We start from the raw sequence: 273,551 nt of genomic DNA on the forward strand, positions 1-273,551 counted from the left end.
GGGGACCCAGGTGGTCACATGAAAGCTGTCCTCTGGAATAAGATGTCCTCTTTGGGGAGAGAGATTGTCCTAGGCATCTGTGTGAGACAAGGGTGCCTGTCCCTGTGGGTATGTGGCTGTGGCCTGCTCCTGTCTACATATCTGTAATTCCGTCTGCTCATCTGTCTTTATAATGACTTGTCTCTATGGCTGAAGCTATGTGTCCATGTGTTTCTCTGTGTATATCACAGCAACCCTTTCCTTGACTGTAACAACAAATTTCATCAGTGTTTATTGTTTAATAAATGGAAGTCCATTTATTGCTTCACCTCCCAAAGGCCTAAAGTTTCCATTCCGGAGTTATTTCCAGCCAAAATAGGCAGAATCTGATTCATGCTCTGCTGGGAGTGGCTTATACTCAAGAACGGAGGAGGTCATAGCCGATGAACTTCAAAGCACCTGGGGTGCCAGAAATCATACCCAAGTGGCTTGGAGCAAGCTCCAAGGCTCCACACACCAAGTCCATGTCCCGGTATTGCCCTGGTCCAGGATAATATTTAAGTAAGTGTGTGCTCCTCAATTTGAGCTTATGTTGGCCACAGGATTTATCCATCACCACATTTACCATTATCTCCTTCTTCCTCACCATCACTACTATGATCACCCCAGAACCATCATCATCACCACCACCATCACCATCACCGTTACTATAAACACTGCAACTATTATACAACAATCACCGTCACCATCAGCACCACTGCTCCACTATAAGAGGCTTGCCGTTGCTTTTCAATAGCTATTTTCTTTCCTTCACAGTTAGAAGGACCACAACTTTCTGCTGGGAACATTCCCTCATATTTCCCAGACCTTTTGAAGATAGTTAGGTGTTCCATCGAAGTGAAAGTGTTGAATGAAACCACAGGAAGTACCCATAAAAGAACAGGATGGAGCCTTTACCCTTTTCCTCCATTTGCTGTCTGATGTGGTGGCTGGGGTGCTCTGGCAGTCATCTGAACCACAGAATAAGGACAACACCCTCAGGAAGGCTGAGTGGGAGAGTGGAATGAGCATGAGTTCCTTGTGACTATGGAGAGTCCATTCAGACTGTCAACTACCAAATGTATTGATTGAGAGAACAAATATGAATTTCTGTATCATTTAAGAGACTGTTATTTTGGACATTTGGAACCTTAATCTTAATTATTATACCTAACCATCACCACATATGATAATTTTGCATCAAATAGTCTAGTCCAATGATCTAACCGGGGGTGGGGCAGGGGGGACTAGGATATGGAAAGTAGCCATTCCCATACAGGCAGTGGCAATCAGGATAAAGATTTTCAGCACCATGGACAGAGCAAGGAGCATGCTTAGGGGACCGCAGGAGCACCAGCAGGTTGAAGTGAGAACGGTTCTGTGGTGGTGGTGGTTATGCTCGCTGCCAGGAACCAGGATATGTTGCCACCAAGTCCACCTTTAGCTCCTGAGGCCAGAGCAAGCAGATCAACATGAGAAGTCTTCCTAGACCAGAAGGAAGGGATTGAGAAGCTGTTGGGTGGAGCAAGAAGACTGTGACAGAATGGACAGAACACTGAAGACTATGGGACCACTATGGGTGTGTGGGGGTACCCAGTGTTGAAAGAGGATAAGAGGGTCCATTGGTCTGTGAATGAGAAGAGGGTAGCACTGGATGGCAGTTAAAGAAGGTGACTCTTCTCTTCCTTAGATTCTATACCAATGGCTCCTGTTTCAGGTCCTAGGATTCTGTGATGCTGTGATTTGGCGGGGTTGGGGGGGGGGATATGGAATCTGTGACTAAGATTCTACGGTTCTAACTCAGAGGCTGTGCATCAGTTATCTACTGCTGTGTAACAAATCACCTCAAGACTCAGTAGCTTGAAACAATAAACATTTATTTTTGTCCACAATTCTGAGTCAGCAATTTGGGCTTGAGTCATTAGTGTAGTACTACTGCTCTTGCCTGGGGTCACACAGGCAGCTGAAGCCAGGTATAAGATCATCTGGGAGCAGGTTGGTCTAGGGGACTTCAGCAGGATGGCTCATTTCCAGTCTCCTCCTCTAAGAGGCTCACTTGGGTTGCCATAAGTAGCAATTTCAGGGAAACAAGAGGGGAGCCCCTGTGCATAAGCACTTGTTAGTCTTCTGTTTGCATTGAATTTGTTGATGTCATGTGGCCATACTAAAGTTAGAGCAGGAAAGTATCACAAAAAAATGGATACAGAGAGGCAGGACTCATTTGGGAATAGAGATGGCACAACCTACTGCAGGATCTACATGTGTCACCACCATTCATATTACCATTCTGATTCATATTACATTCTGACTCAAAGAAACCATAGTTCTATGGCTTTCCAAGTCAGCTCCTAGAATTCAATGCTTTGATTCCAAGACTCTGTGCTTCTAGAACTGGAAGACTCAGAACAGCCAAGAAAAAACATGAGGCCCTAAGAGGAGGCTTAGGAAATTAGGCAAAGTAAGGTCAACTCTCAGACCTGAGCGGATACCCACCTGACTCCCCCCCCCCATCCATCAGTCCCCAAGGCCTGCCTGGATTAGGGCAGAGGCATCAGCACCAAGTTGGGAATCAGTAAACCTAGATTGTAGGCCCTGTTTCATCATTAATCTGAGGTCACCCCAACCACAGGCTTTTTTTTTTCAGTGCAGGGATCAAACTTAGGGCCCAACGCATGCTGGGCAGATGTTCTATCAATGAGCCACATCCCCAGTCCCTTGCATAGAGCTCTTAATCAGCCAGTGTTCTCATTCAGCCAAACAAGATCCCAATCCCTGTTTTCTGAATGATGTAGAACAGTGGCAAAGCCCAAAGAACTGAACTTTCTAATTTTCATTATCAGGAGCCTGGGCTCTGATGCATTTGGGGAAGAGGGATTTAATTCCACGTCTTCCAACTGCATCTACAGCTTCTTAGATCCTGGATTTAATGAAACCAAGATGCAAATAGGCTATTGCCCTTGATCTTTTCTGATTTCTACCTATAAAAGAAAGAAGGAAAGGGAAAGGAAGAGGCCCAACTCTACTCTTTCCCTTTTCCCCACTCTACTCCCGCCCAACACTTTGGAGTCTACACTAAAGTCCTGAGGCCAGACCCTACCTGAACTTGAGCTCTAGTTATTCTGCCCTTTATCAGTGTAGAAACACAGTGGCTCTATGAGGGAAAGAGACCTAGACCACAGCAAATCATGAAATTTCACAACTGGAGAGGGACCGGTGGCAACCCACTGGCTGAATTACCTTGTAGCATAAATGAGTAAACAGAAACCCAGGGAAGGACAGGGACATGTATACAGTTACACAGTCAGCCAGCAGTACAGACCTGGACTAAAAGCTGAGTAAGCCCACTCCCCTTTTTTGAACTCAGCTTCCAATTCTAAATGGGGATAACAAGCCCAGCATGGAGCATCATCTGTCAACTGTGAAGTCCAGTGCAGAGGTGGTAAGGGAAACACCTTTTTAGGTGCCTTGAGAGTCTGGGGGTGGGGGAATGGGTAAAGAGCACATAGGACTTTCAGAGGACTCATCCCACTCATTTATATCAGCCTCTCCCCAGAGGCCTAGGCCACAGAGTGGAGGAGGAGGGTATTAAATATCAGAGAGTTATTTAAAAGCCAGTTGCCCGCCCCTCAGAAGCAGACCGTGGCCTCTGCTGACTCAACGGAGAAAATGAATCTTGGGCCTATGGATTTTCCCATGTCTCGGGACAGTGGGGGCTGGAGGGAGGCAGTAGTGAGAAATGGGAACAGCAAGGCCCACAGTGAAGTTTTCCCCTCCCGGCCAGTGCAGAAGCTATGCAAAAGGAGAGACGCAGGGCCTCCCCCGCTGCCTAATGACTGATCTGCACTGTGGCAGGCCTGCCAGCTGCTCTCCATTTACCTCAGAGGAAGGGGGGCAGAGAGAAAGGGCGGGCAGCGGGAAGGCAACCAGGATAAAGGAACCTGCATTATAGGACAAGACAGCATCACACCTACAAGGACCCCCACTTCCTAGTTAGGCAAATTAAGGCCTGAACTGGTGCAGTCAAGTTCAAGGTCATATATGAAAGTGAGGACACCAACTTGGGAAACTCACAGTACATTGTCCCCCTCTCTGACCTACATCCCTAAAAAGCCAAGGAGCACAGGATGAAAAGGTTCTCTGTCCACACACACATGCTTTTTCTTTCAGACAGGGAAACTAAGATCTGGAAAAGCAGAGATTTGCCCAAGGACTTGAGTAATCTGGAGCCTGATGGGGAAGGGACTACCTATTGAGTGATCTCAGAAAAGTCACCAAACTTCTCTGTGCTTCCTACAAAGGCTCAGTGGCACTCACAGAAATCAAGATCCTTGCAAGGAGAAAGGGGGCTCAGATGAAGGACCTTGATGCTCACAGGGGGGACAATACCTTGGAAGGCTCAAAGAGGAATTCTGGGATCTAGTGGGGACAAAAGAAAATTAAGAATTGAGGTCCAGTGTGGCTGTAAATGGGAATTCTTGTGTGGGTCCAGGGCAGTCAGTCACTTTGCCTGGGTGGCATGGGGTCTCACTGCCCTTAGTCCTGAGGAAAGCCTGCAAGCCAGAGCTTTGCCCAAGGTCCCTAGTCATACTCCAGGGAGAGAGGCAGCCTCGGACAGGGAGGACTGCTGCGCAAAGGAGATGGGCAGGAAACCTGAGCTCTTGTCAGGCTCAGCGCCCAGACAGCTGTGCAACCTGGAGAAAGCATTTAACCTTTCTGGGACTGTCACCTGGTGTGAAGTATAGATGGGGGATCCTCACCAAGCTGGCCTCACAGAGATGGGAGGATCAAGCCAAAGTTTTAAAAGCCATTATTTCATTCAGCAAATGTTCTAAGGTGCCTTCTCAGTGCTGAGCCCTCAGCTGTGTCCTGACAATACAGGAAATCAGATCAGTCTTGAGTCCCAGCTGAGGAAAGCTAAGGAGCTCAGAAAAGTCCCAGTACCCTGACCACTAAACAAAGTTCAAAGAGGAAGAAGGGAGCCTGGAGGGCTTCCTGCAAGGGGCAGAAATTATGCTGAGCCCAGAGGGACTGAATGGGCTAGAACTGAAGGAGCACAGTCAAGGGGAGCAATCCAGGTGGGCAAAGAGTCCAAGAAAAGATACTTCCATTAGATGCAGCAGAGAATAAACACAGTCTGAAACTCAACTGGCTACACATTTATTGAATACCTATTGCATACTCAACACTGACAACTCCAAGATGGAGAGGACTGTTCTTCCAGAGAATAGAACATTTCCCTACTTGAACAACACAGAGCACATTTGCTCTGTTCTCTGGCACCTGATGATTCTAAGTTCTTCCTGGGCCTCAATCAAGGTTGCCTGCTGCCCTGAAGCACCTTTGGTAACGTGGGGCAGGGCGGGGGTGTACCCTCTTTTGTGCTAGCCCCTATTACTGGAAATAGAGTCATGCAGAAGACTCAGTACCCCTGCCTCCCAGGAGATGTCAGAGCTGGGGCCTGTAGCTGATGTGGGCCAGGACTGAGAGGAGTGCAACAGCTGAGGGCTCTCAGAACTTATGCTCATGTGAGAAAAGACACTATCAGCCTGTGCTCTCCACAGACCAAGGGCACAGTACAGGGCAGGAGTGGGCTCCTAGTGCTGGGCAGTCTCTGGATACATGTGCTTGCATCATGGGTTTATAAGCCTGCCCCTCTGAGAGTGCACCTGGGAACCTGCATGTGCTCAGCAGGGTGCCTACTCAAGCATGTATGTGCTTATGAAACTACAGACACAAAATAAGATGCACTCAAATCTCTCTCTCTCTACATGCACATGTATGAATGAGTGTGCATGTATTGCATGAAACACATATGAGCCTGCCTGGAACCATGCATAAGCTTGACAAGCCTTTCCATACATGTGAGTGCATATCTAAGTAAACATGAGTCTGTATGTTCACATGTGGACACACCTAGGTCTGTTCATGTTGAGCTTGCCTTTACATGTATAAGCACATGTGTATGTACAACCTCATGTGTGTCTGTACAGACATGCCCAACTCTACATGTGCAAGTCCAGTGCATCCTGGTATGTGCAATTGTCCTCTGCTAGTAACTGGAAGATCTATAATGGGGATAGAGAAGAGAAGACTCAGGGGAAGGGAGGACTGGGGAAACCCCAGTATCACCAGCCTTGGTCCTTAATGTTGTTCCCTGTCTGAGACCCAGGCCACTGCAGGGTCTGTGTCTTCCCCTTAAGTGGTTTCGATCGGTTGGTCGATCTGTTATATATAACCTCAGAGAAGTCAACCCGACAACCACTCCCAATTCAAAAGAAAGAGACTGACTGACTGTTTCTTGCGGGGTGGGGGGGAGGCTCTCTCCCAACAAGCTTCCCTGTTACTCGAATGGCCTGCAGATCAAATGTCAGCTTCTCCAACCTGAATAATTCATGCTAAGGCCAGGAATGCTCCTTCTCAGGAGCCTGTCTCTTTAAATCAAGTCTGGAGCTTCCCAGTTCTGCAAAAAAATAAATAAGTAAAATCCAGAACAAAACAAACCTATAAACAGCTCAGCCCCCACCTCAGCCCTGGTCCCCTCAGACACCCCACTCTATGCTGCAAAATCCATTCTCTTGGCCTCTGGAGCCTCCGATACATACCTCCATTCACCACTGACAGGTGGGGAAGCCTGAAGAAGGGGCAGGCTGTCCTGGGGGTGCCCAGGTGCTGGGACAGGGAGGAAAAGCAAAGAGCTGAATCACTCCATCTATCCCGTCCCTGTGCCTAGGAGAGTGCTTGGGAGGGTTCCAGGGAACCAGATGGGAGAGGGCAGAGCAGCTAGAGTTGGGGGCGATGGGGCTGGGGTGCCACAGACTTTCCAAAGGCGTGGGACAGGGTCAAACAAAGGCTGGTGGTACAGGACCTGCAAGGGTGGGGGACACAGATGTGCCTAATGGAACTGGGGTCGCAGAGCCAGTGGCTGAGACTGGGGATTTTCCAGTCCTCTCCCTCCTAGCACAGCCCCTTTCCCCGATCAAAGAGATGAGGAAGAGGTTGGAAAACGAGTAACTTTCTCAGACCACCCTTCATCCCGGTCTCCTCTTGCAGGGGCAGCGCTAAAAGTCCGTTTCCCACATTCTCTTCAGTGAAGACCCACCTGACAGCTGGCCCCGGCCGGCCCCGCCCCACACGTGCCACAGAGGGAGGAGGAATGAACCAGCTTATAAGTGGGGGATGGGGGGAAGGGAGGAAGCAAGTCAGAGCCTCGGGGAGCCAAACTTCTCAGCAGCTCTGAGGCGGACGAGCGGGGAGCGAGAGCGCAGCAGCCGAAACCCTGAGTCTCCGGAGCCTCCCACCCCGCCTCCCTCGGCTAGGAGGGCCCTGAGACAACGCTGGGGGCGGACGAGGCGGCCAGGAGGCGGGGAGGGGGAGGCAAACCCTGCCCACTCGGCTCCGAGCCCAGAACGGCCGCGGAAGTCGGAGGCCGGCGCGCAGGGCAAGGAGGGCACCAGGGGCGGGGGGCTTTGCTCCTCGCCTGACCCCTCTCACCCCCAGCGAGGAAAGTGAAGATTCCTTGGACTTTAGAGGCAGCGGACAGACCGACCAAGACTGCTAGCCGCTCCAGGTCAAGGACTTGCCCCACCCGTGTTCCCCCCAGGCGCTCCCAACTCACTGGTGAGCGCGGCGGCCCGGGCGCTGAATGCCGGGGCGGCCGCGATGGCCCCGCGTGCGGGACAGCCGGGGCTCTGGGGGCCGCTGCTGCCGGGACTGCTGCTCGTGGCGGCGGCCTTGAGCCGACCCGCCGCGCCCTGTCCCTTCCAGTGCTACTGCTTCGGCGGCCCCAAGCTGCTGTTGCGCTGCGCGTCGGGCGCAGAGCTTCGGCAGCCGCCGCGGGATGTGCCGCCCGACGCGCGCAATCTCACCATCGTGGGCGCCAACCTGACGGTGCTGCGCGCGGCCGCCTTCGCCGGCGGGGACGCGGACGGGGAGGAGGCGGTGGAGACCAGCGTGCGCCTGCCGTTCCTCACTGCGCTGCGCCTCACGCACAACAACATCGAAGTACTGGAGGACGGCGCCTTCGACGGGCTGCCCAGCCTGGCGGCGCTGGACCTGAGCCACAACCCGCTGCGCGCCCTGGGCAGCGGAGCCTTCCGCGGGCTGCCAGCGCTGCGCTCGCTACAGCTCAACCACGCGCTAGCGCGGGGAGGCCCCGCACTGCTGGACGCGCTGGACGCCGCGCTCGCTCCGTTGGCCGAGCTGCGCCTCCTGGGCCTGTCGGGCAACGCGCTGAGCCGCCTGCCGCCCGCCGCGCTGCGCCTGCCGCGCCTCGAGCAGCTGGACGCGCATCTCAATGCGTTGGCCGGCCTGGGCCCCGACGAGCTGCGTGCGCTCGAGCGCGATGGCGGCCTGCCCGAGCCGCGACTGCTACTCGCCGACAACCCTCTGCGCTGCGGTTGCGCTGCGCGCCCCCTGCTGGCCTGGCTGCGCAACGCCACGGAGCGCGTACCCGACGCGCGCCGCCTGCGCTGCGCCACCCCACGGGCGCTGCTGGACCGGCCTCTGCTGGACCTAGACGAGGCGCGACTACGCTGCGCAGATGGAGACGCCGACGGTCGTGGCGAAGAGGTGGATGTCACTGGCCCGGAGCTGGAAGCCTCTTACGTCTTCTTTGGGCTGGTGCTGGCACTCATCGGCCTCATCTTCCTCATGGTGCTCTACCTAAACCGCCGCGGCATCCAGCGCTGGATGCGCAACTTGCGCGAGGCCTGCCGGGACCAGATGGAGGGCTACCACTACCGCTATGAGCAGGACGCCGACCCGCGTCGCGCACCTGCCACGTCTGCCCCTGCGGGCTCCCGCGCCACTTCACCTGGCTCAGGCCTCTGAGCTTCACTGCCTGGGCGTTGAAGGCTGCCCCTCCCTCGCCTGAAGCCTTGGAGATGAGACACCCGCAAGCTTGGATCTCTTGAGACCTGCTCCATACCAGCCGGAGACCTTTGTATCTTGACATCCCTCCCACTCAGAAGCTCCAAGCTGTACCCTCTCTCCCTGGCCTCTGAGAGTTCCCACAGCCAAGGCCAAGAGACACCCCATCTGATTCCAGAAACTGTACTCGCCCACCTCGGGCTCTGAAAGTCCCTCCCGCTTTCTGGCCTCTCCTGGAGACCCTGTCCTTCAATCCAAAAGCTCTGAGACTGACTCCGAAACTCTGCTTGGGCCCCTGCACCCTAGGCTGCACTGAACCATCTTCCACTCAGAGCCCTTTGTCCTCCCTCTCAGGGCTCAGGGGCCATCATATTCCCTTCTGGTCTCAGAAGCAGCGCACTTCCATTAGGATTTTGTGAACTTTGAGCCCTTTATCCCAATCTAGAGCTCTAAGCCCTCTATCGAGCTTGGAGACCTTCATCATTGGGTCCCTATGGGTTGGCCATTCCCTCCCAATCCTAGGGCCGGACTTAGGGCTCCGCTTCCAGTCTGTCTCTCCCTTTCCAGGGACAAGCACACCCCCATTCTGGCCTTAGGGTGGATTCCATCCTCAGCCTTTCACACCAGGGCTCTGATCCTCCAATACTCAGAGCTTGCTCCCAATCTTAACCTCTCAGCCCTCCACCCGACTGTTTCGATCCCCTACCTAAATCTTAGGCTCTCTATTCCCTGGATTCCCATCACTTGCATTTATACCCACCCCTGGCATTCACTGGTCAGGGCCCAAGGAATCCACCCCTGGGATACACCACCCCCTTTTCTCCTAGAATGAGCTCTCTGGTCCTTCCTGCAGGAAAGTGCAGGAAGGAGTGAAGGGATGATGGCACCCAAGAACCAGGACCACTAGGCCGTGGAGGCTCCAGAGTTGGGAGGGGAAGGGAGCTGCTCCATGCTGCCTCCCACCCACTGTGGCTTTTCTCCTTTGGGGACTCTTTGCTACCACCCACCCCACCCTGAATGCCTTCCTGAAGAGGATGGGGGTCTGGCCTCCTGTCCCAGACACAGCTCTCCTGTTCGGGGTCAGAGCCTCAGCGCCCTGCCTTCTGCATGATCCCAAAGCACAATTGGTGAGTGGGGAGGGGGCTGCCTCTCCCTGACTCCCACTCCCTGGGTCAGACAGAATGGCTGGCCTGTGCTGCCTCTGCACACAGGAAATCCCCCTCCTTTAATATATTGGCTTGAGACCTGCCCTCCCACCCCTCACCCAAGAAATCTGGACCTCCCTTGGGCAGTTTTCTATAAAGTCTGCAATAATCTCAGATACTGTGCTCTTGTAAGTGGTGCTGTGTCATTCCTGCTGACCTTGGGGCATTGATGGGGGTGGGAGGTGACATGTGGGAGGGCATTTTGGGCCTCCCTAAAGTAGGGCAGTGACCCTTGGGAATGTGAAAGAAGAAATGGGCTGTGATTGTACATAGAGGGTTGAGGTTAGACCCAAGGTGGGACCTCCCATTGGGATAACATTGATCTCCAAACAAGTTTGCTTTTTTTGCTCTGAAATGGGGATATCCACAGCCAGGTTGGGATCCTACACTTCCTCTACATCCTCTTCCTCTTTTATTTCCCCTCACTTTGGAGGATGAAGGAAAGTGTATTTGGACTAGTCAACACTAGCCTCAGCTGAAGCTCTTGAGGAGGAAATCCAGCTGTGAAGAAGAGGAGTCTGCTGCTTTGGAATCACCCCCTTGGATGGGTTTCCTGATACTCCTGGGTCATGCTGCACCCTCCTGGCTGGCTGGGCAAGAGAGGCTGAGAGAAGCAGCAGTCTAGAGGTGGGGTGTAGGTAAAATGACCGCCTGAGATATGTGGAGAAAGGAGACAGGAAAGGGGCTTGTCTCCCACCTCAAGGTCATCAGACTGAGTTATTTTGCATTCAAAGTCACAGAAACCTAGAACCATGGGGCAGAAGTCTAGAATTCTGGCATGTTAGAATCTCATCCACTGGTCAGGGTCCAGGCATATATTCTAGAATATATGCCTTCTAAACATCGAAAAGGACCTCAGGGTAATGTGGGAAGCCTCCTAAGCTGTCTCAAGGAGCAGACTTCCTCTCCTGGAATCACCCCTTTCAGTACCAGAGGAATATGCTGAAACCCTCTGACAGTCCTAGTTTTGCCTGGGAGCCGGGAGCATGCCTTACCCAGGATAGCTCTGCACACAGTTGGAGACCATGCATGAGTCTCCTCATCTTGTCCCAGCAAGTTCCCTACCACATCTCCCAGACATTCCCCTAAGAAGGTATTAAATCCTCTAGAAGCATTCCTATCAGCCAGTGACCTTCACAAGATGCCCTGACCGTCCCCTAGGACAACATAGTGATGGTCTGTAACAGGTTAGAGAACTGGGTCTCTAACAGATCACCTCATTACCAAAGATGTGCCCTCTGGTGATGGGGCCCAAGACTGTAATAAAACCTAGCAAATAAAGGATCATGCTATTAGCTGTGGGTTTATTGTCAGCAAAAACCTTTGAAGCTTTTATATGAGAACTACTATAGCAGGCTACTAAGTACTAAGAACTTAGTTTTATTGAACTACTAAGCATCGATAGAGTGCCTACAATACACCAGTTGACGTTCAACCTTAGTGCCGTCCCTGGTTCCCATTGCAAGTTATCTCTAGTCTGCCACCGTCTTTGCAATCTGCCTTTGGCTTTATAGGATTGTTAATGGGGCTCTCCAGCCTTGTCTCCTCAGCAAAAGTAGCCATTCCTTCAGCCTTCACTAAGTACAACTCTGCCAGTCCTAGGGAAGCTAGAAGAAATCACATTTGATCCGAGTCTAGGGAAAAAGAAATCCCAGGAAACTATGAGGGCTCAGAAGAAGGGCTGAGCTTACAGAATCATCTTAGGGGAAGTCACATTTGAGCTGAGGTTTAAAGGATGAGTCGGAGTTTGCAAACCAGAAATATCAGAAGGGTCAACTTGTGGAAAGGTCTGGAGGCAGAAAGATCTTGTCAGTCGGAGGACTGAAGAAAACAAACCCTGGCTGCAAATAGGTAGAAGGGTGTGTGTGTGTGTATGTGTGTGTGTGTGTGAGAGAGAGAGAGAGAGAGAGAGAGAGAGAGAAGGATCTGCATTTTCCACTAAGAAACACAGAGGACTGCTGCCCTTGGAGAAGTCAGGAAGGAGCGGCGTGTGAGACGTGGGCAGGGGAGAGGGACCCCACCTCTTACTTGGTTATTCCTTCCTTCTGCTTATTCGTTTTGGGGCCAGGCCTCATGCTGGACCCCAGAGACACAGAGAGGAACCAGACCTAAGCCATGCCCGCAGGAGGCAAGAAGGGCAAGGAGGAGGGATAAGGGAAGAGACCTTGCAGGGAAAGGTGAGACAGGGGTCCAGTTGGCACTGCCCTGGTTCTGGAGGCTGCTGCAAGTGAGAAGTGGGCAGAGGCCTGGGGACCACAGGGCCCAAATGGCAAAGGGAAAACAACCACTTCTAGGATGTCCCCTTAAAGAGCAGGTTGGTAGAGAGTGGCAGAGAGAGAGGGAAGGTGTGGATGTAATGTCGGGAATGTGGCAGACACGAAACCAGCTGAGCCCTTGAACATGGCAGACTTCCCGGGTTCTGTGACCCTGTAAGCAGCGTGAAACTGCCTTTCAAAAACACCTCTCAGAGAAGCCCTTCACCTCCACAACCCCTTGGAGTGGGAGCCAGGGCGGGCCTAGCCTAACTGCAGTCTGGGGTTTCAGGGCATGCTCAGCACCCGCCTTGCCCTGTCACTTGGTCCCTCATCAGTTAGAAATACTGGTGAGGCCCTGCTGTGTGCTGGGTGCCAGGGAACATGCAGAGCTGGCTGCTGCCTTTCTGGTCCAACCCAGCACTCTGACCTTGGACGACCTGCCCCTCTCTGGCTCTAGGTTCTTTCTGTCCAGGCTGAGGCTGGACTTGTGACCTCTGGAGGCACTGGCTGCTCTCACTGAAGTCCATCTCCTTCTTCATTAAGTCTCTGCCTGGCAGACTCTCAGCCCTAATTTATGGGCCTGGCCTTTCCCAGACAGGGCGAAGTGACGGGGGCAGTTAATATTCCTATGGTAATGCACTTGGTCTCCTTCCGAAGCCCCTCCTCCACCCCTCACCCCTACCTCACTGACCCATCCTCTTCCCTCAGTGGCGCCTCAGGGCCATTTACCAGGAGTCCTCCAGCCTCTCTCCGACCCCCTAAACCAGCCCTTCCTCGGATGGTGGGGAAACTGAGGCTCAGAGAGCACAGGAGCCCAACGAGGTCACCCACTGGTTGGGAGCAGATCCAGAGCCCAGGATGCCTCCGGGGCTGTCCCTGCTTTGCTCTGAGTGCCTGGCAGGGCCACCCCACTTCCTAACAGAGAATCTCCACACTATGGTCACTGCCTCCAGCAGCCAGAGCCGGGTCCTGCTGGGCTGAGGAGGTGAAAACAAAGTAACAGTGAAGCGGGGCAAACTCACCAGTGCAGCTTCTCACAGGCTTCAGTAGTCCTGCTCCAGCCAGGGGCAGTCCACCCTCCCCAAGGCAGAAAGGGGTTTGTTTGGGATTCCTAAGCTCTGAGGTCCCCACGAATTCAGCCCATTCCTCCTCAGTCTCTCCTCTCTGCTGAGCACGAGGCTTATGTGGACGAACCAGATCCCAGGAAGCCGAGGGGGCCCAGGGAGACCCCTAAGTAAAGTGACCAAATGGGCACACTTTAACATGAAAGGGACAACTAGGAGAAATTACGTGGGGACAAGAATAAACTAGGGCTTCACAGACTAGTGGTCCTGGACACCAGTGACTTTTGATAAGACTTGGAAGGGGAAAGAGAAAGTGCTAGACTGCTAGACCAGAAAGTCTCCAAGCACTATGTGACCAACATACCCCCTTCCTTGACCCTATTCTCCAGCCACACCAGATTATGCAATCTTAGTAACAATCCCTGTGCTGTGCCCTGACTCACATGGTACCCTCTTTCCCGCACAGGGAGCATTCAGGCTGGACAAGGGTCCTGCCCTTTTCCCCTCTGCTGTACCACCCAGACCTTTATTTGTACTGACTAGTTTTCTTGCCCCTTGTCTGCTCCAGGTCATAAGCTTCCCCCAGGACAGGGGCTGGGTTGGCTCAATTTTAGATTCCCTAATCCTGTGCACAGAGAAGATTTGTGGAACTCCCTTGATCCCTGTCCCACAAAAATAAAAGGGGGAGAGGCACCATGCTGGGCACTATGGCCTCCCTCTCTGCTCTGAAGGTTTACATTTCTTTTAACTCTCACTGCCTCCCCTTCGTTAAACTGAGGTTATAATGGTAGAAGATGCCTGGGTGGCTGTTCCTGCTTACTGTTCTACAAAGTGAGTAAGCAAAGAAGCTGGTGCAGTGGCCCATATTTGTAATCCCAGCAACTTGGGAGGCTGAGGCAGGAGGTTCATAAGTTTGAGGTCAGCTCAGAAACTTGGCAAGACCCTGTCTCAAAATTTTAAAAAAGCTGAGGATGCAGCTCAGTGGTAGAGAACTCCTGGGTTCAATCCCCAGTACTACAAAATAAAACCAAGCAAAGTGAGTAAACAAAAAATATGCAGTTTCAGAATATGCGATCTTGCAAAACATCTTTTAGCCTTAGACTCTTCACTTGGGCTTTTTAATACTCTTACAGAGTTCAGGCCGGCCTCTGGAATATTTGTCCAGGGTTCTGTGTGGACAGCATCTGCCACTGACTTAACCTGAATTCCTCTCTTCTGGAAACTGCGGCGACATCTGTTGGCGAATCTGAGTCGGAACGGAGCCAGCTCCAACTTTTCTTTGCATACTTGCGCCATCTGCTGGCGGCCATGGGAAAGTTCCTTCATTTAGGCAATCATTCATGAAATACTTTTCATGCTCCATGAACCGTGCTAGGAAAAAGCTGGGTATACAATTTTGAAGAAAACTGACAAAAGTCACTTCCATTAGGATATATTAATAGTAATAACTAACATTTTTATAGAAATTGGTAAGCTGGGAGCAATGGCGCATGCCTATAATCCTAGTAACTTGAGAGGCTGAGGCAGGAGGATGGCAAATTTGAAGCTAGCCTGGGCAATTTAATGAAACCCTGTCTCAAAATAAAATATTAAAAGGGTTAGACATGTAGCTCAGTGGTGCAGCTCCCTTGAGTTCAATCCCCAGGGCAAAATGGGGTTCTAGGCACTTTACTTGTATTAATCCATTTTACCCTGATGACAATTCTGTGAAGTGGGTATTATTATTCCTACTTTACAGATGAAGAAACTAAGGCTTATGGACAACTTGTTCAAGGTCACTTGGCCAGAGTCAGGCTTTTGGACAGTAAACAAGTAAATGAATAAGCAAGATCCTTCTTATGAGAGAAATAAACAGGGCAAAATGAGAGTGACAGGGAAGGGTCTCCTCTGAATGGGGGGAAGACCCTCTGAGAAGGCAACCTACCCTAAAGAATGGAAAAGGAACCTGTTATGTCAAAAAGCCTAGGAAAAATCAATTCAGGCAGAAGTGGTCAGTGTGAAGGTGCTGAGACCAAATGCTCCAAAGTTGGTTAGAAGGCAAGTTCTGACCATTCTATCTCCAAACACCTTTCCAATCTGTCCTTCTTCTAAATTCACCACCCCACCCCACCCCCAGCCTCTGCATCTCTTTTGTGGATCTCACGACTAGTTTGCTCCCTGATCCCCCTGCCTGCGGCTTCTTCAATCCTACAGATCCTGGAAATGTATGAATCTAATCCTGTCACTGCCCTGCCTAAAACCCCTCCCACTCTCTTTTGGATATAAGCCAAGCCCTTTGGATTGATTTTTCTGTAATCCCCTCCCTCAGGGCCAATTTCCTGCCAACTCCTCCAGTTCCCTTTACCCCAACTACACAAAGCCCTTACAGTTTCCTAGAGGTCCCAGATTGTCTCACCCCTAGAGGTTCCCCAGGAGCTGCCCTTCTACCTGAAATGTTTATAGCCCCCCTCCCTTACCTACCTCCTTATCATCCTTCAAAACAGTCCTAGCGTTACTTCCCATAGGAAGCATACTGTGAGCGCAGGGTCCCATTTGCAGTCACCCTCACCAGCAAATCTAAACCTTCATCCTCGTTCCTTGTTTCAGTGAATTTGTGAGCAATTTGAAGGAAAGGATTGTCTGATCTATCTATCTTATCATCTTTGGGTCCCAGCACAAGAGCCAGCAAATGGCGCATGCTCTATAAATACTGTTCACAGCTGCGAACTCTATGTTGTTCAGTTTCTTTCTCTGTTCCTTATTTATTGAAATTTGTACAGCATAAAATCTACATTTTGGCATGCAGTTCTATGAGGGAATTTTTTTTTTTTTTTTTTTTTGTACCTGGGATTGAACCCTGGAGCACTTAACCACTGAACCATATCCCCAGCTCTTTTTATGTTTTATTTTGAGACAGGGTCTTGCTAAGTTGCTGAGGCTGGCTTTGAACTCACGATCCTCCTGCCTCAGCCTCCTAAATCACTGGGATTACAAGTGTAAGCTGACTAAGATAGGGAATAGTTCTATCAGCCTCCAAAATCACTCCCCTGCCCCCCCCCTTTTCTTTTAGATTTTTTGGTATTTTTAATGAGGTAATGGAGTTGTCTGTGAATAGAGACAATCTTATTTCCTCCTTTACAATCAGTCTTCCCTTTGAATCTTGTGCTTCCTTCTGCACTGGCAAGACCTCCAGTCTGATGTTGGGAAGGAGTGGTGGGTGATCCTTCTGGCCTAGTCCCTACCTTAAAGGACAAGCACCCGTTCTCTCAGCATTATCTGTGATGTTGGCTGGAGTGTTTTCGCAGATGTCCTTTATCAGGTTAAAGAGTTTTTTGTGATCATGAATCAATAATGAATTTTGTCAGATGCCCTTCTCTGCATATATTGTGATAATCACTGTTTTCAGCTACATCTCCTAAATCTGAATGCTTGTTTTCAATTAATTCTAATATTTGCTCTAAATTTCCTTGTGATTTTCTACTGGGCCCATTTAAAATTGTTGCTTGATTTCCAAATATGGACAAATTTTCCAGATACCTTTCAGTTTTTAATTTCTAGTTTATTTCTGGTGCGATCAGAGAATCTGCTTTTGTGACTTAAGTTTCTTTTGCTTTGTTAAGGTTTTGTTGAAAAGCTCAGAAGATCCTTTTTTTTTAGGAGAGAGAGAGAGAAGAGAGAGAGAGAGAGAGAGAGAGAACTTTTAATATTTATTTTTCAGTTTTCGGTGGACACAACATCTTCAAACATCTTCATTTTTATTTTTATTTTTTTAATGTGGTGCTGAGGATCGAACCCAGCGCCCCATGCATGCCAGGTGAGCGCATTACTGCTTGAGCCACATCCCCAGCCCAAGATGGTCCTTCTTGATGAATAGTTAGTTACTATGCACTTGAAATGAATGCATGTTCTATTGTTTTGAGGTAAAATATCCTATAATGTCAGTTAGGTCAAATTAACTGATATGGGTACTCAAGTCTGTGTGCTCAGCAACATTTCCTCCCCTTACTCTAGTAGTTACCAAGACAGGATCGTTCCAGGTTTATAGATTTCTGCTTTCAGTTCTACCACCTTGGGCTTCATGTATTTGGAAACATCATGATCAGATGCCTCTACTTTTAGTATTATTATGTCCTCTTGGTAAGACACTTTTATTATTATGTCTGTCCTTCTTTATCCCTTGTTTTTAAGTCTACTATGCCAGATATTAACTTGGGCTTTTCAACTTTCTTTTGTTTTTTTGTATCGTAGATCTTCTCCATCCTTTTGCAATCAACCTATGTCTTACATTTAAAGTGGGTTTCTTGTGGACAACATATAGTTAGATCATATTTTCAATTCAATCTGGCAGTCTCTGTTCTTTAATTATTGTATTTAGGCCATTTTTGATTAATGTAGTTATTGATATGGTTGGTTTTACTATGTTTTAGTCAGCTTTTTCTCTGCTGTGACTAAAGGACCTGACCAGAACAACTGTAGATGAGGAAGTTTATTTGAGGGTTCCTGGTTTCAGAGTATCTCAGTCCACAAACAGCTAATTCCACTCCTCAGGGCTCAAGATGAGGCTGAACATTATGGCAGAAGAGTGTGGCAGAGGGAAACAGCTCACATGAAGATCAGAAAGCAAAGAGAGAGACTCCACTAGCCAGATACAAATATATACCCCAAAGCCTCCCCCCAGGGACACACCTCCTCCAGCCACACCCCCACGAGCCTTCAGTTACCACTCAATTAATCCCATCAGATGATTAATTCACTGGCTGAGCTGAGGTTCTCGTAACCCAATCATTTCTTCTCTGAACCATCTTGCATTGTCTCACACGTGAGCTTTTGGGGGACACCTCACCTCCAGAGCGTAACAGCCTACCATCTTTATTTTTCTGTTTTTCCAATCTATTTATTTGTGTTGTTGTCTGCCGCAGTCTGGCTGGGCACAATCAGGAGCCACTTGTCAAAAGAAACTAACTTTATTTTTAGAACCACACACGCCAAACAAAACAGCCTCTCAGGAAAAAACCCTCAGAGCCCCAACTGCCACCACCGGCTTCCCACAAGCCTCTCTCTCCACCTCCCACAATCCTCCTGCTCTTGAGGCCGATTGGCTGGGTCATGTGGGCGGAGCCAAAAAGTCCCCCAATGAGCAGCTCCATGGTCTGAAAGGGCAGGGAAACAGCCCAATGAGCATCACCGCAGAGGAGCCAATCAGCTAGATGTTGCTGGGGCCGCTGTGAGCCAATCGTCAGCCAGCAGTTGGAAGTTTGCTGGCAGCTGGAAGTTTGCTGGGGTCCCTTTGACTGTGGCTCTCAACATCTCCCCCTCTCTGTTTAAACAAAAAGCATGTGGCTTAGGGACCGTGCCTGCCTTAGGTTGTCCAATAGTACATATGGTCCTTACCCGTTAGGTTGGTACCATTGCAATTGGATCTTACCCGTCATTGACTACCGGTCCAGTATACAGCCACACCTGTGAAGAGGTCTTTGTACCAGCGGCGGGGTGAGGTTCTTTGCCTCACCTCTGTTGGCCCCCAAATTTTAGCTGGACGATCATAACAAGCAGAAGGGAGGAAGATACACCAAGCCAATTGACGGCTCCTTTTGGAAAAATTGTACCACCGATGACATCATCAGCAAAAATATCCCAACACTACCACAAGTCGCTGCACCAACAGATAGTTCACAATGCATACAGATGAGTTCACAATGTGTCCAGGCAAGTTCTGCAAGCAGTTCAGTAATGGCTATTGCAGAAGCTGTAGATTGGTTTTATCTTTGACTTCACCAGCACTGGGATGAAGATAGGAATTCTGGCAATAATGGCTAAAGAAAAAATTATGTAACATTACAGAAGGCACTAAAAGAAAACAATTTTCTTAACAATTTACATTGTCTTCACCGGCACTGGGATGAAGATAGGAATTCTGGCAATAATGGCTAAAGAAAAAATTATGTAACATTACAGAAGGCACTAAAAGAAAACAATTTTCTTAACAATTTACATTGTCTTTAAGAGAATTATTAAATATAATGAAAAGGAAAGGTGAAAGTAAACAAACAGATCTGTTAACCTCCTTTTTTGTTTACATATTAAAACAATCCTCAACAGTTGTTTACCCAATTTAAATTAAACCATTTAAATCACGTGAATTAAAAAATATATATATTTGGATCCATTTTTTCATGAGTGCTCATCATATATGATATATGGACATACGTACATTCAAACATATAACACAAAACACAAGTGTGCACACATATAATACATACAACACATAACCTAATAGTAAAGGCCTTATAACTTTTTACAGGTGAAATCTCCATTGCAATGTTTAAAAACTCTATAGTCAGAAAATAGAACTGATCAGCAAAACATTAACCTAGGTCTGTATGAGCTCAAAAAACAAAATAGAATGTGGGAAAGGGCAATAATAAAATTGATATTGAAAAAAGCATCCTGGTTCTATCGCAGATGTAAGGATAGCCAAACTGGAGTTTTGGATATCAGCTGTTATGGACTTGAGTCAAATCATCTTCTTTTTGGTCTGTAGAAATCGCTTTAGTTAATCTCTCTGGAATCCAAATCGGCTGCTATTCTCCCTGTGGAAACACACAAACAGGCCTCCGACTCCAGAAAATCACTGGGTCAGGACCTTGGTTAATCTCTCTGGAATCCAAATCGGCTGTTGTTCTCCCTGTGGAAACACACAAACAGACCCCCGACTCCAGACAATCACTGGGTCAGGACCTTTCCATTGTCCTGTTAGAATATCCTTCCAAAGTACCTTGGGCTTATGCACATTTTTTGGACACATATGCCTTTCCACAGCACTAAGTCCTGATGAATCCAAATTTAAAAAGTTTAGAGTAAAAAGGGTTATTTTAAGTTTATCTTTGGGGAATATATACCCCTTCCCAATTCTGTCTTTTTGCTTTAATAAGTACATTTTAATAGTTTGATGAGCTCTTTCAACTATGCCTTGTCCCTGTGGATTGTATGGGATTCCTGTTATATGAGTAATGCCAAATGATGAGCAAAATTGTTTAAAAGAGGTAGAAGTATAACCAGGGGCATTATCTGTTTTTAACTGTTTTGGAATGCCCACAGTGGCAAAATTTTGTAAGCAATGAGCTATAACATCTTTAGATTTTTCTCCGGCATGAAGGGAGCCCATCAAAAATCCAGAAGAAGTATCAACTGTAACATGCAAATATTTTAATTTTCCAAATTCTGGCAAGTGTGTGACGTCCATCTGCCAAATATGGTTAGGTATCAATCCTCTAGGATTGACTCCAAGATTAACTTGTGGTAAAAAGGTCACACAATTTTGACATTGTTTTATTATTTGTCTAGCTTGTTCCTTAGTTATTTTAAAATGCTTTTGTAAAGTATTAGCATTGACATGGAACTTTTTATGAAAACTTGTAGCTTCTTCTAGTGTAGAGAAAATATGTATATCTAAATCTGCTAAAGCATTGCCCAAACTAAGGGCTCCAGGCAATCCTGTATGTGCCCTGATATGTCCTATAAAGAATGGATCTTTTCTGTCCCAGATTAGACTTTGTATAGTGGAAAGCAAAGAGAAAACAGTAGAGGAAGGGGAAATCCTACCAGCATCTTCAAGGGATACTATAGCATTAACTATATACTGACTATCAGAAAATAAATTAAATACAGAATCTTTAAACATCACAAAAGCTTGTAATACTGCATTAAGCTCTACCTTTTGAGCTGATTGTTTGGGTACTAAAAATGTAAAAGTTTGATCAGGGGTAACTATTGCTGCTGTACCATTATTTGACCCATCAGTGAATATATTTGGAGCATTCATGATAGGTGTTTTTCTTGTAATTTTTGGAAAAATTACAGGATGCGATGACCAAAAAGACAATAAAGGATTAGATGGTAAGTGGTTATCAAATGAAACATTAGATTTGCACATGATTATTGTCCAAGTATTTAACTCATTAGCTAACTCATCAATTTGATTCATAGTATATGGAGTAATAATTTTATTGGGAGAAATTCCAAACACTCCCTTTGCTGCTTTTATTCCTTTGAGTATTAATTGTCCTACAGCCTCAGGATACCTAGTAAGAATAGTGTTAGGAGAATAAGATAAATGTATCCATAATAATGGAACTTCTTGCCAAAATACTCCTGTAGGAATATTTTTTGTTGGTAGTACAATAAATAATAAAGGCAAACTTATATCAATTCTATCCAAATGCATATTTTCCATATATGTTTCAATGATTTTTAATGCCTTTCTTGCTTCAGGCATTAGCATGCGGGGTGAATTTGGATCTGATGGACCTTTTAGGATATCAAATAAAGGTCCCAACTCTCCTGTTGGTATACCTAGATAAGGCCTTATCCAATTTATGTCTCCTAATAACTTTTGAAAGTCGTTAAGTGATTTGAGTTGATCTACTCGTATTTGAATTTTTGGTGGACAGACCATGGTTGAGGATAATAGAACTCATAAATAATTAATTGGAAAATTTAATTGTACTTTATCTATTGCTATCTCTAGATTATAATTTTTTAATAAGTTTGTAAGTGTGGCATAACATTCTAGCAATGTGTTTTTAGCTTTGTGTGCTAATAATACATCATCCATATAGTGAAATATTTGTAGTTCAGGATTTTGATTTCTAAGTGGCTGGATTACTTTGTTAACATAAATTTGACACATAGTTGGGCTGTTAGCCATCCCTTGAGGGAGTACTTTCCATTCATATCTCTGATCAGGACCTTCATGATTCAGTGCAGGGATAGTAAATGCAAAACATGGACTATCCTCAGGATGAATTGGAATTGAAAAAAAACAATCTTTAATATCTATAACTAAAACATACCAGGTTTTTGGCAAAGCAGACAACTGTGGAATCCCCGATTGAGCAGGTCCCATAATAATCATCTCATTATTAATGGCTCTTAAATCTTGCAATAATCTCCATTTACCAGATTTCTTTTTGATGACAAAAATGGGAGTATTATGGGGAGATACAGAAGGTTGTATATGTCCTTCCGCTAATTGTTGTTTGACCAGGTCATGGGCTGCTTGTATCTTTTCTTTAGTCAGGGGCCACTGAGGAACCCATACTGGTCTCTCTGATTTCCAAGTAATTTTTATTGTCTCAGTGGCCCTTTCTGAAAATCCAACCCATGTCTGTCTGTTCCTTGATCTATTTGTATTGGTGCTGCTATACCTTGTTCTTGTTTTTCTAATCTTTTTCCTTTCCTAAAACCTTGTCTAGTCATAATAGTGGGTGCATTTTGGTTGATGTTATTTGTTAATGTCAAACCTAATTGATCTAGGACATCTTGTCCCCATAAATTTAAGGGAAGATAATCCAATACATATGGCTGTATAGTTCCTTCACATCCTTCAGGATCCTTCCAATCTAATGCCATTGCACTTCTATGGGGATTAGTCGCCACTCCTAGGCCTCGAAGCGTTTGAGTGGCTTGTTGTAATGGCCAATGTTTTGGCCATTCGTGACAAGAGATGATGCTAAGGTCTGCACCTGTATCTAGTGGCCCATTAAATTCATGTCCTTGAATATTTAGTTTTAGCATGGGGCGAGAATCTAAATTTAAAGAAAGCATAGCCCAATCTACACCTGTGGAGCCTAATCCCTTGGAACCTCTTTCTACAGTACGACTGGAAAATTTATCATGTAGGCTGGGTATTATTAGTAACTGTGCTATTCTATCTCCTGGTGAAATTACTGATATACCCTTTGGAGAACTGGCTATAATTTTTATTTCACCTTCATAATCGGGATCAATTACCCCAGGACTTATCATAAGTCCTTTTAGAGTAGAAGAGCTGCGTCCCAATAATAAGCCTACTGTTCCTTTGGGAAGAGGTCCTTTTACCCCTGTGGGAATGATTTGAACTCCCATCTCTGGAGTTAGTACTGCTCTGGTGGAGGCGCAGATGTCCAACCCTGCACTCCCTCTGGTTTGTCTGATGAGGGATCTGGTGGACAATGTGTCCTGGGCACTACCCTGATGGGGTTGCTGGGTTCCTCCAGTGCTCCGTATATTTGTGGTTTTGGGCCCCGGAGCATTGGGCCCCCCTGTCCATTTTTTGGCAACGGAGCCTGATGCCTTTCTCCACGATATCGTGGATAAACACCTGGTCCTTGTTCATTTTTTGATAATGGAGTACCCTCTATGGTGGTTTGAGAACGGCATTCATTAGCCCAATGTCTCCCCCTACAGCATCGTGGGCAAATACCTGGTATTCTACTCCTTTGATACCTAGTTTTGTTAAACCCTCCTCCTATGGGGCAATTCCTTTTAAAATGTCCTGTTTGTTCACAATTGTAGCATGTTCTTGGCCTGGCATCTAAAGCCTGTTTTACTGCAGCTGCCACAATTTGCCCTTGTTCATTAATGTCTCTGGCATCTAAAGCCTGTTTTACTGCAGCTGCCACAACTTGCTCTTGTTCATTAATGTCTCTACATAATTTAATATATGTGTTTAAATCTTCATGTTTCCATGGTCTAATGATATCTCTGCACCAACGATTCGCTTGCTCATAAGCCAGTTGTTTTAGTAATGGCATTGCTTGTTCTGTATTTCCAAAAACTCTGGTAGCTGTTGAATAAGCCTATCTACAAATTCAGCATAAGGTTCATTAGCTCCTTGTATTACCTTAGATAATTGACCTTATAAACCTCCATGTCCTTGTAAAGTCTTCCATGCCCTAATTGCATCTACAGCAATTTGTGCGTATACACCAGGATCATATGCAATTTGTTGCTGCTGATCCTCATAAGGTCCCTTTCCTAACAACATATCTAGATTTCTCTGAGGATAACCAGCTGCTGCATTTCGCCTAGCCGTCTCCTTGCAAAATTCCTCACTGGCAACCTTCCATAACAGGTATTGTCCTCCATTTAGCACAGCTTTACACATATTAGCCCAATCTGCTGGTGTCATGTTCAAGTTGTTATTGGATTCGACCATGCTTACAGTGAAGGGTGCTTGAGGACCATAGGTTGTTACAGCCTCTTTTAGCTGCTTCACTGTTTTGAAATTTAAAACATGGTAAACTCGCTGCCCTCCTGCCTCAAATACAGGGCATGTTAATATTTGAGATCTTGTCTCAGGATCCCAACTATCAACTGCAGGGGTTGGGGGCCTCCCAGCATATGGAGGTGGCCTTGTTAGTTGGACACTTATGTCCTCTGGTGATAGAAAGGTGTTAGTAGCAGTCTCCTGTTGTAACTTTCCCCCTGATGGCTTTTTCTGTTTTACACTTTCTTTCTCTGTCTGACTAGCTTGAGAGGCCTTCTCTTTTACTTGAATTTTTTCCTCTGTCTGACTAGCTTGAGAGACCTTCTCTTTTACTTGAATTTTTTCCTCTGTCTGACTAGCTTGAGAGACCTTCTCTTTTACTTGAATCAATATGTCTTCTCCTTCCTCTACCATTGTCTGAACTGAAGGCTTTGGACTAAGCAAACAAGATACAAACATCCACAATGGCAATGTGCCAACTGGCAGAGTCCCTGGGCTTTTCTTTTCTATTCTTTTTAAATCTTCACCATGATGGTTCCATTGTGATATATTTAACAACTCCTCCTTAAAAAGCCATGGGCTACATTTTTGTATTGTATCAACCAATGCCCTGACTGCTCTTGATTTTACTGGGATGCCTCCTTCCTCTAACAATTTACTTAACACTCTTTCGGTTTGTTTTTTACTAATTTCTGATCCCATATTTCTATTATAATACAACCCAACAAGATAACACCAAACAAAACCAAGATAGAATGAAATAAAAATGGAACAACAAAAAATCATTATAGCCTTTCTCCCTATCTGTTCCTCAGACACAAATAGTTTTTCCTCAGATGTGAGCGGTTTTTCTTCCGTCTCACTCATCTCCAGGAACAGGCAACTTAAAACAAAAGTGAAGCAAAACAAAAGAGGAATCTTAAAATGGCTACCCATCCTCTCGCCCTGCCCTCAGGGGCGAGCAGTTTACCTTATCACTTACCCTCAGTCGCTCCCCGTGCGAGCCACCAAATGCCGCAGTCTGGCTGGGCACAATCAGGAGCCACTTGTCAAAAGAAACTAACTTTATTTTTAGAACCACACACGCCAAACAAAACAGCCTCTCAGGAAAAAACCCTCAGAGTCCCAACTGCCACCACCGGCTTCCCACAAGCCTCTCTCTCCAACACAAGCCTCTCTCCACCTCCCACAATCCTCCTGCTCTTGAGGCCGATTGGCTGGGTCATGTGGGTGGAGCCAAAAAAGTCCCCCAATGAACAGCTCCGTGGTCTGAAAGGGCAGGGAAACAGCCCAATGAGCATCACCGCAGAGGAGCCAATCAGCTAGATGTTGCTGGGGCCGCTGTGAGCCAATCATCAGCCGGCAGCTGGAAGTTTGCTGGCAGCTGGAAGTTCCCTGGGGCCCCTTCGGCTGTGGCTCTCAACAGTTTTCTTGGCTTTCCTGCCTTTTTTAAAGAGAGTATTTGAATAATTTTTAGTCTGTTTTTTTTTTTCTATTTTAATTTGTATTTTTGGCTCTATTTTGTTGTTGTTGCTCTAGGGATCACAATGTACATATCTAACCTTTCTCAGTCTACTTAGGGTTAGTATTGTACCATTTCAAGCATAATATAGAAAACTTATGAACCAAATAAATCTCTTTATCTTCACATTCTAGTTGCCACATATATTTCATGTATTGTCTCTTATAGTTGTCATATATATTTCTATTTATCAACATTGATAAGGCCCCATCAAAAGTTTTATAGTTTTTCCTTTCAATAGTTATACATATTTTTTATTTTTACTCAAACAGTTACCATCTCTGTGCTCTTAATTCCTGAAGATCTGGGTTTATCTCTGGCATCAATTTCCTTCAACCTAATTTTTCTTTTCAGTACTGGGGATTGAACCCAGGTTCTACACAAGCTAGGCAACAGTTCTAACTCTGAACTATATCCCCATCCTTTTTTATTTTTTGACAGGGACTCATTAAATTGCTGAGGCTGGCCTCAAATCGGGAATCCTCCTGCCTCAGCCTCTGCAGTAGCTGGGAATACTGGTGTGTGCCACCATGATTGGCTCAACCTAAATAATTTTGTTTAGGATTCTTTTTTAGAGTCTGCTGGTGACAATTTCTTAGTTTTCCTTCACTGATAATCTGTACAGGCGGGAGATCTAGCTCAGTGGTAGAGTGTTCACCTAGCATGAACTAAGGTCTTGGGTTCAATCCCAGCACTGGGTGGGGGTGGGGCAGGGAGAAAAAAGAAAACAAAGAAAAAGAGCCTCCATATTTTGTATTCGCCTTGAAGGATATTTATAAGTTGACAATTCTTTTCTTTTACCACTTTAAACCTGTTTCACATCCTTCTGGCTCCTGTGTTTTTAATTGAGAATTTTGATGGCAATTCTTTGAATGGAAAGACATACAAGAATGTGTTATTTTCTCTAGGAATTTTTTTTGTTTTTATTTATCTTTGATTTCATTATATGCAATTTTATCATAGGTATCTGTGTGGTTTTCCTTGAGTTTAACTTGTTCGGGGTTTAAGGTTTAGCTTCTTGAATATGTGAACTGTCTTTCCCCAATTTTGCCATTATTTCCTCAACAGTCTCTTTTTCCTTTCTTCTGGAGTCAAATGACATGAATCTCAGACCCTAAGGTGGTGTTCCACAGGTCCCTGAGGCTCTGTTCATTTTTTCAACTTTTTTTCTTTTTTTTTCCAGATATAATATCTATTGATCTATCTCAAGGTCATTAAATCTTTTCTCTACCACTTCCATTTTGCTATAAATCCATCCAGTGAATATTTTACTTCAGATATTACATTTTTCAATTCCAAAATTTCTATATATTTTTTAAGTTTCCATCTCCCTGCTCTAAACAACGACTGTCCCGTCCACTTCAAGTTATAATTGCTACCTCAATTTGATAATTTGAAACAGAATTCTAAGTCCTAAGTTGGCATCTGTTGATGGAGGCTAGTTTTCTGTCACTAGTTTCCTGGTTCCTTGTATGTTGAGTAATTTCAGGTTGTGTTTTGGACATTGTAAAAGTTATATTGTGTAGACTCTGGATCCTGTTATAGTCCTCTATACAATGTTGATTTTGTTGTTATTGTTGTGTCAAGAGGCGATCGGCCTGCTGGGCACGATGGCACATGCCTGTAATCCCAGCAACTCAGGAGGCTGAGGCAGGAGGATCGCAGGTTCGAGGCCAGCTTCAGCAACTTAATGAGGCCCTGTCCCTTTCTCAAAATGAAAAATAAGAAGGGCTGGGGAGGTGGCTCATTAAGCACCTTTGGCTTTAATCCCCAGTACCAGGAAAAAATATGAACTCTTCCTCACATAGATCCCTATTTCTCCATGCGTTCTGTTAGCCTAGGTGGCAGGGAAGGCTTCAAAACCTGAAGTTACCTCAGGAAGAAGTCCAGGAAGAACAAGAGATGGGAAAAGAACAAGAGCCAGAGCTAAGGCAGGGCTTAGGACTGACTCCAAATGAGGGCAGTGGAGTTAAGGATAGAAGAAGGGTCTCACCCAAGGGCCATGGCATCCTGTGGGTTCTGAGAGGGATCAGAGGCTCAGCAGCTTCTCCCATGCTGGACAACGACAGGACTGGACAGGAAGGAAGTTCTTGGCAGCAGAAGGGATATAAGGACCAGGTTGGAGTTGGGGCCAGACAAGGGAAGAAGGCACCAAACCTTGTCCAGGGCAGCAGGACAGCACTTCCTGCTCTCTGTCCTGCCAGGGGCTTAGGAAACAGAAATAAAAGGAGAGCAGCATCTTCTGTCACAAAAGACCTTTATTGGCCTCCTCCTTGTGGTTCTTTTGTTCATTTGTTCTGTTGGAGTTGAATAAACTGGAATAACTTATCTGACGAACTAAGGAATGCCACAGGTGCAGCCGATTCACCTGGAGGGGTCCAGGAGTGAGAGGGCCACAGAATAACCGACAGTCACTTCACAGAAGGGCCACAGACCTGGAGACCCACCCAGCCACCCCACCTCCCCCGGCCCAGGACTCATATGCTTGCTCATAGGAAGAGGTAGTCCCAGAGCATTTGGGACCAGACCTCACTGCTGAGCACAGCTGCCCAGGGGGACGGTACATTCTGCACCGGTTCCCTGGGGGCTCTGCAGATTGGCCACCCAGGACAGGACCTCACCCCAAGTTTGTAAGGCACCTGTCTCTCATATGCTGCCACTTCAAACTATCTCCTTGCCTACACCCCTCCCCGTGGCCCTTGCAACGATCCCTATGAAGGTGAGCACAACCTGGTACTGGCCCCATTTTACACATGTAGAAACTGAGGCCAGCAGGGTCTCCAAGGGCACAGGTTGAACATAAAGTATCCGATGGCACTCTCTTTCTCCCATGTCATGTGGCTTGCAGTGCCCTGAGCTTCACATTCACATCTAGAATGTCCTAGGAGGTGGGATTTTGTGCCAAGGGCTGGTCCAAAAGTACCCACCTGCTATTGAGTGCCCATGAGGGGCCTGGGCAGAGGGGCAGGTAGGCAGAGAAAGAATTCAGGTGACCTCCTGAGGGGGCCAGCCTCTTTGGGGGCACAAAATCTCCTGTTGTCCACATGCTTGGTTGGCCACAATTGTGGTAATAGAATCCTATTGGAATTACTCAAGGAAACTTGGTGCTTGAAAGGTCTCTGGGGGACTCCTGACCTCAGGGAAGAGACTTTTGTCATAAAGTCCTCGTTCAGTATGTCTTTGTGTGAACCTGGGTGTCCATCTCCCTCACTGAATGTAGTTGAACCTGGCTCTAGCTTCTCCTTCTCCAGTCACCCTGATCCTCCTGACATCCTGAGGGCCTGGGCTGGGAAGTGGGGTGTCACACAGGGGTGGAGACAGAGTCCTGGGTGGGGATTGTGGCCTAGGTCAAGTCCCAACCTCTCTGATCACCAGCCCCTGCCCAAGTCAAACCCAGGCCAGAGCTTCAGGGTGGGTTGGTTAAAAAACAAAACAAAACATGAAATGTGTCTGCGCGTGCACCCGTGTGTGTAAGCATACACTTGGGCCTTGGTCTGGGACCCAAGCTCCGATATGAAGACACTTTGTATTGGAAAGCCGGAGCCATGCCAACATGAAAAGCAAGGATAGACTCTGTGCTTGCTGGTCTAAGATCAAACCTCAGAATGGTGGTTTGAAGTTTTTCTTCAAAACAAAATTTTTTAAAGTGAAACCACAACAGGCAAGAGAGATAAAAGCAGAGTTGTTCTGGTGAAGTGGGAAGTGGGGAGGGCTGGAGACTCAGCCTTTGCCCCCACCTTCCTCCCGTAGAGCTGCTGACGAGGCCCTGTGGGAGTTCCACGGTATCCTGTGGAACTGGCTGGAAAGCCACTATCAGTGTCTACGGATCAAGGGTCCCAGGGACCTGTGCTTTGATTTCCCTTTTGGGGTGACAAGTTGGGAGGGAATGTTGGGGGAGGGTGCACCCCCTTCCACATGGCCTCTCACTACTGTGCAGTGAGCCTGCAGGAGCAGCCAGGTGGGGTCTGCCCCACAGCGGGGCTTCTTCAGTCCAGGAGGGAGGGAAAGGAGATGGTGCTGCTTGCACCAGGCAGGCTGTACGAGGGAGGAGTGGGGAGCCTCTTTTGGTCCCTATTGATTTTAAAAAGAAAAATGTCAGGACAGGCATAGGCCTGCATCCATGAGACCCTGTAGGAGTTCAAGATTGGACCCTGAAAGAGTTCAAGATTGGATGGGTAGGGCGTGCCCAGGCCCTTGGCACTGGCAGGAGGCAAGCTGCCTCTCTGGGCTGCTGAAACCACTGGGAGAGGATCAGCCGGGGCTCAGGGCTCAGGGCTCAGGGCAAGAGATCTGGGCTTTCCCTGGGCCCAGGGCCCTCTCAAGTGTCACCAGGAAGCTCTGGCAGCTCTGTTGATCCTGAATGGGGCCTTTTACTTTGAGGGTCAGGAATAGGCAATTTCTATTTCCCCTCACCCTTAGATTTCTTTTACAGAGCAATGGTGGGTTCAGTATCAAGCCTTCTTGACCTCTGTGGGGTCTGAGAGGTGGGAGATGTGGGTGACTACAGGCCTGGAAGGGTCCAAGAACCCCCCTGTTCCCCAATCACTGAAAACATGCACATCTTTTCTGTCTTGGTTGCGTGTCAGTGATCACGGTGTTTCCAAATAGTGTCTGCATTTCCCTCTCAGCTGGGTCACCAAGGCCAAATTGGCTGGTTCTCATTCTGGTTGACAGTTACCTAAGTGAGAAGCAGGGCCAGAGATGAAGACCAGCGGGAGGTGGGTTGGCGCACAGTTAACTTCCTGTGTGACCTTGGGTCGTGCTCTTGAAGTTGCAGGTCACACCTGGTGGCTGTTTGCAACTTATAGAGCGTGGGCCACTGGTTTTCATCTCACGGCCATGTCCTGAGTCAGGCAGGGAAGGAAGTTCTGTACCATTTTAGTTAGGGAAGCCGAGCCTGAAGGTGTGGGACTTGCTCAAGGCAACCCAACTGGTTGGTGACAGCCAGGCCTGAGAAGCAGCCCTGGGCACTGTTCAGCCCTGGCATTGCTTCCGCTGCACCAAGTGGGAGCCAGCTGGACCAGAACCAGGGCAAGCCCACTCTAGCTTTTCTGGGCTTTGAGGCCGAGAAGGCCCTGGGGTCCAACCAAAGGACTCAGTCCTTGTCTTCCCAAGACTGAACTCCTCTCTGGGTTGGGTGCTGAGGAAGCCCAGCTGGCCCTCTGCTTTGTGCAGCTACACCCAGGCCAAGTTCTTCCTTCCTGCCCAGATTGGCATCATCCTGCCAGCCCCATGACCCACTGGGAAATGGGCTGCTTGGCAGGTATAGGCCTCAAACACTTGGCATAACAAGGGCCAGTACTGTGGGTTGGTCCTGGGGCCTAGTAAGGCTCCCCCACCCCCACTATCACTCCAAGGTGTCACCTGGCCAGGCTGACTCCAGGATGGAGAGGGGCCTTGCAGAGAAGTACTGGGTCATCTCTAGGTGTTGAGTTCAGAGATGGTGTCTGGAGCTGACCAGAAACCTGGAAAGATGATATGGGTCCTCCTCTTCAAGAAGAGACCACAGAAATGCTTTGGCCTGTGTCTCTCAGGGCTGCAGCACAAAGCTGAGGAGAGGGGCACCTGGCCAATAGGCAAGTGGAACCAAATCCAACCTGTGTGACACTCACAGGACTGTGCATTCTGCTGTGTTCTGAGTCCCTCTGGAAGGGCACTGTGTTCTAACTCACATCAAGGCACTATATGAACCAGCCCTGGATGCAATGCCTTTGTGACTTTCCCCTGGCCAGGAACAGAGACTGGGATAGATCCATCTCTGTGCCACCAAGGCTGGGCATAGAGCACAGAAACTGTCAGCAAAGAATGGTGAAGCTGAATTCAACTACACTCTACCATTGTCCTTGTGCAGTCCTGGCTCAAAGAGCAAAAAGATAGCGCCCTGGTACTCCCTGCAGCTGGAGAAGTTTCAATTAACACTGGAAAAATCCCTACAAGTGTGATTTTGAAGAGCAGGAAGCTTCAAAAACCAGCCTGGCAAAATTTTTGTGTGCATATGTTAGGGATGGGGGAAAAGATATTTGTGGGGAGAGGTTACCCCCAATGCTAAGGGTCTTGTACCAGCCCCAAGTTTCAGAGGAAGACACTGAAGGGTACATGCTCTGTGCGTCCAGCTCCACAGCGACCCAGTTCCAGCAGGGGCTGGATGCCTGGGGCACCTGCTGCTAGGACCATGGGACTGGCCTGGATAATGTGACTGCCCCCAGTTGACCTGGTTCTGACCTGGGAAGGAGGTCCCTTGAGTTAAGCATTCATGAGATTTAGCAGACATGGGGCCAGGCTAATGACCATCATTTCACCATGGGGAAAGGTTTGTGCAGCTCATCCCCAGAGGTGCTGGGTTGGAAAGAGTTGGGATCCAACTTGTATAAAAAAGTCGTGTTGTCTCCCTTTTCAGGAAAATATGGGGCCAAGACAGAAGTAAGCAGAAATTGAGAAGGAATCCCCCTCGTTCTGCTAATTAGTATATTTGCCTGGTAAACCTCATGTTGCCCACATCCTCCAGGGGCTGTGAAGCCCTGCAGGCCCTATCACAAGCCCCCTATCAAGTCTCAGCAAACCCAGGGCTTAGGGCTGAGCAGTTCATGCAGGCTATGGTCAAGGCTTGACATCAGGTGACACCCCGGAGGCCCAAAAAGGGCCTTTCCTAGGCCTGGAGTTTGGACAGGAGCTCTCTTGGGTCCTGCTGCTTCTGAGGTCTGTGAATCCCCTCTAGAAGCCAATGGAACAGGAAGCAGCCCTGGCTCCACCCAGCAGACCAGAGCTCAAATGTTCACAAATTTTCAAAGCCAGAAGTCCCTGGGTTTTCCAGTGGGGAACTGAGGCCCAGAGAGGGGAACAAACTTGCCTAAGATCATACAGCAAGTTAGCATTAAAGACCAGACAAGGATACCTTTCAATACTTGCCACTTATCGCTATGTCTGCCCCATTGCCCTGGGAAAGGCCCCAGTTCTCAATCACACCAACACCAGCCAATGGGTATTAGGTACCTTTGACACTGGGAACTACTAGGGTCTCCATTCCCCAAGGAAAGAAGCATGGCCTCTTTCCCTTTGCAGGAAGGCATCTTGATGGAGCCTGCTACCTTCTGGGGAAGGACTGCCTTTGACAGTGGCCACTCTCCCCACCTGTAGGGCCAACCCAGCCTATTCATGGAAGACTACAGGGAGAAAGAGGGGGATGCTGGTGGCCCCAGCTATCCCTGGACCTCCCACCTTGATCCTGGTGATAAAAAAGTCTTAAGTCTGCGAAGGAAGGGAGAAGGGGAGGCTCAACTTCCCACCTCTGCCCACCTCTGAAAGCCCCATCAGAAACTCCCTCTGCAGGGGCTGGTGCTTGAAGAGCCCCACCTTTGTGTATGTGAGAACCCAGTCCCCCCATCACCACCACAACACAAGGCAGCTAAGGTGCTCATCCTGACAAGTCCCAAAGAAAACTGGCTAGTTGACACGGCTCGCCTCCATCTAGGTGTCTGCTGGTAAGGAAGTCATTTTGTTGCTTTTTTCCACTCCTGGGTCTATGAGCTCACGAGCTTCACCAATGCCACTATCAGACACAGGGACACAGGACAAGGAGAAAGGTGGAGGGGGAGAGGTCTTTGGTGGGTCCAAACTGCAAAAAGGCATTGAGAAGCTATCCATGGTTCTGCCCCTCCAGTTGGGAGGGGGTGGCCTTCAATATAGTCATCTTTTAGCTGCCAGAACCATTACCAGGTAGAACTGGGGACATCTTCTCACGTGTCTTGAGCCCTCATGCCCACTCCTCTGAGCCCTCACACCCACCACGACAGAGCCCCTCCAGCCCCACCCTGCCCTTCCCACTCCCCATCTCAAGCCCAATCCCAAGGCCAGGGCTGTAGTGGCCTTTGTGGGAATGAGCATGAAAAGAGGGTGGGGTGGAGCGGTGACCGCAGAGAGAGGTGAAGGTGGTGCACTGTTGGCATGGTGATGTGGGGCCAATCCTGAGGCCAGAGGTCCATCACCGTGACCAGGAAGACCACTTGGGGTCCCCTAGTTGAAATTGGAAGAACAAAGGGGAGGGAAACCAGAACAGGAAGAAGACAAGTAAGCATCCTAGTGCAAGAGAGTGGCCCGGAGCTGCTGGGCGCGGGCCGCCAGTCTATCTGTTGTTGAGGTGTGGAGAGCCGGTGCCATCCTCCTCTTCCTCCTTGTCGTCCTTCAGGCCTTTCAGTCTCTGGCGAGCAAAGTCCTCAAACACAATGTCGTCATCGCTGCAGAGAGAAATAAGGACAACGTGGCATGCTAGCAAGGGCAGGGAGGAGAGAAGTCATATCCACAGGCTTGACACATGTGACACAGAGGGACCCAGGACAGAACCACACTCCCCAAGGTCTCTGGCCTCTGGGGCCAACCTGGGGCAGAAAGGCTCTGGGGATAGTCACAACTGGACTTGGAGAAATTGAAAAGTGCCAGGAGGGTCGTGAACTTGACTCTCGTGCCTAAGGCCTAGGAAAGGACCCTAACTCTGCAGGGGGTGGAGGCATGTCAAATACAGGGAGTAGTGTGGTTCTGTGGCAGAGGTAGAAATCATCCCACCATGATAGGCCAGACCACCACATCCTCACAGTGTATTATGAATCCCTCAAGAGCAAGCCCAAGAAACCCACCCACTCACCCAAAAAGCTACTCCTAGGAAGCATTCCAGAGAGCAGCGGGGCTGGCTTAATGGAGAGAAAGCCACAAAGGCCCTTTCTCCAGAAAAGTGTCACTCACATGCTGCCGTCAGGGATCCTGGGTAGGAGAGGGGGTGGGATAGGGGAGCTAGCAAATCTACACAGGGGCAGAGGAAGGCTGGTAGGGGAAGGGGTACCTGAGCAGGGTGCAGGACTAAGGGCTGCTTCCTTTCTGCCATAAAAGCCAGCCACTTAAGACCAGGTAGGGACCCACAAAATGTCCCCTGCCCCATGGAGCCAGCCACATGGGTAGTCCTCAAGGTATGACTGGAGTCCCCATATCCCACATTTCTCCTGGGGTACAAGGGAGGGTGGCTTTTGCAGCTGGAGCAAGAAAGCTGCTTGGCCCTGGAGATGATTCGTGCAGAAGGCCCAGGTCCTCCCCCGCCAGCCACTGTCCGGTGTCACCAAGGCCTTTCACTGCAGGGAAATCTGCACTGGTGGGTCCTCAGGAGTCAGATGCAACGGGACCCAGACCCTTCCCCACCCCGCAGCCTGCCTCCATGGGTTGGCGAGGGCCAGGAGGAGAGCCAAGCCCAGGGCCCCGACCAGCCCTGTGAGGCCAGCAGGCGCTGTGGATGGACGGACGGACTGACGGACGGACGGACGGACGGACGTGCAAGGACGAGGGAGGAAGACAGACCCCACCAAGGCAGGAGGAAGAGGAACAGGCACGGAGGGTCCTTCAAGTCACATGCAGGCAAGCGGGTTGCTGAAGAGGCGAGCAGAGGCGGCTCTCAGCAGACGGGGTTAGACCAGCTGCTCCTCAGGGGTTAATAAGCATATATGCAAATGACCCTCCGCCCCGCCCCCGGGGCCAGCCCCCCAAACATCCACAGGCAGGGTTTGGCTTACTTCGTGTCAAGTTCTATGAGATTTGTGTCTACTGGCGCCTCGTTCTCTGGAACTGAACACAATGAGGGCAAGGTGCCCAGGGGTTAGTGTGGAGTTGGGGACAGGATGGCTAAGATGGGGGTGGGGCGGCAAAACGGAGCTCATCCCAGGTCTTGAAACACCCCAAATCATCTTAAAGGCAGGAGGGTACAGGGAGGGTCCTGGATGCCCACTGCAGACCCAGCAGATTTGAACTTCTGACCCTGTGCTCCCGGGACAGGTCTCCAACATGACAGATTCATTTCCAGCTTGCGTGAGTTTCTCTAAGAGGGTCGGGGTTTTGTTGCTTTTGTTTATTTTTCACATTTTAACCTCTCTGAATTAGGAGTGTAAAAAATCAATGACATTTCACATTTCAGTTTAATTGTGGGACCACTGTTTGCCTTTGCATACGCAACACATAGTCTGCCTCAAGGGAAACAGCCTTAGAGCCAAAGAAGTGTAAACACTCCGTTATCAATTGGGGAAAAAAAATTTTAAAAGGGAAATGCTATATCAACAGGTCATCTCATCTGTGTGGCTCCTTCCCCCACTTCCAGCCCCTCCCTGGATGCCTGGCAATGAGCTTCCTCTCTTTCTCTCCCACTGAGGGCAGGAGCCAGGGCTCACTGACTCCTAGCAGATCAGAAGCAAATATGAGTGGTGGGCCCCACAAAAGACCTGAGGAGCTTGGGAAGGGGTGACACTAGGCTGAAGGCTAGCTCAGAGGGACCTAGGATGAGGGGGTAACATGGTGGAGGAGGAAACTAGCTCTCTGGAATCCCCCCACCCCAATGACCCACAGGGCCTGCTTACCTTCCCGATGTGGGGGTTCCTCTTTGGGCTTGGGGTGCATTAAGGTGAAGGGCAGTTCCACAGCCACATCACTGAAACACAGACCCAAACACAGTGAGCCCTGGGCCAAGCCTCAGGCTGTGAGCCCCAGTGCCCTGTCCGTCTGAGAACTGGGAGAGCTGTGTTAGAGGGAGATCCACCACACTTCGGTGAGCATCTGTCTCTCTAGGAGTTGAACTAGGAGACCTGCTCTCCTGCTTCCAGAAGGAAATAGAAACTTCCCTTGTCCTGAGAAGAATCCCTGGATTCCATGGGCTGGCAGCAGATATGGGGTGGGAAAGAAGTACCCAGGGCAGTGTGCACTGTGGTCACAGGGTGGCTCTAGCAGTGCTCTGGGACCTTGCCCACCTCAAATCACCATAGTCACCCCAACCTTCCCTGACACTGCCCTTCCCAACTCCTGGATGGGACCCCACCTGCCCTTGCTTCATCTCTCCATGCCTCAAGAAGCTCCTGGCAATGTGAAATCTGGATGTAGCACAATGAAGGCCCAGGGCTAGGGCTATCTACACCATGCACAGAGTCTGGAAGCCTTGTGAAAGATGGAGGGGAGGGGCTATGGGGAAGAACTGACCACCGGCCAGTGCCTCTGACAAGGCCTCTCTCCCTTGCTCCTGACAGAATAAAAAAGCAGACATTTGCATGGCGTGACTGTGCCAAGGACTGTTCTAGGCCCCTTCCTTAGAGGAACTCATTTAATCCTTATAACAACCCTATTATTTACCCCCAATGTATGGATTGGGAAACTGAGGCACAAGGAGATTAAAGTCTCTTACATACAACTATTAATAGTAAGTGATGGCTCCATAATTCACTCCCTTAACTACTGTGACAACAGCAGAATTGAGACTGACAGAAGCAGCCCTGAAGGCATCTTTCAGCTTGGGTGCCATCACCCTAGGACACCCCTCAAACCCTGAGTACCTCCAGGCATAGCCACATTTATTGGTTTTGTTGCTCAAGGCAGCTGGGAAGGGTGAAGGGACAGAGAATGGAGTGGTCAGGGCACAAGTTATGCGATCAGAAAGGCTCTGCCAGCCTCCCTCTCAATGGTGGAACACTTTACAGCCTTGAGTCCCACTGAGCTCATTTGGAAACATGGGAGAACAACGCCTACCTTCTAGAAGCACTGGAATTTCCAGCAGACATTGTAGGTAAAAGATCTGGTTAAACTGTGAAGCGTGAGCCTGTCAGAACCAGTACTTCCCCTCCATGGGAACACAGGGGCCTTTTGCTTTGGGTTTTCTTTTTTTGGTACTAGGAGTTGAACCCAGGGCACTCCACCACTGAGCTACATCTCCAGCCCTTTTTATTTTTTATTTCAAGACCAGGTCTCACTGTTGCTGGGGCTGGCCTGGAACTTGCAATCCTCCCACCTCAGCCTCTGGAGTTGCTGGGAATACAGGCGTGTATAACTGCCTGGCAACGTGAGGGTCTTATAAGACTTTTTTTTTCTTTCTTTCTTTTTCCTTTTTGGCAGGGGGTACTGGGAATTAAACTCAGGGGCACTTGACCACCAAGTCACATCTCCAGCCCTATTCTGTATCTTATTTAAAGTTGCTCAGCATCTCACTTTTGCTAAGGCTGGATTTGAACTCACCATCCTCCTGCCTCAGCCTCCTGAAGGCTCTTTCTTTTTCATTGGCTTTTTCCTTTCCTTTCTGCTTTGCGTGTGTGTGTGTGTGTGTGTGTGTGTGGGGCAGGGGGGCGGGGGGGGGGGCTTGTTTTGTTTTTTGCTTCCAAAGTGTTCACTTGAAAGAGTGAGCCATCAGATGGAAGTGAATGGAAGACTGAATTGGCCAGTCTTCATGGAGACCACATAGGATATGGCTGAAAGGATCTGGACCTTAATTTTCCCCCAAGACATAAGGGATAGGAAAAGGGACACTTCTGACTCCTCTTTGGGACTTTGGAGAACAGCATAAAGCTGGGCACAAGTCTAGGTTCAGAAAGTCTTTGCCAAATTATACAGAACTAAATTGAATTATTGTCATCTCTCAAACTAGACCAAGATTTCTTAGGACGGGTGACACTGCCATCTTGTGATGGGAAGCCAAATGGCTATGTTGGGGGCATTTTTGGAATGTTAAATCCATCCAACCAAATTACAAGGGAATCTTGTCTACAAAATTGGATCTCTGAGGACCTGTCCTTAGCAACACGGAGCCAGTAGTTCGTTCTCATTAGTGTAGAAGTTTCTAAGCCACGAGGCCTGCATTTCTCCTAAACAGCCTATAAATCAGGTGATTAGAATTCAGTCAGCTCTGCTGGTGGCCACTCCCCAGATCACTGCTGTCTGTAAAGGTCCCTGTCACTGGAATGGGATGAAAGAGCATGGCAAGGTTTTAAGGAAAGGCCATGTCTCCCTCATCCCTAGAGAAGGGTCTAGCCCAGCATACACCTGGTCCCAAGTTCTGAAATGACCACTAGATTCCTTTCAACCCAGTGCCCTGTGGTCCTGACCAGTTAGGCCAATTGTCTCTGGGCCCTCCAGGGAGGTGGCTCAAGCAGGATGAAGGAGGGACTTTACCTGGACGCAAGATCTCCCAACAGGCTGGGTGGGCCAGAGGAGGCAGGAGGAGTGGTCAGGAGAGAGTGCAGAGAGGAAGAAAAAACACATTATTCACCTCCTCTGCTGCCCAGCAGAGCAGACGGACCCGAGGGACGCACCCCCGACCCCTGCACGCCCTGACTGCTCATTCAGGGAGACTGATGTGGCATCTACCTGCCCAGGGGCCGAGGTGGGCCCCCGGATCCTCCTCTGTAAAGGAGCTCTTCCTCCCTGTCAGGAATAGCTAATGGCAGAAGGAAGACTTTGGGGGATCCGGAAGCATATGGAAAACTGTGGGTCCTGCAAGGTCACATGACATGGGATTTGGGATTTAGAGAGTTCCTATAATATACAGTCAGTATTACACACTGCCACCTGCAAAGAGTCATTATTTTAATAATAAAGAGACTTAATGTCTAATGTTATTTCATTTTTTCAATCTTTCCATAGACATTTATGACCTAAATTAAGGGGGGGGGGGGAATTCCTTTAACAAATTAGAAGCCTTAATACTTGATTTATAATATGTACCCCAATATATGGGGCAATGGGAGCTTTTTCTAAGCTCCCACCAAACTATATACTGTAGGACAGGAAATATATCCAGTCCACTACTGGGACCCCAGCACCCAGCCCGTAACCCAGGGCTCAAGGAGAAGAGTTCAGGAACCATTTGGACTTCTGTTTCCCCATCTATAAAATGGGAGTCAGCTGAGCTACAAATCCCCAATCCAGCTCAGGGGTTCTGAGCCCTCCGCTTTGGCTGTTTCCCCAGCAGATCAGCCTGGGCAAGAGTGGCGTGGGTGCTATGTCTGGAGGTGTGTGAGCATCGTGGTGCCCTCTAGGACCTGCTCTCCCTCCTGGACCAGGCACAGTACTCAGTGCAAGGTCCTGACCTGCCATGAAGAGGACAAAGAGAGTGGGAAAAAGCCGGGATGGGGAAGGACGGCCCAGAGCCACTGCAGGAGAGGGAAAGGGAGCTGAGGAGAAGAGGAACAGAAAGGAGGAAGAGAAGAACAGGAAGTCCTCCCGCCCCATTCCTCCTCCACAAGAGATACAGCTGAAAGGTCCAACAGGAGGAATGGGGTGGGGGGCTGCGGGCCCCTGTACATCTGGGCTCTTGGGCTGGGCTAGAACACTCACCCGCCTCGAGACACCACCAGCTTCACCTTCACTTTGTAGGAAACAATGATCCCCAGGATCTCACGGTTGGCGCCTTCCCTCAACCTACAAGGTGACACAGGGAAGCTGATCCACAGGGTTCTCTGATGGGTGAGGCACTGCAGGTGGCAGGATGCGGTGGAGGACAGCACTGTCCATCCCTCTCCTGGCCACTCAGCTACCATGTCCAATGGAGTCCAGTGAGTGGCCCACCCTGGTCCCAGCGGAGGTGAGAAAAGGTGACCTCTACCCTTAGGAAGCTGGAACTTGAAGCCCTGAGTTCCAGATTTGGAGGTGAGAGCCCTCACTGTGTGCTTGGTAAGCTCCCCACCCCTTCGTGGCCAGTGTCTGGCAGGGCTGTGAGGGGTGGGGCTCTAACTCCTCACTAATGAGTCCAGCTTCTCCCAGCCATGGTTTAGTGCTCAGTAACTTGTGAGCAGAAAGGACTGAACTGGGAATTTGGAGAGGCTGGGGGCAGTTGCGGGCAAGGGTCAGGAAAGGACATCTCCAGGAGGTGGCTGGTGCCCTGACAAAGTCTTGAGGACAGGTAGAGTTAGAGCCAGGGTAGAGGAGCCGGTGGGAATCTTGGAGGTCAGTGGGCAGCCTCTGCAGGGCGTGAGGAAGAGAGGCTGGTCCAAGGGCAGCCTGGGTTGGCAGCGGGGATACAGGGGCTGCAGAGGCAGGTTGGAGCCCAGTCAGAGCGTGGGGCTCAGCAGGGAGGGTACAACAGGCACCCCACACCCCGAGGCTCTGCTACAGCAGGGTGACTTGAAGGATTCAGTGATGCCCACGGGCAGTAGTGACAGATGGCCCAGGGGTCCCTGACTTGAAGGGATGCACCATGTCTGGTCCACCCAGCTCACTGTCCCGAACTCTCCAGTCCCCCTTCTGCTGGGACCTCCTAGGAGTTCCTCCTTCCCTCTGGCCTTGCTGGCCTCAGGCTACACCCTTCTGACTGAGGACACCAGGTCAGGATCTGCTGCCTCTGGCAGGAAGCCTTTCCAGCTGCTCCTCCAGACCAACTACCAGGGCTGGCACAGACTGAATGAGCCAGGTCTAGTGGCCTGTGTTGTCCTCTGGGTCCCCCCAGGAGGATGGGCGTAGGGGGACAGCCTCCCTGACCACTCAAGATTCGGTGGACAGGCCATAGACAAGGCTGAGGGAAGAGGGCAGCCTGAGCCTTTTCCTTGACAGTTGGGACTAAGGACAGCAGCGGGAGCCTGAGACCAGGAGGGCAGGTCCTCACAGGGTGCTGGAGGCCAGGTTCGTGTCTTCGTGCTTGAGTTTCCCATCCAGGGCGAGGCCTCGCTTCTCTCGGTTATTGGCCAGGAAAGGAGTCAGCGTGTAAACTTTGCAGAACGTCGAACTGGGTGCCACAGTGTCACTGAAAGAAGGGAAGTAGGTGTGGAGGTGGCCCTACCCACAGACAATCCCAGCCCTGTGCCCTAACCCAGTTAGGACATCTAGCACAGCCTGGCCCCGAGTTCCCTCTGCCAACCCTCCATTCCCCAACTGCGGAGAACACTTGGGCTAGGCCTGGCTCTGGCAGAGAGACCACAGCCACCGAAAAGAGGCACATCTATACCATACCCAGCAGGGACCCTGGGGTGGAGAAACAGCACAGCACTACGCAGTACATTTACCTTTAAAATAACAGCTACCTGCAACCATAAATGAAGCCACAGGACACCATGAACCTGCCACTCAGGCTACGCAATGAAAACTTCGCTTGCTTTATGGCACATCTAGCCATGGTGCAGGGTATTTGGGTTGTTCCATTTTTTCTAATGCTTGCTCCATCCCCTCCCCCTTTCAAGAAAACAGCAGGGGTGCAGCAGATGACAGGGGCCAGCCCTGGAGCCAGCCTCTTGTAAGTTCTGTGAGCTGAGCAGGTCACCGCTCTCTGAGCCCATCTCCCCATCGTCATACTAGGACAGTAGCAGCCCCCACCTCACAGGCCTCCGCAGGAAGTAAAGAGACCAGGCAGGCCATCCACAGGAGCAGCGTCCTGCTGTCCCTGCTGGCTGCCCTGTGCTCCTGTGCACATTGGCAGAGCTGAGGGTGTCCCTCTGGGGATACAGGGTGCTCTGGCTCTGGGTCACCTCACTGCACCCTTCACCAGGATTCTAGGCCTCACGGCTTTGTTTTTTATTTTTTTCTATCAATAGTGGGTAGAGGAAATAACCAATAAGAGGGAATGTTTGATCTACTCATAGCACAGTCACATTAAAAACTATCTCCGAGATCACATATAACTTTTTTCTTTTGTACCAGGGATTGAACTCAGGGGCACTTGACCACTGAGCCACATCCCCAGCCCTTTTTAATATTTTATTTAGAGACTGGGTCTCACTGAGTTGCTTAGGGCCTTGCTAAGTTGCTGAGGCTGGCTTTGAACTCTCCATCCTCTTGCCTCAGTCTCCAGAGTTGCTGAGATTACAGGTGTGCGCAATCATACAAGCCACACCAACTTTTAAAATGTCTTTAAGTTGCAAAAAATATTGACTGTAATTATATATGAATAAATATCCCCATATATGTAAAACTACATACAATGCAATTGCCACCCCACTCCCAAAGACCAGGAGCAAAAGAAAAAAAATAAAAAAAAGATGTGTCTTCTTTTGGGAGTATTCACTTCCTCTAGATAAGATGCCTCTCTCCTTATCTGCCAATAAACTTGAGATCTCTCCTCGCATCTTATCTGCCAATAAACTTGGGACAAAGTTCCACGCTCACCATAGCAGCTCTCCTCAAACCTGGACATTTTTTGTTTTCTGGACAATTATTCTATATCCTCCCACATACACCCCTTTTACCCAGTGAGGGGGATTACTAAAAGTTGTACACCCAGGGCCTTTGCCCCAACTCCCAGGAAGCTCAGAGAAAAGTTTCTCCTTTCCACCCAGGTTTCTGGTACAGTGTCATATTATTCTCACTCGACAACCCAATTTCCTTTCACTCCTTAGCTCTTGTTTTGTTGTTCAAGGTTTATGGAGTCTTTTCTTTGACTGCAGTGTGCATTTTCTTTTTCTTTTTCTTTTTTTGTTATAGATGGACACAATACCTTTATTTTATTTATTTATTATGTGGTGCTAAATATTGAACCCAGCGCCTCACACATGCTAGGCAAGTGCTCTACCACTGTTAACTAAATCAGGTGGACGGTTTCTGAAAGTCTCTTCCACATCATCTCTTCTGAGTGGCAAGGAAGGCTGAGGCCCAGCCCTCCGCCAGGTGGAGAAGAGCCAGCTGGGCCTGTGACTGGACTGCCACCCAACCCCACACTCCCGAGGCCCAGCGTGCGCTCACTTACTCAGCCTCCTCCATGGCCACGGGGCACTTGTACTGTGCTGTGTTGAAAAGGCAGATGTCCGCATACTGGCGCACTAGGGAAGGAGGTGGAAGGGCGCGTGAACCAGAGGTGCCGCTCCCAGGGGGTATTCCCGGCTGCCCGAGGTGGGATGCTCAGTTCCGGGTAACAGCCAGAGTCTACCTGGGAGAATTTGTAGGACACCACCGCCATCTTCCCCCCAAAATGTAGCCTCTGAAATACCCATTTCATCCCATAGCCAAAGGTCATCCCTGTAGGGACAGCCATGTCCAGGGCCCAGGAAACCTGAGATAAGGGATGGCCTGAACTGGCCATGAGCAGCCTGAGGCACCAGCCTCCAAGGGTCTCTTGGCTCAGGGCAGGCCCTAGGCTTCAGAAGTCTTTGGCAGTAGTTATCTCAAGGATCATGACAAGAGGAGAGCCTCTAGTGATCCCCCCCAACCCTTGAAAGGGTCCCCTCTTGCCCACCCCAAGCTGACCCTCTCCCCAGGGTACCCGAGATCTTGATTTTCTTCACTGTCTTGTTGGTGTTGTTGGTGACGTGGACGTTGACGCTGATGGGTTCTCCATGGTAATAGATCTGGGAGAAGAAAGGAGAGCCTTGGTTGGGAAGACACCCACGTTCTAGGTAAAGGGAAAGGGGAAAAAGCCCTCCCGAAACAGCCCTCCCAAGCTCCTCAAATCTAAGCTATTCTGACAACTGCCCCAAGGGCTTCAGCCACTTCCCATTAATGCAAATATAGCATTGAAGCCACCAAGTATATTAGCTTTCAGTTCCCTTGTGGGACCATTGAGAGGTATTTGAATTCAAAGGTATATTCCCAGCACCAGTCCTGTCCTGGCCACCAGTAAGGATGACTATAATAACAGCCATGTGATATTGGACAGGTTGTCTAAGCCTCTGAAAGTCTCTTCCATATCATCTACCCTGAGTAGCAAGGAAGGCTGAAGCCCAGACTTCTGTATACAACAGGGGTTGAACTAGGGAATGTCTCAAGTTCTTGCCAGATCAACAGTTTGGACACAGGAGGCTCTGGAAGGAGCTGGGAAGGAGAAGAAGGGCTGCCCAGTTCCCTAAGGGAACCAGCTCTGAATTCTCACTGTAGGGTTTCATCCCACATCTTGTCCCAGGTACCTGCCTGCAGCTGCCTACAGGGAAAGGGGGTGTCCATGCCTCGAGGAGAAGTCCCCTGCACTCAGAGCAGGTATCAGTCAGCTGGATTAGAGTCCCCCGCCTTTGTCAGGTGCTGTCTCATAGCTTAGGGCTAAGCAAGATTATGGCAGGGAGTCTACGGGCCCCTCTGTATCCCTCTTTACCTTTACCACTGGCTTGCAGGGAGTCGGTGGGGTATAAGGGCCCTTGTGGAGCAGCCCCACCCCTGCCAAGCCCAAGCTTCATACCTCCTTGTCCAGGGAGGCTTCTAGGTGCAGGGGCTTGTCCGACATGAGGAACTGCCTGGTGGTCTCAGCTGTGGGCTGGGGGCCAGGCCTCTCCGGGGCATACTGAACCTTCCGGATGACCAGACGCACAGAATTCCTGGTGGAAAGGGTGGAGTGAAAGATGCCAGGGTCACCTGCCTCATCCCCTTTCTTTGCAACCTCTACATCCCTCTCCTACTTAAGAGGCTGCCAGGGCGCCCACTGCCAGCTAACTAGAGAGGCTGACTTAGACTGTCACCACTTGGCCCACTCCATCCTTCCCCATTCTGTCCCTGAGCCACCCCATGGCAGCACCTCATTTGGGTCTGTGTCTTGGTACCCAAGAGGATGGTAAGAAAGGAACTGCTTTCACCTCCTGCCTCCTCATGTCACCTAATAGTGTAAGCTCCTTATGGACAGAGACTTGTCTAAATTGTTTACTGCTATGTTTTTAGCATCTACGACAGTGCCTGCCATGGAATGAAGACCCTTTCAGTAAAACATGCTCAGAGGATGGATCCCAGGAAGAAACAGGGGCTTGGGAGGTGTGGGGTTCAGCCAGAGGGTTGCAGGACAATGAAAGGAGACCCTCAGTGAGGGGGCGGAGGCCCACAGAAGGAGGGGCTCAGTGAAGGTGACAGAGCTCCGAGAGGAAGTGACGACACATAGAGCTGAGGAAGGGATGGGGACTCAGTGAGGCCATCTCTGTAGCATGCAGGGAGTGCTGGCATTGCTCAGACAAGCCACAAGCCACCTCCACCCCCGGGAACCAGAGAGCCGGGGTCACACTCCTACCCCTCCTCTCCCTAACTGTGTGGCCTGAGTCACTGCACTGAGCCTGAGCCGCCTCAACTGTAAAATGTTGACAATAGCAGGACCCACCCCTCAGCCAGTCCACAGCTGTCCAGCACTCACGGAGCATGTCTGGCACCTAGTCAGCCCTTGAGAAACGATAGCTACTATCTCATTATCACTAGTAAGTCTTCTGTGTGTGCTTCCTCATTTCGTGTGGACTTAAAGGTCCCATTGGTGGTGGGATCAGGGTGGTGGCTCTCAGTGTTGCCTCCTTTCCCTTGTTCTGCTCAAGTTCCTTCCCACACCCACAGTACCCTTCCTTCCCTACTACTAGTCTCAGGTCTTAGGAGGAAAAAGGGGGACAATGAAGTGAGGGAGAAGGTTCCAGTCTCATGCCCATGAGCTGCCAGGGCTGCTGATGGAAACACCTGTAGTACACCCTGTGGCCACCAGGTGGCAAACTTGAACCACTCCCTAGAAAGGCTGCCTAGCTGGTGCCAGCCTCGTGTAGGAACAGGCTTTGGATGTGGTGGCATCAGAGTTGCTGGCTAAGGTCCGTCAGGCCAGGAAGCAGGACAGGACTTGACCCCAAGAAGGGCAGCCATGAAGTCAGGGCCAGCTTTGTTTTGGCTGCCAACATGGGTTCCCTCTATAGGGGACTTCAGGAGAGCGCATTCCCTTCTCTGAGACATGGGTTGGCTCTCCCCACTTCTTTCTCTTGCTTAGAGGCCCCTACTGACACACTTACTCCACCTCCTGCTGATCCCCTCCCAGGAAGAAAACTGGGAAATGATAGCCTGCAGACATCATGCTCAGCGTTGAACACCATCTGAATTTAGGATTTTTTTTTTTTTTCCAAAAATAAAAAGACCAGCAGTCTGGAGAGGATGAGACTAGAGGAAGGAAGATAAGGGAGGGAACTGGTACAGTGGTGCAAAGGAGAAGCAGTCTTGAGGCAGAGCAATTGAGGTCACCTCCCCCTGGAAGCCTTCCATGACCTGCCTGCCTTCCAGAGTGCCCTCCCAGAGCTCTGAGGCTGGAGTGTGCAGCCTTCCATGCAAATTTCTGGGTACTGTGACTTAGCTCTCTTCAGACTTGCCCCTCCCTTCTGTCCCCTCCCTCTCCACAGCCAGCGCCTCACGCACCTCTTATGGATCTTCTCCTCCAGGTTCTCAGCACAGAATGCTTTGACTTCATAGTCCACACCACAGGCCTGTGGAGGAGGCGGAGCTGACCCCGGGGCCTTGGAAGAGGCAGGGTCTCCAGGGCACAGCCAGCCTGCACTCATTTTACAAACCAGGACACTGGAAGGGACGCTAAGCTCCTGCAGCCCACAGCTCCTGGGTATGACGCCAAAGCCTTGTACTTAGCCCCCGGACGGCACTGCCCCCTTCTGCAGCTGCCTACTCCACCAACATTCCCACTGAGCTATTCCTGACTCCACCATCACCAGGAGTCCAAACCAGTGTGTCTAGGTCCTTCTCCCTGGACTCCAGCCTCAGCCCCTTGGCTGTCCTCATCATAGCAGCTGCCCAGAAATGACAATAGGCAGCCCTGCCCGGGGACACCTACTATATGCAGACCCTGCTCCGGTGTCTCCCCCAGCCCTCTGTTATCTCTGCCTGGCAGATAAAGAAATTGCTTTGAAGGTCTGGGGCCTGGGGCACTGCAGGTGTGGCTTCTCTCTGAGCCTCCGTTTCCTCTGTGAGGAACAGTGGTGATTTCACCACCATACAAGGTTGTGAGGCCAGGTGTAGATCCTCAGAACATTTTGGTCCAGTTGCAGCCAATAATAGGATCAGTGACAGGGACATATCACGGGATGTCGGAGTGGGGCTAACTATATCCGCAACCTGGTCTGAAGAGATTGGTTGACCCAGGAGGGATCAACTGGGTCTAGACCATAGGAGTCTCTAACAGGGAGGGTGGTTCTACATGTCCAGCACCTCCCAGGGAGAAAGCCAGGGACCTGGGGACACGAGAGTCCTGGACCCAGGTAGATGATGCACCTACCTTCCCCGTGTCTTCAGGCCCTGGTTGCAACGTCACAGAGCATGGGAGGTTTGGAGGGATCTGTTTAGAAGACAGAATCAGCCATCTGTCACATCTACCACTGTCCCTCCCCGTGTCTCCACATCCCTGACATTCCCACACTCCCACACTCACACACACTCATCTGACCAAGGCCCAAGGACAGGCCACCTGCCCCCACCAGACTAGGGGTCCCTGGAATAGGCTGTGTCTCCCCCATCAGAACACGCCACACCATGTGCCATCCAGGGCCAGAGGCCCCTCCAGTGAAGACAAGGACTTAACTATTCTTCATCTAAAGGGTTTGGCCCAACCCACTCCTCGAAGCAATAGTTGAGAAAGGTGTTTCCATGATGTCTACTGTGGCTCCTGAAAGATGTCCACACCCTAATCCCCATATCATGTGACCAGTGTTACATTATGCAACAAGAGGACTTTGCAGATGAACATTGAGATGGGGACAGGCATCTGGATTGTCCAGGTGGGCCCAATGTACCCATGAAAGACAGAAGAGGAAGCTGAAGAGTCTGTGCAAGAGTGAAGGACGGAGAAAGGCTCAAGGCACCATTGCTGGCTCTGAGGGTGGAGGAAGGGGACCAAGAGCACAGGAGTGTGCGCAGCCTCCCTGGAATGTGAAGCTGGAGAAGCTGCGGGCATGGGTGCTCCCCTAAAGCCTCCAGAAGGGACATGGCCCTGCCCACGCCTTGGTTTTAGCCCCGTGGAAACAGAATGGTGGGTAAGGTCATGAATGTGTGTCATTTTAACTGGTAGGTCACCAATGTGTGGTCACTTATGACAGCAACCAAAGGAAACTAATACATCTACATGAAAAGATGCTTCTGTGCCTCCCCTCCATTCTCGACCGCTCACAGGACAGGGAAGATGCACAGAATCAGAGAGTCTAGGAAACAGAAATTGTGTAACGCGAACCTTGGAATCTCAGAACTGAAAGGTGGCAGGACAGGGAGGTACAGCCCCTACACCCCCACCCCACCCCCGTGAGCTGGGTCGACACTGGGCACAATGGCAACCAACCTGAGGGGGAACACCTTGTCACAACCCAGGGCTCTTTCTCTTCAGCCACCCCTGGGCCCCCCTTTCTCCCACCAGTGACCCAGGCTTGGGAAGGTCCGAGGAATAGCCCAGAGGTAAGGGTGACGCCCCCAGCCGTGGCCAGAGAAGAGACACTTACCAGGTAGTGTAAGTGACAGTGCCCCAGGTCCCAGCGTACACTGGGGAACTGGGTGACACAGAGCGGCTGCCCCCGCTGCCCCCATGTGCCCACCCTGAGCGCTTCCTGGAGGCGGCCCCTCTGGACCCGGGCCCGGGCGGGGCTGGCAGTCCCTGACCTCAAAGGTGAAGGGGTAGGCGTGCTCGCCCAGCTTCTTGATAAGGCGCTCCTGCAGCCGCGTCAGGGGCTTCTTGTCCTCGGGGGCCGGCGGGAAGGACTGCACGTTGGCCACAAACAGGTCTTTGCGAAAGGTCAGGCCCAGGACATCCAGATCCTCCCGGCCATAGCGGAAGGCGCAGGTCAGTGTCACATAGACTGTGGGGAGCAAGAAGCACTAAGGACAGGCCTGGGAGGGCCGCACCCACCCACCCACCCCCGAGAGTGCTGACTGGAGGCCACAGGTTTGTCCAAGCTCCCGTGGAGAGGGTGTGCTCTGTCCCTTGGAAGGGCTGTTACTCAAGACCTTGGAGGAAGTGGGGCTGCCTGCTCAGCCAGCTCCATCCTCCCCGTCCCACTCCAGTTGGACATGTGTGAGGGTCACAGGTCATGGACTGTTTGATGGGGTCAGGGGCTGGCAGAGGACGAGAAGCAAGTACAGGGCAGTGTCCAGGACACAAGGTCTCAGCCCAGCCCAGCCCCTGCCCTGCCTCCCTGCTGGCTGGGCACAATCTCTTCCGCTTTCTCCTCTGTGAAAGAAGACCCTAATTCCTGCCCTCTCAGCACCCCAGCCTTGTCACTGTCATGACACAGTGATAAGAAAAGTACTCTGGCACTGATAAGGTCTCCTAGCCTGGCATGGGCAGGGCTGCCCCAGCTGGAGGAGGCAAGAGCACCTATGTGGGTGCTTGCAGAACGGGACCAGTGAGATGGGCAGGGAGGGGCAGTTAGATTAGCCAATATCCTGCCTGGCAGTCAGCAAGACCCTGGCTGAGGTTGGCGGGAAGAAGCCCTGGAAGGTGGGGGGTGGGCCACAACCTACCTCTCCTCTCCTTGAGATACTCAGGATCCACCAGGACCACACCATCTGGGGGAGACAGAGGGTGAGCAGACCCTCCCAACTTGGCCTCCCCTCCCCAACGCCCACCCATACCAGCCATCTCTGCTTCCAAAAGCATAGGAAATTGGAAGGCCAGCAGCACCCAGGGGTGGCACTCTACCACCCAGCCTGGTCGCGACTATGCCCACCCCCTGCCCACCCCAGAATGCCCAAGAGCCCAGCCATTGACTTTGGGCAGCCTACTTCATTTGTGTTTCTTCATCTGTTACTAAGAATATTGTGGGTCTGAAACCTGTAGGCCAGGTACACTTTGGAATTCAGAAGTTCTGAATTGTAGTGAGGCAATATGATACATGTTCTGAATTTTAGGTACTTCCCCCTGTGGGATGGACACCTGCTGTGAAGCCAGGAATACCTCTGCAGGGAAACACAGATAAAGTCACATGCCATGTAATGTTTCAGAGGACCCCACTTAGAAGGTGGTCCCATGAGATATTACCACCTAGTGACATAGTGGTTGTCTTAGTTTGTGTGTATGCACACGATAATATTCCACAATGACAAAATCACTTAGTGATGCACTTCTCAGAACATGTCCCCATCGTGGAGTGACAAATAAGGCTAACGAAGGCCTCACATCAGTTCAGCCTCAGTTTGCTGATAGATGAACTCGATATCAAAGTTAGTTAGGAACAGAGTTATGTTTTTGGAGCAGTCTAGATTTGGGATCTGTGGATCTGGGACTGTGATCCACATGAGGACAGGTGGATGGTCTGTGTCAATGTGCACAGTGTGAAATGTGTCATGTGTGGACAGTGCTTAGACAGAGCCCAGCACACATGAGCATGACAGAGGGTATGGAATGTGTCCTGGTGTCCCTCTCCAGCCTGTTTCTTAGAGTGCCCAGCTGGACACAGAAGACATTTTCTTGGCCCAGCACTCCAGGAGGCCAGGAGCATTGGCTCGGGGTCATCTCCTTACCTGGCATCCCCAGCCCATCTCTCCCTAAACCTTCTCCACCCACACCTGAGACACTACCCACCCAAGCCCATGTCACCCCCACAGCCAACCCTTTGGGGAATCTCAGATGACTTAACGGAAGTGAGTGTCTGGAAGGCCATAGTCCAGCCCATCCTGGGCAGGTCCTGGGGCAGCTGGTCAGTGCATGCCCAACTCATCCCCCAGCCTATCCAGGCATCTTTCTTCTGTTCGTGGTGATGTGTCCTTTGTGTTATGTCCTGCACTGGACACCAGGGCTCAGTGGATAATCAGTACATAGGGAGCCCCAGTGAGGGCAGCTCACCCCACCAGGGGTGTCATGAAAGGCTCCCTAGGGAGAGAGGCTGGAGCCAGGTTCTCAAAGGACAAGCAAGGATTGTCTACTGGATGACTAAGGGCTAGGCCAAGGCAGGCAGAGGAACGGCATGGCTCTGAGGCCTGGGAGCAGATACTGGAGGCAGGGGAAGATCATAAATATCCCATTGGGCCAGGCACGGTGGCATAGGCCTACAATCCCAGCAACTTGGGAGGCTGAAGCAAGAGGATTGCAAGTTCAAGGCCAGCCTCAGCAACTTAGCAAGACCCTCAGCAACTTATGGAGATCTTGTCTGAAAATCAAAACTAAAGAGCACTGGGGATGTAACCCAGGTAAAGTGCTCCTGGGTTCAATCCCTAGTGCCCATGCCCGCGAAAAAAGACAAATGTCCCCTGATCCAGGCCAGGTTTGAACCAGCACCCAGGTTTGATGGGGAACATAGGGAGGATATTATCTGATCAAGCCAGAGGAAAATGTCATGATGGGCAAAGCATTTCTTACTGTGTTTCATGCAGTCAACCCTGGACAGCACCCCAGAGCCCTCTGGGTCCCCACAGCACAAAGAGGGTGCTCTGTAAACACCTGCTGGACTGCTCTCAGGTGACTGCATGTTCTGGGGAGCTGGTCCCCTCCTGCCCTTGCTCTCCTCCAGCCTCTGATGCTGTCCTCAACAAGGTTGCTCAGCTCTGGGCTCACAGAGTCCTCTAGAAATAATGGCCCAAAGTCGATCACAGCCTCTCAGGGGCCAGTTCAGGGAGAAGATGCAATTGGCAGGGGGAAGCACTGAGCCTTGGAAGACACCAAACACAGTCCCCAGACCTGGCCTGGGAGGAAGAGTGGAATCATCCTGCCCCAGGGCATAAAGGGTGAGGTCTGGATGGAGCTGGCCTCCCAGAAGCTGCCGGGCCTGTTCACACTCCTTTGGCACAGGGGTCCCTGTGTCGGCAAGGAATTGCCCCTGGTGAGCTGAAACCTGCCCCTCTATAAACCCTGCTCTTGGCTCAGGAGCCACACAGGTCCTCCCTGACCTCTGGCCCCAGGACAGCCCCCTGGAAACAGGAGCAAAGAGGTGATATGGTTTAAATATGAGGTGTCCCCCGGCCAGGCACTGTGTTTCAGTGACTTGGGAGAGGATCCCAAGTTCAAGGCCAGCCTCAGCAACTTAGGGAGGCCCTGAGGCCCTAAGCAACTTAAGGAGATCCTGTCTCAAAATGTTTTTAGACCCTGTCTAAAAAAAAATTTTAAAAAGAAAAAAAGGGTCTAGGGATGTGGCTCAGTGGTTAAGCATCACTAGGTTCAATCCTGGGTACCAAAAAAAGAGAGAGAGAAAGGGGCGGGGTGGGGGGACAGGAGGTAGCCCCATCAAAGCTCATGTATTAGACAATGCGAGAAAGTTTAGATGGAAATGACTGAATTGTGAGAACCTTGACCTAACCACTGGCGGGGATCAACTGGGTGGGAACTGCAGGGTAGTGGAGTGTGGCTGGAGGAGATAAGTGACTAGGGGTAACCCTTTGGGGTATATATTCTCTCTCTCTCTCTCTCTCTCTCCCTCCCCCTCTCTCTCTCTCTCTCTCTCCCCCCCTTTCCTTCCTGATGCCGTATCCTGAACTGCTCTCCTCCTCTATACCTTTGCACCAAGATGTTCCACCTCTCCTCAGGCCCAGAGCGAGAGAGTCAGCCATTTATGGACGGAGATCTCTGAAACTGTGAGCTCCAAATAAACATTTCCTCCTCTAATGTTGTTCTTGTCAGGTCTTTCGGTCACTGACCAAAACAAGAGGCCACGTTCTCTGGGGCTAGTTCCAAGCAGCAGCACATCCCAGCTTCTTCGCCTAGCCTTGGCCTTATGCAGTTTCCAACCCCCACACTCACAACCTGTTACCTCCGTTGGCATTACTTTGTTCATGTCCTTCTTAAAACAAAACAAAACAAACAAACAAACAAAGCTACCTATCTGGCCTCACTTTGTTTATTCATAAAATGGGGGTGATTCTGGGCTTCTCTCCCTTCCCTTGTGGGAAGAGGAAATGAGCCCAAGGATCTTCCAACAAGAGCAGTGGCTCTTTTTAAAAAATATGTATCTTTTTAGTTGTAAATGGACACAATACCTTTACTTTATTTATTTTTGTTATTATTTTTGTTTTGGGGGGGGATTGAACTCAGGGGCACTCGACCACTGAGCCACATCCCCAGCCCTATTTTGTATTTATTTAGAGACAGGGTCTCACTGAGTTGCTTAGCACCTCGCTTTTTGCTGAGGCTGGCTTTGAACTTGCAATCCTCCTGTCTCAGCCTCCCAAGCCACTGGGATCATAGGCATGTGCCACTGTGCCGAGCTATTTATGTATTTTTATGTGGTGTTGTAAGGGTAAAAGAAATTGAAGTTAAAGCGTAAAAGTTAAAGGGTAAAAGACCGGGTGTTGTAAAAGTTTCTAAGCTGCAAGGTCTGAGTTAAAATGTAAAGGAGGTATTGTTAGGTTTCTATGCTACCTGCAAAACCTGAAATTTCTGTAGCTGTTAAGACAATGCTTAGAACCGCCCAGTAAACATTTCCCCTGGCTGCTTGGTTATTTAATAACTGAAGGGCTCTGTGTGGTCGCACGTAGGCCTTGCAGGGCCTAAACCAATCAGTTTGAATGTGTACTCTCCTTAGGAATGACCTATCACTCCAGCCTGACCTGTTCCTGCCAATGAATGAACTAATCATGTTTAGGAGTTGTTGTTCAATTTTCCCGCGCCTCATGATGATTTGTTCTGATGTATACAAAGCCCTCCTCCCTCCCCAAAAAGTGTACTTAAGCAGTGCTCAGCCCCTGCTCGGGGCTCTGGGCTGCTTTCCCTTCTTGAGTGGGCACGGAGCCCCAGCATGCTGGTTCAATAAATCCCCTTCTGCCAATTGCATGAGTGGTCACTTGGTGGTCTCTTTCTCCGACGTTTCGCAGGACCCTTACATTTGGTGCGTTGGCCGGGAAAAGCACATCGCCGGACAAGGAGACCTCCAACGGACTCCTTTAGGGGGTAAGTAAGGCGCCTCTTCCTCTTCTTCTTCCTCCTCTTCTTCTCCTCCTTCTTCTCCTTCTTGTTTTTCCTTTGCGATCGCTTAGAGCTTTTTGGTTTTGGGCTCGGTGGAGAGCGTAAGTTCTCAGAGCTTTTTGGTTCAGGTTTGGTTTTTGGCTTGGATTGGTTTGGTTGGGTTGGCAGTGTGGCCGTCAGCGGAGAGTGTAAATTCTCCCTGGCAGTGGTGACAGACGTGTCCTAATCCACAGGCCACTCCTCTTAAGGGACACCTTAGAGGATTCGGGGGGGGGGGGGGCGAAAGTGCCCCCAGTAGAGGGACAAGAGTGCCCTCGTTTGTACTCTGCTGCCAACCCGTTTGGTTTCGCCGGCAATTCCTTTCTCAGGTTGAATTCACTGCCTGTCTTTAATCTCTGCTTCTAAACTTGTGTTAAATGTTTACTGTGTGTCCGTGTTTGTGTCACGTTTGTATTGTCCCTGTCTCTGCCTGAGTAACTCCCAGTATGGGACAAAGCCATTCCACGCCTCTGTCCCTGAAGCCTTTCTTGGTCCCTGCCTCCACTCGGACCCCTTCCCCCAAGATCCTATCACTCAATCTTTCTGCTCCTCCCCCTTTTCCCTCCATTCTCCCTGAGTCACAAGATTGTAGATATTGGGGTTGTGAACGAACAGGAGCTGCATGATGATCTTTGTGTGTCTTTTTGTCTGTGTCTCTGTTAAGTGTGATGGCATTGTTTTACTTTGGACCGATGCAGAGTCCCAAATTCCAAAAGGCCTTAGATGTGTGGAAGTAACTTTAGCTAAATTTTAACCTAATGCTTCTCCTGTGAGGGACAAAAAGTCAATAGAACCGCCAGCTTTTCTGTTCTCACCTTTTACACCTCTCTTAGCTGTGTTTTAAAGAATTTTGATAAACTTTATCCCCCCCTTTGTTGAGCGAGATTAGGGAAGCAGTGTTTTCTTTTCTTCCTGTAGTTGGCTTGAGCACACCCACTGCAGAGGGAAATGCCTGGGGTCTAAAAACTGTGATATCTCGCTTTAACTTTTCTCAAACTCGAAACAACTGCAAGCAGAAGATGAACTTTTTGGGAAGCTGACTACTGAAAAGTTAGGAGATGTGAGAAATGCCTAGTGCCTGGGGTCAGACCAAGCCAGAGGAACTAATCCTATAAGTAAAAGGTGGAACTAAGGGGCTCCCAGCATCTGCCAAAGCCATTTTGCTTTGGGGAGTCTCCTCCTTCCTTACCTGCACTTTAGGGACTACCCCACCTCTGTTTGCTTAGCTAATGAGACAATAAATGCAGTAATGTGTTGATGTTATAGATTGTTTCTTGGGGATGATCTTGGCTAAATGTGTATCTAAAAGACGATTTTTTTTTATTGTAACAATTTGGTATCTGAATGGGTTTCTAAAGCATTGCACTATCTTGCAGTTAAAAGTTGGGTTTAAGCAATTGTTTAGTTTGATTTCAGATAGTTCATGCTAGAAAACTTAAATACTTAGGGTAAAAAAAATTAGAAAGTTTCAATTTTGAACTGGGTAGCCTGAGAAAATTTCACTAGGTATTCCAGTGCATTAACTTAAGCAGCTTAATGATCCTGAGGGAATTTCCTCTGATGGTGGCCTTTATATTATCAGAAAAAGATCCTATTTTCAGTTTTGTGTGGGCAAATGTTTCTAATGTAAAGAGATATAAAGATATTTTGAGAATTGCATCTTAAACCTGAAAATTATGACTTATAGCTAAAATGCCTTAGGCATGAGGTTTCTGCTCAGAATTTCAGTTTTCCCAGTTCCTTCCAGACCTCAGCCAGGACTTAAGCTGATATGCAAATAGAAGCAGCTTGGGGCACTCAGCAGGAGACAGATTTCAGGCCCAAGGAAAAAAAAAGAGTTAAAGTGTCTTTTTACCTGAACTCAAACTAGACCCCAACCAAAAAGTAAATTATATGGTATTTATTAATTACTGGCCAGTCATCTTTTTTAGGACTCTTGCTTTTTCTTAGATTCTGTATTTTTTTTTTTTTTTTTTTTTGGAGCTCATGATTTTAATCCCACAGATGGGTTAATGTTTTCTGATCAGTCCTATTTCTGATCAACTGTGGAGTTTTTAAACATTGCAATGGAGATTTCACCTGAAAAAGCTACTAGGGTGTTACACTTGTGTTATGTGTTGTATGTTGGTATGTCTGTATGTGTGTATGTCCATATATCCTGCAGTGATATGACAATTAACAGATGAGGAGCGCTCATAAAAAAATTTAAAAATGGATCCAAATATCTTTGATTCACGTGATTCAAATGGTTCAATTTAAATTAGATAAACAGATAAAAGTAAAGATGTCTTTAAAATTAAGCTTATAAGTTTTTCTAGGTGTTCAAAAAGACCCTAATAAAATGTTGATGTCTATAAAATAATCTGCTTAAATTCAGAAATTTACAGATATTGTTTTAAAATGTGAACAGAAGGAGGTTAACAGATGGAAAAGAAAAACTAGAAAGTTTTAGGTATGGATTTAATAGAGGGAAAATGTGTTTCTGGATAAGAGAGTCTATGTGATTAAGTAATTAAGAAGGTTTAAGTAAGTGATAAAAAAGGTCTGTGTAAGTTGGTTATGTGTATAAGTTTTTGAGCAAGTAATCTTAAAAAAAATTAAAAATTATACAACTATGGTTAAACAACAACTGTTATTTTTCAGTACTTTTCTTGTGCTCTCTTACTCTGCATAATGTTCTTCCAAAACCAATTGCAGAAAGTTTCTAATTAGACTTTCAACCAGCTTCTGCTTAGGCACTACCGGCCTCTGACGACCGATGAACCCCCAGCATCTTCAAGAGAACAGTTCACTCAGTGCTGAAGCTCACTACCAGGCACGATGGAATGCAACGGACATCAGACAATGGGAGACAACAAGTTCGGAGAATCTCATAATCTGCCATCCTGGATTCATGAGTCTTTATGTCCTTCTAAGCTTCCTCATGGCCCTTGGTCTCTTTTCTGTCAGTCCCCCAGCATGGAACTTCTGCCAAAAATTGACCTTTGCTTTAATCTTTATCTTCATTCTGTTTTTATTCGCTCTGATTTTCTTCAGGTGCTGGTAACGCCAACTTGGCGCCTATCTGGAAGAACTTACTAATAAATGGGTTGCCTGCCACTTATCTAAGCCCTACCATCTCCCCCTTAGTTCTATATAAGCACACAGCTTTTTGCAAGGTTAATTATGGTGCTATTAATGTGTTCATATCTTCCAGGTATACAAGTCTGTAAGGTAGAAGCTTCAAAAGAACATTATATCAAGCTGGTGTTCTAAAGTTGTATGGTAATTTTAGGCTTAAAAGAAAAACATGTTGATATAAATGATATAAACATTTGTTTATATCATTTGTGTTCTACAACTGGACTTGTTATCAATAAGATATGTACAGTTCCATGTTACTTTTCACACTGAGATACAATTTAAATGTATTTTTAAGTTAATGAGAGCCTAATCTGTGTAAAGGTTTTATTGCAAAATACAAAAGTACATTACTACTTTTCTACAAGAGGTTAAAAGCTTTCAGCCTTTAATTCATGTTTTAGGTGTGATATTATGTTGTGTTAGCTAATGTTCATGTAAACTTGAACAACAATTTATGTAAACTTTGTAAAATGATCAGCTTCAGAACTATAGTACTTGAGATTTATAAAGAGCCCTGCCTTACTTGAGATAAGGCTCTGTCCCATCTCACTACATGTGAAAGTGGCTATAAAAAAAGTAAGCCAGATTTCAGTACAGTTAAAGTTGTGTCCAAAAGTAGGTTTTTGCCAAGATTACTAGGATCTCAAATAGGAAATTATGATGTATAACCCTGCCAAAATTCAAGGTAGCTATTATATAAGCTAAATATGTTTTTACCCTAGTTAGTTTTGTTTTGTAGTTTGCTTATAGATGGTTTAAGGATTGCCTGCTAATGTTTTAAAGAGGTATTGCTTTAAGAACACAACCTGGGTCAACATAAGATAAGGAGTTATCACCTACAGGATAGAGAGATAAACATTAAAGCCCAGTGCTCTTAATATAAGGCTATTAACTTATTTGCTAGATGTTTAAGATCAAGTTTTTAAAATTAGTTAAATTAAAAGGGCCAAGAAAACCAATATTCGGCTTTTGCCCTCTGAGTCAGTCTGAATCAGGGAATAGGGGACTTCTCCAAAGGGCTCTGCAACTCTAGGCCACATAACCTCCTGAGCAGGGAGATTAATGAGACCAGTGGAGGACAGAAAGCCAATCGGTACATTTGCTGTGAAGAGGAGGGTCATTAAAAAGGGGAGACATCCCTGAGGCTTCCGAGGGAAGCTACATGGTCAAGCAAGGCCTGGACCCATCCTAAGGTAAATGGCACTAGCAGAACTGAGAAGCTGCTATGAAGTTCCCCGAGGACTCCCAGGGAAACTCAGCTGACTGTTGACAATAGATAAGAACAAAAGTCAGTTTGACTTGCTTCATCTTAAACACTTAGCAAAGACAGTTAAAGCCAAAGCACAGTTGTTCCTGGACATTTTAAATGATAATAATAATTAAATGTAACTTCCAAAAATAAGTAAACTGGAGGCTACAAAAGAGATTCTCAGACAGGAATGCCTGATAACTATTAAAAGGAACTGCCAGAGTAGTTTTTAGTTTAAGGCCCACAGATATTCCTAACCTACACAGGTAGGTTTGGTGTTTGCTAGTATGGTTATCCAGCCCTAAGTAGCAGAATTAAAGGTTTCTCTATTAGACACAGGTCATACTAATAAAAGGATTTCGCAAGATCAGATGACATTAAATTATTAGACTATATCTTAAAGGAAAAGGACATCTGTAAACCTAAATGTTAGTTGTTGTGTTTACATCCCTGACATTTCTGGCAAGGTGACAAAGGTCCTTAAAGATTTACATGCTCAGATAGAAGCCATGTCCTCAGCAACTTTGTCGTGGAAACAATATCTTAGCTCCTGGTTCTTGGTACCTCCTGGTGAAAAACATTGTTATTCTCTGTCTTGGCCGTTATACTCATTGGCATATTCCTGTGCTGTGACATTTATTGCTGCATCAATATGGTTCCAGTAAATTAATGAATTCTTGTTTCTCTTATAGACCACCTATCCCTCGAATGGCCCTCCAGCCTAATACTTCTCAATTGGACTTTTATCATGGACCACTCGATAGACCCGATTATTAAAGGGGGACTCCAAACTGCTTGCCCCACACCGTCCCTTTTCAGCCTGAAGAAGCCGGAAAGATCCTCTTTGCCCCCCTTCCTTATCAGCAGTAAGGAGTTCCCAAATTAGAGGGGGGAATAAAGCCAGATTTTAAGTTAGGTAGTCAGTGTAGTTAGATAAATCGGGGTCTAATACCGAGTGGAATCTAAAATGGAGGCCATGCTGAAAATGATTCCAGGGAACGCAAAACAACTCATAAAATGTGAAACCCTTCAATAATCGTGATGCATTACTTTTAAGATTAAAAGTAGTCAGAAAAAGGAGTGGGGAATGTAAGGGTAAAAGAAATTGAAGTTAAAGCGTAAAAGTTAAAGGGTAAAAGACCGGGTGTTGTAAAAGTTTCTAAGCTGCAAGGTCTGAGTTAAAATGTAAAGGAGGTATTGTTAGGTTTCTATGCTACCTGCAAAACCTGAAATTTCTGTAGCTGTTAAGACAATGCTTAGAACCGCCCAGTAAACATTTCCCCTGGCTGCTTGGTTATTTAATAACTGAAGGGCTCTGTGTGGTCGCACGTAGGCCTTGCAGGGCCTAAACCAATCAGTTTGAATGTGTACTCTCCTTAGGAATGACCTATCACTCCAGCCTGACCTGTTCCTGCCAATGAATGAACTAATCATGTTTAGGAGTTGTTGTTCAATTTTCCCGCGCTTCATGATGATTTGTTCTGATGTATACAAAGCCTTCCGCCCTCCCCAAAAAGTGTACTTAAGCAGTGCTCAGCCCCTGCTCGGGGCTCTGGGCTGCTTTCCCTTCTTGAGTGGGCACAGAGCCCCAGCATGCTGGTTCAATAAATCCCCTTCTGCCAATTGCATGAGTGGTCACTTGGTGGTCTCTTTCTCCGACGTTTCGCGGGACCCTTACAGTGTTGAGGATGGAACCTAGTACCTCATATGTGTTAGGCAAGCACTCCACCACTGAGCCACAACCCCAGCCTGAGCAGTGGTTCTTAACCAGGAGTGATTTGCCCCCTAAGGGGTCCCTTAGCAAATCTAAGGATGTTTTTGATCATTGTAACTGGAGTGTGGGGTATTCCTGGCACTCAGTGGGCAGAGGCCAGGGATGCTGCCAATCTCCTTGCAACACTCAGGACAGAGTCCACCAACAAAGAGTTATCTGAACCAAGATGTCAACAGGGCTGAGTGTGGGAAACACTGAACCTGAGTAAGACCTTGGAAGGTGACTTCAGCCACCTACCCAGCCTCTGGTAGGACCCGCAGGTAAAAAGGTTTCTCCCTCCCTCCCTCTCCCACCCTATGCCCTCAGAAAGCAACAAGAACAAAGGGTTTCTGCAGAGGCCCAGTTGGGGCCTCTCCCTACTTAGCTCTGTGACCTGGGGCAAATCAAGGAGCCTCTCACACATCTCTCTCTCCTCTTCCGGAAAAACAAAGATAACTACTCTCACTGTCGCTGCATAGTAAGCCTTGAAGTCATCGCCCTTATCCACCACCCAACATCAGGATTCCTTCCCTGTTTCTCACGTCTGTCCCTCCCACAGTTCCCTGAGTGGCTTCATTTGAAAATAACTGCTCAGAAGAAGCTGCACGCCCTCTGGAGACCTGAGGGCTCTCCCTGGAGCTCTGGGCAAGTCCCACCAACCCGGCTCCCTCCCTGCCCTCCAGGACTCACCCACAGGGTCCACAAGGTCGATGTGGTCCACAAAGTCCCGCTTTCCCAGGTAGACAGTGAGCTGGGGAGGAGAGGCAGGGGTGCATTAGAAGGTAAAGGCAGGAGGGCACAGGCCCTGGAGCAAACCTTGGGATTTGCTAAGATTCAGACACCCAACCCCAACCCTTATTCAAATCTCAGTGGATCAGGCCTGGGCGGCACATGCCTGTAATCACCTGTATCTGAGCTACAAGGGAGACTTAGATAAGAATCACAAGTTCAGCTGGGTGCGGTAGCTCACACCTATAATCCCAGCAACTCAGGAGCCTGAGGCAGGAAGATCACAAGTTCAACAATTTATCCAGACCCGTCTCCAAATATTTAAAAAAAAAAAAAAATTAAAAAGGTTTGGAGATGAGGCTAGGGTTGTGGCTCAGCGGTAGGGCACTCGCCTAGCACGTGCAAGGCCCTGGGCTCGATCCTCAGCACCACAAAAAATAAAGATATTGTGTCTAGCTACAACTAAAAACTAAATATTAAAGGGGAAAAAAAAGGTTTGAAGATGTAGTTTAGGGGTAGAGCACTTGCTTAGAAAAGCAGGAGGCCCTGTGTTCAATCGACCCAGCACCTCAAAAGAAAATTTTAAAAATCACCACGGGACTTGTAGCCCTGCCCCAGCCTTAATGCTAAGAATAGCAAATCCCTGCAAAACTTTAAAAGCAACTCATCTCCAAAAACCCGATGAAGGAGTTATTTGTTCCCATTTTGCAGATGAGGCCACTGAGGCCTAGAGAGGTCTTCATGCCAAATAACCATTGAGAGAGGAGGAGCCATGGCAAAGCAAGCAGCCAGGGGCAGTGCTGGAGTATGAGGGAGGTAGGGGGCCTGGGTAGGGCCCCAGGGGCACTGACACTGGTCCTGCGCTCTTCAACTGCTCCTCCCATTGCAGCCCGGGAGAGAGCCACTTAGATGAGCAAAGCCAGTTTCCACTCAGTAACCAGCCTGCGGGAAGGACCTGCATGCCAGAGTTCCATGGCCCAGAGATGAATCCCTCAGTCCCGGTGATTCCACCCCCATTGTATTTCCCAGATCCCTCCCTCTCCATCCCCACAGCCATCCTTGCCTAGGGGACTTGACAGATAGCCCCCCTCGCTCTAAGCTCTGGGCTGCTCTCCCCTCCTTAGCTGACTGGTTGTTGTAAAATGCAAATCTAACCATGCCACTTCTGAAAACTGAGAAACCTCAGCGCCCAGAGATAAGGATGATAAATGGCTTTCATTCCAAGTGCCAACTCTGATGGATTGGTGGAGGCTGCCCAGGGGCCTGGATTGAAAAGAAATGCAAAATAAATCCTGGCACAGTGGGAAAGGGCGAAAAGGGAGGGGTGATGTCTGCTGTGGGCACCGAAGGGGGATGTGGACGTGCACGTGGCTATTTGCCACCCAGGCCAGGAGTCAAGCTCCAAAGCCCAGCCACAGGACTCCCGTGACCCACCCTGCAGCTGCCCCATCCTCCGCTCCTGCTCCATCTCCGCAACCCAGGACTCAGCTGCCAGATGCCCCCTATGCCCTCCCAAGTCATGTTCCTGCCTTCCTTTCACTTCACCTTGCCTGGAAATGTGTCCCCTCTAGAGGAATCTGTCCCTAACCACCCAGGCTTGGTCCTGTAGCCCCTGGGAATCCCTGGATCTCACACTTGGCACTTCATACGGAAATGATCCATTTCCACGTCTGCCCCACCGTCTGGCTGTGAGCACTGTGCCTGATTCATCTCAGCACACCCAGCCCTGATCCCCACTGGCTCAGCCCAGACCTGGCGTGAAATGAAGCCAGTCATTATATCTGCGGAGCCGAGAGGAAACCAGGATGGAGCTTGGGGTCTGCGAAGGCCACCTCTCCCGACCAGAGCTGAGGCTCCCTGAGGTCCAGGCAGAAAGTCCCTCAAAAGGGCCCCTCCCTGTTTGGATGGAGGGCTCCTGAGGACAGAGCTGTGTCACCCTGACAGGAAGCCATGGCTGCTCTGTCTCTGGGAGGTATGCGTTTCCATGGAAACACCATTGCTCCTCTGCCCAGGAAAGGACCTCAGAGTCCGGGCTCTGGGAGGAGCTGGGTCAGCCTGCCCGACTCACCTTTCCATTGGGGCTCGCCTTCTTGAACACTCTGTGGAGAGAAAGAGAGGTGAAGCCAGGGTTAGCACAGCCCCCAGGGGTGCTGCAGACCATCCCCACGCCCAATGCAGATGTGCCCTGGAGAGACTTGCAGGCACTTGGAGAGGTCAGGCGGTGCCCGGCGCCATCAGCTCTTGCCATCTGTACCCGACCTCCATCTAAGCCACAGTGGTTGCCATTACAGTCCTCCTGCCGCCCATTGGTCACAGGGAACCTCACAATGTGAGATGTCCCAGCTCACACACAGGCGAAGCCTCAAGGGCCCATAGGGTCTGAGCCACTGTCCCTCACCCCTCTCCTGCCTCCCTGCCCTTGCTGCTCTTCAAACCCACCAGGGTGAATCCTGCCTCGGGACCTTTGCTCTAGCACCTTCCCCTGCCCACAGGATGCTCGCCCAGACATCAACCAGCCCAGCCCCACTTCAGCCTGCGCCTCCCCTACAAACCTCCCCTCGCTCTGCTTTTCCTCCTCCCACATCATCGCTGTGACCTGCTACATAATTTCCTTGTGCACTCCATGCTGGCCTGTCCACTCTCCTGACACGCCTGCGTCCCAAGGACAGGGATCTTTGCCTCTTCTGCCCAGGCTCACATCCCAGGTGCCCACAATGGCACCTCTAACTGCTGGTCCTGGCGGCAAGCCTAGAAACACCAACTGAACAAGTGCACGATGAGTCGGTGAAGGAAGGAACTGCTGCAGGCGACTGAGACCCAGGGTGACCCCGCAGAGCGCCGGGCATCAGGCAGTGACAGACCCCCAACTCCTCAAATGCGCCGCATGCATCCAGAGCTCCTGCTGCCCATTCCCCCGCTGTGTCCGGGCCACCCGGTCCCCCCGCCGACTCTCCATCATCTAGCCCAGAACTTCTCAGGGTAACTTTGGGAAGGGAAAAGAGGAAAGAGAGAGACCAGGAGATGAGGTGTTGGAGGAAGGAGGGAGACAGGAAGAGAGAGGACAGGGACGTGGGCAAGAAGTAAGAGATGGAACAGAGGTAAACAGAGACACGGTCACAAGCAGAGAGCTGGTCCACAGGGGGCTGAGAGGGACACCAGTCACCTAACCCCCAGCAGGAAGCCCAGGCAAAGGCCACCTCATCCCAACGTGGTGGCTCCTCCTCTGGGGGCCGGGGGTGGCTCTGTATGGCCTCTGTAGTCCTGGCCCCTGTTCCTCCTCTGCTCACTTCTGGGCCCCCAGGGACCACTGAGGGCTCAGAGCATCGCTTCATACACCCTCCACGGCTCCCCAGGAGCCCCAGGCTCTCCCCTCGTCATCAATATTTATCAGTGTTGGGAGTGTGAAGATGCCACAGTTGGCAGGGGTGTGATAATTGCTCAAGTGAGAAAAAATACAGATCATGTGGTTTGAACCAGCAGCTCCCAAGCCAGGCGGGACTAGGCCTGCAGAGGAGACCAGAAAAGTGGCTCAGTCCACAGGGAACTCAGCTGTTTCCAGAAACCTCTGTCTTTCTCTACACCTAGGAAACCCAGGGTCTGAGGGAAAGAAAAAGCCACACACCCCTCAGGGCACGAATAACTGAGCCAGGGAAAGCCAGTCCAGTGACTGATGGGAAGGATAAGAGGTACCCAGCGGCACCCAAGCCAGACTGGGAGGAGCAGTACTCAAGAAGGCAGGGAGAAAGAGAAGAAGGAGCTAGCATTTCTTGAGTACCTAATTATTCCTCATAATGGCCCTGTGAAATGGAGATGATAACCCTCCTTTTATAAATAATTAACTTGAGACTCAGAGAGATGCAGTAATTTGCCCAGGAACACACAGCAAACAAGGGACTAGATCAGGATCCAGACCTAATTCTGTCGGCCTGCCTCTAGAGGCTGGGTGCTTTATATCCAGCCCCACTGTTTCCTAAAGCAGGTGTTTTTATCAACATCAAGAATAACAGAAGAGAGGGGAAATGAGGACAGGAAAGGGGAAGGGAAGAAGAAATAAAAGAGTGAGTGGGGGTGAGGGGCAGAGTGGAGTGACCAGGGGCAGGAAGCACAGCCAGCAGTGGGGACTGTCCTGGCTCTCAGTCAGCATGGGGCCACCTCCCTCAGGAAGCGGGACTCAGAGCTTCCTAAAACAACAGCAGCTGCTCTCATTCCCTGAGTGCATGTTTGTTATGGCCTGGACATCTCCAGGGATGTTTCCCAGAACACGGCTGAACTTCAAGACATTCCCATTTCAGAGATGCGGAAATTAAGGGTTAGAGAGGCGACTCACAGTCTGTCTCCAGAGCCCACGTCCCACCCCCTCCTTCACACCACCAAGCCCTCCCCCAAACTCCTCCAGCTTCCCACCCCCAACACCATCAGAAAAGAGGCCCCTGTGGGGTGATCCCAGTCTCCCAGGACCCCACAGTGCGACACCACACAGACCACTCTGCTGCTTGTTTTGAAGAACACAAGCTGGAGGTCAAAGCCAAACCCCAGGCCAGGTGCCCGCCTGGGATCCAGTGGCTTGGAAGGCTGAGGCGGGAGGATGGAAGGTTCGAAGCCGGCCTCAGCAACTTTGCGAGGCTGTAAGCAACCTAGTGACACCCCGACTCAAAAAATAAAATAAAATGGGCTGGGGATGTGGCTCGGTGGTTAAGCGCCCATGAGTTCAATTCCTGGCACAAAAAAAGAAAAGATAAAGAAGAAAAAGAAACCAACCCCAGGTTGTGGGAGACTGGACTTGGTCCCTGCAAGTCCCCTCTGCCCCTCAGCCTGATCCATAGCCAGAGCAACACCAGCAGTGTTCTGGCTGACCAAGGCTCACTGCAGACAGGAACAGAAATCAGCTGAGGAGGGGTATGACAAGGAGACAAGACTCTCACAAGGATGCGCAGGCAGGCCGCCCGGGGGCTGCACTCAGGAACCGGGAAGCCATGGGCTCTCAGGTGGCCGCTCCCTCTCTCCACCTCTCCTCCGGGGGCTGCGTGTGCTCCCAGCTGCGCAGCTGTGGGGCGGCTGCTCCATTGTCTCTGTGGACCTGTGTCTCTGCTTACTCAGGGGTCTTCTGTTCCTCCATCCTTTTGGCTGCATGTGACTCACAGCCCAACCCTGTTCCTTCTCTGCCTCTTGCTCAGCTTCCCGCTCCTAACTGGCTGGATGGCCCCATTCCAAATTGGTTAGCAATTGGTTAGCTTTGGTCAGGTATCTCACCCCTGGGCCAATCAGCCATGCCCAGGGTGTGTCACATGGTCCACGAGGTATGAGCAGAAGAGGGTCTGGTGAGGTCGTGTTTTCCAAACCAAGGGTTACGGCCCACTACCAGATAGTGAAATCAACCCAAGAGATTTTTGGTTTTTTAATGAACCAGAATAGAATAGAATACAGGCAGGAAGGATAAACAGATATGGCCATATTCACCAATATTCAAGTCCCCTCTAAGGCTGGGCCGAAGAAGTTCTGGCCAATGGTACAGGAGAAGTGTCACATGTCACTTCCAGGCAGATGCATTTAAATTTCAGTACATGAATCTCCATGCCCCTTATATTCATTTTCTATGGCTGCAATGAAAAATAACCACAACTTTGGGGGCTTAGAACAGTATAAATTTATAACCTCTCAGTTCTGCAGTTCTGCAGTTCAAAATGGGTCTCACTAGGTTAAAATCAAGGTATTGGCAGGTTTGTTTCTGGAGACCTTTGGGTGAATCTGTTCCTTGCCCTTTGCAGCTTCTGGGGGCCGCCCAAACCCCTGCCTCGTGGCCTCCTTCCTCCACCTTTAAAGTCAATAAAAGTGGAGGAGTTCTCACACTGCATCACTCCGACTTCCTCTTCGGCTCCCTCATCCCCTTTTAAACATTCTTAGTGTTACACTGAGCCCATCTGAATAATCTAGAATAATCTCCCTCTTGTAGGTCAATGGTTTAGCAACCTTAATTCTACATGCAAGGGTTATAACTCTTTGTCATGCAACATAACCCATCCCCGGCTCATCAGACCTTCCAGTGTCCCTTTGTGCCTGTCAGGGAAAGGGCTACACCACAATGGACCCAGATGAAGTACCTTTTAAGACAGATTACCCAACAAATAGAACTTATAATTCTGTATGGTATGACTAAGCAATAGAATATAATACAACACTGAAATTATGCTCTCATCTTTCATAATGCAGGGAAATGACTAAAATAGAATGTTAAGCAGAATAAATCTGGAATCAAAACAGAACAGCATATTTAGCATTAAACTCAACTTTTTTTTTTTTTTTTTTTTTTTTGGTGCTGGGTATTGAACCCAGATCCTCGTATATGAGAAGCAAGCACTCTACCAACTGAGCTATATTCCCAGCCCTTTAAACTCAACTTTATATTCAGTAAATACCCAAGAGAAAGAATGAGAAAACAATGTTATTAAGATGACAATACTCAAATTGATTTATGAAGACCCACATTAATCTATAAATTCAATGTGATCTTTATCAAAACAACAGCTGGATTTTTGCAGAAATTTGTAAACTGATCCTAAAATTCACATGGAAATGCAAGGGACCCAGAACAGCTAAAACAAACTTGGAAAAAAAAAATTGAACAAATTTAGAAGACTCACATGTCCTCACTTCAAAACTTAATGCAAAGGTACAGTAACCAAAACTGTATGGTACTTGCATATGAACATATAGATCAATAAAAGAGAAATGAGAGTTCAGAAAAAATTACATCTATTTATGATCAACTGATTGTGTGTGTGTGTGCATGTGCACGCGCTCACGTGCACACACACGGGATTAAACCAAGGAGCATTTTACCACTGGACTACATCCTCATCCCTTTTTTATTTTTTATTTTGGGACAGGGTCTTTTAAGTTGCCATAGCTGAGCTTGAACTTGCAATCCTCTTGCCTCAGCCTCCTGAGCAGCTGATATAATAGGCATACACCACTGTGCCTGGCCAGTCCATTGATTTTAACAAGGAAGCCAACACAAGTCAATAAGGAAAGAACAGTCTTTTCAACAAATGATAATGGTACAACTGGATATTTACCTGCAAAAGAATGAAGTTAGATCCTTACCTCACACCATATATAAAAATTAGATCAAAATGGATAAAGACTTAAGTGTAAAAATCACAACTACAAAATTCTTGGATGAAACCATAGGGGTAAATCTTCATTTCCTTGGATTACGCAATGGTTTCTTAGATATAACACCAAAAGGACAAGCAACTAAAGAAAAGATAGATAAAATTAAAACTTTGGTGCTACAAAGGTCATTATCAAGAAAGTGAAAAGACAACTTGTAGAATAGAGAAAATATTTTCAAATAATGGTTATGAAAGGGTCTTATCAGGATATATACAGCACTATTACAATGTCAACAACAAATAGGTTCAATACCCAGCACCACTAAATAAATAAAAATAAAAATTGGCAATGGATTTATTTGCATAGACCAGTCTCCACAGAAGTGGCCAATAAGCCATGCAAAGATGTTCCTCAGCATCCGTCATCCTAAAAATGCAATTCAAAACCATAAGGTTTAATTCACACCCAGTAAGATGGCTGTGATAAAAAAGGACAATAACAAATGATGACAAGAACGAGGAGACGCTGAGCCTTGCGTATGGCTGGTGGGAATGCAAAGTGTGCAGCCACTTTGACAAATAGCTTGGCAGCTCCTCGGAGAACAAGACAGAGTTCACATGGCCCAGAAAGTCCACTCCCGGGACTTGGAAGAAATCAATTTCCATTGATTTTGGAAATTGGAAAGAAATGTCCACATAAGAAAAGAAAATGGAAATCGTGTCCACATGAAAACTTGTACATGAATATCCATAGCAGCAGCATCTAAAATAGCTATAAAGAGTGGGGAAAATTGCCAATATCCATTAACTAATGAATGTATTTTTAATGTGGCATATACATAAAATATGACTATCATTCAGCCATAAAATGGGACAGAATACTGACTCATACTACAACATAGACGAACCTTGAAAACATTATGCTAAGTGAACACAGCCAGATACAAAAGGCCACATAGTGTTGATTCCACCTCCATGAAATGTCTAGAGGAGGCAAATGCCTACAGACAGCAAGTGGATCAGCAATGGCCAGGAGAGGGGAGGGGTAGGGAGGAAGGTTCAGGATTTCTCTGGGAGAAGTGATGAAAATGTTCTGGAATTGAATAGTAGTGAGGGTTACACGACTTTGGGAACATGCTAAAACTCACCAAATTGTGCACTAAAAATGTGAATGTCATGGTGTTCTACCTCACGGTGGAAGGAAGGAAGAAAGGAAGGAAGGAGGAAGGGAGGGAGGGAGGGAGGAGAGAAAGGAAGGAAGGTAAGGAAATGTGCCTTAACAGGATCTAAAGAGGACTCAGTCGCCCACCCACATCTTTATCTCTCTTAATTTCCTATGTTCTCCAGTGATCATAAATCACTTTGTAAAGATGCTGGAGCTCCCTTACAAGTTCTGCCCCAAACATTAAAGAAAGGAGAGTCTGGAAAAAAATTAGTAAGAGAAGTTAAAAAAAAAAAAAAAACTGGATCCAGACGTCTGAAAGCTTAGAGGTCAGAGTCTCTTGTATGGAATGTACAGCCCAGAGCCCCCAGGCCTGCAGCCACTGCCATCACCCCTGCCATCTGTCTTCTGCTCAGCCACCTCTTCCTGCAGGAAGCCTGCCCTGACTTCCCAGGCCTGGAAGGAGGCCCCAACTCCATACTCAGCATGTCTCTACTAGCAGCAACGTAATAGTCCATTAAATCCCCTCTGATGTGCTTTTATACAGAAATGAGAGTCGAGATCTTCTCTGCAGCATTGCCCCTGGGTCCCTGGGGTATAGCATGGTGCCTGGGACACAGCAGGTGCTCAATAAATACAGGTTGCTAATGAGGGGCCTCAAGAGAGGAGTCGAGTGTGGAGATGGAGGAAGATTAAAGGACAGTGGTGGTGACCCTCCTTCCCGGTGAGTGCCCTCCCTGGGTTTCTATGGTCTCACTTCCATCTCACTCTCTGGGATCAGCAGGGCTTAGGAAAGGCTTCACAGGGGCAGGGTCACAGCCACCTTCAGGCCGAACCTCCACTGCAGCTGATACACACCAAACAGGCGCCTGCCTTGGTCAAAGCCACCCGTCTATCATTCCCTTAGCTCTAAACCTGCTCCAAGCCCTACCAGAACCGCAACCTGGGGAAACGAACATGACACAAGGCCAAGTCAGAGAAACCTACCAGGCACGTGGACCACCAGCCAGGCATGTGCTGAGTGAGCCAAACACTTCACGCACGTTGCTGTATTGGTCCATCTAAGTTCTCCAGAGCAGAAACTCCAGATTCAGAGACGCCAAATTCCTTGTCCAAAGTCACAAGGTCAGGATCAGAAAACTCACAGAATCATTGATGGGACACCATCGAACAAACTATATCTTACTTAACACAGAAAACTCATCCTGGAAAGACTAGCCATGAACATCACTACCAGGGAATTGGGAGAGCACTAAGAACAATTCAGTCCTGTGTGAGAATCAAAAAAAAAAAAAAAAAAAAAAAATCCTGTGAATGTAATGAACATGGGAAGAACTTCAGCTTCACACGATCTTTAGTCAACGTCAGAAAACTCATCAGGAGAGAAATCAGGTACCAGATCCTACTCTAAGTGTATCACAAATATTAACTCATTTATTCTTTCAACTCCCCTATAAGGTGTACTACCATCATCCTATTTCACAGGTGAGAAAACTGAGCCACAGAGAGGTTAGGTAATTTGCCCAAGGTCAGACAGCAAAGTAGGGAGCAGAGCTAGATATTGGAGCTCAGGCAACCTGGCTCCAGAGACCATGCTTTTAAACATTCCCAAGTATTGCCTGGGACACGGAATGTGGAGTTCTGCCTGAGAAGCCAAGAAAGACTTCAGGAGCAGAGGTACGATGAGGGGGATCTTAATGGACTCAGAGAGTGTGGAGGAGGTAACAGCTCTGCAGGTGAGGGCCTGGAGAGAACCACTGAGTGCTGGGGAGAGGGTAAGTAGCTGGGTGTGGCCAGAGTGTGTCCTGAGAGCCTGGGAGGAGCCTCAGGGAAGGAGGGTAGGCTAAAATAAAAAGGTCCACTCCCTCCCCAGATAGTAACAGAGCACCTCTGGATGCTGACCCTGGCATAGGAGGGTAGAGGGGACTCGGAAGGACCTTGAGGATCAGGCTAAGGACCTGGGACCGCATCCAGCAGTCATTGGGGAGGCATGCACATTTGAGGGGTGGAGAGCCAATGGCCAGAACTTTATTTTGGATACAGAGATGGCTTCCCCCAGTGCTGGCCCTGAGAGCAGCCATGGCTCTGTTGGGTACGGTGGGCACCATGCAAGGGGGCATTCACTCTCAGAAGCAGGCGCCCTACATTCTGACCTACTTTCCAGGGTGTGAGAACAGCCATCAGGGAACAGGGAGGCGTGAGGAGCAGGTGGCAGCAGAGGCAAAGAGGCTCTGAGAGGCCTTATGACACTCTCCCTGGGGGCAGGGTTATTTGTGTACAGGCTCATCCGCTCTGCCAGAGCGTCACAGCCCTCTGTCCCAGCCCTCCCCCTGACACAGCCCTGTCTGCCTGCTCACCTGCCTCTCTGGACGGCCCAGGCGGGGAGACAGGAAATGTCACCCCGTTTCATACATTTCCGAACTCTGGGGAGCCATAGGGTTTTGTTTACAGAACAACCTGCTGTTTCCCAGATGGAGAAATCAAAGCCCGCGGGCCAGAGGTGTCTGGGGCGGCCTGGTGCATGCAGAGCTGGGCCGAGAGGAGCACCCCAGGCTTCTGCTGCCCCTGGCCACTCTCCCCGACTCTGTCCCCCTTGGGCCTGCCCGGGGCTCCTGGGGCACAGGGGGGTGCCTGGAGGCCTGAGGGGTAAAGGTGAGCCCAATCTGGCCAAGTCCAGCTCCTGAGCTCTGGACTCCCGAGGGCTTCCAGGCAGAGCATGCGTGCGCACGGTCACTTTTCTGGCCGTGACCCAGATTCGTGAAGTTTTCAGAGGGTACAGATGAAGGAAAGAGGGAAGCCACCAGGAGGCCATGGACAGAGGTGAGGGCTACTTAAAGGAGCTTGGCCCATTTTCTGGTAACCTATGGAAATGGAGATGTGAAAATCAAAGGCTGGTAAAAATCTCACCAAGCGGCTGCCAGCTGGCTACCAAGGACCCACAGACGGCCCTGATCGCTGTTGAGCCTACCCGAGGGTCGAGAGGCAGGAAGGAAAGGCCGCGGAGGAAAGAGCCAGGAGCTGAGGCAGGCAGACCCTGCCTAGTCCTTCATGACCTTGGGACAGTCTCCCATCCTCTGAGCCTCAATTCTGGAGGATGGGGGGTGGCCTCCCACTTGGTGGTTGGGAATAATATTAAAACCTGGTAGCCAGCAGAGAACCAAAAAAGGGGAGCTGACATTATTACCATCATGACCATCATCACCCTGTCAGTCCCCGCCCTCCCCTAAATGTCCCTCAGGAGGCCCTGGGACAGGAGGCATGGCTATGTGGCCCCTGCTGGAGACAGGGAGGCCTTTTTAGCTGCCAGTCTCACATGGAAGGCACAGTTTGTGATGTTCTCTTCCCCATTTAGATCCCCACCTTCCAGAAATCCCCAGAGACATGCCCAGCCAGTCCTCGTCCTGCCCTGCCCCTCCTTCCATCAGCGCTCTCCACGACAATGCTCACCAGCTTCCCAACTGTCACCAAGAAGCATCAGAGCTCCTGCCCTGACTCCTCCGTCCCCACCCCCCAGGCTTGGCTTCTCCCTCCCTCCCTCCCTCCATTCATCCTTCTTCTTTCTTTTTTTTTTTTAATTGTTTTTTTAGTTGTAAATGTCTTTCTTTATTTATGTATTTATATGTGGTGCTGAGGATTGAACCCAGGGCCTCGCACATGCCAGGCAAGCACTCTACCACTGAGCCACAACTCCAGCCCCTCATCCTTCTTATTTCTGGACACATTTCTGGACTCCCTTTTCTCCTTCCTTTTATTTTCCAAAACGCTGGGCATTGCTCTTCCCTGCAGGAGATCCAGGTCCCAATGGCCCGTGTGTGTACCCAGGCACCAATGCTCAGGATGGAGGGGGGATGGGGGGACAGACACTCCACAAACAGAATTCTCCCCCAGAAGCAGAGTGTGTGATGTGCCCAGCTGAGCTCTGGCCTAATCAGTCCCTTACCCTCCCCCTCCCCACTGTCCCCTTGGCATCCACAGGGGCCTGCACATTGCTGCTCCTTAGTGGACACTATGGAACTGGAAGAATGACAAACTCTAGAGAGCAGGAACTGCATCCTCCTTCAGTCATTATTTTTCTTGGTACACAGTAGGTGCTTAATAAATATTTTGAATGAATGAAGAAATGAACCAACCAGAACCAAACTCTGAGCTCAAAGCTGGGGAAAAATGGGACCTGGACCAAAAAATAAATTAGAGGCGGCAGCCTAATCACCAGGATGACGCACAGCCTAGGCAGGAACCTGTAGAGACCAAGTGCAGACCCGACAGCCCATCGCCAAACCAGCAGGAAGATTTTATTTAAAGGGGGTTGGGCCAGGTGAGGTGGTGCATGCCTGTAATCCCAGCAGTTTGGGAAGCTGAGACGGGAGGGTTGCAAGTTCAAGGCCAGCCTTAGCAACTTAGAGAGGCCCTGTCTCACAATAAAAAAAGGTGGGGGGGCTTCTGGGCACAGCAGAGCACATCTGTAATCCCAGCAGCTCAGGAGGCTGAAGCAGGAGGATCACAAGTTCAAAGCCAGCCTTCAAGCAATTAAGTAATGCCCCAAGCAACTTAGTGAGACTCTGTATCAAAATTTAAAAATAAATAAATAAAAAGGGCTAGGGATGTGGCTTAGTGGTTAAGCTCTCGTGGGTTCAACCCCTGGTACCAACAAAAATAAAAAGCAGACATGGGGAGTGGTTTGAGGGGGGTTAACTTTTGCCAGTTTAAATGTACAAGCTTGTTGGTGTGTAAAATAACATAGTATAGTATATTAGAACAATACACTAGTTCAGAAACATTACTTCTTTCCTGTGTTACTGTGGATCCTCTGGGGGCTCATCTCATATCAGCTGTTCCGTAGGTGGGTCAGGCTGCTGAGAGCTCTGTGCCCAGGGCCTTTGCATGGACTGAGGCCTAAGGCCCGAGTGATGGCTCTTTTCCTGAGAAAGAAGTGGGGGGGCATGCCCTTTATTTAGCCAGACATGGTCCCCGTGGTGGCTTGGAGCTGGCTTGTCCAGATCTTTAAGAGATGACTGTCACCAGATTTTTAGGAATTTTTTAGTTAGTTGTTACACAAAGTCATTATCAGTGGTTCTCAACAAGGGAGAAGAAATTTGAGTTTGCACCCAAGGGGATATTTGGCAATTTCTGGAGACAATGTGGAGGTCTTGTCTTGGGGGACTGTTCCCCCAGCCTCTAGCAAGTATAGGCCAGGATGCTGCCTGCATAAGGCACAGAGCACTAGTCCCTGTGCCCCAACAAAGGATCTCCAGCCCAAGTGTTAACAGTGTGGATGTTGAGAAATCCCAGTAAACACAATTAATTAAAGCACATTAAAAACAAAGGGAATCATGCTCAAGCTTATCACTCCCTAATGACCCTATGGGATTTCCTATTATCTTCTTTGAGGTTCCCTATGTCTATGATAGCTGTGGGGTGGGGGGTGAATCCTGTGTAATGGTGTCTCCTGTGCTCCTCAAATCCATGCTCAATAGCCTCACACTGAACAGGCATCTGCGGCAGGAGTATTTACACCACAGAAATTGGCAAATGTTGCAATCCCTCCACCTTCCTTTTTTTCTCCAAAGGGCCAGTTGCTACCAGCATACCACTGAGTGTCACTTTAAGGACAGAAGAAAGTTCACAAGCCTTCCCAGTTTCTGGTCCGGTGGTCGGCTTAGCACCAGCCTGCTCTGCAGTCTGAAACAAGAACCTGAACATGGCCCTGGGCACAGACTCCACACCCCACCACATACACACACCCCACCACACACCGACAGACACCACACCCACCACACACACACACACACAGACAATGCAAACCAGATACTCGTTCACATCCACATAGGCATGTCACAGACACACCACACGCGCCACACCACAAGTGTCTTTTGATGCTTCACACTTCACACATGTACACCACACATAGCACACCCCCAAATGCTAAACATTCCCCATGCACACACATCACACTTGCACAATACACACGCCACACAGACACACAGACACTCCCCCAGGAGCCCTCTGCCCAGTGGAGGAATCACTTGAATGACCAGAGAAACAGAAAAGAACGTCAGTTCACCTGACTGCGCTCCTTGATGTCCAGGCCCTCGTATTCCTCCACACCCTCTGTGTCTACCCTTCCCCACACCTTTCCCTGCTAAGATGACATTCTCAACATTCGTCTAAAAGGCACAGAGTCAGGTGACCCCATTTCAGTACCTCTGGAACCCCTGGCCAAGCGGTTCTTCAGCCCTGCTCCATGTCCAGCTCTCAGTAGCTCCAGAGCTGAATCTGGCCTCCGCCACCTTCCCAAGCCCACAGCAAGCAGTACCCTGGGAATTCCAGCCACAAGACCACTTCTACTGCCACCAGACCTGGTACGCCCAAATCTCCATCTCCAGCCAGGTCCTCTCTGACCCCACGCCCACAAGCAACAGGACATCACCACTTGGAAGTCCCCCAACTCCTCAGACAAATCCCAACAAACTTCCTCCCCATGGGGCTCCCCTGTGCTCCCTGTCCCTGCCCATCCCAGAGGTGGCACAAAGGAAGTGCTCAATGTACATCTCAGGGATCAAGAAATAATGATGCAAATCCCACAGCGAGAAAAACAGCATCAGCTTCCCGGTGAGGCCGATAGGAAGTCTTACCCCATTTTGCAGCTAAGATCCCTGAGATTCTGTGGCGTTCCAGGGCCAGCCCTGGAGCAGAGCAGAGCAGGGTCCGCAGGGTGCAGGGTGGCCTGTCAGACCCAGAGCTGGGGACTGCAGGCAGCAGCGGCCAGGCCAGGGCCAGCCCTGCAGATCGCTCTCCCCAGCCCTGAGTGAGGGGTAAGCTACAAAGAAAAGGAAAAGGCGTTCCTGATACGCGTCCTGTTTCCTCTCCTCCTCTGGGCTTCTCGAGCCGAGGAGGGCGGATGTCTCTGGGCTGGCAGCACTTGGCCTGTGCAGGGACAGGCCACGGTGAGGGTCTGTCTCCTGGACCCCTTTCTACTCCAGCAGTGTGGTCTGTGTGAGGCTGGAGCTCACTGGCATGGCTCCTCAAGCTTCCTTCCCCGGTCCCAGGGAGCCTCAGCTCTTTATCTTCAGCCAGCACCTCCTGTCCAGGAGTGTGCCACAAAGGCACCTCCCCAGGAAGCCCTCCATGTCACCCTCACTTGCCACCCCACAGAAGCCAACTCCCTAGCTGCCCAGCTCATTCTGTGCCTATTGCCTGTGGAGCCTGGGCTCTCCATGAATCAGGCAGGGAAGGAGGTCCCAAGGCAGAGGTCATCAAATGAGGTTTCTTTAGTGAGAGAACAAAAAGGGAACCCCCTCATCAGACAGGGGTCCTTCCCGAGGGCAGCGGTCAGGTCTCACATAGGGATCTCTCTAAGGGAGTGGCCATGACTCCTCCATCAGACTAGATAAAGGTGATGCCTCATTCTTCAGACAGGGAAGTGCCAGGGCACAAGATGACCATGTCCCTCCATGTGACAGGGAGTCCCAGAGAACAGAAGCCATGTTCCCCCATCACATAGGACCCTCTCTCTCCTGGAACATAGGGCCATGCCTCCTCCTTCAGAAAAAGCTCTTAAAAAGCACAGTCACCATCTGCTGCCCCCACAGCATTTCCCAGATCAGACGTCAGCTCAGTCTGAGACACCGAGGTGGGCTACCCTCTAGGGCAGACCTGGGAGGGGTCTTTCCCCCATCTTTCCCTGCATAGGATCCTATGCCAACTTCCCATCCCTGCCCTCAACTGAACACAGCTTCCATGCCATACTTAAGACAGCTTCATGTCTGGGTGGAGGTCAGAGACTCTCTATTTTAATCAGGACCAACAACTTCTAGAGAGATAGCTATGGGGCAGCTGGGGGATCCTGACAAGAGGACACCAAGATCACTCCAAGCACTCAGTCTGGCCTCAATGCAACCAGGTGTGTGGCTTGGATGGATCTCTACGTGTGCCTTGGATTCATCTCTATGGAGAAAACCCTTCCCCTGCGGCCATCCCACCTCCAAACCATGCTGGCAATCCCTCCTGGTTACAGAGCAGCCTGAAGCATCAGGCAGAGGATAGAATAGGGCCCTTCCTGGATCCTGGTTTGAGGACAACACTGGCCTTCCCTGGGTGCTGTCCTGAGATTGGTCCAAGCAGCTCCACAATCATCTTCCCTACTCATACCAGCTCCTGGGAGCTGCTATTAGTTAGCATCGATCCGCAAAGTGCTTTGCTGACACTTTTTATGAGCTCAGCCTCACCCAGTCCCAGGAGGCTGGGAAGAAGAGGCAGAAACTAAGACCCAGGAGCCCAGGCCACTGGATTGAGCCAGGGAGTTGCTGAGCTAGCATTTGAGGTCTGTTCCAAGGGCTGTAGATGAAGCACTTACCTAGCATGTGCAAGGTCCTGGGTTCAATTCCCAGTGCCCAGAAAAGAAAAGGAAAAAAAAAAAAAAGGATGAAATCAAATCCCAAGATCAAAGTCCAAACAAGCCCAGAGCCAGCACTGTGTAAATGTGAGCTGAATGCACATCTACTGAATAGCAAATTGATTGGACTTCAGTAAAAATCTGAGTGCATATTTTTATTCAGAAATTATTATCATTAGCTCAGCCCTGTGGTACACACCTGTAATCCTAGTAACTTGGGAGGCTGAGGCAGGAGGATCACACGTTTGAGGCCAGCCTCAACAACTTGATGAGACTCAAAATAAAAATTTAAAAAGAGCTGTGCATGTGTCTCAGAGGTACAGCACCCCTTGTCCCATCCCCAGTACTGGGAAGGGGGAAAAAAGGAAAGAAAAAAAAAAAGATGAAGAGAAGACATCATTATTATTGTTGTTGTTGTTATTAATAGTGATATTTAAGTGTTTAATACAAGCCAAACACCATTCTAAACACTATATTAACCCATTTAATACAAGAATCCTGAAAGTAGATAATCATACTAACTCTATCCAACGTATGCTCACTCGATATACTCCTATTATACCCAACTGGAAACTAACACAGAGAGGTTAAATACTTTGCCCAAGGTCACAGGGCAGGAAATAGAAAATGTAGGTAGCTCAAACCAACTGCTTAATAGATTAACAAGTAAAAACAGGGCTGGGGTGCACCTCAGTGGGAGAATGCTTGCCTAGCATATGGGTTGGATCCCTATTATATTCCTTGAAAGACACAATTTATCCTAAGTGTGTTCCAAACAAAACATTCATGATTCCACACCCTGTGGTCTAGTTTAGGAGGTAAGAGGTAATACTACTCCAAAAGAGTATTAGCAATATAAAACATGCTTTTCACACATCTTAAAATCATAGTTATCCTTCTTTTGAAACTTTCAACTGAGTGATTTTTATTTGAATTTAGGAAAAAAATTATTCTTATTATTTTAAGATTTATCATTAATTGTTCATGGGCTGGGAGCTTTGCCTGTTCACTGTGTTTTATCTTGAGGACAACTTGGGGTGGGGGTAGGTGTGGGCAGCCAGTCTGAATAATTTTGCGTTCTCCTTCCTGAGAGCGGACAGAGAGGCTCTGATTGTCACTCTCGTAGTGACCTGAACATAGCCCTAGTCCCAAAAGTTTGAGGATATGTCTTCAGACATAGGCATGTCGCCATGGATTGAGCTACACTCACCTGTTTCTGTGATGTTATTACCCCTTTGCCCCATTTGGGATAGAATGTTCCATGGAAACTCCCTTTGTGTGTCCCCTTCTCTTGCTCTGCCTTTGGGTGTGGCCTTCCTAGATGTCAGTCAACCTGCTGACAGTGGACATCATGAAGCTAGACTCAACCCCCTGAAACCTGACCCCTGGCCTCATTTGAATGGTTTCTCCTCAATAAAAGGGTCAGCGCGTGCTGGCTCTCTCTTTCTGTGGACCCTTAAGGTCAGAGGAGCCGTCACAGGACCCCAAAGAAAAAGGTATCTCCGTCTCTTGTGTGGTTATTTCGTGCAGCCCAGTTCCCCTGGAGTCACCCTGAGTGTTTCTGTCGTGAGGAGTGCGACAGGTAGACATTATCCCCATTTTACAGAACTGGAATCTGGGCCCCACAGATGGACAGAGATGAGGCCACAGTCAGCCAACAACTTCCAGGAGGCAATGCCAGCCCATCGGCCCCAAAGCCCCTGCTGCTCCCTCTGCCCATTATGTATCCTCTGCTCTCAGAAGGTGGCCTGGGAGGCCAGAGGTCACAATGGGAATGGCCAGCATCAAAGTGCTCAGGCAGCCTTCCATCAGGCCTAACCACAATGCAGGGAGCCCTGGGAGAGGGAACTCCAGCCCCCCTCCCTGGTAGAAGGCCCCTATCGCTACACTCTCCTATTACCCCAGTAGAGGTTGTGAGAAGCCTGCCAAGATCCATTTGGGTGTTTTCCCTCTGGGGTAGGAGAGCCTCCAGGGCAGGGAAAGTGGTCAGCACAGACAAAGTGCTTCAGAAAGGGCTCAGCCAGGGCAGGCGGGCCTGCGGCATCAGGGTCCTGCACTTTGGCCCTGGCACCGAGCTAAGTGGTGATGATGCTAACCAGCACCACAGCAAACGGACTTGCTGGGTGGCCTTGGGCAAGGTCCCTGTCCCTCGAGGCTTCAGAGGGCTCACCAGCTCTTGGTGGGAGCCTGGGCAGCTGAGAGGAGATAATGGGCATGAGGAGTCTGGGAAGGACAGCGCTGGACAGAGAGGAAGGCCTGGTAGTAGGACAAGGCTGACCTATGGAGCATTTTTTAAGAAACGCATACACAGGCCTGCAGGTGATGGGGTGCAGGGAAGCCGGCCAAGGGCTGTTGCACCCGGTGAGGTGCCATGCGGGAGAGGAGCATTCTGGGGTATCTCTGGACCTTTCTCCAAACCACACCCTTGACTTGGTAACAGACACCCTCCAAGCCCACCCTCACACCTTGCACCTACTCCTCCTACTACCCCAGTAGAGGTTGTGAGAAGCCTGCCAAGAGGAGCAGAGCTGACCCCTTCTTAACTGCCAACCCATCTGGAGTGACAACCCCAGAACCAGCTCTGCTGCCCCGGCCCAAGACTCAGGTCATTGGTTCCCAAACCCCAGGGAGAGCTGCGCACTTGGAAAAGGAGGTGGAGAAGAGCAGCTGGGAACAGGGGCAAGGTCTCTAGCCTGGCACTTAACGGTTCTGTCTGATTCACATGGCATCTGCCTCAGCTGGACCGTGGAATGACACGCTGGCCTCAGGGTGTTGAGGGCAGTCAGTGAGCTGAGCCGTGTGCATCCCTGGCACATAACCCAGCTTCAGTATCCGGGAGGCTTATGCACAGAGAGGCACAGAAGCACCAAGGTGAGCAGGGCTGCGAGGGCCTCCAGAGGCGGCAGGGTGGGGAGGGGTGGGTAAGAAATCCCACAGAAGTACACTCGGCCAGGAAGTGGAGGAGCTTTACCCCATGCCACACTGTCTTCCAGCACTTACACGGTGGTCCCTGTGGGCCTCGTGGGCTTCCTGAGAGAGTTTGGAGTGCGGCAGATGAGCTTGTACACGCTATGTCCTCAACAGACTCTCCTTCAACCCCTCCATAACTCAGATTTCGCCCTCATCGGGAAACCTCATGACTAACAAGCCCTCTTGGTGTCCTGATTATCCGTAGGAGGTCCTGGGCCGTGAGCATGGGCATTCACATCACCGAAAGTGAAGGACCTAGATGATTTGGTCTCTTGTGAGCCAGTCGTGGAGGCCTGCTGAAGGCTCAGGGCAGGACTGCCATGGGGTGACCTTACCCAGGCCAGACCCCAGGAGACCATCTAGGGTCATCTGCCATTCTGTCTGTTACACCCAACCACAGTGGCCGTGGGAAGCTGGGGGTCTGTTATGAACACGCTCCCCACATGGAGGGGTGAGGGCACAGATGTGCAAACCAGTAACTAGCCTCCCTCTCCCACGAGGGAGAGGGCTGTCAAGCTCCCGGAAGGCAGCTGAGAAAGTGACAGAAAGTCGGCAGCAGCCAAGCTGGGACTTGAAGGACGACAAAGAGTTCGCCCAAAGTCACAAAACATTAAAGCAATGTACAGATGCTCACGGGCAGGGGGATTCCTGCCCAGGCAACTCCTCATGCTGGCCCCTGCTGGACCCTGACACCTTCCCCTATTTCCAGGACCTGTCCCCACCAACAGAGAAGCCAGCCGCGGAGCAGAAGAGCACCGTGGAGGCCCAGGAGCTAAGGAGGAGCACACCATTCCAACTCCTCCGATCGCTGACAACCTGGACCTTCCCGCTCTAAGTCTCCTCTCCCCTTCTCTCCAAGCCGCATCTGCGCCAGACTCTCCTTCCCCCACCCTGGCCCTCCCCAGGGAGCAGTGAGCTCAGTCTTTCCCATCAGCCATCCCTGGAATGATGGGAAATGCTTGGGCCAGGAACTGAGAGGAGACCTGCCCCGTGGAGGAGGAGAGGAGGTGTCCTGGCGCTGGCTCAGTCCCATGCTTCCTCTGAGCCCCACTCTGCCCAAGCACAGCCCACCTGTCTGTGCTGCACCTTGAAGAAGGTAGGTTCTGACTACTGCAGTGGGCAAGGCTCATCTTACAGGTGGGAGCCAGAGGCCACAAAGAGGAAGGCAGGCAGGCACACTGGGGCTGACGCCAGTCCCCGGCACCATGCAAGGCTTCCACAAGTCTATTTCCTCCCAGCTGACTTGAGAGGCTGAATTATGGCCCTGAGGTGCCCACAACTTGATGCCCAGGCTAAGATTACAGCTCTGCTCCCTCACGTGGTAGAAGGGACAGAGTGGTTTAGTTAAGGATCTCGAGGTGGGTGGGGAGATAGATGCTCCTGCACGATCCCGAGGGGCCTGATGTAGTCACGAGGGGCCTGATAAGAGGGAAACAGGAGGATCTGAGAGAGGAGAGATGTGGTGACAGATGCACTGAGAGAGATTGGAGATGTGATGCTCTGGCTTTGAAGTTGGAGGATGGAGCCAGGAATCACTGGGTGCAGGTGGCATCCTGAAGCCAGCAAAGGCATGGGAAGGGATTCCCCCTTGGGAAGAATCCAGAAGGAACGTAACCCTGCTGGCCCGTTCTAGGACTTCTGACCTCCAGAACTGTAAGAGAATATGACTGTGTTGTTTCAAGCTACTACATTAATGGCACTTTGCCATAGGAACATTAGAGGACTAGTATAGTAGGTATTTCATTCCCATTTTGCAGATGCAGAAACTGAGGCTCAGAGTAGGGCTGTGACTTCCTCGGGTCCTGCACACTCCCCTCCACACTCATTTACTGGGAAGCTCTATGGACTCATAAAGCTGCAAAGCCCCAGCTGGGGCTTTGAGGCTAGAGAGAGAGTCGGAGGAGGAGATAAGATGTGCTACTGCAGGGCCGAGGTTGACGTAGGGCAGGGAACTGGAGGAAGTAAAGCTTTGCGCCCACAAGGGGATGGTTGCTATGACACGGCCCTTTCAGAGCCCTGAGTCCCGTCACATGTCTGAGTCCTGCCACAACCTGACCATCACACAGAGGATGGTCCTGGCTATGCAGCTGGACATGGATGACTGCATGTTTACAGGGTTAACTGAAATTAAATAAAATCTCTCATCGTCTCCCTTTGATCTTGATAAAATCCCTGGGAAGGAAGGTCCTTCTCCTGTTGCATTACTGGTAAGGAAAATAAATCCCAGGAGCTTGTGACTGGCCCAAGTTCTCCTGGCTAATAGGCCACAGAATCTGGGAATTTATAATGACCAGTACAGGACTAAGGGCTACTGAAGGCGAAGGCTGCCTTTATTGTCACAGATATTTTCTCAATCACTCTAAATGCAAGCCTGATGGAGCCCCTCCTCTGAATAAGAACTTTTAGCCCCTTCCCACAAGCTCATCATAATCTGGCCCCTGCCCACTCCTCAGACCCCTCTTCCCTACATGCTCCTTGCTCCCATATGCCCTCCAGCCCACTGACCTAGGGCAGCTACAGGGCACCACCAAACTCTTTCCCACTTTGGGCCCTCCCACAGGGCTTCAGCCCCATCAGTCCCAGAGTGCAAAAACCACAGGTCCTGGCCACCACTGTTTCCTGTGGAAGGGACAGGGTGCAGGGGCCAGGGATCAGCCCTAGATGGCAGGAAGCCTGGGATACTAGGGTGAGAGAGTCCAAGTAAGTCATTCATTTCCTACAGTAAAGGCAGCAGCAGGTGGGGCAGGTGTGGGGACCCAGGTCTCAGAGGACAGGACCTTTCAGAAACGCAGATCCCAGGATACTGGAGCTGAGGGAGCCTCTTGGAACATGCCCCCCACCCACCCCAGGGTGTGCATGGCAACACAGAAGCCTCCAGAAGGGTAAGACTTGCCCCTGGCTCCACAGCGTGTCACTATGGAAGTCGGTTCATGGTGGTGAAGGCTTTGGAGCCTGCGGCTCACTAACTGGGCAACTTTGGGCCGGGACCAAGTCTCTGTGTTCTCCATTTCTAAATGGGAAACGTAACACACCTCTTTGCTTTAATGCACGCACAGAGCCTGAGGCGCAGTGAAGCCCATGATAAAACAAAGCTGCTCATCATTGACAGAGCTGGGCCTGGACTCTCGCGCCTGCCTCCCAGTTGCTGCCACCAGCGCCCACTGCTGGGTGGGGAGCTCATTCCACCACCCAGCAGCAAAGTCTTAGAGATTTATGTTTCCTTAGCATCTGCTGTGAGCAGAAGTCAGACTTTCTCAAGCCAGGAGCAGGGTTCAGTCACTCTCCACCCAGTTTCCAGTTTGGTGCCTCCTCCCAGTCTTTATTATGCTCAGTCCTAGTGTCTGCCTTACAGAAGTGCTTTCTGGTGCCCACTCTGGACTGTGCAGACACACCACAGTGACCCCTCTCAGTCATAGCATGTCTCTAGGGAACTTTGTTTCCTTGCTCTAAACCCGCCACCTGGAGCCTGGCATAGTGGTGCACCCTTGCAGCTCCAGAGGCTGAGGCAGGAGGATTGCAAGTTCAAAGTCAACCTCAGCAATTTAGTGAGGCCTTAAGCAATTTAGTGAGATCTTGTCTCTAAATAAAAGATTTTTTTTTTAAAGGGCTGGGGGCGTGGCTCAGTGGTTAAGTGCCCCTGGGTTCAATTCTTGTACTTAAAAAAAAAAAAAAAAAAAAAAATATCCCATGCATGAAAAGCACATTGTAATCAGGTCTACCTCCTCTGAAGCCCTGGCAGGTCAGGCCTAGAGTTTATAGTTAATCTTCAGAGAGAGTCTCAAAATCAAATCAGGGAAAAATATAACACACCCCGCCCTTTTATTGGTAGCGAAGGTTGAACCCAAGTGTATTCCTTTATTTTTATTTTGAGGCAGGGTCTTGATAAATTGCCCAGGCTGGCCTTGAACTTGAAATTCTGCTTCAGCCTCCTGAGTAGCCAGGATTACAGGTATGCACCACCATGCCCAACAATAACCCCCCCCCTCTATGATATAGCCCAGTGGGTTTAATTTACTCCTAAGCTGGACCCCCCCAGTATGGGTCTCTTAGAGAGGAGGACACTCAGCTGTCTCCAGCCACCACTTCTGGGCCTTCAAGGCTGGTTAGTTCTTGCTCTCATGTGATCATCTCTAGAGAGGTATCTCAAACTCATCTTCCTGATAATTAAACAAGGGATTCAGCAATGGCCTGAGAAGGCAAGCCTGAGGCAGACAAACTCCTAATCCAAAATGGGACTCCCCACTTCCAAACTGATACAGAGAAATGAACTGTTCGTTGAGTACTTCCTTTGGGGCTGGGGTGCTGAGTTTCATGCAACATCTCACTTAAATCTCACAATAGCCCAATGAGAGGGGGTGATCAATCCCATTTCACTTAAGAAAAAGCCAAAGATCAGTGTGGTGGTACATGGCTGTAATCCCAGTGACTCAGAGACTGAGGTAGAAGGACAGTCAGCTTGAGGCCAGTGTCAGCAACTTAGTGAGACCCTATCTCAAAGTAAAAAATTTAAAAAGGTTTGGGTATGTAGCTCAGTGGCAGAGCACCCCTGGGTTCATCCCCAGTACTGGGGACAAAGGGAGAGAGGAGGGGAAGAAGGGAGGAATGTAAGCCAAACTTTCCAGAAGCTAAACAACTTACTTGGGGCACCAGCTGGCCAAGTTATCCTCCCGGCTGCTCCAGGAGCTCTGGATGAGGGACCTGTTCCCTTTCTAACAGGATGCAGTCTAAGGCCTTTTGAAAGGAAAAGAGCCCAGACCTGGGGATGAGACAGCCTCTGACTCACCTTCAGCTCTGGTGGCCCATCTCCTCTCTCCCTGTCCCTCATCTCACCTCGGCTTCCCCAGAGGCTTATTATTAATAACTTAATGTCTGGGCATGGTGGCACACAACTGTAATCCCAGTGGCTTAGGGGAGCTAAGGCAGAAAGATCGCAAGTTCAAAGCCAACCTCAGCAACTTAGCGAGGCCCTAAGCAACTCAGCAAGAACTTGTCTCTAAATAAAACATTAAAAAAGGGCTGGGGATGTGGCTCAGTGGTTGAGCACCCCTGGGTTCAATCCCTGGTACCTAAATAAATAAATAAATAACTTGATGACTGTCGTGATGCTGTTGTCTCTGCTGGGATGTCACCCCCACCTACACCCAGTTCACATCCACTGCATCTCCTGGAGTTTTGCTCACCTGGCACTTCCTCAGGAAGCCTTCAATGACCCCCAACAAGGTCAGACTCCCACATTAGGCCCCCGCTGCCCCTCGGCTGCTCTTCCTCCTACAGATCATGAGCCCCACAAAGCCAAGGATGGTGTCCATGTGGCGGTTATTGTATCCCCAGAGACATGCATGGTGCTGGCACCTGGCCTCAGGATGTCACTTCATGCTGGCCTCTGCCAGGCCCCATGCTGAGAGCTACACCAGGCATCACATTTAATCCTCACAGTTACACCCTGAGGGGGGATTATCACTCCCACCCACCCACCCACCCCCTGCACAGAGATGGACAGGAAGACTCACAGAGGGAAAGTGACTTCCCTGAGATTACCCAACTAATGGGGATCCCAGCTGGGACCAGCACCCAGGACCAGCTACACAACTTATGGGCCCAGTGCAAAATGAAAATGCAGGGCTCCTTATGCAGACTTCAAGACAGACACAGCAGAACATTTAACTCACCAAGGGCTGAGCACAGGCCTTGTGCAAATGCCCTCCCAGGAGGCCAGTTCCCTCCCTGTGCAAGGCCAAAGCCAGGCTCCTCCAACTGAGGAGCTCAAGGGCGTAAGTCTTATAAGGCAGGGGGTCTCACACATGGGCAGGGGTTGGAATCACCTGGAAGGCTCTTTTTTTTTAATATTTATTTTTTAGTTCTCGGCAGACACAACATCTTTGTTTATATGTGATGCTGAGGATTGACCCGGGCTGCATGCATGCCAGGCAAGCGCGCTACCACTTGAACCACATCCCCAGCCCCACCTGGAAGGCTCTTAACACCCAGCTTGCTGGGCCCCACCTGCAGAGCTCTTATTTAGAAGATATGCAAGGACCCCGGAATTTGCACTTTTCAATGCTGCATTTCTAAAGGAGACACTGATGGTGTAGCCCAGAGACACTGAGAACCAGGCTACTGGGCCCGTGGATGCCCAGCGTCCTTCGAATTATAATTAGGCCTCAGTCCAAAAAGCTAGGAGTGTTGAGGAGAGAGAAGAGTAGAGAAGAGAAAAAAGAAAGGAAGGAAGGGAAAAGAAAGAAAAGAAAGAAAGCTCTACACAGGCTGTCTTGTTGAGCTTTTCCAACACTCTGGCCTGGGAGGTTCCACTGTCCTCATTACAGAAGTTGTGATGGCACAAGGAAGTCAATAATTAGCTCAGTCACAGCCAGACGAGTATAGAGACCAGAATGGAACCTGGCTCTATCTTACATGTTGGCACAAGCCTATTTCAACCACAGCTGGCCTGGATCCCACAACTTGCTCACCCAGGAAAGTAGAACCAAAACTTCAGGAAGGATCTGCACATCCCCAAGCCCAGCAAGCCCCAGGATCGCCCCCTCACTGCCTGCCTGCCCTCCAAGCCCTGGCCTCAGCACAGAGACCTAGGACCAGCCCAGGGGGTTAATTGGTGGTTTCGTTCCAAAAGGCTGGGTGCTCACCCCAGACTGGGGCTTCCCCCCACATCTAGGCCCTTCTTTCCAGACTCTGTGGCCACTTCCTCACACATACCCTAAGCGCCAGGTCACATCACGCGGCTTCAGAGTTTGCACAGGCTCTTCTGCCTGCAGGGAACGCCCTCCCCACTCTGCCTAACTCTTGCTCTTCCTTCAATACCTGGCTCAGCTCTACCTCCTCTGGCAAGTGCTCCCTCAGGACCTTCTCTGCCCTCACTTCTCGTCACGCCACTCTCTGCTTCCCCGGCCGCTCCTGCAGCCATTCATCCCACCAATATTTATTGTGCATCTGCTCTGGCCCTGAGCACGGTGCAAACTTCTGAGGATACAGGCTGAGCCCGGGCTCTGTCAGCCAGGGTGTGGGTCTGCTTACATCCGTATGAACCTCTGCCAGGAGGGGCACTCAGAGAGGGGGCTGTGAGTATCCCCAGGGGTGACAGGACCTCAGCTGGGGATTTGTCCTCAAGTCCTACATTGCAGGCCACCACTGAGGCTGGGGAAAGGCCTCCCACTGACCCAAGCCTTGGGTGAAGATGCTTGGCGCAGCAGCCCCAACTACCAAATGAACACAAGGCCTGCTATGTGCCTGGGCTCTGGACTCCCCAGGAAACAGAGACCCTGAGGGGGAAAGGATGGACCGGAGTCCACCCAAAGCAGGAGGCAGCTCTGGAGTGGGCATTCAGCCTTCTCTCAGAGGAGATGTGGGTTTTACACAGTGGAGAGAAAGGAGGTGACCTGCCCTCACCCTGAGGATTTGCCCGTCTACCCGACTGAAGGCATCAAGGGCGGCTCTGGAAAGCCACAGCCCACAGAAGCCCAGGCGCAGGAGGATGGCTGCTGCCTGCCCAAGGCGGGGCAGGGGCTGGAGCAGGGCCTGGAGCAGGGCCAGGCTGGCAGAGGAAACATCTTGAGCGGCAAGTGGGAGGAGGGGAGGAGGAACAGGAGAGGAGGAAAGAGCCAGACACGCAAACTCCTCCAACACCTCCTTCCAACCAAAACAGAATCCCCAGCACACTGAGACCTGGGAGGAGGGAGGGAGGGAAGAAGTCGGGGCCCCAGGGGCAGGAACGGGATGGTGGCCCTGGGGCTGGAGCCTCTGGAAGCCTCAGAGCTGGGTAGCCTCACCAGAGATGGGAAAGACCGGGGGAGGCCATGTAGTCACAGGAACCTGTCCAGCTCTGCACCCCAGGGCTAAAGGCTCCCTGGGGAAGGGAAGGGGGCTCCACCCGGTAACTCCTACTCCTCTTCAAGCCCCTCTCAGTCCCCCAACACTTCCTAAAGCCCCCGACCTGACCTCTGGGCTGGGCTCTAACACAAGGATTAGCACAAACTCAAAACATATTGTAGAACAAAGCTAGTCAGATGGGAGTTGAGGCCTAAACTCTGGAAAGTCCTGAGTCTGCGGGGAACTCAAGAAGCCCAAAGGAGGGAGTCTGGGTCAGAGGCACTATGGACTCCCAGACCAGAAAAGACTGGCCCGCACCCTGGGTCCATCACAAATGGGCATGAAGGTCTTTCCCCCGGCAGGAGAGCAGACTGGGCCAAGAAGACAGAGGGAAATGTGGGACTGAGCAAAAGGAGGGAGGCATTGTCTTTGCCCCTGTCCCCACCACCATCTGGACACGTGTGCACCCGTTCACAAGCGCACACTCAGCACTGGGGCCTGAGAGGCTTCCTGGGACCTCAGTCTGGTCCCAGAGGTCCTTGACCTGTCTGACTCTCCAGGTGTCTGAATCCCCAGGTTCCCTTGCCAGCATCCTGGGGCCTTCCTGCCTCCCTTCTTGGCAGCAGAGGCACAAGGTAAAGGACAGGCCTCCCAGTGGCAGAAGTGAGACATTGGGATGACTTTCAACTGTCCTGTTCTTCTAATCCTCATCCCAACTGCTCAAGGCTGCTGGAACTTAGTAGTCTTTCTTTCACTTTCTTATCTTAGGGAACCAGTCGGTCCTGGCTGAAACCTCCACTCACTACAGGGCGTCCATCAATAGACCTCCTGTCACTCAGCCCGAGTCCTCAAGAGTAAAATGAGGATGGCAGTTCTCAGGGTTGAGCATAGAGTGTCTGTCACCTAGTAATGCATGTTAGTTCTTCCTTTTATTAATAACATCCAACACGTATTGATTGAGTGCCTATTGTGCATCAGACCTGTTGGCTGCCAGACCTACAGTGACCAGGGAGGATTCCTGCAATGGACCTGTCTAGGTGAAGCTTCCCTTCTGCGGGGAAGACAGCAGGACTCTGCACTGCACAACTCCGGGCGGAGCCACGGTGTGGACCACAATGGGAACAGGCCACAGTGCATCTCCTGCAAGTGGGCAAAACAGCAGCCCTGTAGGACTGACATCCAGCAAACAGAAGAACATGGTGACTCCCAGGGAAGTATGCCAAGGGATCCCAGAGGCCAGCATGGTGGCTGAGGACTAGGAAAGGCTTTCCCAAGAGAGGGACATCTGACTAGGAGCTGGAGAAGCAGTAATAGCTCTGAAAGGGGCTGGGGCTAAGGATGCTTCATGGAAATCCAACACAGCAGAACCTACAGCAGGAGACTCTGGAGGAAGAAGTGGGACTCCCTGGAGATGTGAGGGAAATGAGGTGAGGCCAACAGGGCTGGAGGGCAGGCCTGGTCACCAAGAGGCCTGGCCAGACAGCTGGATCTTACTTGTCTCCATGATACAATACAGGCAGGCGTTCAACCCAGACTTGACACAATGCAGTCCTGTTTTAATATGCTTACTCTGGCTGCTGGGATGGAGAATGGAAAGGTGGAGAGGCTGGAGGGGAATAGGAGAACCAGGCAGGAAAGGGAGCAGGTTCAATAAGGTTGTTCTGGGTTCAAATCCTGGATCTGGTGAAATAGAAAAAGAGAGAGCACTTCTAAACTCATTCTATGAGGCGAATATCACCCTGATTCCAAAACCAGGCAAGGACACATCAAAGAAAGAAAACTTCAGACCAATATCTCTAATGAACATAGACGCAAAAATTCTCAATAAAATTCTGGCAAATCAAATACAAAAACACATCAAAAAGATAATGCATCGTGATCAAGTGGGGTTCATCCCAGGGATGCAAGGTTGGTTCAACATACAGAAATCAATAAATGTAATTCATACATCAATAGACTTAAAGATAAGAATCACATGATCATCTCAATAGATGCAGAAAAGGCACTTGAAAAAATACAGCACCCCTTCATGTTCAAAACATAGAAAAACTATGGATAACAGGAACATATCTCAGCATTGTAAAAGCTATCTATGCTAAGCCCCAGGTCAACATCATTCTAAATGGAGAAAAATTGAAAGCATTCCCTCTAAAAACTGGAACAAGATTGAGATGCCCTCTTTCACCACTTCTATTTAACACAGTTCTTGAAACACTAGCCAGAGCAATTAGACAGACAAAAGAAATTAAAGAGATACGGATAGGAAAAGAAGAACTCAAACTATCAGTATTTGCCAACGACATGATTCTATACGTAGAGGATACAAAAACTTCCACCAGAAAACTTCTAGAACTCAACTCAAAGTGGATCAAGGACCTAGGAATTAAACCAGAGACACTGCACCCATTAGAAGAAAAAATAGGCCCAAATCTCCATCATGTCAGATGAGGCCCTAACTTCAAGAAATAAAATCAAGAATCAAGAAATGGGATGGATTCAAACTAAAAAGCTTCTTCTCAGCAAAAGAAACAATCAGTGAGGTGAATAGAGAGCCTACAGAACAGGAGCAAATTTTTACCACAAGCACATCAGATAGAGCACTAATCTCTAGAGTATATAAAGAACTCAAAACTCTTGGGGCTGGGTTGTGGCTCAGTGGTAGAGTGCTTGCTTGCCTTGCACATGTGAGGCACTGGGTTCAATCCTCAGCACCACATAAAATAAATAAATAAGTAAAACAAAGGTATTGTGTCCATGTTCAACTAAAAAAAAAAATTTAAAAAGAACTCAAAAATCTTAACACCAAAAAAACAAATAATCCAATCAATAAATGGGCTAAGGAACTGAACAGACACTTTTCAGAAGATGATTTACAATCAATCAACAAATATATGAAAAGGTATTCACCATCTCTAGCTCTTAGAGAAATGCAAATCAAAACTACTCTAAGATTTCATCTCACTCCAGTCAGAATGGCACCTATTAAGAACACAAACAAAAATAAGTGTTGGCAAGGATGTGGAGAAAAAAGCATACTCATACATTGCTGGTGGGACTGCAAATTGGCACAGCCAATATGCAAACAGTATGGAGAATCCTTGGAAAACTTGGAATGGAACCACCATTTGACCCAGCTATCCCACTCCTCGGTCTATACCCAAAGGACTTAAAAACAGCATACTACAGGGACACAGCCACATCAATGCTTATATCAGCACAATTCACAATAGCTAAACTGTGGAATCAACCTAGATACCCTTCAGTAGGTGAATGGATAAAGAAAATGTGGTATATATACGCAATGGAATATTATTCAGCAGTAAAAGAGAATAAAATCATGGCATTTGCAGGTAAATGGATGGAGCTGGAGAAGATAATGCTAAGTGAAGTTAGCCAATCCTAAAAAACAAAATGCCAAATGTTTTCTCTGATTTAAGGAGGCTGATTCATAATAGAGTTGGGGGTGGGGGGCGCATGGGAGGATTAGGGAAAGGGAGGGGGCATGGAGGTAGGAAAGACAGTGGAATGAGATGGACATCATTACCCTAAGTACATGTATGAAGACACGAATGGTGTGACTCTACTTTGTGTATAATCAGAGATATGAAATATTGTGCTCTATATGTGTAATATGCATTCTGTTGTCACATATAACAAATTAAAATTTAAAAATAAATTATTAAAAAAACAACAACAACAACAAGTCCTGGATCTGCCATTTATTAGATACGGATTATCTCAGAACTTCAGTTTTCTCTTCTGTAAAATTAATATCACAACAGAACCTACCTCCTTGGATTATTGTAGGGATTAAATGAAAACTTCATGTATGTAAAGAAATAGGAACAATATCAAGCCAATAAGGAGTGCTGTATGTTTAAGCCAATATTATTCATCTAGCTGATAAAGATGGTCGAGATTAGGGAGCTAGCAATGGTGCAGAGTGGGGTGGGGGGTTGATTCCAGAAATATCATCAACAGGTGTTCCAAGCACCTAGCTGCTTCAGTATCTGTGCCATATGAAACTGTATGAGAGACCTGAGCCAGAATTGCCCATCTGAGCTCTTTCCAAATTCCTGACCCTCAGAAACTATGATGAATAATGAAATGAAAGCTGTCATTTTGAGCTACTAAGTTTTGGGGTGATTGGTTATATAGCAAAAGATACAGAACAACTTACACTGAGATTTACCTAGAGGAAACTTCCTCTCCCCCCAGGGGCAAGAAGGGGAAGCTGCTGAGCAGGAAAGAAGCAGAAAGATGTGCCGGCGGCCAGAGAGGGGGCAAAAACCATGCCCAGGCCCCTGTTGCTTCCAGGGCCCTACCTTTAGGAAGTGATTGAATAGCTGCAAGATGAATCACTTCAGCATCATTTACAATAACAAGAAACCTGGAAATAATGTAAGCCAAATAAGGGGAGGATAAAATAAACTGGAGCATCCACAAGAGGGACTCCAAGCAGTCGCTAACAAATATGGTTGCTGGGCTGGGAATGCAGCTCAATGACAGAGTGCTTGCCCAGCATGCATGAGGTCCTGGGTTCAATCCCTAGTACTGAAAAAAATAAAAAAATATAAAAATAAATAAATATGTGTATATATACATACATACATACACACACATACACACGTGTGGGACAGTGGGGTATGCGTAGATGCTGTGAATCAACAGCATGGAAAATGTTGAAAAAGAAAAGCAGCATTTAAAATCTTATAAAGAGTTTAGTCACAGCTGAGCTTGGGCAGGGCACATTGGGCTGGAGCAGGGTGCAGTGGCATGCTTCTTACAATCCCTGTGACTTGGGGGGCACGATTGCAAGTTTGAAGGCCAGCACCCAGCAACTTAGCAAAATCCTATCTCAAAATAAAAAAATAAAAAGGCCTGGGGATGGGGATGTGGCTCAGTGGCAGAGCACCCCTGGGTTCAATCCTAAGCACTGCAAAACACACACACACACACACACACACACACACACACACAATTGTGCTTGAAATTCAGGTGTATACACACAAAATCACACAAAGAGCAAAGACAAACACTACAAATTGTTTTAAATGTTCTTTCTAAATGATGAGATTATGGATGAGGCTATCCTCTCCTGTGCCCTGCTGGGAAGGGTTTCTGCTGCTGCTGTGGTTAGGAAACTTCTGAAAGATCTACGTTAGTTCTTCTCCACACACCTCAGCACTGGGGCTGTGTCCGCCGCAGGAGACCAGGCACTAGCTCCAGGAGGAGGACCCGCTGCTTGCTCACGGCTGGCCTGACGCCCCAGCGCCAGATCAGGGCCCGACACATAGCAGGCGCTCAGTGAGCATTTGCTGAGGGACTGAATGAATGGCCCTTGGACTGTACTGTGTCCTGAGCCCATGTAGCTGCCCTTATCAGCCCCCAGGCAGAGATGAGGTCTGCCTCACTGTGTCCCCTGAGCTCAGAACAGCACCGGGTACCAAGGAGCTATTAGCAAAGGCCATGAGTGAACCGAGGGATGAGTAAACCAACATACTACCACAGGAAGCCCCTCTAACTGTGGCACCCAGCTCCCGAGGCCTGGGTCTACGTGAGGGAAGGGCAGGGGTGGGGAGAAGACCTGGGTGCTCTGGGAACCAGAGGGCTGAGCACATGCCTCCGCAGGACCATTCCCCTCCTGCAGTGCCTTTGCTCATTTTGTCCCCTCCTGAGACCACAGGGGAGGATTGCCGTGTCTCTCCTCTCATGATGTAGCTGTTTTTAGAAGGCGCAGGGAGAGTGAACTCCCTCCTACAAGGATGCTTCTGAATCCCCCAGCCAAGGACGGTCTCTGGGACAGTATCGGACAGAAGGCCCCAGGTGCATGGGGAGCGAGAGGGGGGCAATGGAGGAAGGGGAGGAGAACTGGGCAGAGCTGGGCAGGGGATGTGGGCACCGAGCGGAGGAAGGCCTCGCTGGAAGTGAATGGGAGGGAACTCGTGGCCACAGGTGACTGTGTGTGTTGGGTGGGTGTCACAGTTGTGGGTGGGTTCACGGTGGTGACTGAGGCTAGCCACCAGCCAGGTGTAAACACAGAACCAGGGAGGGGTTGGCAGAGGGGCAGGGGCAGCAGCCAGAATCAGATTTTCTTTTTATCCAGGAGAGCTGAGGTCACACTCTGAGACTGAATGACTGCAGGAGGGGGACCTGTGAGGTAAGAAGTGGGGACAACAAGGAATGGCCTCTCCCAAGGAAGGCAGAAGGCAGTTCTCCAAGGCAGACAATCAGGCAGGAACCCCCTCCACTACCACCCTAATTCCTATCCTGGCCACCTAGAATGCCAGTCCCCAAAGGGCAGAACACTTCTTATAAGTTAAATCTCAACAAGCATGACAGCACAGACCCACCCCCACAAATAGGCTAGTGAACTCCACAGCCCACGCTAAAGACAGGTATGGACCGAGGCCACCAAAGGCCGACCCCCACCAGGCTTGTGTTACCTTCCACAGCACTCTCAGGCACATCTCTGCACGTTTTGGGACCTCTAGGGACCTCTATGAGCCCTTCTGGACCTCAAGCCCCAGGGCACTGTGGTCCAATCCTGCCTATCCCACATCTACAGCAAAGGCCCAACTCGGGCCTGTGACACTCCAAGGTCTGGGGTTAGCAAATGCTGAGAAGGACGTCAGAGCTCAGCCGGCCTGTCCTCCCCGGTGACAGGGAACAGGTCTCCTCTAGCCTAGGGAACCAGCCCAAGCCCAGTACATTTTCAAAGGCCATAAGAGAGCCTGCCCACCTGGGGAGGCCTGCTCCACAGCTCTGGAAGGAGATGACCGACATGTTCATTAACAGCTGAAGTCGCAGGTGCCGTGAGGGGGCGAGGGTGGCAGGGCTGACTCCTCCACAGGATGTGAGGGAGCGCCTGAGAGCAGGCACTGAGTCACGCACGCAGCTGTGTCCCCAGGAGCCCGCCAGGGCCGGGCTCAGTAAATGAACAAGTAAATCAAAATGTGAATGACTGATAATAAAGTATTTAATGTGGTTTCGACTTTGTGCCAAACGCTTTACAAATATGGACTTGTGTGATCCTTGTGAAAGTCTTACAATTCCCATGATAAAAGATTAAAATTCCCAGAATTAACACTTTCATTATTCCCATTTTATAGATGGGGAAACTAAAACAGAGGATAAATAAGCTGCCCACCGCCTCGTAGCTTTGAACCCTCGCATCTTGTTCTAGAACTCCTATGGCTTGGATATGTCCCCCAGGGTTTCACAGACTGGAAACTTGGTCCCCAGTGTGGTCCTGTGAGAGGGCATGGGACTTCAGGAGGTGGGGCTGGCTAAGGCTGATGCTCAGTGGTAGAGCCCATGCTCACATGCATGAGGCAAGAAGAAGAAAGAAGAAAGAAGAAGAAGGAGGAGGAGGAGGAGAGGAGCCTGGTGGGAGGCAGTTATGCCCTCAGACAGGATTAAGGTAATTCTCCTGGGATCATTACTTCATTCTTGAAAGAGAGAATTGTCATAAAAAAGCAAGCCTTGCAGGCACAATAGCCTGTACCTGTGATCATAGCAACTCAGGAGGCTGAGACAAGAGGATCATAAGTTTGAGGCCAGCCCCAGCAATTTAGCAAGACCCTGTCTCAAAACAAAAGAAAATGGGCTGGGAATATAGCTCAGTGATAAAGCACTTGCCCAGTAGCCATGAGACCCTGGCTGCAATGCCCAGTGATGAAATAAATAAACAAACAAATAAATAAGTAATGCAAGCCAGACCCCAGAAATACTTTCTGGCTTCCTGTCTCACCATGTGATCTCACTCACACACTCCCGCCACAACACTATCCACCATGAGGCCTTCACCAGAGCCTAGATCATGCTACTGTCATGCCTTTAAACCTCCAGAATTGTGATCCTCTTTTCTTTATAAAGTACATAGCCTTGGGTATACGTGACAGTAATAGAAAACAGACTAGGAAAGGTTGAGAACCTCAGTCTTAACCTCTCTGTCAAACTGATCCCACCTTTAGCCTGCCACAGCCCACATCACGCTTTCTCCAACAGTAACACCCATGTCTTAGCTCAATACTGCCATTATTATTATTATTACTACTAATTTTAGGAAGTAATTTGTTGAGGCTAGGGATGCAGCTCAGTGGTAGAGTGCTTGCCTAGCATGCCTGAGGCCCTGGGTTCAATCCACAACAACAACAACAACACAAATACACACACACACACACACACACGAAGGAGATTTATTGAAGTTTACATAATATACAATTAATTAACCATTTAAAGTTAAAAAAAAACTCAGCAATATTTAATACCTTCACTACCTTCACAAGGTTGGTGAACTACTTCCTCTATCTAGTTCCAACACATTTCCAAATACTCCTCCAAAAGAATATTCCTTGCCCATTCTCCCCACTCTTTCCTGTCCCTCACCCCTGGTGACCATCAGTTTTTGTTTTAAGTCTCTATGGATTTATCTATTCTAGATATTTCACACAAATTGTTTCACATATCTTTTATTGGCACCAGGGATTGAACCCAGAGGGATTTAACCACTGAGCTACATCCCCAGCCCTTTTTATTTTTATTTTTTATTTTGAGACAGGGTCTCACTAAGTTGCTTAGGGCCTCACTAAGTTACTGAGCCTTTCCTTGAACTTTCCATCCTCCTGCCTCAGCCTCCTGAATTGCTGGGATAAACTTTTCCATATAATGTGTGGCCTTGTGTCTGGCTTCTTGCTTAGCCTCATATTTTCAGGGAGTTTTCAGCTGAGTTAATAGTTGATTTCTTTTTACAGCTGAATAATATTTTGTGGCACTGATATACCACAATTTGCGACGGACATTTAAAGCAACTTGTTCCCAGATTTTGGCCACTAGTGAATAGTCAAATGCTGCCTGTCCCTCCTCACCCCAAACCTGCGAGAACTGTTGTTCTGTTCCATCCCCAGAAGACAACGCTGGGTTCATATGTGGTTAGATGGTAACTTGGACCCAAACCTCCTGCCTCCCAAACTACAGGACCCTTTCCCATGTGGCCTCCTACCAGCGTTCTCCCAGCCCATGAGTTGCACCTTTTCTGGGCCTCACCTATCACATGCCAGGCTCTGACAGGGCACTGACCGCCTGGCATGGATGTCTCAAGCTGAGCCCCAGACTCCACCAGAGCCTGAAGCCAGAGAGGCCAAAGGCTATGGTCCCACCCCCCTTGGAGGGGATCCTGACCAGCTAAGGGCTCCAGAATGCAGGGCCAGGGGCAGGCCCAGGGGCAGGCCCAGCTCCTTTCCTGGTGGGTCTCAAGTTTTCCTCTCTGCAAGGAGGGAAGATGGTCCCCAGCAGAGGGCTCCAGAGGTCTGCAGGGCAAGGCTGCTGAGCCGGAATGGCTGTCAGAAAGCAGAACTCAGGGCTCTGAAGGAGGAGGGGCGTGGGAGTGGTTTGGCGCGGTATCAGTGACTGCCTCTTAATCATAAGTGCACCAAGAAAAACATTTTTTCAGGTGTCCCCACTATCCCTTCCTGCTGTGAAAACTCAAACCAAGTGCTTTGAGCCATCTCTTCCCAAAAGCAGAGCTCAAGGACACAGGCTAAGCACCCCCCCCCCCAATCTGAAAATCTAAAATCCAAAGTGCTCCAATATCTAAAACACTTTTAGGGGTGAGGGTTACTGGGAATTGAACCTAGGACACTTGACCACTGAGCTACATCCCCAGCCTTATATTACTTATTTATTTGTTTTTATTTTGAGACAGGGTCTTGCTAAGTTGCCTAGGGCCTTGCTGAATTGCTGAGGCTGGCCTTGAACTTTCTATTCTCCTGCCTCAGCCTCTGAGCTATTGGGATCACAAATCCATTGTCCAAAACTTTTTGAGCATCGATGGGATGCCACAAGTGGAAAATTCCACTCCTGGCTTCATGGGATGGGTCACAGTCAAAACAAAGGTACACCGGCTGGGGTTGTGGCTCAAGTGGTAGAGTGCTCGCCTTGCACATGCGAGGCACTGGGTTCGAATCTCAGCACCACATAAAAGTAAGATGAGGATATTATATCCACCTAAAAATAAAATAAAAAAAACAGAAGTACACTAAAAGTATAGTACAGACTGCCCTCAGGTTATGTGCACAAGGCATAGAGTAAACATAAACGCATTTCATTGTTAGACTTGGGTCCCTGCCACAAGGTAGTTCTTTATGTATATGCCAAAATTCCAGACTGTGAAATTGAAAACACTTTCATTTTCACTTTGAAATTCATTTTCAATTGGTTCCCAAGCATTTCGGATGAAGGATAGTAGAATTCTGGGTCCTGGGAAGGAGGAATGGCTGACCTCACAGAGCCCCTGCTGTTGAAGACTGCTTAAGCCTTCCCTCTGTATATGAAGTGGCTCTGACTACTTGGTCCCAGGCCACCCCCTTCTGTCTGCTAATGGGACCATCTTGGGTGAGTTTCTGGCATTCTGTGTAAGGGACAAATGGTCACAAAGAGTCACCACTGCCTCCTCCAATCCCATGTGACAGGAGCCTAACAAATACAGGTTGAATGAAAGAAAGAAGAATCTCTCTCCATTTCTGAATTTCTAGCCTATTTCTTCTAGTCCACTCACCTACATAGCTGCTGGGTTAAGCCTCAGATCCTGCCACCCCTGCAAGCTGGGCAGCCTTGGAGAAGGGGCTTAACCTCCCTGAGCCTCCCCAGCTGCCAACAGGGACTCTATTTTGTGCATTCTCAAAGATTGAAAGAGAAAGCATAAGCACAGCCCCTGGGAAGGCTGAGGAGTCCTGCTAGTGGAAGGAAAGCTGTCCGCCCTACTCCACCCTAATCCTCTTTCCCTCCATTTCAAAATCTGCTGGGACAGCCCAGCCCCTGTATGTAAATGTTTATGCCAAGCCCAGCCTCCCTGGGACAAGTTATTTGCTTGGCTGGGTAATTAATTGCAGAAGGCCAGGCTGGGTAATAAATTCTGCCGGGAAACATAAACAATTTGTACAGAGCCCCGAATCCATTGTGAGGCCTGGAGAGAGGGTCTGTTCGGAATGGAATGTTCTCCCCTGTCTCCTCCCAGCCAAAGGCAGAGAGAGCACGGAAGGTCAGAACTGGAGGGACCCTTGGAGTACATTTGGAAAAACAGCAGCTGACATTACAGTATTACTAGTTCCAGGCCTGGCTGAATGTTGGATTCGTCTGGTTCTGCTCTTTCTCCTGTTCTAGACACAAGGGAAGTGGAGCTGAAAGAGGTAGGGGATTTGCCACTACCAGAAAGTGGCTGTGCTGGAAGGGAGAACAGGCCTGACTTCAGAGAAGGAAAAACAGAGACGGCCATGTGTTCTGCACACGTCTGCGTGCCCCGGGTGCCAGGCACTGGAACACTGGTGACACAGCTCCTGAGGCACTTGCATTCCAGTGGGGAGAAGCAGATGCTGCTAGCTCACCAAATAGTGATGTGACTACAGGGGCTGCTAAGGGCTCTGAGAAGAGCCAAGTGGGAGTCACAGTGGCCACAGGAAGTCCACACAGTAGTCCTCTGGCAGGAGCACACAGGGAGTATGTGGTAAGCAAGGAAGGCCCTAGCTAAAATGGAATGCTCCTTTCCCAGGGTTCATTTGGCTTCTTGCCAACCAATCCCAGCTGTCTTAAAGGCTCTGTACTCAGCTAGGGGAAGGCCCTTATGGATGAACAAAACCCAGCCCTTACCTCAGAGAGCCCACAGCCAAGGCAGGGCACAGACAGATGTTGGAGAAGGACAGACAGATGGGTAGACTGCAAGACAGAGGCTGATCAAAGTCATGAAGCAGGCAAGAGGCACAATCAGCATTTATTGAGCACCTACCAAGTGCCAGGTGCTGTATTAAGCTCTATGTTATCTCATTTAAGCTTAACCACAACCCTATGAGGGTGAGGAAAAGATATTATGATCCCATTTTAATGATGAGAAAATTGAGGTTCAGAAAGATTCTATAACTGTCTCCTGGTCACAGACATGACAAGCAGCAGGGTATGGTGGTGCACACCTGTAATCCCACTGACTCCAAGGGTAAGGCAGGAGGATTTCAAGTCCAAGGCCAGCTTCAGCAACGCAGTGAGACCCTGTCTCAAAGTAAAAAATAAAAAGGGCTGGGGATGTGGCTCAGTGGTTAAGTGTCCCTGGGTTCAATCCCTGGTACCAAAACAAACAAAGAAAACAAAATAACAGCATTACAAGTAGGATTTGACAATTAGCCTGGTACCCAGGCCCCTGCTCCTTCTTCAGTTGCCCCACCCCAGTCTCCACCTCCGTCCCCTCCCTGAAGGGAGCTTGATGTTGGAGAAGGACAGGAGGCAAACTGACCCTGCCATTAAAATACCCTTCCCCGATGATGACAGCAGAGGATGCGGCACACCCTCTGGCCTGGCTCTCTTCCTGAGCAGGAAAGCAGCTTAGCTTTCAGGCTGAGCTTCTTCATACACAAAACGAGTCAGACTCTTCATTCAACCAGACCAGGAGCAGGGAAGGCCCGTCCAGATGTCTACCCACCCCTACAGAAGGTCCCATTGAGGTTCCAACAGACCCTTCCCAAGCCAGCTGTACCGCACAGTTTATAGATGCTTTCACCCTCTTAGTGCGTCTGACACCACCCACACCCCTGCCCCAGCCTGTATCCCAGGGCCCACCACCAGCGTCCTGAGCCATCTCCATCCAGCCTACCAGCACTCCTCAACTCCCAAGATAAGCCGGGGCCACACCAGGCAGCTCCACTTGTGGGTCATTAGTTCTGCCTTCCCAGGTAGGTATTACATCCATTTTGCAGTTGAGGAAGAGTGGGGCCAGAGAGACCTTTCCAGTCCCTCATTTGCACAGCAAACAGATGCTACCTGCTCAGCCTGGCCCAGGAGTGGCTCCCCAGATGCCTTTCAGGTCTTGCCTCAGCAGGGAGAGAGAACTCTCACCCAGGACCAGGTCCCCGATGTGGGGTGAGAGCCCCCGGAGGACATACCAAGAACTACCCGGCGCCTGAGCCCAGCGGATGGGCTCAAAGCTTACTGAGTCTGGAAACCCCACTTCTAAAAATTAAAAGAATACAAAAAGGTCTTCCTTTTGCACATTTCCTAAGAACCCTGAGCTCGTGGATGCATGGCCAAGCCTCTGGAGGGCTGCAGAACGTGAAGGCCTGGAGCTGAAGGTGCAGTGGCCGCGCGGTGAGTCCGGTGAGTCCGCCTCTGGGCTGGAGGAAGGGCCCAGAGGCGATCTGAGCACAACCCGCCTTCACAAAGGCCCTGCCCCCAGCCCAACAGACAGAAGAGGCTCCAGGACAGAGGGCAATCCTTCTTCTTGTCACTGAGTCCCGCTGCTACTCCACCCTCCCTGCAGTGGTCCAGTCTGTCTCTTGTGGAGGCTTCAGGAGCAGCGGAGCTCCGAGGAGTCCAGGACCTGCCCACAGCGTCTGCTTCTCAGACGGGCAGCACCGCTGGATTTCTCTGTGATCCTGGAGTCCCTCCCCAAGAAGATCCTTCCACACCTGGGCTGGCAGGGTCGGCAGCCCGCCTCTCCCAACCTGCTCCCAGGCCTGGAACCCGGGCTGGCAGGAGCAGCCCTACTATACCCCACCCCCACATATTTGTAGGGTGTGACGCATTTTAGCAAAGTGTTCCCACATCCCACATCCCAGCTGCCCACACCACAGCCCTGGCAGGTATGCAGGGCAAGTTCTATTGTCCCCATGTTATAAGAGGTGAAAACGAATGACTCTTGCTGTGCACTACTATATACCAAACAGACCGATGGGCTTTCCACAAGTGACATCTCACAGAAACCCAGGGGAAGGCTGTATCCCTGTGGGACAGGCAGGGAAACTGAGGCTCACTCGGTTTCTGAGCCTGGACCTGCACTCCTGCTCTCCTCGTCCAGCCCAGGCTCCTCTCAGCCCAAAGCGGACAATTCAAAAGAGGACCTGGGCCGACCTGCTGAAACACAGTGGGTCAGCTAGTGAGCCGCCTTCAGTTACTGAGGCAGAGGAGCATCTGGGGGCTCATTAAGGGCCTTCTCGGAAAAGCGGAAATCAATCACTGCCTTCTCTGCATGTGTCTGAGGAGCGGTGGACCTTGGGAGTCTGAAGCCTGTTTCAGAGCAGCAACCTTACAGACTCAGGCTGGGCCTTGGGTCTTATCCACACCCTGTCAAGTGCTTCCCATTTCCCACTGTCCACCTCCTGGGCCTTCCAGACACTTCTGCCATCTCCTGTGTCACAAGTCTCCCTTCACACACAAGTGAGCACCCAGTACTTGCTCTTGTTTGTCCAAGTCCACCTCTGTCCTGCACTAATGATTAATTCATCAATATACTTATTCCATAGACCTTTATGCAAAATGTACCCAGTCCCATTTTGTCCAGAACTATGCTGAGGGCTTTCTAAAATGCAGAACAGGGGCAGTCCCAGGTAGACTGAAATGGTTGACCACCCTAATGCACTGTGTGCCTGGTCCTGGGCTAGGCACTGATGAACTGGACATGGTTGCTGCCCTCAAGAAGCTTCTGAAAGCTGGTGTGGTGGCACACCTGTAATCCTAGTGACTCAGGTGGCTGAGGCAGGAAGATTGCAAGTTGGAGGCCAGCCTCAGCAAGACCCCCCAAAAACTTAATGAAATCCTGCCTCAAAATAAAAATAAATAAATAAAGACTGGAGTATAGCTCAGTGGTAAAGTGCCCCTGGGTTTGATCCGGAGTATATTATTCACCTCTATGATATGCATAAGAAACTTAGGCTCAGAAATATGCCAGGAGTCACAGAGCTACAAGTGGCATGTCGGGACTTGAACTTATATCCAGTGAGACAGATAAAAGAAAGAGTCGAGTCCAGCGCGAGAACCTTAAGGTGATGGGAACACATTCAGACAAGCTTTACACAATTCGTTTCTGTAGCCCACATCTTCGCGTCCTAGGTGTTCAGGAAGTGCATGAAGGAAGGAGGGGGCCGGGGGGAGACGCCATGCCTTACTTAATCATCTGGGGAGCTCACCCCCTCAATTCAAAATATACACATTTCCCTTTTTAAAGTCAGTTTTCTCTGTTTTCTTTCAGCACCAGGACTAGGGAGGAAGTGAGAAGAGGGAAAGAGCGCTTCTCCTTTGGGTCAGCAGCTCAGGGCTCACTTCCTCTAGAAAAATCTTCCCAGATTCACTCCCTCTACCCCTAATTCTGGCCCCCACACTGTGCCAAACTCTATCATTAGGACAGAGGAAAGTGACAGGTCAGCCACCAACAGTACAAAGTGGCATCAGGGAAGCCTGCAAGGTACTGGGAGAGCAGAAGGAGGGCATCCATTAGACTTAGGAGGGAACATGGAGCCAAGGGAAGGGTCTCTGCCTGGAGCCCAGTGTGACGGCTCCCTGAACTGTTTGAGACATCTTTAAATTCAAACTTAAAATGTAAGGAAGATTTCACCAGTCAGAGGTGGAAGAACATTCCAGGCAAAGAGACTGACTTGAACAAAGGCACAAAAGTGTGGAAAGTACAATGACTGCTGAGAAATATGCAGGCATGTCAGTGCAGCCACAAGGCTGGCTGTGTAATGCAGAGAATTGGGAAGGAAGTTAGGGACAGATGCAGCAGGGCCTCCAGGGCCACGTAACATATGTGGACTGTCCTGTAGGGGATGGGAAGTAACGGATTGGTTTTTAAGCTGGAAGGGACATGGTCAGGTGTACATTTCAGAGTAAGAGGATGACTCAGAGTTTGGACTGAGCAAGGGGTAAGGAGAAGACCACTGCACCAATCCAGGTCAGAAGCTGACCTCTCGGGAAGCAGAAAGGTGTGGAAGGGTCCTCACCCTTCAGTTTGGAGCTGGGGCTACTGGAGGGATTGGGTTTCTCTTCTGAGGGATGGAGCCCAGAGCACCCCTCTCCCAGTGCTATACTCAAATGGACGCTGGAGGTAGAAGAAGCCCTATCTGTCTGTGTCTTGGCCAAGGCTCACCGGCAGCCCCATCATGGTCTTCTGAAAGTTCTTTCTACGCTAACGTTTACTCTGCAAGATGGTGAACATCCGAGATGGCTGGCTCATATCAAGCTTGCCTACTGAATGGCTGCTGTGGAAAAAGCAGCGCTCAACATGTGAGGAGCGACAACGTGCATATTAACCACTTGATTTTGACATGTCATCCTCTTTGTCATTTTTAGGATATTTTAAAAATCTGTTGCAAAAAAAAAAAAATCTCTTTGCTGAGTTTTTAAATGCCTCCAGGTTTCTTACACTTCTCTGGGCCTAGATAGACCTAAGGACCTATTTGATGAGCTCTGCTAAAGTGCAGGGCACTTTCATTAGCATAGATACTAAAAAGGGCTGGGGTGTGGCTCAGTGGTTAAGCACCCCGGGGTTCAGTCCCTGGTACAAAAAAAAAAAAAAGATACTAAAGAGAAAGGGGGAAAACATTCTCCCCAGATGTTGAAAATCTAGTACGGGGATGTGAGAACCTTAGCCCGCTGCCCCACGGTGCTCAATGTCCCCACAAAGGCAGCCCTCCAAGCTGTAGAGATCAGGCCATGGCCCCAAACCGGAACTGTTTCTCCTAAAACTCAATTCTCCAACATTTCATGTCCATTGGCTTCCCTGTGAACAGCCATCAGTCTGCTCCGCGGGGGCTCACTCTCCCTGCCTGCCACAGGGTGGACCCAAGCAGATCTGGTTTCCAATGATAGGTTTTATCAGGGTGAGTCCTGATACACCTGGAGGGCATGGTGGCATACTCCTGCAATCCCACGCCTTGGGATGCTGAGGTAAGAGGATCGCAAGTTTGAGGACAGCCTGAGGAACTGAGGAAGACCTTGTCTCAAAGTAGAAAGAAAAGGAAGGAAGGACAGACTGGGGTGTAACTCAGTGATAGAGAGCCCTCCCTGCCAAGTTCACTCAAACACACACACACACACACACACACACAAGTTTGTGAAGCCACTGAGAAGAACTTTCACTTTTTACCCCAGATTCTTTTTTTTTGTCTTCAAGCAGTCTGCATTCCCAAGACACTCCTACTGACAGCAAGGAAGCCAGGGCATGACCCTGCGCCTGGCACAGTCTTTGAGGAAGCCTAGCATCACAGAAATGCCTCCAAGACAAGCCACACCTCTGGCTCCCATCAGATGCACCTTCCATAGACTGCTCTGCTGAAGAGCTTCGGATCCTTAACCCTGGGTTGCTCTGTCCCAGGTACAAATGGATCCTCCTTACCCCTCGCCTGACAGCATGATGGGGGCCTCTAACTTCTTCTCCTCCAAAACATCAGAGCACCCTGAGGGCCAAGGCTCTGTTTCCTCTTCATATTTCAGTATTTCAAGTGTCCAGCACAGGGCCTGGGATGTGGCAGGTACTCAGAGAAACCTTTGTTCTCAGGAACCTCTTGTGGGCAGGGTGGCCTAACAGGAAGGATTTAAACCAACCTGGAGACTCCTGCCCCAGAGGCCCAGGGAGGCAACCTTCCATCACAAAGGTCCCCGGAAGGCCAGGACCGTAACCTAAGGAAAGGGCCCAGGATTAGGTGGGAGACACGAAGAACTGATCCTTAAGTTGCTTTCTCACCAGCCACCGTGGTGGGCCCGGCCACTTCAGGGACATGCCTGTAGTGGAAGTCTGGGCCCTGCCGGTTACACAGCCAGAGCTGGAGAAATGTTTGTGGAATCATTGAAACAAACTGAAAAATGCTGGCTATTTGTTCCCCAGGCTGCTGAGAGGCCAGCTCCTCTCTGGGGGCAGTTTGTAGGCAAATTATCTCAGGACTGTGTTTCCTCTAATGAGGCTTCTCCCCTTTGCAGCTCAACTCCCAGGAGTGTGGGAGGAGAGAGTGCTCCGAGCCAACCCCAGTGGCTCACGCTGAGGCAGCACGCTCGGCTTCCTCCCCAAAGGGTGCAGGCAGCAGGACCACCACTCCAGGATGGGGACAGACACGGTGACCTGCTGGGCCTGGGCATTCTGATCGTGGCAGCGCCTGCCTCCTCCTGTGTGGCCCCTCTGGGGGGGGGAATGGAGGATGGGATCAGAGAGCCATGCTGACTTATGTAACCAGCTTCCTGGGCGTCGGGAGGCCCCTGCAAGTCAGAGCCCAGCGCTTGCTCGGTGGCAGGAGAGGCAGGGGGAGGGGAAGGGAGAGGAGGCCTCCTTCCCCTCCTCTGCCACCTCTCCCCCAGACTCCGCAGTCCTCTGCGGCAGGCACCTCCTGCTAGGGGCTGGGAACCAGGAAGGGATGTTGTTTTCTGAGTGTGTGAAACAGTGGCCGGCTGGCTTCCCTGGCAGGAAACCAGCCTCTGGGCTCTGCACCCAGGGACAGCACAGAGGGAGAGAGGCCCCCCGGAGCTGGGATGCCAAGGGCCCTCCCTCCACAACCGCTTCCAGCTTTCTGTCTCTCCCTGCTTCCTCCTAGGAAACCTGCTCTGGGTGAGGGGCGGAGAGGAGGGGCCGGCAGCACCACACCACTCTGCTAGCGCTCGCCCTGGGCAATCTCACTTCCCTTTCCTGCCATCCTGTGAGCTTGTCCTCTGGCCTCTGCGGCCCCCTCTCCTGGGCACCCAGCTGTGTGCAGTCCTGACAGGCTGGGGAGAGGCGGAAGGGAGGGAGGAGGAGGCAGGGAAGAGAAGACAAAAGCTGAGCTCTGCCCCGAGTCTTAGAAAACAACGACTTCTTATGTGCCTTTACCCTCTGCCCACAGCTATCCCAGGAGGTGGGTGGCATTATTACACCCATTTCCCAAATGAGAAAACTGAGGCACAGAGAGTCTAAAACCCTTGGCCAAGGTCACGGAGCTACAGCTGGACAGCAAAGCCCCATCTGTCAGACCCTAAAATCCATACTCCAAACCTGGGGGCTCTGCCTCTGAGGGAGTTCCTCCCCTAGGTACACTGGGGATGCTACTTGGGAAATTCCTACAGATAAAAAAATAAAAACACTGCTGAGCCCAAGAGAGGGAGCCCGAGCTTTAAACAGTCCCTCCCTGAGAACACCAGTTTGAGAACCAAACTGTAGTAGGGGACAGTCCCTACTACAGGGCGGGGACTGGGTAGGACCACGGCCTGAGGGCGGGATGTGCCAAGGAGGCCGCAGGCCTCCAGCAAGTCTTCCCTTGGGATCAACCTACAGCACAGAGCCTCAGGTGGGAGCAGCCCCTCCCTCACACCCTCCCCCACACAACTGCCGCGACCTTCGCCCTCCCAGAGGCAGGGCTGGCAGAGGCCCTAGCATCTCTGGAGGACAGCTTGCTGATTAGGCCTCTCCCCTCCTCACTGAATGAGGAGAGGCCTGAGAGACCTTCCAGACTGAAGCCTCTTCTATTTCCTGCCTGACACATGGAGAAATTGAGGCCCAAAGAGGAGAAGAGGTTTGCCCTGGAATTAGTGAAGAAGTGGGGTCCCTGGCTCCCATGTCACCTAGGTGATCTCCCCACATGGCACACTCCCTGCATCTGTCCCCCTGTCCCCCAGCCTCTCTCCCCACTTCCCTTCCGTTTCCTAGCTCTGCCCACAGCCGGCCAGCTCTCATCTTCCCCTCGCACTTCTCCCAGCCTCCGCCTTCCCTCCACTCCTCTGGGCCAAGGAGCAATACTTGGGTGGTTTAATTAGCTGATTATAACCACAGCCTTCTGGATCCAGTGCCCAGAATTCTGTCCTTAGTAATGAGGTGGGTTCTGAGCACTTGCCCAGTGGGCAGTCGATGGGGAGCTCTGGGCTCTGCCCGCCAAGGGAGGGCTCTCCAGCTGCATAAAGAGCTCCTTGATCATGGCAGGTAGGTGGAAGCCATGCTCCTTGCTCAGGCCAGGTCAAACCACACCCGGGACACTATAGCCAGACCTAGACGTCCACCCTAAAGAGGGGACTCCCAACTCTCCCGTGCTACTACCCAGAGCCAGAAAGGCTCAGTAAATGTCCAAGATGGGATGATGAATGGAGCCCACCCTGAGGGGGCCAGCAGAGCCTGTCTCCATTCTGGGGTGCTTATGGGAAGGAAGATTTGAACCCAGGGAGACACTAGGACAGCACTCGCACAGGGCAGCAATAGGCGCAAAAGCCCAGAGGCTGGAAGGAGCCACAAATCCTCCTGCCAGGAAGCTCTGGTGGTCAGAAAACACTTTCTCCCAGTAAGGGAAAGCCAATCATCTAGTGACCTCTGCCCTCTGAGCTAAAAAGACTCATCTAAACCCTGGGTCTCTGGGCTACTCTGCGATATTTTGAAACTAACAATAATGTCCCATCATTTCCACGAACCACATTGCCCACCCCCCCAAGTAGATCTTCTCCCAGTGAAACACTTATATCCAGCTTCCTTGTCTGAACAAATATTTATGGAGCTCAGGGCCAGGCCAGGCCTACACAGCGGATAGGGACAAGCAGACCCAGGCTGGGTGCCCTTCAAGAATTCTTGACCTCATATAAGGATATCACAGGTACGCAAATAATCAAGATCCAATGAGGGACTTAGGGACAAGTGTGTGCAAGAGAGAAGATGGGGAAAAGGCCACCAAAAAGCACTTGGAGATCAGTTAGGACTTCCTGGAATGACACATGCTATCAAAGCCTTGAAGCCCGGGAAGGGAATTGTATGAGTCAAGTCAAGGTAGGATAGGAGAAATAGGTAGGAGCAGGAAATATAGTCTGAGATTCTGCATACCTTTTCAGGCCTGTTACTCCCCAAGCCCATCTCTTCTCTGGGCTTGTCACTCCCAGATTTCCGGGAAATCTGTAAATCTTAAAGTTACCATAACCCACTTATGATCATTACCTTAAGAGAGATACCTATAATTTAGGAGACTTGTTAGCACTATTTACTGATCAGCCTAAGGATCCTGAGAATGACCAAGCTACCACAAACCATCTCCAACTAATCAGACGGATGTCCTCCCCACAAACCTTCCCATACTCACCCCTCCTTAACTTTCTTTTAGAAGCTGGGACCTCCCAAAATGCATCTCTCACTCTTGGGATGGCCCACATTCTCCCATGGCACATGGGGGAGGGTGCCTGGAAACCACTTAGACTGACACCTACTTTAATCCCAAGAGACAAGGTCCCACCCTGAGGAGTCCTCCACCTGATGGTGATATGCTTTGCTTTCCTAAATAAGTTTCTGTGCCTCTATTGACATGTGCTGACATTCTTTTCCATCACATATGTCAAAGACCCTCATTTGTCCTGAGTTGAGGTCTCCCATCCTCTCTGGGAACTCCCCAAGACCCTCTTCTAGTCGGAGATCTTCTTGAGTGACAGTCACCCACTGGGTACCAAGGACCAACAATGATATAGGATAATGCTGAGTATTTTGAATCCTTTGAGGCCAAGCTGAGTGTGGTGGTGCATGCCTATAATCCTAGCTACTCAGGAAGCTGAGGCAGGAGGATCCCAAGTCCAAGGCTAGCCTGGGCAATTTACTGAGATCCTGTCTCAAAATAAAAAGACCTGGGGATGTAGCTCAGTATCAAGGCACTTCTGGGTCCATCCCCGATCCCCAGTATGGGGACATGCCTTGGGAATTAGCCAGGGTCCCTCCCTGGGGGAGCTCAGCCTGGTGATGGAAGCAGACCCAGGAAGAGGATGTCCTAGAGCTAACACTCCTATAGCACTAAAGCTTGTGCCAGGGACTCTCTGAGCTAGACCCATTTAACTTATTTAATCCTCAAGACAACCTCTTACCCCGGTTTACAGATGAGGGAGATATAGTACAGAAAGGGTTAAAAAGTTGGCTGAAGTCACCCAGCTGAGGACAGAGCTGAGATTTGAAACCAGGAAATCTGGTTCTTCCCAGAGCCTAACCACTAAGCTAATCAGCTTCTAATCTATGGTAATCAGATCACTGAGGGCCCCTGAGCAACCTGGAGACTCACAGAATGTTTCCTGAAGAAAATGATCCTGAGCAGAACCTTGAAGGGAAGAAAGGGAAGGGTGTCCATAAGGAAGGAACAGCCTGAGCAAAGTCAAATGATCTTTGAGGACCTGCCAGTTACTGAAGATGCAGATGGTGTCCCTGGAGGAGTCAGGAGATGTGACCAGAGAGGTAGAAACAGCAGGTGAAAAAGGATCTGATCCTGGGCTGGGGTTGTGGCTCAGTGGTAGAGCGCTCACCTAGCATGTGCGAGGCCCTGGGTTCAATCCTCAGCACCACATAAAAATAAATGAATAAATAAAGATATTGTGTCCAACTAAAAAATAAATATTTGAAAATTAAAAAAGGATCTGATCCCATGAGAGAGATGACAACACTTTCAAGCAGAAGGTGACTCATTCCTGGCCCTCAGCACCCACCACCAGCCCAACCTAGGACCTGGCTCCCTGCCAGTTTCAGTCCCACCCACAGGTCTGTAGCAGAAGACTGAGTTGCCCAATCTTCCATCTTTGGCCCCTGGAAGACAGGTCATTCCCTAACCCCATGACAGAACACAAGAGAAGGCTTCACACATGCTGTCTGATTTGACTTCCCATAGAGACACCAGGGCCCAGAATGAGTGAATAGCACACTCAAAGTCACACAGCAATGAGTAAGCAGTACAGCAAACACTGGGACCCTCCAGGGATGGTATATTCCAGTCACCTACTCCTCACCTCTCCCTTGGCTCTTTGCCAAAACTCCATGCCCATTGATGGCAAGGAGCCGGGGCAAAGCTGCAAAAGAATCAAAAGGACTGGTTGTGGTTCCTGAGGCCCAGGGCCAGCATGAAAGGGAGGTCCTGCCTCACCCAGCCCTGAATGGTTCAGACATTGAAAGAGTCCTGCCTCCTGTGGGCCTGACACAAAGTCACAGCACTCCTCTTGCTGAAGGCTCTTGAAATTCAGTGGTCAGACCCTTCTTATGCAGGAGACCCAAGCTGCATGGTGGTCTCAGCCAGGCCTGGCCCAAGCCCTAGGCAGAGGGAAAGTTGCTCCATCACCATGGTGACCTCAGTCACAGGAGCCCCAGGGACTTGTGAGGTATAGTCCCTCAGGCCTCTGGGGGGCCTCATCTGGCATCAGGACTCCTGGGCAGGAACAAGCAGTTCCTCTGAAGTAGGAACGAAGATGGGGCCAGTCCCAGGAAGGAGGAGCCCGTCTCCAGAGAGATGACCCAGCCAAGGTCCCTCGGTGAGGGAGGGGGAGAGGGAGCAGGGACAAGAGAGGCCTTTGTTCCCCTCTCAAAGCAGCCACCCTGTCCTGCTACCCCCAACCCATCCTCCACCCCACCCCACCCCCGCCACCTCTGGGACAGGACCTATCCTGCACGTGGGGGAGGGCGCCTGAAAACCACTTAGACTACACCTAGTTTAATCCCAAGAGCCAAGGTCCCACCCTGAGGAGTCCTCCACCTGATGGGGAGACATCCTCCCTTCAAAGGCCTCCAGTCTGATGGAGAAGCATGACCCCCTCCCTTGAGCCTCCAGTCCAATGTGGGAAGCATCCCTTTCACACTGGGGATTCTCCAATGGGAAAGAGTCACTTCACCACTTATGGAGCCTCTGGGCTGAGAGCAGAAGCAAGAAGGGATGAAAAAAATTTGGTCCAGTTCAACAAGCCTCTGCGAGACATTCCTATCAACAGGAACCTGTTTGTTGGCCCATTATCCAGTCCGTGGATAACCATGAACCAAAAGGAGCACACTGCCGGGTGTGGTGGCACAGCGGCTGGGGAGGCTGAGGCAGGAGGATCGGAGATCAAAGCCAGTTTCAGCATTAGCAAGGCCCCAAGCAACTCAGCGAGACCTGTGTCTAGATAAAAAAAAGAAAGGGCTAGGGATGCGGCTCAGTGTTCAAGTGCCCCTGAGTTCAATCCCTTGTACCAAAACAACAACAACAACAACAATAATAATAAAGCACACCAATGGAGTAATGAAGACACATAAGGTATGAATGAAGGAAAAAGTACCATGACCCCTGACTGTTCCAGTACCCAAGGCTTGCTGGCCAGGGCTGCCACCTCCTCTGCGGCCTGGCATCTCACTCTCTCAGTGTCTGCACCTTGGCAGAGGCTCTTCCTTCTGTCCAGAACACTCTGCCCCTGCCCAAACCTTCCTCATGCTCTGGCACCCATCTAAGGTCACCTGCTCTAGGAAGCCTCCCCAAGGGCCCCAGCCTGAGTCAGAGGACCCTCCTTTCAAGAGCCAGCACAATACATGTCTCCCCTGAGGCCAGCTCATACTCCACCCAGGCTCCTCCACCCCGCGGCCTGGTTCTGAAAGGATAGTGCAGGGCAGTGATCTTCTGCCTTTGGACACAAGGCAGAGGGGCCGGGTGGATAGGGCCACCCGGGCCCCATGACCACAGCCCCCTCTGACTCCCAGCCCAGCGCATACTCGAGGCATGTGGGAAAGCAGGGTCCGCCACTTTTCCCTCTGCCTCCGTGGCTCGACTGTGCTTCCCCACTCCACCCAAATCCCAGGTCACCTTCCACTGCCTTCTGGCTAAGCATGGGGTCTTGCTGCAGCCCCACCTCTGTGGGTCCTTCCCAGTCTCTTGGGCCCTAGGACCCAGCTGCTCTGTATCCTGACTCTTTCCACGGCCCCGCTGACCCTGAGCATCCTCTCCGCCTCGCCACACACTGTTATCCAAACTCCCCAAGGTAACGGCCCACGACTCTACTCTCAAGACTTCCAAATTCCTGCTTCCCACCAGGATCCAGGTCCCATCTATGCAGAGGCCTCCCTACACCTTCCTCACTGCCAGCCTGTGGCCAGCAGTCCTGCTCCCTTGTCACACTGCTGCATGTGCACCCTCCACGGGGCTCAGCTAGATGCACAGCCGCTCTGGTAGCAGTAGATGGCTTGGCAGCCCTTTGGGGTGTGCTGACTCCCAGTATCTTGTTCTTCCATTGCCACAGCTTGAGGTACCAAAAGACCTGGAGTTGGCAGCCGACAACTCAGGACCCCTGTGCCCATGCCAATGAGAAGCCTCAGCCCCAGGTGAGGAGGCCCACACGTGGAAGGGAGAGAGCAGCTGGAGACATCGGAAGCCCAGAGGTCAGCCTGGATTCAGAGACAGTGGGCCAGCTCGCAATTACCATGTCCAGCAGTCCCAGGAGCAGTCCTGGCCAAAGCCACAGGACTTCCCCATGTCCCAGCCAAGATAGGTCACGCAGGGCTTAACCACCAAGAGAAATGACAGCCAAGGTTCACGGAGAGCTGGTGATTACACTTTCCCATCACAACCACCCTCCTCTCCTAGAAAAAATAATTCATAAACATCAGCAGGAAAGGAAATTCTATTCCACCCCATTGACTCTCAGGAAGTCCCTCCTGTTGTCTAAATTTGATCCATGATGTTGTCATTAGAAATTAGTAAGAACAGTAAGACCCAAAAGGGATACTTGAGGCAAGGCACTGCTGGGGAGGCCAACTATGAGCCAAACAAACTCCCCTTGCTCTGAGTGGAACTAGAAAGTAGCCAAAAGGGCTTTGTGGGCAGGCCTTGGCTCAGATGCTTGCTGGCTACATGGCAGTAGACAAATTACTTACTCTCTCCTAGTCCATTTCCTTAACTGCATAAAGAGAGCAACAATCCCTACATTTCTAGATCATGGGGAGAATCCAATAAGATGATGCACATAATTCTAGCACATACCAGACACTCAGCAAGAAGGTCCAACAAACCAGCAAGTCCGACAGACTCTACTTCCTCATTGGTACTCTATTTCTCCCCTCCATCCTCTCTAGAGCTGTAGTTCTGAGTTCAAAGCCTTAGTTCTCAGGGAACCCCCTATGGGCCTCCCTGCCTCCCATCTACACTCTTGGCCACTGCCAGAGGCACTTCTCTGAAAGGAAAATCAGCTCCAGCCCACCCCACCCCACACACCCCTGCCTGAATCACCAAAGTCTTCAAGAGAAAAATCTTGTCTCTTGCCATTCCCAGGCTGGCAGACTGTCCTCATTCACCCCCTAAGGCTCACCCTTCATCCCCAACCCACTCCTAGGCCTTTCGCAGTGCTTCATGCCTCTAAGCCTCTGCGCATTCTGCACCTTTGGTCAGGCAAGATGTCACCAGTCCTGCACCTGTGGCCTCCTTATCCTTCCAGATGACACTCAGGAACTCCAATGCCAGCTCCTTCCCATGCCCCGGGCCCAGGACTGGATTGGGGACTCCTCCCCAGGCCTTTCAAAGCACATGTCACCCTGCATTATAATCACCTGCTTTACTCTAGATCATGGGGAGAATCCAGTAAGATGATGCATGATGTTTCTATCCATGATGTTGTCATTAGAAATTAGTAAGGGATAGAAACAGAGTGGACTCATTGATTTCTGGACCCCCAGATGGAGAGATAGATGTCATGACGCCTGATGCTTAGTGTATTGGATATTTGCAGTTTCCTCTTTCAATTAATCAAGTAGAATCTCGTGGCTTCAGAACAAGACATGGTCCATTAGTGAGATTGCCTTTCTCTTCCCAATTATATAGAACCTGTCTGGAAAGGGAGAGGGAGACCTCATGGGGCTGCTAGGGAGGCTGAGGAGGGCATGCAGAGCCACCAGCGGGATAGTTAGTCAGACCTGTCTCTAGGCTATAGGCAGCACCTCCTCCCATGCCCAGCGAATTCAGTAAACACAGGAAGAACCATGGAAAATGTCAATATTGATAGTTCCCATTTACAGATGGAAAAACTAAGGTCAGAAGAGAAAGGCAATTGCCCAACATCCCCAAGGTCCAACAGTGAGTTTGAGGCAGAGCAGGGGGAGTCAAGGAAAAAGCCCTGACCCCAGAGACAGGGTCTCCAACAGGTGCCTGGCAGCACATGATGTCCTCATCCTGCTGACAACTCATGCCAGCAGGGGAGCAATGACACTTCTCCCCAAGCCACAGAGCAGCAGAGAGAGGCCCAAGAGGGGCTGAGTCACCCTGATTGCCAAGCAGCACAGAACAAAGGAGAAGAGCAATGGCTCAGGCTGCCTGCTGTGCCCTGCAGGGAAAGAACCTGACCTCACAGGCCAGGGGGGTCTTGGTTCTGGGGGACACTGACATGTTGGAGAAGGGAGTCACACACCCTCCTGCTAAGACAGAGACCTGGATCGCGGTCCTGGCCAGTGGCTGCAATGGGGACTAACTGTCAAGGTGAATGCAGACACCTCATGATCTTCTGCAGTCTCCCCAAGGCTGAGCCTCCAGCACAGAGCGGGCACCTTGCCCCACCCACACACTTGGGGCCCTTGAAGGGCTTGACAGTACCCAAAGGAGAGCCACAGAGACAGGAACCAAGTGGGCTCTGGCCTCTGCCCTGCCTCCAACCCCCTCTTGACCTTAAACAAGTCAGGTGACCTCTTTAACCCTCTGGTTCCTCTTTGGGAAAACAGGAAGAAGAAAATGAACCTACTGGAAGAGGATGGCTGAGAAGCAGTTTCTCAACAGTAAGAGTCTAAGTTACCTCTGAGCCTCAGTTTCTTCACCTAGAAAATGGGAATAATCTCTGGAGGACCTTTGAGTATCAGGCGGCAGTGGGTGAGGAATCACTTTGTCGGGGCCTCAAAATGTGATGACCACAGTGGGCGGTTTCTCTTTGGTCTGTTGTTCTTTCAGGGGAGGCGCGAATTTGATCCCCCACACTATGCCTAATACACAGCAGGAGCTCAATAAATAAATGTTGGAAGCAAGGAGGGGGAGATAGAAAGATGGAAGGGAGAAATGGGACAGGAGAATAGAATAGGGTAAAGAAAGAAAGTAACAAAAAAGAGCAGGTGCAGAAAGGATGAGCAGAGGAGCGCAGGAGAGGCTGCTTGCGGGACTTCCAGGGGTGGGGAGGGTGACAGTGCAGGAGGTCAGCCAAGCTGTCTCCTTCAGAAGGGCTGACCCCAGAGGCTGCCCTGCCCAGCCCCCTGCCTCTTTTGTCCCAGTTTCCCATTTCAGAGGCACATCTATCCCTTTCTGTGACTTTCAGAGCAGGCCCTAAGACACAGGAACCCCCCCACCTCTCTGTTCTTAAAACAGCCCCTTGCCAACACCCCCCCAACCCCCAGGCCTCAGGAGGTCACAGGGAAAGGAACCAGAGTGGATGGGAACCTGCCTTCCCAGACTCTAGAGGGGCTGCCTCCACTCCTGTCATCTGGGTACTGGTATAAGGGTGTCAGTAGCCCCAGGTCTGGCAGCTCCCTCCTGTTGGGTGCTTAGTCCCAGCAGACATCAGTCTGATGTGCCTCTGTGGGGGTCAGCACTGGCCTTCCTCTGTGATGGTGAGACATATGCCAGCCTCATGTCATGTCAGTGTCATGTGAGGGTGACAATGTGTGCATGCCAGCCGGAATGTTACAGAGTCCAAGTGACAGTGTATGTGTGCATCAGTGTGCAGCACATGTGTATGCCATCATGAGGGTGTGTTAGAGTTGGTGTGTGTTGCAGTGTGACCTGCATATGCCAACAGGGCTGTCAGTAGGAATGTGTCAGCAGGCAAATGTGTGCCAGGGAGTGTGTGTGACATCCTGTCACTGTATGTGAAGAGTGTGTGTCAGTGGCTGTCAGTGTGTGTGCTATCATGAGTGTGTCTGTGTGTCCATATGAGCATGTGTTTTGTGTGTCAGCCTGCCCCAGGAGTCTCTGCGTCTGCCGGCCAGTGCTGGGTGTCAGTGAGTCTGTGTGCGTCTCTGGTCAGCGGCCACAAGCCAGATGGGGTGGCCCTGTCTTTGGCCTCTAAGTACCCCCGCCCCCCAGCTTCTGCCAGCGACCACACAGGAGACCTGCGGTGGACAGCCGGGTACCAGGTCCTCGGGTGACCGCGAATGCAGGCTGCAACCCCCGCCCATGCTCTCGCCTAGCTCGCCCCCACGCGCGCGGGGCCGGGTGGCCGCCCGCACTCACCGAGTCCCTTTGTCGCCCATGGTCCGCGGTGGCCGCAGGGAGGTCCGCGGCGTCAGCGCCCAGTCTGGAAAATCCCCGGCCGGCAGGAGGAGCGCTGGCCAGCCCGCTCCGGGCTCCCCGCTCCGCCTCCTTCGCTCTCCCTGCCGCCGCCGCCGCCCCCGCCCCGGGTCCCCGCCCGCCCGCCGCCTGCCGCGCAGCACAGCTCCCGGGCAGCGGCCAGGGGCGTGGAGCCGTGCGGGTGTGCGCGCGTGTGCCTGTCTCTGTGTGCGTGTCTGCGTGTGCGCGCGCCTCCCAGCAGAGCCCAGGGAGCCGGTGGGAAGCCTCCAGGCCGAGAGCTCTCTGTTGGGGGCGGGGGTCTACCCGAGTTCGTGCCCCTCTCTCACACCGAGGGGGACGTGTGCGCACGCCAGTGTGTAGGTGCGGATGCACGGCTGTGCGCGGGCCTGTCAGGAGTGTATTTGTGTGGATGGGAGGGTGTGCACGTCTTTGTGCAGTTGTGCGTGTGTGTGCGCACCGCCGTGGGTGCGAGCGCGTTCTCCCGTGCACGCCTGGGCAGCCTTTGTGTGTTCGGGTGGGTGGAAGCCGGGGTCCGGGAATTGAGGCTGAGCTGCCGAGCTCCCGGCGGCACCCCTGCGCTGGGACAGTGGGAGTCTCCGGATGCCTAGCAAGGCCTTCGCCCCACGCTCCACCCTCCCCATCCCCACCCCCGCCCTTCTAGAGAGATAACACTTAACCACCCAACAGGGACAGGAAGAGGAGGTGGAGGGGCCGCAGACTGCGCTGACGTTAGGGAATTGGTGGGGGTGGAGGGGTACCGGAGGCCAGCAGGGACAGTCAGTGGCAGCCAGAAAGAGGAAGCTGTGAGAAGGAGATAAGCAAGGGGGCAAAGAGCTGGTCTGTTGCTGGCCTGTGCGTGTGGCTTGTCAGGGTCACATCATGGAAAGCGCCAAGGCCCAGCTCCACGGCCTCCTACTGGGACCCTGGATACCAGCCCTCTTAGAACCGATTTCCATACCTGTAAAGTGATTTCAGCCCACTGACTTGTTGATAGGTGGAAAGGTCTCCCTTGGACTCGCTTGAGTTTGCGGGTCTCAGCTGGGACTCGCATACAGCAGCTGCCAGCAGAGGTTAGCCCACCCCTCTCTGCAGTTTTCTTGGTCTTTGGAAATCCTGGCTCCTCTCAAGATCCCTGACCCCTGCAGGAACAGCAGAGAGAGCTTTCTCTCCTCCAGTAGGAGTGAGGGTGGAGTCCAGAGGAGAAGGGGCTGTAGGGTTCTGGGCCTTAATCCATTTTTCTTTTGGCTCTTTGAGGGACTCAGCTTTGCCGGAGGTCCCTTCTTGCTGTGCCGGTAGTGGGAGGTCTTTCTCATCCGTCACCCCTGGAATTTGGCTAATTCACCCTGATAGGTCCCTAATATTGTAGTATTAATGGGAGGAAGAGAGGCTATCTTTTACTAAGATGCAATTGTGGGTCTGCAAACATCTCTTGTAATTATGCTCAAAAGCAGTCACCTATGCTGTTTATATAGAATGTATTGTTTATACAGTTTAGATAGAGTTGGTAATGATATCCCAGTATAATTACTATAATTATGTCCAGATGTTGGGGAGTAGAGGCTGATGGGCTGGCAGGGTGGTCCATGTCTGGGCAACATTAGGAGCCAGGAGAAAATGGATTAAAGCCCAGAACCTGATTGTGTCCCTTCTTAACCTCTGGGCTCCATCCCTACCCCAGAGGAGAAGGAGAGGAAGCCACCTGCTGTTCCTACAGGGCTTCTGGGAGAGGAGCAAACTAAAGTCCTCCTTGATGGCAGGAGACTCCCTTTGTAAGCCAGAAAGGCCCCTGACCAGGATGGAGAGGCCTGGTCCTGCCATTTGCCATATCACAGCTTCCCCACCTATAAAACAGTTTCCACCAAAGCAGATGATCTCCACTGGTGCTGATGTCCAAAGCACCTGAATTTTAAAATTCAGGCGAATTCTTCATTCTACTCAATAAGTATTTGTGTTTATTTTACTATAACAAATAATGTTTTAAATTACTTCCAAGTAAAACAAACAGTCCAGAAAGATGCACCAGATGGTTTCAGGTTAGCCCCCACCCCCACAGAGCTCTTTCCAGCCCAGTTTGGAGAGTATGGCTCTAGCATTTATGGACACTGAACAGATTGGTAGACTGTGGAGTCAACATGCAGGATGTCAAACACATCCCCACTAGCCTATAAACCTCGTGAGGGTGTTTGGGGTGTGCCTGGCACAACTTGATTCTCACAGTTCTTTGAGAATTAATACTCTTTCCTTTTCTATATAAATGAATAAACTGATACTCAGAAGCTAAGTAGTTTGCCTACATTCATTGCTTCCTCTTGACCTTGGCCTCTAACCTCCCTTCCTCTAGCAGTCTCCAAAGGGAAGCTAATACAGAGTAGAGCCAGAATTTGACCCTTGATTTAATGTTTATTCAATAGCTGTTTATTGAATGTGCAACTCGTGGTCTTAGAAATTTATGAGTCAGCAGAAAACAGGACAAAACAGCTTTCATTCGAGGAAGAAATCTAGGACAGGGGAAAAGGGGTTATTTAAGAGGGGACTTTGCTTTACCTGTCAGGATCTATGGAAAACATATTTATGTATTCTTCCTATATCAAAATTAATAAAAATGTAAAAGTAATAATACTGAGAAAAATTATGTGTCAATAATTTAATTTCAAGGGACTATACATATTGGGAATGAATAATACAGTAATGAAAGAGAGTGATAGGGACAAGTGTACACTGAAAAGGCCTTCCAAGGAGGTGACCTTTGGGTTGAGACCTACAGACCAGAAACCAGTAATGTGAGGGGCATGCCCCAGGAGACTTGCCCAGGCAGAAGGATCAGCAACCACAGAAATACAGGAACCAGGACAGTGTGCCTGGGTTTTGATACATCAGGGAGGAGTGGCCAAGTGGGGCAGGCAGGAGTCAGATCATTTAGGGATTGAGGTCAGATGTGAAAAGTTTGGGGCAGCGAGTTCAGGGAGAAGGTTTAAGCCAATGAATAGCAGTATCAACTTTACATTGTTTAAGGTCACACTGGCCTTGTTGGATGAGGATGACTTGGCACTAGAGAAAAGCAGAGGCTGGCATCTCATTAGTACAGTAGCCACAATGATTGGTTTGGCCTAGGGTGGGTGCAGCAGAAACAAAGATGGTAAAGTGCTCCTAGGTGTATTTGTGGGCAGAGTCACCAATACCTGCTGAGGGACCAGCTGTGGATAGGAGGATCAAAGCTGACTCAGAGGTTTGGGGCAGAGTCTGTTCCATAGTCCATGTAGGCCACCTTTCCATGAATTTCTCCAAGAGAAGTTATGGTTGAGAGGATAAAAGAGTTCTGTCCTTCCTATCCCAACCCACTTGCAGTGCATCTTCTGTCCAAACACCAGAGTGATTTTCCAAAAAGGCAAATGACTTCTACAACTGAGGCTCAGAGGAGATGGTCATCTCAAGCTACGGCCCAGCTGTCACATACCTGAAATTTACCACTTGCAATAATAATTTCTTATGTTAGCAGGGAGCACTGGCACATACCTGTAATCCCAGTGACTTGGGAGCCTGAGGCAGGAGGATCACAGGTCCAAAGCCAGCCTCAGCAATTTAGGGAGGCTGTAAGCAACCTAGTGAGATCCTGTCTCAAAATTAAAAAGTTAAAAACAAGGGCTGAGGATGTGGCTCAGTGGTTAAGCAAGCACCCTTGGGTTCAACTCCTGGTACTATTACTACTAATAATAATAATAATAATAATTTATTATATTAAAAAAGAGAAAAGGAAATGTAATTCCTGCTTTACATGTGAGAAAATACAGCTCTAACAGGGGAAGTGTGGATGTCAAGGACATATCAAGATAAAGCTAGTGCTCAAACCCAAGCTTCTGCTTGGCTGGCCCGGTAGTTGAATGTCAAACTGAAGTGAGAGGGAGTGAGCTGAGGAGTGAATGATGAATTTTCAACATTCCACTCATGAAAAGATTTGCAGCCGACTGATGCCTTCCTTTGAGATGTTAGAGGTTAAGAAACCAAGGCACTTCCCTAAGTCCGCCCAACCAGAAATCTGTCATCCTGACTCATCCCTTGCCACCTCAATCCATATCCATCAATCCTAGGCTTCGAGCTCCTAAGTGTCTCCTAATAAAGATAGAGAAATAGGCAGACCATGCAGAGCCTGGAGGGCCATGTAAAGAGTTTGGTCATCATCCAAATACCGATGAAGGCTTTAAAGGATTTAAGCAGAGAGGTGACACGTTCAGAGTGTGTTTTGAGAGGATCCCTCTGTTACATGGACATGGACTGCCCTGGATGCAGAGGGGAAGAACAACTAGAGGAGGTGTGAGCAGTTCAGGAGAATAACAAAACTGCACTCCAGGGAGAAATGCACAACAGCTGAAAAGCCAGGGAGGAAAGAAAGAGCAGGACACTTAGGGGAATTCAGATGGAACTGTGGCCAGCACAGAGGGAGGGGCTGGAAAGGAAGATGGGGGCCATATTCTGAGGAAGCAGGTTCAGAGACAATGCAGCTCACCAAGATGGCAGGGGCTGCTTCAGATTTGTCTTCTCAAGAACTCCAGTCACCTTGAAAAAATTGTTAATGTTTTTTCCTGATTTGATGTGAAATACTAACATTGATGCAGATGATATAAAACTCATGAGAAACCAGTTAAAAAATGAAAGAGTATTGAAGATTTATCCACATATATAATAGATACATCCGAAATCTTACAGCTCATATATGAAAGAAAATTATTAAAGATTTATTCCAAATTTGACAATCTTAACATCTCATATGATACTAACAATTGCAGATTTTTAAGCTGAAAGAAACTTTTCTAAACTATAAATAACAAAAAATTTAATTAAGATTGAAATAGATCTTTATTAACAAAGCACAAAAATCAAAACTCCAGAAGTTCAAGATAACCAGCCAGTAGTTTAATTGCCTATTGTAAAAAAATTCAACACTCTCTAAAGATGACAAAAATCTAGTCACCACAGCATCTATAATGAAAAATGCAAAGTAAACATTATTATGAAAAGAACCCAGAATAATATAAATTACTATTAAAAAAAAACAACAAATAGATCATGCAAAAGAGCAGTCAATAGAAACGGACTCTAAGATAACCCAGATGTTGAAATTATTAGACAAGAAATTGAAACCCACCACTATAAATATGTTCAAGGGTTTAAAGGAAAATACATTCATAATGAGTGAACAGACAGGTGAATTTCAACATGTAATTGGGGGAAAAAAAGCCTTCAAAGGAACAAACTAGAAAATTTAGAATTTGAAATAAGATATATGAAAAGAAAAATTCACTGATTGGGCTTACTATCAGATAGGCGGCTGCAGAAGAAAGAGTGACCTTGAAGATAGATCTAAATTATCCAATTTAAAGAATGAAGAAAGATAAAAGATTGCCTTACTGATTTGTGAAACAAAAATCATGTAATTTCAATTTCAGAAAAAGAAGTGGCAATGGGACAGAAAAAATATTTGAATAAATAATGGTTAGTAATTTCATAATTTTATGAAAAACACCATCTTATAAATCCAAGCGGTTCTACAAAACCCAAGTAGGATAAATCCAAAGAAAGCAACACCCAAACACATCATTATCAAACTACCAAAAACAAAGATAAAAAGAAAATCTTGAAAACAGCCACAGGGGCAAGGGGTAGGGGGAGACATATTACAAATAGATTGTCTATAGAGAAAAACTACAAATGAGGGTTGATTTCTCATCAGAAATCATGCAGGAGCTAGGTGAGGTGGTGCATGCCTGTAATCCCAATTACTTGGGAGGCCAAGGAGGTAGGATCCCAAGCCTGGGCAATTTAGCAAGACTATGTCTCCAAAAAAAAAAAAAAAAAAAAACAAATTAAAAGGACTAGGGATGTTACTCCATGGTAGAGGGTTCCTGGATTCAATTTGTAGTACCAAGAAGAAGAAAGAAAAAGAAGGAAGGAAAGAAGAGAGGGAGGGAGAAAAACCAAGAAACCACGGAGGCTAGAAGACAAGGGAGTACCATCTTTAAAGTACTAAAAACAGAACCAAACAAAGAAACCCATCAATCTTCTGAAATAAAGGTATTTTTCAGATAAATGAAAGAGACATTTGTCACCAGCAGAATAGCAGTACAAGAAATGTTAAATGAAGTTATTCAGGCTATAGGAAAATGACATCAGGTAGAAAGTGAGCTCTTCAGAGGGGAATGAAGAGCACCAGAAATAGCAAATATATAGATAAATATAAGACTTTCCCCCCCTCAACTCCCTGTCATCCCACACTGGGGATTGAACCCAGGAGAACTTTACCACTGAGCTACAGCCTCACTTCTTTACTTTGCGACAGGGTCTTGCTAAATTGCTAAGGATTGACTCCAGTTTGCAATCCTCCTGCCTCAACCTCCCAAGTTGCTGAGATTACAGGTGTGTTCCCCAGGCCTGGCTTCATCCTCCACTTTTAAGCCCAAAATAATAACATTTTATTGTAGGGCTTTTTAAAAAATATTTTTTTTTAGTTATAGATGGACACAATACCTTTTTTTTTTTAATGTGGTGCTAAGGACGGAACACAGCACCCTCCACATGCGAGGTGAGCACTCTACCACTGAGCTACAACCCCAGCCCCTTTATTGTAGGGTTTTTAATGCATGTAGAGGCAAATATCTGGCAATAATAGCATCAAAGGCAGGAAACAAATGGAATTATATTGTTGCAGCCTCATATATTTTATTCTATCTAAACTGAATAAATTAAGAATGCACATTGTAATTCTGAGAGCAACCCATTTAAAAACACTAGAAATTGGGGTTGAGGGTGTAGTTCAGTGGTAGAATATTTGCCTAACATATGTGAGGCCCCGGTTCAACCCCAGCTCCCAAAGAAAAGAAGGGAAAGGAAAAGAAAAGAAATAGACTAAACATTCCAATTGAAAGAATTAAAAAAGTGAAACCCAACAACATACTTCAAAAGACTCACAAGCTAAGGGTTCCTTGGCCTCCTCTAGCAGAAGGAAGATGAATGAAGAATGAGAGGCTGGACTGGAATCGCCCTCTCAGAAGAGTCAGTTGAAAGGGGAGCTGAGCAACTGCACAGGTTGGCCCAGAACAAAGGGGTTTCCTGAAATGCTAGACTTGGAATTTTAAAACTTGAACAACCCTGAGCAAGCTTGGTCACCATGTTTTCTGGGAATCCCCCAACTTTTTCAGGGGAAACGTGGATGGACTGTACCCTTCCTATCTGCAATCTTTTTGTAACAAGTGGTTTTAAGGTCAAGGGCAAAGGTGGCTCCCCAGGTAGCTTCAGTCTAAAATAGGGTCTGGAGTTTAGCAAGTGCTGGGCAAATTGCTCGATCAATGAGAACCTTGAAGCAGAGGAAAGAGTTTGTTCTCTGGGAACCCCTTACCAAGGCCCTCCTTCCTGCACACAATCTATATTGACCCGTTCCTATCCCTGCCCAACGATTACAGACATTATAGTTGTTTTTATAAAACAACTAAATAATAATTATAATAATGCTTTTATTCATGATTAATATCAAATGTAAGGAAAAATTTAAAGTTCCCCTCCACCCATCCTACCGTGCTCTTCACCTCCTCTCTAAAGAAAACCTATTTGCAGGCCAGTGACTGAGGCAGGAAGATCACCAATTTGAGAAACTTAGCAAGATCTTGTCTCAAAACGCAAAATTAAAAGGACCAGGGATGTAGCTTAGTGGTAGAATGGCCCTGGCCTCAATCTCTGATCTGGGGAGTGGAAGTGGCAGGGGATAAAAAACAAAAGTAGAAAACCCTGTTTTAACCTTTTCTGCTTTGAGCTGTTATGGCTTATACCACAAATCTGATTAATATACATATATCTCAGTTTCTTTTTTTGCCCCGGGGCAGTGGGGTGTGGTACCAGGGTTTGAACCCAGAGGTTCTTAATCCCTGAACTACATCTCACCATTTTGGCGCCATCAGCAATGAGGTCCTAACCAGAGCCAAGCTGATGCCAACAGCATGCCCTTGAACCTCCAGAACTGTGTGCTAAATAAACCTCTTTTCTTAAGAAAATATCCAGCCGCAGGTATATTGTTATAATAACAGAAAACAGACTAACACACTACCTGAGGCTCTGCTTCTGGGGAGCCTGACCTAAAACACACCAAGAAACAATAAAACAAATCTGACAAACATTGAAAAACATTTTTGAAAGAAAAAGAATACTAAAAAGAAAAGAAACCCTGCAGTGAGAATTGTTTGCCTACATGTATTGGATTTAAATTAGAACACAGAAAAAGAAGGCTCTCATAATAATGTCTTTAAGAAAAAAAGTGAATTTCAGTTAACAATGCAATTAAAGAAGATAGACTCTCTTAGTCATAAGGTAAAGAAAGCACATGTTTTTTTCTGAAAAATGGGGAAGATGCTAATAAATTCCAGGAAAAACATGAATCTATACCAGTAACTGTGATTCAAATATAAAAAATGTGGTGAGATTTTTAAGCAATTGATGACATGTAAGGAAAAAGAAATATTTGACATGAGCATTTGAAATATTTTTCATTGTTCTTTTCTGGCTTTATTTTATTTTATTGTGGAAATTTTTAAACGTATCCAGAAGTAGCAAAAATAGCAAAATGAACTCCCAGTGCCCATGATTCAGCTTCAGCAGTTATCAAGATATGGTCAATTTCAGATATCAGTTTCCAAAGTTCCCTAAATGCCACATGTGTATGCTTCTGAGCATATGTGTTTCCTTTTTTTTTTTTTAAGCTGGTTTGCTGAAATCCAGATCCAACATAGTCTACAGATTGCATTGAGTTGACATGTCTCTTTAATTTTTTTTTTTTTTGTACCCGAGGATTAAACCAGGGGCCACATCCCCAGACTTTTTTATTTTATTTTGACACACTAAGTTGCTGAGGTTGGCCTCAAACTTGAGATCTGAGATTGCATGCATGCACCACCATGCCAGCCAAATCTTCAGAAAAATCATTCTTTTCTTTTCTTTCTTTTTTTTCCTATTTATTTTTAAACCAGGGTTTGAACCCGGGGGCACTTAATCACTGAGCACATCCCCAGCCCTTTTTGTATTTTATTTAGAGACAGGGTCTCACGGAGTTGCTTTGTGCTTCACTTTTGCCGAGGCTGATTTTGAACTCACAATCCTCCTGCCTCAGCCTCCCAAGTTGCTGGGATTACAGGTGTGCTCAGTTTTTTTAAATTAAAAGAACCTCTAGTTTATTTGGTCTTACATGACCTTTCTTTGGTGGCCCAGTCAATACAGAAATATGGGTTTCCCTGTTCCAACATAAACACGGAGGAAGATATCCAATGTCTATAAATCCTCCGTACTGTTTTGTTTGTCTAAGTTTATTAAGAGCTCTCCTGGTTACACATGCTATGGATACTTGAGTGCCAGATAGGATTAAAGACACTCAAACAGTGCTCTAATTTATATCTGAACCTCTCAGAAAGTCCAGGAAGTTTAGATTAAGAGCTAAAAGGTGTTTAGAGCTGCAGCCACAAAAGATCCTCAGAAATAATCTATGGCCATGGATTCCCGATTTTGTTATAGAACCTACTCAGCCTTGAAGATGAAGTAGGTAGCCTGACCTTGGGCCCACAGACTGCCACTGTGAAGCTCTGCCTCCTGCCCAATCCTGAGTCACGGGCTCTGGACTTTACCCCCATCCCTCTCCGCTGGGGTGGTTGGTCATGGGGGTGGGAGGAGAAGGCAGGCAGGGTTAGAACCCAAGAAGAAGAGAGCTTTAGTCTGAGCTGCCCGAGACTTCCAAGCTACTGAGTTGTGAAGCTAGAATTTGAATCCAGATCAGATTGGTTCCAAATGTGAGCCCCTTCTTCTCCCTGCCCTCTCCCATGGGACCTGCAAGCCCAGGGAGAAACTCTAATGCTGATTTAGGTATTCACTGAGAAGAGGAATGCCTGGAATCAGAAAGGCCAAGTTTCCTGCAGTTAAATAGTTGACTCAAATATCAACAGACACACCCAGAAACACGAAACCAAAAGTCAACCAGCCAACTAACAATGAAGGGTGAGGGAAAGCCAGAAAATTATGCAGGTCAACCTTTTTATTATCCTATGCATGCCTAAGGGACTTAAATATTAACCAGCTAAATTTTTTTTTTTTTTTTTTTTTTTTTTGGTGGTGAGGAGGACAGGTGGACATCTTGAATATGCCTCACACTGCTCTAAGCACCCGGGACTCCAGGAGGAAGCCATTCATGGGCGCTGCCTTCCTGTGCAGGAATAATCTTCATTATGCCTCTCATCTCATTGCCAATAAGGGGCCTGGCACAAAAATACCACCTCATGAATGAATTTATGTTTTGAAAATTATCCCCTTTTCTCTGCCACCTGACAAACCTTTGGTGACTGTAAATTTTTAGAAAAGAGGAAACTGTAGTCAGGGAAGAGAATTTAGAGGGGAAATGATGTGTGCTGCTTAGCAGAAGGATTATTTTTAATGCCTTCTAGGGTAAAGAAAGGAAAACAGAGGAAGAGAATAACCAGGCCTTAGAACGACAGTCCTTTAGCAGCAAAGGAAAAAAGCTAGAGACTTCTGGAAGAGGCAATGGGACCAGACAGTGACTATCTGCTGCCTTTAAAGATCTGAAGCCCTGAGGGTGGGAAGGAGACCAAGTTTGGAATGGTTGTTAGGAGCACATCTCCAGGCTTCCAGGAAGAGGCTCATTCATTCATTCGACATGTATTTACTGAGCAACTACTCTGTGCCAAGTCTTGTTTGAAGAACTTGGGAATATAGCAATGCATAAAAGTTTTAAAATTCGTGCTCTCATGTAGTTTACAAGCTAGTCAGAAACAGGTAAAAACAATTAATCAGTAAGACAAAAGTAGAAGTGCACTTACTCCTTGACCTAGCAATCCCGTTTCTGGGACTTTAGCCCAAAGCTTCATCTGCACTATACGAATTATCCTGATCAAAACGTTAACAGTGCCAAGGTTGAGTAACTCTGCCCTGGTGTGTAGCCAGAGCACAGAGAGCTCTCCCCCACCTCCCCCTCACAACCTGCCCCCCTGCTTCCCACCCGCAAGCAACTGAGAGATGTACAGGGACAGTTGCACTACTTGTCACAGATGTTAGTCAATACCAAATTAGGAAGTTGATGGAAAAAATATCTTGCAAAACTGTGTACTTTCTCAACACTGCACAGGGGTAAACCATGCATTAAAAAACGGAGGAAAAACGACTAAAATGTCAGGGTAGTGAACTTAAGCGATAGAAATATTTTTCCCTCTCATTTCCCTTTTTCTCTTCCCTAATACTTCCTGAGAACCATGTCATAAAATGTTTATGTAGATAATATATGTTTATTTATACAAATATATATATATATATATATTCTTACTCAAATATCAACAGACACACCCAGAAACTTGAAACCCAAAGTCAACCAACTAACTGACAATGAAGGGTAAGGGAAAACTAGAGGATTATTCAGGTACACACACACATACACACACACACACACACACGCATGCATATACGTATGTTTTTATTTATTTATACTATTTTTTTCAGTACTGGGGATTAAACCCAGGAAATTGCATATGTTAAACGAGTGCTCTACCACTGAGCTATACTCTGGTCCTTAATATTTTATTTTGAGACAGGGTCTCACTAAGTTGCCCAGGCTGGCCTTGAACTTGAGATCCTCCTGCCTCAGCCTCCTGAGTCACTGGTATTATAAGCATATACCACCATACCTGGTTCATATTTCTAAACTTTTAGACCTTTGATATATACAAATAATGCATGATATTCTCCCAGTACTTAAAAAAAAAAAAAAAAAACTAAAACAAACTTGGAAATGACACACCAAGGCCAGTGCACAGGTACCTGCCGCTGCAAGGCTGATGCTAAGCACTGCAGGGACACAGCTCTGCCTTCAGCTTTGAACTGGCACTGGAAAATGGGGTTACCCGGTCACAGGGAGCCAGTACATTCTACTAGATACTGCCTAGTGGCTTTATAATTAGCTGTACCATTTCTCTCTACCACCAGGAGGTATGACAGAACCAGACTGAGCCAGTACCTGACACCAGGCTTTATTCCCCCCCCCACCTCTGCCCTCTGGTACTGGGGATTGAAGCTAAGGGTGTTCTTTTACTGAGCCACATCCTCAGTCCTTTTTATTTAGCTATTTTTTTTGAGAAAGGGTCTTGATAAGTTGCAAAGGCTGGCCTTAAATTTGCAATTTTTTTTGCTCCAGCCTCCTAAACTGCTGGGATCACAGATCTGTGCTGCTATGCCTGGTGAAACCAGCTTTAAAATGCTGGACAATCTGATCCTTGAAAAGTATAATTTCATTGTTTTAATTTGCATTTCCTTTATTATGGGGGGGGGGGGAGATTGAATAGTTTCAGGTGTTCACTTTTATTTTTATTTATTTATTTATTTATTTATTTTGCAGTGTTGGGTCTGAACCCAGGGCCTTGCACATGCTAGGCAAGTGCTCTACCATTGCCCTATTTTTATTTTTTAAAATATTATTATTTTCTGCATTGGGGATTGAACCCAGGGGCACTCTACCACTGAGCCACAACCCCAGCCCATCCCAGCCCCTTTTGTTTTTTATTTTGAGACAGGGTCTTGCTAAGTTGCTTAGGGCCTTGCTAAATTGCTAAGGCTGGCTTTGAACTTGCAATTCTTCTACCTCAGCCTCCCAAGCTGCTGGAATTATAGGTATGTGCCATTGTGACTGACCCTATTTTTATTTTTAAGTTAATTAAAGGTTTATGAATAATGCACAAATGCAAAAAATGACCTTAAATTTCTAATTAAGATTTTAATTGGCATACATGCACATCATACAACATTCACAGAGGACATGGTGAACACTCCTGTAATCCCAGCTGCTCAGGAGGCTGAGGCAAAAGGATCACAAGTTTGAGGACAGTTTGGCAATTCAGGGAGACCCCATCTCAAAATACAATAAAAAGGGCTGGGGATATAGCTCAGTGCTTGCCTAGCATGCACAAGGCTCTTGGTTCAATTCTCAGTACTGGACAAAACAAAAACCAAAAAGAAAAGTTTGTCTCTTTCCCATGGATCTGAAGCTAAGCCCCTGCAGACCTTCTATACAGAGACCTTGTCTGACAGCCATTTCTAGGGTTTCCATTCAGAGATATTTGGTGCATATATAAGCACTTATATGTATTGCCTTTCCAGTTTTTACACACATATATATATTTTTGGCAGTACTAGGGATTGAACCCAGGAGAACTGTACCCTTGAGTTGCACCCCTAGCCTTTTTTATTTTTCATTTTGAGATAGGATCTCTCTCCTAAATTGGCCAGCCTGGCCTTAAACTTGTGATCCTCCCATTTCAGGCTCCCATGTCGCTGGGTCACAGGCATACACCACTGCACCTGGCACAAATTATAACATTTTCTACACCATTCTGCATTTTGCTCTTTTAAAAACTTAATCCTAAAAAGTAGTTTATCCCACTCTTCACAGAGCCATCTCATTCTTGTTCATGATTTCTAGTATCCCATTCAGTAAATGTACTATAGTTTGTTTAAACTGTGCCCTAGCATTGGAAATTTTGGTGGCCTCCAATCTTTTGCTTCACTGATTGTTCTTATGCATATATATTTCTCACATATGGGAACATATGTGTAAGATAATTTCCAAGAAGTGGAATTTCTGAGTCAAAGGGTTAATGTATTTAACATATTCAAGGTTATTACCAAATCGCTTTCCATATCAATTTACTGATTGTCATATTAATGATTATGAAGAAACTCTCTGCTTATATTTTAATTCAGAGAAAAATATAACATAGTCATTGTCTTTGATCATAAGAGATCATCATTTTTGAAACATTTACTATGTGTCAGGAATGTACACGTATTATCAAAACACTCCTGACACCGTGAATTAAGCCCTTTGTTTAAGACACCTGCAGAGTGGGTGAGAGAGCCAGAAACCAAGCCTTGGCTTATCAGGCTCTAGCTTTGGCCTGACCCTGGTCCTTGTTACTATGCAGGAAGCTGACACCAGGAATGAGGAACTAGATTCCAGGGTAACTCACGGTGATGTCATGTGACCAGTGCCCCAGAACACAGACCCAGAGCACAGGGACAGGTCAGGCAGAGGCAAGGGTCTGAAAAGGATTCACAGAGGGAGGGCCTTTCAGGTGAGGCTTAAATGTTGGAGGAGCAGACATGGCTGATAAGAAGTAGAAATGGTCCTCAGCGGGGACATTCACAAAGACATAGAAACTGGAAAATCAGCTCCGGAGAGGAGAATAAATGTGTGCAGAGCAGAACTGGTCTGGGGCCAAGGCTGGAAAGATGTGTTGCAGGCAGGTGGTGAAGAACCCCTCACATGCGGCTCTCAGACACTTGGCTCTTCAGTGGGAGATCACTTACTTATCTGGGGATCTGAACACTGAAGAAGTGGTGCAGAGTGGAACTCAGAATCTGGAGTCAGACCATTTGGATTTCAGTCTCACTTCTTCCCCTTCTTAGCTGAAGACTTGTCTCCCCTTCTGTAAAATACAGAATGTGATTTACAAAGTTGTTATAGGGATGGAGTATTTCAAGCATGTTTTTAAAAAAGCAAAGTAGGAAAATATCTGACTCTTGGCAAGTACTCAATAAGTGGTATCCACTTATTAGCAAACAACTAAATTGTTTTAAAAAGGTTTTTTAAAATTGACAATCTTTTTCTGTATTCTGTTAAAAATTTTTAGTTGGCAGAGAGTGGTAATGATAGGCTCTACTTAGTTAAATGGGACAGAAGGTGATGCTGTAATGGCCCAGTCAAAGCACCACAGAGAATGATCTTGATCCTTGGCAGCACAGCCACTGAGACAGCTCTCAGTAGTTTGTATATATGGCCAAACAATAATTATTTAAAAGTGTTGAAATACAGTTAGGATGCACTGACAGCTGTCTCCTCACCCCTCAGACCACCTCTTGATACACTAGAGCTGCAAATATAGATTTTTAAGAGTTAACATTTATTTCTCTCTTACTATGTAAATATCTCACAGCAATCTTTTTGGACAAGTACTATTATCCCTGTTATACAGATGAAGAAACTGAGGCACAGGAAAATTTTTAAGCAAGTTGCTCAGGGCCACACGATTGGGATGCACACCGGGCTTCATGAGTCCCCGGCTTTCTCTCACCTCTTTTCAGATCTGCCGTTTCCACTTGAAACTGGATCAAGAGTCTAGTTACTGTCACCAGTGCCTTCCCAGTCATTGTGCCTTTTTGAAGTTAAGCTGCCTGAACCCTTGAAACTTCTAAATCTAGCCTGAGCATCTCTGGTCTCAAACTGAAGGAAGAAGGCTAGAGGGGTTGTGAACATGTCCTAATCTGGGGCACCATAGGCTGAGCTGCACTTTAGAAAGCAGCTCTAGTGTATCAAGAGGTGGCCTGAGGGGTGAGGAGACAGAGGTCAATGCATCCTGAATATCTGTGACAGGTGTTGAGTGGCAGGGGCTGGAGGTCAAGGCTACAAGGAGGAGTCCTTGGCCTCACTTGTCCTGCAGCAGGCACCTACCTGATTAAAATTATCTATATCCACAAGTGCCTATTGGGCCCTTGAACTGTGACCAGTTCAAATTGAGAATGACTGTAAATAGAAAACACACATCGGATTTCAAAGACATAATACTAAAAAAAAAGAAAAAGTAAGACATCTGAATAAGTTTTATGTTAATTATATGTTGAAGTACATTTTGGATTTATGGGATTAAGAAAAAAAAATATTATTAGCCAGGCCTGTAATCCCCAGCTACTCCAGAGGCTGAGGCAAGAGGATCCAAATGCAAGACCCTGTCTAAAAAAAAAAAAAAAAAAAAAAAAGACTGGGGATGTAGCTCAGTGTTAGAAAGCCACTGGGTTCAATTACAATACTGGGGGAAAAAAATCATCTTTTTCTTCTCTATTTCCTTTTTTTTTTTTTTTTTTTTGAAGACAAGATCTTATTAATTTGCCCAGGCTGCCTTGAACTTGCAATCCTCTGCCTCAGCTGGTATTCACAGGAGTGTACCACCGTGGTCAGCTCATGAAATTACATATGTGCTCACGTTATATTTCTATTGGACAGCTCTGGACCATAACCTTGCCTACAGGTGACCTGCCTCTCTTTCACTGCCTGAGAAGCTGGGTCCGCGTCAGAGAAGGTAGGCGGAAGTATCCCCCAGTAAGGTTCAGGAGGCGATGGACCACCCCTCCGCTGTCCTCTGCCGCCCTCTAGTGGTTTTTCTTCCAAGCGTTCCTACGGCTGTTAAGCGACATCCTGTCTTCACGGATGGAAGTGTATTGGACTTGCTATCCTGAAACACTTTGTGGTCCCAAATCATTTATTTTTCTTACCTACTATCATTTTAGTTATGTATAGGCATCCAATAGGGTGCTAGAGGTATAGCTCAGTGGTAGAACTGTTGCCTATCATGTGCGGAGGCCCTGGGTTCAATCCCCAGTGCCACCAGGAAAAAAAGCACTTGATAGAAGGATTTTAGGTCATTTCCTGGTTTCTATTTACTATCTCTCCCCCCCATTCACGGTCTTGATCCATCACTTTCACAACAGGTATCAATACAATTAAGATGCCTTGGGCTGGGGACATTGTTCAGTTGGTAGAGTGGTTGCCTCATATGCACAAGTCCCTGAGTTCAATCTCCCAATCCCCAGCACCACCAAAAACAAACAAACAAATGCCTTAAGTATCTCTTTTCTCCATGTGCTGCTTCTGGTTCAATTATGTCTAGAAAAATGATGCTACCTTTCCCTTTAAATTCCGGTAATTTGATTTAGTGAACGAGGAGTTTGATCTCAAGACAGAATCCTTTTGTTGGTAAAAAGTGTTAATAGTATGATAACAGGTTAAACTGCATTGTAAAGATTATGGAAACATAATATATAAAAAGTATTTAGTACAGTTCCTAGTATATTATAAACTCTCAGTTATTGTAGCTATTAATATGTGAAGTTGTTACTTATATAAGCAGCAATCTTTTAAGAGTGTTATTTGTCCCTGCATGCTGGGACTCTGGTTCAGAACCTTCTTGATAAGTAAATAAAGGGAATGGAAAGAAACTAAATTTCATTGGATCACTAGGCTGGGAAAATACCCAGCTGGGTCTTCTTGAAAAATGACCCATCTAGACCGAACTTGAGTTAGCTCTGCCAACTAGGACTAGAGGAGCGCCTGGGGAAGAGGTCATGGATCAACTCCACTGGAACTGTGGATTTTCAAGGGTGCACAAAGATATTCCCAGGGTTGTGTGGAATGGAAATATAAGTTAGAGGGGAAAACATAACAACATAAGTACAACTGTTCCGGGAAAACTTATTTTTAAGTGGATAATTGCATCAAATTTCTGGGGTATTTATGTTCCCTGTGGATAGGGGACATTTAAAAATAGTGACTGCTTTATTTCAAATATTGACATTAATACTGGAAACTATAGTTTTTGCAAGTTTATTTAAAATCATGATGAAAGGTTTACCTATGTTAAAGTCCTACATAACTTCGGTTGGATATGTAGCTCAGTGGTAGAACATCAGCTTACCATGCATGAGGCCCTGGGTTCCATCTCCTGTACCCCCAACACAAATAAATAAATAAATAAATCATATATATATATATACACACACACACACACTTTTTTTTTTTTTTTAGAGAGAGAGAGAGAGAGAGAGAGAGAGGAAGAGAGAGAGAATTTTTTTAATATTTATTTTTTAGTTTTCGGCAGACACAACATCTTTGTTTGTATGTGGTGCTGAGGATCGAACCAGGGCCGCACGTATGCCAGGGGAGCGCGCTATCGCTTGAGCCACATCCCCAGCCCCCCTAAATTCTCTTAATTTGCTTCCTCCATATTTCCAGAGCTGATCTTCTAGGCCACAGTGAGGGGTCCCAGGAACTCAATAGAGGATGAAACTTAGCTGTAAGTTTCCCAGGGCTCCCAGCAAACAGAGAAGAAACAAGATAAGTTTTTAACATTCCTTGTAACTCCTTGTAAACCATTTATTTTCATTAAGTCTGTGGTGAAAATAAGACTTTCCATTAAGTCTTACTAAATGCTGATCCTCGGCCAATCACTGTGCCGTGTCTCATGAAAACAGTCAAGTAAAACACCTTTGATCCCTGGAGTTGAAAAGATTACCGAAGTACAGTAAAACAGAATATAATGAAGGCCTCAAATGTGATTACAAATGTAATACTAAATTTTCTAGTAGCCATGTGAAAAAAAAACAAAAGAAAGAAGAAACAGGCAAACTTAGTTTTAGTAACATATTTTAGGGCCAGGCATGGTGGCATACACCTATACTCCCAGTGACTCAGGAGGCTGGGGCAGAAGGATCTCAGGCTGTCGGGGGAAATCAGCAGAAGCCTGTCTCAAAGTAAAATTTTAAAAAAGGCTAGGGATGTAGCTCAGTGGTTAAATGCCCCTGGGTTCAATATCCAGTATTATATTTAAAAAATTCACTTACTATATCTAAAATGTTATTCTTTAACATGTGATCAGTATAAAAATTATATATTTTATATATTTGTTTTTATTCTTGAAGACTGGTATTGTTTATATTTAACAACACTTTTCTACTCTGAGTAACAATCTTTCAGTGAATAATAGACCCATGTGGCCAGTATAGATTTATATTACTAGTAACAGACACTGAACTTTCTGAAGAAAGGATTGTGGGATTTGGTATTGCAGGCAGAGACAGCCACGCTGTTTCACAAGAGGCCATGTGATCAAAACTCTGTATGCTTGTAGCTTCTTGCATGTTTTCTTTTTTTCTTCATTTTCATTTTGCAAGTACTATGTGAATAAATTTTCATTATAAGAAGAGTCCAACAACAGAAACTGCTCCTCCCAGCTACTCTGGAGGCAGAAGCCTGTCTCAAAGAGGCAGGAGGATGCAAATTCAAGACCAGCCTTGGAAATATAGCAAGATCTTATCTCAAAATAAAATAAAAAGGGCTGGAGACATAAAGGTAGGATATCTTTATGTGCAAGACTCTGGGTTCAATCCCCAGGTCTGTAAAAAGAAAAAGAAAAAAAAAGTAAGTGACAATCACTATTACCCTGAAAAAGCAATCCTTTAAGAGCAGTCCTAGTGGGAACAGATGTATCCTCTCCTCTCTTTGAGAATTAGATCTTCCTCCAGGATTGGTAAGGTTTTTTTTTTTTTTTTTTTTTTTTTTTAATTAAACACTAGATAAAGTAGTTAGCTTGTTCAGGGTCTTTTCAGAAAAAGAAAATCTATGTTTGAACACCCAGCTCAATTGTCTAGTTCACCCCATAATGAGGCCACAGGATAGCTAGCCTAGACTACCTGCAACAAGAGATGAAACTCCTCTGTCCTCCTGCCTGGCTCTGATCCAGGCCCTCCTGGGGCGGGGAGGAAGGCACTCCCTCTCCCACCCACACACACTGCTTAAACTCTACTTCCCTGTTTTGTCAGGCTTTTGGAGCTGGATTTAGGTAAATTAAATGCTTTCTATGAGGTTCTGTTTTACTTGTCTTGAAGCAACTAAACTACTCTCAGAAACTGTGGGCTGTGTTCATTCAACCTTAGCAATTCTCACCTCTGGATTTTAGGAATTTCAGGAAAGTACCTATGAGGTGTTCATGAGACCCAATGCATGGCCCAAGTGTAGCCACAAAGTCTCATGTGTTCTCAGACATAGTCTTTTTTCTTCACATATCTAAGGACAATTCTGTGACATTGTGGGCTAACTGGATAAAACCTTATTTACATTTTGGATACCCCAGGGGAAATGAAGGCACTACTCCTACTCTTCATTAGAACTCTATGACTGCACTGTAATTTTTTAGCATTATTTAGATATAGAATGTCATTTTTCTTATGTCAGTCTTACATAAAACAAAGAACATTATAATAAAGATAAAGTCTTCCTTTATGGTTTTTCTGTTGGACCAGAGGATGATATCTAGGCAGCCGTCTGCATCATTGGGGAAGGGCAGTAGATGAGGTATCACAGAACCACAGAGAGGTATTTACCTTAGAGCACAAGCTATGGTTTCATCTTCAGTATTGAGTCTTTTTTAAAATTTTTTTTTAGGTGTAGATGGACACAACACAATGCCTTTATCTTTATGTGGTGCTGAGGATTGAACCTAGGTCCCACCCATGCTAGGCGAGCGGGTCTACCATTGAGCCACAATCCCAGCCCCCAGTATTGAATCTTCAGAAATTGGTTTCATGAACATCCCAGAAAAGAAACAGTACTTGCAAGCAAATTTGTTAAGAACAATATTACCAGGAACTGATCTAAAATTCAGAATCCAGGCATGGATTTGTTTGCTCACAGACTTGTATTGACTGGGCTTGAGCCTGGCCAGATCCTAGGTTCTGGATATAATAAACAAAGCAGACTTAGCCCAGGCTCTTACAAAGCTGAGGGTCTAGTGAGAGAAACACATCAACAGACCATTCCAATCTAGTGAGAGGAGTGACATGGTGGGGGTCATACAGAAGGCTATGAAAGCAACGAGCAGGGGCTCGTTGGAGAAAGTATGTGGCATATTTAACATTAGGGATGGCAAAGAAGGGAAAGAGCTAGTATGAAGGAAGAGTATCACGGGAAAGGGAAGGAATGATTGCAATATTTCAAAGAAACCAAACTAAGACAAGGCATGGTGGTGCCCAAGTATTCTGGAGGCTGAGGTAGGAGGATCACCAAGTTCAAGACCAGCCTGTGCAACTTATAGAGAGCCTGTCCCAACATAAAAAGGGCTGAGGATGTAGCTAAGTGGTGAGTGCCCCTGGGTTCAATTCCCGGGGTTAAAAAAAAAAGAAAATAAAGAAACTTGAAAGAGAGCACAAAGGTGAGGCTGACCCTGGGTAGGAAGACTGTTTCTTTCCTAAACTAAGGAAGGAAAGATGACCATGGGTACATAGAATTATAAGATGAGTGGAAGGCAGTTGTTGTCTGTACAATCTGTATGGGGGGGAAGGCATCAGGAGGGAGGTTAACTACTCAGAGTGAAGAGAAAATGCTGGTGTTTGTGATTTGAAAAAGATTATATTTGACACTGTGGGAGAATGAGACAAACATCAGAATGGGAAAATGCAGGAAATTCACTAAAAGGACTAGCATATTTGAAGTGGATCACTGTGTCCCCAGCATTCAAGGTGGGGTGCTCTTCTACAGTACCCATGACCCTAGTGAAAACATAGAGAAGTCACACTGGCAAATTCACCAAGGTTATGGTTTTGGCAACCTGACACCACTTAGTTTACAGACCTTGGGCAGGAAGAGGTGTGAAGAGCAGAGGAATATGACAGATGGAGGGGGGATTAGAAACCTGTTTCTGTTTTCCTCATCTCAGCCAGTGCTGTCACCAAGCATCCACCACTGAAATCAGGAACCATGGCATCATTTTTATTTATTTATTTATTTATTTATTTATTTATTTATTTGCCCTCCCTCCCCCCCCCTCTCAAATAGCCAGAGCATCATTGCATCATTTTTAATTTCCCTTCAACCTCAATCCACATTCAAGATACATCAGGTCCACACCTATCCTATCTCTGGTTCATTCCCTTCTTTTCCTCTTCATTTGGTCTCGGCTGTCACAGAACTGTTAAGTCTATGATAATATGTCTCGTCACTTGGCACCAGAGTTGTTTTAGTGCTGGAATTAAATATACTCAAAATGGTTTCTAAGCCCAGGAAATAATTGAGTGAAGCTTCCAGAGACTTCACTCAAGTGAAGTGAGTGAGTTCCGTGGTACACTGAAAAGTTATTTTTCATCTATCAGGGACAGGGGTTCTTGGGGCTGGGGATGTGGCTCAAGTGGTAGCACGCTCGCCTGGGCATGCGTGCGGACCGGGTTCGAGCCTCAGCACCACATACAAAGATGTTGTGTCCGTCGAAAACTAAAAAATAAATATTAAAAAAAAATTCTCTCTCTCTCTTTAAAAAAAAAAAATAAAACAAAAGGGACAGGGGTTCTTTACCATCTCCAGCCCTTTTTATTTTTTGACACAGGAGCTTGCTAAATTGCTGAGGCTGGCCTCGAACTTGCAATCCTCCCGCCTCAATCTCCCAAACCCCTGGGATTACAGGGGTGTGTGACTGCACCTTGCTAGACATTTTCATAATAAATCGAAACGGATTTTTTTTGGCTGAAAAAAATGAGCAGGCGAGCCACTACTCTGTCCGATACAAATTTTAATGGATTGTTATGAAAGTGAGGTAGGGGTACATGAGTTAATAACATTAAAAAAATCACACAACAGTTCCTAGAGAATTTAATAAATGTTAAGTAGTATTATCCATTTAGAACAGAGAAAATGGACACAGATTGGAGAAGATGGGGTGCTTGAATAAATTTCATTGAAGGGTTTCCGGCAGATTTTCATTACTGTGGACCAGAATGTGTAGGAACCAGGGTTCCGCTGATCAAATTCTGTTGCTTTGAGAGTTAATACCTGTAGTTTCCATCTCTACGCCACACGTTGTTTGTGAGCGGTGAGAACTAGACTCCAGATTGCTCTGCAGTTCTGTTATTCTGCCTACAGGTGTCACCATTACGATTCTTCTCTTAACGCCTTCTTTACGTAAAACTGCATTTCCCATGAGCGCCCGCCGGCGTCGACGTCGCGCAGTGTTTTCGTCGTCGCTTCGCGCCCTTTATACTCACTTCCGCCCTCCAGACTTCCTTTCCTTTCGGGGCTTGCGGCGGCAAGATGGCGGTACAAATTTCCAAGAAGAGGAAGGTGAGCCTTTGGGCCCGAGGACGGGAAACTCTGGGGATGCACGGGCCCAGGAATTCTTGGGGTGTTGTTGAGAGACCCACAGCTCCGTGCCTTGTTCCAGGAAGTGGCTATGGCCGCCTTGCGTTCCCGCGGGCTGCGGATGGCAGTGGATTGAGGGCGAGGCCCGCGGCGGCCGAGCGCAGTGTGGCTGGGGAAGATACAGATTCCGCCAGTTCCCGACTTAGCTGGGCGCCCCACCTGCCCGGGAGAAGGAGCTTGTGAGCATTTCTTAGGCCGACAAAATAGTAAACGTAGCATTTAGAGGGCATGAGGCGTCACATCTCATCCCATGGCTTTGGGAAGGAGCGATAACAGTGTAGTTTAGTTTCCTTGCTTAGTGTCTCAATGTATCTAATCACTCCAGAGCCCTCAGTTGGAGAGGCTACTGATAGTTGCTCCTTCCTGGAGATTCTCGGGTTGAATTTTTTGTGTCATTCCCAGAGTAAAGAGCTGTAAAAGTCATTAGCTTTGGAAATAGACGGTTTGTTTTTATCGATCTTAGAATTAAATCCGTCATGCTCTTTTGAGTAGAATTTGCTAGATCAATTCACAAGTACGTTAAGACCAGGTAAACATGGCTGGGATTTTTGCGACCAAGTTGCAGTCCCCATGTGAGACTGCTGCCTTCAGCCCACACTGCTCCTTTGACAAGTTATGTAGGTGTCCCCGCAGTGCTTAATTTTATATATATATATATATATATATATATATATATATATATATATATATATATATATATATTTATATGAATGACACTTTAGAGCAGCTTTTTATTTTACGTGTTTAAGTACCAATTTTTAAACCCTTCAATGAAGAGATGATGACGAGTCTGACTTGGTTCATCTTTGGCCATGCGGCCCTACTCTGTGCTACGTTCTGTGGCAGTTTAAAGGACCCTGGTAGAAGAAACCAAGTAAAGATGACCTAGAGGCATTTGTCTGAGAAGGGTTCCTGTATTGCTGTTGGAATAGGAGTGTTGGGAGAATTAGCTGAATGTGATAGCACATGCTTTTAATTCCAGCAACCAAGGAAGCTGAGGTTCCAGCTCAGCCACAGCAATTTAGTGAGGCCTTGTCTCAAACAAAAAAATGGTGGGGATGTGGCTAGGTGGTTAAGCTGTCCTGGGGTTCAGTCCCTGACACAACAACAACAACAAAAATAGGATGATTGATGGGTTATTTGTTGGAAGTGTTGCTTTGTAATGAGTGATTAATTGACTGATAAACTAGACCAGTTCAGGGGAATGTAAGCCTTTACTTGTTTCCTAATTTTTAACTTGTTTTTTCTTTTTTTGGTGGTGGTGGTGTTAGTTTGTTGCTGATGGCATCTTCAAAGCTGAATTAAATGAGTTTCTCACTCGGGAGCTGGCTGAAGATGGCTACTCTGGAGTTGAGGTCCGAGTTACACCAACCAGGACAGAAATCATTATCTTAGCTACCAGGTAAAAACTCACTTGATTGGTCATTACCTATGATTGTTATATATACTAAGGTGACTTATTCTGTGTAAACTTTGGAAACAACCAATGAATCTGGCCTTGGTGAATGCTTTTCTCCCCCATCAGTATTGGAGATGGAACCCAGGGGTGCTCTACCACAGAGCTATGTCATTTTTCATTATTTTTTGAGAGACGGTCTCACTACAGTACCCAGGCTGGCCTTGAACATAGGATCATCCAGAGTACAGGTGTGCCCCACTGCACCTGGTTAGCCAATGGTCCTTTATTGACATTTCTCATGCTGAGTCTGGGAGAATCCTGGAACGACTCTACCCTCCCAGAGCTCTGAGCCAGATGGACAGACAGGAACAGACACTGCTAGAGAACTGGGGAAGGCACTGTTTGTCCTCCACTTGGCTGCACCCTGGATGCAAGTTTTTTAAAAGCTGGTTTTAAAAATTTTTATCTTAGTTCTTGTTATTTAAAATTTATACTTTCTAAGCTGGGCATAGTGGCACATGCCTGTAATTTTAGCAGCTTGAAAGACACGGTCACATAGGATCCCAAGTTCAAGGCAGCCTAAGCAACTTAGCAAGACCCTCAGCAATTTAGTGAAACCCTGTCTAAAAGGGGTGGGTGGGGTTGGGAGGTGTAGTTCAGTGGTAGAACACCCCTTGGTTTAATCCCTTGTACCACCAAAAAAAAAAAAATGCATAAGTGCAAGACTCAAAGCTACATTTAGAATTTTGTCATAAGATTTGAAGTTAGGTATAGGATTTTGTGAGAATCATGAATTGTCACCTTTTTTCCTTTAGGACACAGAATGTTCTTGGTGAGAAGGGTCGGCGGATCCGGGAATTGACTGCGGTAGTTCAGAAGAGATTTGGCTTCCCTGAGGGCAGTGTAGAGGTGAGTGGTCATGGTTTGTGCCAGAAATTATTATGGACTTGGAAATGGCTCTTTAGAATGGTACTTAAAAAAACTTTGATGTAACCTTTGAAACTTTAATGTATTTGTGTTTATTGAGTATTACAAATATTGTGTTTTGTTAAAGTTCTTAATCAGTAGTGGGCTTAATTTTATAGGTCTGTTCAACTAATTTGATGGCTAAAGAATTTTTATATTCCACTTGAGTATAGAAAAGGTAACACAGGATAGACTGGCTACCCCATTGGTCTTCCTAGTGTGGCTTTAGGGTGAGCCAGTGGTGGGAACACAACGAGAACTGTGTCACTATGTACCTGTGTACCATGTGTGGGTAGAAGTGCTTCAGTTCTTCAGGGATATTACAATGATAATATATGATGGTGTAGGAAAAAGATGATTGTGCTGGCTTATAATTGGAAATAGTGAAGGTAACAGCATGTGTCTTGCTTTCTTTAAAGCTTTATGCTGAAAAGGTGGCCACAAGAGGTCTCTGTGCCATTGCCCAGGCAGAGTCTCTGCGATACAAACTCCTAGGAGGGCTTGCTGTACGGAGGTGAGTGTCCTGAAACTTGATGGTCATGTACTCTTTGTGTGGATCAGAATATGGTATCTACTATTTTGTTGATTTAGCAGATGAACTCTAAAAGTGATAGGATCATCTAGTCTCTGAAGATACTGGTAATCCATGCCATTGCTGAACTGGTAGGCTGACAAGATTAGTAAAGAAGCAAAAGCCATAAAGTGTGGTCAGTGCTGTAATGGAGAAGTGTTCTGCGTACTTTGAGAGTAGAATAGAAATAGAACTTCAGCCTCCACTCACTAAGGAGTAATTTGTATTAACTAGGCTGGTGTTATGTATCTACAGGCAATAAGTGTGCTTTGGCACTTGTAGGATACCTCCATTCAAGCCAGCTAGAAGCCATGCAAATCCACTAATGAATTCACCCTTATGGGGGCTGTGAAGAGAACACAGTCCTGGTTGGAGACAGCATAAAATCTAGACACTTAATCTCTATAAACTATAGTTAGGAAAATGAGAAGTGATAAAGGTATAAAGGGCAATAGGGAGTTGGTTGACAAGCTCTTTGTGAAGTTTGACTATTTGTGGAGTGTCTTCCCCTTGTTGTTTGGAATTTAGACAGTACTTGACTACAGAGCCCTGGAGGAAGGAATGTTTTTCAGCTCAGGAATGACATGAATGTTCTGCTATAGGAAGGTTGGTCTGTGGGATTGGGTAATATAGTCAAGGACATGGAAAAGACACCTGATTTGAGTGCCAGTTCGCTGTTATAACAGTGTTCCTGAAGTTTTATTTCTGGGCTAACATTACTGCCATCACTGGGAACTTCTTAGAAATAAAAACTGTTTCTATCTAGTACCCATTGAATGAAAAACTGGGTGTGTGTGTGGCCCAGCTCTCTGTCTAAATAAGCCTTCCATGTGATTTTTGTTGACATTAAAGTTAACTTGGAAGTTCTGCAACCTAGTTTCTCTGACCATGGGATCTCCTTTAAATAAAGGTCATTATGCCAATTGTCCTTAGTTGTGATGATTGAATGAGATTGAGAAAGAGTGGGAAGTGGTTAATAATCCAGTTGGTATCTCATATGGTGTAAAGCAATGGATGAGACTGGGCAGCAAGGGCAGGTATTTTAAAGATTGAGTTTTATAGACCTAGAGTTTTTTCCAGCACTCTGATATTAAGACATCCAGGTTCCCATATAGTACTCTTGTTCACTTCTGAGTATGAATTGTAGAGGTTGAATATTTCAGTAAACCATGGAAGAACCCTAAGTTATTAAGAGCGGGTTTATGTGTTTTTTTGTTGTTGTTTGGCACGGGGCATTAAACCTAGGGTTGCTTTACCACTGAGCTACATCTCCAGCTTTTAAATTTTCATTTAGCAACAGTATCACTAAGTTATCTAGGGCCTTATTAAGTTGCTGAGGTTGGCCTTAAACTTGGGATCCTGTTACCTCAGCCTCGTGAGTCTCTGGATTACAGGCATGTGCCAATGTGCCTGGCTGTACTTGTGGAGTTTTAAAGTATAGTTCTCAACTTTTGTTGTATGTGAAAACTACCTAGGGACCACTTTTGAAAATGCCTTGAGCTTTGCCACCCCAGAGCCATCAGGGTTTGGTTTTTATAAAGCCTTCTGAAGTGATATGCAGGTATGGTTGGAATTCACTTTGTTGCTTGGAGCTTAACATTAATTCCCTAAGGAAAATTAGCCTAAGATTAGTTATGAGAAGAATAGAAGAGAATTACTATTTTGGGGGGTCAGAATGTGATCTCCTTTGCTCTTCATTAAAGGATCATTAGAGATAAGAGAGATGGTCTTTTTTTTTTTTTTAACTTACTGGAGTGGTTAGATGAATTTTGTATTTGTTAATAACAGAAGTGTGTTTCTTTTATTCTTCTAAAGGGCCTGCTATGGTGTGCTGCGATTCATCATGGAGAGTGGAGCCAAGGGCTGTGAGGTTGTGGTGTCTGGGAAACTCCGAGGACAGAGAGCTAAATCCATGAAGTTTGTGGATGGCCTGATGATCCACAGCGGGGACCCTGTTAACTACTATGTTGATACTGCTGTGCGCCACGTGCTTCTTAGACAGGGTAAACAGCTGGGGATGTTTGGGGCAAAGAGCATAAGCAGATGTGGTTTTCCATAAACAACCTCAGTGTTTGTGGGGATTTACCTTGGAAATAGCTGGGCATGTTAGTATTCCTTGGGTTTATTGATTAGCTGCATGGATGTAAAATTTGCATTGTTGATCATTGCTTTGTTTTTGTCTTAGTCTTCTCTGTACCCTTCAGTGATGATATGATGACGAGTCAGAAAGGTCACATCCTGCTCTTGGTCCTTGTCAGTGCCACGTTCTGTGGTGCTGTGCAGGGTTCCTTTTGCAAAAGTGTCCTGTTCATTGATTGATTTAGAGGCATTTGTCTGAGAAGGGGCCAGATCCAATGGTGCTCGAGAAAACTGCTCTTTTCTCTCCTGTGTGTGTGAGGGGGGTGTTGGTGAAGCACTGTCTAGTTCCTGTCTGATGTCCTCTAGGTGTGCTGGGCATCAAAGTGAAGATCATGCTGCCCTGGGACCCAAGTGGTAAGATTGGCCCTAAGAAGCCTTTGCCTGACCATGTGAGCATCGTGGAACCCAAAGATGAGATCCTGCCTACCACCCCCATCTCAGAACAGAAGGGTGGGAAGCCAGAGCCCCCTGCCATGCCCCAGCCAGTCCCTACAGCATAACAGGTAAGTCTGCAGGGTCCTTCCTATTCCTTGTGCGTGTGTGTGTGCATATGCATGATCACGCATGTGTACACTGGTATCAAATTGATAATAAGCACTTGGTGAATAAAATTGGATTCTGGAGATTGACTAAGTTGGAATCTGGGGCCCATTTAATTCACAGTTCTGTTGGGGTGGCTGATCTAAGAATGAAGATCCTACTTTTACTGTTATCTGAAATACTTGCTCAAGATTTTCAAGGCACTCTTGTTAGTAATTGGCTGGTGTTCTTCAGCAGCTCCCTAACAGGCAACCTTTTATGTATCTGAGGGTTTTGTTTGTCTCTTGGTGGTGGTGCTGCTTCTTATTCTTATTGGTACTAGGAGTTGAACCCAGAGGTGCTTTATCACCAAGCCACATCCACAGCCCTTTTTTAATTGTTGTTTTGGGTCAGGGTCTCACTAGGTTGTTTAAGATCTTGGCGAGTTGCTGAGGCTGGCCTAGAATTGTGATCCTCCTGCCTCAGCCTCCTGAGTCACTGGGATATTGGCATGCACCACTATGCCTTCCTGTATTGTTAATCTTAATGTGAACCTAAGTGGGAGTGTGAACCTATTTGATAAGTGAAGGAACTTGATACTGAGGTACAGTGTCACTTACTATGTGCTCTGTTTGGTTTCAGGGTCTTCTTGGCAGCTGTATCTGGAGTCTGGATGTTATTAAGACATTTAATAAAATCTTCTTGTACAAAGACATAAGGCCTGACTAGACTTTCTGTCCACTATTCAAGCTGAGTTATGTTGGACTGTTGAACATATCATTTTGGTTTAAGCCATATTTGCAGTATTTGCAAAGGGCCAGAACTGGAGGAACCAAGCAGAGCTAACCAGAGAAAGATGAGATTGTGAAGATTGACAGCTGGCAGGCAGCACTTTGATTAATTATGTTTCAGGATTACAGGTTTAGAAGAAGAATTTGGTTTGGAAGTGTAAAGGGGATTTGACTGTGCTATTGTGCTTAAATCTTAGAAGTGAATTGCCTTAAGCAGTGTAAAACTGTCATTAGAGTCCACATCCTAAGTCCTATGCAGTTAGCTTTTATAGCCTGGAATACTATTAAAAACACCTAAATTGTCTACAGTTTCATCTGTTTAGAAATATTTGCTACCAGTGACTGTATTTTGTGAGAAATTGGATGTTTTTGATTAGGTGAAATTGGTGAAGGTAAAGTTGGCTGAAAAATCCTACAAGACTGGTAGACCATTTTGATTGGTCACAGAGGAAAGTAATTTACCACTACATATAACCACTACATACAGCTTCCTAATGACAGCTGTTATAGGAATGGGAGGCCAAGTCAGGTGGCTCCATCATCCTGGTGGAAATGCTATCTGGCTGGTGATAAAAAAAAACTTGGTTCCATCGATTGCCTCAGAAGTGCTGTTTGATTATTTGGTTGTCTTAACTATATAGAGTCGAACGAGCACCTGCACTGTACATTGTTATGGTAAGGGCTTAATATTTCACTGAATTAAATGGTGTTCACAGGACATCTGTATCCATGTTCCCCATTAACTTGTGTCAAATGCAGCATAAAGATTACTATCTTAACCATTTTTAAGTGTATACTTCTATAGTGTTATAAGTACATTCATTGTTGTACAACGTATCTCTAGAACTTTTTGTCTTGCAGACATGTCTTACCCTTGTGGAAGAACCTTTAATGCCTACACAGTATGTCTGTAGAGGATTAGTTCCAGGACCCCCAAAGACCTCAAGTCTCAATAAAATGGCATATGATATTCATATGTAATCTAAGCACATCATCCCATATGCTTTATATCATCTAGATTATTTATGCCTTAAAAAGAACTCCATACATGTTCAGTATAAGCATAATCTATTTTTATTAATTCATTGGTGGTTGGTTGAACATAAAACCCATGGATAGCAAGCACAACCTGTACGGACTTCTGAATTCTCTAATCATTGGCATAACTAAAGTGGTAGTGACCCATTTACTGGCCTTGGGTGAGTTTACTTTGTAATACCTTATGTCTAGAAACTAAAACCTGACTTAACAAAAATAAGTGGGGTGAACATTATCCTAAGAATGAGCCTTCTCAACTGATGAAAGGTTTCTGGGAAGATTTGAGAGTGAGATATTGTAAAGACTGCCTGTGGGGGTAACTGCATATGTAAAATGGTTGTGTGCTTGCCCCCAAAATTGACAGGCAGCTCTTTCGCTCTTCCACCAGAACTGGGAAAGTTTTATTTATCCCTTGTAGGTAACACTAGGTGTTTTGCAAATTTTGCTAAAAATGTTGGTGGGGTTTTATTGTATTTTGGGTGGTGCTAGGGGTCAAATCCAGGTCCTTGAGCATGTTGGTTAAGGGCTGTCCCACTGAGCTATTATCAAAAGTCCAAATATTTTCACTAAGCTAAGCTGCTTTATTCCTATTATTTCTTAGCCTGTGCTGATGTAGTTGAGACATGATTATTTGTAGTGAAGTGTTAAAACTAATTGGAGTATTCATAGAGAACTGGGTGATGCAAACAGGTTAAGACAGTTGTCATCTGAGACCTTTGCATTTAGTACTGGCACAGCCAGTTACAGATCTTTGTATGTAGTGGTAAATTACTTTCCTGATGATTTTTCTGCAAACCTCATCAATCCACTTAGAATTGGAAGTTCTTTGTGGGACAAAATAAACTTCCCAGCAGGTGATGTTGTAACAAGACTGCTGTAAGTAGCAGCTTGGAGAGGAAGAAACAAAACTTACTGAACTGGTACATAGGGAAAACTGCAGATGATGATGGTGATGTTGATGATGATGATGATGATGGCCGAGCGTTATAGCACAGGGTCTCTGTCCCCACAATAGGTAAGGTATTAATGCTGAGCAGCTAAAGTTTTGTTGTAAAATTGTCCTTGGATCCCACTGGTGATAATGAGGCAATATGAAGACAAGTGCTGAGGCCTATTGTGGACTCTCCACTAATAGGTTACTGTCAGGCTCTTAGATGTTAGGTTGTTAGGATTCTTGGCAGCTGGTGACAGATTGCAGGACTTGCATGGCTAAATCAGTTGTCCATAAGCAAGGAGAGAGCACCTGGATGTGTGAAATCTTACAAGACTCCAGGCAAGTGAAGGTTGAAGACCAAAATTGCACCATCAGTGTATAGAACCAGGAGAAGCATAGAAAATGTGGTGAGGATAGTGGGGAAAGGGTTTTAAAGGGGGAAGTATTTGGGCTTGCAAACTGTCACTATCACAAAGTCTGTTGGAGCACACAGTGAAGTGTGATTATTTGTGGAGCCTCCCCACAACTATATCTCCAAGGGGAGGGCCAAGAAGTTTCAGGGTCTGCCTTTCCACATAAAATATATATATCTGACTAGGGTCTGCCTTTCCACATAAAATATATTTCTGGAGACATAATAGCAATAGTTAAGAACCCTAGTCTTTAAGCCAGTCAATTCAATACCAGTCCACAACTTTTTATGTGAGCAGGACACATCAATTAACATCTCTGCCTACTCCAGACTGCATGTAGAGCTCTTAGCATGCAGTACGCTGCCTAACTCAGCAAGTGCCCAGTAAGTGCTGTTATTCTACAGTTGACCTGTGAACAGTGTCGGGATTAGAGACACCCCATGTGGTTGAAAAGTCCCAGTATGACTTTTGACTCCCTAAAAGCTTTATAAATCCTTAACTGATAACATAAACAATGAACACGTTTTGCATATTATTATATTACTGCAGTAAAGCAATTTACTGTAGATACCAGTCATTCATTCATTCAAGAATGAAGCACTTCAGGGCATTTTAAGTGGGGCAATAATTGAGCTCCCTGCAAGAGCAACAGGACATGGCTCTGAAATTATTACAGTTGTACAGTATTAACTAGTTAATTTTATGCAGTTATTTAATACTGCATCTTTTGGACTTTGGTGTGTGTGTGTGTGCGCACGCCGCACGGGCTGGGCATTTAATCACTGAACCACATCCCCAGCCTTTTTATTTTTTATCTATTTTACACAAATTCTTGTTATATTATTTAAGGCCTTACTAACTTGCTGAGGATTGCCTTGAATCTGATTTTCCTGCCTTGGCCTCATGAGTTCCTGGAATTACAGTGTGTGCCACCACACCTGACGAGTGCTACATCTTTATACCATGTATAGTTTCTAAGTTTTTTAAAAATAAATTTCAACTTTGTAATAGATAACTGTATTTCATGTAATGATAAAGTAGACTATATATATTTTATGTATTCATGACATACCTGTCTTAATTTTTTTCAATATTCATAGGCTACACAGTTCATTTGCAAGCTTTTACAAGTTCTCACAAATCTTAAAAAAAAAAAAGTTTTATGTATAAGTGGACCATGGAAGGGCTGGGGATGTAGCTCAGTTGGTAGAGTGCTTGCCTTGCATGTACAAGGCCCTGGGTTCAATCCCCAGCACCACATAAATAAATAAACAAATGGGCCTATGTAGTTCAAACCTGTGTTGTTCAAGGGTCACAGGTAGGCAGGTATCGATGTACCCATATTATAAGTGGGAAATTATGCCTTTTGCCATGCCTTGACCCAGTTGCTGTCTAATGACTCCTGAACTCCCATGTTGCTATGTACAAATGCAGCTGTTACATTTCAAAGTGGGGCTTGCCAACACCGAATTATAAAAATATTTAGGTGCCATTGAGAATCAGCATTTTCAACCTCAAAGATTGTTTTTACTGTTTTGTCTACCAGCTCTTTCTCTGTTAACCAAAGCTACATTTATAGGGGCTGGGGTTATGGCTCAGTGGTAGAATGCTTGCCTAGCATGCGTGCAGCACTGGGTTTGATTCTCAGCACTGCATATAAATAAAGTCCATTGACAACCAAAAAAAGAGTAAAGCACCTAACAGTCTACAAAGTATTAAAAAGAAAAAAAAAATACATTTATAACATAAGCAGCATGGCTGCGGTGAGGAAACAATTTATATCCTGTTAACATCTCATTTAATCTGTCCAGCATTCCTGTAACGGGCAGATTACATTACTAACCTTAGTTGACAGTTTAACTCATGCAGTATATATCTTAGGAGGATGGCAGTTTCTCTTAGGCATTGAAAATATTTAGGATATCAAAATTTTCATTTCTGATTTGAGAACAAGTCACATGAAATCTTAGGTTAGGAATGACTTATCAATAGCCTAACCTGGCCAGGTGCAGCTGGGCCTTTGTTCACTGAGCAGGGAGTATACTATGATAGATTTATTTCACTCTCCCTGGTGGGCCATCCACTGTCCTGAGCAATCTGCTCCTCAGCCCTTTGTGTGGTGAGCCAAAGAGCTAAATCTTTGCATCCAAAATTGCCTAGAGAAGACAGAGCTCCCTGGTCTTCTTGTTTAAGGATGTTTTCCTTTTAAAGGGAGAGAATAGGCACAATACTAGGGCTGCTTTCCTGCTTGGGTGGTTTAAAGGAAATAGATTGCTGACTCTATGGTTTTTCCCTCAACATACCAGGAAAGGTGGTCATCATTGTTCACTGTTTTGGTGCAATGGACACCCCCATTTATGTTGTAAGTCATTTTACAAATGATTTACAGAACTAAGAGTGATAGTAAAAAATAATTGCAAGGTTTAACAGGCATTCAAATACTCAAAACTATTCAAATCTTAACAAATACAGCATATTTTTGAATATACTAGAAATTACTGGACCTTTTAAATGGATGAATTTTATGGTATGAAATATATTTCCTTAAGGCTTTCACTCATAAATATCTATGTGAAGATACATGTGTGCGCATGTAAATTAAAACAGCAGATAATTTCATGTATTCCTTGTCTTTGGAGATAAAATGAGCACTGTCCCTTAAATGCAATGAAGTAGTTTGCCATGCATGAAACTGGAACATATTCATCTTGTAACTACTGATTTCAGATTTCAAATACATCTCTAATAGGCTCTGATTTATCATTGCTTTCACTGTTTTGTGTTTGCACTTGTATCCTCAGCATATAATACTTTGAAATTTTTGATGGCTTGTAGTTTTATTGAGATGGCAACCATTTTCTTTATTCCCTAATTATAAAGCATGTTTTAGACTTAAAAAGGCCAATTGTAATGATCAATCCATAGTTTTAAAAAATATCTAACCAGGTACAAGGCACATGCCAATAATCCCAATAAGTTGGGAGCTTGAGGCAGGAGGATTGTTAAGGTGGAGGGCCAGCCTCAGCAATTAGCAAGACTGTGTCTCAAAATATAAAAAGGGTTGGGGTTGAAGTTCAATGGTACAGCACCCCTGGGTTCCATCCCCAGTATTAAAAACAAAATTCTCTATCCCATCTGTTTCCCTCTAGTCACTTTGGGCACAACTGCTTTCAGCCTTTCTCTACCTATGAATTGTACCTAGTAAATTATGATGCATAGTAACTGTAAAGATGAAAAAATATTGTCACACCACTTTTTGGCAAAACAGGATGGTCCAGGTTTTTGTTACAAAAAGAGCAATACAATCTTCCTATTATGATTAAACTGGATGAAAATACCATTTTTTGTGTATTTAGAAATAATTCATTCATTACCAAAATGAATCTAAGAAATATTTTTGTTTATGTGAATATTGCACCACCATTCTGGAGTGCTGCTATGTGTCTACATTCGTTTTCTGATTTATATGATGTCCTCTCTCAATTTTCTTCTCTTTTTTCATTATGACTAGAAAAATAAGAAATCCTGAATTATCAGTTGATGTTTCTGGACTTCTAAAAGATGATACAACACTTTGGGAAACACAATAAGGAAATTGAAGGATGATATGATAGTGATGATTTCATTTTTACTATTGCATCTTCCTTCTAGGTAATACCGTCATCCTTCCATTATTATCTTAGTCTTGTCTAGCATAGTTTGGATTAAATCGTATGAAATAATTTTTATAATGATGAAATAGTCTTTCATGGTATAAGAGTGTCAAAATCTTGATGTGTTTTAAATTTATAAAAATCCTATGAATCTATGGTAATTGCAAGATAAATTGAACTGCATTCTATATTTAAAAAAAATTTTTTTTTTTTAGTTGTAGATGGACACGATACCTTTATTTATTTATTTTTATGTGGTGTTAAGGATCGAACCCAGTGCCTCACACGTGCTAGGTAAGCTCTCTACCACTGAGCCACAGTCCCAGCCCCATTCTATTTTTAACATACAAGTTTGGTTATTGTTCTTTAAAAGACTACTAAGAAAGAATAACATAAAATATCAATTATAAATTGCTAGAACTCAACAACTAGATTTGGGTCTGGGGGTTCTATTAAGCCTCTGTTCTCAACTGGGAGAGCATGTTAAACCTGCATGGCTGCTGGGTGTGTTGGTGCATGTCTGCAATCCCAGCTACTCCCACTTACCTGGGAGGCTGAGGCAGGAAGATTGTAAGTTTTAGGCCAGACTGGGCAATTTAGTAACACCCTGTCTCAAAAAAATGGGCTGGGGATGTAGCTCAGTGGCAGAGCACCCCTGGGTTCAATCTCTAGTACTGCAAAAACAAAACAAAATACTCTGCATGGCTAAGGGGTCTATCTATGCTTAAGATTTTCATGGTCTGGCTTCCTAGAGAATGGTAACAGGCTTTCTCATTCAAGAGTCAGCCTTGGATACAAAGGGCAGGGAAATCGGAGCCAAGGAGATTCTCTGTATGATCTCTAGCTAACCAATAAGTCCTAGGAGATTAGAACACTTGGTGTGTTCCCTTCTGATTATTTTCTGGTGAGCCTCACTCTTTAAGGGCTTAAACCATGTCTGACCTCATCCAGTTGGAGGCTCAAGGGCAGACAATATCCTATCAGACCAGGATTTCTCGGGGTGGAATTGATGGTAGTTTCTACTTCTTTCTATACAACTGTGGTGTGCTCAACAAGATTGTTTCCTTAGCAGAGCCTGGGTGAGGCAGCATGGAGAGAGCAGCCTTTGGAGAAGGCTGGGCCCAGGTTTGAATCCTCACTCTGCCACTGTTTACCATCCCAGTAACCTTAAGTAAGTCACTTCACAATTTTTGTGTGTGTGTGCGTGTGTGGTGCTGGGGGCCTAATCCAAGGCCTTGTGCATGCTAGGCAAGTACTCTACCACTGAGCTATACCCTCAACCCCACTTGACAATTCTGTTTCCTCATTTGTGAGGATAGAGGCAGATGGTGATAGTGCCTACCTCAAAGGTATAAGGTACAAATCCAGGAAATTTGATTGAGTGTATTTTGTAAGTGGCCTTGTTTCAGGCACTGAGGGATAGAGGTGAAGCTCACAACAGGCCTTAGGGCCTCCTCTGGGTGTGTTTTAGGAACTTAGAGATGTCACATAAAAAGCCTGGGTTATATGCTAGGTGATAAAAGAGGGGCAACAGATATGGAGCACAAGAAGAGAGTGGGTAACTCGGGTGTAGGGTATCAGGTGTGCCTAGGCACACAAAATAGGAAAGAACATTGGCACTGGGGACAAAATGGTGAGCATGGAGGAAATGGGGCACTCTGCCTGGCACAGAAAATATCCAACCCAGGTAAGATGCTCTTTTTGAAAGAGTTTGCCCTGGATGTCCTCCTTTTTCCTGGGTAGGTAAATAATGTGGCACCTTCATAGTTTTGTTCTGTTACTCGTGGGGTGGGATAGGCAGAGTTGGTGGGTCTGGGCTTCCCCTCCCCTCCCCCTGCTGCCATTATCAGTTGTGTCCAGATGGTCACAGGCTCCTTAATCTGGGATAATCGGTGGGTCACAGCCCAGCTGGGACCTGGGTCTTTGTGTCTGGCTATGATGTGCCAGCCCCAGCTGGAAAGACTGCAGACAGGCCCTGGGGCTCTGGAAGATGGGGAGGGCAGAGGGTCTGGCCCTGTTCTGGAGGGAGATATGAGGAACAGATGATAACTCCTCTTCAAAAGGCAATCTGAGCATAAATAAGGGGGCTTCTGCAGATGGGCCTGGCCAGGGCCTCCAGCCTTGGGCTTAGCTTCAAAATCTGCCTGGTTTGTTTTGTTCCCTCTCTATTAAGCACACCCCCACCTACCCAGCAGTTTTGTCACTGCCCCTAGAGCCTCAGGCCACACCACGTGTTTATAATGGCATCAGGAACTTGTGCCTAATATTGATATTGGGGATCTGGCAGGTCCAGGTGCACAGCCAGGCTGGCTGGGTTCTCAGGCCTGTGACTCTGGTGTCCTTCATCCTTCATGAAATATTTCATACTTTTAGAAAATGTCCAGTGCTGTTTTGAAGGTAAATGAGGTAATGAGTGTTTTATGGGCTGAATGGAACCTAATACCCAATGTAATGATATTGTGAGGTGTGGCCTTTGGGGAACTCATGCAGTCACTTGAGACTAGTGCCTTTTTGAAGGGAGATGCCTTGCCCACTTCCATTAGGTGAGGTCACAGCAAGAAAGCGCCATCTGTGAAACAGAACCCTCACCAGACACTAAGTCTGCTAGTGCCTTGATCTTGAACTTCCCTACACAACTGTGAAAAATAAATTTCTATTGTTTACAAGTTGTTTAATCTAAGGTTATTTTGATACAGCAGCTTGATGGACTAAGATGGTGTAAAAGTGCTTTGAAAACAATAAAAGCAGGGAGCAGATGTTAGGGATTGCATCTCCAGGCCAAGGAGGCTCACCTTGGAATACACACACACACCAACCTTTGAATGAGGTTTTATTTTCACAAGAAAAGGGGGCAATAAGTTAAAGGGCCATTGACATTGGAGGTTCCAGGAGGGGAGAGTGGTATGCCTGTATTCTCCCTGCCTGTCTCCTGGCTCAGGCAGTCCCAATCTGAATCACCTGCCCAGGCTCTGAACAATAGTAACACAGCCATGGGAGCTGGTACAGCGCTGCAGGGATGGCTGGGCCTCCACTTGCCCACTGCTGGGGTCAAAGGTGAAGACCCTATCGGTGCTTTCCCCATGATCATCCCGCCCGCCGAGGATGTGGACCTTCCCATCACACACAGTCAAGCCACAGCTCTCCTGGATGGACAAAGAGAGACAGTCAACTATGGGGTCCAGCCTGGGGCTCCATACTGCAATCCTAGCTGGCCAGACCAGATAATAGAAACTTTCCCTACAAACGTAGGGAGGCAGAAATTAGAGTTCAGGCTCTGGCTTGACCCTTCTTAAATGAATGGCATAATCAGGTCATCTGCTCTGGGCCTTAAGTTTCCTCATCTGCAAAGGGTGAAGAATAATAGTACTTTCTTCATAGGGTACTCTTCCACAGTTAATGGGAATAAGTATGTAAAGCATTGTACATAGTGCCTTAGGAGGCAAAGGCAATGTTGCCTGGGATATAGTAAATACACCGGGAATGATAATCACATCACCAACACCTAAGAAGCCAGAAATCTCCTGGTTCTTAGGAATGCTGAAGGTCAGGATTGGCAGGGACCACCAGTCCAACCACACCTCCCCATAGTCTCTGGAGTCTCTGGAAGGAGATAGAAAGTCCAGGAGACAAGGAACTATAGGCACCAGAGTAGCTGACCTGGACCTCCTGTTTGTGGTACTACTGGAGCAAGTAAACTTAGCAGAATCCTCCCCCACTTCCCACTGCACAACATGTTGTCAGCTGGTGGCCTTTGGAGGTAGGAAAAAACACACTGAAGGGTCATTGAGATCAACCCTTCACTCAAAGATACAGCACTTGCAGTTCTAGGCTTTGCCTTAATATATCCTAATCGGTGGCCTTGGGCCAACCTCTCTAAGGCCAGCTGCCTCATCTGTGAAAGTTTGATCATTACTGGGAGGACAGAGCTAGAGAATCATGTACCACATAAGACCCACCACTTCCAAGATCCACTTTCCTGAATGGACCATTGATTGCCAGGGCCCAGGCTATGGATCCTCCACTTACCACGGGACTGGGAAGGACAGCAGCCTCCCCCCAGACATCTGTGCCAGGGTCATAGGTGAAGATTTTGCTCAGGAGGCCCCCCACCACATAGATGGTATCCTCAAGGGAGACAGCTTCAAGACACCGCTGGGAGAAGGGCGCTGGTGACCGCAGGCTCCACTGGCCCTCCTTGGGGTCAAAGCACTGTACCTGAGGGGCAGGAAAGCAGTGGTGGTGAAGCTTATCTCCAAGTGCCCCATTGCCCGTGTCCTTCCACTTCGTTCCCCAGGGATACTCAGCACACCACCAATATCAACCAGGCCTGGGCTAGTGTCTGGAATGTAGAGACCCACTGTCCTTGCTATCAGCCTAGTTCTGCTTTCTATGTTCTATCCCCAATCCCTGGATGCCCTTTGTCAAAAGCCTCCTCATCTTTCAAGGTCCAGCTCAAATGTCACCCACTCCTAAAGCCCTTCGGGGTGTTTCCTACCTCCTCCACCAAAGGAACAGTACCTTTAATGGAGGAGAAATTAGGCCCTAATGAGATTAATCATCTGAGCCCAATATCAAGCTGGGAGAGGTTCATGTCCTAGCAGGTGAAGGTACTATCCATATTCCTCTTTTTTCCTCAACAGAGATTTGTCCCTGGTTGTATACATTGTCAATCCTCTTTCATGGTGCCTCTGGGGTTATGGCGATGTTCCAGCTAACACACCTTGCAGCCTGCTGCTACAGCTGCTACAGGCCTTTCAGGGGTGCACACCTGTAGCTGGCTGCCTGTTTACCATTACTCTTTCCTCAGTTGTATCCTTGAAGGCCTCCCAGAATAGCCTTTAATAAATGAGTGCTACATGAGAAGGTGTGGAATGGCACCAACCGCTACTGGTGTCCCCTATTCCACTCCAGGAAGGTTTGCTGGAGAAATGGAGTCCTGGGAATAAGGAGGAGTGAGGGTTCCTAATTTGGGAAAAATTGGGGTACCAGGACCACAGGCTTGTGAGGCCATCAGGGGAGGGAGGGAGCAGCCATGAAAAAAATAAGTTTTTATTCACAAAAAACTAAACGCTACAATAGATTAGTAGACTATATATAGTTCATCCACCCAGTGGGATGTTACAAGACACTGAAATGATGGCCATTAAGTTCTAAGCATGTGGAAAGTGCTTATACTTAAACTAGAAAGCAGAATGCAAAATTTTACAGTAAGAACATAAAACTAATACAGAAAAGCAAAAGTCAATTTGTGGAAATATTTGTAGTACTTATGCTTAGGTGGTGGGGCTGTTTCCTTTCCTTCTAGGCTTTGAATGAATGTATTTTTGGAGAGGGATGGAGAAAAAACTTCAATCCTATCCCTGCCCTCACTTAATTTTTAAATCTATGAGACCCATATGGATGGGATCAGCCCGAATACTCAAGTCCAGGTGTGCTGCTGGTGTGACACTCGGGTCATTTCTCTGAATTCATTGCCGTGCCTGAAATCTTAGGCTGACTCCTGGGCTGCTGACGTGATTGAGAAAATGGACCAGCACACACAAACACCCAAGTTTACGGCTGACGCACACTAAGCACCGCTGATTCCCTATAACTTCTAATGCCCCTTCCACGCCCCTAGACCTGCACCCACCTTGTCGGTATTGAAGCCATCCTGCCCAGCGCCCCCGATAACGTAGAGACGACCAGCACAGGTCGCCACCGCCGCAGAGCTCACCGCCTCTGGCAGGGGCGCGGCCGCGGTCCAGGTGTTAAAGAAAGGGTCATAGCGCTCCATGCTGCGCAGGCGCCGAAGGCCATCGAAGCCACCCACCGCGAACAGCTGTAGGTGAGAACATCAGTGGTGTCTGGAGTCAGGGCCATGGGCGAATCTGCGGCTCCACCGCTTTAGTCTGAGTGGGCAACTGTCACCACCCCAGCTTCCAAATTAACATGGGCAAATCTTAAGCACAGACACCACCTGGGCATCTTTCACCCAGTTAGGGAACTTCGCTGAGATGCTTCCTCTCCTTAACTGGGATAATGAGGCTGGTCTCTAAAATGCAGATTACAAATACCTGATGCTTACTTATAACAGCTAGAGTATTACCACCTCCACTTAATCAATGCTAAAAAGCACTTCTGTGCCGGGCTTGGTGGCGCACCCCTGTAATCCTGGCGGCTAGGGAAGCTGAGACAGGAGGGTCACAGCAATAACGAGGCGCTAAGCAACTCAGACCCTGACTCCAAATAAAATACAAAATAGGGCTGGAGAATGTGGCTTAGTGGCATCCCTGGGTTCAACCCCTGGTGCCAAATAAATATTTTTACCTTCCTTCCTTCCTTCCTTTTGGTACTGGAGATTGAACTCAGGGGCACTCAACCACTGATCAAAATCCCCAGCCCTTTCTTATATTTTATTTAGAGACAGGGTCTTCTGAGTTGATTAGGGCCTTGATATATTGCTGAGGCTGGCTTTGAACTCCCGATCCTCTTGCCCCATCTTCCAAACCATTGGGATCACAAGCGTGCACTGCCGAACCCAGCATTTTTGTGTTTTTGAATTCAGGATGTAGTTTATAAAGATAATTGGCAGAATTTTTTTCTTTTCTTTTTTTTGTGCTGGGGATTGAATCCAGGGGCACTTTTATCACTGACCTACAAATACAGTCCTCAAAAAAAAAAAAAAAAAAAAAAAAAAAAGGGAGGGAGGGCTAGGGTTGTAGCTTAATGGTAGAGTGCTTGCCTCTCACATGTGAGGTACTCACTGGGTTCAATCCTCAGCACCACATAAAAATAAATTAACTAAAATGTATTGTGTCCATCTACAACTATACACACACAATATATATATATATATATATATATATATATATATATATATATATATATATATAATTAATTATACTTTGAGAGAGGATCTCCCTAAGTTGCTGAAGATCTCCCTGAATTACTGAGGCTAACCTAAACTTGCAATCCTCCTGCCTTAGCCTCCCCAGTTGCAAGGATTACAGGTATGCACTACCAACACCCAACTAGAAGTTTTTGTCTTAAGTGGAAGAGTCAAGTTTCAAACCTGGACTGTTTGGCCCCACAGCTCACCACCTTTGACCACTAGCCTGCATTATTACAGTAATGGCTATTATTGTTAGCATTAGTAGTATTATGTGATCTTAGGCAAGTTCCTTTCCTTTCTTGGACCTCAGATCCCTTCTTACTTCCGGAGGTTCATAGAGAGCCTTCCCCCAGATGGTCCACATCTGTGTCTTGGGTCCCACGGTAATAATCACATTGTATGCCTACCTGACCCTGCACAGCTGCCATCTTGTGCCTCCACCTCCCCTTGTGCAGCGAGGCTACTTTGATCCAGGTGTGCAGATGGGAGCTAAACATCCACATATCACGGCTGTTGATATGACCCCCTAGGGAGAAATAAGCAACTGTTGCCTCCAGGCCCTCTTGCTATCCCCAGCACCCCCCAAAAAACAGAAACACAGACGCCCAAAGGAAGGGTTAAGGATAGAAAGTAGAAAGGACATCCTCTGAGCCATTGTAAGACCCTCTGATCCCAGACTGCTTTGAATGAAGAGAAGATCTTGAGTTAGGGCTCTTGAGGAACAGAATAAGGAAGAAAGACATAATCTTCACTGGGTGCCTTGGGTGCTTTGTACTCAGGGAAGCAAACGTCGGGGTGGGGACTCTAGGCAAGAGTAGGAGCTTCAGGAATGTTCTGGAGACCAGGGGAAAGCAGAGCCATCTGCACAGGGATGGGGGAAGGGGTAGAGGGTAAGGCAGTAATCCTACATCACTTCTGCTTTCACCTTCATGATTTCATTTCCATTCTCAACCCTCCATGAGAAGCAGGAATTATGGTACCTAGTTTCCATAAGCAAACTCATGAGACGTGGGAGTTCAGGAATGACCTGCTGAATGCCTCATGTTCTGGCTCCCAAGCCCAGCACTTATGCTGCTGAAGGACACCACTAGCTACACCAGTGTGTCCCCCTGCTAGACTACATACCTCTTCTGCCAATATCTGTAGGTTATCAGGCAAAGTCCCGCCCCTGTCTCCCGACTGGAGGGGAAAAATAAAGGGGCGGTGTGCAGGAGGCTCTGAGCCAATCCTGTGGGGCTCCTGCTGTGGCCCCGCCCTCACCAGAAACGTAGACGTCATTGCGAAGAGCACAGGCCGCAAACTCTGAGCGCATGTAGCCAGGCAGGCTGGGCAGTGGGGTCCAGCGCCGGCTCTCTGGGTGGTATGCATCGGCGAAAGGTAGCTTCAGGAGACCCTTGCGGTCACAACCACCAATGACCACGATCACTTCAGCCAGGTCCATGAATCTGGCGTGGGGATAAACCCAAGGCCTGTTGACCAGCAACCAAGGTGTAGCCCTTTTTCAACCCTTGCTGACCACACTACAATACTTCTGCCCTTCCATACCTAAATACCCACCTCTCCAGGGACCCCACTGAACTCCATCACTGCCAACCTTCCCTTTGGTTACCAATGGGAAAAGGTCACGAATTTTATTCTGTTCACTTCTGAGTTATAGAAAAAAAAAAAAGAAACTTTAAAAAGTCCTTCCCCATAAAAATCACCTCGTTTAATCGTGACTATGGTAGGAGGTAGGGATTACTACCCCTTTTACAGGGGAGGAAACAGGATCACAGGCTACAGCTTGCTCAAAGCCAGATCCCATTACGAATCCATCCTCTTCACACTTTTCTGGCTTCCATCCCCCAAGCCATCCGGTAATTCCTTTGAATAGGACTGCTCACTCTTTCAGCAAAGCAACCCTTCCCCGACCCCCTCCACCCTTCAGGCTTCTGACCTCACCAGATTTTCCAAACTCTTAACTCAGCGGTTTCCTTATTCCTTTGACAGTGAGAATTATCTCTGCCCCAGGCCCTGGCCTTACTGTTAAGAGATTTAGTGGGTAAAAATGTCATCCCTTCTTTTGTCCTTGAGGTGACAGATCATCTTGGACTACTCCACCCGTAGTCTACTGGTCTGGCATTCTGGGGATTGGGGTAAAACCCCTATTTAACTCTCCATGCCCCGCCCATTTATATCAATCGCTAGTCACTGGGCTCCTAGAGAGCAAGGGTTGTTTCCAAAGCACTCACTTCAAGACCTACAGAGTAAGCACTCAGAGTTATAGATGATCTGCAAGAAAAAGAGTGTGTTCCAGGACGACCTCTGTGCCTCTCCCAACTGCTCTGTTATCTCCTGGAGGGCAGTATTCTGGGCACTGGGCCTATGAAATGTTGCACGAATGACTGAATTTCATTCAATACGCACGACTAAGTGAATTAAGTAATGGTTAAAGAATGAGTGGGTAGTTGAAGAACACGGAACTAGCGGAGGGTAGGAGGAAGGGAAGCGGCGGCCGGCCGTACCTCCGCGGCCGGGCCCGCAGCGCGCCGGCCTCTCGGCCCAGGATGAAGCTGGCGCGGGCCTCGAGCAGCAGAGGACGGCACTCGCCGCAGGCCTGCAGCAGCTCATCAGCTTCCACTTTCTCCAGGAAGTAGGCGGGCGCCAGCAGCGGGAGACGCACGTGCTCCAGCAGGCGCCGCAGCTGCCCGCGGCGGGCGGGCGCGTCGTGCCGCACCCAGCGCATGGCTGCCTCGAATACCGCCTCTTCTCGTGCCACGCCCAGCGCGGGGTCTGCCAGCAGCGCCGCCACTTCGTCGGGTGTCAGCTCCAGGAAGTCAGCGTGGCGTGCCACCTCGGAGAAGGCTTGGCGCAGCACGCGGCCGCAGCGCTCTGCCAGAGAGGCGAGCGAGAAAGCGGCGGCTACTCGGCGCAGCGCCAGGCTGTTGTGGGCGCGCAGGCGGCCCTCGAGGAAGCGAGCGCAGACCTCGCGCAGGCCCACCACTCCCAGCCTCTCGGCCAGCGCCAGCACGGCGGCCGCCTCCTCCTCGGCGCGCAGCCGCACGCCCGCGCCGTAGACGTAGTCGAGCACCACGGCTAGCGCCGCAGCCGCTGCCCTGCCTGTCGGCCTGGTGCCAGGCTCCTCGGGTGACATCTGTACCACCGGCACCACGGCGAGGCAGCGCTCGTGTCGACCGGCCCCGAACAGGCTGCGAAAATAGGCGCTGCCCGCGCTGAGCGCGGCACGGTGACAGGGGAAGTCGCGGCCACCGGCGCGCAGAACCACGTCGGTGAGGATGCCATTTCGCCGATAAGCGTTGAGGGTCTGCAGGACGCGCTGCGCGTGGCAGGATGCTGCGCACGGCGCCTCGCAGCCCCTCTCGGAATCCTGCGGGCCGGGGGCCTCCCGCATCCTGCAGGGTGGAGAACACAGCGTCGGGAAATTTTCCTGCGAGGCTGGCCTAGGATCAGGAGGCACTACTCGCGACCCAAACCAGCCACTTATTCTTTAGTTCGCTCACTGGCTTACTCTTGCACGCACAAACGTAACGTGTGCTTGGATTCATTCAGACGCTCTTCTAACCAGACTCGTGGCTATAATCTAGCCTCTGCCCTATCCGTACCACCTCCTCCCGTCACCCACTAAAGCCATATTGCCCTTTTTTCTTCAGACTCGCTAAGCTTTTTTCTATCAGTCTCCGCAGGAGGCAGATGGCAGGCTCTCAAATAGGGTAATTTGTGGAGAGTCCAATAAAGGAACGGTTTACAAAAACCTAAGCAGTATTTAGGGACTCCAACAGGGATAGAACAGTGCCACGGGGCTACCAGCAGTAGGGAGTCTTCATCACCAAGGTGTGAAGGAGGGAGGGTTCCAGGAACATGGACAAAATATCTCTATAAGGACGGTTCCATGACAGGAGCTGCAGTATTTGATTAAGGGTTTCAGACTACCCTAGGGACTCCAGTGTGTGCGTACGAAAGTGCACACAGGTGCACAATAATTATCTCCCTTTCTCCAACTTTGCTGCTGCTCTCCCGTACGTAGGTGTAGGTACTTCCTATTGACCAAACTCTGATTATATTTATTTAATGTCTGCCCCACCCTCACAGCACAGCATCATGCTATAGTAAGTGCTTAGACCTGTTCAAAGTCGAGTGAATGTAATGAAACAAGTATTTATTGAGAGACTTCCCAGAGGTCACAGTTTGGCAGAGGTCCCCTGGGGGAAGTATGAAGCATCTAGGGAGCTCACAGAATGGGTAGTAAACTCAATTTGAGGGGATTCAGGGGAAATGTTCCTGAGGGGTCCTTCAAACTGAGAAGGCTGGGTAGAATTAGTGAAGCCAAAGGAGTAAAGGGAAGGTGCCTACTGTTGTGGGGAAGTGGAGAGAACCTGGCTGTAGCGCTCTGACCTAGATTGGGTAAGTTGTGAGCACTCAGAGGGAACCTCCCCCTCAGAGATTTGCTGCTAGGAGCAAAGGAGGGGTGTTTGGAAGAGCTGAACTCCACAGACTGAAGAGCTGTTCCCCACTGGTTAGGGTTTGGACCTTATGAGCATACAGCCTCTGCTTGCACCCCTCTAGGGTGGGGAGCATACCTTTATGTCTTATTCCAGGGAAGCTCAGCTCTGCACTCGACCCCTTGCCTCTCCCTCCATTCTCCTGATCTCAACTGCTCTGCCACCTCTAGAGGTGAGATCTTGCCTGGTGTCAACCTGGTTGGCTGGGCAGTGGACTCCCTACCGTAGCTTCACAGAAAGTAAGCTTCCTGGTGGACAACGAAGTTAACTACATTTGCCCAAGTAGAGCGGGCTGAGCCCTGACTGGCTCTGTAGAGGCTCTGCATGCCTAGCTACTCTGCCACTGGCCAGGGTGGGGGTGTGACTTGGAGCAGCCAAAGACCATCAGAGGGAGGTAAGGCAGTTCATTACAGTGTGTTGCCCTCTATGTATGCTAAGCCAGCCCAGGATGAAGCCACACACTGAGGTCAGCCTCATCAGGAAAAGGAGGGACTTCTCCCCACTGAGATGTCCCAGGGCTGGAGGGGCTCCCTGAGAGGAGGGAAGAGGTTCTGTCCTGGGAAGTGCACATGTACTTTTTCATTCTACTCTCCACCACTCTAGGTACTGTGAACTATGGACACAGGGACTTGAGACCCAGTTTCCATCCTGAGGATTCCCAGTCTAGAGCATGGGGGGCTCCACCCAGGTGGAATATGGAAGGTAGAGCTTCCCAGGTAGGGCTTCGTCAGCATTCTTCCATGGGGCAGTCTAAGCCCTGGCTAAGGTCATGACGCAGACTGAGGCCCCACCTGTGGAAGTCAGCTCAACATGCCACCTTCCCTGTCTCTCTGTCACCCCCACACTCACTCACATGTACACAGCTCAGACTTCTGACACCACTACCACACAACCAGTCAGCCCTGCATCCTGAGCCTTGCCCAGGGCTACCTGGCACTTACCTGGCCACTCCCTCTCCCAGAGGCTCCGCAGCTGATGCTTTCACGAAGACCACTCCTGATTGTACCTGCTGCCTACACCCCAGCAGCCAGGCTCCAACGTCCCTCCCTGCCGCTCTGCCCAGACTCCCACTCAGGCTCAGCTGTGGGAGGACAAAGGGGCTGGACGCCAGCAGGAGAGGAGGAGGGGAGGGGGAGGGGGAGGGGTGGACGCTGGGCTTTTGTTCCACTCTTGGACCAGCCCCAGGAGGGGAGGGGGTGGGAGTAAGAGTGGGATTGACTGTGTGTGCAACTCTGGGATCTGGTATGCCTGGGATTGGGAGTGACTTGTGCTGGCCTTGTCCTTCAGTAATACACAGGGGTGTGTGTGTGTGTGTGTGTGGTGTGCCTCAGGTAGGCGAGGTGGTTGTCAACGTGTTGGTGTTCCAGTGTACCTATGTGTGAATGTGGGAGTGCGTGACTATAGCTTGAGGTGGTATGGACTTGTGGATGGATGACCACACTGCTGCAGAAGTGACCAAGAATGTGACTGCCACAGATGTGGATTGAGGTTTCTCTCCTTCTGCCTCTGTGTGACTATGCTGTATCCATATCCCTGCTTGATGGCAGACGTCATTGTGGGACTTTGCCTGACTCTATCTCAGTATCTGTGTCTTTTTGTTCATTTTTATGTATGTCATGAGTGTCTCGGACTTGTGTGTGTTGTGGGCCTGTATATCCGTGGTGTGTCTGTGTGTGTGACAGGGGTCTGTATAGCATGTGGTCCTGTGCCTGTCTGGTGTGGTATGAGTGGGGGATAAGCCCCTTGGAGGGGGCTCAGTGGGGTAGGGCATGGTGTTACTGGGCAGGCTGAGTTGGGTGGAGAGGGGCTGACCTGGCCTCCTGGAGCCAAGGAAGAGGATTCCACAGGCTGGTTCTGGATGACTTGCTGCCTCTACAAAGGCCCACAGAGCCTGACATCTACGGGGTTGCCCTCTTGGAAGGGGACAGCAACTTGGGGAGAAGATTGCTTTGATAAGAATCTGGGTAGACCCTGGGCACCTGGGACCTAGTCTGGCACTGTTGTGATGGTTGTGACCCTGATTAGCACTGCCCACCTCTTGGCCTGGCTCTTCATCTCAGCAGGCAGGATACACAAGATTCCTGCTCTGCCTATCATATTGGGTTGCTTAGAAGAAGGCCAGGTGTGAGGAGACCCTGACCCAGGCAGAGCAGGCTCAGACAGAATGGGGGCACGCATGGTGATCTTGACCAAGTGTGAGTCCTGAGGCTTGGCTAGAGTCTGTTCTGAGGACTTGCTCCAGGGAATGGTGAACTGCCCTTATACTGCAAAAAAGATTTCCTGTGTGAATATTATTTAAAGAATGTGAGATATTTGGGGGTCTTCATATCTCTTCTTGGGAAGAAGGGACTGGGGGTTCATAGAGAAGCCTGGAGAAGGTGGAAAGTGGGCTCAGACAGGATGAGGCTCCACCCTCTGAGGTCAGAAGGAAGAAAGGAGTGGTTTACAGGGGACAGCCAGAGGTCTAGGGCCCCTTCTCTGTTCCCCAGGTTATATAAGAGGAATCAGGGTGGACCATGGCTGCAGGCTTAGATGGAGACAAGCCAGACTGTCTGCCCATCTAAGGTATGACCGCCCTCCAACTTCCATTATTTGGGGTGAAAGGGTGGCAGCTGGACTGGCCCTGGATTGGAGGATGGGGTATGGGCTGGCTGTTCCAGTTGGGACCCCAGCCCTCTCCCTCCCCACTTTCCTCTCCTAAGATTTCAGGATGTCTTAAGGTTCCCAAGTGTGGCCAGGAGCCTCAGATACCCTGGCCAGGGGGAACTGACTAGATAGGGAAGGACTGGTGTGAAAGTTTTATTCTCTTTCCTATGTGGGCCTGACAGGGGTTGGAGAGAAGGCATAACATGGTGGGGGATGTGCATTTTGGGTAGGGAAATGCCCCCAACCCCAACACTGGCCCAGCAGTTTCACTTACTGCCTGTGTCCAGAGAAGAGGCTGGAGCTGACCCTTGCCCCATTAAGAAGCATTTGCCAGATATTCAGTAGCAAGGGAAGGAGGGGTAAGTCCCCTCAGCCCTGAGGGATAGTCCTAGAGGTTAACATGAGGGGTCAACATTTGGAAGGGACTCTTTTGTTTTCCTTCAAGAAGGTGCCAGAAACTTTGAGGCCTCAAGAATTCTGTCTACCCTTGTCTGGAGATGAGACACATCCCTTGGCTCCCGGGAAGTGTGGCATTTGCTTCAGGCAGGCTAGAGCTGGGGTTCAGCCTCACCCTTTCCCCTTGGGACACACCCAAGACATACAGACCCCTGGGACAAACTCACAGTTAAAGATCTGCCCTGACTCCACAGTGGACCCCTCCCTGCAGAGAGCACACACCCCAAATATTGAAGAACAGGAAGGGGCATATGTGGTCCCTGGGCTGCGTTTTGACTTTTGGCCCAGGTGTTCCCATTATGCTAGGCATAGGGGTACGCCTGCCTCAGGAAGGTCCAAAGCCCTGAGAACTCAAAGCCACCCCTGTCATGGGGCAGAGGCCTGGTGAGGACTTGTTCTTCTATAGGGGAGCTCAGAGTGCCTCCATATGGCTGAGGGACCAGCTGTCCCACTCCCCAGCCCTGCATTTAACTACCTGTCCCCCTCTGTTATGGAAGGCGATGTGGGTTGGAGCCAGTCTCTGGGTGGGACACTGGCTCTGCCTGTTCTAAGCTATATGGCCTTAGACAATTGCTTTACCTCTGGGGCCAGGGCTGTTAAGGACACCTGGCATCGTGACTGACAGGGTAGGGGCTCAGCCATCCTGCCACCATCCCAGAGTTACTGAGAACATTTCCTCCTCAAATCACAGGGCCAGAACTGAGCCTCAAACCCAGTATGCTCTGTCCCCACCCTCCTGCTGACAACTCATAGACAGCACACATCAAGATGGCAGCTTTAATCATCCTGGACGAGGCCCTCAGGCTCCCTCCACTGCAGGCCTACTGGCCACATGTCCATATTTCATCATGCTCAGAACACTTTTCCTAAGGGGTCTTTGCCCTGGGGCCACAGTGGGGGAACATGAGATTGTATCAGTCTGTAGATCTCCTGGGCCTCAGGGCCACTTCTTCCCCAGAGGCCTGTTGGACACTTGGGTGTGACATAGACCAGCCCTAAGCCTGTACTTCTGGCTATCTCCAGCTCCTCCTAGGGGACATGGTTCAAGCCCTCTGGTGGGGCAGGGGCTGGTGGTGCTGGTGGGAGGCTGGTTGGGAAGGAGGATGTATCTGGATCACAGCCACCGGCTTTCTCCCTGGGCAGAACTTCCTTGTGCTTTGAGACTGACATGGAGAGCAGAGCTGCCAGGGGCCAGGGGTAAAAGCCTAGCCCAGGTCTTCAAGGCAGGATAAAAATGGAGAAGTCAGTTGCCCATGGTGTGGACAGGTAGACAGACACAGGTGGGCAATTACATCCTCGTTGCCACGGAAGATGGCACCATCCAGTGACCCATCAAAGCTTTCTGGCTGGGATGTGAGAGAGGCCTGTGAGAGCAGGACCAGGCCCCAGACCCCACACTTCCCAGAAGAAGGAGCCCCAGGCCTGCAGGGGCATCTGAAAGGCTGGAATCCTGGCCCCGCTGGGCCTCAGGGGAGAGGAAACACCCTCCAAGAGAGGTCATGGTGACAAGGGGCCAGGCCCCAAGTAGAGGCTGCGGAGCCAGCTCCCGGAGCTCTCGGTCCAACACGCCAGCTCTCCTGGGCTCTCCTGGTTTCTATGTCAGGTACAGGCCCAGACAGACAGGTCTTCTGCTAACGCCCACCCCGGTCTGTAAGGGTCTTGGTGTGGCTGCTGCCCCCTCGGGAGCCCGCAGGCGTGGCAGTGCTGTTGGCATATGTGTCGTAGCTACTGTCTGAACATACGGAGAGCTCATCGGAGACCTCCACGCCATCACTGATCTCTGTTGGGCCAGAGGGAGACAGAATGTGAGTGGGGAGGACAGGGTGAGGATGGTGACAGGTGGGGCAGGAAGGGTGGCCTGCAGCAATTCCTAGTGGGGCACCTAGAGACCCGGTGCAGTTGCTGGGTTCCAGCTGGCATTGAGCCTGGCATTCAAGGCTCTCCTGGTCTGCTGAACGCTCTGGCCTTGCCTCAATAGGAAGGAAGCCACCTGCACCTCCAGCCACAGGAAGCCACCTGCGCCCTCTTGAGTTTGGCACTCTTAGTCTCCATGGGATCTTTGTATATATTAGCCCCTCTCTTGGGAGGGACCAATGTCCTTGTGGACACTTCCTTTTCCTAAACTCTGACTCAAGTCTTCTCAGCTGTGTTGTGTCCCCCTTGTGGAAGCCTCCTCCGAGTCCCCCAGGGAGGGATGGGCCTCTTCATGGACAGCCCCTGCTTCCTTTGGCCCCACCACATTTGGTGTGAGTTCTAGGACCCGACTAAACAGAGTGGCTCCCGAACATCTGTGCTGTAGAGATGGCAGAATGCAGGGCACAGACGGGTTCAGGGAAGGTCTGCTGAGTGAAGCTCAGCCCAGAAGAATGCTCTCTGGTTCCCGGTGCCCAGGCAAAGTGTTCCCACACTGCCCCCACCAGGAGCACCCTCCACCCACTACCCGGGTGGGTACTCTCTACCGTCCTCCACACTCCAGCTACATCATCACACCAAAACCTTCCTTGCTGCCCCAGGGAGCTCTGACCCCACTCTCCTCAGCACCTGCATTGGGAGAGCTCCAGCAACCCTCGATTTTCCATGTCTGTCCATAGAGCTGCCTCCTCCATCCGACAGGGCTTGCCAATGGGCTAGCAACGAGCAGGGTAAAATCATCATTTGTGCGCCTGTATGTGAACTAGGGGAAGGAAGATGGACCTTCAAACAGGCCCCTCCCCACCCGCACATCGCCCTTGCCCAACAACTGTGGTGTGAAAGGGAGCCACAGGATCCCGAGCTGCCTGCCTGTGGAGGTGTGTGTGTTTCCATGTGTGTGCCTCTGTATGTGTGTGCCTCTGTATGTGTGCAGGTGTAAACCCAAGTGGGCTATGTACACCTGTCTGTGTCCCTACATACATGCGCTGTGTGACATTGCTTGTAGGTGTGAGCCCCTGCCCAGGGCCTGCTTCGCTTGTCTGCAGGCTGCTTACCTGAGAAGATGAGCTTCTCCTTCATGATGCTGACATCCCGGCTGGTCCGGCGCACTGCAGCGCTCAGCATGATCTGCTCAGGGTTGTAGCTCCGGATGCCACCCAGGCGCCACCTGCAGAAATGGTCCCATGGGCATCAGGTCCTTCCCCACCCCTTCCTGCAGCACAGACCCTGCCACTTCCAGAGGCTCTCTGGATGTGGCTTGAGAAACCGGCCAGACTCATGTCCCACTGGACAAATAGGGAAACAGGTCCAGAGAGGGACAGGGTGGGGACTTGTGTCAGAGTCTACTGGTTCTCGGCCAGGGCTCTCCTGCCTCCCTTTACCTCCAGAACCCTAAACTGGCAACCTGGCCCAGAAAGATGGTTGGTTGGTTCTGTCTCAGGTGCCTCCAGTTATGCACCTGGCTCTTTGGGACAATCTCAGGGAGGAAGGAGCTTAGCAGGCATGACTTGTGACTTGCCCTGGAGTCCACATCAATGTCAGGAAGTCCCAGCTGATGCCTCCCACAGCTCCACCATCATGACAGGCCCAGGGAAGCCAGAAGGAAACCCGGAGATGAAGGGAAGGGAAGGGCAGCAGGGTAATAGGACTGCTCACAAGTGATCTTCACAGGTCTGGGAGGCAAGGGTGTTAGAGCGACGTGGGGTGGGGTGTCTGCTGCTCTGCTCCAACAACCCTAAAGGGAGGGGCAGGCTGGAGCATGAATCCTCCTGAAGGCTGGAAGGGGCAGGGTGGTGGACACACTGACTCGAGGGTGGGCTGGGAGGTGGGCGTGCACAAGGCACGCAGGGACCAAGAGAGAGTGGGGAGGACTCAGTCTCCTGGGCCCAGCCCCGGACACTGCCTTCGCTGTCGTAGTCCCTCCAAATTAACCCCAAATCCCTGGCCTCCCTTGGATGTTTCCTAGGATTTAGGCAGAAGGATTCATGATCCCCCCACCCTACCCCACCAAGAGGAGCTAAAGGGCAGCTTGGAAACAAGCACCCAACCTTCTAGGGGACCAAATCCTGCTTGGGCCGGTGGAAGGAACCAAGACTCCACAAGAAATCAATTGTGAGTTTCTGGATGGGGTCAGCACAGCAGAAATGGACAGACAGATAGGTGGACAGAGCAGACAGACAAGGAGAAAGCAAGAGGCAGAGGGGAAGGCACCTGCCCCCTGGCTGGGCTGGCTGCCCTGCAAATCCTCGGGGGTAGGGATGGCACCTCTTATCCAGCAGTGGGCCCCCAGCACCAATCTCAGTGTCTGCCTAGCGGGTGCTAGACAAGGACTCGTTGAGTGAATGAACAGAAGAATGAGGCCCACAGGGAAATGATCTTTTCCCCTGGTTCATCCCCCAGGTCTCCTTCTCCATGATGCTGCCCCTGACCCTCCAGGGACAATGACACTGCCCTGGTTGTATCTGAAGGACCCAGCACGACACTGGGCAGTATCATGAGTGTCTACTGCCTCTGTGGACAGAGGAAGGATCAACTGGCTAAATGTCCCTCCCCCAGTCCCATAGCCAGAGGGCAGGTTCTCCTCCTAAAAAAGCTGGTCAGTAAAGGTACCTGACCCAGGAGGGCCCAAGGCAGTTGACCAAGGGATGCCTAAGACAAAGTTCTCATCTTGGAAATTAACATTAAAACCCAGCAAGAAGGTATCAGGCTACGGTCTCTGCAGCTAGGTGCATCTAGGACAGGAAGACGTTGTGGGGCTCCTCCCAGGGGAAGGGGAGAGGCGATGTCAGGGAGAGGAGTGGCAGTGGGGGTCAGAGACAGAGGAGGGAAGAAGGGATGGGAGAGACACAGAGAAAGGTAAAGAGCATGACGGAGGGAGGAGGAAGCCCAGAGAGGCAGGAACTTGGGGTCTGCACTGGGCAGGTGGTGAAGGCCCCCAAAAGGTCTGGACTCGGGGGGATAGGGGTGCTCAGGCAGGGACCCCCTCCCTGAGGGAGACACGTTGGTGCTGAGAGACAGGGTCAGGGACCTGTCAAGGAAACACTGGTCCCCACTGGCAGAAACTGCAGTGAGAACAGAGAGCAGAGGGACACACATGGCAAGATGGGAAGAGCAGGGAGGAGGGCTGGGGGAGAGAAGGAGGGGTGCGGCTTCAGGCAAGGGGGTGTGTTGGCGAGGGTGACCCAGGCCCAGAGCTTGGTGCACGGCAGCTTTTCAGACAGAACTAGAGAAGGGACTCGCAAGTAGGGAGAAAGAGGAACAGGAGGAGGAGCACACTAGAATTACCTGATCAAGTGATAGCTGTGAGGTGCCAGAGTGCAGCAGAGGGGGGGAGGGGAGAGAGGAGGGACATGCGCCGGATCAGAGCAGGATGGGACAGAGAGAGAACATCAGTCAAGAATAAAACCCAGCCCCTTGGTTCCTGGCTGGGCTGGGCCCCCAGGTTGGCCCTAAACCCTCCCCTGGACCCCACCCCACCCACATCCCAGCTGCCGCCCTGAGGGGTAGGTGGGGAGGCTTTCCACCTGGCACAGGCAAGGCCTCGGTGCTGCTGGGAACCTGTGCCCCAGCTAACAGGGGCAGGCTAGCCGCAGAGGGGCCAAAGTCCACACAGCGAATCAGGACAGAGCTTGGCTCTGGGCTCCTAGCTGGGCGCTCATTCCAGAAGGCACCCAGCCTCTGCTGGAAGAAGGCAAGGCTGGGGGATCCCGGGGACTCCCATCTTCTCTCCTGGTCAGGCTTCCCGGTTGGCCTGCCGAGGGCTCAGGGTAGGTTCACCTGGCTGGGTGGGGGCTGGGCCTACCAAGGGGTGGGAGGGCCATGGAAGTGTCAGCGCCTACTCACTTCTGAAGCACGAAGATGCCAACGATGAGGGTGAAGGAGATCAGGTCGGCGGTGACCCACATGAGACAGTACTCGTCCGGGGGCTGTGGACAGATGGCCCGAGGCCAGCTTCCAGTCATGGCCCATCCAGACCGAGGGTCCATGGGCTGGAGGACCCCACATGACCATCAGGGAGGGTAAGGAGGACCTTGAGGGGGATGGAGGCTTATGATTTTACTTTGTAGGAGTGGGCTCTGCATACTGTGGGCCTCAGTGTGAGAGAGAGAGAGAGAGAGTGTGTGTGTGTGTGTGTGTGTCCGCGCGCACATGCACACACTCAGGGTAGAAGTGATGGATGTTAAACCTGGAGGGTCCGTGGCTCAAAGCAAGAACCAAATGATGAAACAAGGGTACTGTATGTCTGAACAAATGTGCATATGAATGTAAGGGTGTGATACAACTGGCTGGTGAGCTGCGAACCTGTGGACAGGTGTGTAGCACCTGTGTGGGGTAGGAGTATGCTTCACTGCATGAAGACTGGAGGGCAGAGAGCAGGGGCTTCCCCCCAGGGAACACTGAGGGGCTAGGAAAGGCAAGGCCCTGTGTGTAGCCTCAGGCTCCTGGGTCTTGGGCATGCTGGGAGGGGTGAGCTCGTCACCCGCGCTGGTAGTGAGTGGTTTTGTGCCAACTCGGGAGGTTTTAAAGGATGAAAGGCAGGTGAGAGCTGGAGAGCAGGTATTTAGGGACCTGGAGGCTGTGATGGGTTCTAACGTGCAGGCCACGGCCCAGATCCCCATTTCCTCCTCTCCTTGAGGGCTGCTTCTTGCTTCCTTCTCTCTCCTTCATGAGTCCATCCTAACTCAGATGTAACTTGCTGACGATGCCACCCACAAGGCCATAAGGGGCCCTGTGTCTGCCTTTCATGTCCTCAGGGAGATGGCAGCAGGAGCCGCCCAGGAGGGAAGCCAGGGCTCCCCAGCTACTGGGAGGCAGCACAGGGACTAGAACTCAGCCTGTGGGTGGGTGCTCAGCCCACCAGCTCGACACCATTTGATTCACTATTTTCAAGGAAGACTTTTAACATTCCTAATTCTTGTCCCATTGTTCTTTTCCCTTACTTTAAAATCAAATATAAGGAACACACTCCAAAAGAAAACTCCAAGTAGCTATTTACTTTTTGAGGGCCCCTAGGTGATGTGCTCCTCCCTGGGAGCAGGGCCCAGAGTTCCTCGAGTGCCTTAGTGCAGCCCCAGAGTCGAGGTAAATTCTCCTCTTGCCTCAAGCCTGCATCCACATCAGGGACACCTCCAGCCCTGAGACCTCCCCAGGGACAGCCCCGAGCACAGAGCTTGCTGAGTGGTAGGAGTAGGCCACAGGCAGTTCTCTACACTGACCCCAGGTGTCCTCTGCCCCCCAACAGTCTCCAACTCACCATGATCCAGAGTGGGGAAGGCACCTGGGACAGGGTGTGGGAGTTGTCAGAGGTGACAGACGGGACCCCAGCGCACCACAGCAGGGAGAAGAGCCACGGCGCATTGACAGTGTAGAGGTTCACACTCAGGTTCCAGGACGCGTAGTCCCTGGACAGGACAGAGGTTGGTTGGTTCCGGGCACTGGCTTCTCCCTGTGGGAAGCCTGTAAAGTGTGCTCCCTTCACAGCCTCATGCCACCAACTTTCCCTGGAGGAAGGAATGTCCACACCAGGACCCAGCTCCCAGTCCAACCCAGCTCTGCTTGCTGCTCACAACATCTCTGAACCACGTGTGCAGAACCCCTATGTGCCCTGCCCTCTGTCCAGCAGTGAGAGGAGTGTCAAGACTAGGGGAGACTCAGTCCCACCCCTGGGCCAGGTGGGGCAAGCACCTGAGCTCCTGGCGGGACACCTGAGTGTAGCGCAGGTTCAGCCGCTGTATGTGGCCCCTCCGCAGACTGGCGACAGCCTCCTTGGAGCCTGAAGTTTGCTGGAAGCCGGGAGCCACCTTCTGCACGAGGGGCCTTTGCCTGTTTGGCAGCCACATGACCTACAGGCAAGAGGGCGGGCAGCCTCAGCGTTTTCTTCTGCAAACTCTGGGTAAGAAGACCTACCTCACTAGAGTATGAATAAGGTTAAAATGATGACCACTTAAGTGTGATGGTTATCAGGGGACACTTGGTCCCAGCCATGGCTGTAAGCCCTCTGGCTACAACTCTGGATTGCTGTCATGTCAAGATGGAGAACCCAAACACACATCACTCTGCCCGGGGTCACTAGTTTCAGGCATGCTGTCACAGATTGGTGTTGATTTCTCTGGTCCCTAACCATTGCACCACAGTGACCTGGGCAGCCCTTCACTGACGTAACTGGAGATCCTGGACCCACTCCTGCCCACTGAACATCTGAAAGGACTTTCTGGTTCCCTTCTGCTCCCCGCGAGGACCCTGGCAAGGAGGCAAGGGGCCTAAGACCCCATTTTACAAATGTGAAACCTGAAGTCTAGAGGGAACAGGTGAGTTGAGGTTGGAGCAGGGCTGGGCCAGGGCTGGTTGGGGTGCTGCAGGGCCTCACCTGGTGCTGTGGGAAGCCAGACCGCAGCAGGGCCTCCAGCGTGACATTGAGGAAGCTGCTGCGGTAGGGGTGCTCCCGGGGCGGGTCGCGGAGGTTGAGGAGCAGCGTGGCGTTGCCCTTGGCCAGCTCCAGCAGCTCTTCCAGGCTGCAGATGGACTGGTTCTGGGCCTCCCTGAGGTCGGAGGGTGACAGGGAGCTGGCCGTCCAGAAGGGGTCAGTCTGGCAGAGACAGGGACACACATGGTTCTGTCACCTGCCATTTCGGGTCTCTGTATGCTTTCCTAGCAACCAAGTGTGGAGAGCCCTGGGCTTCGGGAGTCCGCTGGTGTCCGTCAGGTGAAGTGGTGCTGCGGCCTCCCAGAGCCTCCCGCCCTTACCCTCTACCCAACTCCGCTTCCAGAGGGAATGGTTTTCCCAGAGCACCTCCACCCCAGCCCATTCTCCTCTAGCCTCTCAGACCGGACAATCGACCTCCCTCCAGAGTGTCCCAGAGTGAACCGTTCTGCTGTCAGCACCCCCATCAGCTTGTCCCAGCCAGGGAGGCAGATCCAGATCAAGCAGTGACAACCATGAGGTCTGGCTGCTGCGGAACCCGGAGAGGCCACTAACCAGCCTGGCCTCATGACCCGAGTTGATGGCCACCTGCCTCTCTCACTGTGTGGGATCCCTGTCTAGGACTGGGGTCTGACCTTCAGGAACCACTGCCCGGCGTTGAGCCTCTGCAGGACGGTCCAGTTGAGCATGGAGGCGGGCCTGTGGGCGAGCTCCGGGAATGCCTGCTCCACGTTGGTGGTGCGCCGCAGCGTGGTATCGTGCATGAGGAAGGGCACACCGTCCAGGCTGTGGGGAGGGGGCACCGAGTCACCACCCAACCAAGTCACCTGCCATCCACAATCAGCCCCTCTCACACACTGCTCCCCAACCACCATGGGGCCTGGACTGGCTCTGCCCCTCTCTGGGCCTCAGGCTCCCTACCTGAATAGTGGACAGGGGGCTGGTAGGTGACCCTGAAGGGCCAATACCCTCCACTCTGTGTGCGGGTCAGGTGGGGTGAGAACTGCCAGGGAGGGAGGGTAGGAAAAGGCTGGGACCATTATCATCTGTGAAGATAGGTGCTAGGTCACTCAATAATGGAGAAACTGAGACGAAGAGAGGAAAGTATCTAGCTCAAGGTTGACTGCCAGGAAGTAGTAGAACATGTCTTGGGACCAAGTCCATTGATCATAATGAGAACAGTGCAAATGTAGGCCTCTTTTACAAATCTCACCCCATCTCCACCTTATCTCCCCGACCAGGGCTGCCAAGAGCTAACCCAGTGCACCTGTGCCCTGCCCCCACTCCTCAAGGCATGTCACCACCACATGCTAGAAACATATGATAAATAGTTTTACAATGTCCACTCTGGGAAAGGTGACCTCACATATATGGTGTCCTTGTTATGACCAGTATGACTCTATATGGCAGCCCCACCCATCTTCCCCTCTCAGAGGTGATCTCTATTATAAGATTGGGGTGGATTCCTCCTCCCCTTTATACTAATACATATTTCAATATCTATAGCTATAAAATGTACCTATCACCTTTGTGTGGTCCCTTAAAATATAACTGGCATCACAGTAATAGTATTGTCTCCCCGCCCAGCTAACTTCACTTATCTGAGCGTTTGAGCCCTCCCATGAAGCCGCGACACGGAGCTGGCTTCTCTTCAGGTGGATCTGTGCCTCCAGGTCCTTACCCTTCACTCTGCCTGACCAAGAGAGTCTGCTCTCTTCTCTCTTATACCCTGGAGTTTGGCACAAGATTCACTGGCATGGAAAGGGTGCCTCCCTGCTGCGGATGATCCCAGATGACTCCCATCTCCACGGCTTTGGGGCCAGAGGTTCCATCAGCAGAGACCCTGTGGAGGAGAGGTGACCTCCTCCCTTCCTGACACCTACCTGACAGTGACGTCAGCCTGGAGCCCATACAGCTTCTGCTCTAGTGCCTTCCGGAAGGACATCAGTGTGTGCTCTGGGGCCAGCTGGAGAGGAAGGCATGGTGAGGGGGGGCCAGGATTCAAATGATGTCCCCCTCCCCAGCCAAAGAAAGGCCTTGTGTTGGGAGGCTGGGGCAGGTCTGGTTCTAATTTTGGCCCCTCCCTGGAGCAGCTGTGTGACTCTGGGTGCCCACTCAGCTTCTCTGAAGTTCAGTTTCATCCTCTGTTAAGTCATGTCCACCTTGCAGGTTTTTTGGGGGAGGGGCAGACATGATGGTTAGGGTGGGTGTATATATATGTCTGACAGACAGCTAGCACCTAATAAATAGTAGCTTTGATCATGAGATTATCCTTACTGTGTCCCAGGCACTGAGCTAGACACGGAGGCAGGAAACCTTTCCCATAGTCTGGTGGCTCTTTGGCAGCCTTGGGGAAAGGCAGAATGCCATGTTCCCTCTTGGTTATACCCTGAGCTCAGTCCAGATGAAGATTTGGAGGGAGAGGAGGGGCCTGAGGTGACAGTTTCATTGGAGTGATGAGATATCATGTCCTCTTCCTCCCTGGGTCGCTCGCTATATGGATTAAAAGCCCCTAGGCAGGTTGCCTGATCCAGAGAAGGTGCTTAAATGGCAACTGTACAGCATGAGTCAGAAGATCCTAGTTCTAGCCTTGACTTTGCATTAACTAGCTTTACGACCTTGGGTGTATTTCTCCCTCCTTGGGGCTCTTTCCCCAGTGGCCCCTTGAGGAGGTGCTCTCTGCTCTCTGAGGGTCCTTAGGCTGGGAGAGTTGGGGGTTCTAAGTCTCCCTCCCTGGTTCCATGTAGTCTGAGGACACTGTCATACTCCCTTTCTGCCACTGGGGGTCAGCACCAAACCAGGGATTCCTCTAAGACCTGGTGCAAGTGGTGTGGGCAGAGGGAGGGAGGGAGGAAGGAGACACGTGGAGAGGTGGCTGATCTAAGACCACGTTATGTCCCTCTGGCCATGCTCTGCTCCAACACATTCCCCTCTTCTGGAGGGCAGCCTGGCACCGGAGAGCCAGGGAATGGCAAGGAAAGGCTTTGAAGCTGACCAAGAGGGAGAAATGCCATCTCTAGTGGGGCCTCAGTTTTGCTTTGTTTTGGTTTTTGGTAGTCGAGATTGAACCTAGGGGTACCCTGCCAGCGATCTATATCTGCATCCCTTTTTATTTTTTAAGACAGGATCTCATTGAGCTTCCCAGGCTGGCCTCCTCCTGCCTCAGCCTCCTGAGTCACCAGGATTACAGGTGAGCCACCACCATGCCCAAGGGCCTCAGTTTCTTTAGCTATAAAATGGGCTCATGCTATCAACCTCATAGGTGGAATAGCACATCAGAGACCCTAGGCCAGAGCCTGGTGCACAGTAGAAATTCTGTAATATGAGTACCTTTCTTTACCTTTTGTCCAGCCTGGGGAACATGCCACCTGTTCTCCCAGTCCAGTGGGCATTGTGAGTCCCCATCCCCAGAGCAGGGTGGTGGAGGCCCCCGCCCATCTCTCCTTCCACCAGTGACCATGCAAGTGGTGTAGACTCCCTTGCACACGGGCTGTGCCTGAGAAGGTGGACAGGAAGTAGCCTAGAAAGGGCTGTGAAGACCCTGAGGAGAGGGCAGAAAGAGTCTGGGAGGGGAAAGTTTCTTTTCTGCACTGTTAAGTTCTCCCTAGGTTAGGTGCTGGCCTCCTAGAACAAGGCATGGAAACCTGGTCCTCCCTTGCCAGGGCTCCAGGATGACCTCCCCGAGTATGCAGGGCTTCTGGGATAATTTTTTTTTCTTTTTGTGGTGCTGGAGGTTGAACTTAGGGCCCTTTGGATGCTAGTCAAACATTTAGCACACCACTGAACTTCATCTCAGCCAATTTATGTTTTATTTTGAGACAAGTTCTTGCTAGATTGTCTAAGCTGGCCTGCAACTTGCAATCCTCCTGCCTCAGCCTCCTCAGTAGCTGAGATTACAGATGTATGCTACCACACTCATCCCTGCAGTGAATTCATAATCCCTCTCTCAGAGCTCCTACCTGCCTCAGGCAAGTCCAAGTGGGGCTCTGTCAGGACGGTGCATGCGGGTGGGGTGGAAAGTTGTTTCACTTAGTGAACAGGAAATTATGCTTGAGAGTCCCAGCTTTGGATCTAGTCACACCAAATAAGAAAGTCCACCTAGGAACAGCACATCTGGGACACACAGACACAGCCTCTCAGGCAGGAGGTGCACTCAGCTTACAACAGTCAGAACCCACGGATAATCAATTACCTGAGGACCCATGGACAGATCCACATGCATTTGCAGGGACACAGAGGGGACCTTGGCTGGGCCTTCTCAAACACCACTAAAAGTTGGTTTTGTAGAGATAAAGAGCAGAATAGTGGTTATTAGGGGCTGGGGTTTAATAGTGGTTATTATAGGCTGGAGGGGAGAGGTTTACAGGTACAAGGTTAAAGTCAGATAGGAGAAGCTAGTTGTGGAGTTCCACAGCATATAGTGTGATTACAGTTAATGAGAATTTGCTGTGCGTTTCAGGTCAGAAGAGAGGATTTCTATTGTTCCCAACACAATGAAATGCTAAATATTTGAGGTGATAGATATGCTAATTACCCTGATTTGATCACTATGCATTGTATACATGTATGAAAATGAAACACTGTGTCTCATAAATATGCATAATTCTTGTATATTAATTAAAAATAATTAGTTGGTTGGTTATAAAATAAACACTACAAGGATGAAATCAGCCAGATGTACAATGTGGAAAATTCTACAGGATAAATGAATTTCTTCAACAAATAAATGGCATAAGGGAAAAAGGGATGGCTACTATTATAGACTAAAAGGTACTCAGGGGTCAGTGTGGACATCATTTAGGTCCTGATTTTTTTGGTGGTGGGGGATTGAATTAAGTGGTACTACATCACTGAGAAATATTCCTGTTTTTATTTTATTTTTTAAATTTTGAGACAGGATCTCTCTAAATTGCTCAGGGTGACCTTGAACTTGTGAACTTTCTGCCTCAGCCTCCCAATTATGGACATGTACCGCTGTGTCTGGTAGTCCTGAATTTTATTTAATTGATTGATTGATTGATTGATTTTGGGTACTAGAGATTGAATCCAGGGATATTTAACACTGAGCCATGTTCCCAGACTTTTTTATTTTTTATTTTGAGACAGGGCCTTGCTAAGTTGCTTCAGGACTCATTTAGTTGAGGGGCTGGGCTTGAACCTGCTATCCTTCTGCCTCAGTTTCCAGAGCCTCTGGGATTACAGGTGTGCACCACCATGGCCAGCCTCAACTTTAATAACTGAACTATAGATACTTTTTGAGACAACAATAGAAAATTGATTTGATATTAGATATGAAGGAATTATTGCTAATTTGGTTGGATATAATAACAGCACTGTGGTTATATTTTTTTAAAGTTCTTATGGATCAGAGATACATCCTGAAATAAGACGTAACATGATGTCTAGGATTTGCTTTACTACACCAGAACAAAAAAGTATGGGGACCAATGAAGCAAGAGTGGCAAAATGTCGCTAACTATTGAAGGTTGTATTGGATTCATAATGTGGTTCTTCATTACATGATACTTTATATTGCTTTTTCCATGTCTGTGTGTTTGGAAATTTTTCTACTAAAGAAAACAATTACCAAAGACGGTGGAATGAGATGGACATCATTCCCCTAGGTACACGCATGACTACACATATGGTGTGACACTAATCGTTTACAATCAGAGAAATGTAAATTTGTGCTGCAATTGTGTGCAATGAATCAAAATGCATCCTGCTGTCATAGATACCTAATTAAGATAAATAAACTAATTTTGAACAAAAAAAAAAAAGGAAAAGAAAAGAACTACCAGGCATGGTGGTGTGTCACGCATGCCTATAATCCCTGCTACTCAAGAAGTCGAGGCTCGAGACTCACAAGTTTGAGGCCAGCCTTAGCAAACTGCCTCAAAAAAAAAAAAAAAAAGGGGGGGGGTGTAGCTTTGTGGTATTCAATATCAGAAAAAATGAAAACAGCCCTTTCTGGGTCATCCCCTCTTTGCCCCTCCTGCTTTAGCAAACTGTTCTTTTCCTCTGGCCTCCAGAGCAAGTGAGACAGGTCACCCACCCCCACGAGGGCCTGTCTGCCTGGCAAGGGAGTGCTTCTGACCTCTCCTCACAAGACCCAGCAACATGGGCATCCCTAACTCAGGCTCCAAGGGGGTGAATGACCTGGCCTCCCCTACCCCCAAGAAAACAAGCAGAATGTGGCTTGATGGGAGAGTACCACGGTCCAACTCAGGGACACAGTCCTCTGTGATTTTTTTTAAATTAATTTTTAAATTTTATTTTTTAATTATTGGTGATTGAACCAGGGGTGCTTTAATACTCTCTCCAGCCCATTTTTATTTTGAGACAGGGTTTCGCTAAATTTTTCAGGCTGGCCTTGAACATGTGCCTCTTGCCTCAGCCTCTCAAGTAGCAGGAATTGCAGATGTGGGTCATTGCTCCCAGCTGAGTATTATCTAGAAAATAATACCTATCTCATACAGTAGGAGAGGACTTTCAGGGGAATTCAGAGCTCCATCAAACCCAGGGCCTCGTGCATACTAGGCACTGACTTATATCCCCAGCCCATATACACATGCTTTTAAAACAATGACTTGTGGAGGCCCCTTTAACTCTCCTGAAATCCAATGGCACAGTGGAATGGCTTGGTGGGAGAGTACCAGGGTCTCAACAGACACCAGCTCTCAGGAAGTCCCCAAACGCCCCCTGCGGGTGGGGGCTGGTATTGCCTCAGTTGAGAAGGTTCAAGTCTTCCAGGGGGTGAGGAGACCTTGGTCCAAAGGGGGCTTCTTACTTTCTTCTTACTTTCAGCCTCCCAAGTAGCCTGTCTGGGCACTACATCTAACAGCTGCCCTCTGACCCGGCAGGCACGCTCACTATCCCCATGGCACAGGATGGGGGAGCAGGAACAGAGAAGATGGAAAACCCCAGGCTCCCACAGCTGGCCAGGGCTGGGCCTGGCTTCCTGCCCAGACAGCATGGCTCTGGAACTCTCAACCTCAGTACTCCTGCAGAGGTGTGGGGCACCTTAGTGGCAAAATAGGGTTCGACTTTGATTTCATCCTCTCTTTCCAATTCAGTCTGCTCCAACAGCCTTCCCTTCCATGGTGGGCTCTGAGCTGCCCCTCAGCTTTGCTGCCCCACAGCCTGGTGGGTTCTCCTGCTGCCTGGTTGCAGTCCCAGGCCCCTCACCCAGCAGCTTTCTTCTGGGCCTTTCTAACTGAAAATTGGCAGTGCTGTGCATGGGCCTGAAACCTCCTGCATCTCTGCAGGACCCTCAGAATAAAAGTGAAATCTTTTTAGTAAGATGCCTTCAGGGCTCTTCAGGATCTGGGCCCACATCGGCTCTCCTGGCCTTTGCCACAGCCTTCCCCACACACCTCCCCCAAAGAGCTAAGCTTGTCCCTATTATTAGACTGCATATATCATATCCATTTCCCAACAGATTCCTCCTCTGGAATGGCAGTGGCACCCACCCCTCTCCCAGTCTCTTAGGACCCTAAGATGGCACTCACCATTGGGGCCCCGCGGTGGCCGATGAGGGCAGGCTTGGGGCCCAGGTCCTTTTTCTCCATGATGCAGGGAGAGGAGATGGTAAGAGGGGCCAGGTAGAGGGCAAAGACCACAGCGAAGAAGGTACAGAGAATGGTCACCTGGGAAGCTGCAGACACAGGCCATGAGCACCTCATGGTTGGGAGCACCTTCTCCCAACAGGGAACCCTCGGTAGCCAGGGGCGGATGTAGGAGCCCAGCATTCTGAGAGGTAGAGCCCATTCCTGCTGGGAAGTCACATACACACATGAGCTCGCACTCGTGTGCATGCATGTGCACTTGGAGGAAAGATATAATTGAAGGCTGACAGAGCCGCACTTTTTGGTGGAGTCTGTAGGCCTCTCTGAACCAGGAACCCCCCCCCCCTGCCCTTTGATCACAAGGGCCCCTGCTCAGCTCAGGCTATACAGGTGGAGTCCAGTAGGGGAAGCCCAACCTGGCCTAGGTGTCACGCCAGTGGGGAGGCAGTACTCACAGGACCGCTCTGCGCGGGAGAACTGTCCAGCCACGATCCAGGAGAGTGCAGTGATGGCAGCCAGGGCCCCCATGTGCAGAAATGGTGCTGTGCCCTGTGTTTGTGAAGAGGAGGAGGGCCCTGGGACTCCCAGACATGCCCAAGCCCTCAAGTTGCCAGCAAGCTGATAGCCCACGTTTAACCCACAAAGTCAGTACCCTGTCTCTGTTTGCCTGATAAGGATACTGGGAATCCAGAGACCCTGGCTTACAGTATCCTCCCCACCTCTGACCTGCTGTGTGACCCAAATCAAATTTGCACCAACTTCGGGCCATGCTATGGAGAAACAGGAGACAAAAAGGCACTGCCTGTTGCAAGGGTCCTGGTGGAGCACCCTCTCACACACTTACCTGCAGGGAGATCAGCAGCACTTCCCATTCGTCCTCCCACAGCTGGGCCACGGCTGACATGGCTACCACAGTGGAGGCCAGGATGACTACCAGCCCAATCTGAAAGGAGGAAGCATCAGACACAGTGTCAGAGCAGATGGTGGGCTCCAGGGTGTCTGAGAGGAAGAGTGGAGAGAGAACCTAGGGACCCTTGGGAAGAGATGGAGAAAGCAGGGGAGCTGGAGGAAGCAAGATAGAAGGGAAGGAAAGAGGTGGCATGGGCTGAGGGGCAGTTGGGGAAGGCAGAGAGAGAGGACAGCCAGGAAGGGACAGGCAGACCCTGCAAGGAAGGGACAGTCAGAAAGAGGGAGGGTGGAGAGAAGGAAACTGGAAACACTCGACCAGCAGGGCCTCCCTGCTGGCCATCCGGCCTCCCAGCCCTCCCAGCAAGCTCAGAGGGACGGTGGCATCCAGGGCAGATGGGATGAGGAAATTGCCTGCTCCAGGCCACAGGGACAGGGCCTGGTGTGCAGCCTAGCCCCACACACAGGACTAGGCTCACAGTGGCACTTCTGGCAGGGCAAGCACCGGCTCCTTCACCAAGGCCCACCAACCCCAGGGTCCCAGCTCTGGCAGCTTCTAATGTGTGAGGGGTCTGCCCTCCAGGGAGCTTCTCCAGAAAGTGAGGAGCATGGCTCTGATAGAGGACAAGGACAACTTCAGGGACAGAGATCTTTGAGGATGGATAGCATCTGGAACCCCCAAACTAAGTGCCACGAAGCTCAGGTTTCCTGCTTGTCAGCCACCAGCGATACCCTCCATTGAGCCCTGGACTTTGCTGCCCATCCAGCCCCCTGTGCGCAAGGCCTGTTTCGTAGCCCAGTCACACCTCCACTGCGGCCTCCCGCTGCCCAGTGCTCGGAAGCTGGCCGGGACCACGGCATGCTGCTCTCTGGCTTGTCAGACTCGTGGCCCACACGCGGCCTGGCCTCTCTGCCTCCCTCAAGCCCTTTTCTCCCTCGGCAACGAACGTCCTCTCGCCTTTCTCCTCCTGCCAGGCCCTTTGTCCTGACAGCAGCGCCCTGAGAACCTCCAGCAGCTGAGCAAGGGCTGCGTGGGCTTTCTAGACCTGAGGCAGGGACAGCGGCCTCTTGTTTTGCTCCCTGCCAGGCAGGGAAGGTGAATTCTTGCCCGGGATTAACTTTTCCTTTGGAAACTTGTCATTTCAGCCCATTGGCCTGGAAAAATAGGTCTTCTCCTAAGAAACAGTAACAAGTCAAACAGGTAAAGGCCTTTATGGGTTGTGACATGCCTCTTCTGGGACAACGGAAGAAGGTGTGCCTGGGTCTGCCTGCAGCGGGACTCAGGGTGTCCTCCACTGTATTCTGACACCCTGGGTGAGGCCTTGTCATTTCCTACCCCGGGAGTGGGCTCTGCTCGCTTGATCTCACAGCTTCAGAGGCGGATCCAGATACAAACCCCTCTGCCTGTGCTCATTCTCGGAGTTCAGGCTGCTGTGGGGAGGGCTGGGAGTTGAGGGGGCATTGGGGAGCTCCTAACCATCCTGAGAAGCCTCTACCTCCACACCCAGGCTGTCCACTCCAGGCACACATCTGCCCCCTTGTGGCCTTGGGAGAGAGCTGGCATCCCAGAAGGGTTGTTTCTGAGAGCATCTCATTACAAATAGTAACTGTTGGTGGAAATATAGGCAATAAACCTGACTCCTCATAATCCTGATACAATTAAAAATTCGACCACCTCTGGGTTTTACAGATGCTGCAGCAGCAGCTACAAGCTCAGCAGCTCTGCTGAATACCCAGCATGGAACTCCCTCTCTCTGATGTGTCCTTAAGCCATGGTAATAGCACCAACTCACAGCAATGTGAGCCCTGGGCCTTAAGGCTGGCTAGGAAGGATGACTCCCCCGCTGGTGGCCTGGAGACAGACTGAGAGAGTGGTCTTGGATTTCTGTCCTGCTGGGGCTGCGGTCTGTGATGGCGATGAGGGTGGAGGCTGAGGCAGTGCGCTCATTCATTCCAGAGGGTTGCCTGGGTGCTGGGACCCAGCCCTGCAGAGGGGCAATGGGTTGACCTCTTGGGGGTGCCTGGCCTCTGGGTTCTAGGATCCCAATGGCAGACAGTTGGCTCAAGGTGAGAGCCACACCCAAGTCCCACTCCTGGGTCAAATCCTGGTTATTCTGCTCTTCATAAATCTTGCCTAAGCTGAGATGTGGGGACAGTGAGTGCCTACCTGGGAGAGTTTGGGGAAGATAAATGAGGAAATGCCAGCATCGAGAGGAAATGCTTCCTGGATGTTAGTAGGATCATTTTAAGTGACAGCAACTGAACAGGATGATTGTGAGGAAGGAATGAAACTCTGTGTGGAGAGTGCCTGATGCATGCAGTAAGTGCCTAATTTTATGTGCCAATGGTTAGTGTTGTTATGATGAACACAGTGCCTAGTGTATAGGAGGTTCTCAATGAATGTTCCTTTCTTAAGCCACAGCTGGAGGGATAGAGGCAGGACACCAGGCAGAACTGTGGAGCCTGGGTTAGATATTGGAGAAAATCCTGAATTCACTGGCAATGTGGATGGTGTGGACAGAGTGGTCAGCAAGCTGACGCCCTGATCGAGTCTGGGATGTGGGCAGACACACCAGCCCAGCTGCTCTGGGGCTCTACGGTTCCCAGTGTTCCTCTCTAGCCTCAAGTTGGGTCACTGACAGAACCCTCCTCTGCAGGCTGTGGCTGAATCCCCTGTGGCAGGAGGAGGAGACGGGCTGGGGAAGGAGGAGCTGCCTTTGGCACCCCACAGAGGTGGCATCCCAAGGAAAGGGCCTTGTGTTTACTGCCAAGTCCCCAAGAACACTTCAACCTTCTCCACACCTTCGGGGCTCCTGGGAGGGAGTTCTGGGAGACAGGAACTCTGGGCAGACTTGGGAGGAGGAGGAAGGTCCCCAGGGGATCCTTGATTCTCTCACAACACCAGGTGTTGAATAGATGGCTCCCTCCCCAACCAGTCCCTGAGCACCTCTGTCCTTCCTTCCTCAGGATCCAGGGGAAACCCAGATTCAAAATATAGGTCATGATTAAAACATAGCAGGGCTGGGGATGTAGTCCAGTGGTAGATGCCTAGCATGCACAAGGCCCTGGCTCCATCCCCAGTATTACAAAAACAAAAACAAAACAATACCATAAAACTCAAGTCTTCAAAGCAACATGATAGTAAGTAAAAAGTTCAGAAATAGATCAGAATGTATTAAAATATATGGTTTATGATCAAAGTGGATTAGAGGGGAAAGGCAGGCTTGCTCAGAGAAGACAGCTGGGAACACGGGGAAACCATCTAAAAAGAACTAACTAAGATCACACCATGCCCCGAAATAACTTCCAAAAAGATAAAAAAAATTTTAAATGTTAAAAAAAGTGAAAACATAATTACCAAGTGATACCACAGAGAAATTTTATATAATCTCGGAATGAGAAAGATCTAAGTCTGACACAAAACCCAAGAGCCATAAAAAGAGATGACAGATCTAAGTACTTAGGAAAAAAAAAAAAAACCCAAAAAACAAAAAACCCTGTGGCACAAATACAATGAACAAAGTCTAAAGATAAATGATAAACTAAGAAAAATCATCTGCAGCCAAAGGGCTAATCACCCAAATCTATAAAGAGCTCCTGCAAATTAATAAGTAAAAAGCAAATTCCATAGCAAAAAGGGCAAAACACCAAGAGACAGCAGATAGAGAAGACACACGTGACTCAAGCTTGTGAAAAGTGCTGACTCTAACTCATCCCAAGGGAATGCAAACTATAGTTAGGTTTCATTTTTCGCCGATCAGATCGGCAAAGGTCAAGAAATCAGCTCACATCTGTGGGTTAGGGGTGTTTTTGTGGGCCTGGCCATACATTGTCAAGAGAGTATGAATTAATGGCACTTGGCAACTAGGCCACTTGGCAAGATCAAGATTATGAAAGTAGACATTCTTTACCCAGAAATTCCTCTCCTGGGTCATTGCCACACTGCCTGGGTTGTGGACTGAAAGTAGCTGGGATAGCGACTAGGGCCATCAACAGGGGCCTGGCATGGATACCTAGGGAACTTGGGAATGCCCAGAGCAGGGAGCAGGAGAAAGTGATGGCCCCAAAGGTCTACTCTTAATGTCCCTAACAGGAGTGCCAAGCATGTTGTCAAGGGGCAGGACAGAGGGTGTTGTGTTTAAAGAGAAAGAAAAACAAAATGTACATGTATATTTGTGCTTAAAATATCTCTGGAAATAAAGAAATTTTCATTGTGTACTTTTTTGTGTCATCAATGTATTATGTGGTCAAAAATAAATTAAAACAAAAACAAAAGACAGCTTTCTTAGAATACAATGACAGAATCGTGAAAAAATAGAATACATATGGAAAACTTCCAGCACCTGCTCAAAAGCCCTGAGACCCCCCCCCCCCCCTCCCCCGTGAGGCAGTCTCTGGAAAGCCCCTCCTCACCCCAAGATCCCACAGAGAGGGTGGAGGGGCAGAAGGGAGAGGAGGGCAAGCCTGGTCCCCAGGGTGGGCACCCGTGCAGAGATAGCATTGATGTGCTACCTCCGGCTGGCTCAGTGGCTCTATAGGCCTCTCCACCAGGATCAAGCCGATGTGACCTGTCCTGCTGAGAGGCAGGAGGTGACCACAGCATGTGCCAGCCCCACCCAGGGTACCAGCTGGTGCAATTCTTTCAAGTGTTAATTTTGCAGCCAGGAGAAGAAAGTGCCTCACAGAGGGGGCTGCGGAAGCTCAGAGGAGAGCTCCGGATAGAGTCACCAGCCTCGGAAAGGTGGGACGGGACCAGGGGCTGCTCACTGCTCTAAACCCCTGCAAGACCAGCTATGCTACAGGGGTAGCTGCTGGCTCCAGACCCTGTCATTAACCAACCTTGACCCCCACCCCTTCCCACACTACTCACAGGCCCGAGCTCTCAGCTCTCTTCCTCTTCCTGGCCTCCCTTCTAGCTGGAAGTGAGCCCTTTCACCTGGAGTCACTCTGGACCCATCTCATGGGCTCATGGCTGTTTCTGAACACTTTTGCTCCTTCCTAAGTGGTGTGCCCACTCTGAACCAGGTTCTGGGAAGAGATGACCTAGCCTTCCCTCCATGGCCCAGGGGCTGTCTGGATCAGGTTTGCACCACACCTGGGCACCTACTCAGGCAGAGTGGACATCAGAAACCCAGGGAATTGCACCAAGCATTCACGTGTGATGTGCAGGCTAAGGTTCTAGGTGGTGTGAAGCCTGCCTGCTCTGGGTCCAGCCCTGAGTGGGGTGCTGGGGGCGGGGGGGAGATGGTCAATGCCAGTTCCAGTCTGCAAGGAGCACTAGACCTGCAGGGAGCACCAAGGAGTGGGTTGGGGTGGGCAAGCCAGATGGAAACTGACAACACGGATGTTCCGAAATGTAGCAGGGGAGATCACAGGGACTGGGGAGCCCTAGGACAGAAGTCTGGGTGTGTAGGGACCAGTAACAAAAAAGGAGTCAAGAGACAGCAAGCAAGGGGGGTAAAAAAGGAGAAAAGGCAGGTGGGAGGGCTGGAGGGTCAGAGATGTCTCACACAGCAGGAGCTGAGGGTGACCAGCCCAGGTCAGGAGCAGGGAGGCGTTGGCTGGGTGGGTGGGAAAGTAGGGGAGTTGAGGTCATCCTGGGATCCCTGGGAGTGATGAGAATGACTTCGCCTGACCAGGGTTTTATAAAGAACTCACTGAAGAACGAAGAGGAAGTGAGACTTGAGACAGAGTCAGTGGGTGGGCTGGGCGGCCATAGGAGCTCTGACACCGACCGCCCTCCCCCACTGATGTCCTGGATCAACCCGAGGCAAGAGGGCTGGAATCCTGGACCTTCCACTTACTCACTGGGAGACATTGGGCAAGTGACTTAACCTCTCTGTACCTCATTTCTTCCAACTGGGACATGGAATGATGTCAGAGCAACCTCCTAGGCTCCCTGCGCTGGCTGCAGGCAGAATAAGGGCCCGGCTCTGAGAATCCCGCCTGACCCGCAGCAAGGGCTCCGTGTGAGCCAGTGGAGCGGCTGCAGCTGTGATCCAGGGCAGGGATGGGGGACCCAGGCTTTTTGTCCGCTGCCCTGGCCTCCAGCCTCCCCTCCCCGCTCCTGGCCCAGCAGAGGCAGGCTTACCTTGTGCAGCCAGTGCAGGTTCATCTGCTGCCCCACGGCAATGTGACATAGCGCCAGCACCTGAGGAGAGGCCCGCAGGGTGGCAGTTAGGCTGGTGCCTGACCTGGCCTGACCCAGGACAGGGTCAGCAAACCCTTCCTACAGGCGATAGGAATGCCCAGCCCAGCCCTGTCCAAGCCTGGCCTCCTTCCAGATTATTCTAGGACTCCAGGCCCCTCCTCTTGGATTTTTCCCTGAAGCAGCCACTGGGCCCTGCTGCACTTGGACTGCCCAACTTAATTCATCAAATATTTTGGGAGTCCCAGGCCCTAGGATTCTGAGACAGATTTGAGTCCTGGCCCTAAGAACTCCCAGACCAGAATGGGGTCCACATGAATCTCTATCACTGGGATACTGGGAGCAGGAACCTAATGTGGAGTTCTTGGAAGAGGAAGTCTGCAGTGGACAGCAGGGTGGCTGTCACTGGGCTGGGGCAGGGGTGCGGACAGGACAGACATTCCAGGATGGGCAGCTGAAAGAGACTGGCAAAACAGATGACCTTTCTCCTTGGGGGACCCAGGTCTCAGAAGTGCAGCCACCTGAGAGACCCTGGGCAAAGCCAGCTTCCCCCTTTAAACTAAGGCAGGCCTAGCACCAACCAAGTGTCCCTGCCTACTAGAAGCAGGGGGACCAGCCCTCTGAGACAGCCCTGTGTACCAGGAGGCCTGCGATGTATGTGAAGGCAGCAGCTGTGGTCACGAGGATGGGCACAGACCAGTCACTCCAGTAGCCCATGCGGTTGTAGAGGTACCTGCCGGGAGGAGAAGGGGCAGGGGTCAGACCTCCACAGGGTCACTGCCTGCCCTAGGAACCAAAATGATCTCGGGTCTTCCACAGCCGCAGGTGGGTGGCCCACAGGCTGGTCCAGCGGCCAGGCCCTGCTCGCCCTGTAGTGGCACTGAGCATTTCCCTCGTCATTAGAACATGACTCATGCTCTTCAGCTTCTTGGTCTCCCAGTGTCCACCAAGGGGGACCAAGACACATAAAGAACAATTTCCTGCAATCCTACTGTCCAGAAATAACTGTCACCAAGACTGCAGGATTTTCTTCTTGTGGGTTCCCCACACCTATATATTTGAACAGCGAAGCTGGGCCCTGGGCACACAGGAGCACCCACAGCAGGAGGCTTTGGGCACCGTGGACATGCTGGCTCCAGTTCCCACTCTGCCTCTGAAGCGCTAATGGGACCTTGAAGTGACAGGCTTCTCTGCCATTGGTTGTAACATTCACCCCCACTCCGGTGTTCAAATGTGAAAATATGGGGTCTCAGAGATGATAAAATGTAATCCTTGACTTATCTGAGCCTCGATCTGCAGGACAGATAAGAGCAGCGTGTCCTTCTGAGGCTTCTGAGAGGAGGAAAAGAGGCGAAGCACATGGTGAGCACTCAACAGACTCTTCTCAGCACAGTGTTTACTGCTGTCTGCAAAAGTGCTGAGGAAATGTGATTTTTAAAAACAGCCATGTGGTCCTCTATTGAATCCATGTGCCATATATAGCCAACTTCCTAGAATGGCACTTCATCGTTTCCACTGATTCACTATTACAAATTAACACAAAAATGAAAAAATTGTGCATATCTTTTTGTATTTCTGGCTATGCCCTTAGGACAGATCCCCACCAGAAGAATTATAAGGTTCAGGGAATGAGCTTTTTAAGGGTCTCCGCAGCTTAGCTGCTCTCCAGGAGGACCCAGGGGAAGACTTACTACCTGGAAGATCATGAGCACAGTCATTTTGCTGCTCAGTTGGGGAAACTGAGGCAGGAATTCCCCTGTAACTGCTCCTGGAAGATATTCTGGTCCTAAGTGTCTCAAATTCAACCGCTTTGGGGCTCTCTAGGACACCACAGTTCAAATGGCCCTCTCTGTCCCATTTGGTGAGCTCGGACCTCCTTGGGTCTTGCTCACAATCTCTTACTACACAAACTACCCCACAAGCTCATAAGACCATGAGGACTGAGTCAGGATCTCCTGAACCTTGGTACCCAGCCTCCAAGACCCTGAGGTGACAGGCAAAGAGCTGCAGCTCCCAGGCACTCCACAGTCCCATGCGGGCCTTTCCTTGCAGTCTCCCACCAAGACAGTCAGGTATCCTCGGCTGAGTCTCCCAGGAACAGGGAGCTCTCTCTGTGAAGAGTGGATGGCTCCGTGGACAACATGATAGTTAAGCCCAAGTCCTGTGCCAGATCCACCTGCATCTCACATATGACCTTGCAAGGGCCCTTTAATCTCTCTGGGTCTGTCTCCTCAGACTGTCCTCAAATATGTGTTTTTGTCATTGACAGGTCATATGACCATGAATGTGGCCCCTCCTTCTTTGGGCCTCAGTCTCCCCATCTGTGCTTGGTACACCCTCTGATCTCCTAGTTCAGAGGAGAACTATCCAGGGTCTGCCACTGAGGCCTGGGAGGAAATGTTCACAATAGTACTCATGCTTTGGATACCTGAGCAGACGAATAATTGATTTATGGAATTTAATGAAGACCAGAGGCCACCTCTGGGACCCAGCTAGGGCTCTGGCTCATCTTTCTGGGCTGCTGTGGAGAAGGAGTGAGACCACAACAGGTCCTTTATTGTGCTCATTAATAACAGGGGCACAGGATGGGGCTGTGCAGAGGAAAGGGGACAGCCAGATTCCACGGTCCATGAACGGAGTCTCAGATCCCCACAGAATCCCAGAAGCGTGGCCCATCAAAAGCCGACTCCGAGGAACCCCACAGCCCCCACCACAACACCCTCCAGCTGGAGACCTGGTCTCCTGGGAGGCAGCCTCCCACACCCACCATCCCATTTTACCTCTGATCAACCCAGTGCCTTCCAGGGGAGGACTGGGGGCGAGAAGAGACAGTACCCCTTCTGCACCCAGGTACCTGCCTCAGACAGCCCTGCCTTTGGACCCGAGGTGCCCACGAAGGAGACTTAGCTGTCCCCAGACCACAGCCATGGCCAGCCATGCCCAGGCATGGTTGGCTCGGAGAGTTAGGAGGTCTGGGGTTGGGGCTCCTCCTCTGCTGAGGCCTTGGTCTCTCTGGGCCTCAGAGTTCTTGTCTAAAAAGGAGATGACCAGAGGCCCAGCCCGGGCTAAGTGCTGTGCCCATCTTCGGCTCCTCCTCTTTTCCCTGGCACAGCCCCGGGAGGGGTGTCCTGTAGCCCGCATGGTGATCTTCCGCTCCTGTCTCCATTGATCTTTCAGGTGCCCCTCATGCCTCCTCAGGCAGGCCATGCAGGATGAGTCACCCACATAAACACCAAAGGTCTGAGGGCCAGCACTGAGTTCCATGGGCTCAGTCCCCGCAGTCCTTGAAGGCTGTTCCTGTGCCCTCCCAAGGTCCCAGTGGGAATGCCCTCAAGGCAGGGAGCTCCTTTCCTCTCCATCTTTCTTGCCAGTCTGTGATGTACACTACGCCCCCTTCTCTCCCAGCCTCACTGAGGCCCTGCAGGTGGGCAGGACAGAGGCTCCTGGGGTGGGCCTTGCTCAAGGCCACAGGAAGGACAGGTGTCAGAGCCCTCAGATCCAACCTGGGAGAGAGGCTCAAACTGGAGCCCCCAGGTCCCAGCCATGGATGCCCAGGACCCAGCCCCCACTCACCAGTTGAACTCGTCGTAGTCATTGTGGACTTCCCACCAGAAATACAGCCAGGTGAGCGTGAGGCCAAAGGTGAAGGTGAGGAGCAGGAACCAGAGGCGCTCCCACTGCAAGGGCAGAGGAGGAGAGGGGTCAAGTGCGGGTCCTGCCAGGCAGGATTAGTGCCCTCTTGGTACTGGTGAGGAATGAAGGCTGAGAGGGGAAAGGACCTGTCCAACATCACAGGGACCAAAGTCACAAATGAGTGGGGAACAAGGAGCAGAGTCCACCCCAGAGCTGTGGTCTTTCTGCTGCAGACTAAGGTCAGTGTGTGTTGGTCTCCTGTTCTGGCAAATGATCTCCAGAAGCAAAGTCTCATCTGCCCTAAAGCCTTCACACTGGCCAGTGACTTGCAGTCTGTGAAGTCGCATCCCTCATTTATTTTGTCCTCAGACATGCTTACAAAGCAGGTCCTCTTCTCCACTTCTACCCCATGCTTCTGATAACAACACTGAAACCCAGAAAGGCCAAGTGATTTTGATTTGTCCAAGTCACACAGCAAGTTAGCAGAGGATTAGGGACCAGGGCCCCAGAACTAGGGCCCCAGTCTCTAGGCTTTAAAGAAGTAAGTATAAAGTTCCGCCTCCTCTTCTGGGCACTGATGCTTCAGGGCCTGGCGAGGCTGTCTCCAGTCCAGGGTGGCGATGGAGGGCATGCTGACCACCACTGCTGCTTCCAGAGGTTTTGGCTCACAGGTGCTTCTGCCTGGGCCTTATTCCTCCTTTCTTTTCTCTATACCCCAGTCTCAGAAGCACAAGCTAGGAACACCCTGCATAAGGGGGCGATGACTGCCTTTTGGGGAGGTCAACATCCCTAAGGAAGGGCCACTGTCCCTAGCTTGTTCTACCAAAATTCCTGTTCTTTTCTTTTCTTGGTACCAGGGATTGAACTCAGGGGCATTTGACCACTGAGCCACATGCCCAGCCCTATTTTTTAAAAATTTTATTTAGAGACAGGATCTCATTGAGTTGCTTAGCGGCCTCACCATTGCTGAGACTGGCTTTGAACTCTTGATCCTCCTGTCTCAGCCTCCCTAACCACTGGGATTACAGAGGTGCGCCACTGCGCCCAGCCCTGTTCACCTTTGAGTCAGTTCAAATGTCACCTTCTCTGGAAAGCCTTCCTGGGCTCTGCCTTAGCACCCTTACACCATCTCTCTGCTCCACAGCAATAGGGTCCCTCTGATTTTGTTTGGTTTTTGGTAACTGAGGATTGAACCCAGGGGAGTTTATCACTGAGCCACATCCCCAGCCCTTTTTATTTATTTATTTTTAATGTTGAGAAAGGGTCTCACTAAGTTGCTGAGGCTGATCTTGAACTTGTGATCCTCCTGCCTCAGCCTCCCAAGCTGCTGGGATTAAGGTGTACAATGCTGCACCTGGCAGCATCCCTCTGTTTTTAAACTTGTACTCTTTGCATCCTGACCTGCTCCAGTGGCCATTCCCCAGATGACATGGTTCCAACAAGATGGAGACGGAGTCTGCCTCCACTCCATCAGCATTTATGCCTGAGCAGGAAGCTGCAAGGGGAGGAAAAGTCCAGAACATCGCTCTCCTTTGCTGCCCAGGGACACCTCATGGAGGCATTAACTACAGCATCTGGAGCCAGACTGCCTGGGACTTCAAATCTACCATTAATAGGCTGTGTAACTAACCTTGGGCGTGTTACTCAACCTCTCTGTGCCTGCTTCTTCCTCTGTGAAATGAACTTAAGAGCACTAAAATCATGAGGTCAATTTGAGAATTAAATGAGGTAATACAAGTCAAGTACTCAGAACGATGGCTGGCAAACAGTGGGCACTCTCCATTAGCATACCATAAGCACCCGGGCCTCTCTCCAGCATGCAGGAGAAGCCATCTTCCTGGGCCATCTGTGACTTGGTACACACTAGCAGCTCCCCCCACCCTGTGAGTCACACAAATTGGTGACCCATGTCTGGGTAAGCAGCCGCCACCACTCATTGTCATGTGCAGAGCCAGGCTTCTTTGCTTAACCCCCACTTGATTTAAAACAGAGACGAAGGTGACCATACTCTAAAACCCAATCCTCCCAGCAGGTCTGGGGTGGGGATGGCTTCTCAGAGTAGGTCGCTTGTGCCTGCCCCACCTGGGCGTACACTGGCACGAGCCCCAGCTCCAGGCATGGCAAACCCAGGATTGCTTAGGAACAGAGAAAACCTGGTGAGAAGCAGAGCAGGCCACGTGCCCACCTGGGGGACTGAGGCCCATGTCAGGGAACCACTAGGACAGTCTGGGTGGTAGCTCTGTGCTGCTTCCCGTGGCCAGGCTGTGGGTCTGGCCTGCACCGCCAGGGCTAGGTCTCTCCACCTCCTCCACCTTGGCTGGCCCAGCACCTCCGTCTAGTCCTTCTCAGAGTCTCTGCTCTTGCCTCAAATTCATATTTGTTCATAACAGACCCCATTTCCTGCAGGGTCCAGCTGGCAGCTCTCAGGCCAGTCTTAGTGTCTGGGGCTCCCACAGAGGGAGCCGTGTCCCCCAGCCTCATTCCCTTCTGGTGTGTCAAGCCCCAGCTCGAACTCCCTGATGCCTGAGCTCTTCTGCAGACTCTGAGGCCAGGCCAACCTCTGCACCTGCAGCCCGACGCGTGCTGACCTGCCGCAGTTCCCAGCAGGCCCTGGGGAGCCCACAGCTTTACGTGAGCCACATCCTCCATGGAAGGCAGCCTTTCCCTCCTCAGTGAGACCCCTCTCCCCGAGGGCATCCCTGTCCTACAGGGTGAATCCCAGCTGGAGCCACACCACCCTCACACCAACCTCGGCGTCAGCAGAACCTGCAGGTCTGTGATTCTGTGTGTGGCTCTGCTGTGAGCACACTGATGAGCTGGGTGTCCTCATATCCCCAGGTGGTGGAGGAACTCAAGAAAGACTTGATAATGAACCGGTAGGTTCCTTTTCTCCCACCCTGGTGTGATATGCTCATCTAGGAGAGATTTCACTGGGGCTTGATCGCCCTGCCCCACCCGCCAGAGGAGTGCTCAGTCCTGCTGGCGGTGCCGGGTGCCCATCTGTCTCCAGGGCTTGCTCTCCTGCAGCAGCAGCGAGCTCTGCATTGCACTTCGAGCAGTGGCCAAGGCCCCAGGTGACGAGAAGCCACAGCTTAGGATGGCACAAGTTTCCTGAAGGTCGAAATAGTAGAGCACCTGCTGCTGCAGGTGCTGGGAAGACATCCGGCAGCAAGGTGTGATGAAGGACCCAGGGTGACACCAACAGGTAGCCCGGAAGACCACAGGCATTGCAGGGGTCAGGTGGCCCCCAGAGGTCCTGTGCTCCACGACACGGCCAGATCCTTACTTTGAGCCAGAACAGGACAAGAATGAGGGACTGCATCCCTGCCCCTAGAAACTGACCAGGGTGACAGGCGTAGAGCCTACAGGTAGGTGAGGCACCCAGGCATGGCAGGGACGGGGACAGGGCCTTGGCAACAAGGAACTAGGAACTCTGTTTTCAGGACAGGGGCTTGAGTGAGGGTTGGGGGGTCTGGGGACTACAGGCCTGGGAGCTGGGAGCGGAGGCCAGCTGGCTACAGGGGGCCCTTGGAGGAGGATGAAGAGGGCCAGGCAGTGGGGGGGGGAGGGGCGGGTGTGCACTGAGAACAATCAGAGGAAAAAACTACATGACAGCGGTTGGAAGGAAGGGGAAGGGGAAGGCAGGGACTGGAGGAAGCAGCCTGTGTGCAGCTCCACTGATAAAGAGGTTCCAAATGGCACTAATGGTCCTTGTCAGGGTGCATTATGGAGGAAAAAGTCCTGTGCCCGCTCTACCATTAACAAGCCAATCTGGCCCTGCTCCCGGAGGATGGCAGCAGGGATCACTGCCCCAACTGGCCTCCTGAGGCCACTGCCATACAGAGGGATAGCACTTCTCAGCCTCCCCATCTCCCACAGCCTGCACAGGCTCAGGGGGTGTGTCTCTAGCACTCCGAGGCTCAGAGAAGGATCCCCACACATGGCTGAGCAAATTGTGCTCTGCCCCACGCCAAGAAGCACAGGGTTTCCACACAGGTGCAGATTCATGATGACAATTTTTGACAAATGGCAGTCAAGTGGCAGAGGGGTGCCTTTTTTTCTTCATTTGCACAAGGGCTCAGTGTGGGCAAGTGGAGGTCAGAGAGGTCACCAAGTGGGGGAAGAGTGGGGAACCCTGGATTCCTGACAGAAGCAGCCCTGAACTGCTTCCCTCAAACCTGCCCTTACCCTGGGGACCCCATATGGCCATCCCAGGCCCAGCGTGGCTTCACCCTTCCCTTTCTCTGGGTTGTACCGTGGGTCCAAACTCTGCTCTTTCCTGCTCCCAAAGACCTGCCCTCCTGGAGCATCCTGCTCTGGCTCTTGGTACCTACCAACTTGACCCTACACAACATCATTGTGGAAAGGGCACGACCTCTGAAGGCCAGGCTCTGCCAAGTGGGCCAGTCATTTAGCCCTCTGAGCCTTGGATTTTTCACCTATAAAATGGGAATCATAACCGCTGCCATAGAGGGGTGCTGTTAAATGAGCTGATGTACTTCAACCAGCATACAGTATGCGCATACTAAAGGTCACTTCACTGAAGTTTGCGCTCCTTTGGGGCAGGGATGCCTGGAATGTCTCTGGGTCCAGCATCATGTTGGAGCACAAGGGGGCACTCAGATATGGTGGGAATAACTGAAGAAGGGACTGTGTCTCAGGGATGCTCAGGGCCACTGGAGGACAAGGCCATCATTCAAGCCCCAGACTTATTCTCAGGCCAGGGGCCCAGGGAAGCAAGGGCAGGAACTCCCATGACACAAGCCTCCTCTCCTTCCTTTCAGCGCCATGGCAGCCGCCAGGGAGCAGGACAAAGGCTGAGCCAGGCACAGCTGACCTAGCCGGAGCCTCCCCCTCATGGGGTCAGCAACTCCTCAGCTCACCCAGGCTACAGCGGGAGTGTGCTGGAGGTGGCTGCATATGGGGCAGCCAGAAGAAGCCCAGCTTGGTCAGAAGAGAACCCTGGGTGTAGGTGAGTAGGATGCTGTAGCCCTGCTCCGAGGGACGAGGCTGAGGCCCAGTGGCTGTTAGAGAATCCCAGAGGCCCAACTCCCAGAGGCTGTGGCATTTAGTCCAAATCACTGGCTCACCTCCTCCCATTCTTGCCCTGACCCTCCAGGAGATGAGACCCTCCATCACGATCCTGACCACAGTGGACCAGTTTACAGAAGGCCACTGCTCCTCCACCCTGCCTCCTGCTGATAGTCACATCCTCTCCTCACCCCTCCCCATCTCTGTCCCTCCCACTCCTGAGGCCTCTGCATAATAATAAGCAAAAGGAGATTATCAGCAGCAAGGCTCACAGAGTCACCGAGCTCAACTGCAGTGGCAGACCCCAATCCAAGCAGGAAATGTGGGCTCTGTCGCCGGGGAGGGACAGCCCTTCCACTGCTGGCTGCCATTCACTACGGGCTCCTGCCTGCTCCGTACCACTGCCCCAGGCCAGGATGCCCACAGCTGCCCTGCTGCTGCTGGGGACACTATAGGAGATACAGCACCTCCCCCGAGTCCCCAAATAGAACCCAGAGCCTGAACTCTGTAGTCCGGACAGAGCCAGGACAGGAGCTGCCAAGGCCACCTTGGCAACATCACAGACTCTCAGAATCAAGACACTCAGAGCCAACGCTGTCCTGCTCAATGCTGTTCCCCTGCCCGTACCCTCCCCAGGCCAGAGGCACTCTCTCTGGGGATGGGGGCTCAGCCTATTCCTGCTCCAGTAGCTCCAGGGACAGAGCTCCTTTGGGGAACAGCCTCATCATCTGACCAAAAGCTCTTACTTCTACGACTCCCAGCCTGACAGGGAAAGGGGACTTGATAGCCAAGCAACACTGGGTTTGAATCCAGGATGGCCACTGCTGAGTGACCTTGGAGAAGATGTTCACCTTCTGTGAGCCTCAGCTTCCTGCTCGGGGAACTGGGACAGCAGCCATGGCGTGCTGTGCAGAGCTGTGAGGGCTCACTTGAGGCATTGGGCCCTGGCCAGGCAGGGGGATCATTTCCCTTCCCTCCTCCCTGCCCTGAGTGGAGCTGAAACCTGCCAGCTCCTGAGGGTCCCTGATACCACAGAGAACAAATCTAGCCAAAAGGGCAAGAAATCCTTGGGTCAAATGGCCAAGGCATGGGGGACTATAATGCAGAGCTGGGCTTTAGTCTGGGCCCTTCTCCCCACTGGCTGCGTGGCTGTGGGCCAAGCACTCAGCACCTCAGACCTCAGCTTCCTCCTCTGTTCACAGTGATGACATCACCACCACCTCACAGGAGGTGGCTGGGCCCAGCTATTACAGATGTAAGCCGCGCATCGCCAGATCCACCATCGTTCCTATAATTATCATTTGGCGTCTGACAGCCCTTTAATTATGTGAAGACAGTGATCGAGTCTTCTCCCTCCCCCTGCCTGAGCTCCACCAAAGTTTTCTCCTGCTGCTGAGGACAGCAAGCCTGATCACCTGCCCCCAGCAGGGGTGGGCGCCAGGGGCAGCCAGAGCAGGTCAGGCCAGCACTGAGGAAGGAAGAAGAGGCCCTAGCCGGTGGCCTGGCTGTGCCTGGCCCAGGCTGCGCCCTTGCCTGCAGAGGACAGAGCCCACAGGACCTCTTCACGGCACTGTGGGTTGGCATTCCCCATCTCTTCCTCCCTGAAGGTCTGCAAAAGCAGATTATAAAACTGAGGAAACTGAGGCCCAGAGAGGGGAAGCAACTGGCCCAAGGTCACAAAGGGCAAATGTAATGGGTACAGCCAGAATTCACACCGCACCCCCCCCCCCCCCCCCCGGGTCTAGGTGCCTCCACCATGCCCAACTGTCTCAAAGCAACGAGGAGCAGCAGGCCGTGTAATTATCCTTGTCTGGCCACAGAGGAAATAAGTTCAGAGGGTCAGGGCCTTGCCCAAGGTCACACTGCAAGTCACAGTCAGTGCCAGGGGGACCCTGGAATTTCAGAGTTTCAGAGTTAGACAAGATTTCAGGAGATTTCGTCATCTTGCCTCTTCCCCAAAAGGTCCAACTAAGAAATGAAAAAACAGATCTGAAAGTAGAACAGCCTAGAAACACGGACACAGGATGAGTATGTCAGTAAATCAGTGCAGAAATGGCAGAGAATTCAGCAGACTGTGTTGGGACACATGAACCTGCACTTGGTGAAAAATCCTCGTTGACCCCTACCTCATGCCAAAGCTCAGTGCCCTGTTATCTCCTCCTACACTCTCCACTTACCCCAAATGCACAGAGCCCTCTCTGCACCAGCCTGATGGGCTTTGGCTACTTGGAGATAAATCAGGCCACCCTGAGCAACCTGCAGTGGTGACTGAGCAGAAAACAGGTGACTCCAATCCTGGGGATAAGTAAGAGTGGGAAAAGTAAGGCTGCTCAGGGGTGCAGAGGTCCCCTTTAATTCTTTTGGTACTGGGGACTGAATCCAGGAGTGTTCTACCATGAGTTACATCTCCAGTTCTTTAAATTTTTATTATTATTATTTCTTTTCCAATTTTGAGACAGGGTCTCACTAAGTTGCCCTGGCTGGCCTAGAACTTGTGGCCCTCCTGCCTCAGCCTCCTGAATCACTGGGATTATAGGCGTGCGATTCTGCTCCAGGCAAAAAATACACTTTAATCCATCTGGAATATATCTGGGTGTGAGGTAAGAGGCAGGGATCTAATTTTACTTTCGTCACATGGATGCTTCAGCTGTCCCTACACCACCATGACACTTGGGATAACAGCCATATCGGTTTCCCACAGAGTAAATTCGAGGAGGTCTTCAGATTGTGTCTAGGTTTCCCTCTCTGTCCTGAGGTCCTGCCCCTGCGAGCTGGCTCTGCCTGGTTCAGCTCCCTCTCCCTCTGCTGAGCCAGCCCCCAGGGCCTCCCCAGTGGTCCCAGCTCCCAGCAGTGCTGAGGGACTGGGAGATAGAGCTCATGGGGTACCGACACCCAAATCTGCCCACACGCAGGCCAAATCTGGGGCACCCCGGCTCCTGCCACTGTCAGGCTATTTCACACTCACCAAATTCCAAATGCGGGAATGGACACAAGGGAAAGGCCTGGGAGATGCTGGCTGGGTAGGTGCTGGGAGCTCCTGGGAGGGGAAAAGGGCAGGCTCTGGCAGGACTGCCCTGGCCCTGACCCAGGAGATTTGGGGGAGGGGGCAGCCCAGGCAGGTTTGAGATATACTGCAGCATCAGGGCCAAGCTGGGAAAGGGATTATTAGAATCCCCACCCCCCAGCCAGCTCCTGGCAGCCTAAGAAGCTGGATTTATTTCCCAGGGCTACAGAATGCCAGGCAATTAGGCCTCTGTCTGCCCTGGCTTCTGCTGGGGGGCATTCAGAGCAACTCACCAAGCAGGAGCACGAAACCAGGCCCAGCCAGGAGCTCTGGTCCCTCCCCACCCATCCCTTGGGTGGCATCAGCCCCTGGGAGATATGCACAGGCACAGAAGAACCAGGAAGGGGCTTCAAGGGAGGACCCTCCAAAGAGCTTCAGAGGGTCCTGCCCAGGTCCAGGGTGGAGGCTGCAGCCCCTGTGACACCCACCCATTCTCCCTAAAGCACATTCACAGAGGGTCACCCACGAGCCGCTTCCCCTGGGTGTGGCGAAGCCATGACAGGTGCTGCCAGTACTGTTCTGAGAGGAGCTAAGTGGGATGTGGGGTTCCAAAGGCCAGTGAGAGCATGGCTTTATTGCAGCCACAAGCCCTCAGGTCCCAGTGAAGTATCAACTCCATTTTCTCCTCCTTATTGCAACCCTGCCACTGCTACCACCCCATTTCCGTGGGGGAGTAAAACCCAGAGCTCCTCCTTCACCCCTGCGGGGTCCCTTTCTCCACAGCACCAGAGAAGAGAATGACACCCCTCGAAAGTTTGTAGGGAGGGTGGGTCATCCCCAAGGTTGGAAGATGGTCTCTTCTTACCCAAGACCAAAGGCACAGCCATCAGTCATCTAATGGGACCCCCAGGGCATGGATTTGTACCACTGGATTTTAACCTGCAAGCAAGGTGAAGCCCAGGAGTGTCTAGCCCTTGCCTGGATGGGTCCCAGGTAGAGGCAGGGTGGAGATCAGGCTCATCTCCCTCGGCCAGCAGCACCTAGTTGCATCTGGCTGAATCCAACCACGTGCTAGAGCCCACCTTCAGATGGCTTCCCTGCCAAGCTGCCCGGGTTCCTGAGTGCATCCTCACCCCGGACACACCCACAGGGCTGGGAGCTGGTGGCCAGCTGGGAAACTCCTCTCCCTTCCCTCTTGACCACCTCTAGTGCCCAACCCCAGCTCTAAGGGTGACCCTGGAAGTTCTACCACTGAGCGGCAACCTCCATTGCCAACCACAGCCAGGGGCCTGGGAAGCAGGTCAGGAGTGCATCGTGCACCTGTCCACACAGGTGTGCCTGCTTCCTCCAGATCTCCAACACCAGAGGACTCACGGGGCCTCTCCCACCCGAGATAGCAGCACAGCCCTGAGCAGCTTCTCGTTTGTTGTCATCCCATCGTCTGTCCTTCTTTCTAGTCATTCCCTGGGCAAACCAGGAGGGAGCAGGCCCAGGCCCTGCCCTCATAACAACCCCGCAGGACACAGAGAATCAGTCCTCAAGGCCAGCACAGGCCCAGGGTGCTGTGCGAGCCCAGGGGAGGGAGAAGGGAAGGAGGGGAGGGAGGGGAAGGAGAGCTGGCTTGATTTTGGTGGAGGGGGTGGGGGGCATGTACCAGGAGTCAAGAGGCCCAGAGGAGACAGGAGCGCATTCCAGGCTGTGGGAGGGGCAGGAACCAAGACATGGCACTGTTATCTGGGAATAGGAAAAGGCTGGTGGCTGGGTGGAGGGGTGGGAGGATGTGGGGTGGACTCCTCTGCAGGGCAGGAGGGGCCCCTCACAGCCCACCATGGGGGGGGGCACGGGCGGGGGAGGGTCACTTCCACTCATTGGCAGCCCCCCCCAAGGCACAGCATGGGAGGAAACTCTGGAAATGGCTGCAATGGGGGGCTGGGGGGGATGGGAGTCATGCTCAGAGGTCTCCTTCTCTCAATCTCTTGATCACACCGTCTATGGGACTCTGGGTCCCTCCCCTTGCCTATTCCCTCAAGCACCCTCCCCAGGCCCCAGCCCACTCTCACTCATTGGCCCTAGCAGCACCCTCCAGGTTCATGCACAGTGGTCCTCGGTGCCCTGCTAGGCTGAAGTACAGGATGCTCGGCACGGCCCCGGACACACCCCACTCTGGTGAGGGGGGCTCACTAAGCTGCAGCTCAGCCAACTCTCCTGGGTTCACCAATGGTCACCTGGGTGGTCTGGCTGTGTCAGCTCACGTCTGCTCCCTGATGGTCTGAGGGCCCCAGGAGGGAGGGGGAACCAGGTCTGATGCACCTATCAGACTCCTGAGCAGGTACCAGCTCTGTTCATTGACTAAGAGACCAGCGCATCCCAGACAAACCTATTTGTTGTGGAATAGGGCAGGGGACACAGGCCAGGGGTCTAAGCAGAGGTTAGCGCAGGCTGTGCCTTTCATCCTGCAGCCCTGTCTGTAAGATGGAAGGGATCAATTAAGGTCATAACAGCCAACAAAGGGCACATGTACTGTTGAGGTGCAAGAGAGCTGACAACTGTAATCTGTTCTTTCAGAGTCTCTGGCTGGGAAGTTCCTTCAGATATCTGACCTATATCCCTGCCACTGCAGGGAAGCTGGTTTTGCCACTGTGCTGACTCCCGCAGACACAGTCTTCAGGGGGCCCAGTGGGGACAGCCTGAGAACAGTCTTCTGTCCTATCACGTCCCTAATTGGTAGTATTAGAGTAATGAGTCACAGACAACAACCAATTAATTATCCTCAGTTATAAAAAGCTTCGCTTCCCCTTCCTGGCTGTCAGTGAGCCGGCCTCCTGCTGCCAAGGCTGCTCCATGCTCTCTGCGCAGGGGGCAGGAGAGGAGGTCACTTCACCTCTGAGGTCCCCCATTTCCTGTTTCTGTATTTGTCCAGTGTGTGTCCTGGGAAGGGGCAGCATGAGCAGAGCTTGAAGAGGAGGGACAGCGGGGCCTGGGGCGGGCGGGAAGGATGCAGAGGACTCCACCCCGGCTCCACGGGGCACCCCTGCAGGACGCAGGCAATGCCGAGGGTCCCAGCCTGGCAGCAGAGGACACTCCCCGCATGTCCCAGGCTCCTCAGGCAACTCCTCGCTCCCCTGCTATTCCCCATCCTCTTTATTTGGGGTGGCCGGTGGGGGAAACCGGGGATTGAACTCAGGAGCACTCAGCCACTGAGTGACATCCCCAGCCCTATTTCGTATTTTATTTTTTAGGGACAGGGTCTCACTGAGTTGTTTAGGGCCTGGCGTTGCTGAGGCTGGCTTTGAACTTACAATCCTCCTGCCTCAGCCTCCCAAGCTGCTGGGATTACAGGGGTGCACCAGTGCCCAGCTCCCCCTGTCCTCTACTTCCCTTGAGCCTTCACTCAGATACACACCCTCAAGGCACTGGGCTCCCCAGGAGGGGAAGGTGCATGGTGCTCGTGGAGGCTCTTCTCCTCAGGCAGTTCTCCTCTCCCTTCCCAGCACTTCCCAGGTCGCAGAGGCCTCTATACGTTCAGCAAAATTGACGGAGCCCCTACTCTGCACCTCCTGTCACTGTGCCAGCCTGGCCTGGGCTTCCTGTGGCTCCTTCAGCCTTGGCCCTGTCCCTGGAGCCCTAGCGCCTGCCCCACTCCAGCTCCCACGAGCAGCCTCGAGCCCCTTCCTCCACCCAGAACCCTGTGCCAGCCACATCCAAGACCCACCATGTTCTGACTCCAGATAGGCTGGCCTGGGCCTCCAAGGGGCACACCATGTCCTGGGAGGGCACCTCCCTCCAGGACTGCGCTGGTGGCCAAGGGGTTTGGAGCTCAGCCGTCCTCTGCCTCCGGGTTGCCCCGGCTGTCTTTCAGCCCCCATCCCCATAGCTGTCGGATCAACCCCCCCCCCCCCCCCCCGGGGCCAGTGCTGGGCTCTTCCTGGCAGTGGGGCTGGGGGACTCTGGTCCAGTCATTCCCTCCCTGGCTTGTTTCACAGGCCTGCTGAGAGGAACAGAGATGGTGTGTGTCAGCACAGCGCTGCCCCAGAGCCAGTCACTCCCCATCCCTAATCTCCCATTGCTGGCCATGAGCAGGGTGTTGTCACCTCTAGTTCCCAGGTGAGGCAGCTCATGGGGGAAAGGCCTCCTAGGCTGGGGCCTGGAGGGGGGGCCGGGGGCTCGGGTCCCAGGACTGCAGGGGCCTGCTGTGAGCCCTGAATAGGCCTCAGCCTCTCTGTTGCCTTGGTCTGGCCACGTTGTCTTCTCTGTCCTGGGAATGGGGACATGGGCAAGGAACCTGGCCTGGTGGCTACTCTGGTGGTCCCTGCTTTTCATGGATTGGGAGTTACGAACCCAGACTCCTGTCTCAGTGTCCCTTGCCAGCATAGGCAGAAGAGGGCAGACAAGATAGCCTGACCTCTGCCTCCAGACAGCCGGCTGACTTGGCCTCCGACCTGGGCGGCAGCCTGCCTAGGCACTGAGGCTTGCCTGGGGCTGCCTGAATTACCAGGCTGGCTTCTTTGTTCAGACAAGCAGGAGGGAGGAGGAGAGCTGTTCTCTAGGCAGCAAAGCTTTTAGATAAACACCACACAGGAACTGGGTTCCTTCAGAGAAGAAACCAGATCCACCCGCTGATAGCGCCCCGGAGACAGGAGCGAGGGGTCTAGCCTGGGAAGCCTGGCACTGAGGGGGCCTTCTTTATCTGGCTCAGCACCTGCTGCCAGATCTAGCAGGCCAGGGGCTCAGGTGACTGGGCCCTGGTGCCAGACCCCGGCCCTGGCAGCTCCCAGGCTCCGGAATGGCTGGGCCCACCTCCTCAGTCTCCTGCCACTGCCCACTTCTAGACCTTCCAGGACTCGAAGCTGGGAACTTTTTCTCTTGGGGTGACTTTGCCTCTGTAGACCCTTCCTTCCCAGACCTTGGGAGCAGCCCAGTCCCCATGCCATCAGAGGAAAGTTAACAACTAGCCACATCAGGACAGCTGAGCACCTGCCGGCCTACCTGGACAGGTGGGTTCAGGAATTACTACAAGCCCAATTCACAGAGGAAGAAACAAACCCAGAAAGGTCATTGACCTGTCTAGAGCCCCCCAGGAGAGAGACAGCGAACGCCCCATCTCCCTGGGTCCTGGGCTGGCTGGGTCCCTCTCATGGCGTCCCAGGGTGGCTCACCGGTGTGGTGTCATCATGAGAGCGCTGGTAGCGCTTCCAGCGGCAGCCGTAGATGCCGGTGAGGCAGGAGAGGCACAGCTGGGGCTCGTAGTACTGCAGCGGCTGGTGTCTCACCATGCTCGTGCCCGCTGCCCTGGCGCCCAGCCCTCAAGCACCCATGGAGGCTCCGGAGGTCCTGCGGGAGGAAGCACAGGGCTGTGAGGCCGGGCCGAGGAGATGGGCTCAACACTGGAAGCGTCATCGTAGCCGAGGGGTGCTGGGGGGCAGCCTCTGGTCAAGCCCTGAAGTGGGTCCTGTCTGCCTGGAGTCAGGTCCCCAAATCTGTCCCTGCCATCTACTCACGACCTCATCCTGCCTCCTCCTTCTCCTGCCGACCCCTCCCGTGTCCTGCGCCCTTGCCCAGCATGCTGCTCTTTCCTCTGCCTGGGAGGCTCTGCCCTTAGAAACCTGCAAACTCGCGTGGCTTCCTCTTTCCCTTCCTCTCTTCAGGTTTTGGTCAAATGTCTTCTTTCAATGAGACTTCCCCAGATGACTTACTACAGAACTGGAATCTCTTCCTGTATTCCCTAAGCTCAATCCCACATTCTCAGTTTTACTTTCTCAATCATTTTTTTTTTTTTTTTTTTTGGTACCAGGGATTGAATTCAGGGCTGCTTTACCACTGAGCCCCGTCCCAGCCCTCTTTACTTTTTAAATTTTAAAACACTAAGTTGCTTAGGGCCTGGCTAACTTGCTGAGGCTAGCCTCCAACTTACAATTCTCCTGCAACAGCCTCCCCCATAGGGCTGGGGTGACAGACGTGCACCACCACACCCAGAGCAACCATATTCTTAAATTTCCTTGCTTATTTTGTTTCTTATGTGCCTACCCCATTATAAGTTTCACGAAGGCAGGATTTGTGTCTATTTTATTCCCTGCTCTAGCCCCTGTAACTGGATCTGTGCCTAGCAATAGTAGACTTTCAAAATAAACACTCTCAAATACATTATCATAACAGCTGACATGCACTGAGCACTAAAATACAGCAGGCCCTGTGTACATCCACTGTTCCACCTGGTTGTCACAATAAGCTGAAGTGGCAGGTAGTGTCCTAAACCCATTTGACAGTTGAACAGACGAGGCTCAGAGAGAAAAAGGGGAATGCCTGGCCTGCAGTCACACCTGGGTATGGTGGATGTAGGAATCTGCTCCAGTGCCCCAAGGTGTTCATTCTCCAGGCCTCCGAGCTACAGCTAGCCCTCATCACTGTTTCTTTGGTGAGATAGAATTCACATGCTGTAAGAGCCACCCTTTCACATTGTACAAGTCTGTGTTGGTCACCTTCAATTTTTCCTATAGTCACAAAATTGTGCAACCATCCCACCACCCGATTCCACTTCCTTCATCGCCATCAAGCCGCATACTTATTAGTAGTCAGGTCCCCCTACTTACCCCAGCTCACCTCTGGACCCTGCAACTACTTTGTCTCCATGAACTTGCCTATTCTAGAGACTTCAGACAGATTCATGGAACATGTGACCTTCCATGTGTGGCTCACTTCGTGTGATGTTTTCAAGGTTCATCCAGGTTGTAGCATGGGTCACAACGTCATTCCTTTTTATGGCTGAATAATATTCAAGTGTATGGATATTCCAGATTTTGTTATTCTTCTTTAATATTTATTTTTTGTTGTAGTTGGACACAATACCTTTATTTCACTTACTTATTTTTAGGTGGTGCTGAGGATCGAACCCAGGGTCCCGCATGTGCGAGGCGAGCGCTCTATCGCTGAGCCCCAACCCCAGCCCACATTTTGTTATTCTTTTTTAATCAGTAGATGGACAACTTGGTTTGTCACTGCTTTTTGGTTGCTATAAATAACACTGCCATGAATGCGGTTTTGTGTAGATATATGTTCTCATTTCTCTTTAGAAATAGATTAGGGATAGATTAGCTGGGTCCTGGGTCAGATGATAAATCTTAGGTTTAACTTTTTTTTTCTTTTTTTTGTACTGGGGATTGAACTCCAGGGTGTTTTACCTCTGAGCTACATCCCCAGTGCTTTTTTAAAAAATTTAATATATAATTTAAGTTGCTGAGGCTGGCCTTAAACTGAAAATCCTCCTGACTGAGCCTCCTGAGTCACTGGAATTATAGGCGTGCATCTGTGGGCCTGGCTTACATTTAACATTTTGAGGAAGTGCCAAACTACTCTTCATAGTGGCACCACCAGTTTATGTTCCCAAAATATTATCATTGCCATCCTCATTTTACAGATGAGAAATCTGAAGCACAGAAAGATTTAGCTACTTACCAAAGGTCACACAGCAGAGCCCAGAACTCACACCCAGGCAGTCTGGCTACAAGGGCCTTTCATTAAGCCTAGGGTTAGCAAACTAACCCAGAGGCCACCAAACCCCACCTGCTGCCTTGTTTTATACAGCTCAAAAGCTAAGAATGTTTTATTTTTAATTATTTTTAAAATATTGTTTTAGTTGTAGGTAGACACAGTATCTTTATTCATTTATTTTTATGTGGTGCTGAGGATCCAACCCAGTGTCTCACACATGCTAGGCTCCACTACTGAGCCATTTCCCCAGCCCCCTAAGAATGGTTTTCACATTTTTAAATAGTTGGGGAACAAAATCAAAACAAGAATATCTTGTGAGACATGAAAATTAGATGAAAGTCAAATTTCAGTGTCCATAAATAAAGCTTTATTGGACACAGCCACACTCAGTCATTTATGGATTATTGTCTGTGGCTGCTTTAACTATAACTGCAGAGTTAAGTTGTTGCCACAGAGACCATATGGCCGGCAAAGCCCAAAATACTCACTGTCTGGCCCTTCGGAGGGAACAGGCAGACTCCTGCACCAGGCTCCACTGCTTCTGGGCCAGCATTGTAAGTGCCACAGGCGGCAGGCACGTGGTGGGGGAAAGAGGGGCTGTGGGCACTTGCCGTGTGCAGGAAGGGTCAGGGCCTGCTTCCTGAGGAAGGGCTGAGCTGAGGCCGTAAGAAGAGCTCCTAAGATGCCTGTCTCTAAGTGCCTGCTCCCAGGTGCCCCTTGGGGAACACTGGGCTTTGGGCTTACTCACTACTTCTTCCTCTGGGCCTCGCCAGGGCCTCTGCCTATCTCCTTCTCCCACCCCCAACCCCACCACCAATGCTAACCTCAACCTAGGGATTACAGCCTCCGGTCCCCAGGGGAAGATGCATTAGAGCTTTTGCTGGGAATACTGAACGACCATGAGCCTCTTAATTGCTGGGAATTGTCTGATGCAGCCTCTGTCCCAGGGGCTCTTGGAGAGGCATGTGGAATATGGTGCTTCTGAAGGGACTTCCCTGAGCCCAGGGCCTGGGGGGCAGCATGGTGTAGGGATGACTGCCTTTGTCTTGGCTTTGTTGGAGAAACACATAGGGGTAGGCAGAAAGGTGTCTGAGTAGCACAGCAGTGACCAAAGCTCAGCAAGTGGGTGTTCTGGGAGCAGGAACCCACAGCCATGTCCCCAGTCCTTTCCCAGCATCCTTGACCATGGGCCTGATGCCCACAGGTCCTCTGCTGCCCCTTCCCAGTCACCTCCTTACAACCCACCTGGGAATGGAAATTCCACTTCAATCTGGAAAAGCGGGAAGTGGAACAGCACACATCTCGCCTTGGCCCAGGGCTCAGCGGATGACTGCTGGGGTGACTCTTCTCTCTCCCGAGTGGGTGTGCATCCTGCCATGCTGGTGGGACTCCCCTGGGAGGCAGACCTCCCCTCTTTCCTCTGTGTGTTCTCCCAGCAGGGACAGCTCGTCCACTCCCACAGCTGCAGTTATCATACCCTGCCAAGGTCACCCAGTCTCCGCCTCTGATGGAGATGGCCAGTGGCTGTTTCCGAGAGTGACACCCAGGCTCCTGCAGACCCACTCTGTGCGGTGACCTCCTTGCCATCCCCAGCCGGCTTCTCACACCCATCCGGGCCCTCTTCTCACCATCCTCAGCCACTCCTCTGGTTCAGGCCTCTTCTTTCCCCTGGTGTCCCTGGAGTGGGCCCTGTCCCTCCATTAGGACCTTCCTGCTGAAACCAGAGTGAACTTTTTCACCAGCCACGTGACCAGGATCTGGCCCCTGCCGCTCCTCCTGCCTGGCCTCTCCAGAGCTTTCAGTCCCTTGTCTAGTTACCTCTTCCTGATCCTTTGAATATCAGCTCAGATGTCTCTTCCTCTGGGGAGCCTCTCCTGAGCCCCAGCTTGGTGAGAGCCTTCCCATAGCCCTGCATATCCCCCCACTCTTACCCGGGCACACCACATATACACCATTGACACGCCTGTCTCCTCCATGGGATGGCCTGGTTATCCCCACTTCCCCAGTGACTGGCACAGGGCCGTGAGAAGAGAAGACACTAAGGGCTGGATTCTGCTTCAGGGGGGACCCAGAAATTCTGCTCACAGATGTGCAGTTCAGACACTGGGCAGCAGACACTCAAACAAGCTCTCGAGTCAGCACGCTTCCCACCCGTCCCCAGCCATCAACACACCTCCCCTTCCTGCCAGGCTAATGACAATCCTTAGCATCAACAGATCTCTCAAAGCCACCTCCCAGGACTGCTGATACCAGCCAAGTTCCTGAGAAATCCCTTGCCAATAGCTCCTGCTGGCTGTGGGACAAAAGAAAGCCCCTCCCCAGCACAAAGTCCTGTTTTCTGTCTGAATTTCTGGCCCCTGCCCTGAACTTCCGTGGTCTCCTGTTTGCACAGGGAAAGACCTTCCCAGAGTCACGCCTGAGAGTCAGCCAATGCCCACATGCAGCCGAAGCAGGATGTTGAGGCTGAGCCCCCACGTCCAGGGTCCTCTGCCATCCCAACATCCCAGAATGTGCCTGACCTTTATCCCAGCTCCGCCAGGCTGTGAGGCCCTTACTTTCCCAGACCCTGTTGCCTGCTGTTTATCCTGAGAGCAGACAGAGTTTCAGGCCAGGTGTGAGGGCCTGGGTTCTACCTGGTCTCCCTCGGACAGGCCACCAGCTCTCTCTGAGCCTTGGGCGGGGCAGTTGGAAGTGCCTGAGTCTGCAATCAAACCTGATGAATCTGAACAACTTGAAGGAATCTTAAAAACATTATGCTAAGTGAAGGATGCTAGTTATAAAGGGCTAAAATTATACGATTCCAGAAAAGTCCAGAATAGGCAAATATAGACAGAAAGTAGACTAGTGAAAGCCAGGGCCGGGATTGTGAGGAGGAACGGGGGTGGGGAGACTGATAACGGGTGTATGGAGTTTCTTTTTACAGTGATGGAAATGTTCTGCAATTAGATAGTGGGGACAGCTGTAGGACTCTTTGAATACATGAAAACCCACTGAATTGTGTACTTCAAGAGTGAGTTGTATGGTGTGTGGATTTTATCTGGGTAAAACTGTTCAAGTGCTCAGATCTGGAAGTCGCCAGAAGACTATCTGCTCTAGTGTGAAGGTGCTGCAAGGTTGATGGCCGCTGTACCAGAAAGGACGATGGCCTGGGGTCCTTGACTACAGCTGGGCCCCCTTCATTCCTACCCTGGCTGGTGCCTCCAGGGCCTCAGATTCCAGGAATTGCTCTGTTCCCTTCCAAGGAAATCTTCTGCTTAAATTACTCTGAATTATTTCTGTTGTTTGCAACCCAAACACTCAACTGGTACAAGGACATTCACTGTGTTCCCCGTTCTTAGCAGATTTTAAGCACTCAATAAAAGTGTTCCCAAAATGGTGGACCCAGCATCCGCACAGTGGCATTACTGCCAATCACAGTGATTGCAGCTTGCTGTGCTGTCGCTCGCTCGTGGGGTGTATGGTGGGGACCTGGAGGACTGGGGACTTGCTGGGCATCAAGCTGGTGTATATTACCTTCAGATGACAACCTTTCCAAGTGCAGGACTGTGGCCCTGTCCTACAGATCAAAAATAAGGGCTTGAGCGAATAGATGACTCAGCTGTGGCCCATCCACACAATGCAGTGTGTTATTCCAGGATAAAAAGAAATGAGCTCTCAAATCCCAAAAAGACCCAGAGGAAATTCGGAAGCATATTGCTAAGTGATAGAAGCCAATCTGTAAAGGCCACATACTGTGTGATTCTAACTATATGACATTCTAGAAAAGGCAACGCCACAGAGGCAGCAAGATCAGGGGTTGCCAGGGGCTCAGGGGGAGGGAGGGAGAAGTAGGTTGAACTGGGGGTTTTAGGGCAGTTAAGCTATTCTGTATGACCCAGAATAGGTGTCCTTACACATGTGTCAAACCCCATGGAATGTGCAACACGGAAGTGAGCCCTAGTGTAAACTATGGACTTGGGCTAGTAATGACATAACAGTATCAACTGAAGCAAATGTACCACATGGATACAAAATGTGAAAACAGAGGAGAGTCGGGGGAGGGGAAGAGGGTACTTGGGAACTCTGTATTTCCCAGTGAACTTTTCTATAAAACAAAAAGTCTATTAATTAATCTCTCTCTCTCTCATACACACACAAACACATATACACACCACACATATATATAACACACACACACAAACACGCACACATGTGTATGTGCAAAAAGTGATTTGCCTGAGGCCGAAGGGCTAATCATGGAGAGGGGAAGATTTGAACCCAGGGCCGGTGACTCTGAAGGGCAGACTTCTCATGGCACCAGCAGAGGGAGGTCTACCCACATTTCCACCCCCTTCCGCATCTGCCAGCTGCAGCATCTGTGGAACAGTGGACTGCGCTTCAGAGGGCAGAGCTTAGTGTTTTGGTTGGCAGCGGGGACGTTCAGGCAGGGAGTGAGGCCAGGAACCCAGGAGGAAAGAGGAAAACCCCTGAGGGGTGCCAGGGCTGGGGGAGGTGGAGGCCTGACCTTCTCCTGCAGCCTGCCAGGGCCCCAGGGGGAGGAGGGGAGCAAGCAAAGGAAATCCTCCCTCCTCCCTGGCCTTGGCTCCCCTCCCTGGGGCCTCAACCCCAGCCCTGCCCCAGGCCTAAAGGTCTGAAGCTGAGCTCAGTCCCCACAGGCTGGGTTGACCTGCAGGCTGGGTGACCCCCCAAAGCCTCAGGTCTTTGCTGTCCCACCCTTATATGGGGACCTTGAACACCTCCAGAGATCTCCAAGGGCCTTTCTAGCATGGCTTCTAAAACCCATTAGCCACCTGCTCTCTCCACATACCCAAGAACAAGGCCGAGGTGAAAGTGTTCAAGGACAGAAGGACATGTCCCACAGTCCTTCCTGCTCCAGCTGGGGAAGGGCCCTCTCTGCTCCTAGGGCAAAATCACTGGGAGTCCTGGCAGTGAATTGTCCTCCTGGGGATTGGTTTAAAGCTTAATGAGGGTGCACAGCAAGGTTAGCTGCCTGCTCAGTCTGCCCCCCCCCCCCAGGGCCTCTGCCATCTTTGGTAGTGACCAAGGGGTCCTGGATAAACATACTCAGTAATGACCCAAACTTCACCTAGAACAACCCCCGGTGCCACAGGGTCAGGGCCACAGAGACTTCTTCACACAGAGCTTGGGGAGCATGGCTAGGACCCCTGTGTGGTCTTCGTTGCTGATCATCCAACCCTTGTTCCCACCCAGTGTGCCAGTGGGAGCCCCTCTGCCTGTCCTCAACCCCCACCTCAAGGCAGGGAGCCCCTCTCCTGGAAGCCTTCCCTGATGGGCCAGGTCTCCTCTGGACCCCAGAACTCTGAGTGTCCTTGGGTTGCAGTACTGGCCTATGCGTGGAGACTGCTGGAGAGGGTGGGATCTAAGCAGAACTCAGAAGGAAGGAAGGACACTTCAGGTGCAGGGACAGTACAGAGTAAGCCTGAAAGGCCAAGAGGGAGTGATCGGGGCTCCTAGAGCAGGATCCCTAGCTCTGGCCAGCAAGTTAGGCCCCGGCTGGGCTCCATGCAGCGGTGCTGGTAGGCCCTGCTGCCCTCCAGGGACCCAGGACAGCAAGACACTCCCCAAACAGTTCACCAACCAGGCCATTTTCCAAAACACAAACACAAACCTCCAAAACAAATCTTTGGCCCCAGTGCCAGGGCTGGAGGTTGGGGGACAGCACTGATTCTGGGACTCCCCTTTCCCTGGGGTTGATAAAAAGTCCACCCAGAGAACTATGGGGCTAACCAATCCCAAGCCCACACTACTGCTCTCCAGCCTTCTGTAGTTAGCTCTTTGGCCACACTTAGAAATTTCATATGTTCCTAGTGCCGGCATCGTTTGATGGCTCTAATCAAGACATCTAGGCTGTCACCATCTCACTGCGTGACCTTAGGTAAGTTCCTTCACGACTCTGTGCCTCAGAGAAAACCGTAGATTCTAATGAATTTGGCAGAGAAGGTGGCCAGACCTAGGATAGGAAGAGAGTCTAAGTACCCAAAGCAGCTGCAGTGAGGTGGGGGTGGGGGGCTGGAGGAGGAGTGAAGGAGGATTCGGGGCTAAGGGTGGAAGGGCTGGGAGGGGAGACCGCCAGGTGGGACCCGCCCTCATCACACCTGCTCATTGTTTGGGGAAAAGTTACTCTGAGAGCTGAGAGCCAGAGCTCTCCAAGAATCAATCATGCCATAATTAGGGTCATTATGAATCTTACACAATGATGTCAGGGCCTCCTATTTACCCAACACTTCTGTCCCAAGAGACCTCGATTGCTCTTTCTCTGGGAGAAAGGCTGGAAGCCAAGGAAGACCAGCTCTTACTCCTGTGTGGCTCTCCAGTTCTCCCACCCTCCTGGCTGGCCTCCCTAGGAAATGGTCCCCCAGCAGGAAGGGGCGGTGTCCTCCCTGAAACTGCGCATTCAGAGGACCATCTGTCCTGTCCCTCCAGCTCTTTTGCTCCCTTACTGTGAATTTCAGGGGCCTCCCGCCTCCCCTGGAGCTGAGGGGTTCACCGACAATCAGATGTGGACCTCTCTTCCTTGCAGGGAGACAGCCTGACTGTAGCAATAGCCGCTACAGTCACGAGCACACCACAGTGCTTACAGTTTACAAAGAGCTTCCACAGCTGTCCGGCCACTGAAGTGTCACACCAACTCCCAGGCCATCACCAAGATCCCCACCTCACTCACAGACAAGGAAGCAGAGGATGCTGGAGGCAGGACTCACCCGGCACCAGGCTGAGGACCAGGTGTCTGCTGAGCCTCTCCCTCAGGTAAGGCCCTTAGGACAGAGATCTGCATGTGTGGGACACACCTGGGCAGAGGCCAGGCTCAGACCTCTCTGATTCCAGTCAGCTTCGGCTGAGTAGTCGTCAAGAACAACCTGACCTCACAGAGAGCAGAGCTGAGCATCTCAGAGCTCAAACTCCCAAGCGCCCCAAACCAGTTTTAGAATTACATCACCCAAGACCGTACTCTCAAGAAATCCTGGAATAATCCAGTTGGGGTCTTAAGACCATGTCAGCCTGAGCAAAGTCCTAGAGCCATTCTCTCTAGCCTCCTCTCCCTAGTGGTGGGCCCAACCTTCCAGTGGGGCCACAAGTGTGTGCACTCCCAGCAAGGCTCTGCGGGACCTCTAGGTTCTCTCTAAGCCTCCAGGATTGTAGGGAGGTCTTCTGCCCCACCTCCCCCACTGGCACTGCCAGGTTCCCCCTGGCCCAGGTGGAGCCAGCAAATAGGCCTAAGTTCTCTGCTCAGGCCTCATGGGGAGCCCCAGGGCCTAGGGAGCAGACTCACCATCCTCCACCCCTCTAGTTGATTCCAGGGGCCTTCCCCAGGAGCCTCAGTCACAGGGCCTGAGGTGACTTTTTCTGATGCTTCTCCCTGGGCCCAAGATAAAGGGGGCCCCCTCCCAATGGGGACGGGGAGGAGGAAGCTGAGTCTAGCAGGGCCTTGCACCAGGGCCTTGTCTCTGCCTGGTGTTTACCCCTGCAGGATGGGGCTAGTGATTTATTTTATTTACTTATGTAAACTAGCAGAGTTGCTATACAAACAGGCTTCCCAAGCAGGCCCGGGGATGGAGGTCCTACCATCTAAGCAATCCTTTCACTTCCTTTCCTGACACCTACCTCTCCAGCCTGCCTTCCTGCTGGCCCTCCTCCTAGTCTGTGCTCCAAGGACACCAGGCTACACAGCTGTCCCACCTCCACGCCTGTGCCCAGGCTGGGCAAGCTGCCAGGAAAGCCCTCCCCGACCCCAACCAAATCTTGTCCATCTGAACTAATGGACTCTGTGCAAGGCTTAGCCTGATTGCCCCCAGAGGTCCAGGGTGTCCTCCCTCTGCCCTCATCATCTGACGGAGCTCTTGAGAACACTCACAGGCCTCAGCACTTGGTAATCATCTGCACCCTGGCTGCCCTACCCCCAGGCTCAGAGCTTTTCCAGACTGAGGCTTCTTATTCAAGGTGGCCAAGATTTTCTGAAGATCTGTAGTGTCTGTTGCCCTGTGCCTAGTGATGGCGACAAAAGATACCCCTGCCACCCCCCACCCTGTCCCCCGTTCACTTTCAGCTAGAGGAGTCTTGTATAGGGGGTCTGTGTCCCCTGCATTGGGCCTAGCACCAAGAAGGTGCCTATGTGCTTGACAGTTAGAAAACCTGGTGAAACATGCAAAGGAAGGAAAGAAGGAATTAATCAGAGCTGTGTAAACCACACGACTGCAGAACCACTCCTGAGCCTGAGCTGAAGTCTGCCTTTGAATAATAATTAGGCTTTTTCCAATTTACAGGAAAGAAAAAAAAAGTTACTAAAAAAAGTCTCAAGTACTTTTCTCCCACAAATTTTTCTTAAACCTCTGATATCTGTACATTTCTGCACCAGATCTAGTGCAAATGACCTCAGGTTTAGCATAGGATCCTAATTTCATCCCTGTCATTAACATTGCTCTTCTTCACAGTATTCTGCAAAAAGCAGAAGTCTCTGCTTCTGGGCATGTCTCAGGACCCAGAACCTAAATTTTTCTTCACCTCTTTCATATGACTTCTTTCTTTGGTGACCAGAGATAACTGACCTTACTCAAGTGCTGAAGAAGAAAATCCCAGGAGCTGGCCAGCCCACCTTGAAGGTCCAAGCCAATTCCATGACTCAGGGCCTCCAATGCTACCACTTGCTATTCATTCCTTGGGCTGAAGCACTGTTTTCTTTAGGGTTCTAAATTAAATTTAAATTCTCTCTTAAAACACAAATCTTCCCTGGAATTAGGAGCCCATTAAACCCCAAATTGGAGGTCAAAGAAATTTAGTTGACTCCAGAGAGGCAGTGAATCCCAAGGCTTTGAACAGACATCCCGCTGGGAAGGAGACTCACCTGGCTCTACCAAGTGCCTAACTGAGCAAATCCTTACACCTCTCTGCCTCACTTTCCTCTTTTATAATGGGGGATCATGACACCAACCCTGTGGGGTTTTTTAAGGACTAAATGAACTATTACACGGAAAGCCCTTAGACAAGTGCCTGTACATGTGCATTGTCCCAAGCAAGAGACCCCCACCCAGAGCTGTGGGTCTTATAAAATGGGTCAATAGTTCCTGCTCCTCCTGTTTTTCCATAACTGTTCTTCCCCTTCAGGAGAGGCAGGCATCGCATAGAAGCCAGGGGGCTACTCTCTGCGGCCGGTTTCCACCTCCTTTCTCTCTTCTTCCTTCATTTCTTTTTTCTTTACCCAAAAGACATACCAGTGACTGCTAGCTGAACTCCTGAGGGTGTCCTGTCCACGGAGGTGGAGATGTCACTTCACTGGAACACCTAAGGGGACAAGGGGACAAAAACAGTGAGATCCTTCATCACTCTGCCCTGCCTTCTACCCTCCACACCCTGCCCTTAAGGAGCCCCTAGCCTGGGCCCACCCTGTGCTAGATGTAGAGTCCAGTGATGGGTCACACTGGTCCCTGCCCTGGGGAAGCCATGAATCTGGTGGCTTATCTAGTCCTGGCCCATGGGACCTGGAGCATGCAAATCTTTTTCCACACATGCTGCCCACAAACCAAACAATCCCAAATCCAGACAGCATGCTTCTCAAACCACCTGTGCCTCTCTGCAGGGCCCACGGAAGCAGGACCCAAAGCCCAGCCACCCTGGGGGCAGAGGCCCTCTTCTGCTGCCAGGGACCTGCTTCTCTGAGGTAGCTGCCAGACCAGCTGTTCTTCCAAAGCAGCCGAAGGGGGGAGGGCCGGTGGGCTGGAGGCGGGATCTGGGGCACCACAATTATGTGCCTGAGTGACTCATGCATCACCTCCCCCCTCCCTGAGCTCCCACAGCCAGCAGGGCAGCCCCCTGCCCAGGAACTGCGGGGAGAGATGGTAGTCTCAGGACATGGGGAGAAGAGGGGAGGGGAAGGGGCTTGGGGTCAGCACTGCAGGCTTCAGAGGTGCTGCTACTTTGCCTATTTGGGGACACTGAAACTGGCAGAGCCAAGGCCTTCCTATGTTACCCAGAGAGGCAGAAGCAGAGCCAGGGCTGGGACACAGGGCCATGGTGTCTCAGCCTAGTGCCCAGCCCTGGGCTTGCGTCAACATGAGAACTTTCCCCAACCCATTCAGACTCTGGAAGCAAAAAGCACACCTCTGACTTAGCTTCATACCAGGCACCCAAAGTTGGGCTCAGAAACAGCTTAGACAGACCCCAGAGCACCCTAGCCCTACCTCTGCACCTCCAGTGCCCAGGTTTTCCACCATGCCTGAAATCCCTGCACTTCATTTACAAAAACACACTTGTTTCCTTTATTCCCACAATGATCCTAAGGCCTAAGTGACAGGAGAATATAAATAGACTATGGCTTCTCAAACTTCAGTGTGCACACAAACCACTGGGGATCTTGCTAAGCTGCAGTCTGACTCAGTAGTTCCAGGCTGGGACCTGAGAGTCTCCATTTCTGTCTTGCTCCCAGATGATACCAATTCTGCAGGTCCATAGACCACAACTGAGCAGCGAAGATATTATTGAGAGCATGATTCTGGGGTTACACTGCCCAAGTTAGAATCTTGACTTTCATGGTGTGAACTTGAGCAAGTTACTTCACCCCTCTGCATCAATCTCCTTATGTACAAAATAGTAATAATAAACCTACTCCATGGGGCTGATGTGAGGATTAAATTAGCTAACGTGAAACACCACTTAAAGTTTATTTAAATTTTAAAGCAGAGGTTCTTAGAGGTAGGCAGACCTCACAAGGTGGTGAAGTTAGAATTCAAACCCAAATCTTTCTTTCTGTCTCTTGTCTCTCTCTCTCTCTCTCTTTCTTTTGTACTGGGGATGAACCCAGGGATGTTCTACTGCTGGGCTACCTCCCCAGCCCTTTTGATGTCTTATGTTGAGACAGGGTCTCCCTACATTTTCAGGGCTATTCTTGAACTTGGGCTCCTCTTGCCTCAGCCTCCTGTGTAGCTGAGATTCTAGCTGTGTGCCATCAGGCCTGGCTTACACCCAAATGTCTTAATGTAAACCCTGCCACATCAAGCTGCACAAAAATGTCACAGCCAGCAAGTCCTACACCCATTAGATAGACATGGACACTGAAGCCCAGAGAAGGGCAGGGTTGATGTCCATGTCTCCTGGCCCGGTGCTCTTTCTGCCACACCTCACTGTCCTGTAAGGAAGAGAAAGTATCACCGAGTCTCCCTGAGTGGTACCAGCTCTGCTGTCAGCCCTACCTGTGAGAGCCCCTGCGCACAGGCTGGGTGACGCAGAACAATCCAATCCCTGTCTTCCATTTCCCGTCTCCTACCTCCAGCCTGGGTCAGGGCTCAGTCTCAGGGTCACCCAGCTGGGGTCCAGTCACAGAGTGACATGCTGGGGCCTGGCTCCATCCCAACCTTGACTCCCCAGCACAGGGCCAATGGGAGCCTGTGAGTCACTTGAAGGAAGTGCTTGGCCCCAAACAGGAAGTGGCCCTTTAAGCTGAAACCCCCCCTGCAGGATGGCCCTGGGACCCTGGGACAGGAAGTAGAAGTTGATGAAAGAAGGAAAGCTGATGGGACACAGCAATACCTGTTCAGATTTTACCAGAAACTCAAACGTGGCCTGCACCCTCTGCTTTGGGACACCTGGCTTGGGGGCTTTCCTGCTGTGGCCTGGCAGTGATCTCAGGTGCATCAGTGCCCTTCTCTGAACCTCTGTAGGATCATGGGCTGCACTAAAAGCCTCCTGTGGCCTGGCGTTCTACAAAGAGATGAAGCACTGGTGCAAGAGCATTGGTGCAGGTTGTTTATATGAATGAACAAACACACCTGAATGAAATGGCTGAATAAAGACACCTCAACTCCAGTGGCAGCACAGGACCCATCCTTTATCTGTTGCTAGTTGTATGATAGAGGGTTTCTCATTGGCCAGAAGACCCACTCCCTGAACCACCCTTAGATGGGGAAAGGAGCCCCCCCCAGCCCCACAGGTCACAAATGCACACACGTCTAAAGAACGCACACAGGAGTCCTGTCACGCGACATCCACGTGACCTGTAATCCTAAACATTTGCTTTCCTGACACCACTCAGGCCCCAGCCGAACTCTTCTCCATTTCTTGAACCTGAACAACAAAAGGTGATTCTGTCCAGATGCCAGGAAGGTCATTTGCTGAGGGGGGAGGATGCTGCCTCAGAGGCGAGGGAAAGTGGAGGGGCACAGAGGGGCAAAAAGAGTCAGAGGGAAGACAAATTAACTTGTCAACTCCTGTCTCTCTGACAGCGACGTGCAGTAGCTTCTTGCATAACCAAGTATCAGTTTTCCAGTAATGCTGAGCATCCTTTTTTTTTTTTTTTTTGGCATTTCTTCCTGTTCCATTTTGTGGTTCTGAAAGTACTCATGAATTAGTGTGGAATTTACAAAAAATGCACGTGTTGGCTGAGGAATCTTACAGTATTTAACAATTCCTATTGTTCCAACATAACATAAAAACGTGATACTAGTTTTTAAATTGGCAATGAGATGGACAATGAACACTACAACTATGAATAGTCTCTCTCTCTTTTTTGTGTGTGTGGTGCTGGGGATTGAACCCAGGGCCTTCTGCATGCAAGGCAAACACACTACTAACTGAGCCACATCCCCAGCCCTGAATAGTCTCATTTTTATAAAATCTTTAAAGTTTTTGAATTGGTATTTCATCTCTAAATAATTTTATTTAAAACCTGATGTCAATTGATGTATATTGTTTTAATTTTAACAGATATTATAAAAAACAATTTTCGAAAATTTAAATAAATGTTCCTGTGTTTACATTGGATTGGACATATGTTCAAATTCTACACATTTATTTTGGTGCTGGGGATGGACCCCAGGGCCTTGTGCATGTTAGGCAAGTATTCTGCCACTAGGCTCCACCACTGGCCCTCAACTTTATATACTTTTAAATATAATCCTATTTTACTTCTAGCCCTTTAGGTTATTGCCATTAATAGAGCACAAATAATAGGAAAATCTTGATTATAACAATATAATTAGTGATTTTGATAAAATGAAGATAAAACATGTTCTGAAATAAGTAATAATAAATTATAAGTCTTAATATTTATCCAAATATCCCCAGCCCATCAATAAACCAAGCAGAGTTGAGCAACGATAACTTCAGACATCCTTGATATTTTGTCACTTCAGAAGGCCGAGGCAGGAGGATTTTGAGTTCAAGGCCAGGCTCAGCAACTTAGCAAGGCCCTAAGCAACTTAGTGTGACCTATCTCTAAATAAAATATCTAAAAAAGGGCTGGGGATGTGACTCAGTGGTTAAGTGTGCCTTGGTTCAATCCCCAGTATAACAAACAACAAAAAAACTATACCTTTATACATGTGGTTCATTTTATGTTTTTCAAGGTGGGAAGGTCACACTTGTTTTATTTAACAGATTTAATAGGCTGTCACTCAGCTCTGTTCCTCCCATGGCAGGGGGTGCTTCACTGCAGGGGGTGGGCAGAGACGGGATGGAGTTTTAGTTCCTGGAATTCATACACTGACCCCTGGCCTGTCTAGACGATCACAGGTGGAGTGACCAACACACATTCCCTAAGCTTCCATGCACCCAGTGAATGGATGGGGCTCAGGATGGGGGAGCCCAAGGTTTAATGGTGTAGACAAAGATGGCAGAGGCCAGGGGAGTCCTTATTGGTGGGTCAGTTGGCATAGGGCTGGAGCCCCCTGGGGGTGAGCAGACTTGTTTCCCTGGCACCCCCACCTCCAGCCCAGCAGGGACCTGACCCTTTAGACCAGTTCCTCCTCTGGGGTCACCACCCATGTCCACCCTCACCCCTGGGGCCTGTAGGTTCCCAGCTTTGCAGTGGATGGGACATTAGCCCATCTGAACACAGAGCCCTCACCCAGCAGCTGCCCACAGTGCTGACCAGGTGAGCCACTGGGGACACAGCAGTGAGGACCTCTTGGCTCAGTTCACCTTCACATGGTGAGGCATTTAATGAACCCAGGCAAAAAGGGGCCAGGGCTGGGGGCCAGGGCAGAGCTGGGAAACGTCAAGGTGCTCACTTAACCAGCCACTTGCCTGGGAGCAGGCCCTCACCCTCTCGCCTCCACCCTTTTGCTGTGTGGTCACGGGCGAATCACCTGACTTCTCTGGACATCAGCTTTGTGACACAGGGATCAGCATCATGAAGTTGCCTCACTTTATGTGAGCAATTTACAGTTCTGCTTAGGAACATGGGACACGGAGGCTCAGAAAAGGGAGGTGACCTAGCCCTAGCAGGTCACCTAGCAGGTCATAGAATCTGGATTGGGATTCACGTCTCTCATGGTCTATAAGGATAGACCCTCAGGGGCCTGAATGGGGAGATCAGGTCATGGGTGACATCTCTTGTGACGTCTGTCACGAGGGACAGAGGAAGAGTTAGGGAGGATACCATCCAGGCCGACCCAGGCAGGCTGACATCAGCGGTTAAAGTCACATTGTCAGATCCTAGGATTTAGTCAAAACAGCCTGAAAGGACGATTTCTGTTTGTTCTTTCCTGGGACATGCTGACCCAACACGAGTTCCCCCAAGTGACACGGAGCACCTTCTAGGGACAAAGTCCAGAAAAAGACACAGTGGTATGGGCTGGCAACAAAAGCCAAATTCTATTCAGGAGGGGCTGGGCCACAGGGCCTCCATTTCCTGCTGGTGTTCAGATCTGTTAGTCTGGACAGACTAACCTCTGCCTGTCCCACCTCCTACCTCGAGGGCAGCGCTGGCATTCTGCCTCTGGAAGGTGAGCGAGAGGAGACCTGGGGCTGGAGAGCAGCAGGAGCGCCACACAGCTCTCAGGAGGTGCTACCCCAGCCCTGGGCTCCCCCGCTGGCACATGCCTTCCTAAGAGCTGCCACTTACTGGTGCCAGGTTCTGGGCACTCAGCACCCTGCGAGCTTCATCTCACATAATCCACACGTTAATCCCCTGAAGCCGACTCTGCGTGCTCCACCCATATCCCCTGGGACCCTTTTACTACTGGGGGGCACATGGGATTGTGTGGTCCCTCCCAACAACCAGCACCCAGCTGTGTGTATGTGTGTGTGTCGGGGTGGGGGGTGTCCAGATGCCCCTGGACTGCTGAAATCCCTTTACCAAGGTCATGGCCAGCTCCCAAGGTGGCCCTTCACCAGTGACTGACTAGGTGGGCTGTAAGTGCCCCGGCATCCTTGCCACAGGAGGGCCAGCCCTGGGGTGTGGCGGACACTGTCCCCTGAGCTCCTCTGCCAGACTAAGCTGCAGTTCCCTGTGTGGAGTTGGCCGACATCGCCTCCTGCCTCTCCTCCTCCTTTCTCTGCTTTCTCCTTTCCCTGTTCCCTTAGTGTGTCTCCCGGAAAACTTCCCAATAAGTCACTCTCACACAGCTCCTGCCTCGGGACCTACTGATCCGACCAACCTCAGCACCTGGAGGTGCAGCCATTAATTCTTCCATTGTGCAAACTGAGACTCTGAGTCGAAAAGTTCTGATGCCTTCTAGGCAGGGGAACTTGAAGTCCACCAGATATGCTGGCTCCTTTCTTCACTAGCCCAGTCCCTCTGTCCACCACCTGCATCATCTGAGCCTCTATCTTACCACTGTCCCCTCCTGGTCCTTTAGGCTAACTTTACTTCTTTTTTATTTATTTATTTATTTGTTTATTTATTTACTGGAAGGAAAGGAGGAGAATCTGTGGAAGATCCAGGGAGAATGACTAAGTTCTCCGATTCCTCTGACTGGCTCAGACCCTGTTTTGGTCAATCCTTGTGAATCAGGGCGGGTCTGGCGTTCTGGGAATGCAGGGAGACTTGAAACCGATTTCATGAAAACAAGTTGTAAAAACACGAGCGGCCACTCCAAGTGGCCGGCTGATAGGCTTGGCTCCACTGTGCAGGCAGGGCTGAGTAAGCTCGCCAGAGGGAAAACACAGCAGGAAAGACTCAGGCCAGACCCGAAGGAAGAACTTCCCAGTAATTGGGAGCTGGGCCCAGGGGTGGGGTTGGGTGTGGCCTCTTTGGAAGCAGACAAATCCATGTCCTGACTTCTCAGGCTTTCCTCCTTTGAAGTGTCCATGCAGCAACCAACCGGGCAACCTACTGGGCCTCCCAGCCGGAGGCTCAGCTCCTGACCTGAATGGGTTGATGAGGATGTGCTGAGTCTGTGGGGCTCCCAGGATCCTCCCCACACTCCAGTGTGGTTACTACCACTTTGCGGACCTGAAGACAGACAGGGGCCCTGGAGCCTGGCCGCGCAGCGCTCAGAGCATGATGAGGGCTGCCACCATAGGCACCTCCTCCCCATCACAACTATCCCTGGGAGAGAGCCACCCCCACCACTGCAGACCCTGCTGCAGAGGGCCAGGGCAGTGTTTATGGACGATTCTCCCTTCCTCCCTCCTGCACAGTCCCTCTGCTCTCCGCAGGCCACCTCCCAGTCAGCAATAAACAGGCCCAAGTCCCGCCTGGTCCATTTCCCTCCACCCCTCTCCAGCCAAACTGCTTTTCTTTCCTCCTGAACTTCTGAAAGAGTTTTCTGCACTTCCTCCCTGCCAGAAGGCTAAGCCCACCACCCTCTGTTTCCACCAAGTCACCAGGAACATCCACATGGGAAAATCCGCCAGATCCTGCTCAGTCCTCAGCTGACACTGGACCTGGCCCTCCTTCTGGAAACATTCTCCTTCCCTGGCTTCCTGACACCCGTTGCCTGGTTTTCTCCTGCTCCCCACTGCCTCCCCAGCCCCTGCGCTCCTCTCTGCCCAGGCTGACCGCTGCTGCACGCCATGCCCCCTGCCTCCTCCTGCCCCCTGCCTCCTCCTGCCCCCTGCCTCCTCCTGCCCCCTGCCTCCTCCTGCCCCCTGCCTCCTGCCCCCTGCCTCCTCCTGCCCCCTGCCTCCTCCTGCTCCCTGCCTCCTGCCCCCGCCTCCTCCTGCTTCATGCTTTCCTTGGGCCATGTCAGCCACCCCCACGGGTTCAGTCGCCTCTCCCCTGGATGTCCTACAGGAGCCTCACACCCACAATGGCCAAGTAGGAGCTCATCTGTTCCCTGAAGCCTGTCCCCACCATTTCACTCTTCTCGGGGCACCTCCATCCTCCCTGTTCTCCAGCCTCCTTCCATTTCCTCAAATCCCCAAGTTCCACCGGGACCGCAGGTCCTTCTCCTGTTCCCCACTCCTCTCCCTTGTGTCCCCTCAAATGTCCCTGGAGTCTGAGCTCAGGTTTCCTCTGCACCACGCCTTCCCTGACTCCCACAGACTCAGGTGCCTTCGTCTGTCTTCCTGTGCCCGCACAGCCCCTGGTCCATATTCCTGCTAGTGTTCAGTGGCACATCAGATGCCCAGGCTGGCTCTGGAAAGCAGGGGCAGCTGTTTACTGTGACCTGGGCCTTGGCATCCAGCATAAGCTCTCTCAAATCTGGGAACTTGTATTTCTGCAGGATTTGCCCCATTGGTGAAGCCTGGATCTTCCCTCAGCCTCTGGCCTCTGGCCTCCCAGAGCAAGGGCCATGTCCTTCCTCTGATCCTCCTAGGGCTGGTGTGCTTAGTCACATGTAGAGGCTCCTAACCTGCTTGCCATTTACAAGGAGCTGTCCCGTGGGGCCCAGAGAGAGCCAATGGGCTCAACACACACACACACACACACACACACACAGCACAGTTACAGACACAGGTGGTACAAGTACACAGGCTCACAGAGGTACATGCGGATGTGCAGAGATGGGCCTGTGGGGATTTGAGCATCCAGGAAACGATATGAACTTGGGCCACTGACTCACTTGGAGTTTCCAGCTCCAGGAGTGCAGGCTGGCACAGTTAGGGATCAGGCTGGCTCCCTGGCTGCAGAACTGGGCCCTGGAGAGGACTAACAGCCCCGGGTGGATCAGCCAAGTCTGTTTGGACCCTAAGGCTGTATGCAGAGTGGGGAGGTCTATGGGAGGGAGAGGATGAGGGGTGCAAGGGCTGTTCTCTCCATGGATGGGGCTGGGAGCAGAAGGGGAAGCCAGTGGGTGTCCTGGGGTCTGCTGGTGGCCCTGAGGCTGACTGCCAGGCTCCCCAGGGCCCCCTGCCTCGGCAGTACCCTCTCTTACAACAGAGCCAATGTGAGCAGAGAAGAATCACAAAGTGTTCAGTCTTTTGGATGGAGAGAGCAGCAAGCTGGGTGTGCACATCACACTTAGAACTGAAGCAAACAACCGAAGGGAAACTCACAGTGTGATCCCCATCAGGCCTGCCCTCTCCTTACCACTCCCAGGTCCAGACCTCCCTCCATCTGCTGAGTCCGCCTCGCAGGGCTACCCTGTGGTAGCACACCAGGTCCTTCATCCCTCTAAGAAACAGCCAAGAGCTCCCTGGAACCTACAGGATCAGGTACAAACCCCTCGTGCAATGCTCTTCTCCACCTGGCCTCAGCACACCTTTCCAATCTCCCCCTCCCCCTCAGGACAGCCCCCCACTTGCAGTTCTATCTTGCTCCAGGGACTTCACTCTATTCTATACCTTTGTACAACTAATTCCTGCTGCATGGAAGACCTCCCACCTTTCTGGGCTTGGTAAACTCCTATAGACTCCTCAATACCAAATGGAAAATGCTGTTGTTCTGTAGATTGGCTTTGGCAGTGGCATTCAGGTCTTCAAATCAGTACCATAAGCAAATTGCATATGGTCAAATTCATCCTTGGCTATATATAGCTACCACTTATATGCAATGCCTAGGCATTGTTCTAGGCATTTCCTGTTTTGACTCACATAGCCCTCAAGACTATAGCAGATTATATTTCCAAAGAGATCTGCAGCAGGACCTCCCATCCCCCATGCCCTTGTTGTTGTTGTTGTTGCTGGGGATTGGACCCAGGGCCATGTGCATGTGAGGCAAACATTCTACCAACTGAGCTCTAACCCCAGCCCCGTGCCCCAAGCCCTTCTTGCAGTCTAATGCTGACATCTTCCCAGAAGAGGTAGGGTCTACCTACCACAACTTGAATCTAGGAGGATTTGAGAATAGTGGATTAAGTGGCACTATGAGATTTCTGAGACCAGGCCACCAAAAGTGATGTGGCTCCTGTGTCTTTCACTGGGATGTTCCTGCTGGAGCCCCCCCAGCCACCACATAGGCACTGCTCAGAGGCTGCCATGCCATGGGAGAGCCAGCCCAACCAGACTCAGGGAGAAAGGAAGCCCGGAGGCTGCAGGGAAAGCAAGACAGGCCACCAATCCAGGCCACCCAGGTCCTCGGTGCTCATATCCTCTGACTGTGAGACCACGAGCCAGAGCCACTGCTGAGCTGTCTTAAATCCTTGACCCTCAGAAACTGAGAAAATGAGAGGTTTGTTCTTATATAAAGTTACTAAGTTTTAGGGTGATATGTTATGTGAGGATAATAATTGGAACAAGTGTAAAGTAGAAACCATTGCTCTCCCCACTTTAGAGAAGAATGTGAGGCACAGAGGGGTTAAACCATTACCCAAGGTCAAAGAAGTAATACCTGGCAGAGCCAGGATGCGAACCCCACCAGTTCAGTCCCAGAATCCTCTCTTCCCTGCTATGCCACACTGTCTCCAAGGTCTGGCTGGTCCTTCCGTCCACAGCAGGCCTCAGGGTGTGGTTGCTGAAGAAATGACCAGTAAATGAATGACTGAATGAGTAAAAGCAGAGGAAGCGCCCAGGTGCAAGGCCAGGACCTTGGGCAAGCTTGCACCATGCAAATGAGCCTGAGGTGAGCCCTGTCCACAGCCCTGGGGGGAGTCAGAGATCAGAGGAGACTTGCAGGTGTCACAGGCTCTGTTCCCCATAGGGATTCTCCTGAGATGCTCCTCGCCCTGCCCCTGCCTCCCGGAATCCTGATACTTGCAAGATTATAGGCAGGTCCCTGGGGAGCCAATCCTCCTAAGGACAAGGTCTGTGGATCCTGGGGAGTAGGGGAGGGCTGGAGACCTGGGTTTAGTACCATGGCCAATGACTGGCTGGTGAACTTGGATAAGTCCCTGCCCCTTTCTGGGCCCAAGTTCTCTCCTGTTTCAATATACTGAGACTCCCAAGGCATTACACCGGCATCACGGATAGGGCTATAGGTGAGAGGTGGGTATGGGGGTCCTATAACCCACAGACAAAAGGGACCATCCCTAGAAAGAAAGCAGGTAATGGGAACAAATCCTGCCACCGTGAATTTGCTGTGTGCCGGGCCTTTCTGCAGGCACAGATGCTGTTCCTTGCAGCCATCCCACAGGGCGGGCAGCCAGTAAAGAGGGATTTAGACAAATAGCAAAGGTGATGCTGGATGTGGGGTCCAACCCAGGCCCATTCACTTCAAAACTCTCACTCTTGCCACAACAGCTAAAGGGAAATAACCAAAGTGTCCATTAACAGGTGGGTGGACAGACACAATATGGTGTAGCCACACAGTGGAATGCTGCTCTTCTTCAAAGGGGAAGAAAAGCCTGGTACTTGCTGTAACATGGATGAACCCACAGGGCGTTATGCTAAGTGAAATGAGCCAGGCCCAACACTGTAGGGGCCTAGAGTGGTCATATAGAAACAGAAAGTGGAATGGAGGTTAGTAGGAGCCTGGGAGGGGGAGTTCCAGTTTTACATGATGAAAATGCTCTGGAGGTCAGGGCTGAGGAGGAGAGCCCTTGTCTAGAATGTGTGAGGTCTACACTGCAAAGAAAAAATAAAGCCCCAGAGAGGCACTGCACAGCAGTGTGAATATAGTCAACACTACCAAGCTGTCCTCTTAAAATGACTAAGATGATAAAGTTTATATTATGTTTTTAACATTAAATAAAATTTTAAAAACACTCCCACCCTTGGGATAAATGGGGAGCTTAGTCCCCAAGGGGACTGGGGAAGAGGGTTTGGAAGCTTTGTGCAGACAGACCAGTGGAGTTGGGCAGGTTTGACTAAGCACAGATGGGCCCAGGGTGCTACAGGCAGAGGCTTGTATCTCTGGCCCCTGCCTCCCTGCTGGGATCAGCTGACTCCTACCCGCTGAGCCCTCCAGATCTCCACCCAAAAGCAATGCTCCCGAGGGAGCAGGCATTGGCTTGGAAGGAAGGAGGGATTTCTTGAACACCAACATATGCTTACAGGCCCACTTACCCATGACCTTGGATCACTCTGTCTTTCTGGGCACTCAGTCTTCCCATGTGTACAGCCATAGGGTGGCCTAAGATTCTTAGTGTCCTTCCATTTCTCACACTGGCAATAACCTCTGAGGTTAGGGAGGTGGCGGGGAGAGGTATTAGGGACTGTGAACAGGAAGGACCAGGATACTCCCTGGTCAGAAAATCAGGTATCTTTGGCTTTGGCCTCGTGATCTGCCCCAAGCAGCTTCTGCCCACTTCACAGAAGGGACTCTGAGACCCAAGAGGGTTTGGTTTAATTCAAGCTCAAGAAAATGGGCATATACCTGCTATGTTTGTGACAGGGCCACAATTCCTGTCCCCAGCCCAGTGCGATACCTCCATGCTGCCCAAAGTGGAAAAGATTCTAACATAAGTTAAAATATGATTCACTGCTGTCATTGACCAAATCCTTCATGCTCAGGGCTCTCTCCAAGAATTCTGACCCTCACCCCTTCACAGGATTCTCAGGAATCCCTATTTTCTCTCCCAGATGGGATGGGAAAGTTCTTGGTTCTAACCCCAGTTATACCAAATAGTATCTGGGTTTGTATCCTCATCTGCACCACAGGGACAAGAACCCTTCCCTTCGGCCTCTTGGGAGGATTAAATGAGGCTAGAGCCCCAAACCCTGAGCCTAGGGTTTGGCATACAATAGGCGCTCAATAGCAGTCTTCACCATCAGCCGTTCTCTCCTTTCAGACAAAACCATTTTCATCGATCTATTTGTTCTGTTCAAAGGCAGATTTGTTTGTTTGAATTTGTCCCAGAAGAGATTCTCCCCCAGGACAATTGGAGCCACTCCCCAGTGGGCCCCAAGGAGGAGGAGGAAGAGCCCTGCTTGATGGAAAAAGGGAAAATCATTATCCCCTGGGACAGGAGTGAAATCCCCAGGAAGCGTGGCCTCCACCCATCCACCCAGGAGGACCCAGGGTGGCCCCAGATCCCACTTAATAAGCTCCCAGGGGCCCAGCGGGAGGCCCGATGCGATGGGGCTGCTACTTAAATCGCACAAAGCCTTCTATTCTTAGCTGAGCAAGGGCCTGGTTTCCTCCCAGCCCCACAGCAGCACCAACCAGCCCAGGGAGCCAATGATAGAGCCTGGGTTTAGTCAGGACCACTGGAGTGGGGACAGCCCTATGACCCGTGGGAGGGTCTCCAGGATGTACAGGGGTCAGCAGAGAGGCTGCCTGGGCTGGACAGAGTTTTGAGTCAAATGAACCCCAAGGTCACGTCCAACTCTTCATTTCTAAAGGTCCCACAATCCATTGATTGCTTCCGTGATTTGGGAATAGAAAGAGTCCATGGTTCCAGAAGAGCAAGGTTCCAAGAGGCTGGGCCCTAGTGTGTGCGCCTCACCCCAGCGCTCCCCTCACTTCCCAGCCTGCCCATAAGAGGCTGAGGATGACCAGCTCTTCCCGGCCGTGGGGTCCCCCCAGGGGAGCAGTCCGGCAGACTCAGCACTGAGGTCAGCCATGCTCCCCTGGCCCCACCTCACCTGCAATCTGCTAGGGAGCCTCTGGGTACTGCAGGATAAAGGGAGAGAAGTGGAGTGGGCCAAAGCTGTGCCGCAGCCCACTACCCCAGGCACTGCCGGGCAGGGTTCCATATGCAGTGTCTGCTCTACACCAGCATGGCCAGCACACCCCTGTCAGTCAAGCTCTGAGTGCCTAGGAAACCCATCCAAGGTCATGGACTAGAGCTCTGAGGAGCTGGGTGAAAACCCTGAGCCACTGCTTCATAACCCACTCCTCCCCATATGCTGCTTTGCTTCTGGCCGCAGCTTCCTGGGACCAACTCCTCCAGCACCCTGTTTTAGATGGGAAAACAGGACCGGAGAGAGAAAGGTCAGGTTTCAAGGGCACACAGGGAATTGGTGGCAAAGCCAAGCAGAATTTTGCCCAGGTTGGAGGATACTGATTGCCCCTATCATCGAGCTGAGTCCCCACCATTGATATTTCTCTGGATTCTTCCTTTACACCTGCCCGGAACTGGGGCTCCCAGGGCAGGACTTTTCCTGCTCCCTTAGTCCCCAACACAGCAACTGCTCCACGAGGTCATCTAAGGGACAAGCTAAGAATCAGAGAATAGGACAGTGGGTCACAGCCTCATGCCCAAGGCTGACTGGCTAAGCACACACATAGCTTGGCAAGGGCTAACGGTGACACATACCAGGGACACTCACAGGAGTGCTTGTCGGGAGCACTCAGAGGCCAATTAATCAGCTGTCCCATTAAGGAAAGTAAATGAGGCTCCACTCCGCTGGTCCTCACAGAGCCTGGCAGTCACAGGACTTGGAACCCAGCCTCAGCTGCCTGAGCCCTTGGCTTGTACCCTGGGCATCTGCCCCAGACCCCACCCCACTCCATGCACCTAACTACCTATCAGTTGCTGCTTTTTCCCCCAATTTATTTCTCATCTGAACCTCACAACAATCCTGAGTTTGGTGTGTGTTCCCTCCATTTTATGGGGTCAAGGGAACTACGAACTCACCCAAGGCACCTGGTTAGCATGGCAGAGAGAGGACCCACACTCAGGAATGCCTGGCTTCATGGTCTTTCCTGGTCCTTACCTTCCTCAGGCACCCCGGGGTAATTTGCAGATCCTTGGCTATGACAGGTGTGAGAGGGCCTCTAAGCTGCGCTGACCGTTTCCTGGAGCCAAGCAGAAATGCCCTCCCTCTTGCTTAGAGGGACACAGATCAAGTATCTAAAAACATCCAGTTTCTTTGCTCTGGCCTAGAGCTGAGTCTCCCCTGCAGATCGGTGGCCCATCATGCACCCAGCAAGGAGGCCTCATCGTCAGCACCTTACAGAAACCATCCGAGGTTCAGAAGGGCCAAGTCACAAAGCCAAGGCAGCATAGGTACAGGAGCAGAATTGAGAAGGAAGCCGGTGTGTTCCTGCTTGGCCTCTTTAAAAGACGGGTGGTGGGCTGAGGGTGCCGCTCAGTGCAGAGCTCTTGCCTGGCATGGCAGAGGCCTGGGAGGGAGCCCCAGCACTGGCAGGGGGCGGGGGGGGGGGAAGGAGGGGAAAATAAAGGCAGGGAAGAGTTGGAGGGGGGCTCTTTTTTCAGAAAGCTGCCCAAGTTTGTCCTGATATTCCACTGCATCCTTCTCCCTGCCTGCCAGTCACACACACACACACACACACACACACACACACACATGCCAACCCAAGCAGAGGGAGCATCTGTGCTGCCCTGGGGCCAACCTCACCAGCTGCCTGCCCCCTATCCTGCCCTGATGGGGCCAGAACACCATCTGGGAGCTGCTCAGGCACAAGGGCATTGAGAGGGACCCTAGGAACTCTGGGGGAAGGGATGCTGGCACATCCAGCCCTGTTCCCCCGGCATCGCATCCTGAGCCCGGGGGCTTTGACCAAGTTTTCTGCTAGACAGGCTGTAGGCCCCCCAGAGTAGGTGCCCCAGGCCATGCTGAAATAAAACAGCATCCACACCAGACACCAAGCTGCCCTGATTGACACTTCCTGTCCTGAGAACAGGGCAGCGGAGGAGATAGAGGGGTGATTGTCTTGTTCTGTCCCTCAGGTCCCATGCCCACAAACCCCAAGGGTCCACCTCCCACCAGCTACCTAAGGATACAGAGTCCCTGGTATGTAGGTTGTTGGACCCAGTCTAGGTGCTAAAGAGACAGGCTGTGGGAGTCCCTGACATGTGTTTCCCATCCTTTCCAGGAGGCTGAGACCCAGCACTCTGGGCTGCATTTGGGAGGGGACAGTACTAGTTCCTGGGTCCAGGAGATGGGCGGGACTGTGGGGTTTCTCTTCCTATTCAAGGTAACACAGACACTGGGCTAAGGCTCTCAGCCTCTGAGTGCAACTTGTACATAATTCACAGGCTCCTATTGCCGTGGCCTGGATAAAACCTACCCAGCAGGAGGAGCCTATGCGGGGAAAGGCAAGCCATCGCCAAGAATCACTTCTGGAAAGGGCGATGAGTGGACCAGAGGCCTGGGGGATTAATGGAAAGTGGACAAATAAACACTATGGATGACAAGAACTGTTCACAAGCGTGTCAGTTTGCCCTCCATGTCCACAAACTGTCCAACTGAATCGTGTGGGAGTTACTATTGTTCCCATTTTACAGAGGAGGAAACTGAGGATCAGAGCTAGTAACTTGCCTGTTTTCATACAACAGAATTTCCTGCCCTATACCAAGCTGCTATATGCACACCACCCTCAACCCCAGCCTGGCACAACTCTTCACCCACTCTCTACCCTGCTTCCACCCATATTGAGGCTGGGACCTGAGAAGAGCCTTCAGTGAGTCTACAGGGTGGTGCATCACCAACTGCTGAAGGAGAGAGCACAGGAATGAATTCCACTGGCAGCAAGAGACGTCCCCGCCAGGGGGCTGCTGACGCCTGCCCAGCGGGAGCAGCCCAGAAAACCTCAAGGCTCAGGGAGAGGCAATCAGGTCTCCCCTGCACCCACCCAGAATTCCCAAGAGCCATTTGGAGATGGAAGGGATGTGCCAGGGACCTTGCCAGACCACAAGTGAGAGGAGCCCAAGGTCCAGAGAAGGGAAGGATTGTCTAAGTCCTGTCAGTCTACAAACACCTACTGGGCACTAGCCAGATGCTTGGGATGAATGTCACATGGTCCTGGTCCCCAAGACACTCCCAGTCAGGTGGGCACCTGCTCAGCTGGTGTTTGGACTCCCACGATCTGCCCCAGTGACTTCTCTAGCCCCACCTCCAATGGCTCCCTTTTACCTCCTTCTGCCCTGTCATCTAGTGTCCCTCATGGTGTCACCACACATTGCTACCTCTACACCTTTGCTCTAGTTGTTGCTGTCCCTTCCCAGCTGGCCAGAGCCTGTGTCCCACCCGCCTCCTCCTTGCTGGCCTCATTCCCTAGCTCCTGCCCTGCCTGCCGGCGCTCCCTCCTCTGGGCCTCCCCACACTCTTGACCTCTTACAACATCTGTGCACTCTGCTCATGGTGACCCCTCTGCCCCTGGGAAGACCTGGCACTCAGCGCTGCTCCACTTAGTTGAGTCAATGTGTCACCCACCCACCTACTGCCACGACTCAGAACAATGAAAAGAATCACTTTTTCCTTTTAAGGCTTCTATTTGTCTTTCTTTAAAAACCTTAGTGGGCACGGTGAAATGAAGTGGAAGGCTCTGAGACACGTCTTGGCATTTCCCAGAGCTGGCTCTGTGCCTGGCACACAGTAGATGCCTGAGATATGTTTGCTAGGTAAAGAATAAAAATATACCCCCCTTCCTTTTGCCCCTGATGTCTCAAGTCCCACCATTATTCCAGATCCTCTCTGGGGATGAACAGTGTTCCTCAGATATTCTTCAAAATGCAAATGGTCCTGGCCGGGAACCTACCTTGGGCTGGGGGCTTCCCTGTGCAAAGCATCAAAGCAAGAGTTTTTCCATCCACTTGTCCCAAGTCCCTAGCCCTGCTCTGTGACAAAGGAGGTACACATTCCAACAAGCATGGGGAAGCTGGCTGTGCACTGCTGTCTGAGGCAGTTCCCTGACCCAAATCAACACGTTAAAGGACCTGAGAAGGCATGTTCTGAGTTATGTAACCTAGCAGTTTCTGAATCTGTGTGTCAGCATGGATTCTAGAGCCTGTTACTGTCCCTTGGAACTAGAGCTCCCCAGAGCAGGGTTTGGGAAGTGTACACTAGTGGGGGGACCTGACCAGGCAGGGTCCACTACAGGACAAGGTATGCACACTGAAGGGGACTTGTGCTGGCCAAGGCCATTCTTCTTTGCATTGAGGTAGATGGTCTGATCTCAGCCAACAACAATCCTTGGTGACAGACACAGAAAGGAAGGGGATATGGTGCAGCTTGCAAATGGAGCACAGAAAGGAGAAGGTGACAGGCCAGGCTGGGGGTGAATGATCCCCAATTGCAATTCTGTGCTCACGGTTGGCCATTGGGTAGGGGACTTCATCCTGCTGAGCTTTGCTTTCATTGTCTGTAAAGTGGGGATAAGGCTCTTCTTAAGGTTGCTGTGATTCACGGTGGTGACGTGAACAGAGGCAGAGTATCAACTGTGACGTCCTGAGCCAGCATTCACTATGTGCACCATTATTCCCTGTGTGTGCTGCCAGGAGGGGGTGGGCAGATTTTGATCAATCACAAGCCTCTGCAGAGGTCCTCTGTCAGGATGACGGAAGCCCCAGCAGGGTCCAGGCTCACCGGTGGCTCGTAGCTAGGTATGAATGAATGAACAAACAAACAAACCAGCGAGCTGAAATGAGGTCAACTGTCTCATTTCTCAGTCCCCAACTGGTAGAAGTGACAAATTAGGAAGGACACACACAAGCAGGAGGGGAGGAGAAAGAGGTGCTGGGCTGCTGGAGTCAGGTCCAGTGGGCAGTAGAGGGAAGGGACAGGGTGGGAGGAGCTGAAAGGAAGTGACAAATCTTTTTTTTTTTTTTTTGGAAAACAAGGTTTCCACCTAAAACTGTTAGACTGCTTTGGCTGGTATAGGGAGCAGAGGACAGCTCCAGGGCCTGACACCCACTTAGCTTTATACCATTCAACATACTCATGCACAGGACAAAAGTCTTTAAAGTGCCGTCTTTGTGCCTAGCAAGTGACTGTTAGGCAGTGGGGACCTGAGGTCACCACAGACAACATCATGCATGAAAGATTCTGGATCAACGAGGCATCTGGTCACTTGAGGATGAGAGGGAGGGAGGAGATGCAGAAAAAATTCCACAGACAGGAAGTCTGGAGGACTAACCTAAATCACTGCCTCAGGCAAGCTTTCTTCCTTCTCCAGGGCTCCATCTTCCCATTTATAAAGTGAGGCGGATGATAAAAGTTACAAAAACTACTCCACAGCACCAGCTACCTGGCCAGCAGTCACAGATATTCTCTCACCTAATGCTGCAGCCAGCAAGGCAGCGATTGCTAACTATTTGTTGTGGGGTGGACTGTCCCTTTCACAGATGAGCAAACTGAGGCTCAGCTGGTTTCTAACTTGCCTGAGGTCCAAGGGTTGTGGGCGTCCTAATGTAACCTGGGTGTGTCTGATTCCAGAGCGCCCCTCTCCTGCCCTCCCAAACAATCCCACACTGCTTCCCCACAGATTGCTGAGGATTCAGTGACATCACAGATATCAAAGGGCTTTGTAAAGTTAAACTACTATGTGTCCAAAGGCAACAAAAAATAAGTCTTGATTCCTCCATGAAACCCAACACTGAAGTTCAGAAGAACACTTAGAATGTGCCAAGCCCAGAACCCCTGGGCTCCTGATCCTTTGACCTCCTGCATTCTTTGGCCAACTGCCTCTCAGAGAAAGGGATCTGCAGTCCCAGGGGCCTGAGCTGACCCCATGCAGCCCTCAGAGCAGGGCTCTTCTTGAGGCCCACCAGGCCCCTCTTGCCCAGGAAGACCACTCGTCTCACCATCACCTGTCTCTCCTGTGCTCCACACTACCAGGGGCTTAAAGGGCACCTCCTGGCCCAGGTGCCATGAAATCACTCCAAGATCCCTCACCACCCACCACTGACAGGCTGTGAGACCTCAGGCCAATCATCTCACCTCTCTTGAGTCTCTGATTTGCCACCTGCTAAATGAGGGATTAAAGCAGATCACACATGGAACAGGTCTACACCAAGGAGAGACTCAAATGAACCTAACCTTCAACAGCTGACTTAGCTAGGTAAGTAATCAGAGGAAATCAGGCTCTCCAAAGGCCTGGTCTGAGAAGGGAAGTGCTACCCACCCCCCCCAAAGAATCCCCACTGTAATTGTGAACTTGTGACCTGCCCTTGGGGACTGGCCCTCAGGAGCCCCAGGTCAGAGAGGTAGACACAGAACCTACTAGCGGCCACCAGCAGGACCCTCATCTTCTGTCTTCCCAGGGTGGCTGGAGTCTGAGCAGAGGAGAGGTAGGAAAGGGGGAGCCCAGAGCCCAGACATCCCCTATGCCCACGGTGGCCCAGAGAGGTTGCTAACTAGCCTCAGGCCACAAAGCAAGGCAGAAGGTACCAGGATGCAGGCCTTCTAGGTCCAGCTCAGGCTGTCTCCACTGCCCCAGAGCCACCCTTTCAAGAGCATGGGTCAAGCAAAGAGAGGAAGAACTGAGTGAACAGTTAGGATGCCGCACCCGTGCACGGTCTGCCCTGGTCAGGATGCTGTGGTCATTGACAGCTAGGACCCTAAGCTCCCAGGTGAAAACCAACACCTGGTTGCTCCTTTTTCTGTCTCATTCACTACAGATACTGACAAGGTATATTTGGATGAAGGATAGGCTCAGTCTGCCTCTGCAGTGTCTGAAATAAGAAGAAAAGGGTTTCAGTTACACCATAATGGACTTCGGTTAGATGCAAGAAAGAACTTCCTAGAGAAGCATTAAGAATGGACAGCATGTAATGTTTTGAACAACCAATAATAAAAAAAAAAATCTCAATTGATTCTTCAAAAAAAAGAATGGACAGTAGACACAGAAGGGGAGCAGGATGCGTGTGGGTGTAGCACTTCCTCTAAAATATAAGACGCTGTCTTCAGCCTGGCAGGAGAGTGTTGCTCCCGCCATCTCACAGGTAAGCATCTGAGACTCAGCTAGGCTGCATGACTCGCCCAGTGTCTTCTGAGCTCTGCTCAAAAGAGGCAGAGCTGGGATTCAAAGCCAGGACTGTGACTCCAAGGGCCACACACCTTCCTCCTCAGGCCTCTCTGGGGACTCAGACAATGCCCAGGGGTGAGCTGTGGGGAAACCAGGAGCTCGCAGGAGCTGGCTGCAGAGGCTGTGTGTTTCAGGCCGCCTGGCTGTGCCCCATGGACACTATCCCAAGGGCCTCCCGGTGCTTTCCATGCAAAGTGCCCAAGCACATCTCCTGTCCTTCCCCCAGCTGTGCCTCCTCTGAGTCCAGGCTCAGTTTTGCGCCAGGATGCTGCCTACTACCTGCTTGGCAGGAGCCCCTGTGAGCCCCACACCCGACAGCAGATTGCCCATTCCAGGGCCCTGCAGATTGCCCCAGGCCTGCCAGCCCCACACTGCATCTGGTGGCCTTCACAGGCTCCCAGGGGTCCCTTGAGCTCAGGTGGAATGACCCACTCTGGGAACCAGAGGCCGACACTGGCCCAGGGGTGCTGTAAGCAGGGCCAGCTGCCTAGTTCTATGCAGGCTCTGGCCTGGACGGGTTGCCGAGGGCTCTGTGCACCTGAGCACACCTGCCACTAGCCAGCCCATGGCCTTTGCCCACTCCAGAGATACGACTGTCCCTGCCAGGACCACTCCAGAAGCCACCTGCAGCCTGATTTGGAGGAGGAGGCAGTGAGAGAGAGATGGGTGCCCCTCCCAAACTCCTCTCGCTGAGAGGGCTGTGGCAGTTGGAAGATTGAGATTCTTCTGGGCGGGGGCTGAGACCCCATGGTCTTCAGGTGGCAGCATCCGTGGGCTCTGTGGCTTGCACTGACAGGGTGAGGAGTGGCTTCAGCACACCTCTCCAGGCCTCGCCCCACCCTGCCCGACCTCTGAGGGCCGCACTGGGCTCTGTGCTGCTGGCTTGGGGAGGCTCAGGCCACAGGAAGCAAGGGGACTACAGGGAGGGAAAAGGAAGTGGAGGTCCAGTGCCCTGTCGGGTCCTCAGGGTTGAGTAGGTTGCTCTACAGAAAGTCCCAGCCCCTGTTCCTATAGCTGACCACTTCTTCCCTTGCTCCTTCAAACCCTGGCAGTGACAGTGATGGTCCCAGCTGCTGTGAGCCCTTGGGGCTGCACTCTCCTTTCTGGGCCCCACACCTCTCTTGCTGGACCAGAGGAGACCAAGCCCTGCCACCAATGATTGCTTTTGCAGTCTTCCCCCCCAGCGGCCCTCAGGGCCTCTTCTAGAAGGGGCTCCCCTCACAGAACAAATTACAAAAGAACAGCTGGAGGGGACGCTGGGGCTCACCTGTGTAGCCTGCCCTGCCTCAGCCTGGGCGTCCCTGAGAACCCGAGAATGAGGAGCAGGAACTGGCCAGAGAAGGAGGACCCCCCAGAGCATACTCCCTGCGTGTTTTGAGACTGAGGATACAGCAGGCACTGTGCTTTACACTCCGAGAACCTCATTCGCTTCTCACACAAGGTCGTATGTTTAATAGGACCAGGGATTGAACCCAGGGCACTCCACCATGGAGTCACAACCCCAGTCCTTTTTATTGTTTACTTTGAGACAAGGTCTTGCAAAATTGCCCAGGCTGGCCTAGAATTTGCCATTCTCCTGCCTCAGCCTCCTGAATGGCTCAGATTGTAGGTATAAATTATGCACTTTACAGAACAGACAAAATGACGCGCCCAGGGTCATCCTGCCAGTAAGTGACAAAGCCAGGATTCAAACATGAGCTCTTTGGCCTCTGAAGTCCCCCAAGTTGGCAATACACTAAGCTACTATGTGCAAGCGGCTCAGGACAGAGGAGACCAACTTCAGTGGGGTCCACCACCAGGAGGGCTTGTGCAGTAGCCTCCAGTGTCCCCAGACGCCCTCCCCTAGGAGGAACAAAAAAGCCCTCTGACATTCTTTAGTTCCCCAGGTGGAACAAGGCCTGAAGCAGGCAGTGCAGTCGGGTATCCGGGTTGGAAAAACAAGCAGATTCATACAAGGCCTCATTGTTACAGAATCTGACACTTTGACCATTAAAACAAAACCAAGCAAAACAAAATGTTGCTGCCTTGTCCTATCCCTTAGAGAGAAGGGGGACAGTGGGAAGTCACCAAGGCAAGGGACCGATCCCTCTCCCCAGCCAGCCCTAATCTCGGAAACCCAGCTAAGGTGGCTGGGGCGGGAGCCCGGGGTCTGCGTCCAGCCTGGCTCTGCTCCTGCTCCTGTGGCCTTGCTCCGCACACCCTTGAGGTGTCAGACACTGCGTTTCCCATGTGTGGCCTCATTTCAGACAGAGATTACTGTTATTCCCATTTTTCAGAGGAGGACACTGAGGCTTGAAGAAGACACCCCCCACCTTACACCTTTTTTAGGTAAGAAGGGACTTATTTTCCTGACCCCATTTTACAGAGAGCCAGGATTCAGGCAAAATACAAGGGTGTCCTCCAGGTCCACCCTCAGCCACAACAAAGGCAGGGTGGGGAGCTCTGACCTTAGGGCTGGCCTCTGGAGTACGCTCTTTTAAGATACTTGGGGGTTCCTGGATCCCTTGTCAGTGGGACAGAACTTTCTCTTTGAGCCTCCTGGGTGGGAGGGTGAGATGAATTCTCCTGGGGTTGTTTTCTAAGAGTCCACTTGTTTAAAAGCTAAACAGCTGCAGGATGGATGTCGGGAGACCCCTCAGCTTGCTGGTGTGCCTTGGGAGCAAGATGCAGATAAAAGAACTCAGCGTGGGCGTGTGGCTTCTTTTCTGTGGACAGTTTGGTTCCCAGCCCGGGAAGAGCTTGGTGTCTCAGGCCCGCGGCCCACGCTTCTTCCGCAGGTGCCTTTTGGCCTTCCCCACGCCCTCAGAGCTGAATGTCAGGGGCAGGGTGGCAGCGTGGGTGGTGGGGACAGAGAGCCTATGCAGCCCAGCTTCCTGGGGTTGGCCCCAGCCACCCGCTTGCCCTTGGAGAGGAACCGCGGTCCCCTTGGATACTGCTCAGGGTATAGACGTCACAGGGCTTTGGGAGCGAGCACCACCTCTGTGAAACCCATCCTGGCTCCCTCCCACACAGCTCTGGGCAACCCAGATCTTGGCCTGCCTTGACACATTCTGTGTTGTCATTGCTTCTGTCCTCCTTTCCTACTGGGCTGTTCATTCATTCATTCCACAGAGTAGCTGCCCTTGGTCTGGGATTCATTCCAATGCCTTCCTGAGCACCTGTTCTCTCAGCTCCTCGCTAGGTGCTGGGGACAGATAATAAGGGCCAGCCTGCCCTGAGTGTTTATTATGTGCTGGGCTCTTTTTTGTGCTTTACGTGCACAGTCCATTTAACCTACTTCACAACAACCCTGTGAAGTAGATTCTGAGATTAAGCCCCATTTTTCAGATGTGGTAACTAAGGCCTAGAGAGGTTTAATCACTTGCCCAAGTCAACTGAGCCCCACCCTTTACCATCAAGGATATTACCCGTGGGCCGGCCCCTGCCTCAGGAGCTCAGCACTCTCCACAGTTTGGAAGTGTTGTGTCTTTGTGTTTGCCCGTCTACAGACTCTCCAACCATGTCACACTGGGGTTGGATGTGTGTGTAGGGGGGATGGTCAAAAGAAGGCTGCCTCCCAGTAGGGAAGGACTCACTCTGCTCAGCACTGCTAGCTGGCTAGATCCCTGGCTGCTCCTTCCAACTGGGTCATTTCTGTTTCTAAGGCCTAAGAAGAAAACCCAGGTCACTGGACATCCTGTTTTGCTCCCTGCCCTTGACCAGGCTTGGGGTCCCTCCCAGGCTGAAAGCTGCCTGCTCCTGCACTGCTCACTGGGAAGTCACTGGGAACAGCATCTCTGCAAGTCCCAACTGACCCTCAGTAGCCCTCTGAAGGGAAGTCCTCCCTGCCACCTGCCACACCCTCTCTCCTGACTGCTCTCACTGGACTCTTTAGTCAGTTTCTCACTGAGTCACTTGTTCACAAGGCCACCAATGGGATGGGCAAAGGGAACGCTGATCAAATGCCTGCCTAGGTACCAGGCCTCAATGAGTACCCCCTCTCCCTTCACCTCATTAAACCTCAACACTGTTATTATCAACTCCATTTTACAGGTAAGAAAACAGGTGCAAAGTTAAACAACTGGTCCCAGGGCAGCTTGCATGGCCTCCCTGACCTGGGGGTGGCCAACTGTGCCAGGCACACTGCCAGGCACTTGGGGGACGAGGTGGCTGGCAAGGATGGCAAATCCATGCAGACCACAGGCAGTGAGCAGAGGGGTAGCGTCCACCTGCTAGAAAGGAGTTCTGGGGCCTTCTCGGAGGAGGCAGCCTCAGGCCTGGAGGATCTCGCTGCTCTTGCCGGCCACCACAACAGGAGAAAGGGCAGCTGTGGCCCACAAAGCTCTGGTGCCCAGGGTATGCTCGCTCTGCCCTGGAGGCGGCAGAGGGAGGAGAAGCCAGCTGCCCTGCCAATGACCCCACTGCAGCCAGGCCAGCCTGCCCCCAGTCCTGCCAACCTGGCCTGGCCCAGCCAGCTCCCAATCACAGCTAATGACCATGCTGCCTGCAGCCTAGGACACCACCCTCTTTTGGGTGACCACAGTTCCTTCTGGCCCAGACAGCAGCCAGGCCAAAAATCACAGCTGCTTGTCACACCACATCCTCTACCCTGTGCTGTGGTCTCCTCCTCCTTCTGCCAGGATCACAGAGGACACTGCAGAAATCTAGAGAGGTAAGGCCCTTGGATACCGCCAGCTCACCATACATGTGGGCAAAGAGAACCGCACGGAGGGGCTGAGTCACCGCAGGTCACACAGCCAGCTGCTGCAGAGCCCAGGCCAAAGGTTCCTTCCTGGGCCCCACGCTCAGTCTCACACTGCCCTTCCTTAGCCTTGGAAGAAGGCTCGGGTTCTTCACATGCAAAGAATGCTTTCGAGGTACTGAATGGAGTTGAGGAGACAGGACATCTAAAAGCTGGCTGTTCAGTGACAGAAGCACGGATTTCTAATTCAAACAGTTGCAGCCCTGACTCCCTACTTCCTGTCAAGCTGTGTGACCTTGGGTAAGAAAATGTACCTCTCTGAGGCTCAGATTCTGGGGCATAACAGTAGCTACCTCCAGCATTAGTGTGAATGAGAGTGTCCATAAAGTCTTAGCACATTGTCTGGTTTATAATAATTATTCAATATTAGCTATTGTTAATATCATCACCATAGTATTATTAAATGTGCTGATCCATTTTATAAACTGTCAAATGCCATGGATGGTAGGTATTATGTATTTCTGTGAAGTGCTAAAATTCAGAGGGGTGTACCCACAGGGTTGGACAATCTAGGAATGTTTCTAGGGGAATTTATGACCCAAGTTGGACCTGGACAGATGGGGACATAAGTGAAGAAGAGGCAGAGCTGGTGGTTCTGATGGGAGGCACCCCACAAGCAAAGAGGCAGCAATGGGGGCACAGGTGGTGCATGCAGGAGACACTGGTGAGCAATGAGCCCCAGGTCCATGCAGTGGTTCCCATGGGCAAGGACTTGAATGCCACAACTGGAAGCCTGGTCTTCACCTTACAAAGGAAGCACAGGGAGCCCAGAGGGGTTCTAACACTCCAGGGCCCCTCCCAGCTGATCATTCGCCCCTTGCTTTGCCCCTCGCTATCCCCACAAACCCAGCATCACTACCCCGGGTTCTCCCCACCTCTCTGCCTGCCATCCCATCCCATCTCTTTTATTACAGGCCTGCCCCGTGGTCCACATGGACAGTGAAGCATCAGTTTATTGAGTATATTTCATGCCCTGGGTTCTATGCAGGTGACCCCATGGTCACCTATAACAACCCTCCATTTCAAGAGAGGGAAACAGCCTGGCAGGGCCAGGTGTCTTGCCCACAATCTGACAGTGAGTAGGTGGCAGAGTCAGGATTCAACCTTGATGACGGGACCCCCAATTGATGCAGTAAGTTACCTCTAGCTCCAGCCCAACCATCTATGACCTCAAAGAAGCCTGCCCATTACTCTAGTCCCTAGGACCTCCCCTCTCCCTTGTCAACCTCTCCCCTGTACCCTCACCCTTAATGCCCCCCCCATATCTCTTTGGAATAAGAGGCCCACAGTTGGATCCTAGATCTGCTAGCTTGGCTCTCACTATTGCCTGTGGATCCATCTGGCCCTCCAACAGGAGAATCGGATTGATAATAGGTCACTCTGCTGTTCTATCTATTCCATCCCCCACTCTAATACAGTCATATCCAAGACTAACAGCATAAATAGGAGCCTCTTGCCTCTTCTGGTGGGGTTCAGAAGCTCAGCTGAACACAAAGCTATTTCCCTGAGCCTGCCTCCCAGGGGTGGGAGCTATAAATTATTCACTGCATTTTGTGCCTAGGGAGGCCAGACAATGGGCCAAGGAATGGACACCAGCTCCCCGTTCCCCATGGGAAGGTATCATCAGAGCCCAGAGCCCCTTGCCAGTATCCCCAAGCAGATTCCAGAAGCTATGAAACTATGGAAGATGGCCGAGGGCAATCTAACCTATATAGGAAGCCCGAGCTGAGCAAATTCAGGACTCTGCGGCTTCAACAATAGCCTGAGTTGTAATCTATTGCAAGTCTGAGAATTATCCCAGACTTCCTGGTCAAAATTCAAGCTTCCTTTTCTTCATAGGGAAGGAAATAGATATTTGGTCAGGCATTGAATATTGGTATCTCATTCAGTCCTCACAATGACCTGGTAAGGAGATGTTCTACTTTTACAGAGAAGCAGCTGGGGCTCAGGGCATGAAGAGATTTGCCCAGTGAGTGTGAGACACAGTAGTTCACCTGCCTGGTCTGACTTACCACTGTCTGCTCTCACCAGTTTAGGCTGCCATTTAGCCTACCTGGGTAACTTCCAGATCACTGGATAGATAGCTGGTGCTCAAATAACTCCTGAAACAAACTCAAAGGCCCTAGGTTAGTGGTTTTACCTCTTTGAGCCTCAGTTTCCACACAAGGTAGCCATTAATAACAAGCCCCTTCTTGGCAAACACAACAAACTCCTTATCGACAGTTTTCTGATGTGATTGCCTTATCACAGGTAACACACAGCCTGCTTGACCCCACTTTAGAGGTGAGGCACCAGAAGATGCCCCAACCCTGCTGCGCCTCACTCCAGATTCCAGGCTTTCTCCACCACCCCATGAAATGAGATCACAGGTGTGAAATTATTCCATCAAAGAAGAGCTTTGTTTAGATGCAGGGATTATTATGAGGACTTGAATCCTCAGACAGAGGAGGGAGTAGGGGGAATCCCAAGCCCCTTAGTCACCTTTTGGGTTCCCCTAGTCCCTCTAACCCCAGAGACGAGCTTCTAGTCTTCATTAACCTGTTCCACCTCCCAGGGGCTTTCCAAGGTAGTTTCTCCCTTGACTCCAGGGAGCTGGGTACAACAGGGGTTAAGTAGTCCCAGCCAAGGCTACGGGTCCAGACCAAGGCCATATGCCCTCTTCTTCCTCACCTAGAACAAGAGCCCAAGAGTCCATGCCAAGGGCTTCTGTCCTGTATCCACCTGGCCCCCAAGGACAGCAGGAGCCCCTGCCTGGGACTCAAGACACCTGGGACTATGCCCACAGCCCTGGCAGCTTCATCCTTAAGATCTTAAACAAGCCCTCTCTTCCTGGGTCAGAGGTGTCCTGCGAGTTCCCCTGCCCAAAAGAGAATGAGGTCAGGTTTTCCATCTGGGCCAAAGGCTGTGGGGTTTCCGGCATGTCTCAGGCCCCTGCACCGCCACAGAGACTCTCACAGCAGCCTCAAACATGGTCACACTGACCTCAAATCAGGAGTGGAGAAAACCCCAGCCACGCCTCCAGAAGTTGCAAACTGAGGAGGGGAGTGGACACTTTGAGGGACGCTTGGGAAAGCTTTCTCAAGTGGAACTTCTGGGTCAACCACTCACTGACTTTATGATCTGGGGAATGATCCTAAGCACCTCCTCAGCAGTCCCCATTAGTAGGGTGAAGGACATGAGCTGGGTGAGTGCTGAGGGGCCACATCTCCTCCAGTTTCTGCAGGACTGACTTGGGGACCTCCACAGTGAGTTTGCCATCAGATAAGCAGAATCCCAGGAAATTCAGTGTGTCTTGGAGACCCCAGAATCTGGCAGGTAGGGGTAAGGAGCCGTTTCCCTACCCTAGGCCCCACAGAAAGCTTTGAAACTGGGAAGCCCCCCACCTTTGCCTTCAACTCTGGGAGGTGAGATGTCCAAGGAGTTGGAGGCCAGGAGAAGCCACCTTCTTAGCCTCAAGATCAGTGGCCCTGCACTGGGCCCCTCCACCTCCCACAGGCCGCTATTCACTTCCTTTCTTCTCCGACTTTGCTCTGCTTTTTTTTTTATTTTTTATTTTTTTTTAATTTAGGTGAACGCAATATCTTTATTTTATTTTTATGTGGTGCTGAGGATTGAACCCAGTGCCCCATGCATGCTAGGCAAGCACTCTACCACGGAGCCACATCCCAGCCCCTCTTTGCTCTTCTTTTTTTACCCTCTCCTTCTTCCCCAGCTTAATGAGAGTAGGGAACCTCAGCTCTGTCTAGCCTCAGTTTCTCCATCTGTCAGCACCCATAACAATACATAGTACTTTCTATCTCACGAGGTAGCAGTGCGCCTTAAGTAAGAGACCATTTGTGCAAGGGCGGGGCGCGAACCTGCACACAATGGGAGCTAAATAAGTGCTCGTTTTCTCCCTTCTCGCTCCTTCTCCCAGCTAGTTCCAGCCTCTGCCAGTGCCCCCTCCACGCCCTCAGTCTCTAGCCCAGCCGCGAAGGGTCTGGACCGCTCCCGCCGCGCATCCGGGGCTCTCTCACCTGCAGCCTAGGCTCTCGCCGGCAGCCACGGCAGAGGGGGGTCTGTGTTCCTCTCGGGGCAAGCGCTTGGAGCGGAAGGAAGGCGGCAGCTTCGACTCGCAGAACGAGCCCAGTGGTTCAGTCCGACTGTCCTGCCGACCTGGGACCCCTCGCGGGGCGCTGCACCCTGGCCAGGCTTCCCGAGAGCTCGTACGGTTCCAAGTCTGAGGCAGCCGATCAGAAGCAGCTGAAGGTTTGGTTCTCCGGAGCCGGAGGGTGGGGACGTCCGGACTCCTTTGCACTGCAGTCGGAGGCTGGGGCCACCTTGCGCTAACCCCTGGGCGAAAGGCTGGGGGCTCCGACACACACTGAGAGAAAGACTGGGAATGACCCCGCAACGATGGACGCGAATGTGGAGCCTGAGCTGTCCCGTCCCGGCGCTCCGGTTCAGGGCCGAGACTTGGGCGTCCCGTGAGTCCGTTTCGGACCTTGGGGCTGGGAGAGTCCGGGCGCGGAACCCGGGGCTGGGTCGGGCAGGGCAGGGCAGGGCAGGCGCCGCTTGGGAGACGCGGCGGCCGGAGCCCCGCAGGGAAGTCTTCCGAGGTCCAGGCGCAGCTCGCTCTGCAAAACGGGGCGGACCTCAGCGCGACGGCGGACTCCTGAGCTCCTGGCAGCGGCTCCACTTCCTCCTCTTCTCCTGCTCGCTCGCCGCTCGCTTAGCCCCGCGCCGCAGCCGCTGCCGCTGCCACTGCCGCTGTCATCCTGGCCACCCACCCCCACCGGAGCTGCAGCCCGAGTCGTGCCGAGCCGAGCCGAGCCCAGCTGAGGCAGCACCGCCCAGCGCCCGAGTACCCGCGAGCGCGGCCCCGCCCTTATAGGGCGGAGCCAACCGAGGCCCCGCCTTTCACAAGCCCGGGCCGGGGCTGGGCGCGCGCCTGCTTTCCTCTTTGGGCCCCTGCACCGTCGTGAGCCGGAGCCAATCAGAGAAGGGGTAAAGGGCGGAGCTCTGCGGAACGTGGACTCTACCTCCGAGAAGGCGGGGCAGACAATGGAGAGGTGCGGCTGCAGAGAGGACAATGGATGGGTTGGGGGTTCTTAAAGAGCCAAGCTGGAAAGGGGGGTAACCTGGGGGCCCGGATGGAAGGAGAGGCGAGGTGGTCTGAATTGTCTGGGACCGGTGCATGAAGTCTGCAGTGGGAGGCCGGGGGTGTCATGGGGAAGGAACACCGGTGGGTAGGTAAAGCAGAGGAGAGGCAGGATGGCGGCCAGGTGGGATACCGGTGGCCAGGATGGCCACCAGGTCACCACGAACCTGGGGGTGAGGCGACCCTGCCCTCCTCTTGCCCATCCCTAGCTTTTAGGGCTCAGTGCGCACAGAAGAGTTAAGTGCTGTGGAATGTTCAGATTTGAAGAAGCGGTGAAAAATAAGTTTTTGAAAATGAAGAGCGGATCTCTCTTCCACACTTCCCCTTTCCCAGCGTTCATCGCCGGGAGGAACGTCGTTGTTAGTTTTAAAAATATGAAGTCAAAAGCAGAGGTGTGTGAGGACAACACTCCCCGAGTCGTGATGTGTCTGTCGTCTGCTCACGCACCTCCCCATTCCAGCGCCTTGGATGCAGGAGCTGTGTCTAATGCCTCTGAGTTCCCCCACGCCCTGCGCAGGGCCCGGCACAGAGCACGCGTTGGAGGGGTTTGCTGTATGAATGAATGTTGAATGTGCACGGGGGCGATGTGAAAGCCATTAATTGGCCCAGGAAGTGGAGGAATGGAGGTGGCACAGTACAGCTTCTTTTAAGTTTCACACCAAGTGAGAACCAGTAAGAACCCCATTTCACTGCTAAGGACTCAAGTACAGAGTCCAAGTGATGCTCCCCAGATCCCACAACTGGCACAGGATTCTAACCACCCGTCAGTACCACATTCCAGGGCAAAGCTGTGTGGTTTTGAAAGATTACTTTATCTTTCTGAACTTCTGGTTCTTTTAAAGAATTAAGATGCTGAGACTTGGCAGGGATACAAGTGAGAGAGCAGGCTTTAGAGGATGGAGAGAAGGGATTCCCACCAGGGGAAACAGCTTGTGCAAAGGTGTGGAGTCTGAAAGAACACCTCTGGGGACCCCTGGACTATTCTGGTTAGCAGAGGGTTCCCTGAGGGAGGGATGGGCAGGCTGAGGCCAGAAGGGATTAGTCAGGAACCCACATAGCTCTAGGCAGGTGAAGGAGAACTTTGTTAAAGAGCCCAGAAAAGTAAAGAATGGCTGGAGCTGCCAGTGAGAGGGCAGTAGAATCCATGGGGAGAGGAATGTGGAGAGGCAGAGGGGTACAGACAAGGGGGTTCAGACTTCCTTCTGAGAGCCACAAACTCCTGGGATTTTCCTTATGATCCTGAGCCCTGCAGGATGATGCTGAGGTTCAAGCCTTCAAGATCCATGTGTTGGGATTCCCTGTTTGTCAGAGGGGAGCCCTGGGAAAATCTTAAACCAGGCATTGATATGGGAAGGATGAGTTTGATAGGAAAGCAGATAGCATGGAAATACTTCTAACCTCCCAAGAAGCTTATGTTGTAGGGTCTGCCTGAAGAAGAGATGGTGTCTGCCAAGGCCTAGCCAGAGGCTGCCTAGTCCCCTCTGTAGAGTACACCAGCCAAGACCTTGGTTGGAAGAACAAGGAAGAGCGTGGGCTGGAGGCTGAAGTCCAGGCTAGAGGTGGAGTAAGGGGCCCTTTGTCAGGCCCAGGGACTGGGAGGTTGGCCCCAGGAAGCTCAGACTAATCACTGGGGCCTGAGGTCTGGTAGGAGGCAATTTTGCCTTATGTGTCAAAGTTGGTAATGGTGCTAAGAAACCTTCTTCCTTCAGCTCTTGCTTAGAACCTTCTCTAGCTTCAAGTTGCTGGTATGATCAAGCTTTGAATCCCTAGCCTGGCATTCCAGCCTCATCTCCTCACCTCTTCCACCCTCCACACACTCACTTCTCTCAGCTCCATCAACGAACATCTCCATGGATTTCCTCCAAGGTGGTTGCTCCTGCTGGTTCCCTAGTATGGGGCCCTGACTTTTTAATTTCTGCTTCCCTGCTGGGTTGAAGGGAAGAAACTGGAGGCCAGATGGTCACCTGTCCTCTTTGCTGTGGCATCCTCAGAGACTAGCATGGAGTCCAGTGCATAGCAGGTGCTTAGTAAATAATTATGGAATGTTCCATCTCTCACGTCAGAGTCACCTCCTCTGAGAAGCCTTCCTGAACTCCTCCAGGTAGTTTGCGTTTGTTCTGGCTCCCTTGGCTTGAAGGTTCTGTAATTATGTATGTTCATGTCTATTTCCTGCCACTGGGATAGGAGCACCTCAGTAGAAGTGTGACCCCATCCACCGGCCTCCCAGCCCAGTGTCTGACAGCCCTCAAGAGATGTCAGCATTGGGAAGTGAATGAATGAGATTCTCAGAGAAAAGCTGTCTGGATGCCCCTGTTGCCTCAGCCGTGCCAGATGAACAGAGTCAGAATGAAAAGGAGCTTTTCAGAGCGGACCCTCTATGACCCCTGAGGCCTGCCCAGGGGTTACCAAGAGGTGACCAGTATACGGGTCTCAAACGCCCACACTTTCCCTCTGGATAACCTTCAGAGAAGAGGGAGTCTTCGGAATTGGTGGAATCTGGCCTTTCTGTGGCCAGGGAGGCCCACCCAGCAGAACAGCTCCAGAATCAGGGTGGGCTTGTCTAGGAGGGCGCAGGCGCTCAGGATCCATGAGCCTGGAGGCTAATAGGAAACAGTAGCCTTTTCTGCCTGTGCCCCACTGCTCCCAAGAACCTCTGCCCTCTCCATGCCTCACACCAGAGGCAGCTCACAGCCGGGCTGCAGCCTGTGCGTCAAGCCCTCTGTGAAGAGCAGCCCTTCTCTCCTCACACAGCCCAGCTCTCTCTCTCAGGCCTGCATTTACTAGTAATTTTGCATTATTTTTCTTAATAGGCCACTGAAGCAATTCAGAAAGGTCTTTCCACAAGATCTGTTTCCAGCCCAACCACGTGGTGCATGCATGAGGGGTAGGCCCAGCGCTAGGTGGTAATGTGCCCCCCTCCCCGTAGCTGTCTCTTTGACAGGATTATTAGGCTAGAGTAAGCTCATCAGCCCTCACAGGACGTGGTGCCCTCTCACTTCTCTGTCCTGGCTCTGCCAGTCTGGAGTCCTTCCCCACTTTCCCCTGCCTGCTTGTGCCTCGTGCAGCCAGTGGGACTTTCTTCATCCCTCCAGGCCCCACCCACAATCTGCTCCTCTGAGAAGCCCACCCTGTTCTCCTAGTGGGCAGCACGGTATCCTCCTGTGGAGCCTGTGACACTGAAGGGTCTTGTCCCTCTCTTGGAACTCCGATCCCCTTGCATCTGAGCCATTGCAGGTCGGTTTTCCCATTTGATGATGAGCTTTTAAAGGACAGGGATTTGATTTCTCTCTGCACGAGGGTTGTACATCTCAGGCCCTACTCGCTGTTTCCTGAGCTGGACCAAGTCTTATACCAGACATCAGGAACCCAGAGGTGGGACAGTCAGGAGCCCCCAGCTCCGCCCTGCTACCACCTAGCACTGTGCCTACCTGTGACACGTGTTCCATGAGGAGGGGTCCAAAGCTGATCTCATGAAGAGGCCATCCAGGGCTGTCTGTATGGGCATGGCTGTCTGCATGGACATTGGTGCCAGGTGCTTTGTGAACACAGCGGCTGCCAGTTCAGCTGGGGCAGGGCAGAGGAAGAGCAGCTTCACAGGGGAGGTGACACTTAATTTGGGATCTAAGGATAAACAGAACTTGCCAAGATGAGGGATGAGCCTTCTCGGCAGAAGAGACATCAATCACACAAAGACATGAACGAGGGCACTGTCGAGTGACTGGTAGAGGGAGGTGCATTTGGGGAACAGAAACAATACCAGAAGGAGAATTGAGGCTACACAATGGAGCAGTTTGGGCACATACGCTAGAGCCATGTGCCCTGGGTTCAAATCCTGACACTGGACCCTCTCATCTCTCGGTGCCTCAGTTTCCTCATCTGTATAGTGAGGATTATACAAGTACTTGCCTTATAAGAACTTTATAAGGCTTAAGTTCATTTTTGTTAAATGTTTGGGTCATGTTGATATGGGATAAGCTGTGTATGCCTCATCAGGGGCAGGCGAGGCTGTCTTGTGTGGGGCTTGGGTTTGGACTTCATTTTGAGGACACTGGAAGCAACAGAGAGGAGCTGAGGGGAGTAAGAGGCTTGGCTTGGGTCCAGCCTCACTTCTCCACCCACACACATTAAAGGGCCTCCCAAGGGTCCCCTGCCTTCCCTCCATCTCCCATGCCTTCTGGTGCTCCCAGGGGCCCTTTGGCCACAATCCATGTATTGTGGAACTGCAGGGGCTGTGGCCACACCCACCTGACATACCCAGGGAAAACTTTAAGGCCTAATTTATTGCCAAAGGCCCTGATCCTTGACACCCGGATGAGTGTCTTAGTTCAGGCCTTGACTTAAACGCTAATGGATCCAGTTAAGAGGGTAAGTTAAGTGGGAACAGACCGGGGAATGAAGGGCACAGGGAGGTAAAGATGCTTGCTTGGGGTTGGAGAGCAATCTGGTTGGAGGGTACTGTGGAGTGTGATGCTGTGCGTTGGGAACCAGACACTTCCTGGCCCAGTTACCTCCCTCTGTGTGCCTCTGCTTCCTCAATGATAAAATCAAGATGAAAATTGTGGCAGCTCCAGGGAAGGAACGTGGCCCACCAAGGATGAAGCAGGAAAACCAATGTGGAAGGGGGAGCACCAGAGGAGGACCCCTTGAGGCAGGGAGGAGAGGGCAGTGTGGCAAGAGGTTAATAAGGGCCAGGAGGACAAGGACGAAATGTCTGGAATGGGCAGTTGAGACCATGGGTGACTGGGAGATGGGTGTGGATGGAGAAGGAGGCTGGAGCAGAGGAGCACTTGTTGATGGTGGAGAGCTCTTTCCAGGGCAGCTGACAAATGACTGGGCACTTGAGTGGCAGCAGAGGTGGAGGCAGAGTTGGAGGATTTGGGTGGAGTTTGAAGGACTTAAAGCTGAAAGCTATGTGCAGAGGGAGGCCAGGGCAGGAGACTGACACAGTCCCAAGGAGAGGTAGCACTTCTGGGAGGCCTGAGAACTACAGGGGTGCAGGGGCAGATGGGGGAGATCCACATGGCCCCTTCTTACTTTGTAGGAGGGTTGGGTCACTTTGGAAAGGGTCTGTGTCAAGCTAATGAAAGATGATACTTGGCTCCTCTTCTCATTCTCCGATAGTATCCTGATCAGAATCTAATCTTGAAAGGATGGGGACCTTCATTTCCTTTCTGACCCCAGATCCTGGGGGCTTCCTCCCCTGCAGCTAGTCAGGGGAAATGTGAGCAATCATAGCTCCACGCCTACCCTTTTCCAGCACCTTTGTATGCTCACAGCAGGAGGTGTCTACTTTGTCCCCTTCACTGTCAATTTCAGGACCATGAAGTCCTGGGAGATTAACTTCTGTGTTCCCAGCCCAGAGCATGGGTTACACCCAACAGGGTGAGGCTCAGTGCCTTTGCTGTGGAAAGGCAAAGGGTGCTTTCATTTGGCTGCCTCTGCTGCCCCCTGCTGCCTGATTCTGGTTAGGGCAGAATAATACTAAGAATGCTACAGCCGGCTGGGTTTCTGGCTCAGTGGTAGAGTGCTTGCCTAGCATGTGTGAGGCACTGGATTAGATCCTCACCACCACAGAAAAAGAAAAAGAATAAAGGTTATCTTCTTTAAAAAAAGAATGCTAGAACACTCCTCTCCAATCTTCGGTTTCAGTACCCCTTTTCATACCTCCAAATTATTGAGAACTTAGAAGAACTTCTGCCTACCAGTTTATACCTATTGATACTTACATTACTTAAATTAAAATGGATACATTTAAAAATATTTACATAATTAAAATAACAAAAAGTTACTAGTAAGTATTAATATAATGTATTTTTTAAAAAATAAATTCTCCAAAACAAAACAAAAAATTAATGAAAACAGTGATATTGTTAATGTGTACAAGTTTCTTTAGTGCTTAGTTTAATAGAACACTGATGGATTCTCAGCTGCTTCTGCATTCAATCTGATGCACTGTTGTTTGAAGTTTATGAAAAGAATACAGGCTTGCACAGATTTGTAGTTGGAAAAGGGATACTTTAATGGCCTTTTGAAATAGTTACGTCCATTCTTCTTGATACTAGCCAAACTGGACAAGTGGTAGTTTCTTGAAGGTTAGTTGGAATTACTCTAAAATCCCATCCATGAAACTTGCATGCTCAGTTACATTAAAATCACACTTTGAGGGGCACTTTAAATGTATCTTTTACCTAGGTATGCTGTGGTAACTTCATACATCAGCCTTTTGCGGCGGGGGGGGGGGGGGGGGGGAATGGCTCTCTAAGTTATGCAGATCTTCCAAATATTGAGAAATTTCAATACACAACATTTCTTTACAAATTACATTTATTAACATCACCACTGGAGAAGTTTTTAAGTATTGGGAGCCTATCAGGCTCACAGTGGCAAACAGTGGCAATTTTTACTTGAAAGCTTAAAATTTTAAAAAAATATTTTTTAAGTTGTCGATGGACACAATACTTTTGTTTTATTTATTTTTATATGGTGCTGAGGATCGAACCCAGTGCCTCACACGTGCAAGGCAAGCATTCTACCACTGAGCCATAACCCCAGCCTGAAAGCTTGAATTTTGTCATCAGCAATAAATGCTATCAGTTTGCCTAGAAACATGACAGACGTACTGTATTCATTTTTGAGAGAATGTCTGCTAGATACTCAAGTCTGCGTAACAATAATTCATCTGTTAGTATTTCTTTCCAGTAAAATTGGTGTTCCGTGAAAAGAAAAGTGGTCAGTTTACCTCACAGTTCAACTCATTGTGCCAAAGCTTTTCCTGAAGACAGTCATCATACACCTTTGTGGCAGAGGTGCTTTATGATATTCTTCACGTTGTCACACAGAATATTAAAAAGACCTGTGGGACCGGGAGTGTAGCTCCGTGTAAAGCACTTGCCTCACACAAGTGAGACCCTCAGTTCCATCCCCAATGCCACAGAAGGATATAAGGAAGGAAAGGAAAAAAAAAGACACATATTCAAGGGGCAATGTATCATGAGTTGAATAATTTTGATGGCCTTGTCAGGCTTTCCCACATGCCCTGCTGTTGGCAGTTTCCCACAGAGTTGGGGAGTGAAGCTAGGTGACTTCTGGTATACCTGGGGCCACTGCTCTGATTTGTGTCGAGGTCCTAGCAGTTTTCCCCACCTTGCTCTTACACCATCAGGAAAATGTCAAAGCCAGTGAGAAAGGAAAATGATAACTTGGTACCATTTTGGAAAAAAGCTTTGACCCGCAGAGTCTGATGTCTCTGCAGTAGTGTCCGAGCAAGCATTTTGCCATTTTAAAAAAATGAATTGTGCCAAGATTGACATAACCCTTTTTAAGTGTCCAGTTCAGTGCACTCATATTAAGTACATTCACATGACACGACCAGCGCCACCATTCATTTCCAGAACTTTCTTTATCTTTCAGAATTGAAACTCTGTACCCACTGAATAAAACTCTTCATTCTTCCCTCCCACAAGTTCTTGGGAACCACTGTTCTAATTCCTGTCTCTGAATATTTTTTAACTCTAGATACCTCATGTAAGAAGAATCATGCAGGATTTGCTCTGTTGGGATGGGCTATTTCACTTAGCATGATGTCCTCAAGGTTCATCAAAGTTGTAGCATGTGCCAGAATTTCCATTTTTTAGGTCTGAATTGCATTCCATTGTATCTATAAACACATTTTCATTGTCCATTCATCTCAATGGACACCTGGGCTTTCTCCACCTCTTGGCTCTTGTGAATAGTGCTGCCATGATCATGGCTGTGCAAATATTCCTTAGAGACTCAGCTTTTGATTCTTTAGCTGTATTTGCCCCAAGTGAAATTGCTGCATCTTATGGGCAATTCTACTTTTAAAATTTTCGAGGACCCACTGTACTGCTTTCCGTAGCACCATTTTACATTCCCAACAGCAGTGCACAGAGACCCAGTTTCTCTACCACCTGCCCAACAAATAGTTTCTATTTTTTGGATAGTATCCACCCTAATGAATGTGAAGAGATGTGTTTTTGTTTTGTTTTGTTTTGTTGAGTACTGGGAATTAAATCAGGGTACTCAACTACTGAGCCACATCCCCAGCACTATTTTGTATTTTATTTAGAGACAGGGTCTCACTGAGTTGCTTAGTGTCTCACTGAATTGCTGAGGCTGGCTTTGAACTTGCAATCCCCCTGCCTCAGCCTCCCGAGCTGCTGGGATTACAGGCCTGGGGAGATGGCGTTTTGATTTGCATTTCTCTAATGATTAGTGATATTGAACATCTTTTCATGTGCTTGTTTGGCCTTCTGTGTATCTTCTTTGGAGAAATGTCTATGCATGTTCTTTGCCCATTTTTGAATAGTTTTGTGTTGTTGTTGCTGTTGTTGTTATCAACAAGCATTTCACTCCTATACTAATAATAACTCTAGGTAACATTACTGTTCCTGTTCACAGATAAGGAAACAGAGGTGCAGATAGTCAGTAGTTTGCCCAAAGTCACACAGTTGGTGCACAATAGATCTCTATGCAAAGGGCTGGTGTTCTTTTTCACTGTGTCATTTTGTCAAAGAACAGAAGGGCATCCCTTATCTCCAGGAGCAGCTGGGCAGGGGACAGGAAGAGGAAAGCTGAGTGGACAACATCTTGCCTCTTATGTCACTTAAGAGGCAATCATGGGTGCTGTTTAAGGCAAAAATTAGAAACACCCAACCAGCTATCGCCATGGCAATGGCAGTACTAACCTGGTGGCTTCCCATAGCAACTCAACTCAAGGGATCTTTGCTGAGCTCCCAATTCCTCCCTGACCTGGGCTGGCACCGAGATTTGGAATGGACTAGACCCTGTCCTCTGAGGAGTGTTCAATTTAGTTCGGGAGACAGACCTGTCACATCATAATCATACCTTTACCAAAGGAAATTTCATAAGCTCCAAATTCCACCTGCTGTTTCCTACAGGCTTCTCTTCTGATTCCAGTTAGTTAGTTAGTTAGTTAGTTAGTTAGTGCTCTTTGATTTCTAACAGAATCCTGGGTTGAACTACTTTCAGCAGGAAGGGAAGTGAATGGAGGGATGTGGGGGAGTCTCCCAAGCTCCAAGGGCAGGATGCAATGAGCCTCAGGGTGAGAACCAAACTGAGATATCAAACAGGCCCAAGATGGGTGCTGTCATGGTCCCCCCACTCAAAAAGAAACTGAGGTTTCATCTCTGTCCTGGAAGTTCCAAAAATCCTATAAGAAGATCTTTGACCCAGGCAGGCCCTGGTCCTCATCCCTCATCACCAGGACATAGAGTGAAGGACATGGGGATTGTGCTTGCAAACATGTGGAGGAAGGGGCAGTGGTGACAACTAGGAAAAGGTGCATGACAGACAACCCACCTGGCGCCCACACACTGATCGGTGCATGATCAAGGCACAAACATGTCTTTTGTACAATTATAATGAGGTTTTCAATATCGTAGAATTATAGTTTTATTCAACGTTAATTCACATGTATTTCTAAGCAGTAATAAAATTCACACATTCATAACTTGTGACCTTTTGTGATCACATCTCCTACCTCGGCATGCTGGTCAGCTAATAATGCTGTATGACAGATAACTGAGAACCTCCTGCTTTGTAAACACTATTTCTTTTTCTTGTCACAGGCCTGAAGCTGGAGTGACAGGGAAGGCTCTGCTTGGGTCCACTTGTTGGGCCAGGTCTATTCCACATGCCTTTGAGATCAGTGGCTCCCCGGAGCATTTTTCTCCCCGCAGGGGCGTGTGCAGAGACACACGTGCCTCTCAAGGTCTGGGCTCACCAGTCATCACACATTCTCTTCTGCCCACATCCCACTGGCCAGCACAACCAAAGTCACAAAACCAATTCCTGTCTCACTGGGTCACGCAAGTACCTTCTACCCTCAGGGGACCGTGGCAGTGGATAAAGAAGAACTGAGATTGACATGGCCCACCACTCTTGGTTGTGGCTTCCCCAACTGTAAAGATGCAAAGTTGTGAATGGCCACCAGGCCACCTGGGTGCTCTCCACTGTCGTGGCTTTTCCCTTTCTCTAGCCAGGCCTCTCTCCCAAGGCCCAGACCCACATTTCCAGCTTTCTCTGGATGACCCACAGGCCTCCTAAACTTGTTGTGTCCCAAACTAAACTCATTGCTTCCTCCCTCAAGCTGCTCCAGATTCTAGTCTCTGTGACAGGCCCCATAGCCATCTTGTCACCCAGGCCAGCGCCTTGGGGCCATCCTTGACTTTGGTCCCCGTGCCCCATCAGTCACGGGAGGAATCAGAGGGAGGAATTCCACAGCTCCTGGAGTTGCCTTGCTTTGAGTTTCCTCCTCCTGAACCTGGAGAACCTTTTCTCTCTACTCCCTGACCTGGTGGCTCCCATAGTCACCTCCCCAGACTGGGCCCATCACCTCAGCCCCCACATTGCTCTCCTGCCTCCTCCGTCCTCCTGTCCAGCCACAGATCTGGTCACACCATTCCCTCCATTGAAACTCTCGGGCAGCTCCCTTCTGTTAGGGCTTATGACCTGGTACATGGAGGTCAACCTGGAAGACATGGCTCCAGAGTCCCCTCCTCCAGGAAGCTTCCCTCCCCCTGGGAAATGGTCTGCCATGGTGACAGGAGAGAGGGAAGGAAGCATGAAGTAGGGAGAGCCCCAGGCTGCAGTACAGCTGGAGGGCCTCAGCCAGCCTGGAGAGGCCCAGCAAGAACTGCCTGGAGAGGAGAGGCCCACAACAGAGGGAGCCTGCTTCTCCCGCTGTGCTGAGCCACGGCCTGGGCAGTGGGTCCAGAGGTGTCGCAGCTGGAGGCCGCTGCTGCCCATGCACTCTCCTCCAGGGAAGGGGTGAGCGGCAGGGCTCTGCTGCTTGGCAGGTGGCTTAAGCAGCTGACACAGTTTACACTAAAGGCTGGCCAGAGGGAGTAATTTACCCAAGTCGCCCACTGGTAAACAAATAAGTAAACCTAGGCTGTTCTGGCCCCCGGGGCTGGATTCTTCTCTCCACTGTTGACTCAGAGCCCAGCTGGACTAGGAGAAAGGTGGCAGAGTGGCAAGTGGGACTTCTGAATGGGGCCCAGGCACCGCTTCCTCCAGGGCCCCTACGCTGTCCTCTGTCTCTTCACTGTGGCACCTGTGGGTTCTGTGATTGACAGCTTGTGTCTGCTCCTCCCAGTCCACATTCCAGCATCATGATAGGCACACTGTTCATCGTCACCTCCCTTCTCTACTGCTCTCTCTGGGCACCCAGTGCTTCCCGCAGGGAGGACGCTGTGTTCACTTAGTTGTGGTTTCCTTCCTTCCTTTGTTCTTTAAATGAATTTATACTTGGTGATTATTTTAACTTAGTGAATACAGCCACAAAAATCTCTGCCTTCACGTAATTGGCCTTTTAGTGGAGGGAGTAGAAAATGAGAGAAAGCAAATGGTTTATTAGATGGGATGCATGTTAATGGTAGGGAACAGAGAGCAGCACAGATGGGTGAACAGGGGACATCTGTGAGGACCTTTGCCATTTAGATAGAGTGGCCAGGGAAGACGACTCCTGAGTAAAAATCTGAAGCTACCAACAGGTGCCAGGGTGCTGATGTGGCATGTCCGTGGTGGGGTCAGCCAGGGGGCCATGGCTGGAATGGAGAGGATGGGGAGGTAAAGGATGCATCTACAAGGTCGTGTAGCCCAGATGGTGGAGGGGGTGCAGAAACTCGACTTGCTCCAGCTGACTCGAGAAGGCACTGCAGAATTCTCAGAAGAGTGTTGTCATTGGCCTTGGGAGTTAGAGGAAGGGAGATGGGCAGAAGCTGGGAGATGAAGAGCAGCCATCTGAGGAGAGGGGAGGGGGCTCTGATTGCAGTAACAGCAGACAGTGGCAGGTGGTCAGATCTGGAATGTCTTTTGGAGGTAGAATTTTCTGATGGATTACATGTAGGTGGTGAGAAAGAGCGGAGTCAGATGACCTCAAATTTTTGGCCTGAAAGATGACATCACCTCTGATCAGAGAAAGAAGACAGGAGGCATAGGTTTGGGGGAGCAAACCAGAATTCAGGTTTGAACATGTCCATTCTCAGATGTTCCTCAGACATCCAAGTAAGGAGGTTGGGCATTTGTCAGTTGTACAATCCAAGGGTCTTGAAAAGGCCCAGAGAGAAATGCAAATGGTTGGGATTGTCAAGGCCATGGTGATGTAAGAGAATAGGAGACCAGACATTGAGTTCTGGGGCCCTACGTCAGGAAAGGAGGAAGAACCAGTCACAGAGACTGAGAGGAGCTTCAAGAGGTAGGAGGGCAGCACTGTGGCTGTGTGGTGTCCTGCACGTCAAGGGAGGGGGCATCCAGGGAGGGGCCAGCCCGCAGCTGACGGGTGAGAGGAAGATGGAGAAAATCCACCACTGGATTTAGCACCAGGGAAGCCTCAGTGACCTTGGTTTCAGTGGAAAGGCAGAGATGGAGTGTTGGTTAGAGGAGGGTTAGAAAAAAGGCTTCAGAGAGAGATATAGACCATTCTTCTAAATTTTAATGGAAAGGAAATAAAGAGGTTGAAGAGTAAAATAGAGATTTTTGTAAGATAGAGAGATGTGTATGCTGGTGGGAAAGGTTGAGATGAGGACAATCCGGGGGGAGCAAAGGATTGCAATTGTGGGAGTCATGACCTTGGGTAGGCCGGGGTGGAATCCAGTGCATAAGGGACGGGCACGGAGGCTTTATCCACAGGGTAAGAAAAAGCAGCCGGAGGGTGCATAGGTGCAGGGGTCAGTAGCTGTGGCACTGGAACCTGTGGGAGTTCTTTTCCAGTGGCTTCCACTTTTTCAGTGAATCAGGAAGCAAGACCACCAGCTAGCTGAATACCTGGTATACTCCTACCATTGCAGCTACTTGGGAGGCTGAGGCAGGAGGATCACAAGTTTGAGGTCAGTCTCAGCAACTTAGCAAGACCCTGTCTCAAAATAAAAAATAAAAAAGACTGGGGTGGAAATTCAGTGATCAAGTGCCCCGTGGTTCAATCCCAGTGCCAGAAAGAAGAAAAAGAGGAGGAAGAGGAAGAGGAGGGGGAGGAGAAGGAGGAGGGAGAGGAGGGGGAGGAGGGGGAGGAGGCGGGTGGGTGAGAGGAGAAGAAGCAGCAGTAGCAGCAGCATTTCACACTGTCTTGAAGCCATCTCTGGCTCTGGGACTAGAGTTATGATGAATGGAATATAAGCAGAAATGCTGTGTGTGAGTCTGGGAAGTGCCCTTGAAGAGAAGGGCATGCACTTATTTGTCCTTCTTATATCTGCTGACCGGAAAACGGCTGTAATGGCTGGGGCTCTAGCTACCATCTTGTTCTTTGAAGACAAGAGCTATGTCCTAGGAATGGAGGAGCCATGAGCTGGAAGGAGCCTGAATGCTAAGGACTAAGGAAGCAGAGCCCCAGATCACCCTGGACCATTTCCATACTTCTAACTGAGTGAGAAACCCTCTTGTTTAAGCCACTGTTATTTAAGCCAGGACCTCTCTCTGCCCCTAGGGGCACCCAGACCCTGAGCACCCACAACCTGCCATTTTCCAAGCACGTGTCTCCCCCATCCCTGGGAGTCTTGGGGCTTCTGTTGGAGGCCGGGCAGGGTTGAGGCCTTAAGGGAACAAGGCTCCTTGATGCCAGGGAGCAGGAAAAGCCGATTTCCACCCTGATTTCACTTAGTCTCCACCTCAGAAGACAGCAGCCCCGTGCCCGCCTTGACTTTCCTTATCCCCATTCTCAGATTCCTATGACCCCATGAAAAACAGAGTCCCTGTCTCCTGGGTCTGAGGCAGTCTGGCCTCCATCCAGCCTCCATCCAGCATGGGGGAGGCCTGTCTCTGCACAGCACGAGGGCCTCTGCGCTCAGAAAGGTGCCAGTCAGTCCGCCTCTCCCACCCTCCAGTCTGTGACCCTGGCCAGGTGAGTTCACCTTTGAGCCTTTCACATCTTAAAACAGGGGTGACAGTGCCTGCCTCTGAAGGCCCTACAGCGGACCCTGGGCAGAGGCGGGCTGTAGCTCTTGTTTCCACGCCTCCTGTGAGTCAGCACAGCAGGAACCCAGCCACAAAGGGACTTTTCAAGGGGCCCCCAGTCCGACAGGGAGACGGGACACAAGACAACCTTAAAACTAGGTGAACTGTTCCAATGGGGAGGAGTGAGCGTGGCAGGGGTGCCAGGAGGGAGGGCTGCCACCCGGGGGGAAGGCGGAGGTTGAGTGTAGACCTTGCTGGGAGGACCCAGGGAACAAGGGGAGGGCTCTTGTACAACTCTCCAAATCCAGGACTCTCTCCCAACAGAGAGCTTGGGGCCCTTCCAGCTGACTGGAGTCTCAGCAGGGGCTCAGAGGCTGGGGCCTGCCAAGTCTCAATGGAGCGCCCGCAAAGCTGCCCCCACCAGCCCTGCCCTGCCCCGCCCTTCCTGCTAAAAGGTTTTTGGTGTTTGTTTAGAGAGAATTATCGTTCTGCTCTGAGCCTCTCTCCTTCCTATACATCAAATGAGGAAGCGTCAAGAGAGCCGTTTAGAGCCTGGCACAGTGGTACATGCCTGTGATCCCAGTGACTTGGGAGGCTGAGGCAGGAGGGTCTCAAATTCAAAGCTAGTCTCAGCAACTTAGCCAGACTCTGTCTCAAAACAAAAAACTTTAAAAAGGGCTGGGGATGTGGCTCAGTGGTTAAGTGACCCTGGGTTCCATCCCTGGTGACAGAAACGAGAGAGAGGGAGAGCTGTTCCAAGGGCCTGATAACTATGCCTTGACTGTGGGGGACACAGCAACAGGCTGTGACCTCACATGTCACAGAGGCCAGCAACCATGTGTGTGGTGGAGTGAGAGAGCCAGTGCCGCCCTGGGAGTAGCTGTCACTGCCAGGGCAGATGGGACATCGGGTGCGTGATTCCTCAGTGGACCACAGGAGGGCCTAGGGACAGGAGCTGGCAAGGTGGTGGGAGACCCCAGGCAGGGGGAACTGCAGACACCCGTGCCCAAGGCGAGAAGCTGCCAGTGAAGGTGGCAAGGTTCTGTCCAGGAGAAGGTCCCCTAACAGGAAGTTCCCTGAAACCCCAGGAGAACCTGTGAATTAGTTGACTTTGGACATCCACCATGTCCCAGTGTCCCCAGGCCAGTTTACAAGTGTCAGGCAAGGAGGGCTTTTCCTGCCCTCTCTCCTGCTCCGCATCCTACCCTGGGAAAGCCGTGAGTAGCAGCCGGAGGCAGAGACAGAGGGAGAGCAAAGGTTTCTAGTTTCTGAGGCCAGCTCACCCCAGAGAAGGGGTGGCCCCTGCACTGGATGAGATATTACTTTGAAGTGGATTCTTAAAAAACAATGAATGAACGATTTTGAAGGAGTTCAAGATGTGCCCACTCAAAATGGGCTGAATTGGTCTATCGATCTTCATGCTGAAATCATTTGAGGAGCTGGAACTTCAGAAAAATCCATGGTGCCTGTCTTTTTCTACATGCAACAAGGCACACAGATTCTACTTGGAGGAGTGTCCTTTCCACACAAGGATGGAAAATAGCCTTCCTCACCAGAGGCTGGTACCCGGGCTGCAGCGAACCTGAGAACACAAACTCTGAAGTAACCCTTACCCACCACCAGCTTCCACCCGCCCCATCTCTTCCTAACAGTTCTAGAATTTACCTGTTGTAGTTTGGATTCAGAATGTCCCGAAAGGCCCACATGTTAAAGGCTTGGTCCCCAGGCCCAGAGTGGCTCTGTTGGGAGATAGTAAAACCTTTAAGAGGTGGGGCCTGGGGAGGTCCATAGGTTGTTTGAAGGGGATTGTGGGACCACCAGCCCCCTCCCTCTCTTGTTTCCTGGTCACAAGGTCATGGGTTTTGCTCTGCCATATGCTCTGCCATGATGATCTGCCTCACCACAGCCTCCAAAAAAGGGGGGGTCAACAAATCATATACTGGAGCTTACAAAACTGTGAGCCAAAAGAAACCTTTTCTCTTTATAAGTTGATTATCTCAAGTGTTTGTTATAGTGATAGAAAGTTCACTAATCCAAAACCCTACTCCAGACACTCTTGTCCTATCCTTCCTTCATAATAAATGTACTGTTCTTCGTCTAAAAAGCATAAAAGCATCATACTTTTGGCCTTTCTTCATACTTCACTGTTGTGTGAAGGTCTCCATGTACATGTACAGTCAATGTAACTTTGATGCTTTTCTCTTGTTAATCAGCTCTTGTATTAATTGGGTTCCTAGATCCAGCCCAAGAGCCCATGTGAGAGCTGAGGCGGGTGGGAGAGGCTCTGTCCTCCCCGGTTTCCATCATACATGAAGTTAGAGAGATGGGTGTGGTGGACTCTGTGCTGTCAGCCAGCCTCACATGGTCTGGTTGTGCTGAACTTCTATCTGTGCCCCATCCCTTCCTCCCCATGTAATTTTGAATCAAATCTCCCGGAAAGAATAGAATGATTTCCTACTTGCCTCTGAAATTTTAAAAATAGTCACTGAAATTGTTTTTTGAATATTTTTATTATTATTATTTTTTAATGTGGTGCTGAGAATCAAACCCAGTGCACTGCTAGGCAAGCGCTCTACCACTGAGCCACAACCCCAGCCCATAGTCACTGAAATTTTAAAAAGAGTCACTGTCTTCGACTGTTTGAGTAGGGAACTCTATTGGCTTTTTGTCATTGTGACCAGAAACAACTTAAAGGATTTAGGATTTATTTTGTCTCACAGTTTCAGAGGTATCAGTCCCTGGTGTGTGGCTTCACAGCTCTGGACCTGAGGTGAGGCTGAGCATCATGGTGGAAGGGCACGGAGGAGGAGAGCTGCTCAGCTCAGGGCAGCTGGGAAGCAGAGGGTGGGGGTGGGGCTGGGGACGAGATATAGTCCCCAGGGAATGCCTCAAAGTAAGCCACTGCCTTCAACTAGGTTCCATCTCCTGGTTTCCCCCCTCCTCCCAGCAGCCCATCATCGATCAGTGGATTAATCCACTGCTGAGGTCAGAACCCTCATGATCCAGTCACTTCCCCAAAGCCTCACCTCTGAACATCGCTGCATTGGGGACCAAGCCTTGAACACGTGAGCCTCTGGGGGAGACATTCCAGATCCAAACCATAACAGGAACTGAGAGTGAGGCACCTGAGATGAAAGCCTGGCAGAATCTGTGGAGATGTTCTGTGGAAGGCAGGCTAGATATCTACTTGTTTCATCATTGTGTTCCCCCACCCAAGATAGTGCCAGGCACATAATAGGTGCTCAGCAAACCATTCTGCAGCCACTCTGCCCGATCTCCTTTGTTGCCATCTTGGGCAGCAGCTCTTCCCAAGTTAGGCATTGACTGGGGCTGACACTCAGCTCTCCATCGGAGGCTGTAGACAGGTGCTGTTCACAGTAGCCCCACCCTGGGGCATTGGTCAGAGGCAGGGTTATTTATGGGCTATAAGAGATAATCAGAGAAGCATCTAGCTATGTGCTCTGTGAGGCCAGCCACTGGTTGTCACAAGAGCTGTATAAGGAGATATTCAGAGAAAAGTTTTGAGCAGGAGGGTGATGTTGAACTTCACTTTATTGTGTGGAAGGTGAAATAGAAGTGGTGAGACCAGAGGCAGCCAGTCGGCAGGGCAGGGCTGCAATCTGGGGAGAAGGATGCGTTTTGACCCACATGGGGAGGAGCTGCGGGGTCTGCAGAAGAGAGTTGGCTGGAAAAGCTGGAGGCACAGCTCAGCTGCTGCAGGTCCAACCCTCCTCCCCTGCCAGTGAGCTCTGGATCCTGAATGTTCCAGGTGAGACATAAATAGGGACCTTTGTAGGACTGGCTACATTTTGCAGAATCCAGTGCAAAGTAAAAATGTAGTCTTCTTGTGAAAAAATTATTAAGATTTTCAAGATGGTGACAGCAGAGCATTAAGCCAAGAGCCATATCTTTATGTAGGGTTGCCAGATTTAGAAAGGAATAAAATGGACACCGAGGCTGGGCGTGGTGATGCACGTTTATAATCCCAGCTGCTCAGGAGGTGGAGGCAGGAGGATCGTGAGTTCAAAGCCAGCCTCAGTAATTAAGGAGGCACTAAGCAACTCAGTGAGACCCTGTCTCTAATAAAATACAAAACAGGGCTGGGGATGTGGCTCAGCGGTCGAGTGCCCCTGAGTTCAATCCCTGGTACCTGCCCTCTCCCCCCAAAAAAAAGAGGAAAAAGAAAATGGACACTGAGTTAAAATTGAATTTCAGATAAAAGAGGAATAATTTTTTTTAGATTTTTGTGTCTCATACAATATTTGCAATAACTGTTTTTCATTATTTATCTGAAATTCAACTTTGGCAATGCTGTTTTCTCTGGCACGCCTGCTGTGCTAGGCCTGCCCCCTCCATTACCGGGTGCTCCTGGGAGTGGCTCAGGTCTGGGTACTAGGAGAAAGGTTTTCAAACTTTAGCAGGTATCCAGATCACCTGGAGGGCTTTTTAAAACTCAGGTGACTGGGATCCACCCCCAGAGTTTCTGAATCATAGGTCTAGGGTGGGGACCAGTAATTTTCACTTCTAACAAGTTCTAAGTTTTCACATCCACAGCCCAGTTGTGCCAGGACATGAAGATGCAGAGAGACCAAAGAAAGTACCTGAAGGTAAGAGTCATCCAGGTGGGGAAGAAGAGGAAGGCCTCATGAGACATGTGCTTTATTGGAGAAAGCTTATAGAGGTCAGTGACTGCCCCAAGAAGGGTTCAGTGGCGACAGGCTGAACTGGTAGCACCTCCCACCCTTATGATGTTTCCCCAAGCAGAGCTGCCGTTCCTCATGGAGCTTTGCCCAGGGATAGCTGGTTGGATGAATGACACATATCCTCTCCACAGTGCTCCCATTTCTACACCAGTCCCCATTTGAGAGGGGTTTTATATCTTAGGCTGCAGAAGCAGTGACATTAGCATTAACTTGCTTGGTTTGCTTGTATGGCCAACATCCAGAGGAGCCACTGTCCTGATCTACATGCAAGAAAGTAATTTTCTGTAGATAACACTGATTTGCCCTGGTTCCCAGTGTGCACAAGAGAAAAACCAGTGTCCTTCAAGATAATACGTATCTGGACCTTCCATCCCTGGCCTGCTCTCATTGTTCCCTTCACTTGACTAGGTTTTTGGGAACCAGAAGGAATCATTCAAGGACACGGTGTCTTACTGTCCCTCTGTAAGAATGATACCTAAGGTGATTCTGATGCCACTAGTCCTGGGACTATATTCAACTATGGCTGCTCACAAAGTTCATTACCCTTGGAAGCCCCTGAAAGCAGCAGAAATGCATAATGACCTAAATTGGCCACCAGATGGCAGAAGCATCCACAACTCAGGTCTCAGGACCCACCCACTGTCTTGGGTCTAGGTTGACACTTCTGCTATTGCTCTCTACCGTGACTGTGCTTAGGGCCATAGGGATGAAAAAGACAGGAGTCAGACTCAGTCCCTGACCATGAGGGGTTCAGGGCTTGGAAAAGGGGATAGATGTAACTGGCAATTACAACAGATGCTGAGACGAGAAAAGCCCAGGGACTGGGGGAACCCGGGGGAGGCTGGAGGAGGTCAGGGCAGGCTTCCTGGAGGAGCTGATAGTCACTGGTAAGAGACATCCACGTGGGGAAGAAGAGGAAGGGCAGGCTGGGCATAGGAATAAGTAAGTCCTGGGCACAGGGGTGCCCCCGCAGTAGTGCTGGGTAGAGGAGAGAACTGATGGGTAGAGTCAGGCCAGGCTGCCAGGATCCAGAAGGGCCTTGACACCAAGCTGGAAGTGTGGGCGGATTCCAAGGTTGAAGGGAGCCCGAGGAGGCTTTTAACTAGATGGTATGTTGGAATGATCCCTGGCCACAGTGTGGAGGAGGAAAGATGGGGACAGGAGGCTAGTCAACAAGGGTACAATGGCCATGTGAAGAGGTGGCCAGGTGACAGCCATCTCTCATCCATTCATTCTTCCATCCACTTACTGCAGGCACACATGGAACACCTTCTCGGAGCCAGACCTTTGGTCGTGTCAGACGCTGGGACTTGGTGATGATGAAGATGACGGACAGCTCCCAGCTTATGTGGGGAGTTTACCTTGTGTCAGGGAAGGCTGCCACCCAACAGCCAGTGGCACCACGAGCCAGCCTGTTACAGCTGTGGTCTCTGAGAGATGCCAAGGAAGCCACATGGTAAGGTCTGGGCAGAGCTGGGGCTACGATGGGGAAGCCATCTCCCAAGAGCACCCCTGACCTGGGCACCCCACCTAGCAAGCACAGTTGCCTCATTCAGCAGACCCTGGCGCCCTCCCCGCCACAGCCCAGAGCTAACAATATGACCATTGAGGGCTTCTACCACCACCCCAGGTCCAGCTTTCCTGCCCTCATCCTCCCTCAGCCACACAATCCTGGCCTTCAGTGGGGAGGATAGAGCAGGATTATACTCAGGTACCAGAGGCTGGGCCCAGTCCTCTACCAGAGCAGTCTGGCCTGGGCCCAGCCAGGCCCCTTCTTCAAACACCCTGGGCTCTTCTAAGATATGAAGAACCTGGTGCTAGAAGCTGGGGAATGGAGGGGGTGACCTTGTCTGCCAAGGGGATGCCCTGTAGGACAGTTGTGATGCTCAGGGGTCCTGGAGCCCACCACATTTGTCTGCAGAGGTGGGGTTGGCCTCACAGATGAGTTGATTAAAATCAAGGTAACCGGAACATTCCCCTCTAGAAGGCTGGCCTTCTTGCTGTTCCTAGAACACACCCAGGGAACCAGTCAGGGTGGAGCATGCCTGTGGCCCCATACTCTGGAGGCTGAGGTGGGAGGATTGTTTGAAGCTGCTCTGCGGTGATTTGTTGCAGCAGCCATAGGAAATGAAGGCAGCTTCTCACTTTGGAGATCTCAGGTCACTGATATGAAGTGGTCCACCTCCTTCCTCCTGTCCCCGTTTCTTCTTGGTTTTTATGATTCTCTCCTGGCCAGCGTGCGAGGCTGGAGCTCTGGCTCTGTTCACTCTTGGGGTCCAGATCGCTTGGTTTGTAGTGTGTTCTGAGTAAACATTTGCTGCATAGAAGAAAGACGGAATAAATGAAGAACTTCCAAGGATTCTCTCATGTGCACACGGAGCAGCTTTGGCTGGATGGGGTCGACCCCCCAGGCTTTGTGGGGTGATGTGGAGGGAGGGGGCAGGGGTCTTGAAGCTGCTGGAAAGGAGGGAGAGTTGCATGAGGGGTGGAGGCAGGGGAGATGACCATGCATCTGCCTGGGGTGGAGGACACCCCACCTGACACAAAACTTGTGCACACACTGCGCAGTTTACAGATCACTGCAAACCCAGTGTCTTCTTTGTATCCCTCAAAACAATCTGGGAGACAGGTTGAAACTTTTGTTTTTATTTTGTAGATGGGGCACTGAGGCTCTGGACAGCGATTTGTGGGGTAGGGTCATCGGGTGCCTCTCTGGTGGGAGTGGGACCTGGTGTGCCCAAAGGCTCTTCCCAGGACCCCATACGACAGTTCTCCTTGTTGCGTGGGCTCTCAGCTTTGCCCCTGTTGTTCCCTCTGCCTGGCCTTCCTCTCCTCACCCTCTTTCAGGGGTGGTATTAAGAGATAGAGAGGTGTTTACCTCAAGTGTAAATTTAAAAACCTTAATAATCAAGGTAATAATATTTTCATATAAATTTTCTTTTTTGATACCAGGGATTGAACCCAGAGATGTTTTACCATTGAGCAACATTCCCAGTCCTTTTTATTTTTTGAGACAGGATCTCACTAAGTTGCCTAGGGCCTCACTAAGTTGCTAAGGCTGACCTTGAACTTGTGATCTTTCTGTCTCAGCCTCTGGAGCCACTGGGATTACGTGTGTGAGCCACCATGCCTAGCTCATGTAAAATTTTTATTTTATTTTGGTACTGGGTATTGAACCTAGAGACTCTCTACCACTCAGCTACATCTCCAGTCCTTTGTTTTATTTTTTTAAATTTTGAGACAGGGTCTCACTAGTTGCTTAGGGCCTCCTTGCTATGTGCCCAGGCTGGCCTCAAACTTGTGATCTTCCTACATTAGCTTCTTTTTTTTTTACATTAGCTTCTTGAGTTGCCAGGATCACAGACTTACACTACCATGCCTGGCCTCATGTAATAATTTTTAAAAGTCACAGTTAATGCAAACAAATCCATGATGAATAAAATACCTAATTTTATTTTATTTATTTTTTTTTAAGAGAGAGAGAGAATTTTTTTTTTAACATTTATTCTTTAGTTTTCGGCAGACACGACCTCTTTGTATGTGGTGCTGAGGATCGAACCCCGGGCCGCACGCATGCCAGGCGATTGCGCTACCGCTTGAGCCACATCCCCAGCCCAAAATACCTAATTTTAAATACATACTGTTTAGTTTTCCTTTGCCTCAGGTTCTGATATGGCTGACACAATCCTGTTTTACTGGTCCTGTCCAGGACTCACTACACACTTTGAGGGGCCCTTCCTTTAAAACTTATTAAAAACTTCAAAATGGCAACAGCAACACGTTTAACCCTGTGGGAGGCCCAATAAGACCAAGCAGGTTGTGCACTCATGAAGTCTGCCCTGATCCTGTCTTTGGTTAAAATGTTGATATTTTGTTCATCATGGGATTTGGGGTTGATTTTTATTTTAAAAAATACTGCATAAGCCGGGTGGGATGGCGCATGCCTATAATCCCAGCAGCTCAAGAGGCTGAGGCAGGAGGATGGCGAGTTTAAAGCCAACCTCTGCAACATAGCAAGGCCCGCAACAACTCAGTGAGACCCTGTCTCTAAATAAAATACAAAAAAAGGGCTGGGGATGTGGCTCAGTAGTTAGGCACCCATGGTTCAATCCCTGGTATCCAAAAAAAAAAAAAAAATTACATGAAAATATTGATAGTGACTCCTGAGGTTTGGGGTGCCTCTGTTAGGTGTGTGCCAAGGGCAAGTGCCTTGCCCTCCTCCCATAGGTCTTCTCTGCTTAGTGTGAACTTCCCAGCCTCAGGTGACCTCATGTAGGAAGTCTTCCCTGACCCCCACCCAGCCCTGCACTGGGACAGGTACTTCTGGGCTCCAGCTCTGCTCGGCTTCCTTCCCTGACCAGAGAAAATGAGTTTGTTTGCTTCTATGTCCCCAGCATCGGGCCTATCCCAGCTTTGTGGCTCAGGATAATCTGGTTTTGAGTGATAATAAGTTACCTATTAGTGATGGAATTCTGTCCACATGAGGCCTTTGGGACAAGCAGCAGGCCCTGGGTGACACCCTAGTAGGTAACCCTTGAGCAAGTCTGCATCTCTGAAAGTACCCAGTGGAAGCAGAGCCAGCTCCACGGGCACCTGACCTATTTGTCCCCACCCCACCCATGGGAACCAGGGCAGACACAGCTCCACTCTAGGTGGCAAGACAGACATCTGGCCAGGATGTGGGGACAGGTCAGTGCTGTGGACCTCAGATGATGGTGCTGCCTACCCCAAGGCCTCTTGTGGACCTACTCACTGCACAAACCTTACTGAGTTCCTCAAACCTCTGAGCCCAGCCCTGAGCTGAGTGTCCCCTCACCTCAGTCTCAATAGCCAGGCTCCCTGGTTTGTTCCTGGGACCAGGAATTGATCCTTTCTATTTCTCAGTCCACCTCTGCCCATCTTCCAGGGCGGAAACCCTATGTCTGGGAGCTTGGGCAAGCTGCCCATGGGCCTCACCTGTGCTCTGATCCAGCCCTTTAGACTCCCAACTGGGACTCCCTCAAACCTGGCCACCATTTGTCCATCTCCCTCTCTTCATTGCCCAAATAGTTCGAGGCCCTTGCCTGGGGCCTGGGCAAGGTTAACAAAGTAATCGACTTGTAGACTGTGCCCAAATGTGGGCAACTCCCAGAGTCCTTGGAAACACTGATGCCAGTATGAGCCTCCTAATCTCATCTGGCTGTGATCCAGGAATCCAAGCAAAGAGACCTGGCTGGATCCAGATCTGTCATTCTCAGGTTGTTAGAGGCTCTGTATCCTCAGGTGCAAACGCCTACCTCTCAGCAACGTGATGGGAACCTTTCTCCCAAGTTTTCTCTGGGGACTCAGCCTGGTTAAGTGTACCCCCGTGGGATCCCCTTCCCATCGATACTCCTCCACATACTCAATCCCAGCTAAAGAGATGAGGAACCTGAGGCTCAGCAGGAACAGGGACTTTCCCAAAGTTATGCTCAGAGTCAGAGGTGAGCAGAGTAAAACCCTGTGGTGACTCAGCCAAGGCCAGCTCTGTGGGGGATAGGGCCCTCTCCTCCCCTCCTGTTTCTCCAGCTGGCTCTGAGAAAGGCTGAGCCAGTGAGGAACATCTGCAGCACAGCATCAGCTGTGGGCTCCACCCCCATCGCAAACACACACACACACACACACACACACACACACACACGGAGTCGAGGGCTCTTTTGGTGCTTCCATGAAAGGCGTGTTTCCCTCCTGAGTCAGAACAGACCCAGAACAGACGGCCTTTGGGTCTGGCTGGGCTGCAGTCCCAGAGCGCCAGCCAGCCTTGAGAGTCAGCCCCCACCCCCTGCTGGAACCGCTGGGCAGCGGCCAGCACAGCTGCATCCCTTCAGCAGGCCCCGCAATGATAGGCCCACGTTGCATCAGCTCGGCCTGTCTCTGTGCAGCTCCAGTCTCCACAGCCAATGAGGCCTGGCCGAGTATGCAGACCCCAGCACTGGCCCACCCCACCCGCCACCGAGTCACAGGGATCCTGCTGCTGAGGCCTGTCCCCCTCAGCACTCTCAGGAAGGGAGGAAGGGAAGAGGAGGGCCACTGCTCCATCGCATCCCATGGCCTTTCCCCTGGGCCCTACCCACTCCCGCAGCCCTGCTGGCTTCACCTTCCTTCCCCTCCTAGGAGCCGATTCCTTTGCCAAGGCCCTGCCTCTCCCCAGCTG

The 273,551-nt window shown here is 50.0% G+C and overlaps 5 protein-coding genes, 2 long non-coding RNA genes and 2 other non-coding genes across 14 annotated transcripts; 6 read left to right on the plus strand and 3 right to left on the minus strand.

The window, feature by feature from the left end:
* Nucleotides 1-7,677: 7,677 nt before the first annotated feature.
* On the plus strand, nucleotides 7,678-8,847 carry Tpbgl (trophoblast glycoprotein like). Its single transcript, XM_027942537.3, has one exon. It carries the CDS (start codon nucleotides 7,678-7,680, stop codon nucleotides 8,845-8,847), a length of 1,170 nt encoding a protein of 389 aa, XP_027798338.1.
* Nucleotides 8,848-28,180: 19,333 nt separating this feature from the next.
* Arrb1 (arrestin beta 1) lies at nucleotides 28,181-117,397 on the minus strand. 4 transcript variants are annotated; one of them, XM_071616496.1, is made up of 17 exons: nucleotides 117,282-117,328; nucleotides 112,052-112,214; nucleotides 63,193-63,223; nucleotides 61,086-61,146; nucleotides 49,863-49,907; nucleotides 49,002-49,198; nucleotides 47,635-47,694; nucleotides 46,767-46,834; nucleotides 44,809-44,944; nucleotides 43,903-43,987; nucleotides 43,390-43,462; nucleotides 41,320-41,457; nucleotides 40,056-40,139; nucleotides 38,892-38,915; nucleotides 36,323-36,393; nucleotides 35,489-35,540; nucleotides 28,181-34,171 (listed from the first exon to the last, which is right to left on the minus strand). In XM_071616496.1, the coding sequence occupies exons 2-17, from the start codon at nucleotides 112,177-112,179 to the stop codon at nucleotides 34,060-34,062; spliced, it is 1,365 nt and encodes a 454-aa protein (XP_071472597.1). In that variant the 5' UTR covers nucleotides 112,180-112,214; nucleotides 117,282-117,328; the 3' UTR covers nucleotides 28,181-34,059. The 4 variants fall into 4 exon arrangements, with proteins under 4 accessions (XP_071472597.1, XP_027798462.1, XP_071472598.1 ...); XM_027942661.2 differs by lacking the exon at nucleotides 112,052-112,214 and having other exon boundaries at nucleotides 117,282-117,397; XM_071616497.1 differs by lacking the exon at nucleotides 38,892-38,915.
* On the plus strand, nucleotides 52,766-60,296 carry LOC114084259 (uncharacterized). 3 transcript variants are annotated; one of them, XR_011708576.1, is made up of 6 exons: nucleotides 52,766-52,904; nucleotides 54,141-54,216; nucleotides 56,995-57,128; nucleotides 57,467-57,534; nucleotides 59,335-59,508; nucleotides 60,023-60,296. It is a non-coding gene; the product is annotated as an uncharacterized lncRNA (long non-coding RNA). The 3 variants fall into 3 exon arrangements; XR_011708577.1 differs by lacking the exon at nucleotides 57,467-57,534; XR_011708575.1 differs by lacking the exons at nucleotides 57,467-57,534; nucleotides 59,335-59,508; nucleotides 60,023-60,296 and having other exon boundaries at nucleotides 56,995-57,378.
* Nucleotides 115,361-133,408, plus strand: LOC139706891 (uncharacterized). The gene is made up of 3 exons (XR_011708578.1): nucleotides 115,361-115,547; nucleotides 115,787-115,840; nucleotides 133,284-133,408. It is a non-coding gene; the product is annotated as an uncharacterized lncRNA (long non-coding RNA).
* A 6,558-nt stretch (nucleotides 133,409-139,966) lies between these two features.
* On the plus strand, nucleotides 139,967-146,463 carry Rps3 (ribosomal protein S3). Its single transcript, XM_027942664.3, has 7 exons — nucleotides 139,967-140,073; nucleotides 141,423-141,553; nucleotides 142,366-142,459; nucleotides 142,936-143,030; nucleotides 144,903-145,090; nucleotides 145,533-145,729; nucleotides 146,388-146,463. The coding sequence occupies exons 1-6, from the start codon at nucleotides 140,044-140,046 to the stop codon at nucleotides 145,724-145,726; spliced, it is 732 nt and encodes a 243-aa protein (XP_027798465.1). The 5' UTR covers nucleotides 139,967-140,043; the 3' UTR covers nucleotides 145,727-145,729; nucleotides 146,388-146,463.
* Nucleotides 140,917-141,059, plus strand: LOC114098657 (small nucleolar RNA SNORD15). The gene has a single exon (XR_003583764.1). It is a non-coding gene; the product is annotated as a small nucleolar RNA SNORD15 (small nucleolar RNA).
* Nucleotides 145,286-145,430, plus strand: LOC114098654 (small nucleolar RNA SNORD15). Its single transcript, XR_003583763.1, has one exon. It is a non-coding gene; the product is annotated as a small nucleolar RNA SNORD15 (small nucleolar RNA).
* Nucleotides 146,464-155,428: 8,965 nt separating the features above from the next.
* On the minus strand, nucleotides 155,429-162,847 carry Klhl35 (kelch like family member 35). The gene is made up of 6 exons (XM_027942649.3): nucleotides 161,953-162,847; nucleotides 160,709-160,893; nucleotides 159,856-159,974; nucleotides 158,207-158,395; nucleotides 156,601-156,789; nucleotides 155,429-155,717 (listed from the first exon to the last, which is right to left on the minus strand). Exons 1-6 carry the CDS (start codon nucleotides 162,837-162,839, stop codon nucleotides 155,529-155,531), a joined length of 1,758 nt encoding a protein of 585 aa, XP_027798450.2. The 5' UTR covers nucleotides 162,840-162,847; the 3' UTR covers nucleotides 155,429-155,528.
* Nucleotides 162,848-167,812: 4,965 nt separating this feature from the next.
* Nucleotides 167,813-248,440, minus strand: Gdpd5 (glycerophosphodiester phosphodiesterase domain containing 5). Its single transcript, XM_027942561.3, has 17 exons — nucleotides 247,621-248,440; nucleotides 218,384-218,453; nucleotides 206,828-207,002; nucleotides 193,577-193,680; nucleotides 190,643-190,736; nucleotides 189,947-190,006; nucleotides 183,794-183,892; nucleotides 183,405-183,498; nucleotides 182,893-183,038; nucleotides 177,265-177,347; nucleotides 176,017-176,167; nucleotides 175,328-175,546; nucleotides 174,646-174,803; nucleotides 174,215-174,362; nucleotides 172,804-172,886; nucleotides 170,016-170,128; nucleotides 167,813-168,829 (listed from the first exon to the last, which is right to left on the minus strand). The coding sequence occupies exons 3-17, from the start codon at nucleotides 206,942-206,944 to the stop codon at nucleotides 168,681-168,683; spliced, it is 1,818 nt and encodes a 605-aa protein (XP_027798362.2). The 5' UTR covers nucleotides 206,945-207,002; nucleotides 218,384-218,453; nucleotides 247,621-248,440; the 3' UTR covers nucleotides 167,813-168,680.
* Between the last annotated feature and the right edge of the window lie 25,111 nt (nucleotides 248,441-273,551).

This window comes from Marmota flaviventris, chromosome 9 (genome assembly GCF_047511675.1).
Source record: "Marmota flaviventris isolate mMarFla1 chromosome 9, mMarFla1.hap1, whole genome shotgun sequence".
Lineage (NCBI taxonomy): Eukaryota > Metazoa > Chordata > Mammalia > Rodentia > Sciuridae > Marmota > Marmota flaviventris.

Bases quoted from the DNA above. Each gene is read 5' to 3' on its own strand.
- Tpbgl (XM_027942537.3), top strand. From the start codon at position 7,678: ATGGCCCCGCGTGCGGGACAGCCGGGGCTCTGGGGGCCGCTGCTGCCG.
- Gdpd5 (XM_027942561.3), bottom strand. From the start codon at position 206,944: ATGGTGAGACACCAGCCGCTGCAGTACTACGAGCCCCAGCTGTGCCTC. The intron at 183,893-189,946 runs GTAAGCCTGCCT...TCCTCCTTTCAG, and splicing joins ACCTGCACTGGCTGCACAAG to ATTGGGCTGGTAGTCATCCT. The intron at 168,830-170,015 runs GTAAGCAGCCTG...CTGGCCCAACAG, and splicing joins GGAGAAGCTCATCTTCTCAG to AGATCAGTGATGGCGTGGAG.
- Arrb1 (XM_071616496.1), bottom strand. From the start codon at position 112,179: ATGCTGAAACTGGCTTTGATCTCCGATCCTCCTGCCTCAGCCTCCCCA. The intron at 49,199-49,862 runs GTAGGTTGTGGC...TGCTCCCCACAG, and splicing joins GTATCTCAAGGAGAGGAGAG to TCTATGTGACACTGACCTGC. The intron at 35,541-36,322 runs GTAAGCAGGCCC...CATTGTGTTCAG, and splicing joins GGAACCCCCACATCGGGAAG to TTCCAGAGAACGAGGCGCCA.
- Rps3 (XM_027942664.3), top strand. From the start codon at position 140,044: ATGGCGGTACAAATTTCCAAGAAGAGGAAG. The intron at 140,074-141,422 runs GTGAGCCTTTGG...TGGTGGTGTTAG, and splicing joins AAATTTCCAAGAAGAGGAAG to TTTGTTGCTGATGGCATCTT. The intron at 143,031-144,902 runs GTGAGTGTCCTG...ATTCTTCTAAAG, and splicing joins GGAGGGCTTGCTGTACGGAG to GGCCTGCTATGGTGTGCTGC.
- Klhl35 (XM_027942649.3), bottom strand. From the start codon at position 162,839: ATGCGGGAGGCCCCCGGCCCGCAGGATTCCGAGAGGGGCTGCGAGGCG. The intron at 159,975-160,708 runs GTGAGGGCGGGG...ATTTCTCCCTAG, and splicing joins CAATGACGTCTACGTTTCTG to GGGGTCATATCAACAGCCGT. The intron at 155,718-156,600 runs GTAAGTGGAGGA...TTGTCCATCCAG, and splicing joins CTGTCCTTCCCAGTCCCGTG to GAGAGCTGTGGCTTGACTGT.